We start from the raw sequence: 274454 nt of genomic DNA on the forward strand, positions 1-274454 counted from the left end.
TTTATTTCCCCCCTATGGAGCTCCAGACCCATCAGAGTTGGGTTTTTTTTGACATGCATAACTTCCCTGGCCAGGGGTCAAACCTGAGTGCCCCCTGCAGTGGAAGCACAGTCTTAGCCACTGGACCACTGGGAAAGTCCCCAGGGAGAACCTCTTTAAACCCTGAGTTCCATCTGCATGCCCAGCACTGTTAAGTACTTTCCAACTATTAACTCATTGAATATCCCAACAGCCCTATTATTTAGAAGCATCAAGGAACTTGTCTAGAATCCAGGACTTTATGATTCTTAAAGCCTAAATTCTTTCTACTCTTTCACACTAACTCCCTTTACCTAAGTCTGAAGTGCAGTAATGATGAACACACACCAACAGAAAGTTTGGAGCAAAGCTTTTCTTTTTATTGCAGTTATTAGTGAAAGTTACACTTCAAACTGATGCTAAGCAACACTAAAACCATTAATATTTTAAAATCAAGGATTAAAAACAAATACAACATAGAACTCTTCCAATACACAGAATGGCAGAAAAAAGGAGTGGTTCTGTCACAGGACACTTTAGTGACAGTTTGGCTCAGAAAGAATTATGACAATTTCTTTAACATAAAATATTGTAAGTGACTGAACTGCTTAAAAAGCGGCTTGAAGCGTCTCAATCTCAACCCTAGGTTTTTTGTAGTAAAGATTTTTTGGGGGAACATAATTTAAATACCCCCCCAAAGCATTTTTGCTTAAAAACTTTATTTGCCTTCTGCTCGTCTTAATGACATACAGTCTTCAAGGAATTAAAATGAAAACCATATCCAAAGCCTGGCCCCCAAGTACACAGTGATAGGACTCAACATTTGGTGTTTCTAATTATACAGTGATTACATATATACCATAGATTAGCTCCCACCCACCATGTAATCCAATTTCCTCTTAATAGTATGCAGCCGTCAAGTTTAATATCAGTCAAAATTTTACCTTACAGCATATTAAGAACTCAGACTCACTCCACTGACTCCACTGTTTTAACTAATATGACTGTAACCGAACATTAACAAAGGAAGGCTTATAGATAAACATTTTGAAATTCTGCAGTCTCTAAACTACAGTAAATTGTTCTTACTTATGAAAAGCCAACAAAAAAATATAAGGCCAGACCAGGTGTAAGACAGGATAGGGAAGATGAAGAAGGAGGTTTGAGTGTCCATCGTTTTACCATGCTGAAAATTGGTTTCGGTAGAAATATTTGGCAAGAATAGTCAGTGTGGAAAAGGAGGATGGAGAAAGAGGTTACTCTGATTTTATGTAATAATTCAGTTTCAAAACATACTGATATTAACCCCCCCAAATATTTCACATCTGCAGTACAAATAGGCACACACGGTTAAGATGGTTAAAAAGTAAAATTTAAAAGGCTATTTGTCCACCTGCAGGACATCTGCAGAAGGCCCCACCCTCCCCACATGTCCTATATTTACATTTTACTTTTCAGAAAAGCCCCTTTAAAAAGAGTGCTATTTCCTCCTCCATTATTTTGGGTTTTAAAAAAAGCAGCAATTATCTAAAGTGGGAGCAGTTAGCCACGCTTTAGGGGTGTGTATCTGTGTGTAGTATAAATGTTCTCTAGAGTGAGTGGTCAGATTACACTGGAATGGTTATATTACAATTTTAGTCCCCCAAAACATTAAAGAAACACATTTTTTCTATATAAACTTATGTAATACACAGTGTTATAAACACAGAATATTTACACACACACGGACACACACACGCCACTGCTTCCCACAGCCTATGAATGCATCCATATAGTCCACAAGAATGATCTTTATTCACAAGATACAGTAATACTTTCATGGGTTTATAACTGAAGACAGATATTAAAGCTACACATTATAGCAAAAACTGTTTAAAAGTATTCCTGAAATATCCAATGTTCTCAGCTATCTCACCCAGCAAGGTGGAGTTTTTTTTGTTCATTTTCCAAGCATGAACCTCCCCAACTTTATCCTATAAAACTAAGGCAGATATCACCCACGTTAGTGATGAGCTAAAAGCTCAAACTGCCTGCAAGAAGGGGAGATCATCTATAGAAATAAAAAATAAATGTTGAATGCATTCATACCCTGTGTACCTCAAATGCATCCTTTATTTCTTAACAAAACAAACAAGCAAAGGAATTGCTTATACAACCTGTGGTGATGTGCCCTTTGTTTTTTTCCTAGAAACAGGAGCCCCTTACCCCCAGGAGAGTGGGTAAGTCTGTAAAAATGTAAGGTTCTGCCCACAATCCATAAAGATAACTGGGTCAGACACCAACAGGCTGCCTAAAATCACCTGCAGATGCTCCGAACTGAATTTAAATGAAGAAAAAAACCCTTTTAATATGATTTTTTACAGGTGCATGGTGATTGGAAAGCAAGGTCAACTCTGTGAAGTGTTAAGTGAAAGAAGCACACTTTCCTTCTTAAAACCTAACCCCGTACTCCAAAAAAAGGTACAAAAAGATCTGCAAGAAACAAAGGGATAACAAATGGATAATTATCTGGTTGTGCAACAGCCTCTGATGCCAATCCACAGCAAAAATGCCTGAAGGCAAAAGGCAAAGTTAGTTAAGTTTTGATTATCTGATGGTTTCATCACATTAATCTAACTTGAAATACAATCACAGCTGCCATAGCACCACTAAAAGGAGTTTGGTTTTTGGAGTTGCACTTTTTCCAAAAATGATTATAAAGAAAAATTCAACCTGTGTGATAGCTAGCAAGGGAGAAATGGAACAGGATACGTTTGTAGGCGAACGCCATACCATGATAAAGCCTCCGTTTCTCTTACATTTGCTTGATAAAATGATCCAGGGTGGTAACTAAAGATACTTTCACAGGGGCAAACTGGAAATGAACACTTCATGCAACAGTATTCTTTCATCCTGAGCCTCTGAGTCGCTTTTCTTCTGGAGAACTCGAGCACTGTCACAACCATCCTGGTCTTAGAAGAGGGCAGGTGTTATAATACCATTTTACAAGAGCCTAGACACGAAGAGATGAAGGAAGCTGCCTTAAGGACACAGAGCAAATTAGTGGTAGAGCTGACTAAACTCCAGGTCTTAGCTCAAGTTTTAGAGGCCTTTAAGATCCCCTGGGGAAGGGAATGGCTACCCACTCCAGTATTCTCGCCTGGAGAATTCCATGGACAGAGGAGGCTGGGGGGCTACAGTCCATGGGGCTGCAGAGTCGGACCTGACTGAGCGACCAACACTTTGACCACCCTCAAAGGCAACAAGCTCCCAATCGCCTTTTCCAGCTGCAATCTTCTAAAAGTTCTGGTGTTTGAAACTGATTTTGCTTGCTCCTTTATAGTTCAGGTTTGACTACAAAATGAATTAAAAAAAATTTTAATATGGAACTTTGCACACACTAAGAGGCGTACAGGTGAGAGATATATCTACAGAACTAAGGTCTGAAATAATATGTAAATTAAGGACATAATAGTCTTAAGTATTCATTTAATATAATTTTTATATACTTAAGGTGACATATCAGAATCAGTTACAAATCTTCTGATGTTTAAATCAGAGTCTGATTCATTAAAACTAGAAGCTACATTAATTTTCCTTAAGAATATGGGCATCACTGTTGCAAAAAACTGAATTGTTACTTTCAAGAATAATTTTCTCTATTACTTTGCTATAACATCCTATTTCAGATACATATTCTGTACACATTATCACTCTACAGGTAGCAAAAACCTTTATGGACAGAGAATAGCTGCAGGACTAACACTTTCAATCTTATTTCTCATTTAACCAAGTTAGGATTTCTCTCTATCATTATTAACTAAAGTTACATTCTAATGATTCTTACTATCTTTTTTCTTGTATCCCTCCCCCTTTTAATTGTGTGTGTGTGTGTGTGTGTGTGCGTCTGTAAGGGGGGAGGAGGAGAAGAACCGCACGCTTCATAAATGGCATACAACACTGACAGCACCCCAGAACAGAATGATGGCACTCAAGCAGATCAAAGAATGGCGTGTCAAAGAAAAAACTTCAGAACCCAAACATGAACACAGCATTCAGAGAGTCTCTCAATCAAACCATAACTTGTGGTATGTGATCTTTCTTTCCAAAGTATTTTAAAGACACTTACTCAAGGCAGAATTCTATATAAACTGCCTCTAAATCCTTACTCTTTCTTTTTTAAAGAGGAGAATGGCTGTACTCTGGGCTAAGAAATGAGAAAGCTCCTGGGAAACTTTTTAAGAATCTTATGGGAACAAAGTATTAGATTTTGGTTAGTGCTTGCTAGACCTGATTTCTGAATTAGAAAAACAGCACATGCAGGATCATCATCAACACTATGAGATCATTCCCTTTCTATGAAACAGGGAGATATTCGCAGTTAATTACCACCAGAGATCCAAGCCTGTTGCTACCAAAACCAAATGTTTACTTGCTACCAAAGGTTCCTCTTGTTAAACTCCCTGGGATCAAACTGTATCCATTAACCTGGCTGGACTGTCTATGTTAGGCAAAATTCCTTCTTCATCACAGCCTACCAGTGTTTTCCCCAAATCTTTTATCAAAAAATATTTTTTTTTAACAGGAAAGACAACCTTGTCTGGGAAGGTTCTGTTTTGTGTTTTCTATATAAAGGGAAAAGCTGGAGAAGCTTTGTTGATAGCAATGTCGTGGCTCTATTTAAGAAAAATACTTCATTTTAAAATTACAATTCAGAAGCAACGTCTCTAATGAAGACAGATGTACCTTTAGATCTGGGACAACAAACAACTTAAAATACAGTTAGTTTACAGTGACACTTTCTTAGGTTCAAATCACAAGAGTTCCTCTTTTACAATGTGACTATGAGAAATAGGTAAGTATCAAACAATTTAAGGTTTCTGTCCAAAAGGATTCCAGCAAAGAAACCTTTTCTTTTTCCTCATTTCCCCCCTTACTACATACTCTTACAAACCCACTAGTCCATTTCTTTACAAAGATCTCCTATCACACCTGCAACATTTTTTGTAGAAAAGTTCTCCCTTCTTTGGTTCTAAAAATAAAGGGCCAAATTAAAGGATTTTTGTTTGTCCTTCCAACTAAAGCCATGAAGTAAATAAAGCTGGAAAGTTTTAGGCACTAAATACCAGAGTAATCTCCCTCTCTAGTCTCTGGCACAGCCTTTTAAACTTAAAACATAACATTGTAGATTTGCAGATAATCAATTTTTAGAAATAAAACATCACACAAAAAAGCAAAATTCTAATGATCAATATTCCTATCTGTTTCCTACTCACATAAGACTATTCATGACAGCTCTAAGAGGTGACTGTAAGCTTGAGCCCGTCACCCAGTACTTCAGCATGGTAATTCAGCACTGACTCTGGGTACCCTGATTTATGGAGCCAACCATAAAGAGCGAAATAAGCTCTACATGTCAGGTTCCTAAGAGCTTTTGGAAGGAAAAAAAGAAAACAAAGGAGGACTTCTGCTTAAAGCTGCCTTAAAAATATTGGCCTACAAGAATTATATGCCTGACAGTCTAGGGCAATGTTGAAGCATAATGAATAAAACTATTAAAATTATGACAATAAATATCCTTAAGAGGAGAGCGTATACTTGCAACAAAAATGTATCTGACTGCTCAAAATATATTTAGTTTTTTAGTATCAACAAATTCCTATAATCAGAATCAGTTCAGTCGCTCTGTCGTGTGCGACTCTTTGCGACCCCATGAACCGCAGCACGCCAGGCCTCCCTGCCCATCACCAACTCCCGGATACCAACCTTCAATTACTACTTGATATCAGGGTAAAGGAAGTAGCTTAGTGTATTATGAATATTTAAAAACCCACTGAAACTGGCAAAAATGTGGGGGAAAAGTGATATAACTAATATCTATATGAAATCACACGCTGATTCATTTTAAACTGTTGTTTCACACAATATAAAAATAATATTTTTCCGATTATAATTACTTGAAACTTTCTCATTTACCCCTCTCAGTGAAAGAATATAGTATGGCAAAATGTCATACATTAAACCCTGATAAATTAGAATTTAAAGCTCAGAGGGTGGGATCAAGTTTATCTTTTAATCTCTTACAGAAAAAAATTGGCTTACCATGAAAATTCACTGTGTAAAAATACAATGGAAATGTTTTACCTGTTTAAGAGAATTCACTTTTTTCATGTACTTTTATAAAAAGTTAATGTCAATACAAATAATCTTGATCTCTTCGTCCATGGGGTCACCAAGAGTTGGACACGACTGAGCGACTGAACTGAACTGATTCACTAGGAAACTAAAGTGACTATATTACACTTGAAATTAATATTATATAATGATACTTTTAACTGTCCTCCAATTAATTCAAATTCATAATTATTACTTAAATGTTTAATTAGCTGAAATACAGTATTAATCAGTCTTTATCTTAAGTTTAGCTACTTAAACTCTGTGAAACAACTTTAAAAGTATGGTAGGGTTAAAACAATTTTAAAAGCACAGTAGGAAAAAATTCAGGGTAGCAAGTCTTCCATATAATTATGGCAGGGGAGGGGCACCCCATTTCAAAGTCAATTGTCACTGACTTCTGGATCATTTGCTGTTTTCCAGGTCTATAAAAATGGTATCATAATCCTAATGCTGAATGATGTAACCATTTAAGCAGTTTCAACTGTAGCTGAAGTTAGAAAAAGAAGTGTAACAAGCTGGCACCAATCCGCAGATCAGGTGAAATCAATCCAGTCTGTTAGTTAGATACTTAAGGGGAGGAAATCTAACTTATAGGAAAGTTCCACTTCCCCTCCACATTTAGAAATCTGTCTAAAGACTGTCTTTTTTAATGCCCACTATATAAACAACATTAAATATTCTAAGTTAGAAAATAGTGTTAATGGTTTATTGGTAAAAATCCAAACTCTAGAGTTTATGGAATTAGTAGTTTGGTTGGTATGTTAACATTCCATCTTATCTTAGCTGATATTACAAAGAAAGAGGAAAAGCTAGAAATATCTATAAAAATAAAATACCTTAAAACCAATATCTAAGCAAAATATAAAAGTTGCACACAAATTGTCAATAAATACAAACATCACAATAGAAAAATTAATATTAAAAAAATAAACCCATAATTGCTATTATGACATTATAAAAATGAAAAAGTTTACTGTGCATGTGTATTTGCAGACAGACATAGTACACTCCAAACAATCAATATAATTTCACTATCATTATTACATAATGCAGCATACAAGGTTACTGAGGTGTGGTGTTCTTTTGTCTGTTTTTTAAGTTTATTCTTTTCTGGAAGAGTGCTCACCAAGTTCACAAGCAAGAACTGGTTAGGTGATCATTTACTGCTGTTTACTACTTCTAGTTCAGGGGAAAGTTGCTTCCTGATAGATTACTAAATTTCCAACCAGTAGGAATAATTCTACTATTATCCTTCCTTTTACTTATTTCCTCCAAAGCCTAATTTTGACATGTTCTATTTCTATTTCTAATTAACCAATCGTACAGATGCACTGTCATCCTTTTTCATCTATGCTAGAAAAAAAGAGGGAGACATTTAGAATATATCTTGCTGCCTGAAAGAGAAAAGATTCCCTAAAGACAGAGAAATAACCATTTTACTTTTCCTATTTCCTTGGTGAGTTGGCTCTATCTTTCTATGCAGTCTTCTTTAGTAAAGAGTAATTAGAAAAGGCCACCAATAGATATTTACAAAAGGGTCAATATGCTGGAGGGGGAGAGGGTAGCCTATCACATAATTTCTGGCAAGTTACCATTGACTTTGGGGGTTTACTACCATACTCGTACCCTTGCTAAAAAGTTCAGCAAACTCGCTGTTTTATGTGCCATATTACCTTCAACACAGCTGAGAACTGAAAGGGTTACTTCTGTTAAAAACTGTGTTTTTAAACCTACAAAATACATTTGGTGAGCATTTACTTAGATACTTAACTTGAATAAAAGCTATATTTGGTTCCCTTGGACCAGATTCAGGACAACAAGTAACATTATTTATATGAAACGGTCATACTCTTGGAGTTCTAAAATAATTTATCTTTTAAATTTTTAGCCTCATGCTATTTGAAAAATAAAAGTCTACAGCACCATCTTCTGAAAAGGCACTTTCTAAGAACCGCCTTGCTTTAAAAAATGATTTAAAAATTTAATTCAGCATCTACCCTGAAGAACATCTTTGCTTTAATGATACCCTAACATAGATACAGCATTAGAGTTTGGTTACCTCAGATATTGATTTCAGAAAGGAAGTGAGACCAATGGCTGGATGGATGATTCGATAGCATCTTAATTTTGTCATTCTGTTGGCTACCTGATACTTCAAGAGGGCTTCTCATTGGTAAATCTCAACCCTCAATATGAAATTTATTAACCTTCTATCTTTAATTCAAATTAAAATCTTTACTTTCTATACTTCAAGAGCAAAATATTCTTACAACAATGTAAAAATATAGCACACTATCTTTGATGGGTAAAGAAGAATAAAATTCAACTAGTAGTGGATAATATTAGCACAAGCTTTGACCACTGTATCTCAGTTAAAAGAAATTATTTTGATCAACATGGAAAGCTATAAACTGAAATGTACCACTTTTAAAAGCAGGAAAAAGTAAAAAATATTTTTCCCTTTGAGGCTATATATATATATATAGAGAGAGAGAGAGACTGAATTTTTCTTCCTGTGAGTCAGCTTAGGTTTCACTAATCACAGTATAATTTCTAGTATTGCCACTGATCACAAATGTTCTTAGTATATGTAGGAATTTTTTTTAATGATTTTTTTGGAGAAAATTCTCACTTTCCCATCTATGTACTGATTTTACACATTATTCTTTGCTTTTCGACTCCTATAGAATCACAAAGTGCTTTATATGATCAAATGAGAGGAGAAAAGGAAAATACAGACAGACTCTAGAGTCAGGGTTATACTGCCACTCACAAAGGTCTCACTTGGTATAAAGTCTCGCAAGTATTGTTATTGAAGCTTTAGGATATCCATGAATTCTCAAAAAGAATGAAAAGGATTAAAAAAGCCAAAATAAAGATACCAGTCCAATGGTGTCTTTTTACAGCTTGACTGGATAACTCACAAAAGAATTTAAGTAGCAAGTTACTGTTAGTGGCAACTTGTCTTTAAAAAGTATTCAACAGGAAAACATCTAAGAGGATGAATTAAAATAACTATTTAAACCAGGTTAAATGATACTGAATAAAATTTACGCAGACCTGTCAGTTAAGCCTCTTGGAAAAACATCACTATCAAATTTTAATAGCAAGACTACAAAATATTCTAGCTGCATCCGAGTGGCTAGCTTCATGAATTTCATAAAAATCACTACCTGTGGTAAATTCATATTGGCCTCTGAATCAAATACCCACAAAATTTCTTGGATAAGAGTCTCTAATTCCTAGTCTATAATTCATCAGAAATAGATCCTTCAGATTTATTACTGGCATTCTGAGTGTTCACCTTTTCCTTAAACATTGAGATCCTCTGCCAATCATTTCTAAGGAACGGCAACTCAGCTTTTATTCTCCTAGACATAGCTTAAGTCTGTCATGACTAAGCCTGTCATGAGGTCTGTCATACTAAAATCCATTAGAGAATATGTAAGTAAACTTTAGGCAGTGGTGGGTCATTAGAGAACCTATTATACTATTATAGTTTGGAAAACTAATATAGGTGTTTAGAAGGCTAGGAGTCTCCATGCTAGAAGGAAGAGATGAATCTTTATCAAGTGCCTTCTAAAACACCCAGTATACTCCTACTAGAATCCCACCTAGACCCTTTTCAAGGAAGATAAATAAATTAATAGGTTATAACCAGGAAGATTTTCATAGACAAATACTTTTTCTGAGAAATGTGTTAAAAGGTAAATATTAAGAAAAAAATAAAGGGCATCTGTATGTCTGTGAAAATAAGCCAAAAACCAGTACTAAGGAGGCTGAGGTACCCTTTTTCAAAACTCTTAAAAGTAAAAATCCACATTTCTAAAACAAAGAAAGAGTATCCTGACATTAAATTGAACCTAAATTGGCAGCACCCTTTGTTATCTTGATATTTCATGTTCTTAAATCTTATTTAGGAAAAAAAAAAAAAAAAGTTTAACACCAGCCTTGAATCCTGCTCATCTCCTTACTGTTTAGTGCAGTAACTGTCAGACTCTACTTCATTAAATAAATATAGCAGCTACAGTATTATAAATGCATGGTCCTCAATGCCATTAACTTGATACTGTAATATAAAACATGTATCAGCACTTTACATATTTGCCATCCAGAATATACATTAAGCTCCCAATTCTTCTTCACATGAAAATCTATTATACCAATTGCTGGGACTGACATTTTAAAGTCACTCCTATATCACAGAAAACAGCAGAGAAATTTAGCATTCACTGTATGTATAGTTAGTGAGCAAGGGCAGGAACAGAAAGGTCACTGTTGAGTTTCATGACCATTTAAACTCAAAACAATCTTTTTTTCCTCCTTTTTTTAAATAAAAAAGATCAGTGATTCTACACCGAAAGTACAATAACAATTAAAACAAATTTCAAAAAATATGTGCCATTTAGTCTTTTATCTTAAAATTCTAAGCACAAAGTTTCTTATAATTAAGTTTGATACACCAATTTGTTAGTAAGCAAAATAGAAATATACTATACATATTCTTTCAAGTTAACCAACTTTAAACTAGCAATGTTGAAACTCTAAAAGCACCCTTTATAAAGAACTCATTTCAAAGGTAAAGCTTTATGTTAAAAAAATTTTTTTTTCCTCTGTAAAAGTCCTTCTAAATAGATTTAAATTGTGGGCTTTACTTTAGCACATGTGAGATTAGGTGACTGAAATTAGGTAAAGCAGGTAAACAGGGGGAAATTATCTACAGTTCTTCCCTAGGCCCTAAAGTCTCCCACATGCATCTGTGAAACTCCCACTGATAAAGGAAGATGCTTTACTCATACTGAGCAAACATACGCCATCAGGTTTTTACCATCTAAGATACACTATTTCCTTCTCCTGTCTATGTTCTGGATTATATTCAGTGAAACTTCAATGTAAAAAAAAAAAATACAACCTTTATAGACATTTTTTGGAGGAGGAGAGGCGGTTGGGAGAAAAATGTATATACTACACAAACATTACCTTATGTAAAGAGCTTTGAAACAGTGTTGTAAATTGCATCTCAGCAACTTCAATATAATAAACATACAAAATACAGTACTTTCTTAATTTTCTGGCAGGGGGACAAAAGATTTCATACCTGTTGGAGGACATGGGCTCAGATTTTAGGCTCAAAATACAGTAAATTGGCATTACATGGATAACAGGTAAGAGAGAAACTAAAGAGCTAATCCATTTGTTTTCATGTGCAGATGGAATTCTGAAAGGTTAACAACAATGCCCACTGGAAACAATCTGTAATATCTACACTCTGAACCAGTGCAAAAAAAAAAAAAAATTTAAATGCAATTTTCATGAGTTACAAAGTGCAAAGCTCCCTTGAATCCAAGGTTACTGATAAACTCGGTTTTGACAGCTTTATAGTATTTTTTACTATCTTAAAGTGAAGTTAATAAAAACAAAAGTTCTGCAAAAAAGTTTTTCAACATTTCAGTGATTTAACTCATTTCAAATGATCAAAGTCCTAACTTTCTTTGTCACCATCTCCCTAATTTTAAAAGGAAAGTTACACTAGTGATGAATTAGCAAATAAAGTTTTAAAAATATCATTTTATATTTTCCTGACACATTTTAGTAAATGAAAACTGGCAGCTTACCAGTATGATTCTTCAATAAACACGAGCTCTTTTCAAAAATTTAAATGTCTTCTATATCTTAAGCTAGTCATTGTCATTAATTAAATCAAAGTTCTTCAACTTTATTTCTAATATTCAAGGTCAAGACTCATTTAGGAAATTTAACTTCCTTCATTTTCATAATGATTTTTATAAGACATGATTTAAACTTGAAAATTATAAAACTTTCCTTCTGAAATTAAGGCTGTATTACTTTGCCCTTTTAAAATTACAGAGGTGCCTGTTTCTCCCATGATTTGTGGTAAAGATGTAAAACAGACACAGCTTTCTTTTTAAAACTGCTTATTGCACTAAAAGAGAGCAAAAACATATTGTCAGTTCTTAAAATAAACATGATTATATTTCTATAAAAGATGTTGCCAATACGATTCTATAATTATTAAAGCACTATTCTAATAAATATAAAAGAAAAGGAAGCTATACTTCAAAACACATACATATATGTTTATATATACAACACATATATATAAAAATATATATATGAAAATCACATTAAGGTATGAGAGGCAGCAAGTAAACTAGCAAAAAAAAATTAAAAGAAATCTCAACAACCCTTCTCTCTACCCAATTTCAGAGACCTCAACCCTACACGATTCCAATCATGTAAAACATTTACCCTTTATAAAAGCTTTAAGGGATTTCCATGTATGACACATAGAAACAGAAGACTTTAGAATAGTAGCATCAGTTATAGAGAGAGTTACAACTTTTGACAAGTTTTTTTTTTTTTTAATAGCAGCTTGAACAAATTCACTAAAGAAAAAGAATGGTTTAGGTGCTACTGCTTATGTACACATTGCACAAACGGCAAATGTAAGTTGAGGGCTGGAGGGGGCAGACATTCACTCTCACAAAACCATATTTTATATATATATGTATATATAAAATAATTTTGTTTCTTAGGAAAGCAATACCAAGAGTTGAGGACTCAAAATTGTGTATGAGACAAGAGATAGGAGTAGGGTGTGCAAAATAAAAATCTAATTGGCCATGCTTCATATTCAAATGAACCAGATACATGAATATTTGAATGTCACTGGTAGCATCAGGGAAAAAAAATGTAGGTGATGAAGCGAGGGAGGTAGAGAGAAAAATGAAAGTGGCAGTGGGAGAATAATAAAAGGGAAAGACGGATCCCCCACGGAATGAACTATAAAATATATACAGGGATACATATATATCTACTATCAGTGTAGATCCAGATATATATGCATATGCAGTATGCATGTATATATGTAAAATATACAGATAACTTTTACAAGAATACATGAATGCACATTAATTTTTTTGCACACATCATTGTGAACAATCACTTTGATTATTCATATAGGTGTAGTTTTTTAAAAAAAAAACCTTCATTTACTTTTTCTTTACTTTTTTTTTTTTTTTTGCAAAGAGTTGTGCTGCCAAGCAACTTGAGGTAAAGGCATTAAAAGGGTTAGACTACAAGAAAGTGAAAACAAAACAACCGCGATACTTCCTACAGGAGACCGCACAAAAAAGCAGTTGGCTGGTTTCATATTGCATAATGGTGCTGTGTTCCTTGATGAAGTAAACAATCTTCCTGTATCAACATAAAATCAGACCCTGGCCCCCACACAGTGTTGGTTTCTGTATGGCTGGAGGCATCCTCACCCAGCTGACTCCACTGGAAACATAAGTTGTATGTCGATTCATCTTCCAGTTCTTCCTCTCAGAGAATATTCTTAGACTTTTTAAGCAAAGTACATTGTGCGTAAGGTATCTTGGTGAATCTGTACAGCCTTGGCAAGAGCTTGTGGATCTCGTCCATTGCTCTGTCCTGAAACGTGACTTCCTTCAGCACTGTAAGAAAAGTGGCAATGAGCACAAAACCAAACCCTATTCTGATGTAATAATTCTGAAGAATATTATTTGTAGAAAAATTTTTAAAATTAAAAACAAAGAGGCCAGTGTAATGAACCCTGACATGTCTGTCATCTAGTTTCAATAATTATGAACTCAACGCCAATTCTGTTTTACTTTTCTCACCTCCCCAGGATTATTTAGAAGCAAATCCAAGACATCCTACAATTCTGTCTGAATATATCACTTTTATTACTGATAATCTCTCCCCTGAACTAATGGTAAAGCAACAAAATCACTACATCACACTATTAGTAATAAGCCTAGACTGTACATCTTAATAGGAACCCTCACCTTGGACAATTAGTTCTATCAGTGCTTTTTATTTGGCTCACTGACTCTTTTAATAGCCTGTGGAATGTTAATTCTCAGTGGCAGTACTTTATGGCAAATAGAGAGGCACATATATGCTCACTTACACATAAACACTTAAAAAGACATTTCCCAAGAAAATCCTAACACACAGCGTATTTGGATTTTGGTGAGAATCTGTGCTTGTTACGCGTCTATATTACCTGTCATGTTCTTTGTCCACGAGATGATATCTGGCTCTAAACGCCACCAGGTGAGCATAATACGCTGGTGCAGGTATAGAAACAGAGCGTGTACAGCGCACGTAAGTGTGGCAGAGCTGGTAAGTTAGCAGCTGAAGTTCATCTGCAGTAAAGCAGTTATCATCCCATAAAACATGATAGTGTGAAGGTCGGCTGGTACCCTAAGGAGGCAACGGAATATTCTGCTGATTTCTAAACTTCTAAATAAATATTTACCACAGCTTTGTACATTAACAAAATACATCTTAGTTTAATAATCCAGTGGGGGGGAAAAAACCACAAAATTTAGCTGATTCTGGGTATATATCCAAAAGAAGTAAAAACAGGGACTTGAACAGATGTTTGCACACCTGGGTTCAAAGCAGCATAATTCTCAATAGCAGGAGGTGGACACAATTCAAGTATCCACTGATGGCTGAATGTATAATAAAGGGTAGTGTGTGTGTGTATGACTGTGTATGTGTGTGTGTGTGTGTATATAATGGAATACTATTCAGTCTGAAAAAGGAAGAAAAATCTGCCACATACTGTAACATGGATGAAACCTGACGTTTCCAAGGCACAGTCCTTTATATTTGTGATAAAGGTCAACTTTTCTGTTTCTAAAGCTGATGTTCTTAACATGCGTGTATGTATGCTCAGTCCTGTCCCATTCTTTGTGACCCCAATGATGCGCCAGACTCTTCTGCCCATGGGATTTTCCAGGCAAGAATACTGGAATGGGTTGCCATTTCCTTCTCCAGGGGAATCTTCCTGATCCAGGGATTGAACCAGCATCTCTTGTGTCTCCTGCACTGGTAGGCGAATTATTAACCACTGTGCCACCTGGGAAGCCTTAAACTTTCATGATGTTATGCTAAAACCAGTCACAAAAGTACAAATATTGTACAATTCATTTATATGAGGTAACTGAAATAGTGAAATTCACAGGAGGCAGAAAGTAGAATGGTGATCGCCATGGGTTGGAGGGAGGCGGGAATGGGGAAAAGTGAAAGTGAAAGTTGCTCAGTCCTGTCTGACTCTTTGCAACCCAGTGGACCATACAGTCCATGGAATTCTCCAGTAGAATTCCACTATGGAGTGGGTAGCCTTTCCGTTCTCGGGGATTTTTCCAACCCAGGGATTGAAGCCACATCTCCCACATTGCAGGCGGATTCTTTACCAGCTGAGCCACCAGAGAAGCCCAAGAATACTGGAGTGGGTAGCCTATCCCTTCTCCAGTGGATGTTCCCGACTCAGGAATCGAACCAGGGTGTCCTACATTGCAGGTGGATTCTTTACCAGCTGAGCTACAGGGAGTTAGTATTTAATGAGAACAGAGTGTCTGGAAAGATGAAAAAGTTCCCGAGAGAGAAGGTGGTATGGCTGGACAATAATGTGAATTACTTAATGCCACAGAACTATACACTTGAAAAACAGCACAACAGTACATTGTATGTTATGTGTTTTTTAAAACCCAGAACATTTAACTGAGTGCCTATATATTAGTTACTATGCTACAGACTGTGAACTGCAAAGAAAAACAAAGCAAAGTCAAAAGTTTGTCCTCTCTTGGAAAACATAATTCAGTAGAAGAGTAAAGGAAACAGAGCATCTACAATTATAGAACAACCAATAAGTGGTTACAGTATTACTGGTACTTAGTCCTGTATAAGAATACCAAAGGAAGTAACTATGAGAGTGAGCCCTGAGGGTTCTTCACCAAGAGAGGAATGAGGGATATTTGGCCTTTTGGGGGTGGGTGGGGAGAGCAGACACTAGAGAGAGTGAATGGCCTTAACAAAACACAGGGGGCATAAAACTCCATGGCAGATTTAGGGAACAGTTAATCGACTAAGATGAAGAGAATATGGAGCCTATGGAGAAAAAAATGAAATTGAAATGAACATATGGAATGAGACTGAATGATATGTTTAGGAATTTGAACTTTTATCTGTAGGCAGCAGGGAAAGCACTGCACAGCTTTGTTTAACAGTAAAGATTTTAGGTGTGATAAGAATGGGGGTTAATAAAGTATCAATAATGTCAGTAGTAATATGGAGGATGGGTTAGAAACAGCATCATGATGGAGCAGAAAATAGAAAATCTGAATAGACTGATTACTAGTGATTGAATCAAATTGATTTTGATGATGAGTAATCAAAAATCTCTCAACAAATAAAAGTCCAGGACCAGATAGTTTTCCTGGTGAATTTTACTAAACATTCAAGGAAGAATTAACACCAATCCTCCTCAAACTTCCAAAAAATAAAAGAGGAGGAAACTCTTCTAAACTCATTTTACAGGGTTAGCTAGCATCACCCTTCTACCAAAACCAGACAAGGACGTCTCAAGAAAAGAATTACAAGTCAATATCCCTGATGAACACAGACACAAAAATCCTCAACAAAATATTAGCAAATCAAATTCAACAGTACATTAAAAGGATCATAAACCATGACTGAAAGTGAAAGTCACTCAGTTGTGTTCAACTCTTTGCTACCCTATGGACTGTAGCCTGCCAAGCTCCTCTGTCCATGGAATTCTCCAGGCAAGAATACTGAAGTGGGTAGCTGTTCGCTTCTCCAGGGGATCTCCCCAGCCCAGGGATTGAACCTAGGTCTCCTACATTGTGGGCAGATTTTTTACAGTCTGAGTCACCAGGGAAGCCCAGATTTATTCTAGGTTGTGAGGATGGGTCAATATCTGCAAATCAGTCAATGTGATTTGACCACATTAACAAAATTAAGGATAAAAATCATATGATCATTTCAATAGAGGCAGAAAATACATTTGACAAAATTCAACACCCATTTATAATGAAAACTCTCAACAATGTGGGTATGGAGGGAACATACTTCCTTTTTTTCATGGACATGCTTTGCAGCATGGGGGGCCTTAGTTCCCCAACCAGGGATCAGATCTGTACCCACTGCAGTGGAAGCATGGAGTCTTAACCACTGGACTGCCAAGGAAGTCCCAAGACTGCTCTTTTTGATTTCAGAGAAGTTTGAAATTATAATAAATCTGGGAAGACATGTAAAGAATGGCCTTTGGTCCCTGTGAAATATTCCTGGTTATTTGCTGACTAGAGTTAATTTTCAATTTGGTGTACCCCCAAAATACTGGTCCCTAAAGTTTCTGGTTAAATACATTGGAGAAATAGTCCTGTCTTGAAAATTTATAATAACCATTTGCATGTGAATAGCATCCAAAAGTTCTAAAGTAAAAAAACAAACAAAAAAACCCCCACCTGTTTAATCAGCATTTCTAAAATTTACATGAACAGAGAATCTTTTTCTCCCCTCTGTTATATTTATTAAGAAGTTATAGCAGTAGTGTTCAGATACATGGAGGGAAACATAAGGTTAAAATATGTACTCAAATGATACAGATTTTAACTCAGAAGGTACTTTTAACTTTGTTTTGTTGATTGTTACCACCCACCATAAAAATGTACCACACTGATTGTAAAGAGGAGCAGATGTAAGAACATATATAAATGAATGGGACAATAATTTTAAAGCCCTAAGAGTGAAACCGGGGTTAGTGTATGTGGAACATATAAAACTTTAAGATATACAGTTAGGTGCACCTTCCTGAAGTTTCTATTTTAATCAATAGCAAGTAAACTAACATAGTTTAGGGCTACAGATGCCTCTCGGACATCACGGGAATGTGGATTCACTCTCTGTTGCTGGGCAGTTTGAGAAGCACTGAATTACAGCTTATGTGCTACTAAGTATAGCTAACAAACTGACAAAAAGCTTTTCTGAAAATAAAAGACTTAAAAAGTTATGTAACAGAAACTTAAAGTTTGTAATTCTACAACTAAACTCTCTCACATGCTCAATATCTGCCAATAAATGACGAAGTGTTCTATGAAGTATTATTATCAAAAAGAATATATCAAAGGAACAGTCAGGTTACATTAAATTGAAGACCCAGTTTCGGGAGATGACTTCCATTAAACTACTTATATTCTGGTATTTTCATAGAAATAAGTCCTTCTCAATGTGAAAAAGGGGATACGATTTAGTTACTGAGAGTTTCATCTAACTTCAGACGGAAACAATCTGAAGTGTGGAAAAGAATATTTCTTTCTCCTTTTTCTGAGATGCAGAAGAATGGAAGTTCTTGAATTACTTCACCCAAAGTCTGGGCTTACCTGTATCCCAGCATGACTACAGAGGTAAAAATCAAACTCATACGGGTGGGTAATGTCTGTGTCCACCGTCGTTCCAGCTGGGATGTTGCCACTTCTTCCGACCTAGATTCATTTGGTCAAAATTTAAACAAACAAGTCAAAGGTAAAGAATGTATCTGAAAGCACTTGTAAAAAGATATAAATACACAGGCTGATCCCATGCTTCACTACTTCCAGCCTGAAATAATACTTGAGAAGGTATTAAGAGCAGACCTCATTCTAGTCCTAGTTCCTATTCTTAAAAGTTGCTAAAAGTGAGAGCTGATCAACAAAGTGTTATTCATCTCCATGGATGCTTAGCTGGTAGTTGATCCCAATATGGGCTGAACACTTAAAAAAATTGTTTTAGGAAGTAACTTTAAGTGCTCCAATTTATAACATCCGTGCATGGCAGGTTCTCTGAATCTGTAATTCTTATGAAAATTAGCATTTTTCTCAGAGAATCCTATATTTTTAGAGTGAAAGGATGCTGACAACAACATAAGTAAGCTAGAGTCACCATTTGGTAGCTATTTATATGTCAGGATTTTACATACATTATTTCTAATTCTGATAATCCTGCAAGTTAAACATTCCCATTTTGGGGCAAACTATGGCTCAGGAATATAAAATAACTTGCCCAGTAGCATACAGTAAAGGCCAGGACAGTCAAACATGGAAATGACTACAAAGGCCTTATTTCTTTTATTTCATATTAGCAGGTTCAACATCTTATAAGGAAATAGACACCATGATTGTCTCTAAGTAATACATGATGTGAACCAAACAGGTAGAAGTTCCTGATAATGAAAGGCTCCTAACAAAACAATTTAAAATGCATATATATACTTACCTCTAGCTCCTTATCCCTAACACATTTAAAATCATTAATTATAAGTCGAGGTTTACAAGGCTAACAAATCAGAAACTATCTTCTACTGACTCAGATATTCTTTCTGCCATGTGAGGGCCCACCACCAGGTGCGGGCTTCAGTTACAGCCTTGCAGGGCAGCCAGCTAGCCTTCCCCAAGTCACAAAACAAAGAAAATAGTTCACAGTCTTACTAAATTACGCCTATTCTTAACACCCAGATCTCCTTATTAACACATATAAACAGTTTCACTCTGTTTACAGGGGCAGCAGAATGCCTGGGATCATATCACAGCACCACCGAGTTTCTAGTCATGAGATCTAGGACACAGTGCTTTCCTTGCTGTGCCTATTTCCTCATTTATAATGATCTCTCATCTATTATGATTAGGAGGTATTGAGAGCAAAGGTGAAAGAGAAGCAAATAAATGAAGGAAAGGCACAATTAAACACCAGTTGCAAGAAATCATTAAATCTAACTTAGATTTTCCTAATCCAACTTCTGAAGAAAGCTTTGGTTTCCTAGGTATAGAAATGTAGCTAGTAATTTGGGGCAAAGGACTTTAACAACACGGAGGCCAGAATAAAACTACCATTACTGCTATGAGAGGTGTGGTAAAGGACAGTATTAAAAGCACCCTGGAGCCAGACTGCCTAATAAGCTTGCCTAATTTGAGTCCCAGCTCTGCCCAGTACTAGCTTTGTAACCTTGGGAGGTTATTTAACCTCCATGTGGCACACTTTCCTCCTGTGAAAATTGGGGATAATAATAATAAAGTTCCTCATAGTGTTGTTTGTGAGGACTAAATGAGTTAAACTTATAAAGAAGACCCAGAACAGTGCCTGTCATCATGCCCTCTTTCTCTATCACAACAACCGTTACCACCATCCTACAACTAGTTAACTTCCACCGAGTGCTCAGCATGTGCTAAGCACCATTCTAAGTATATTAACATGTTTTAATTAAAAAAAATTCTTTCAAAAACCCAAAATAATGCAAATATTAATGCTATCCAAACCTTGTTTAGGAAAAAAAAAACAGGCACAGAGATTTTAAGTTATTTGCCTGAAGTTATACAACAAGTGCAATCAAAGACCAGGTATCAAAATATATACCAAAGACAAGACACACTCCTCTCTTTCTCAGTCTTTTCTAATGATCCCCCTTCCCAAGAGGACACTAACCCTTGCAATCCTCAGATTTCTCTGCTCTAAGGTTCGCAAGATGGAGGCAAAACACTGGAAATGAGTTAGCTTGCATGAATTTTCACTAATCACTCTAGAATGTCCCTCATTTGTAAAATTAATTTTTATAAGAGATTTTGAAACTAGGATGTAACTTTTTTCTTCTGAACACTGAAGGAAAATATGAATGAAAAGAATAATTTAAAAACTCTAAATTTCTTCACAACAACAAAAAAGTATAATGGGATTCTGAACATTTGGAGTGCTCCCAGAAATTCTAGGAGGTTAAAAAAATTATCTTGTTTTGATGCCTCTATACTCATAATCAAGCTGTTTTGTTGTAACCTACTACCATATGTTAGAAATCCTGCTGTTGGCAGAGAGCCTTTGTTAAGTGCTCTATGAACCATATGATATAACCTTTGCTTGGGACAATAAGTGTTACAACAGATGCAAGATTACCCTTTCAGTTCTATCAGCACAAAACAGTCGAGTGTGGTGTCTCTTCTGAACTACAATGTAGGTTATTCCAGGTTGATAGTCTTTCTCCAAACTGATGCAGGCTTCTCGAATTGCTAGGAGTTCATAATATAATACCTAGAGAAGATTAAATGGGAAGATTTGATAGAATCCGTTCTATACATACTTCAAAGTAAGATACTGATTTAGACTCAGTTTAACTCATTAATTTATAGCTAACTATACTTCTCTTATTTTATCCTGACTAATACCAGAGCATGGTCTTAGCGATCAAGGTTTACACATCCACAATAAACACTTTAAAAGGAAAAATCTAAGGAAGGGTCAAAATTTGACTGTAGGAGCTCTCAACTTAATTAAGGCTTCTAACTTCAGAACTAGACACCACATTATAAATACAGTACCTGATATAACCATAGTATGGGAGAATCCCGGGCAACCAACCTGCCTGAACTGCCCCTCTGAAACACCATCCCGATAGAAGATGATACGAGTAGGCTTGAACCGAGTTGACTTATAAAACTGAATGAGAAGTTCTCGGACCATGGAGGCGAGGTCCTGGATGATCTCCTGTCGGGGTCTCTGAACTCTTACAGTAGCACAGTATCTGCTTGGGTGGGCATCCATACTACCTACAACCTAGGTTGGAAGAAGTAAAGAAAAAAAATAGAAATTAAGGTAATCAAAAGTGTATCAGTATCAATTTTACCATAAAAAATTGGGAAAAAAGTACCTAGATTTCATTTAAATGTGTATTTTACTATAACCTTAACAATCATTGTTTATTTTGAAAGTAATGAAAACAGACGATTCCAGTGACAAACAGAATAAGTGAAGAACAGAATAAAAGACCCAGTCTAGGGTCGAAAACTATTTTCCTCTAAGTAGGCTGCACTTTACATTTAACAATTTGATTCTAGTTTACAGATGTTGCTGGTAAACCTAAATACTGGTAAAGATAGAGAAAAAGATGTATATAAAGAGAACAAGAGGAAGAAGAAAAGTAAAAAAGAGGATCCATTCAAACACCTGCGCTTCCCTGATAGCTCAGTTGGTAAAGAACCCTCCTACAATGCAAGAGACCCAGGTCTGATCCCTGGATGGGGACGATCCCCTGGAGAAGGAAATGGCAATCCACTCCAGTATTCTTGCCTACAAAATTTCATGGACAGAGAAGCCTGGCAGGCCATAGTCCATGGGGTCTCCAAGAGTCAAACATGATTTAACAACTAAATCACCACCATTCAAACACCTGATTTCTCTTACAGTTTAGCAAACCACTAAAGATTTTGGCATCCTCTTTTGGGGGCTTCCCTGATAGCTCAGTTGATAAAGAATCTGCCTGCAATGCAGGAGACCCTGGTTCGATTCTCGGTCGGGAAGATCCCCTGAAGAAGGGTAGGCTAGCCATTCTAGCATTCTCGGGCTTCCCTGGTGGCTCAGCTGGTAAAGAATCCACCGGCAATGTGGGAGACCTGGGTTCGATCCCTGGGTTGGGAAGATCCCCTGGAGAAGGGAACGGCTACCCACTCCAGTATTCTGGCCTGGAGAATTCCATGGACTGTTTAGTCCATGGGGCTGCAAAGAGTCAGATATGACCAAGCGACTTTCACTTTCTTTCACTTTAAGAACTGTTCAGTTCAGTTCAGTTCAGTTGCTCAGTTGTGTCTGATTCTTTGAGACCCCATGAATTGCAGCACGCCAGGCCTCCCTGTCCATCACTAACTCCCGGAGTTCACTCAAACTCACGTCCATCAAGTCAGTGATGCCATCCAGCCATCTCATCCTCTGTCGTCCCCTTCTCCTCCTGCCCCCAATCCCTCCCAGCATCAGAGTCTTTTCCAATGAGTCAACTCTTCGCATGAGGTGGCCAAAGTACTGGAGTTTCAGCTTTAGCATCATTCCTTCCAAAGAAATCCCAGGGCTGATCTCCTTCAGAATGGACTGGTTGGATCTCCCTGTAGTCCAAGGGACTCTCAAAAGTCTTCTCCAACACCACAGTTCAAAAGCATCAATTCTTCAGCATTCAGCCTTTGTCATAGTCCAACTCTCACATCCATACATGACCACAGGAAAAACCATAGCCTTGACTAGACGGACCTTTGTTGGCAAAGTAATGTCTTTGCTTTTGAACATGCTATCTAGGTTGGTCATAACTTTCCTTCCAAGGAGTAAGTGTCTTTTAATTTCATGGCTGCAATCACCATCTGCAGTGATTTTGGAGCCCAGAAAAATAAAGTCTGACACTGTTTCCACTGTTTCCCCATCTATTTCCCATGAAGTGATGGGACCAAATGCCATGATCTGTTACACTTCCTAAATTTTTAAAAGAATTTTTCCTCTTTTACTGCAACGCCCTAGATAAAAAGTCCTGACTCTATACTCAGTCTTATTGTGTTGTATTTATGCTTTGTATCTGGTCACTGGAGAAGTTAGTATTGGTTCTGAGAGTAGCTATCTTAATTTTTACTTTCTGTGTCTTAATATTGTTGTGTTTGCAGCCCATGCATTGCAGTTAGAGAGTAGCCCCACTCACTGCAACTAGAGAAAAGCCTTTGCAACAACGAAGACCCACAACAGCCAAAAATGAAAATTAAGAAATAAATAAAGGTAGGCAAGAGATAGAAGAGGCAGATGTTAAGAGAAGCAGTATTAAAGATTTCAAGTGCAAAGTATTAAACTGGACAAAGGTGAAGATATTTTATACTGAAAAAGAAGCAATGCACCAAACTTGTATGTGATACATCTTTCTGTAACAATGACATGACTGAAATACATAAACTCTTTGAATTATAAAAAGTAACTGAAAATATGCAATTATGGAGAGGCCAAACAGACAAATTTCTGTGTAGGACACAGAAGAGTTGAGGAATACAATTAGTAAACTTGATCTAATAGATATATATGGAACCTGTAGCCTCCGAACTAGAGAATAATCATTCTTTTTAAAAAATCCAAAGAACATTTGAAAGTTGGCTCTGGATAGATCTACATAAATATACATAATCTGTAAAACTTCACAAATGTATTTTTAAAACTTCATATATATTTACAAAAGTTTATTTCAAAGAAAATGTCATTAAAATTCAGAAAGTTAAAACCAAAATGTTGATCTTCATGTAAACTTGAGATAAGATAAACCTGCTTGATACTCACAGCAGCAATAGAAGGTTTCTTCCCATCACCAGCTGGCGGATGAGTGACATCTGCTCCCAAAAAGATCACTGGTTGCTGGAACACAGAAGGTCTTAAACACATTTTTAACAAGAGTTAGATAAATTTTTTCATTATGCTTTTATCTGTCTCACACTAGGGCAGCCCAACTGCAAGTTGTTGGTATAGCACAGAGAAGATCCTTTTCAGACAGCTTCTGCCTTAAGCAGCTGTGCTGATGGTTGTAAAGGGCAGTTGCGGCTAGCATTCTTCATAACAGGCATAAAATGATAAAATTTCCTCATATTAACCCATCAATTTATATCAACCTTTCTTTAATCTACTTACATTTTAAGCCAGTGTAATCTTGAAAGGAGATAAAGACTCATTAAACCACACTGGAAAGGATTAAGGGACTCTACTACTCCCCGAACAAAAGTGTAAAATTTGAGTAACATATATTTAATAGTCATAAAGTAGCTAGTGGTTCATTTTATTTTAAAATTGTATTCTTGAAAGTCAAATGACTATTTCTCTTAGTTCTTGGGCTTGATAAAATTCTATATTCATCTCATTTATGAATCTCATTTATATTTAATAGGGATGGGAAATAGAGGCAGTATGGAAAAACAGGAAAAAAAAGAGCTTTTGTGTCAACAAGACATTTAAGATTTTAGAGACCTAGTTGCTTCAACTATTAAAAGGAAACCTATTGTTTAATTCTCCAAATAAGATTATGCCTCTTCCCCAGCACCCTATTTCTAGGTCATCATGTCTCATAGGTCCTAAGAGCTCTTAGACATGATGGCAATGTAACAGTAACATCTGTTGTCCAATTGGCCCCAGCAATTGATATGACTTATTTAACTGATTTACTTAATTGACATGCCCCCTCTGGTGGCTCAGACAGTAAAGCGTCTGTCTACAATGTGGGAGACCTGGGTTTGATCCCTGGGTCAGGAAGTTCCCTGGACAAGGAAATGGTAACCCACTCCAGTACTCTTGCCTAGAAAATCCCACGGACAGAGGAGCCTGGTGTCCATGGGGTCGCAGAGTCGGACATGACTGAGCGACTTCACTTTCACTTTCTCCTCTAATCCCTGGGATTCCCTGGTGGCTCAGCTGGTAAAGAATCCAATCGCAATGCAGGAGGATCCCTGAGTTGGGAAGATCCCCTGGAGAAGGGAACGGCTACCCACTCCAGTACTCTGGCCTGGAGAATTCCATGGACTGTATAGTCCATGGGGTCGCAAAGAGTCGGACATGACTGGGCGACTTTCACTTCATTTCCCTTCTCCCCTAACCCCACCCTAAGTCCCTAAAGGAGGAAGAAAGGCTTCCCTCACTTTCTAGGTGAGTAGCCTCAAGACACCAGCTTGAAGATGACTACTGGACTTCCCTGGTGGTGCAGTGGATAAGAATCCACCTGCCAATGCAGGGGACATGGGTTTGAAAACTCCACACGTCGCAGAGAACTAAGCCTGTGTGCAACAACTACTGAGCCTTTGCTCTAGAGCTTGGGAGCTGCAACTATGGAGCCCACGTGCTGCAACCACTGAAGCCCGTGCACACAGAGCCTGTGCTCTGCAGGAAGAGAGGCCACCGCAATGAGAAGCCCAAGCACCACAACAGAGTAGCCCCCATTCGCTGCAACTAGAGAAAGCCCGCCTAAAAGCAACGAAGACCCAGCGCAGCCAAAAGAAAAAACAAGAAGGTGACTACCAAACAATGAAAAAGTTTTACAAGCTGGATGCATCTGAAAAATAAAGTTCTCAAAACTTTCTAGTGAGAGCTGAGGAACTTTGCACACTAAATGAAAATGGGATTTTTCATAAAGCAGTCTCTTAAATTTTGCCAATCAAAACTCTTTACTTTTTGCCAAAATTTCTACTTATCGCCTATGGCAGGAATCACCAAAGTTGTCTCTTACTTAGGTCTTAGGTATGGCTGCTGCTGCTAAGTCGCTTCAGTCATGTCCGACTCTGCGCAACCCCATAGACGGCAGCCCACCAGGCTCTGCCGTCCCTGGGATTCTCCAGGCAAGAGCACTGGAGTGGGTTGCCATTTCCTCCTCCAATGCATAAGAGTGAAAAGTGAAAGTGAAGTCGCTCAGTCGCGTCCGACTCTTAGTGACCCCATGGACTGCAGCCTACCAGGCTCCTCCGTCCATGGGATTTTCCAGGCAAGAGTACTGGAGTGGGGTGCCATTGCCTTCTCCTAAGTATGGCAAAACATAGAAAAATTAAGGTATGAAAACTAATGGAAAAAAAACGAATATCTTATTAGGTGATTAGCTTATCTTACCTTTGATGAGGTACAAGAATATTATTGATCCCTCCAAGTTTAACATTTATCTTCAGGCACAGGTTTGAGAGAGTCTGAGGGGATGTTTTTATTACATTCTTGACTTGAACACATTGTGTAGCCATACCCAAAAGTGTATCTCCGACACGTTTCACCTCCGCTAGGAAACAAATACAAACATCTCTAGTTAAAAAAGGTCAAATTTTACTGACCATTAAGCTGCTTTGTATGTTTTCCCCTGTGAAATATATCACTGTATTACAGGATACCCCAAATTATACCAATACTAAAACAATGTTATTAAAATTTATAGTATACTGTCTTTTTTTGGGCAATGCAGTGTGGGTTGTGGAATTTTAGTTCCCCAACCAGGGACTGAACCTGGGCCTTTAGTAATGAGAGCCAACTGATCCTAATTACTGGACTGCCAGGGAATTCCCTATACTGCCTTATTTGATTGTATAAATGTGTAGTGTCTTGAGGTCATTCAAGAGTGCAGTTAGTAATATAATTTCTATCTTAAATGTTTTAAACTGATGTCTAGCCAATTAAAATAAACTGGATCTTTCAAATTAACTGTTTCCAGGATTTCTCAAAACTCTGTTCTAAAATAGACAATTATAAAATATGAAAAATTATCCTAAAATATAAAGTATACTGCCTTGAAGATCAGCTTAAGCATTTAGTGATAATGTTTCCAGTTGTTTTCTTCATATATAAGAAAGTATATTTTTGTCTTCATGAAAATACTATAACCGCAACTGAAAAACCAGAGAAAAATATCATACATAAACCCTTATTAGTATTTCATTGTACTTTCTTCCAGTAATAGTCTCATCTGTATTATTTTAATGCAGTTATAATCACAGTATACTTATAGCTTTCAATCCTATTCTCCAAAGTTTAATTTAGAAATATAGAGGTATTACAGTATAAAGGCTTTTATCCTGTCCCTTTCTTTATCCTGTTTCCTTTTCCTATCTAACTATTCACACAATGACATATTTTTGAACTGAATATAGGTTTCTATTATTTCATCAATAATATATCAAATAGATTTCTATTATTTCAAAGAACATTATGAATAACATCTTTGTATATTTACTTTTGTTTGGTTGTGTAACTATAGCTTCAGGATAAATTTCTATAGGTAGCATTTTTATAGATACTGAAAAATCACCCTCCAAAAAGATTTATTAATTCATTTAACAAATATTTATCGAGTCATCTGATACATGCTAGCACTGTGTGAAGCTCTGGGGATACAATGCTAAGTCAAGAGAGACACTGTTTTTGCCCTCATAGAATTTATAGTCTAGTCAGAGAAATAGGCATTAGTTAAATAATTTTAAATTTAACATCACAACTGTGAAACAACATAAAGGAGTGGTAACAAGGTGCTGCTGCTGCTGCTGCTGCTAAGTCGCTTCAGTCGTGTCCGACTCTGTGCGACCCCATAGATGGCAGCCCACCAGGCTCCCCCATCCCTGGGATTCTCCAGGCAAGAACACTGGAGTGGGTTGCCATTTCCTTCTCCAATGCATGAAAGTGAAAAGTGAAAGTAAAGCCACTCAGTCGCGTCCGACTCTTAGCGACCCCATGGACTGCAGCCTACCGGGCTCCTCCGCCCATGGGATTTTCCAGGCAAGAGTACTGGAGTGGGCTGCCATTGCCTTAAAGACAATAAATGTTAGAGAATCTGACCTTGTCAGGGAGGTTAGGAAAAGCTTCCCCCAAGGAAGGGATGTCTGAACTAAAAAAGAATGTGTGTTTACTTGGTGAAGGGTGGAAGAGAGTTATGAGAAGCAATATAGGTAGAAGGAAGAGGGTAATCAAAGAGTTCCTGTGAGGAAAAAAGCATAAAGCAAGAAGATGAATTCTGAAGAGGTAAGAAGTCATAGATTAGAACATGCAAACCCTTGGAAGATAATCTTAAGTGTCAATTTTATCAATTGCATAATGAAAAACTACTGAAGTGGGGGTGATTGGGAAGGTGGTAAAATCAGATCTGTACTTTAAAAATAGTACTCTGGACACTGGCTATAGCACTAACACATAAAAGATTAGAAGTCATCACTTCCATCCTCACAACAACAGAAAAAGCTGAACAAAACTGAAAATCAATGATTTGTCTTTGTCTTAAATCCATCAGAGAAATGAGGTAACAAAGAGAACTGCCACTCCGAAACAGGTGAATACAATGAATCACAGTCAAGATCAGCTTATTAGAAGCAGAAACTGATGAAGACATTAACTGCAGGAACAATTAAACACTAACTCCTGGGAATTCTGTGGCAGCCCAGTGGCTAGGACTCCCAAGCTCTCACTGCCAAGGACCAGGGTTCAGTTCCTGGTTGGGTCGGGGAACTAGGATTCCACAAGCTGCGCAGCACGGCCAAGAACAAACAAAACAAAACACACACACAGAAAACCACACACATCAACTCCTATATCTCAAGAAGAAAACCCAAGCAATCCAAATAAAAATGAGCAAAGGATTTGAATAGACATTTCTCCAAAGAAGATCTACAATTGGTCAACAAACACAGGAAAAGATATTCCACATCAGTAATCATTAAAGAATGCAAATCAAAACCATAATGAGATACTACCCCATACCCAATAGGATGGCTAAAATAAATGACAAGTACTGGCAGGAATGTGGAGAAACGGAAACCTTGCCCATTGCTGATAGGAACGTAAAATGGTGCAGATTCCGTGGAAAACAGCAAGGCAATTGCTCAAGAAACTAAAACTGAATTACCATATAATCCAACAATTTCACTTCTGGGAATAGATCCAAAAGAAGGGAAAGGAAGGATTGGAACAGAGAGCTGTATGCTCATGTTCAAAGCAGCATTATGGTGGAAGTAATCCAAGAGCTCACTGATACATGAATAGATAAACAAACTGTGGATATACATGCAAGGGAATATTATTCAGCTTTAAAAAGGAAGAAAATTCTGATACGTACTCTAGCACAGATTAACCTGAGGAACATTATACTAAATGAAATAAACAGTCACAAAGGACAAATACTATTATGATCCATTTATATGCGGTAACTAGAATAGTCAAATTCATACAATCAAAGTAGAATACAGGTTTCTAGGAGTTGGGAAGGAGAGATGGGGAGTTGGTGCTGAGTTTCAATTAGGGATGATGAGAAGCTCTGGAGATGGATGGTGGCGAGGGCTGTACACCATGAATGTACTCCATGTCACTGAACTGTATACTTGTTAAAATGGTAAATTTTATGTTTTATATATATTTTACCACAAAAAAAGGGGAATAAAATTCTTATACATACCACAACATAGATAAACCTCCAGGACATTACCCTAAGTGAAATAAGCCAAGAACAAAGAGATAAGTATTGTACAACTCCATTTACACAAGTTATTAGAATAGGTAAATTCATAGACACAGAAAGTAGAATAGAAGCTACCAGGGGCTGGTGGGTAGGGGGATGGGGAGTTATTGTTTAATGGGTACAGAATTCTGTCTGAGATGATGAAAAAGTTCTGGAAATGAACAGCAGTGATAGTTGCACAGTGCTATGGATATACTTTACGCCACTGAACCGTGTACTCTAAGATGGTTAAAATGGTAAATTTTATGTTATGTATATTTTACCATGCATACACACCAAAACTTGTTAAAAAATAGTTAATTCAAGAACATCCTATGAAAACAGTATATCAGAAAGAATGAACACTACAATCAAAATTTGACACCAGGGCCTTTCTTGGTGGTCCAATGACTCCAGTGCAGGGGGCACGGGTTCCATCCCTGGTAGGGGAACTAAGTGCCCACATGCTGCATGGCAGGGCCAGAAACAAAACTGACACCAAGCAACTAATTGATAGAAGGCATCACTTATACCAACATGAGACAAATGTACAGATTCCAGGGTTCTGGCTAAAGAGGGAGGGCAACAGTGGAGCCTGAAATACAGGCATCAGCACTCAAGAAACAAATATTAAAGTGGCAAATCGATGAGTTTTTCTATGAGAAAAACAAATAGGATGAAGGCTATGAAGGTGCTGAAAGATAAGAATTTGAAAGATAAGAATTCCAGAACAATTTAACAGTTGAAACTATGTGAGTGGATAAACTGATTTATAAGTAAACATAAGAAAATATATATTTTTTAAAAGTGAAGGGGGTTTTCCTGGTGGCTGAGCGGTAAGGAATCTGCCTGCCAGTGCAGGAGACGTGGGTTTGATCCCTGGTCTGGAAGGATCCTACGTTCTGCAGAGCAAGCAAGCCTGTGAGCCACAACTACTGAGCCTGTGCTCTAGAGCCCATGCCCTGCAACAAGAGAAGCCTCTGCAGTAAGAAGACCGCACGCCACAAGTAGAGAGTAGCTCCCGCTCGCCGTAACTAGGGAAGAGCCCACCTAGCAACGAAGACCCAGCATGGTTGAAAATAAATAAATAAATTTTTTTTTATAAAGAGGAAATATGACAAATAAGAACTAAGGGAATCTATTGACAGTAGACCTGCCTTGAAAGAAATGATAAAAGTATGTTTTCTAGAGAGAAGGAAAATTATATAGGTTGGAAGTCCAGACCTATACATACAAAAAAGGGTCAGAGAAGGAATAAATAAAAAATAAAATCTTTTATATTCTTATTCCTAACTGAACTAATAGATAGCTGTTCAAAATAATAATAGTAACAACATATTATATGGAAATGAATGACAGCAATACTGGAAGGGACAGGAGGGAGAAATTGGGAATATTGATACTCTATTATAAGGTATCTACACTATCTGTGAAGTGGTACAGAATTATTGAAAGCAAACTTAGATTACTAGTAAATATATACTGCAAACTTTAGGGAAACCACTAACATTTTTCAAAAAAGGATAATTCATAGAAGAGAGAAAATAGAATAATAGAAATGCTCATTTAAAACCATAAAAGGGAGAAAAAAGGGAGAAGAGTAAAAAAAAAAACACTAAGACACAAACTACATGTTACCTGCGTGCTCAGTCATTTCAGTCGTGTCCAACTCTTTGTGACCCCATGGACTATAGCCCGCCAGGCTCCTCTGTCCATGGGGTTTCCCAGGCAAGAATACTGGAGTGGGTTGCCATGCCCTCCTTCAGGTGATCTTTCCAACTCAGGGATGAAACCAAGGTTTCCCACATTGTAGGTGGATGGTGTCAGGGGTATTACCCTACTGTCATGGAAAAGTGGGGTGTCCTCATGGTTATGGCTAAAGAGTAGCAGAAATGTCTGCTCTAGTAGGCAGAGATCCAGTTTGTGATCTCTTTTACATGGAGTGTTACATGGAATGTACCAGAAAAAAACTAAGCAGATAGCAGGATTTGTGAGTCATCCCAAAACACACAGATTAAACCTATGGTCAGCCAGGTTCAATATCTGAAAATCAATTAAAGTAACTGATCCCATTTATATGCAACCAGTCAATCCTAAAGGAAATCTACCCTGACTATTCATTGGAAGGAATGACGCTGAAGCTCCAATACTTTGGCCACCTGATTCGAAGGGCCAACTCACTGGAAAAGACCCTGATGCTAGGAAAAGATTGAAGGCAGGAGAAGAAGTCGACAGAGGACAAGATGTTTGGATGGCATCACCAACTCAATGGACATGAGTTTGAGCAAGCTCCAGGAGATGGTGAAGGATAGGGGAGTCTGGCATGCTGCAGTCCATGGGGTCCCAAAGAGTCAGACACGACTGAATGACTGAACAAACAGACTGATCATATTAAGAGAAAAAACTGAAAAATCACATGATCATATCAAAACATGTAGAAAAAAATCCATCATCCATTCATAATACAAACTCTCAGCAAACTAGGGTTAGAGGGGAACTTCCTTAACTTCATAAAAAAACAACTAGAAGGTTTACAGCTTTCATTTTTATTGCTGAGAAACTAGATGTTTCCCCCCTAAAGTCAGGAACAATGTAAGGATGTCTCATCTCACCACTGCTATTCAACATCATACTGGAAGTCCAAGCTAATGCAAGGAAAAGGATATAAAAGTATACAGACTGGGAAGGAAAAAATAAAACTGCCTTTGTTCACAGAGAACATGACTGTCTATGCAGAAAACCCCCCAAATTGACAAAAGCTTCTTGGAACAAGTAAGTGACTTAGCAAGGTTACAGGATACAAAGTGATTATACAAAAAATCAACTGCTTTCCTAAGTACTAAAAATGAAAAACTAAAATTTAAAATTTAAAGTGCAATAACCATTTATACTAGCAACAAAACAAAAAATATATACTTCAATATAAATCTAAATGAGGAAAACTATAAAACTCTGATAAAAGAAATCAAAGAAGCTTTGAACAAAGAGATATTTCTTGTTCAAAAATAGAAGATATCAATTCTAAGATGTCAATTCTTCCCAGTTTGATCAACAGACTCAATGTAATCCCAGTAAGTCTCAGCAAGTTACTTTGTGATTACTGACAAACTGATTCTAAAGTGTATGCAGAGAGGCAAAAGACTTATTAGCTAATACAACAGGGAAGAAGAATACAGTCAGAGAACTGACACTACCTGACTTCAAGGCTTATCACAAAGCTAAATTAATCAAGACAATGAGGTATTAGCAAATGAATGGACACACAGACAGATGAAACAAAAGAGAGTCCAGAAACAGACTCACACAAATACAGTCAATCTTTGACAAAGCAGCAAAGACGATTTAATGGAGAAAGATAATCTTTCCAACAAATGGTGCTGAAACCACTGGAATCCACGTGCAAAAAGAAAAAAAAAAAATCTAGATATGACCTTATACCTTTCATAAAAATTAAGTAAAAATAGATTATAAAAAAGAAAACTATAAAACTTTATGTAAAAAAGAAAATGTATGTATGTATCTATATGTAAAAAAGAAAACTATAAAACTACTAAAAGATTATACAAAGTAAAACTTAGAATATAGCACCAAAAATGATATGTGAAAGAATATACTGATGACATTATTTAAATTTGGACTTCATTAAAATTTTAAACTTGTGCTTTATGAAAGACATGCTTAAGAAAAGACAAGCCAGAGCCTGGGAGAAAATATTTGCCAAGTAGGTATCTGATAAAGAACTTGTATCCAAACATACAAAGAACTCTTAAAACCAAACAATAAGAGAACAAACATATCAATTAAAAAATGAGTAGAAGACTGGAATAGACATTTCATCAAAGATATACAGATGGCAAAGAAGCACATGAAAAGGTGCTCTCTCTCTCTCTCTATATATATATACACACACGTATTTTGGCCATGCCACGCATGTGCAGTATCTTAGTTCCCTGACCAGAGACTGAACTCATGCCCCCTGCAGTAGAAGTGCAGAATGTTAACCAATGGTCTGCCAGGAAATCCTGGTGCTCAATAATATGTGTTATTGTCGTTGTTCAGTTGCTAAGTCGTGTCTGAGGTTGTTGATATTTCTCCCAGCAATCTTGATTCCATCTTGTGAGTCATCCAGCCCGGCATTCTACATGATGTACTCTGCATATAAGTTAAATAAGCAGGGTGACAGTATACAGCCTTGACATACTCCTTTCCCAATCGGGAAACAGTCCGTTGTTCCATGTCCAGTTCTGTTTCTCCTTGTCCTGCATACAGGTTTCTCAGGAGACAGGTAAGGTGATCTGGTATTCCCATCTCTTAAAGAATTTTCCACAGTTTGCTGTGATCCACATAGTCAAAGGCTTTTGGGTAGTCAATGAAGCAGGAGTAGTTGTTTTTCTGGAATTCCCTTGCTTTTTCTATGATCCAACGGATGATGGCAATTTGATCTCTGGTTCCTCTGCCTTTTCTAAATCCATCTTGTACATCAGGAAGTTCTCAGTTCACATACTGTTGAAGCCTTGCTGGAAGGATTTTGAGCATTACCTTGCTAGCATGTGAAATGAGCACAACTGAACGTGTTCAAGTATATATTATTAACAAACTTCAAAGTAAAATGACAAGATACTACTACATACCTATTAGAATTGCTAAAATCCAAAAACCTGTCAGATACTGAATGCTGAATGAATAGGCACTCTCATTAACTGCTGATGGGAAAATAAAATGGCACGTCACTTTGGAAGACAATTTGACAGTCTTATTGTTGTTCAATCACTAAGTCGTGTCTGACCCTTTGCAAGCCTATAGGCTGCAGTAACACCAGGCCTCCCTGTCCCTCACTATCTACTGAAGTTTGCCCAAGTTCATGTCTATTGAGTCAGTGATGCTATCCAACTTCTGCCACCCTCTTCTTTTGCCTTCAATCTTTCTTAACATCAGGGTCTTTCCCAATGATTTGGCTGTTGTATCTGGTAGCCAAAGTATTGGAGTTGCAGCTTCAGCATCAGTCCTTCCAATGAATATTCAGGGTTGATTTCCTTTAGGATTAACTGGTTTGATCTCTGTGCTGTCCAAGGAACTCTCAAAGACTCTTCTCCAGCATCACAATTCAAAAGCATCAATTCTTCAGCACTCAGCCTTCTTTACGGTCCAACCCTCACATCTGTACATGACTACTGGAAAACCATAGCTTTGACTGCATGGACCTTCATTGGCAATGATGGCTCTGCTTTTATGAATAAGCTGTCTAGGTTGGTCATAGCTTTCCTTCCAAGTGTCTTCTAATTTCATGGCTGCAGGTGCCATCCGCAGTGATTTTGGCGCCCAAGAAGAGAAAATCTGTCACTGCTTCCACTTTTCCCCATCTATTTGCCATGAAGTGATGGGACTGGATGCCATGATCTTAGTTTTCTGAATGTTGAGTTTTAAGCCAGATTTTTCACTCTCTTCTTTCACCCTCTTCAAGAGGTAATTTAGTTCCTCTTTGCTTTCTGCCATTAGAGGGTATCATCTGCATATCTGAGGTTGTTGGTATTTCTCGTGGCAATCTTGATTACAGCTTGTAACTCATCCAGCCCAGCATTTTTCATGATGTACTCTGTATATAAGTTAAATAAACAGGGTGACAATATACAGCCTTGTTGTACTCCTTTTCAAGTTTTGAACCAGTCAGTCAGTCAGTTGTTACACGTAAGGCTCTAATTGCTGTTTCTTGACTCGAATACAGGTTTCTCAAGAGGTAAGATGGTCTGGTATTTCCATCTCTTTAAGAATTTTCCACAGGTCGTTGTGATCCACACAGTCAAAGGCTTTGGCATAGTCAATGAAGCAGAAGTAGATGTTTTTCCAGAATTCCCTTGCTTTCTCTATGATCCAGTGAATGTTGGCAACTTGATCTCTGGTTCCTCTGCCTTTTCTAAACTCAGCTTGTATATCTGGAAGTTCTTGATTCGAGTACTGCTGAAGTCTAGCTTGAAGGATTTTGAGCATAACCTTACTAGCATGGGAAGTGAGTACAATTGTCTGGTAGTGTGAACATTCTTTAACACTGTCCTCCTTTGGGACTGGGATGAAAACTGACCTTTTCCAGTCCTGTTGCCACTGCTGGGTTTTCCAAATTTGCTGACATACTGGGTGCAGTACTTTAACAGCATCATCTTTTAGGATTTTAAATAGCTCAACTAGCTTTGTTGGTAGTAATGCTTCCTAAGGCCCACTTGACTTCACACTCCAGGATGTCTGGCTCTAGGTGAGTGACCACAACATTGTGGTTATCCCGGTCAATAAGACCTTTTTTATATAGGTCTTCTGTGTATTCTTGCCACGTCTTTTGCCTCTGTTAGGTCTTTACCGTTTCTGTTCTTGGCAGTCTTATCATTTGATAAAGCAATTGTGCTCCTGCTTATTTACTAAATTGAGTTAGAAACTTCTGTCCACACAAAAACCTCATGTGAATGTTTGTAGCAGCATTATTCATAATTGCCAAAGACTGTTAAGAAATCAAGATATCCTCCAATAAGTAAATGTAGAACAAACTGTAGTACTCACACAATGTAATATTCAACATTAAAAAGAAATGACTTATAAGCCACAAAAAAACAAGATAGAATCTTAAATATTGCTAACTGAAAGAAGCCAGTTCAGAAAAGGTTACATACCGTGTAATTCCAACTATACAACATTTTAGAAAAGGCAAAACTATAGAGACTTAAAAAGACCAGTGATTGCCAGGGGATTGAGGAGATTGAGGGAGAGATGAGTAAGTACAGCACAGGAGATTTTTAGAATAGTGAAATTATTCTTTGATACTGTCATAGTAGATAATGACATTATGCATTTGTCAAAACTCACAGACCTGTACAAAGACTAAACTTTAAACTGCGGATAATATGTAATAATAATTTATCAATACTGGTTCATTAAATGTACCACTCTAAGATGTTAAAAATAGGGAAAGCTGTGTACAGGGGAAAGAAGTATATAAGCACTTTCTATATTATCTGCTGAATTTTTCTGTAAATCTAAAACTGTTCTAAAAAGTAAAACCTAGTAGTTAGAAAAAGCACTCACTGAGTCCACTGAGTGAAGCAGTGTAGGAAGTGCACTGAAAGTGAACTGAAGAGAATGCAGGCAAGAAGATCAGCGTGGAGGCTACGACAATGTCAGCTTTCTCTCCAGCAACCGTGCATGAGAGCGCATGCTTGCTCACATCTTCCTCAAAAGTTGCTATCATTGTTGGTGAAAAATAATTTATTCCAATTCACATTTCTTTAATGTCTGATGAGGCCCAGCATCTTTTCATAGATAATTGACCATGTGTACTTCGTGTCCTTTGTCTTTTTCAGTTATTTGTTCTTTCCTTGATTTACAAATTCTTTAACACCTTCTGTATTTTTTTCTTTTTCGTTTATTTTTTAAATTATGAAACTACGATAGCACATTTACAGGAGAGTTGGGAAATACAGATCAAAGTTACACATATAGTTCCACTATATATTACAATTATTTTCTAAGTAGGAAAATTCATATTGATGTATGGCAAAACCAATACAATATTGTAAAGTAATTAGCCTCCAATTAAAATAAATAAATTTATATTAAAAATAAATAAATAAATATTCTCCTGATTTGAGAATGTCAATATAAAATCTGTCAACTAAAAGTTCTTCCTATTAAACATTTAAGAAAGCAAAAAAAAAAAAAGATTTTTAGTTGGAGTTTCAATATCAAACTCTCAAAATTTAACAGAATGAATATACAGAAAAGTAAAAGGATACAGCAGACCTGAAAAGCACCATGATCCAATTGAACACAATGAAGATTTATACAATTTTCACACAACAGTAGGGTATAAATTCTATTCAAGTTCCTATAGACTATAAACTAGCAGACACTGGAACATATCCAGGGACACAAAACAAGGTAATACTTTCTGTATTTTATCACAACGTAAAAAATATCTTTTGACTTTTATAACCATCATTTTTAATCACTACATATTATTTCACCACCAGAAACTTACTATTTAAAACCAGTTCTTAGTAGTTTTTTAATGTCACAGATATCACTATGAAAATTTTGTGCACAAAGTTTTTTTATATTATGAATTCTTTCCTTTGAACATATTTTTGGAATAAGAAATACTTAATTTGTGACTGAAAACACATTTTTTTTTTTTCCTCCTGAAAACACATTTTTATACTTTCGATGAAAGGATATTATCAATTTGTACTGTTACCAGTAATATGTTAAATACTAGATTCACTGCATACTCACAATCACTAGCTATTACAGTATTTAAATATATTTGCTAATTTAGTAGCATAAAAATGTCCTTTTATCAATTTGTACTTTTCTTTATTTCTTTATTGGTGTAAACCAACATATTCTCAAATATTTACTTGTTTTTTCTTGAGAAATTTTGGTTTATTTTCTTCATTTATTAATCTAAGAGAACATAAAGATTTTTTCCTTTGACTACAATAACAGATCCATATGAATACTTTAATAATAAACTATAGCCTTTTGTTGTTTCAATTTGCTGCAAATATTTTTGATGTTCTATGGTTTCCTTTTCATTTTAGTTATACATTTGTGATATACAGAAAATTTAATTTTTATGCAGTCAAGTAAATTTTCTTATGTCAATTCTATTATCCTAAGCTTAAATGATTATAGTCCATTCAGTAATTTGAAAATTATATTTTCTTTGTGTTTTTCCATGTTTAAATGATTTATTTTTAACTTATTACTCTCATAAACTTTAGCTTGTTTACACTCATAACAGCTAACATTTACTGAGCATTCACTATATCACAGGTGCTGTCATAAACCTGTTCACATAAAAGTGTTTGTGACCCCATGGATTGTAGCCCACCAGGCTCTTCTGTCCATGGAATTCTCCAGGCAAAAATACTAGAGTGGGTAGCCATTCACTTCTCCAGGGGGTCTTCCTGACCCGGGAATGGAACCTGGGTCTCTTGCACTACAGGTAGATTTTTTTATTCTATTTTAGCCACCAGGGAAGCCCTGTTTACATATGTAAATTTATTTAAACCTTACAACTACTTTCCCTTGTAGCTCACTCGGTAAAGAATCTGCCTGCAGTGCAGGAGACCTGGGTTCGATCCCTGGGTTGGGAAGATCCCCTGGAGAAGGAAATGGCAACCCACTCCAGTATCATTACCTGGAAAATCTCATGGACAGAGGAGCCTGGTGAGGTGCAGTCCATGGGGTTGCAAAGAGTCAGGCACGACTGAGCGACTAACAATATTTGTAGTACCCCAGTCTCACAGATGAGGAAACCCAGGCTTTGTGTAGTTAAGTAATTCAGGTAGTATCACACAAGTAGCATACCTGGCAATACCTGGGTATTAAGCAGCAGAGTCTGACTCTAGAGCCTGTGCTTTTAACATACATTATACTGATACTCAAGTTATTTCAATGACACTTTTAATAAACAATTCTCTTAATCATTGTTTTGTAATTCCTCCTTCACTGAAATTCTTTTCATAGAGTCTTGGACTATTTAGTTTACTCTCCTGATTTCTCTTTTTATAGTAACAATACATGGTTTTAAAGACTATAGTTATAAAATGTATTTTTATGTTTGAAAGTTTTAGGATATGTGTTAGTATAATTTTAAAAGGAATTTTTTTTTTTGGCAAGCAGGATCTTAGATCTCTGACTAGGGATCAGACCCATGTCCCCTGCCTTGGGACCATGAAGTTTTAACCACTGGATTGCCAGGAAAGTCCCTGAAAGGAATAGAAAGTACCTGAGGAAAAATGCAATCTTAATACGGTATCTTTACCATACACAGGCGTCTTCCCGGGCAGGATGACGATAATGAGCTGCAGCCCTGAGTAGGTGTTCTTGAGATGCCGGAACATGGGCTCCACGCTGTCTGCCCCCTGTGCATATTTGCAGAAGCAAGGCTGGCCCTGGATGGGCATCCCTGCGTCCTTGGAAATCTTCCGCAGCTGGTCCGTGAAACCCCTGGAAGGAGAAATCACTAAAAATAAAGCTTTTGTTTAGTTATCAACATCTAAAAAGTAGTAATGGAAAGTTTGGTAAGGGAATGGAAAACAAAGCAAAGATCTGTGTGCTCCATATAGCAAGAGGTCACCAGAGTAGTGATGTGAAAGGCCAACAACTGGTCAATAGTCTATTTTGCAAACTAAGAACACTATTGTACGGTTATGTGGCATTTTGTAGTTTACAAGGATATCAGTAATAGAGTGTGCTGGTTAAGAGCTCAGCTCTAGAACTAGCATGACGGGTTCCAGTTCTGTTACTTGCTAGCTATAGAATTTTAGGCAAATTTTTTTCAGTTTCTCTCATCTGTAAAATGACTACCTCCAATATAGGGTTGGTATGAAGATTAAATGAGATAATACACGTTAAGCACTTAGTGCACTGCCCAAGACCTGGTGTAAAAGCTTGATATATTTAAGCTATTATACATTTTCTAATTTGATCCTGACAAGATTCATAAAAAGGTGGTAGGGTACGGTGTTATCACCATTTTACAGATCTGGAAATAGCTTCAGGGACATTAAATATTAGATCAAGGTCAAATGCTTAGATAAGTGGCAAGACCCAGAACTATGACCTAATTCAGAATTTCTACAATAATACCTATTTGAAACTAGGATAGCAGGAAAGATTTAGAAAAAAAAAACATTACAAAAAAAAGAGGTAGACAGCACTTTAATAATTCTGCACTTAGCCTAGGATAAATAAGTAATAATGTTGAGGTTTAACAATCACTTTACTTGTTTTTAAAACAAATACATCCCTAAGTCAAGGATCTGAATGGTCTTTGCTCAAAAACTCTGATCCCCTCAGGACAGAGATGAAGTTTGTAGGAATTCCCTCATCCTCCTTTTCCTTATTAGTATCTAATTCAAGAAAGTATGAAGTTGAATATTTTCAGTTAGCCTGTACAAGAACCGTAAGCCCAATGATTATGAGACTTCTATCAAGCCATGAATAACAAATGTAAAATGAAAAGAGTACCTCAAAGCTTGAAAAACAATTGGAGGTGTTTTCTTTGGTCTCTGGAGGTCAAGAAAAATAATCGCAGCATTGTACTTAACTGAGCTCCAGACACTTTACTTGAAAGTCAGAGGATAACAAGTTTGGAGAAAAAAAATATACTAAGTGAACCTCAAGACATACATTTAGAGATTTGGAGCTAATAAAAAGGAGGCGGCACTAGTGGTAAAGAACCTGCCTGCCAACACAGGAGATGTACGAGTTGCAGGTTTGATCTCTGGGTCGGGAAGTTCCCCTGCAGAAAGGCATGGCAACCTACTCCAGTATTCTTGCCTGGAGAAACCCATGGACAGAGGAGCCTGAAAAGTTATAGTCCATAGAGTCGCCAAGAGTTGGACATGGCTTAGCATGCACACATCCATGAACAGAAGTAAATAGAGAAAAAAAAGTTTCTCACATGAGGGAGGCAAAACAAATTCTGAATTGATCATGGGGTAAACTGATATCTACGTCACTCAAGAACTATTCATTACAGGCATATAGGGTCTGTTAGTGGACTTACATCAGACAATCATAATTTTTCTTAGGATTAGATTCTAGAGAGGAGATAAGAACTTTACACAAATATTACAACTTTATTTTATACAGGCAGTGACAAGTACAAATGGAGAGGATACTGACAAACTACTAAGTTTACTATTATGGATTATTTCCAGCATCACAAATCACAGAAGACTGAGTGTCATTTAGAAGAGTAGACACAGAATTGAGGCATCTCAGTAAAGAGCAGCATGAGTGTAAATGGAAAAGAACACCAGAGACTTTGAGGGCATACAGTGTTCAGTTTCTCTGTCCAAAATATATGAACATGGAGAAAGGGTTTAAAGAGGCAAATGAAAAACTTTAAAAATGTTATTCTTTGTTAATCAGAAGCCTAAAGTTTTAGAATGGAGCTAATCACAAGTGGAGTTGGTAGTCTTTTCACTATAGCACAACTCCTCAAACAAGAGTAACAGCACAAGGCCTCAAGAGGGCCACAGCCCCAAAGATTAGTGTTCCAAAGGAGAGGAGACAGAGGAGAAAGGAAACCAAAGTGATAAAAAAACCAGGAAGGCAAGAATGGAGAGACTGTCAGTAAGGCAGTCAATTGTATCTAATGCTGCACAAATATTGAAAAAATTATGGGTCAGAATCAGTTCAGTTGCTCAGTCATGTCCGACTCTTTGCAACCCCATGGACTGCAGCACACCAGGCTTCCCTGTCCATCATCAACTCCCAGAGACTACTCAAACTCATGTCTATCGAGTCGATGATGCCATCCAACCATCTCATTCTCTGTTGTCTCCTTCTCCTCCTGTCTTCAATCTTTCCCAGCATCAGGGTCTTTTCAAATGAGTCAGTTCTTCGCATCAGGTGGCCAAAGTATTGGAGTTTCAGCTTCAGCATTAGTCCTTCTAATGAATATTCAGGACTGATTTCCTTTAGGATGGACTGGTTGAATCACTTTGGAGTCCAAGGGACTCTCAAGAGTCTTCTCCAACACCACAGTTCAAAAGCATCAATTCTTTGGTGCTCAGCCTTCTTTACAGTACAACTCTCACATCCATACATGACTATTGGAAAAACCATAGCCTTGACTAGAAGGACCTTTGTGGGCAAAGTAATGTCTCTGCTTTTCAATATGTGGTCTAGGTTAGTCATAAATTTTCTTCCAAGGAACAAGCATGTTTTAATTTCGTGGCTGCAGTTACCATCTGTAGAGATTTTGGAGCCCCCCAAAATCAAATCTCTCATTGTTTCCCCATATATTTGCCATGAAGTGATGGGACCAGATGCTATGATTTTAGTTTTCTGAATGTTGAGTTTTAAGCCAACTTTTTCACTCCCCTCTCACTTTCATCAAGAGGCTCTTTAGTTCTTTTTCACTTTCTGCCTTAAGGGTGGTGTCATCTGCATATCTGAGGTTATTGATATTTCTCCTGGCAATCCTGATTCTGGCTTGTGCTTCATTCATCCCAACCTTTGGCATGATGTACTCTGCATACAAGTTAAATAAGCAGGGTAACAATATACAGCCTTGGTGTACTCCTTTCCCGATTTGGAACCAGTCTGTTGTTCCATGTCTGGTTCTAACTGTTGCTTCTTGACCTGCATACATATTTCTCAGGAGGCAGGTCAGGTGGTCTGGTATTCCCATCTCTTGATGAGTTTTTCAGAGTTTGTTGTGATCCACACAGTCAAAGTCTTTGGCATAATCAATAAAGCAGAAATAGATGTTTTCTGGAATTCTCTTGCTTTTTTTAATGATCCAGTGGATGTTAGCAGTTTGATCTCTGATTCCTCTGCCTTTTCTAAATCCGGCTTGAACATCTGGAAATTCACAGTTCACGTACTGTTGAAGCCTGGCATGGAAAATTTTGAGCATTACTTTGCTAGCGTGTGAGATGAGTGCAGTTGTGCGGTAGTTTGAACATTCTTTGGCATTGCCTTTCTTTGGGATCGGAATGAAAACTGACCTTTTCCAGTCCTGTGGCCACTCCTGAGTTTTCCAAATTTGCAGGTATATTGAGTGCAGCACTTTCACAGCATCATCTTTTAGGATTTGAAATAGCTCAACTGGAATTCCATCACCTCCACTAGCTTTGTTCGTAGTGATGCTTCCTAAAGCCCACTTGACTTCACATTCCAGGATGTATGGCTCTAGGTGAGTGATCACACCACCATGGTTATCTGGGTCATGAAGTTCTTTTTTGTATAGTTCTTCCGTGTATTCTTACCACCTCTTCTTATTATCTTCTGCTTCTATTAGGTCCATAATATTTCTGTCCTTTATTGTGCCCATCTTTGCATTTTCCCTTGGTATCTCTAAATTTCTTGAAGAGATCTCTAGTCTTTCCCATTCTATTGTTTTCCTCTATTTCTTCACACTGATCACTGAGGAAGGCTTTCTTATCTCTCCTTGCTATTCTTTGGAACTCTGCATTCAAATGGGTATATCTTTCCTTTTCTCCTTTGCCTTCAGTTTCTCTTCTTTTCTCAGCTATTGAGAATAGACCATTAGAACTGATAAACACAAAGATACTTTTGTGGTTGAAATTGATTCCAGGAATCAATTTTGGTAGAGCACTGAAACTTCAAGGAAGGAGACTGAATGGAAGCCTGGAATCCTGAGAGAGTGTCAAGGTAAAATGAAGATTTGTTTTAAACTTAAACAGAAGATTGTTGAGGGAAAGAATCTGGAGAAGACGAAAAGTAGTGGAGATGGAGGCCAAATTTTGGAAAGTGAAAATGAGAAGTTAAATGACTCTTTCAAGGAACTCAATTGAGAAATAAGGATGTTATTTAACTTTCATTCAGTAAATAAGTACTATTATCTCTATTTTTAAAAGGTAAAAACTGAAGCATAATAAGATCAAATAAATTATTCATGGTAATAAAGTTAGAAAGTGGCAAACCTGGGAATTAAATCTAAACTATTTGCCATCAAAAGTCAATGGTACTCCTGCTATACCATATAAGCTAGTCTATTAGAATGCCTATAAGAATCAATCGGTGACTTGGATATGACCAAAAAATTCAGAATCTTCATCAAAGTACTGAGAAGAAACATTTTTAAAGGTTCACTGATTAAATATACTTCATATTGAGGCAATGTTGGTTAGAACATTAGCTGAATAATTTAAAACTGAAACACAAAATGGTCCCAAAGTGAAACTAATGACAAGCCTTACTTCAATATTTCTTCTCTACACTGCCTCTGTGTGGCAAAACAAGCTATAGCCCACATTTTGATTTCAACTCCTGTGTGGAACTGTTTCCCTCGCATGTCCCATACTCCGTGGCTTGGTGTTGCTACAGTCCGGTTCTACAGAGACAGAGAAATAATAAGGCAAAAAAGAACAAACATTTAATATATAACTTATTTGAATGAGCTAAAAATAAGCATTTCAAATTGCTGGAATAGGCTTTTCTAAATCAATATTTTATATTTTTATCACAGAAAAACAAAAGTTCCTCTAAGTTCAAGCAAAGACACTCATCTTGAAACAAAACTGTTGGAATGAAAAATACTTTCTAAATTCTAGACTCAGCTAGGATGTCCTTCTCTCAAAACACAGAAACTGTATATTTATAATTTAAACATGATATCAAGAGGTTTTACCCGGCCTCCATATTGGAGCATAGGTGCTGGAAGTACGCGTCCGGTTACATGAGCCATTTCATCTCGAACTTTAAATTGAAACTCTTGAACAAATGGATCTGTTTCATAATTTGCACTTCTTACCTAACAACAGAAAAGGTTTATAGTTACTTTCAAAATTCCCCTAATTTCCCTTTAGAACCCTCTAATTTTTTTTCTTCACTGTGTCAACAATGTTTTTTAATAGGTCTAGATGCTGCTGCTGCTAAGTCACTTCAGTTGTGTCCAACTCTGTGCGACCCCATAGACAGCAGCCCACTAGGCTCCCCCGGCCCTGGGATTCTCCAGGCAAGAATACTAGAGTGGGTTGCCATTTCCTTCTCCAATGCGTGAATGTGAAGTTGCTCAGTCGTGTCCGACCCTTAGTGACCCCATGGACTGCAGCCTACCAGCCTCCTCCGTCCATGGGATTTTCCAGGCAAGAACACTGGAGTGGGTTGCCACTTCCTTCTCCAATAGGGCTAGAAAATGGTACCCAAACTACAGAGCAGATTTTTAACCTGGGGACTACAGACCATAAGTGGACAGTAGGAAGTCTATGAACTTTCTGTTCATTTATAGAATATTTAAATGTATTAGGTTGGATAATAAGAAATTTCAACTATTTATGACTCATGAAAATGGTATTTTATATGGTTAAGCCTAATACATTTTGGGGAGGGTGGTCAAGAAATTGCAAGAGAAATACCTGACCTAAAAATGGTTAATTATTTCTAATCAGAGGATCGGGACATATAATATTGAAATCTTATGTAGAGCTTGCTGCTGCTGCTGCTAAGTCGCTTCAGTCATGTCCGACTCTGTGCGACCCCATAGACAGCAGCCCATTAGGCTCCTCTGTCCCTGGGATTCTCCAGGCAAGAATACTGGAGTGGGTTGCCATTTCCTTCTCCAATGTATGAAAGTAAAAAGTGAAAGTGAAATCGCTCAGTCATGTCCGACTCTGAGCGACCCCATGGACTGCAGCCTACCAGGCTCCTCCGTCCATGGATTTTCCAGGCAAGTAGAGCTTGATAGCAAATATCAATAATCCTAAGCTTTTTTCCCTAATTGATAACAAGTTATATAAAATCTACTTGAACATTTTCCGATAAAACATAGCAGAAGATAAAATTTACTTAAGAGATATACTTGAGATAGACAAGAAAGCCACGATGAGATGCAGATTATAATTTTTACATAATATACCAATATATGCAAAGAATTTACTGTAATCTCAGAAGTGTAATTCATGTTGAGAGTGTGCTATAATGTGTTTTTCAAAACATATTTTTTTAGTCTCAGGGTAAAGGTCATATAAGGTTACAAAAAGGGCAATGTTCAAGTCTTTGAGTAAAAATCTAGTAAAAACACTATATAAATTTACATATATAATCCCACAATAAGCAGGAAATGTTTTCTAAATTATGCACTAGTGATTTTTTTCTTCAAGCTTAAATGCCATTAGTTTCTATAAGATTACAAAGAATAACAACTATTCACCAAGATTTTCTTGGTGTGAAATGTTTTATGATTAATTTTTACAATAACCTTAATTATAAATAAGTCTTTTATACTTTTTATTTTACAGAGGATAAAACTAAAGCTTAGTAAAGTGAAATGATTGGTCTAAAACCATATAGCTAAGCAAGTGACATATAATCTGAAATCTCTACATTCTGATTTCTAGAGTTCCTACTCTCAGTCACTGTTCTAGCCTACCGGATGCTATAATTATAAATATAGTAAGGGACGGAGGAGCCTGGTGGGTTGCCATCTATGGGGTCACACAGAGTCAGACACAACTGAAGCGACTTTGCAGCAGCAGCAGCAACAGTAACTGTAAGTGAGTCAAGAAGTTAGACTTTGAACCTAGAGCTGTCAAGATTCAAAGTGCTAGCCTGGCGGGCTACAGTCCATGGGGTAGCAAAAAGTCGGGCACAACTAACTTTCAAGATAAGATCCAGGTGCCTTTATTTTTCACTTTGCCCTAATTCCGTCAGTTTTATAATGTATTAATGTCTCTTTTCTCCCCATTTAGAATAAGGACAGCTTAGACACTCTATAAGGCTGGAGCTGTCTTAGACTTCTTTATTCATCCTATAGTTACCAGTGTAGATACTGGGGCTAAGCAATCCTACTTTGTGTGTTAAGCTTCTCACTATTGTTGGTCATAAAACCTTGACTTTCCTTTCCTATTTTAGGTGGGAGGTGATAAAAGTCCAGTTCACTAAACTGAAACATTAGTTCTGAGATTATCTGTTCTGAATCTAACTAAAGAGTTTGGGGTTAAATTAGAAGGCTCTAACCTTTGCCAAGAAAATGCACTGGTCATAACAAACACCCTCTTCCAATAACACAAGAGGAGACTCTATACATGGACATCACCAGATGGTCAACACCGAAATCAGATTGATTATATTCTTTGCAGCCAAAGATGGAGAAGCTCTATACAGTCAGCAAAAACAAGACCAGGAGCTGACTGTGGCTCAGACCATGAACTCCTTATTGCCAAATTCAGACTTAAATTGAAGAAAGTAGGGAAAACCACTAGACCATTCAGGTACGACCTAAATCAAATCCCTTTTGATCATACAGTGGAAGTGAGAAATAGATTTAAGGGCCTAGATCTGATAGATAGAGTGCCTGATGAACTATGGAATGAGGTTCGTGACATTGTACAGGAGACAGGGATCAAGACCATCCCCATGGAAAAGAAATGCAAAAAAGCAAAATGGCTGTCTGGGGAGGCCTTACAAATAGCTATGAAAAGAAGAAAAGCGAAAAGCAAAGGAGAAAAGGAAAGATATAAGCATCTGAATGCAGAGTACCAAAGAAATAGCAAGAGATAAGAAAGCCTTCTTCAGCGATCAATGCAAAGAAATAGAGGAAAACAACAGAATGGGAAAGACTAGGGATCTCTTCAAGAAAATTAGAGATACCAAGGGAACATTTCATGCAAAGATGGGCTTGATAAAGGACAGAAATGGTATGGACCTAACAGAAGCAGAAGATATTAAGAAGAGAGGGCAAGAATACACAGAACTGTACAAAAAAGATCTTCACAACCCAGATAATCACGATGGTGTGATCACTGACCTAGAGCCAGACATCCTGGAATGTGAAGTCAAGTGGACCTTAGAAAGCATCACTAAGAACAAAGCTAGTGGAGGTGATGGAATTCCAGTTGAGCTATTCCAAATCCTGAAAGATGATGCTGTGAAAGTGCTGCACTCAATATGCCAGCAAATGTGGAAAACTCAGCAGTGGCCACAGGACTGGAAAACGTCAGTTTTCATTCCAATCCCAAAGAAAGGCAATGCCAAAGAATGCTCAAATTACCGCACAATTGCACTCATCTCACACGCTAGTAAAGTAATGCTCAAAATTCTCCAAGCCAGGCTTCAGCAATATGTGAACCGTGAACTTCCTGATGTTCAAGCTGGTTTTAGAAAAGGCAGAGGAACCAGAGATCAAATTGCCAACATCCGCGGGATCATGGAAAAAGCAAGCGAGTTCCAGAAAAACATCTATTTCTCCTTTATTGACTACGCCAAAGCCTTTGACTGTGTGGATCACAATAAACTGTGGAAAATTCTGAAAGAGATGGGAATACCAGACCACCTGATCTGCCTCCTGAGAAATTTGTATGCAGGTCAGGAAGCAACAGTTAAAACTGGACATGGAACAACAGACTGGTTCCAAATAGGAAAAGGAGTATGTCAAGGCTGTATATTGTCACCCTGCTTATTTAACTTATATACAGAGTACATCATGAGAAACGCTGGACTGGAAGAAACACAAGCTGGAATCAAGATTGCTGGGAGAAATATCAATAACCTCAGATATGCAGATGACACCACCCTTATGGCAGAAAGTGAAGAGGAACTCAAAAGCCTCTTGATGAAAGTGAAAGAGGAGAGTGAAAAAGTTGGCTTAAAGCTCAACATTCAGAAAACGAAGATCATGGCATCAGGTCCCATCACTTCATGGGAAATAGATGGGGAAACAGTGGAAACAGCGTCAGACTTTATTTTTTGGGCTCCAAAATCACTGCAGATGGTGACTGCAGCCATGAAATTAAAAGACACTTCCTCCTTGGAAGGAAAGTTATGACCAACCTAGATAGCATGTTCAAAAGCAGAGACACTATGCCAACAAAGGTTAGTCTAGTCAAGGCTATGGTTTTTCCAGTGGTCATGTATGGATGTGAGAGTTGGACTGTGAAGAAGGCTGAGCGGCAAAGAATTGATGCTTTTGAACTGTGGTGTTGGAGAAGACTCTTGAGAGTCCCTTGGACTGCAAGGAGATCCAACCAGTCCATTGTGAAGGAGATCAGCCCTGGGATTTCTTTGGAAGGAATGATGCTAAAGCTGAAACTCCAGTACTTTGGCCACCTCATGTGAAGAGTTGACTCATTGGAAAAGACTCTGATGCTGGGAGGGATTGGGGGCAGGAGGAGAAGGGGACGACAGAGGATGAGATGGCTGGATGGCATCACCGACTCGATGGACTTGAGTCTGGGTGAACTCCGGGAGTTGGTGATGGACAGGGAGGCCTGGCGTGCTGCGATTCATGGGGTCACAAACAGTCAGACACGACTGGGTGACTGAACTGAACTGAACTGAACCTTCTTCATTTACCCCTAGACTACTGCTAGAATACTTCCATAATCTCTTTTAATTCTGAGCCCATGAAATGATAATAAGACAGGAGTTGATATGGTGGACATTCTTCTTTAGTAGCTCACCCTAATATGTTTTTAATTTCTATTTCTGGGGTTAAGTACTAACCAATCTGCTAATTTCCTCTTGTCTATCTGGTGCAGATCTTGCTGTGGCTTTGATCATAGTGGAGGTTTGATTGTCCGTTAGCTTCTTGATACATCGTTGCCCTGCCACAATATTACAGACCTATAAATGGAAAAAAAGTTTTGTACTAGATATATGCATCTTTCTTAAAATTGAGTGCAATTAAATGTGATATTTTAAATTTTAATTTAACTTAAAATTTAAAATCTACTCCATTAAGCCACTTCTGTTTAGTATCATGTCAAGTAGAAAGGCAGTAAACAGTACTGCTTCACAGTATGATTATAATCAGGTACAATGTACACTGGATAAAAAGGCTGAAAGAAGTGTACCAAAATGCTAACAGCAGTTATGTTTAGAGGGGCAGAACTGTGGATGAAATTTTTTCCCGTATTATCTCATAACTGAAAATTCAGAATAAATAAGGAAATTTAAAGACAGTTCAATTTAAAAATAAATGTGAGAGTATAAAGTAAGTTACAGGTCATTAAAAACCTTAACAGAATGATGAATAAGAGGATATTAATAAGCAGCCTAAACACATTACTTCTAGTGGCAGGTAGGTATGTTTCTGTTCCTGCCCCACTTGCAGACAGGGAAGGTGTGGGTACTTCAGCTGAAGAGTGTACTTTTCTCTGAAATACTGTGCTACTGTTCTCTCCACAGTTTGGCCATTTTCTAACTGTAAAGGAAAGCTGGAAAAAAAAAAAAATTACACATTAACAACTCATCCCATTAGGAGCAAGCAAAAGTCCCAATCTACCAACTAGAGTAAGCTGCCTCACATCATCTCTGTTCTGACAAACACCAGCTTTTCTTACGTTTGATGACTGGCAGGCCTTCTTGTTACATTACAAACACGGTATTTCCGTCTCATTGTTCCACAATGAGTCACTTCAACCTTCAGACCTGTTCCCAACAAGAAAAACTGAGGTTACAGAACTGTCACAAGTGACATATTCATAACTCTAAAGCCTGCTCACCACTATAAAAACTCAAAATTCTAAACGGAAAATCTGTGAAATAGGCGATATGATTAACAAAGGATTATATATATATATAAGACATAGTTAATAATGGGTACAATCATGACAGACCTAACTCCAAACCATTTCCCTATTCTATCAAGCTATTAAAAACAGCATAAAATTTGCAAAGCCTTTAGATCAAGGGATAAAGTTCTTCATTAATTACAAAAAAAGTCCTGCTTATATTGCAGGGTTTTATGCTGAGAGAGGGAAGGAGCAATGGAAAGGAGTTACCATAACTCTCAAAACATTCTGTAACCTTCAAAGTATGTGATATCTCAACTCCCCAGGCATCACATACCGACTGAAGATCATAATTTCATAAAGTCCTTATGAAGAAAGTCTTCACAGATTTTTAAACCAGGAAGAAAAAAAAATCCCAGGCCCTTTTAACAGAAGTGGAGTGACAATTTTGTTAAAGGATAATATAGTGATACAGTTCTTTCACTACTGACCATTAGAAATCAGGGCAAAATACCGAATGTAACCAAACTAATTCCTACAGCAAGTAATCCAGACGTTCTTATGGAATCAATGACCCCTTTGAGAATGTGACAAAAGCAATAAATTCTCAGAAAAACGCAACATACACTTAATGCAGCATGTGAATTTAGATGTTACTGGATCCATGAGTCCATCTGTGGAGCTTAGGGGTTTGAGGATCCCAGGTCTGCTTTAGAAGGTGAAGCTGTGGGCTTTTAAATCATTGGCTGAAATTCTTTGGGATGAATTTTCCTAAGCAATGGTGTCCAAAAGGATGTTCTGAGATGATATGAGTTCTACACCTGTACTAAAATCACTACTAGTAATGTTCCTGAGCACATGAAATATAGCTACTGTGACTGAAAATTTTTTTTTCTTTTGTACCTCTGTATCCCATAGTGCAGATGTTCTCAACCTGAGGTGACTCTGACCTCCAGGGGAGATTTGGTAATGTCTGGAGACATTTTTGGGGGCTTCCCTGATTGTTAAAACTGGGGGTGCTATTGGCATCTAGTGGATGCTAGATTTAGGAATGGGTGGATCCAGGGATGCTGCTAAATTATATTGCAATGCACAGAACAGCACTACCTCCCATCCCCGACCACAACAAAGAATTATCCAGCCCAAAATATCAACAGTGCCAAGGTTGAGAAACCCTGCTACAGTATAACTTATTTTCCTATCTACTAACTGCAGAACCAAACACAAAGTTCAATCACAGTAATATTTTCTTAGGACATATCAGCACAAATTAAGACGCTACATGGACACAGTGCCGCTATACCAGACTGGTATGAGGTTTTTTGAGAAGTACTCTTAACTGAGTCCATGAGAAATAGTTTTTGTTAGTAACTATCTTTATAAAACTAAACTTTCAGGTCAATTAGAGCATTTATTATGCTTCTATATTATAAATGAAAATAGAAAATATTACCAAGAGAAGGTCTTTCAAGAAGGAAATACCAACTATATGAAGTAAACAAGATGTAAAAATACTGTTTGGGGGAAAACATGATAGAAAAATTTAAAGCAAATTTCTGTTATCTATACTACTTAGCAATTTGTTTTCAAATCTTCCCTTTGAATTAAAAAAAAAATTATCAGTAAGGTTATACAAGCCTACTAAATAAGTTTTTATCAAAAATAAAACTGACACTCTTACATACATATGGTACTTTTACCATAAACTTCCTCCAATATTTCTGCTATTTAACTATGATGAATTATTGCAAAAGATACCACCCTAAAGTTATTATTAATTATTTAGGAAAAAGTTCAACTGGAATCAAATGAATATTGTACTAGGAAGTGTATTCATTATACCACAATTTGTACCATTATTAAACAGTTTTCACTGAATTTCTCATGCTGACTAAAAATTAAACTTAAATATATAGTATAAAACATGTAACTTTGATTCTCTTGTGTTACTGAGATAGGAATACATGATGTACTTTAAAGAGTTCTCTCTCTCTCTTTTAAAAGCCCTCCTGACTTTGAATGGAGGAAAAAATCATCAGTTTATCAATTAGATCTAACTCATATTTTTCTACCCCAAATCTACAGTCATAGGTGCCTAAGGTTAGATCCAAATTCAGGGTTAGCAAAGAGTTGAAATTTTTTAAAAAATGGACTAGATAATTCTCTGCCCAGGTCCCTCCCCAAACCCTCCATCCAACCGAAAAATGTTTTTGGCTTTAATAAATCAAATATTGAACCTATAAACTTGGCTTTACCTTCACTATAACATCAACTTTATAATGCTTTCTAGTCATTTTTTCAGTCATTTCTTTGGCCCCCTGAGCAGTTGAAGTTAAGATCGAGTCCATGCTCTTCGGGCAGCAGTTGAATCCTTGTTCTGTACATCTTGTATTTTCTGTGATAGAGTGGTGATATGAGTTGATTGCATAGTTACCGCAAAATAATGTAAGTGACTTCATGATATCAGAGGTGGTAACTAAGCAGCAACTCCACTGGAAACCATGGCATTTAGATGATCACATATTAATGGTGGGTAATGCACTACCTTCCAACAAAGCTAACTGTGCAGTTAATATAGGTTATGACAGGACAATGGTACGACTGCAACACAAGAATATAGAACACTTTCTTATTCTGACAAAAATCGTGACATAAATAGATGCTTATCTTCAAAGCAGGAGGGAAATTCCTTTAAATGTTTTACTACAATGACTCTCTCTCTTGGTTACTGAATGGCACAGAATAAATGATTACTGGAGCTAGCAGGATGTATTCAACTATACTAACTGATTTGGGGGACTGAAAGATGTTCAGAAAATAAACTTCAATGCTTCATTTAAACCACAAGCTGAAAATTACCTGCAACAAATAGGTAAAACCTTAAAATTAAACAACATAATTATTTCTCACTATTTGAGATGTAACACTTATTATAAACAGAATTTATAGTATTCATTCTAATTAGAGAATATCAAATTTCTCTTTGTGCCTAAATAATAAAGAACTGAATACAGTGGAGTCACATCTTACATGAGGACTAAGTTCCATAGCGATGAACACGTCAAGAATCTTACATAATCAAAATTATTCTTGAAAAATCCCTTAAACTGCTGATAAAGTACACTGATATTAAATTAAATTAAATTGCTGATAAACCCATTGTATATGGGTTTGCACATAAGACTGTATATTTACATAGAAAGCTACAATTATATAAAGAATAAATAAACACAAAATATAAATTTTAGAATATAACTGAAATTAATTTTTAATTTTTCTCTTTGGAAGACCATGTAGAAATGAATTTATATTAGTAAAATATATATATGATGTAACACCACTGTATAAATTTTAGCTGCTAACTATAAAACAGGCAAGATCAATGGTCAACTAAATAAACTACATGAAGTTACTAAGTTTCAACTCTAGAACAACACATGAAACAGGCTAGCCCCACATCTACAAATTTACAAAGAAATAAAATATTCTGCTATCATTTCAGAAAAATAAAGAAGTCACTATATTAAAATATGTTCAAAGAATGGCTCCAGTCCTGAAGTGTCAATGTTTTGGGAATAAATTTCCTATTTTAAACAGTATGATAGGAGCATTTTTCTATGAGAGTACCTCTTTATGCCTTCAGCTAGTAAGGGAAAGTATCAACAAAAAATTAGCTAGTATTAATTCCATTACTTGGTATTTCTTTCATTGAAACACTACCTAAGATGTTATGACAATGAATTTAATGTAACGTTTTAAAATTAATCCGTATTTTTACTGGTGATGTTACATGAACAGATTTAAATCTTAAAAAATTTCCATGAAAGTTTGTTATATTCATGCATTTTACAGTTAAGTTGTTCCAAATGCTAATTAACTCACCTTTTATCTCTTTGGTGAATTTTACCCGATGAGAATCAGTCAGAGGTCTTGGCTGCTCATCAATATTATGAATATCAAGAACTTCACACATGAACTGAATTACAGGTTGTGCTTTGTAGAAGGCAGTGGCAGAAACTAAGAAGAAAAACACAAAGGGTACAAATTAATGTTTCTTTAAAAAAACTCAAATCTAAGGCTCCATGATAACTAATTATAGAGTTAAAATTACCCTCTTACGTATACCTATATATCAATACATATAAAAATATTTCCAAAATTAAGCAGTTTCAACTTGACCTGTCTGACTACAAGACAAGCACAACAACAGAGAAACCTAATATTACAGTTTTTATAATCTCTTTCACCATGGGTATCTGAATCATTCCATTCCCTATTACATGTACAGAGCAGTGTTCTGGCTATGAGACAAGGCTTATAAAGGGACAAAGAAGGCCAGAGTGCCTCAGAAGACAAGGTTAGGTATTATTTCTTAAACAAAGCCTTGCATGCCACCCCAGATTGCTTATCTGTTCTAAGGAGAGCTTTCCCTGTCTTGTACAGATTTGAGAAGACAATGGTATTAAATGTTACTAGAGCTAATCCAAGCTACAGGTAGTAACAATATCTGCCCAATGTTATCTAGCTACAATCAGCAGTCTTTGAGGAGCCAACTAGTATGACTTCTTAATCCTGGATTTTGGAACTAGAAGAGAGCTTGACCAATAGTTAGTAGATCACCATCATTCATTTCTTAAATACTTATGGGCTGCTATTATGTGCTAAAAGATACTAGGGGTACAGTGAAAAGTAAAACCAAAACAGACAGTAGGCTGAAAAGTGAAAAGTGCTAGTCTCTCCGTTGTTTCCGACTCCTTGAGATCCCATGGACTGTAGCCCATCAGGCTCCTCTGTCCATGGAATTCTGCAGACAAGAATACTGGAGTAGGTTGCCATTCTCTTCTCCAGGGGATCTCCCCAGCCCAGGGATTGAACCCAGGTCTCCTGCACTGCAGGCAGATTCTTGACCACCTGAGTCAACATGCTATCATATTATTTCCCTACCTAAAAGACATGTCCACAGTGGTACCCTTTCTCTTATTCTCCTTGGTTTAGGTTTAAATGTCTTCCACAAAATGTCCCTCATCTCTGGAAGGATATTTAACAAGGCTTGAAGTAGTTGGGTAGTGAGACTATTGTGGATATTTTTTACTTTTCTTTAAATCTTTTTAATAGTTAGCATATATTACATTTTCCTTTATTTCAATATATATACATATATATAAACAATATATATATATTATTTCAATAATATATGAATGAAGTCTCAGCATAAAAAATTTAAACAACATAGATATAAACAGTAAAGACTTTTAGTCTCCAAGTATCTTTAAGAAGTAACCATTATTAGTAACTAACATTTAACTACTACATGTACTAATTATGGACATGGACCTACTACATGTCCCTAACAATAGATAGCTAGGTTGGTTTTGTACTTCCATATCTTGTTCTTTTAATATACACTTAAGAGATAAAAATAGAGATATAACTTTTAAAAACATGAGATCAGATAATAAATGTGTTATGACTTGCTTTATTGTTTTATTATTTTAAAACTAACAATGTCTTAGAGATCTTTCCATGTCAATAATTTCTTTTTAATGGCTTCATATTATTCTGTAGTTTGGGTGCATGGTAATTAAGTGAATATATATGAATATATATCGCATTCTTCTCTTAATGAAAAAGAACACAAATGATAAAACATTAGAAACACTATTTTGAGCTTTGATTTCTTTTTCTCATTATGTATCTTAGAGACAGATCTTATATGTACTAATATGGAATTATATCATTCCTTTTCACATTGCAGGATATCTCACTACCTGGATTTACTACATGTCCCTAATGACGGATAGTTATGTTGGTTTTGTATTTCCACCCAAATAAACTTTAGAAATACCTTTACAATTTCAAGCTAACTAAAAAAAGAGAGACTGATAAGACTATTTCAGCATTCTGGGTATCTTATTTAAATCTTATACATTAAAAAACTGTATACCTACATTCTTCTATTAAAAATGTGTGAATACTGTTGCACATTAAAATGAGGCTGGCAGGAAATATATCAAATAAACATATACTGCTTCTGTGTTAAATAAAAAAGAATAAGTGGATAAAGGAAAATAAATATATGGTCATTAACATGCTTATTTTGTCTTTCCTTTAATCCTACAGGTAAACTTTCTTCACTGGATTATTATAATACTAGCACTCACAATTAATTCATCTTATCTCACAGAGCTGAAACTACTAAACAAATATTATCCTGTTTAACAGTCTATTAATTTTCCTTAGTGTTTACACTTTTAATCATTTTACTATTTACCATCTTCCCTACAGCAATGTAGGCATTTGAGGTGACGGAAAGTTCTTACACAAGATGGGATAAAATCGGTGAGTACAGCTGAATTAGGCACGAGTTTCAAAGAGCAAGGATCTGTCTCTCTATCCCTAACATTTTATAAACCTACATATACATGCATTTTTTCCCTCATTCCCTTTCACAAATCAACTCAGTTTAACTGAACAAGTAATATTTACATTTAATATTTTAAAAACCTATTAACAAAATATATGACATTAAAACACTAAGGGGAATAAATGTACAATCATTTCTATAGATAATTGCTCTGAAAAAAGCATCAGATAAAATTCAGCACCATAACTAAAACTTTCACAGTACCAGGACTAGAAAGGAGCTTCCTTAATTTGATAAAAGTTATTCACCAAAATCTATGGTAAATTCAACTTAAGTTAACAGAAAGTGCTAGCTGGCATAGGAATGCAAGTTAAGAGAAATAAAAGATAAAAGGATTGGAAAGGAAGAAACAAAATTATTATTCTTTACAGTATGATTGTTGAGAGATAAAACCCTCTAATCTATAGATAAATTATAGAATAAGAGAGTTCAGTAAATCTGCTAGATTTAAGGTCAACAGATAAAAATAAATTATATTCTTAAATACTAGCAATCAACTTAAAATGTAATTTAAAAAAGGATACCACTTAAAAAAAAAGATACCGCTTAACATCACAACAAGAAGTGTAGACACTTGGGATGAAACCTAAACAAAAGATGTAGAAGACTTACTGAAATAATAGGTGTCTTTACTACTATAGAAGATCTAAATATTAATAAATGGAGCAATATACCTTATTAGTATAAATTATTTATAAATTAATCTGTAAATTCAAAGCAATTTCAATCAAATGCCAATAAGATATAACCCTCTTAACCTCTGGAATTTAAGAAGCTGATACTAAAATTAACATGAAAGAGAAATGAAACCAGAACAGCTAAGAGAGTTTCTAAGAATAAGGTCTGCTCTAACATTCATCAAGATTTGTTATAATCCTATTCAAGCCAAGAGACTGTGGGGACAAACACAGAGACCAGCAGAATATCCTTCAAAGTCTACTTTTTACAGTATACGAAACAAATTCCTATTTAGAGAACTGAACATGAAAAGAAAAACAGACATTTAAAGGAAAATATAGAACATCTTTATGATCTTTAAAGCAGGAAAGAATTTCTTAAGATACAAAAATGATAAAAAAAAAAGGTACCATAAACAAAGCTAAAAAAAAACAACAGGCAAATGGATATGTATAATACATACAACAAATGATTACTATCCAGAGTATGTCATGAGTGCCTATAAATCAAGCTTAAAACAGTAACAGTGCCAAAAGACACATGGCTAGGTATTTCACAGAAGAGAAAACCTAAATGTCAAAAAACAATTTTTCACTATTTTATTTGTAATAAAGGAAATACATATAAAAACTCTATTGAGCTATCACTTTATACCAATCAAAATGGGCCAAAAACATTACAATGGATAATACAAGCTGACAATAAGCCAAAGGAAGAATGAAGAATGAAAATTCTCATACAGTATGTAGGAATATAAACTGATATAGTCAGGAGCAAACGGTAATTTATAGTAAGTTTGAAGATGGGCGTAATTTCCAACTCAACAACTACACTCTACTGGAATATATGCTCTATGAAAATCCCGTTATCTGTGGAGGGCAACATGAATAAGAATGCTTACTGTAGCACAGTTTATAACGATAAAAAGAATGGACACAACCTAAATAACCATCAGTCAGATGGATACATTTGTACTCCATTCATATAAACAAAATAAATGAGCAGGTGCTAGAATGCAGATAAATAAAATTGAGAAATAAAAAACGAGAGGAATTTGTACAAAATGAGATACTACCAACTACTTAGATTGCTAGTATCTAGATATGTATAATACACAACTTAGGCAAAAATTATTCTCATTAAGGTTTTGTGACACTTTATAACTCACTTATTGATAATCCATAAAAAATTGTTTTACTGTTGGAAATGTATCCTTTAAAAAAAAATTTTTTTTTAATTTATTTGGCTGCTCCAGGTCTTAGTTGTGGCATGCAGGTTCTTTTTTTTTTTTTTGCTGTTGCAACATGTGCGATGCAGCTCTCTGAGCAGGGATTGAGCCCATGCCCTCTGCATTGGGAGCTCGGAGTCTTAGAAACTGGACCACCAGAAAGTCCCTATCCTTATTTTTTAAATTAGGTTTATTTTCTTCTTTTCATGGGTAGCAGCATTAGAATAAAGAGAAAAAAAATAAGCTTGGAAATGAAACAGATTTTAATTCTAGATCCAGACTTACTAATAATCATTTTTCAGAATTTCCATTCATTCATATGGAAAATTAGCAAAACACCCATTACTTACAGCATTAGTGTGACGATTCAATGTAAGATACCTACTTGTGCCCAGAACATGGCAGAAACTCATCAGAACTCTTTTTCTCATTTTTTGAAGGATTGTCTACTCATGTCTTTTGCGCTCTGATTTATTGAGGTTTTAATTTTAGACAAAATCATTCTGTCAATGTAAACTGACTCCTTGAAGGAGCTGAATGGGAGAATGTTCTTTGAAGAAGTGATCAGGTTTCTTTAGTTTGCACTTTACTGTGTCAGAACTGAAATTTTCTGTTAGGATGCAGCTAAAATACAGATGTGAAAAAATAATAAATGTTTACCATATTTAAGGTAATAAGGGCCACATGTTCCAAATTAGTCCAAGTCCAAATGAAGAGTGTAAAATAAAGCAGTAAATAATGTTGGATACAGGTAAAAACATAACTACAATTATACTTCAACCTCCTGAGAGGTTATGTGCCTCAATTTTATACGTTTACTTTCATGGCTCTGAAAGTATAAGAACAGAAATTAAGGTCACTTATTATACAATGCCTTTTTATGGTAATAGTGAGCAATTTAGATACCATGTTAGACATCTCTGCATGTCTATCATTAACTAGCAAAGTATCACTGACACAGTACTCAGGAGATATTGATAAATCAAAGGGTTGGGGTCTTTTTCTGTTTTTAATAAAAAATATATTTACTAAAGGGTCACTAAAAGGTCACTAAATGATAAAGTGAATACAAATATTCACATAACCAACACTCATATCAAGAACTAAATATTGGTAGTATTCTGGAAACTGCTTCCCTATCCCCTTCCCAACCTTAACTTACACTTCAACCCTCAAATCCTGGTTCTTATGGTAATCACTTTTTTTTCTTTTCAGAATTACAACATAAGTACAGATCAATAAGGACAATTTATTTTTTCCAGTTCTTCAATTTTATCTAACTGGAAACATAAAACATACAATCTTTTTGAGACTTGCTAAACATTGTTTCTAACTCATTTAAACTAATTATAACTATTTTCTTCATTTCCATTGCTTTGCCTAACACTCCACTGAAGAAATACACAGTTTATCCACTTTAATGTTGGTAGACAGTGGATAGAACTTTGTGCTTTCACTGCCAGGGGCCCAAGTTCAACCCCTGGCCAGCAACGAAGATCCCACAAGGTGTCCTGCGGCAAAAACCAAACAAACAAAACTCTGATTATTAATGGTGGTGGACTATTTATGCTGGCACTTTCCTTTGGTTATTAGAATAATGTTATGAATATTCTTATAGATGGCCTTTTTGATATATGTACACATGTATATTTCTCTAACAGAAAAGGTGGTATCTCAGTAGAATTGCTGAGTCTAAAGAAAGCTGAGCATCGAAGAACTGATGCTTTTGAACTGCGGTATTAGAGAGGACTATTCAGAGTCCCTTGGACTGCAAGGAGATCAAACCAGTCAATCCTCAAGGAAATCAGTTCTAAATAGTCATTGGAAGGACGGATGCTGAAGCTGAAGCTCCAATCCTTCGGCCACCTTATGTGAAGAACTGACTCATTAGAAAAGACCCTGACTGGGAAAGACTGGGAAAGACTGAAGGCAGGAGGAGAAGGGGACAAGAGAGGATGAGATGGTTGGATGGCATCACTGAATCAATGGACAGCAAGCTCTGCGAGGTGGTGATGGACAGGGAAGCCTGGTGTGCTGCAGTCCAAGGGGATCACAAAGAGTTGGACATGATTGAGCGACGGAACTGAACTAAGGATGTGTATCTCTAACTTTCCTGGATAATGCTAAAATCTTCCAAAGTGGTTTTAACAACTAACTCTCTCACAAGCAGAGTTTAAGAGTTTAATGTTAGCCTTTCTGGGGATGTGACATCTCATTTAAAAAAACTATTTGAGGTATAACTTACATACAATAAAATGCATTTTAACTGTACAGCTCAATGATTTTGACAAACATACACCTCAACGCTATTTGTTGTTGTTGTCCAGTTGTTCAGTCGTGTCCCACTCTTTCTGACCCCATGGACTGCAGCATGCCAGGACTCCCTGTCCTTAACCATCTCTTGGAGCTTGCTCAAACTCATGTCCATCGAGTCAGTGATGCCATCCAACCATCTCATCCTCTATGCTATTATCACTCCAATTAAGACAAAATATGTCATCACCCCCGAAAGTACTTTCCTGCCCCTCTTTAATCAGCTTCCATCACATCTGCTGCAGGCAACCACTGATCTGATTCCTTTCATAATAAATTTGTTCCAGAATTTCACATAAATGGAATAATATGGTATACATTATTTCATTTAGCTTTTTTGCACATCTTTCTTGAGATTCATCCATACCTTTTTATAAATTAGTTAGTTTTTTTAAACTGCTGGATAGTATTTCATCGTGCAAATAAATCACAATTTGTTTCTCAGTTTACTTGTTGCTGGGCATATGGGTTGTTTCCAGATCCTAGTTATTATGAACATGTACAAACCTTTGTACGGACCTATTTTTTTCATTTCTCTTGGGGAAAGACCTAAGAATAATTAGGACATATGGCAAGAAAATATTTAAATTTTTTAAAATCTGCCAAAATATTTTTCAAAGTGGTTGTACTGTTTTATACTCCTACCATTTCTAATTGTTCCATATTCTTGCCAACACTTAGCATTGCTGGGTTTTTTACTTTAGCAAATCTAGCAAGTGTGAAGTGATATCTCATTGTGGTTTTTATCTGCATTTTCCAGATGACCAATGATGTTTAATATCTTCTCAGGTGCTACTGACCATTCCCATGATCTGTTGTGCAGTGTATATTTTTGACCACTGTTAAAAATAGTTTGAGTTATGCAAGTTTTTCATAAATTCTAGACACAAACCTTTTGTTCAGGATATATTATGCAAATATTTGAAACTTTTTCAAATTTCAGTAGCTTGCCTTTTCATCTTAACAGTGTTCTTAAGAGATGGTTTCACTTAGATTAGGTTTCCAACATACAAAGAAATCTTTGCTTACTCCAAGGGCATGAATATTTTTCCTCTTTTCTTAGAAGTTTCTCAGTTTTAATGTTTATTTTTTGTACAAATACCCAACTGTTATAGTATCACTGAGAAGACTATTCTTTCCCCATTGAATTTTGGCCCCTCTGTCAAATATCAATCAACCACATAAGTGTTTATAGCTATTCTAATTACTTTTTAGCTTTTTGGCTAAGATCAAGTGTAGTATCTGTAGCCATTTCGTAACTTGATTTATATGTCCATCTTTAACCTCAGTATCGCAGTTTTGCTTACTGCAGCTTTATAGCATGTCTTGAAATCAGGGATTATAAATCCTCCAACTCTGTTCTTCTTCAAAATGGTTTTAACTGTTCTAGATTCTCTGCATTTTCAAATAAATCTTAAAATCAGCTTGTCAATTTATATTTTTTTTAAAAAGTGAGATTTTTGGTGAGATTCTGGGATTGTGTTGAGTTTACAGATCAATTTGGGAATAATGAGTATCCTAACTATTTCAGTCTTCTGTGCCAAGAACATGGTCTGCGTGTGTGCTAAGTCACTTCAGTCGTGTCCGACTCTTTGTGATCTCATGAACTGCAAGCTGCCAGGTTCCTCTGTTCATGGGATTTTTCAAGCAAGAATACTGGAGTGGGTTGCCATGGCCTTCTCCAGGGGATCTTCCTATCCCAGGGATCGAACCTGAGTCTCCTGCACTGTAGGCAGATTCTTTATCATCTGAGCCACCAGGGACATGGTATCTCTATCTTCCTTATTTTTCTCAGGAATGTTTTATAGGCTTTCAGTGTATAGGATCTGTGTACACATCTCTTTTAAAATCTATTTCTAGTGCTCACTTTGGTACTACATGTACTAAAACTGGAATGATACAGAGATTAGCATGGCCCCTGTGCAAAGATGAAAAAAAAAATCTATTCCTAAATATTTCAAAAATATTATTATGAATGAATGGTACATGTGTTTTTCATTTTTTCCAACTGCTGAATGCCAGTATTATTTATTATACTGCTGGTATTATTATGCAACTCGTGTCTTGTGATCTGGCTAAATGCATCTATTAATTCTAGTAGGATTTTTTGGGGGGAGATTTCTTAGGATGTTTTTATGTAGACAATTATGTCTTTTGCAAACAGCGATAGTTGTATTACTTCCTTTACTTCCTTTACAATATTACACATTCCTTTTCCTTGGACCACCAGCACACTGCTGGATAGAAGTGAGAGTAAGCATCCTCCTCTTACTCTTCATCTTAGGGCAAAGTCGTTCACTCTTTCTGACACTGAGTATGATGATGCCTGCCTGCTTTTCTAGATTCTTTGACCAGGTTGGAGAAGTTTCCTTTTACTGCTAGTGTGTTACAAATTTTTATCATGATAACATTAAAGTGTGTCAAATGATTCTTCTGTCTGTTGAGAAGATTACACTGTTTTGGTCAGGTGTCAGATTCAGAGGAATACGAGCCTCATAAAATTGAGTTGAAACGCCTTTTTTCTTCTGTTTTCTCAAAGAATCTGTGTAAGATTGGTATCATTTTTTCTTAAATGTCAGATAAATTTTAGCAACAAAATCAACTGGGACTGGAGTTTTCTTTGTTAGAAAGGATTATGAATTCAATTTCCTTAACAGATACCAGACTATTCCAGTTTTCTTTGAGCTAACTTTTTAACATTGTGTTTAAGTTATCAAATTAACTGGTATAAAACTGTCCCCAACATTCCCTTATCAACCTTTCGGTTCTGAAAGATCTTTAATGATAAACCCTTCTTTAATTTTTGACACTAGAAATCTGTTTGTTTTTTTCTTTTTTTTTGATTAGCCTTCCTAGGAGTTTAAAATTTTTATTAACTTTTTAAAAAGAATCAACTTTTGGTTTCATTCATTTTCTATACTGTTTGTTTTCTATTTAATTAACTTTTGCTCGGAGTTTTATTTCTTACTTTCTATTTGAGTTTAATTTTTTCTTCTAGTTGAAGATAGAAACTTCATACGGTAGTCTGCCTCCAACATGGTCCCTAATAAGTCTTGCCTCATGGGATTTTGCACCTTTGTGTAAGTCTCTCCTACACTGAATATAACTGGTTTATGTAACTAATAAGACATTACAAAACTGGCAGAATATAGCTTTCAATACTAGGCCTAAATGTCATTACAGCGTCTGCCTTGCTCTCTCATGGATTGCTTGCTCCAAAGAAGCCAGCCACAATATCATGAGGACACTTAACCAACCCTGCCTCTTGAGAGGTCCAGGTGGCAAGAAACTAGGTCTCTAGCACAAACTTACTAATTGAGTTTTACAAATAATAAAACAAGACTTACTCATCCATTTAAACATTCAAGTATCTACTACATCAGGGACTCCTTTGTGGGTTGGAATTTAAAGATACCAGACAATGCCTCTCCATTTTAAGAATAGATTCTGGTCAAGCAACTCAGTTCATTCCTTCCCCAAACTCCACTAAAACTCTGGTAAGGAATTAAAGAGAAAAAAAAAAAAGAAAGCATAAACCTAGAAGGAAGGGAGGATCGAAAATAGAAAATGTACCATTTTAGAAGATGAAAAACAAGTAGACAAGCTTTAACTGACAGAGCAGATAGAATTCTCAAAAGGTGTGAGAAATGGCAGTATCAGGTACCTCTGAAACTGGTGATAAAAGAATGGAGGTGGTGCAGATAAATAAAGACAAAAGCTGTTTGAGAAGCAGGTAGAGTCCTAGATTCCTGTCTAGCTCCATTCACATTGTGGAACAACTGCCTCATCTTTATCCTGGCATAATCTGTAAACATATTCTCTGATAAAAGTAAAAGACTTTTTGGAGGGATGATGTCAGGCATAGCTGAGGGCACAAGACTGTACCCAAAACAAATAATTAAGTGACCATAAATATTAATTCCTGAATGCAGACACTCCCCAAGCCAAAATCCCCAACTTGGCTTCCAGAATGCAGGTAACAAGACTATTACCCTTCAGGCAGGAGTCTGGAAGTCTCATCTCTGGGTAATTGACCAGCTAAGAGAAAAGACCTAACTAAGGTCACTAACATTATAGGTTCCCTAGGATTGGCCCAATTAAACCACTCTATGATAAAGCTCAAAGTCAACTAGTCCCACTAATGAATTCAAAGCATCGAGTCAATGTTTTAGATTCCCACTGCATCATGAATGAATAATCAAGGACACCATATACTTGAAGGAAGCTTCTGAAATGGAGGACAGTGATCAAAACAAACAAACAAACAAAACAGAATTTGGAGGAAGATAAGCATGTGCAAGAAAAAGAAAACTCTAAGATAAATTATCTTCAGTGAGCACAGAGAGGATACTACCATATGTGAAACAAGAATAGTATGCTATTATAAAATAACATTCAAGAAATAAAAAAGAATGATTAGAAATTAAAAGCATAATAGCAAAAATGAAAAAGTGAAGAGGTTTAGAGGATAAAGGTAAGTAAATTTTCGAGAAAGCAAAGTAATATAAGGGAAACAAAACTTCACCAAAGCTATTTAAAAAGTTGGAACATCACTGTTAAATTTATGAAGGAAAAATTATTTCCAACATAGAAACCCAGCTAAACTTTCATTTAGGTTTTTTGATTCATTTTCCAATGTGTAAAGCATCAAAAATTTTTGCTTCCTGTGTACCCTTTTCTCATGAAACTTCTAAATATTAAAAAATGAGGGGTAGGGAGAGAAATGGATACAGAGAATGAGGTTTGATCCCAAGGCGACAGCTGTGCATCAAATATGAAGAACAAACTCAATTAGCCTGAAGCAGTGTGGATCAAGAAGCACATCTGTTGGAAACTGTCACTGAAATTCCTGCTCGAAAATACTCTCTTTCTAATGTGAGGTTAGACTAAATAAAGCCTGAAACAGGTATCTTTAGTTGGCTGAGTTTGATCAGTGTTGATAAACCTGCTGCTTGCTTGTTTCACCCTAAAGAAAGGTTCTGCTTTGTTCTGCTTCTGAAGACTAATTTGAATACTATAAAAATCAAACTGTTGACTTTCACTTTCACTGAGGGATCTTATACCTGAACTTAAGACAATCATACGAAGCAAGTGACACTAATATTGTGATTAATAAATTATTTATTGGAAATCTGTTTTCCTTGCAAGAAGGCATATTCAGTGTGAACTTCTGATTTAAGCAGAATAAATTATAGTTATCAAATTCTGCTTATATATTCTATTTTCTTCTAGCAGCAAAACAGTGAATATTCCTTAGAAAGCTACATTTTACTGAAAAGCACAAAGAAGCAAATAAAGTATATAAAAATAAAAAAACATTTCTCAACTCAGATGTCCTGGGTCAGAGATTTGTCCTGTCAGGAAACTTGCTTCTTAAAGGATACAGGAAAAAGCTGTGAATATTAAGAGCATAAGCTTTGGAAACAGAAAAGTTAACCTCTATCACTTAAATGTAAATAAATGACTGTGCCTCTACACTTAATAGTTTACATTACATATAAAGTAATATAAATATAAAATACAAACTATGTGATCTTTAGAGGGAGAAAGTCACTTTAGAGAGAGAAAATTTAGAGACTGTGTTTCTAAACTTCAGTTGGGTGTATCACCTAACTTATACAACGGTGATGAAGTTCAGATGAGATACAGTTGTCTCTTGGTTCCTACAGAAGATTGGTTCTGGAACTCCCTTTGTACATCAAAAAGCAGTGGAAGTTCAAGTCCCTTATACAAAATGATGCATTACAGTCAGCTCTCGGACTCCATGGTACCCAGGTAATGAGGGCTAACTGTAATTAATGTAAAATGTTTAGCATTCTATCTGTGACAGGTATCTTCAGGGAGATACAACTAGTAACTATCAGATTCTTTTTTTTTTGGCTGTACTGTGACTTGTAGGCTCTTAGTTCCCTGACCAGAGATTGAAACCGTGCCCTTGGCAGTGAAAGCATGGAATCCTAACCACTGGACTGCCAGGGAATTCCCTATAGTTACTCTGGTACTCTTAAAATGCATACTTAGAAAAACGAAATGCAAATTGCAACTGAGTCTGGCCTAACATAAAAAAGTATACTGTATTTCACTGACTCTAAAAGCCCAATTATGGTAAGGTACATCAGTATTGTATTTGCCAAATTTTCCAATTAAATTGTGACAAACCATCCACTGCAAGACATCTCCCAATTTCAGAGATGATGAAATGTGAAAAAAGGGAAAATGTGAAATGTGAAAAGCACCAGTACATATAGATTGGTAAAATTCATTAAATTTAGTCATATAGTTGAGAGTTAAGATACTATATACCATGAAAACAATCATTCTGAAAACAAGATGAAGTCACACAATTAGAATTAAATTGCTTGCTTTCTTAAAGTACTCTTCCATGTTTACCATCACCACAAATTTTACCTAAGCTCCCATCTGTTACTTCCTCAGAGAAAAGTTCCTTCAACACTGAGACTAGAATGGATTCCTCTGTTGCACAGTCCCACTGTATTTATTACTTCTCCGTAACACTCATCATATATTGCTCAATAAAATAATCTTCTCCAGTTGACCTCAAGTTCAATAAAGACTATTTTGTTCAGTAAAATATACCAAGTGCAAAGGTTGCAAAATCATACAAATGAGAAAGGAAATATAAGCAAGTACGGTGGTCAGTGCAATACTTTCCCTCATTATTTTTCACAGCACCAGTACATATTATTGACAGTTTAAAATAAACCCATTTAAAATTTTAGGCTTTATTTCATTTCATTAAGATAAGAGAGAACTTTAAGAAAAATCCATGTTGATATATGTATATTTGGTTCATTCATTTAACTTACATATAATAGTATATACCACAATATGACAGTATTCATGTACTCATTCCAATATTTGCTTATTCTATTATTCACAGGAATCAGGATGTTTCTAATTTTCTGCTACAGCAAAAAATATCTCAGTATGCAAGACACCTCTATGGTATATTAAGGGTTTTAAGATATGTTCAATTTCATTTTCACTTCATCTTTTCTAGATATTGAAAACTGCTCTCCAAAGTTGTATCAAATCATACTCCTATAAACAGTGCACAAGATATTCCCTTACACTTTATCCTCACCAACATCTGTTAAAATTTTATAAATCTGATAGGTGTCAAATGGTACTGATCTCACTTGCATTTTCCTGACTAATAATGAATTTGAGAATTTTATTTTCATGGGTTTATTGACCATTTGTGTTTCCTCTTTTGTAAATTAGCTATTTTTTTTTTTAAACTGATCTCCCTGTAAAGTTTTTGGTTATATATGCTGTAAATACTGTCTTAGCATTTTAACTTTGTTTATGATTCATCTGTAACAAATAAGTTTTAAATTTTGTGCAGCCAAGCTTATCAGTATTTTCTTGAAAGAATTTTATAGCTTTGCTTTTCAAATTTTAGATTATAACCTACCTAGAAATAAATCTGGGATATGATATGAGATGGGTTTAATTATTTTTTTCTTACAGTTAACAACTGTATAAATACCATTTATTAAATATTTTACTCTTTCCTCAGTGATCCAAAATGCAAACTTAATATTAAATTACATTGATTCTTCACAGTCACTTATTTTTCCATATAAATTTTAATACTGACTTTTCAAGTTTCACTATATGCCCTATTGGGATTTTACTTAAAATTCATTTACAGATTAATTTTTGGAGAACTGACACCTTATCAAACAGAGTCTTCTCAATAAGCTTAACGTATTTCATTCATTCAGATTTTTGCTTATATCTTTCAATAAATTTTTTTTACTTTAGAGACCTCTCAGAAATTTTTCATTCCTGTGTACCCTCTTTTTGACCCAAACTCCTGATGTCATCACATTGACAAAAGCCTAGCTGAGACATCATTTACTCCTACAAATATTTTCCTAACTTTCCAGATTCAATTAGACACTCCTCCTCCATGTTCTTAGTTTTCTTTATTCATTCTTTGCTTAGTATGCCCAAAAGTTGTGTCAGGCACAGAGGTTATATATATACCTACAGTCCCTAGCTTCCCAGAGCTTTCATTCTAACAGGAGACAAAGAATAATAAACACATTCAAGGTGACACATGGTATTACTGGGGAAGTATACTGTGCTATAAAGAATACTTGAGAGAAATATGTAACTCTTGGGGGATGGTTGGATGCGGGGGAGATGGCTGGATGGGGGGGAGAAGGTGTCAGTTACTGCTTTTCAAAGAAGTAACATGTAGACTGAAACCTGTAAGAAGAACAGAAGTTAGCAAACACAATAGTGACTAAATAACATAGTACTGACATCCCTGTCTTACTGTTGATTTTATTGGAAGAGCTCCACTGCTTAACTGTGAAATCATCTATTCTCTGAATATGTTTCCTCCCTTGACACAACTTCTTGGCTCTAATACTGCCTACAATAATCATTAATTGCTCTCTGGTTCTTCTTTCTTCCTTAAATGCTAGTATTCTCCATGGCGCTCTCCTTTTCATTTCTTTTTTCAATCTAAATATTATTTCTAAAGGAAATTTTCCATTTTCAGAGTTTCAAATATGCATTTATGTACTAAGGACTCCCAAAACTTTTACCTTTACTCACTCCACTACAGATTTTCACATCTGCATTTCCAACTACATACTAGATGACTCTCTGTATGTTCCACAGAATCCTCAAGTGTTAGACATATTAACATTTGATCTTTTTATACATGGTATAAACTGCCAACTAACCAGTGAAAGCAGATCTCCCTCCCATATTCAGAATCATCATTCATAATGATATGAATGAGTCAGTATTCTGAATGTATGTTGGTGAGTATGCTCTTCTTGAAAGACAGTTTATAAAATAAATGCAGTTACTAAAGGTTTGGGAATATGAAAGTTGTTTCAAAGACTCAATAATCAAAAAATTTTTTTATTATTATTATATTTTTAATCATAGAATTTTATAGGCCAGATACGAGTTTATTTTTAAAATTTTAAATATATAAATATTGCTAGGCTACTAGTTGCCATTCAATCAAACACAAATCTAGATATTGTGGTGAAGGTATTTTACAGATATAATTAAATTCCATGATCAGTTGACTTTAAGTAAAGGAGATTATCCTGGATAATGTGGGTGGACCTCATTCAGTTAGTTGAAAGGCCTTAAAAATGGGGCTGAGGTGTCCCTAAGAGAGAAAAGAAATTCCGTTTATGGACAGAGCTTCAGTCCACACCCATTCGTTCTAGCCTGCCCTTCCTGATAGCCTATCCTAAGGACTTCAGACTTGACTAGGTTGCCCCTACAACTGTGTAAACCCAATCTCTCTCTATATATTTTCTTATATGCAAAAACCAATTCCTTCAAAAACCTAGTTAACCTTCTGGTCTATTCATTTCCAATCAGTTCCATGTACCAGCGACTACACCCAAACTTATTTCCTGGACATGGTTTTTAAACCTATTTTTTCAACTTAATCTTGTAATATGTTCCTTCCTCTCCATCCCACATTAGACCATCACCATCTCTTACCTGAACTAGTGATTGAAAAAGCCTCCTAACTGGCTTCTCAGATTAGTTTTTTTCTCCTCTATCTATTCTCCACACTGCTGCCAGAGGTCTCTTTCTGGAAAACAAATATGATCATGTCACTATCCTTCTTTAAAATTTTTGAAGTCTTCCTACGTACAGGATAGAGGTAAATTTGTTTTCTATTTCATTAATTTTTTTTAAACTCTTATTTTCTTCTATTTTTCTTTGCATTTAATTATGTTATTTTTCTAACTTATTAAGATGAATATATAGGTCATTGTTGCTTTTCTCCCTTTCTAATAGGCATTTAAGGTTTTAAATTCTAAGAATTGCTTTAGCTAATCATACCAATTCTGGTATGTACTATTTTCATTACCCTTTAGTTTAAAATATTTAAAATTTTCTTCGACCAATGAGTTATTTAGAAATTTCTGTAATATCCAAAGCAGAAGTTTGTAAGTTCCAATAGGAAAATAGCAGCAGTTTATTTCCAAAATTTCCCACTTTCCCCCTAGAACTCAGTACAGAGCAACAAAGATAATCTGAAAAGAGAGAGAGAGAAAAGAAAAGAGAAGAAACCCTGTATCTTCAATGAACCCAGGAGACAATTAAAACCTGAAAGTGCCAAATTGTAAATATGGCCCCAAATACTTGGGAACCTCTGCAAAGGGGAAAGTCATGAAAGATGAAAGAAAGTCTAGTGGGGCAACAGCAGCAAATTTTTACTCCAGAAAGAGAGGGTCTTATCCTACATGGGAACTGCAATGTTTAGTACTGAAACTGAATGGGGGAATCTCAGAAGGAAGTAGAGCAAGGAGTGTAGAAAGTGTCATCAGAGTCACCTGAGGGTGAACTAGAAGTGACAGGTCTCAGATAGGACTCCCTTTTAAAACCAAGGCATGCATTGTCCCTCTGTAATTTCAAACTTGAAGAAAAGTTAAATGAATAGTACAATGAACTACCGTATACCCTTCACAGATTCTCTAACTGTTAACATTTGAGCACGTACTTTAAAAGGCAAGAGCTGAATTCCTCAGTAGCAGAAAATCCTTAAACATATATTACTGACAGGCAAAGGAGATGTGGCTTTATTCTGAAGAAAGAATCCATCAGAACAGAAGAGAATATAGGTCTTGAGCAGAGAAACCTGGAAAACAGCCTTGCTCATAATGTCCTGTCCCACCTCCTTCTCCCACTCCAGTCTCTTCTAACAGGTGGTTTGAGAAAACTTATCTCATTCAAATACGAGTAACAAAAGTGGCAAGTATCCATACAAAAATACCATTTAAAAAATGTAAAAAAGCAGCACAACATCCCGGACAAAGAAAACTCAACAGAATATACCACTGCAAAATAGATAAAACTATAACACTACTTTTCAATATGAATCTGAAATTTCTTAATGCAGCTATGAAGAAAGATCTCAGAGCAGAAATTTAAGAACTCAGGGAAAGACAAACAGGTAAGAGGAGAAAATGAAACAAGCACTGCAGAACTCATGAAAGAAATGGAAGAAAAAGACTTTTTAAATTAAAAAAATGAAGACAAAACTACAATGAGCAAATGGTAAAAATTATACCATAAAAGAAACAGTAAAGAACAAGCAGGATAGAATTTTTTAAAAAGAAAATAAAATGACAGATTAAAAAGAAAAGATAAAAGAGTTGAACCTACATCCTCAAAGGGGATCCCATGTTTTAAATAAAACGGACTCAAAACAGTCAACATTGAGGGAAAAAATCTAGCAAAATAATTGTAAAAAATATTTTCAGCAACCAGAAAAAAAAAGAAGGTACTTATAAGGGACAAGAAAACCAGCTGACATCCTAATTCTCTACTGAAAATTCAATGTCAGAAGACAGTGGGAAAGTATCTATAAGAAACTCAAGAAAGTATGATTCAGATAAGCCATAATGGAAAAGAATATTAAAAAAAAAGAATGTATATACGTCTATAGCTGAGTAATTATGCTGTGCAATAGAGATTGGCACAATTTATGTATCAACTATACTTCAATAAAAAAGTAGAATTTAAAAAAAAAGTGTGATTCAATTATTTTATGTCTAACCAAGCAGTTCCCTTTAGGAATAGGCTATATAGACAAATGGTTTTCAATATGCAAAAAACTCAGTTCTTACTCATATGAGCCCTTCCTGAAGTAACTTGAGGACAAACTGCAACCAAGAGATGACAGGAAAAATTTCAGCAAAAGGACTTGCAATTAGCACCAATACATATAACTGTAGATTTAAGATGAAAACAAATGGACATACAGGTGACAGAATGGAGTGTAACTGTTACATGCTCAAAACCCATGGGAATAACAGTATATACAAATACATGAAAAACAGAACAATCATAAAAAGTAGAATAAACTTACCGATGGCACACTTTACAGTAACAGAGTCAAAGATGAGAGTCAAGTAGTAAAAATTTAAGTAAAATCATAACGAACAATAAAATAATGCTATATTGGCTAAAACTAGTTAATAAAGGAGAGGAGGGGAAGGAAGAGAATAAAGTTAATATAAAAGTTACTTATTAAGGAAAGCAAAAGATACTGCTTTAAAGAGGAGAAAGATGAGTATTAAATAAAAGTATGAAGGTAACCACTGATGGGGTCCTAATAACAGAACTAGCATTTAAAAAGCAAAGAAAACAGACCACATGGATTGTAATCCTTCTGTTAGATAATGTAGACTTTTCACCAAAAAGTACAAAAAAAAGTCACTTTATCATTGTAAAGGTATAGATTACAACAAAGAATAAAGATAGGTATACATATGCTCCTAATACTATGGTAGCGACATTAAGAAAGTGGAAGTATAAAAAGAAATAGAAACACAATTCAGTTCAGTTCAGTTCAGTCGCTCAGTTGTGTCTGACTCTTTGCGACCCCGTGAATTGCAGCACGCCAGGCCTCCCTGTCCATCACCATCTCCTGGAGTTCATGCAAACTCACGTCCATCAAGTCAGTGATGCCATCCAGCCATCTCATCCTCTGTCGTCCCCTTCTCCTCCTGCCCCCAATCCTTCCCAGCATCAGAGTCTTTTCCAATGAGTCAACTCTTCGCATGAAGTGGCCAAAGTACTGGAGTTTCAGCTTTAGCATCATTCCTTCCAAAGAAATCCCAAGGCTGATCTCCTTCAGAATGGACTGGTTGGATCTCCTTGCAGTCCAAGGGACTCTCAAGAGTCTTCTCCAACACCACAGTTCAAAAGCATCAATTCTTTGCCGCTCAGCTTTCTTCACAGTCGAACTCTCACATCCATACATGACCACTGGAAAAACCATAGCCTTGACTAGATGGACCTTTGTTGGCAAAGTAATGTCTCTGCTTTTCAGTACACTATCTAGGTTGGTCATAACTTTCCTTCCAAGGAGTAAGCGTCTTTTAATTTCATGGCTGCAATCACCATCTGCAGTGATTTGGGAGCCCAAAAAAATAAAGTCTGACACTGTTTCCACTGTTTCCCCATCTATTTCCCATGAAGTCATGGGACCAGATGCCATGATCTGCGTTTTCTGAATGTTGAGTTTTAAGCCAACTTTTTCACTCTCCTCTTTCACTTTCATCAAGAGGCTTTTTAGTTCCTCTTCACCTTCTGCCATAAGGGTGGTGTCATCTGCATATCTGAGGTTATTGATATTTCTCCCGGCAATCTTGATTCCAGCTTGTGCTTCTTCCAGCCCAGCGTTTCTCATGATGTACTCTGCATATAAGTTAAATAAGCAATATACAGCCTTGACGTACTCCTTTTCCTATGTGGAACCACTCTGTTGTTCCATCAAACACAATAGGAAGTTTAAATTTATTTCTCCCATCTGACACAAGTAAACAGAAATAAACAAGGAAATAGATGATGTAAACAACATAATCAAAACTGAAGAGCTAAAGGATATTCATTTAACTCTATCCTAAAAAATGATTGTACTTATTCTAAAAGAGCTATTGAACTTTCATTTCATAAATTCTGAATATGTTAGGTTACTAAAAAAAAAAAAAAAACCTCAATAAATTCTAAAAACAGAAATACAAACCACATTCTCTGATAAACAACACAATGAAACTAGAAATTTACAACACAATCTGAAAATAAAAAGATCTTCAATCTGAAAATTTAAAAAGTCTCTCAAACAACACTGGGTTTAATAGGGGAAATACAAATGAAATCTGTGGTGTTTTGAGAAAATAATATAATCCTGTGGGATGCTAGTTCCTTGACCAGGGACAGGACAAAACCCAGACCCTCAGCATGAAAGCATGGAGTTCTAACCACTGAACTGCTAGGGAATTTCCAAAATAATCATTTTAACTTCTTTTTTTAATGAGAAAAATGAAATTAACTGAGTTACGCCTATAGTTCAAAAAGTTAGGAAAGGGACTTCCCTGGCAGTCCGGTGGTAAAGAATCCACCTTCCAATGCAGGGGATGCTAGTTCGATCCCTGGTCTGAGAACTAAGATCCCACAGGCCAAGAGGCAAATAAGCCACACATGGCAACCAGAGAGGCCTGCTGAGACGGCGACGGAGCCAGCGCACTCTAGAGCCCACATGCCACACCAGAGAAAGCTGGCGGGCCACAAGAAGACCTAGTGTAGCAGAGAAAAAAAGGAAAAACAACTAAATCAACTGAAGAAAAGTAGAGGAAAAAATTTATTAAGCTAAAAAAGAAATTAAGGAGTCAGAAGACAAAGCCAGAGAGCTAAGAAAAACTTTCAAAACCTCTTTGGTGGAGGCAGGTAGCAGAGTGAGGAGCAGAAAACAGGCTGATTAAAGTACTACCTCTCCTAATTAAGAGTAAAAAGGACAAAGCACAAAGATTAAAAAGAATCAATGGGGATAAACCATAGAAATAGATAAAATTTTAAAAAAAGAGAGACTACTTAGTAAAGATATAGATAAAATATATAATTTTCTAATAAGATATAACATAGCAAAACTGAATACAGAGAGCCTAAACAGACTGACTTTCACAAAATAAATGAAAGCTTTAAAAGAACTATTCACTGAACAAAATGAAACAAACCAGGCTACAAAATTTTACATGGGAATTTCATGAAATCTTATAAGAGCTGATAATTTTAACACTATTTTAAAACTGTTGTACATTTTAGAGCACAGGCAACTTCCAAATTTTTTGTGAAATTAAACATTAATACCAAAACTTGAAAAAGACTGCATAAAAAAAGAGAAGATTGCAGATCAGATCAATCTTGCTTTTTTTTTTGCAACTTGATTAAAAAGGTAAAGTGTTAAAAAACAGAATTCAGCACCACATTAAAAGAATCTAGAAACACAAATTTAGTTCAGTGTTTTTTAAAAAGAGGAGAAAACAGCATATAAAGAATTCCTCAGATACTAAAAAGACACCTGACAAAAAACATACATTATTGATTGAAAGTACTCAATAAAAGAGAAACCAACAGAGGCTTCTAAGCATATACATACATACATGCACACATCAGACTTAATGCAGAAACACTGAAGCATTTCTTCTAAAGTAAGGAATACAAAGGGGATGCCCACTACTCTCTAACAGTTAACTGTTCTAATTAGTCAATATAACCTGATAAAAAATATTAGAGGTGTAAAAATCCAAAGAGGTAAAACTATCACTATTGCAGAAAAAATGATTATAAGCTAGAAACTGCTAAGAAATAACTTGAAAAGTTAATGGAATTCAGTAAGGCAGAGAGAAAAAAGTTACTATATAGAAATTAAAAGACTTCATGTATATAAACAATAACTAGTTGGAATATAAGTTCATTTAATAAGAAAAAAAGAGAAAGAGAAAATATCCAGGAATGATGATAATATGAAACGGCAAATTTTATGTGAAAGTGGTAGTCACTCAGTCGTGTCCAACTCTTTGCGACCCTGCGGACTATAGCCCGCCAGGCTCCTTTGTCTACAGAATTCTCCAGGCAAGAATGGAGTGGGTCACCATTCCCTTCTCCAGGGAATCTTGTCAACCTACGGATTGAACCCAGGTCTCCCGTATTGCAGGCAGGCTCTTTTCTGTCTGAGCCACTAGGGAAGGAAAACTTTAAAACACTCCAGAAGGAAAAAAAAGTAATCCTGAACAAATGGAAAGGCATAGCAGTTTCTTGGGCAGACTGAAGTGTTTAAGACCCAGTAACTTAATTTAAAAATATAATGGAGTCACAGTAAAAGTAATAGCTCATCCTCCCACACCCACTAGATCTGACAAGGTGTTTCTAAAGCTTATACAATGATATACATAAGAACAGCCTAGAAATCTTAGAAGAGAAAAATGACACAAGCCCTGCTGCTGCTGCTAAGTCGCTTCAGTTGTGTCCGACTCTGTGCGACCCCATAGACGGCAGCCAACCAGGCTCCCCTGTCCCTGGGATTCTCATGGCAAGAACACTGGAGTAGGTTGCCATTTCCTTCTCCAATGCATAAGAGTGAAAAGTGAAAGTGAAGTCGCTCGGTCGTGTCCGACTCTCAGCGACCCCATGGACTGTAGCCCACCAGGCTCCTCCATCCATGGGATTTTCCAGCCAAGAGTACTGAAGTGGGGTGCCATTGCCTTCTCCGGACACAAGCCCTAGTTGATATTAAAAGTTACAAAAGAAAGAATCAACTGAGACACACACCTGTCACCAAAAGAAAAATTTCGACAGGATAAAAAACAAAAATAATAACAAAGATCAAAAGACAAATAACAACCCAGGGATAACATCTGCAATTCATACCACAGAGGACTAATTTCCTTGATTTAGAAAGCTCTCGCAGTAAATAAGACCAATAATCCAACAGAAAAAAATGAGCAAAGGACATAAAGAATTAATTTTTTAAAAAAGAAATAAGGTGACCCATACATATGAGAAAGGATGGCCAAATGCAAAATGGTACATATGAAACTATTTCTTCCAAATTTGATTGACAAAAATCTAGAGTTTAACACATCTAGTGGCAAAGGTACAGGGAAACAGGTAGCCTCATTTACTGATGCAAAATGTTTACAATCTCATTGGAGGGCAATCTAGCAATAACAATCAAAATTAAAAACACATCTGCCTTTGACCCATCAATCTCATCTCTTGGAATCTATCTTAAAAATACAAATATATGAATCATGTTCTAAAATGGAAAAAAAATAAAACATCCCTAGTATACACCTAAATGAAAATGAAATGCTGGTTGCTCAGTTGTGTCCGACTCTGCGATCCCATGGAATGTAGACCTCCAGGTTCCTCTGTCCATGGGATTTTCCAGGTAAGAATACTGGAGTGGGTTCCCATGCCCTTCTCCAGGGGATCTTCTTGATCCAGGGATCGAATCCTGGTCTCCTGCATTGCAGGCAAATTTTTTACCATCTGAGTCACCAGGGAAGCAGTCAGTATACACCTAAAGATGACTTTAAAAAAATATCTTCTCAATACCTCTTTACAATGGTAGATGCAGCTGAAAATGATGATGAGACTATGCACTGATCTGGAAAGATCCAGGGATCCTTGAAGGAATGGCTGATGCCAGGTACAGAGGAAGAAATATAGGGTGAATCTGGAACATTCTGCTGTGCCAAAACGCAAGAAAGCTATCAAAGACAATGAATTACCAACAAGACAATGCACTTTTCCATATAGGAATTCCATCTAATGCAAAAGGAATATCAGAATAAGAAAAAATTCTAATTGGTAATCCGCACTGAAATAAATGATTCAGGTGACAATGGTCAATGAATGGAATATCAGTAACTGAAAGATTGATTGGGAAATATACAATGGAGAGCTCTGGCATACTGATCTCTGAACATACTGATCAATGTTAGTTATCACTGAAGTTGGGTCTACTATATACTGGGTGCCTCCTAACACAATACATGATGGAGCACTTATGAATCAGATGTGAATCAAGCTTCCAGGACCAACTTCCATTTCCAGGGAATGTAGAAGATAAAGGAACAAGGGAATGACACTACAAGAAAACAAAAGATAAATCCAGATTTTTGGATATTCTAGAGGAAAAGTGAAAGTTTCTGCAACAAGTCAATGACATAAAATAGGAAAAAACAAAACAAAAGGAAAGGAAATGGGACTACTACATTTTTAAAAGGCAAAGTAGCCAAATGTGATGTGTGCATTTTGCTTGAATCCTGATTTGAACCAACTAACTACAGAAAGATACCTTTGAGACTATCAGGGAAATGTGATGTGTGCATTTTGCTTGAATCCTGATTTGAACCAACTAACTACAGAAAGATACCTTTGAGACAACAAGTCAATGACATAAAATAGGAAAAAACAAAACAAAAGGAAAGGAAATGGGACTACTACATTTTTAAAAGGCAAAGTAGCCAAATGTGATGTGTGCATTTTGCTTGAATCCTGATTTGAACCAACTAACTACAGAAAGATACCTTTGAGACAGGGAATTAGAAGCTACAAAAAAATGATCAAATTCTCTTAGATACGACGGTGGCACTGTGAGTGTGTAGGAAAACATCCATATTTTCAGAGGTGCATACTGTAGTAGGGACAAAATAACATGCTGTTTGGGATTTGGTTTAAAATTACTACAGTAGAGGAAGAAATGTATATAGTTTAAGCAAAGGTAGAAAAATCTGGGCAATGTGAATAATGGATACACAGATAGCAGTTTATCATACTATTCTCACTACTTCTATATGCACTTAAAAATATTCTTAAAAGAAAAACAAACCTAAAAATGAGAATGCAACTAGTACAACATTAAACATCAGTGGCAGGCATAACCTACAGGTCACCAAGACCAGCAGTCTTCTTCTCTTCCTTTAAAATATGTATTTCACAATGAAATACTGGCTTATCTAGTTAAGGACAAAAATGAGTTATAATAAATGGCTCAGGTGATCATGTCACGGCTTTTATATTTGTTTACTTCATGTTTAATTGCATTCCAGGAAAAATTCTGTATAAATGTTTTCTAAATGAAATGTAATAAAAAATAAAGGTTTTTCTTAATATATGTTTGTCTTAATACATGTCCAAATATTAATTCAAGACACCAGTACGTATAATTATATATAAAATGTATACACACACACACACACACAGAGGCCATACAGAAATCAACTACCCAACACAGAATATGGTTTAAATTCCCTTACCATCAATATTAAGCATCATTTTCCACATGGCAGGCCGAACAGACTGATGAAATCCAAACCAAACTTCCCTGCCCCCTCCCAGAGGGTGGTCGTATCCTTCCGGAGCTGAGAAAAAGGAACGCCCCACAGGTGTATATCTACAAGAATTAAAATGGTATATTTAATATTTTCCTTCCCATTTAATATTTAAATCTGAAGAACAGGTGAGTCTAGAGTACATAATCTTAACTTATCATAGTAAAATGCCAATCATTATGAATATATGAAACTAAACGTTCTCCAAATTTGTGAAAGCAAAAAGCAGCTATTCAAAATGAAAAAAATCCCTCACTGAAATTCTCTACACTTAAAACTAACATTAGTTTGAGTAAGGCTTAATTTTATTTAAAAAGTTTTAAAAAATAGTTCGAACCTTAAAAAATGCTACAGAATAAACAATCACTGACCAAAAAGCCACTTTGATAAATGTGTTTTTAAGAGTATTTTTCTTCTTTGGCTGCACTGTGCAGCATGTGGGATCTTATTTCCCTGACCAGGGATTGAAGCCGCGTCCCCTGAATTGAAAGCACAGAGTCTTAACCACTGACTGGACTGCCAGGAAGTCTCAAGAAAATATTTTTCTTTTGACACACTGATCCTTTACATATACACATAGATACACATATACATGTGTGAGATGCTAATACCATTAAAACTGTAATAATTTCAACATAATTTGATACTGTTATAAAAATAATGAAATCACCTTTAAGACAAGGTGATTTAACTAAAATACTAAAACTGAAAATGTATCAGTTACTCAAGATGGATAGCTCCTAAGAAAAAGGGTTAGACATTTTTTCTGAAAAATATGCAACAGAATAGCTAAGCTAATGATGTACACTTACTTTCATAAGTCAGAAAATTTTATGTAACTTACTTCTGTCATTGAATTGGTATGGATGCTATTCCTCAACTGAGATAATCAAAATATACAACATCTGAAGGTTAGCCAAGGGAAGACTGCAAGACCTATTCTTGGGAAGACAGCTTTCCTACTTAAAATCTAAACAGGAAAAGAAAAAAGCCAGAAGCACCCACTTCATGGAGGGCAGATGTCGTAGCACCACGTCAACGGCATGGACAGGGTTAGTGCTGATAGGCTTGTCTAATTCCAGTGGTTCGGGCAAGGTCCGTCCTGTCAGTACTTCATGGAGTAGGTGCCAACTCACCCGAGAGACAAATTTGATTGACACTTTGAAAGGTCGATCTTTTCCACCTTCTCCAGGTAAAGTAACATCTAAATCCACCTGTTGATGGGAAAAGAGTCAACTGGTAAAAGTTTAAAAAGATAAATACAATTATTTTTAAGTTTAACGTATAAAAATATTTAAGAGAAGAGAAGGCAAATACAAAAAAATAACCAATCTCAATGTCAAATCAATAGACTAAAATGTCAGTAAGTCATTTATGCTAGCACTCTTTGTCACTGAAAAACATGGAAATGACTTAAATGCCCATTTAGGCACTATAAAAAAAGGATGAGGAATACCTGTTGGAACTGCTATGGAATAATTTCTAAGCAATATTGTTAAAAAAGCAAGTACAGAAGATTATAAATAGTATGCCATCTTTTGCATGAGAAAGGGGTAAATAGAAAAACATTCATGTATCTGCTTATTTTTGTAAAAAGAAACAGCAAGCCTGAATCAGAAACAAGAAAAAGCAGCTAACTTTCAAAGGATAGGAAGGAAAAGATTGGAAGAAATAAGTGAGGGATTAACAATTCTGAGCATATTTTCCGGTGTAGTTTTGATTTTTGGAAGCATGTTAAATTAAGTTCTACAACAACAACAACAACAAGACAAATAAGGATGGAGGGGAAAAGCTAAAATTGAATAGATACAAAATCAAATGAAACCAAATGCAATTCAAACAAATAACAGCCAGATTGAAAGAATATTAAAAAAAAACACACACTAATGCAAAACTTCTGAACATAATAACATATGTTGACTACACTTTCAGTTAGAGGTGTGGGAGAGGGGTGAGTGGGAAAGAACTGCATACAAAATAAAACCTTAAATTCCTACTATCAGATTTGTTTTCTATAGTGACATCAGGTAGTAATTCAGAAACTATTTTATATGCACTGTATGACTGAATAAACACGTAAAAGTGGTGATATTTTGTGGCGTCAGGGGTTTAAAGGAAAAGCAAGTTATAAATATGCAACATAGGGAGTGAAGGAAGAATCCAGTGGGGATAGACTAGAACTAGTAGAATCAGTTTGAACTCAGCAATGAGCACATCCAATAACCAGATTTTGGTTTCTAAATTGTATTCCTCAACTAACAGAAACTACTGTACCTTTGAGATATGGCTAGTTGCAGGACTATCAGAGGGAAAACATTAGATGAACCTGGAATATCTTGGGTCCAAAAGTAAGGAAGTACTCAAGAAAAAAAAGATGTATCATGACAAAAGCACACAAATTTAAAGGGGCTCCTGCAGGCCAAATCTGGGACAATTTGGGCAAATAAATAAGGATAAATAAAAAGAAGAGAAGAAAACGTGCTCCTTTACGGTAGAATACCAATTATTAATGTAGAAGGAATGACAGAATTACAGAAATAACCATTGTTATATAATAACAATCCTTCCAAGCAAGAATCATCAGTTAATAAAAGTCTAATGAGAATCAGGATTCTTAAAAGTATCTCTCTTACTAAGTATCTTTGTAAGTTTAAAGATAATTAAAAGAAACAAGCTTTGAGCACTTCAAGCACTTTCTATAAGTGCTTAAAAGTATCTCCCTTTCTTAAAACTTTGGTGCAAAGAATAAAATCAACAGTGAAAAAACAACTTATGGAATATGAGAAAATATTTTAAAACATATATCCCATAGGAATACATAAAGAATCCCTAAGACTCAACAACGACAAAACCAAATAAAATTAAAAAAAGGGCAAAGGAGTTGAATACACATTTCTCCAAAGAAGACTATAGAAAAGGCCCATAAGCATAGGAAAAGGTGTTCTTCATTAGTCATTAGGTAAATTCAAATCAAAACCATAATGAGATATTACCTCACACCCATTAGAATGACAACTATCAAAAACTGATAAACCCACAAATGTTGGCAAAGGTGTGAAGTATTTGGAACCCTTGTACACTGTTGATGGAAACAAGTGTAAAATGGTATAGTTTCTAAGACATTACGCTAAGTAAAAGAAGCCAGAGACAAAGGATAAATACTGTATGGCTCCACTTATATGAGGTCCCTAGAGTAAACTCACATTCAAATGGGGAAGCAAACCAAATGTCCATCAAGAGATGAATGGATAAGTAAAATGTGGTATATACATACAATGGAATACTATTCAGCCTTAAAAAGGAGGAAATTCTGACACATGACAACATGGATGAACCCTGAGAATATTATGCTAAGTGAAATAAACCAATCACAAAACACAAAATACTGTATGAATCCACTTAAATGAGGTACTGAGAGAGGTCAAATTTATAAAGCCAGTAAGTAGAATGATGGTTGCCAGGGACTGAGGGAGGGAAAATGGATAGTTAAGGGTTTCACGGGTACAGAGTTTCAGTTTTATAAGATGGAGATTTACGGTGGCAATGGTTGTGAATGTACTTTGCCATTGAACCATATCTTAAAAATAGCTCAGATGATAATGTTATGTGTGTGTGCATGCATGCTAAGTCGCTTCAGTTGTGTCCAACTCTGAGATCCCATGGACTGTTGCCCACCAGATTCCTCTCTCCATGGGATTCTCCAGGCAAGAATACTGGAGTGGGTTGCCATGCTCTCCTCCAGGGGATCTTCCGACCCAGGGATCAAATCTGCATCTCCTGCAGCTCCTGCACTGCGGGTAGATTCTTTACCACTGAGCCATGAGGGAAGCCCAATGTTATATATGTTCAATGTTCAGTCGCTCAGTCATGTCCAACTCTTTGCGACCCCATGACCCACAGCACGCTAGGCCTCCCTGTCCATCACCAACTCCCAGAGTTCACCCAAACTCATGTGCATTGAGTCGGAGATGTCATCCAGCCATCTCATCCTCTGTCGTCCCCTTCTCCTCCTGCCCTCAATCCCTCCCAGCATCAGGCTCTTTTCCAATGAGTCAACTCTTCGCATCAGGTGGCCAAAGTACTGGAGTTTCAGCTTCAGCATCAGTCCTTCCAATGAACACCTAGGACTGATCTCCTTTAGGATGGACTGGTTGGATCTCCTTGCAGTCCAAGGGATTCTCAAAAGCCTTCTCCAACACCACAGTTCAAAAGCATCAATTCTTTGGCGCTCAGCCTTCTTCACAGTCCAACTCTCACATCCATACATGACCACTGGAAAAATCATAGCCTTGACTAGACAGACCTCTGTTGGCAAAGTAATGTCTCTGCTTTTCAATATGCTATCTACGTTGGTCATAACTTTCCTTCCAAGGAGTAAGCATCTTTTAATTTCATGGCTGCAGTCACCATCTGCAGTGATTTTGGAGCCCAGAAAAATCAAGTCTGACACTGTTTCCACTGGTTCCCCATCTATTTCCCATGAAGTGATGGGACCAGATGCCATGATCTGCGTTTTCTGAATGTTGAGTTTTAAGCCAACTTTTTCACTCTCCTCTTTCACTTTCATCAAGAGGCTTTTGAGTTCCTCTTCACTTTCTGCCATAAGGGTGGTGTCATCTGCATATCTGAGGTTACTGATATTTCTCCTGGCAATCTTGATTCCAGCTTGTGCTTCTCCCAGCCCAGCGTTTTTCATGATGTCCTCTGCGTACAAGTTAAGTAAGCAGGGTGACAATATACAGCCTTGACGTACTCCTTTTCCTATTTGGAACCAGTCTGTTGTTCCATGTCCAGTTCTAACTGTTGCTTCCTGACCTGCATATAGTTTTCTCAAGAGGCAGGTCAGGTGGTTGCCATCTCTTTCCCCTCTCTTGAAGAATTTTCCACAGTTTATTGTGATCCACACAGTCAAAGGCTTTGGCATAGTCAATAAAGCAGAAATAGATGTTTTTCTGGAACTCTTGCTTTTTCGATGATCCAGCGGATGTTGGCAATTTGATCTCTGGTTCCTCTGCCTTTTCTAAAACCAGCTTGAACATATACTTCACCACAATTATAATTAAAAAAACAAAACAAAACTCTATTCCCCACATAAGAAAGAAGAATAACTTGAAAGGAGAAACCTGGCAGATACCATCTTTACCAAGTGATCAAAGTTAACCTCACCATTAGTGAAACAAGTACGTATTATGTGCCTCCTGATATGATACACTACAAGGAAAGAACACTTATGCAATTTTCCTGCCCAAAAACCTCAATCAGAATCTAATCAAGAAGAAGCTCCAGAAAAACACAGAGGGACATCCTACAAAATAACTTGGCTGTAATCTTCAACCATGCTAATGTCATAAAAGAAAAAAAAGAAGGCTGGGAAATTTTCCAGGACAAAGAAGACATGACATCTAAATACATTCAGGTATGGCAGAAACCAACACAACATTGTAATTATCCTTCAATTAAAAATAAATAAATAAAGAAAAAAATAAATACATTCAGGAACTTGGATTGGATTCTGTACTGCTGCTGCTGCTGCTGCTGCTAAGTTGCGTCCAACTCTGTGCGACCCCATAGACGGCAGCCCACCAGGCTCCCCCGTCCCTGGGATTCTCCAGGCAAGAACACTGGAGTGGGTTGCCATTTCCTTCTCCAATGCATGAAAGTGAAAAGTCAAAGTGAAGTCGCTCAGTCCTGTCCGACTCTTAGCGACCCCATGGACTGCAGCCTACCAGGCTCCTCCGTCCATGGGATTTTCCAGGCAAGAGTACTGGAGTGGGGTGCCACTGCCTTCTCCGGGATTCTGTACTAAAGGGAAAAAAAATGCTAAAGGACACCACTGTAACAAATGACAAAACTGGACTAAGGGCAGATCAGACAAAAATTTACCGACATAAAATTTAGGGAAGTTGGTAACTATACTATAGTTTTTATCCTTGTTCTTAGGAAAAACACACTAAAGGGTATATAATGTATGAAACCTACTCTTGAATGGTTCAAGAAGAAATAAGTATGTATATGTATCTTTATATATAGCTGTCTCTATAGACACAAAGAGAGCAAAAGAAAAAAGAGAATGATAAAACAAATGGCAAACTTTAAGAATGCTAATGAATCTGGGTATTACATGAGTTCTCTGCATGAATCTTACAAGTTTAAGTTTGAAATTATTTAAAAATAACATGTTAAAACTGATAAATGATACATATAGACCATAATAAAATGGTCATAAAAGCATTTAAAAGACACTGCAAATGTATAGTTTTCTGATAAAGGAATGTATCTTAGCATCTTACCCCTGTAGTTGCCACAGGAAGTGGATTGGCTGTGTAAAGGCTTCTTTTTCCATCATAAACTGGTCTACGGTCCCCAAATATAGTCACTTTAAAATGCTGAACCATTGAGTCAACCACCTCCCTAAAAAAGGGAAAAAATGCATTCATATAATCCTCTGCATGATGAAATACAAAAATCTTAACTAAAGTAGTTTCTTACACTATTTAAAGCTGTCACAAAATTCTAAAAGATCATTATACATGACAAAGATTTTCCCTTCTGGATTATAGTTTAGGATACCAGAAAGACTGATTTCTGGGAATGATTCCAGTGAATCACTTAATTATTCTGGGACACAGTTGACCTGCAAAATATTATCCTTATAGATGATCTAAAATCCCTTTCACCATCTAAGCACTAACTGACACATTTATCAAAGAATATGGTGCTCTTTCCTCTGCGCTCAAATAGCACCTAGTGCATGTCTCTATTAGAACACTTCCTTCACTGTAGTATTAGTATCATATGCTTTACTTCTACTAGACTGTGAGATTTTAAGAGCAAGAAACACACCTGTACTCTGTACGCCTCCATCCCATTCCAATGGTATCTGGCCAATAAAAATGTTCTGAAACCTCTATTTTTTACCCAGCAAATATTTTTATCCTATATACTTACATGGAAAGATATCTTAAAAGTTTCTTTTTTAGACATTTAAAAAAATTGCAGATTATAGAGAGAATAACACCAAATATCCACAAATCAATATTTATTTTTACACACACCTAATTTGTAAAAGCAGAGGAAAAATATCTAGAAGGGTATGTACCACACAGATACAATGGTTAGTTACCTCTGGAGAAAGAAGTGAAGAACGATTTTTTATTTTGTTTATATAATCTAAATATATTACAATGACAGTATACTCACATAGTACTAAATATAATTTATAGTACATTTAAAAGAATGAGAAAAAAATTTCAATTCTAGCCCAGTCAAGTAGAAGAGAAAGGAGAAAGAAGCATTTTCTGGAACAAAATTAAGTTGATTTGACACCCAGAGAAACTTTCCAAACGCTCAAAGTTTCTATTTCCCTCAACTTTCAATTTTATTTTGCAAGTATTTCTTGCACCACTCTTTTACTTTCTATTTCAATTACCGCCAACCTAAAACCTCATGTCCTACTACCTGGATTATTTTAACTTTTAGGCCTCTAATTTTTTCTTCTCCAGCCCAACTTTTATACAACTGCTACATGAGCCTCCAAACCTCACTTTTACTCTCCAGATACAAAAAGTTAAGTTAATCATGCTCCTCGGTTCATTGCCACATTATCATCATTCATCCGTTAAGACCCCTGACTCGTCCTTCCATATCCATTTCCCTATTTCCGTTCTTCTCAATAAATTATTTTCTCTAATATGTTTGATGAACATCCTTCTGTTTGTATACATTCCAACGTTACCCTCTGCCTAAGGTTTTCAAAATTTATTTAAATTGCTATGGGACACTTAGTTCATTGTTTCTGATTGATGCTTTTGAGGGTTCCTTGGACTGCAAGGAGATCCAACCAGTCCATCCTAAAGGAAATCAGTCCTGAATATTCATTAGAAGGACTGATGCTGAAGCTGAAACTCCAATACTTTGGCCACCTGATGCAAAAAACTGACTCATTTGAAAAGACCCTGATGCTGGGAAAGATTGAAGGCAGGAGGAGAAGGGGACAAGAGAGGATGAGATGGTTGGATGGCATCACCGACTCGATGGACATGAGTTTGAGTAAGCTCCGAGAGTTGGTGATGGACAGGGAAGCCTGGCGTGCTGAAGTCCAAGGGGGTCACAAAGTCGGACACGACTGAGCGACTGAACTGAACTCTACATGTTGTCTATCCCGTCTCCCAGCAATACAGACTCAGTATCTTTAACAGTCAGCCACCAAGACAATGCTGCAAGGCATTGTCTCCTTCTATGTCCCTTTATGAACTTGTGAGAATAATCTCTGGCTACATACACTGAGAACTGCTAGATCCAAGTGAATTTTATCAACTAAATGATGAAGAACTGCCAAACTGCTCTTCGGAATGCCTGCACTAAACCATCCTCCTGGAGGGTCCTATTTCCCTACTTCTGTGAACTCCCTGTTTATTTCCTCTGCTCATTTTCTATTGGGGTGCCAGTCTTCTCATTGAACCGAAGGAGTTTCTTTGTTATTCTAATATTATTTCATTAACAGGTTTAGTTGTTGCAAATATCTTCTTCCCCCAAATGTTATCTGCCTGTTAACAATGTCCATACAACTGAAAACGTTAATGCTGTATCATCAAATGAATCATGGTTTCATTTTTTAAGGTTTTAAGAAATACTTTGCTAATATTGTCACAAAGATGCATTATGCTTTATTAATTTTATTTATCTTATGTTGGTCACTAATCCATCTTAGGTTCTTCTTTATAAATAGTATTGTGTAAGAACTCAATTTTATTTTTCTCCATACAGTGAATCAGTTTTCCCACAATGTCTACTAAAACAGTCTATACTTAACTGATCAATTTATAAGAACAGTTTATCTTAAGTTCTGAACTGAGTTTTCTATATTGTCCCAGTGGTCTACTTGGATGTTCCTGGACCAGTATCCTACGATTCCATGATTACTGGGGTGTTTTATTAAATTATAAAGTGGGGCAGGGCAAGTTCCTTTTCTTTCTCTAAGTTAACTTGGATATTCATGGAAACATTTATCAAAATAAATCTGTAAAGTTCTCCCCCACACCCAAACTATTAATACAATAAGCAAAAGAAACATATCTAGTGCCCTACATATAATAAGTAATCAAAAAATATCTGTTGGTTAAGAAGCTCTCAAATGATACAAACACAAGAAAGGCTAGTATGCCAAAAACAAATTAGTAATGTTAAAAGCTACTGACAAATTGCAACAATAAACTAAATAAATGAAGATGAAATATAATAACGGTAACTGTAAGTCGAAACACTTATGTTTGAAAAGTTCAATGGCAATAAAAATAAATGAAAGGATCTGAACTTATCCACTGCTTTCATGCAAAAGGGCTCTGTGCTCTGCTTAGTCACTCAGTTGTGTCCGACTTTTTGCGACCCCATGGACTGTAGCCTGCCAGGCTCCTCTGTCCGTGGGATTCTCCAGGCAAGAATACTGGAGTTTGTTGCCATGCCCTCCTCCAGGGGGTCTTTTCAATCTAGGGATAGAACCCAGGTCTCCTCCTGCACTGCATGCAGATTTTTTACCATCTGAGCCACCAGGGAAGCTTTAGATGACTATAAATCCAAAATGAACTAATATTGTGATGTAGTTTCTTCAAAATTAAAGAACTCAGGTTGCATGTATTTAAATAGCCAGTATAAGGCAGGTAACCTTCCCACCATCTATTACACAGGTCATTTCAAATTCTGGAGTACTCTGTTCAATTTGAAAAAAACTTAAGACCCTAACAGATGAAACACAACCAGAAGATTATTCTGACCGAACCTCACATAATATAAATAAAAATAAATCAAAGTAAAGACTCTTAGTCTGGAAATAGGAAGGAGTCAAAGGAAATTAGAGAAGTCTTCAGTTATTTTGACAGACTGTCTGTCATGTGAAAACCTGAGTATCTTCCTTGTATGGGAGGACGGAAATCAGACAAATAGTTGGAAAATATAAGGAGCAGTATTTTGGAACAAAAATTTCCAACATTTTCTAACCACCAGAGTTATTCACAAGTGGTTTACACTATCTCATAAAGTACCTGAGTTCATCCTTGCTAGAACTGTTCAAGGAGCAGTTATGTAAGGGAAGATACCAACTAGAAGATCGAAATGAATAATGTCTGCAATCCCCTCTAACAGTAAAATTTAATTAAGAGAATATCAAATATGAAATTGCAGATTTTATCACAGTATAAGATAAAGAGACTCCTTTAAGAGTACTTATACCAAAAATTGATTTGAACTCAAGACTTCAGAGTCTTTACAGAATGGTATTAGAATTATAGACACATTGAACAATTTTAACTTTAACCTCTCATTAATACAATGTAATTAAATGATATATTTGACTTTTAAAGTAATTTTATTATTCAAGTTAACAAACTGAAAAATCCAGGGACTGCAACTTTTCGCTTTTTATCTCAACTGATCTAGTGGCAAAGGGTAGTTTATCAGAATGTCCATCAGGAAGGGATGTAAAACTAGAGGAAAAGCTCTCCAAAATACTAATTTATCTAGTCAGCTAGAGCAGCAAAAGTACTCACTGAATTATGAATAAAATCTGAACTGAGAAATGGCCAATTTGAAAAATCTTTATAATATGTGGTAACATAACTACTGGAGAAAAAATAAGCAGACAAGAGGTTTAAGTCTCATTCTGCCACTAAATTGTTAGGAAATTCACTTGGCCTCTCTAAATTTAGTTCCTTTATCAATAAAACTGAGGTTAATAGTCTTGGACTGTTACAAGGATGATGTGGGATATCAGTAAAAGTACCTTGGGTGAAAAAAGTAAATATGAATGGTACTATTTTTATATAAAAATTTAAGCATAATTATCTCAAAAACATGCTTCAAGAATTATACTGATATACTGAACTCTTCCAAACAACTAACAGATACATTATAATGTACCAGCATCAAATACTGTAAATAATACAAAGAATGAATGCTGGTAATTAACAGAAACTGTGAATGGAATTTTCTCCACAGTATAGTTGGGGAGCATTAGCCTTTTAACAATGCGGGGGGGGGGGGGGGGGGGGGGGGGGGGGGCGGAGTCTCTTGTTCAAATGTAGAAATTTCAGAACAATATTTTAAGTGTGTATTGTTAAGCCAACTTCTTAGCTTACAATAAAAAGTAAAGCTACAATAACCAAAATACATAAAATATTTTAACTTCTAAAACAGCATGCAGGAAAGAAAATCTAAATAATTGGGAATAAGAACTTCTAACCACTTTTCAGTGGCTTCCTTTTAGTAATAATCTTAGTCTGAAGAAGGAAGAATTCTTGCAAAAAATAATATGATGCATTTCTGAGGAACCTCAGGATACAATTTTTAAATTCTGAAGAATATCTGGCAATCACTACAAAAATGGAACCTACCTGAGTACATTAGGTCTTACAGAGGGCTACAGCCTACCTTCCCACTCTTACCTCAACCACCACTTCCTACATTCTGGTACCAAGTCTTTTGATTCCATCATGCTCTGGTGCACAGACTGTAAAGTAAAATTTAATATTGGTTTCAGTAAGTTCCACTTTATCACCTGACTCATACAACAGAAAAATGGTAGGAGAGGGAAATTTTAATATAAAAAGGAGGAGAGGAAATTATTTTCCTTTCCTGTTAATTGTTACTATAAACTCACAGACACCCATCTTCATTCATCTCATTTTTAAGTACCTCTTAATTTTCTACTCCCTAAAGGTAGAATGGGAAATACTACATTAGTCTTTAGGAGAAGGCATGAAATAATATATTCCTCTAAAGTGACTTTTCACCTTAATTTAGTATTCCCAGCTAATAAATTAATCTGTGACTATAGCACAGACAGAATAAAGGAAAATGGCTGAAGTATGTGCTGTGCTGAGTCACTCAGTCGTGTCCGACTTTGTGACCCCATGGACTGTAGCCCTAGGCTCTCTGTCCATGAGGAGTCTATACACAAGAATACTGGAGAAGGTATAACAATACTGCTAAGATATATAACAAGATGCTAAAAACACCCAGTGGTTTATAAAACACAATGAAAACAGCTGACAAGCTCTCCTAGTATCCTTCCAACTTCTAATTTAACTTCATACCTCTGTGCTAAGTAGCAGAGAGGGTAGCCAATAAATACTTTTGTGTCAAGATAAAGTTTAAAGATGCAGAGTAGAGTTATACTTCAGGTCAAATTTTTAATACTTTACAAAATTCATAGTACATCAGAGCATTTCACCATAAACTATCTTCACTGCCAGTTCACATGGGTATGAATTATTTCAAAACCTTATATAACCACAGTAGTTAATCTATAAACACTTCTAGTATTCACAAACGACTGATAGACTAGATTGAGTAATAGATTTTAAACTCAAGGTGGCTTACACTAACCATTCTCCTCTAGAACACTCTCCTTCAGACCACCATTGACTTCTTCAGACACAGTCTCTTTTCAGTCTCTATATTCCTGGCTTCTTTGAGCATCTGCAACTGTGATCTATCCTTGAAAATCATGATACTTGACTTACTTTCTCTGAAACACCTTCTACTTTGTCCTGGTTTTCCTACCTTTCCAATCTCCTAAGTGTCTTCATTGACAAACCTGAGTCTTATCCCAGGAATCTATTCTCAGTCTTCTTATCTTGATTCTATGCACTCTCCCTAGCTTTTAACTATCACCTCTTCCCTGGTGGCTCAGTGGTAAAGAATCTGCCTGCAGTGCAGGAGATGTGAGCTCGACCCCTGGGTTGGGAAGATCCCCTGGAGAAGGAAATGGCAAGCCACCAGAGTATTCTCACCTGGGAAATCCCATGGACAGAGGAACCTAGTTGGCTATAGTCCATGGGGTGGCAAAAAGTTGGACACAAATTAGTGACTAAACAGCTGCAGCAGCAGCATAAAATATTAAACAGATCAGCAAAGAGGACAGCATAGGGAATTATAAGCATTATCTTTTAATAACTATAATGAAGTATAACTGCAAAAAATACTGACTCACTAAGCTATACACCTGAAACTAATGTTATAAATCAACTATACTTCAAATTTAAAAAAGCAAGTACTAGAGGTGCTGGGGGTATGCTGGAGTATGAGAAAAAATCGTTACAAGTATTTATATTTAATTTTCATCTAACAATTACTAATCAAGATGGACTAATATTCATGAATAGAGATTGACACTGGTGCCCTCACTTAGTCCACATGAGATGGTCAGGTGTAACAACACATGTAGGTACACAAGAAATCCTAAGGGAATAATGGGATTTCTGTAATGTGAGTTAACAGTGAAACTCTCACTCATTCATTCATTTTCAGCAAGCTGTAACTTTTTTCTGTTCAAGTGTGTAGCACATATTCTATCAGGTTTCTGGTACAGAAATCAGAACATTTCAAATTACTATAGTCTTAGTTTATTTCAAATATTGTTTCCCACCTTTAATTTTTTGATAGTTACACAAAGTTAGAACAGTAGTATAATTTTTTAATAATTAAAAAATTAATTTCTGTATATAAATATATATATATTTATTTATTGCTGAATGAGTGTGTAAAGTCACTCAGTCGTGGCCGACTCTTTGAGACCCCATGGACTGTTGCCCATCAGGCTCCTCTGTCCATGGGAATATGGCTCTCTACTCTTTCTGAATTCACAAGCCTTAGCATGGACTTAAGATCTTTCATAACCTATTCCCTGGCCAACTTTTCAGACTCTATCGACTCTATTTATACTGGCCAATTTCTGTTACATAAACATGTCATACCTTTACTCATGTTCCCTATATGGAATATTCTTTCCCCTGCTCCACCAGGTAACTATTCAGCTCAGATAGCATGTCATCTACTCTATCTCCATAACCAAAATTGGGAATCAGTACTCCACACATCTCACAGAACTTGTCACTCTACACAGACTATAAAACCCTTGGCAGGAATCGTGTCTTATTTATCTTGTTATCCCCAGAGCTTAGCACAGTGCCTGACACAAAACAGACGCACAATAAATTAAACAGTTAAGAAAACATAGGCAAGATTTAAAAAACGATCTTTAAGGTTTTAAAAGTTACTGTAGATTTAGAATTATAGTTCTAGTCAGATCCATAAATGTTGAAATCTAGTACCAATAGCATCCTTAACTGGTACAATAATATAGCACATTCAGATAACTGCTTTAAATTAACTCAGTCTAAGAAAAAAAAAAGGAGCAGGCTAGAAGTAAACAATCAAGGCACACCCTACAATGGAATACTATACAGCTGTTATTGTAATTTGAATCTACACAAATGGACAGATGTTAAAAATAAACCCTACCTACAGTCCCTATGTTTAGGCATATCTTTATTTACAACAGTATCTTTGAAAAATACCTTTAAATTTCAAATATATTGTAGGAATATCAACCAAAAGATTAGTGAGTAATTTATTTAGATGCTACTTTAAAAGAACTTTGAGATTTGAAATATTCACCATCTATTAGCTTTATTATCTTACAAGTGACTAACGACTAACAAGGCAAATAAAACTTGCTTTTTAAAAATTATATATTTTGTATGGTAAAGTTTCCCCAAGACAGCTGAACATGCAGAACTAAACCATTTAATTTTCACTGGCAGTGTTTTTTGGGGTTTGTCTTCTAAATCATTTTAATCAGAAGTATACCCCTCAAAACACATCAAAAGAACAGCTGACAAAAGAAAAAATAACTAGACTTCATCAAAATAAAAAATGTGTTTCAAAGAAAGTGAAAATGCAAAAGGAATATAGCCAATATTTTATATAATAACTTTATATGGAGTATAATCTATTAAATGTCAAATCATTATGTTGTACATTTGAAACTAATATAGTATTGTAAATCAACTATATCTCAATTGCAAGAAAAAAGAAAAAATTTTAAAAGGAAGTAAAAAAGGCACGGTGCAGAAAAGGAGAAAACTTTTGCAAATCATCTTATCTGATAAGGTATAAAGAACTCCTATAGCTTAGTAACAAAAAAGGCAAATGATTTAATTTTAAAATGGGCAAAAGACTTGGACAGACATTTCTCTGAAAATATGCAAATAGCCAGTAAGTACACAAAAAGATGCTCAACATCATTAGCCATCAGGGAAATGCAAATCAAAGTAACAATGTGATACTCCTCAACACTTACTAAGATAGCTAGTGAAAAAGACAGATAACAAATGTTAACGAGGATGTAGAGAAACTGGAATCACCACACACTGCTATCAGGAATGTAAAATGATGCATCCACTTTGGAAGATTCTGGCAGTTCCTCAAAAGATTAAACATTGAGTTGCTATTTGATTCCACTCTTGGGTATACACTCAAGAGAAATGAAAACATGAATGTGAATAGCAACATAAATCTTAAGAGCCAAAAAGTGCAAACAAGTCACACATCCATCAACAAGTGAACAGAAACACAAAATATCCATACAATGGAATCTTATTAAGTAATAAAAAGTAATGAAATACTAATAGATACTACAACATTAAGGGACTTCCCTGGTGACTCAGACTGTAAAGAATCTGCCTGCAATGCAGGTAGACACAGATTCAGTCCCTGGGTTAGGAAGATCCCTGGAGAAGGAAGTGGCTACCCCACTCCAGTATTCTTGCCTGGAGAATCCCATGGACAGAGCAGACTAGTGGACTACAGTCTGTGGGGTTGCATCGAGTCGGACACAACTGAGCGACTCACACTTTTACTTCTTTCTGTTACAACATTATGTGAAAACATGTGAAATGAAAGAGGTCGGTCACACAAAAGGCCACATTCTGTATGATTCCATTTATATTGAAATGTCCAGAAAAGGCAAATCTACAGAGCCAGAAAGTAGGCTAGTGTTGGGCAGGGATGCAGGGAGGGAGGGATGCAGAGAGGGAGGAAATGGGGAGTGCTGCTAATGAGATTTCTTTGGCAGAGGACAAAATGTTCTAAAGTATGACTGGGGTGATGGCTGTACAATATCACTGTAAACATACTAAATAACACTGAATTGTACATTTTAAATGAGTGAACTGTGTACTATGTGAATTGTATATCAATGAAGTTGCTATTTAAAAAAAGAATGTCCCTTTCTTGGAACACTACCCTAGTATAACACTGTCAATAATATTCCAAATAACAAAAGAGAGTTTCTTCAAACACTCTGACTTGTGATGATTTCTACATAAAAGCCAAAATCGTTTCAATATAGATTTATTTTTTCCTTCTAAAATTCAACCATCAGAATTATATTACCTCTGTATGCAATATGCACAAATATTCAGCACTATGTCATTAATCGTAATAGAATAGTAACAGGTAAAGAATCCGCCTGCAATGCAGGAGACATAGGAGACACAGGTTCAATTCCTGGGTCAGGAAGATCCTGTGGAGAAGGAAATGGCAACCCATTCCACTATTCTTGCCTGAAAAATCCCACGGACAGATGAGCCTGACAGGCTACAGTCCAAAGGGTGGCAAAGAGTCACAACTGACACGACTGACTGAGTAAGCACAATCATCCTAATATAATGACTGTAAGATAATGTTTAATTTATGAAAGAAAATTAAATCAAAAATTTGATCACTCTATTACCATTTCCTGATTCCTTCAATCTTTATACAAGTAGATCTTGCATTTGTAATCATGCTACATATACAATTTTCACATCTATTTCACTATTTAGCAGCTTTGAATAAGCACGTTGACAGCTTACTGAGGATTTACCCTGATACATTTAGTAGTTGCACGAATGAGCATAAAAATCCCAGGCTACAGAGTTTACACTCTAGGTCATAATACTTCTAAAAATTAACTTTTAGTTATTAATACCATTCACTTGTAAAAAAGCACCTAGAAACATCTGAAACCTGCTTTACTCTTTTAACTAATGATGATTTTAAAATCAAATCATTAAATAGGGGAAAAAAAACCACATAGATACACACTCCGGAAAACAAGTGAGAAAAGGACAAAAAAAGCAACAGAAAGAAAATCTAAGGTAGAAAAATTGACTCACAAGATGATTCACAAGCATTTCCTGCATATTTTGTCCAAGAAAACTCTTCTGACTAAAGTGGAAACTTGCTTGGCTGCAATACCTCATTCTACTAGTATGATTAATGTCATAGTTCCAAATATTTGAGCATGTGGCATATGGACAAGAGAAACCTCGTATGTGTTGATTTAAATACTGCTACATTTTGGCCCATAACTATTTAGTTAATATTGAAAAGGAATTGTAAGGTTCTATTGAGTTTCCAACTTTTGGAATTCTAGTTTTTGAAGTGTAAGAACTAAACCAATTTAGGAAGCCCATCAACAATTTTAAATGACTAGTTGTATGTAATACTGCAAAAAGTGAAGACAAGAACTAATCTTCTGAAGAAAACAAAAGGAATAAGTTTCGTGGATGTTGACATAAAATTAAGTCAATATTATTAGCAAAGTATAAAGTTGGTTAATGCCAATTTTAGAGTCCCAAAGAAATCCTCTAGCTCCTGTCAAAACTCAAATAAAAGGTACATGATAAAAAAATTTCCATTTGGAAACATCTTAATTACAGATCCTTTACTTCTACTGACAAATAACATAAGAAGACAAAGCAACATAAAGATGAAATGCAATTAGGGATGTCAACAGGGCCCTAAGTTAAAAACAGAATGTACCACACTAATTTATTATATATATGTTCCTCTCAAATTTAACCAACATGTTGAAACTCTGTGGTACACAACTTCATATACACACATATAACATGTGATTATTCCTTTACCAAAAAAAGGTAAGAAAAGCAACAAATCTAATACAAATAATTTTGGTCTTTTATACCCAACATTACTGCTACTGCCTCAGTCTGAGAGACTCATCTGAAATATTAAAAAAAAAACCCTTAACTGACATACCTCTAAGTCCCAAGCCTCCAACTCCTATCATTCCCTCAATTCCAACCCATTTTGTCTTCAAGTGGTTTTGTTGTTCTAACACTGTTGTTGTTGTTCAGTCACATAGTCATGTCCGACTCTTTGCTACCCCATGGACTGCAGCATGCCAGGCCTCTCTGTCCCTCACCATCTCCTGAAGTTTGCCCAAATTCATGTCCATTGCATTGGTGATGCCATCCAGCCATCTCATCCTATGATGCCCTCTTGTCCTTCTGCCCTTAATCTTTCCCAGCATCAGGGACTTTTCCAATGAGTCAGCTGTTTGCATCAAATGATCAAAATACTGCAGTTTAAGCTACAGCATCAGTCCTTCCGAGGAGTATTCAGGGGTGATGTCCCTTAAAATTGACTGGTTTGATCTCCTTGCTGTCCAAGGGACTCTCAGGAGTCTTCTCCAGTACCACAGTTTGAATGAAGGTGCTCTGCCTTCTTTACGGTCCAACTCTCACAACCGTATGTGACCACTGGGAAGACTATAGCCTAGACTATACGGACCTCTGTTGGCAGAGTAACGTCTCTGCTTTTCAACACACTGTCTAGGTTTGTCATAGCTTTCCTGCCAAGAAGCAATCATCTTCTGATTTCATGGCTGCAGTCACCATCCGCAGTGATTTCAGAGCCCAGGATGAGGAAATCTGTTACTGCTTCCACCTTTTCCCCTTCTATTTGCCATGAAGTGATGGGGCCGGATGCCATGATCTTAGTTTTTTTAATATTTAGTTTTAAGCCGGCTGTTTCACTTTCTTCCTTTACCCTCATCAAGAAGCTCTTTAGTTCCTCATAGCTTGCTGCCATTAGAGTGGTATCATCCAAATATCTAAGGCTGTCGATGTTTCTCCCGCTATCTTGATTCCAGCTTGGATGAGTTCATCCAGCCGGGCATTTTTCATGATGTGCTTGGTGTACAGGTTAAACAAACAGGGTGACAGCAGACAACCCTGTCCATACAGGGTTCTAACTGTTGCTTCTTGACCCACAAATAGATTTCTCAGGAGACAGGTAAGATGGTCTGGTATTTCCACCTCTTTAAGAGCTTTCCACAGTTTATTATGATCCACACAGTCAAAGCCTTTGGCATAGTCAACGAAACAGAGGCAAATTTTTTTGGAATTCCCTAGCTTTCTCCATAATCCAGCAAACGTTGGCAATTTGATCTCTGTTTCTAACATTATAATTATATAATTTTCCTATTCAATAAATAACATATAAGAATTCTCCACTATATATTGCTATATTTAAGGACAATTCTTTCAGGCAGGGCAAGCTGGAGAGGCGATAATAAGAAATTCAGCTAAGAAATATCTGCCTTAGACATTCTATCAGTTAAGAGATTTCTTTAGATTAATAAATGCCCTTAAAAAATGTAAACATCTACCAGAAAGGTCAGGATTATCCTCTGTTCAAATTTACACATTAACACCCTAGTTTTGAGAAACAAGAAAAAGGGAATTTGAGAGTGCAGCATGAGATGGGTAATCCCTGTAAGCACAAAGACAGACAAAAGAAAAGGATACTATGATAAAGACTAACCTGCATATTCTAGGAGAGAGGATAGGGTACTGAACATCCATATCTAGGCATACGAAGCCCTTTGTAATGTCCAGTTCTCTTTCCTGTGTCTCACCAATACACTCATCCCCTCTTAGTTTTATAGGCATTTTGTTCATTTTAATAAGTATTTACTCTGTGCCAATCACTGAGCTAAGATCAGATGATGATACAGATGATGATAAAGAGTATAACTTCTCATGAAGAGGTTATGCTGAGAGAAGAAGGTAGCAACAAATATTGTACTAAAAATATTGTAACAAAAGTGCATACCAATCAAGTACTACAAGGTCATAGTAGAATGAGCTGGCCTTTCGGCTGGAACCGCCACCCTCCAGCATTTTCTGAAAATGACCAACAAGAAGGGAGAGAGGAGGGGTACTCGCTGTATGTTCTCTAGGCCTTTTAGGAAACATGGAGTTGCTCCTGTGGCCACATACATCATGCACATCAACAAGAGAGGTGATGTTGTAGATAACAAGGTGAGGGCACCATTCTTGACAAGGAATGCCCCATAAATGTTACGGTGGCAAAACTGGAAGAGTCTACAGTGTTACCTAGCATGCTGATGGCATCCGTGTAAACAAACAAGTTAAGGGCAAGGTTCTTGCCAAGAGAATTAATGTGCACATGGAGCACATTAAGCAGTCTAAGAGCCAAGACAGCTTCCTGAAATGTGTAAAGGAAAATGATTAGAAAAAGAAGGGAGCCAAAAAGAAAAGTATTTGGGTTCAGCTGAAGCACCAGCTTGCTCCACCCAGAGACGCACACTCTGTGAGAACCAGTGGGAAGGAGCCTGAACTGCTGAGCCCATTCTCCATGAATTCGTGTCACAATGGCTATAAAGAAAATAAAAGACCTGGACTGTATGTTTCTCCTAAGTAGAACTGTTGTGTCCCTTTTCCCAAAGAAATATTTAAAGCACCTTTTAATGATGTCCAAATTCAGTGGGTGATGTCTTTATTCTTCAAATCTAACGGGTTTTCTTCCTGAAAGATGTGAGGGAATTTGTTGTGCAATATACTCCATCGATTAATAAACTGCCAGTTATTATTTATTTTAAACAGTGAACTACCATCTGACTATGGAGTTCAAAAGGTTCGTCTTTAAAAATAATAGAAGTTTGCCAGATAGATAAAGGCAGAGAGAGGATTCCAGGTAGGAGTCGCAGAATATGAAAAAAGATGAAGGTTAGAGCCAAACTAAGAAGGGCATACTATACTAAACTTGGGATGCTATTCTGTAGGCAATAGGCAGCTGAACACATTTAAAAGTAGGGGAGTGAAATCATCAGATTTCTTACTTAAAAGGATAACTATGCCAAAAGTGTAGATATGTTAGGAGAATGCAGAGAGAAAGAGATGTTAGGGCAGACAAGGTCATTACAATAGTCTAGGCAACAAATAAGGGTCTGAAACCAAGGTGGCAGTAATACGGATAGAGGGGGCCAGATTAGGGAATAGTTTCTGAAAAAGAAGCAATGGGACATGATCACCAATAGGAGGAAAAGGAAGTTCTAGTTTGGGAATTTAGGTAGAGAAAAAGAATATAGCAACATGAGCAGAGTGTGGGGAGGAGGATTCAGAGAATAAGTTGTTTGAAGTCCTTTATAGATAGTAAGGTGTCAGTCCAAAGCTCAGGAAAGAGGCAGAGGCTACAGCAAGATTAGGTAATCATCTAGTCATAAATGGCAAGTACTGTAGTAACTGACTAGAACCTCCCCTTTGAGCCTGGCTTAGGTCAATACACCTGGTTCTCCTCAACTGCCATACCTTTGTTGTTGTTCAGTCGCTAAGTCATGTCCGACTCTTTGCGACCCCATGGACTGCAGCACGCCAGGCTTCCCTGTCCTTCACTATCTCCTGGAGTTTGTATCTTTGTTACTGCTGCCTTATCTTAAAAACAAAACAAAAAGTGCTTTCTTTACTACAGCTATCTGCAATTCTACCAACTCTTTAGATTAATTCAATTCCTTCCCTTCTTGCTTTACAAATTTTTCTTAACAACTATCAAGTCAGGATTCTGGAGTTCTGGTCTCACATTTGCTACTAGTAAGCATTGTTGAATAAGCCTCTCAACCTTTCTGGATTTCAGCTATAAAAAAGGTATGGAGGAAAAAAAGGTATCAGATTAGTTGATACCTTAGGTTTCTCTACTTGTAATACTCTACAACTTGCCTCCTGACTTCAGAAAGAACTCTGCTATTACATTAATTATAACACTCATATGATAGGGGTTTTCTGTTACATGTTATTACAGAGATTCTTAGTACTAATTTATTTCATATTTCTTATGGATCTTATCTCACAGGAGGGGGCATGAAGAGGGTGGTACAAATTGAGAGAGTAGCACTGACATATGTACACTACTCAGACAGCTAGTGGGAAGCTGCTGAACAGCCCAGGGAGCTCAGCTCAGCGCTCTGTGATGACCTGGAGGGAGTGGGAGGGAGGTTCAAGAGGGAGGGAGTCTATGTATACTTATAGGTGATTCATGCTATTGTACAGCAGAAACTAACACAACATTGTAAAGCAAGTATACTCCAATTAAAAAAACCTCCTTTGTGGTGTACATCATGTCATAAATTCCTTTCATGTTTCCTGTATTACCTAAACCATATCCACATTCATAGTATTTGGAGGGAGTGAGAGAAGCTTATTAACAGCACACTGCAAATCTTTATATATCATATATACTTGTTCCTACATAAGAGTAGGGAACAGTTAGAGGAGTTGAGGATGGGAAGGCATAAATTTATGACAATCACCATTGTCTCAAAAGGAGTATTACAGAAGGGGTAAATAAGTTCAAGGTAGGTGGGAAGAGAAAAGAAAAGCACCGATAGATATTACTTAATAGCAAAGGAAAAAAAGATTCAGTCTGATTTTAAGAGCACGTAACAATGAGTTGGACCTTTTCTATTATCACAGAGAAAACATATAAGGTTACTATAACAGAAAAATTTCAAGACTATTTGTAGATTTCCCCCATATCACACCTCTGACGTACAGTCAATTTCAAAGAAAATTACCATGTGTTCTTGGTTAAACTGTTAGACATTAAACACTGCTATTTAGACGTACAAGATAAACATAATTTCTAAAGCAAAGACAAAAATCAACAGCAAAAGATCTCTGTGACTTCTTGATTCTTACCTGTTCACTCTCCTAGGACACTTGTCTGGTTTAATATCTACCTCATAGAGGTAGACATCAATCTTTGGAATTTCAACTTGAAAACAGTTAGCCAGCAATTTAATGGGTTTGCCCATGGTGCCATAGCCAGGTCTTCTGGGCACCATGAGTAGGGGCTGGGCCCCAACGGGTCCTGCCAGGGAAGGGGAAAAAAAGAGAGACAGAAACACTGTTACAAGCTGCGTTTGATAATCTTGTCAACCAGAGTAGGTTAGAATTTTAAGTACGGCTGATAATGACTAAAGCCCAGTGCTGAAAAATGATGTCAATTCTAAGACCCCTTTCTTTCACTCCAATTTACTTTCTTCATTAAAACATACAGAGAAAAAAAACGGGGTACCTCTGAAAAACTGTTTTAGAAGGGGTGGAAAAAACAATCCCACAAACCCAGGTGAGCATAAGCAAACCACAAATCCACAAACCACTCGTATCCAAAGAGTGTGTGACCAACAGCATAATAATCTTATAGAAGGGTAAGAGCAAATGAACAAAATAAACAAACAAAAAAAAGATCAACAAAGCACAAAATCAATTACTTGAAAAGATAAAGTGATAAATTCCAGACAACACAAACTTTTACAACATGAGAAAAAAGGTTGAAGTAACCAATATAAATGGAAAAAATGTATTACCACAAATACCAAAGACATTACAAACACTTAATAAATTTGAAAGTTTGATCAATTAGACAAAGTCCTAGAAAAAAACAGCTTACTGATACACAAAAGCAGATAAAATCTGAAAAACTGTTGATAAAATGTAAAATGGCACAGCTGCTTTGGAAAACAGTAGAGTGGTTCCTCAAAACATTAAAAGCAGAATTATCATATGATCCAATAGATCTATTATCTACTTCTGGGTATAACCCCAAAAGAACTGAAAGTGGGCTATTGATAATTATATACCTATGCTCATAGCAGTACTATTCACAATAAACAAAGTAAGTGTGCGTTAATCACTCAGTCATGTCCAACTCTTTGCGGCCCCATGGACTGTAGCCTGCGAAGCTCCTCTGTCCATGGGATTCACCAGGCAAGAATATTGGAGTTACCATTTCTTACTCCAAAGGATCTTCTTGGCTCAGGGATTGAACTGGCCTCTCTTGAACTGGCAGACAGGTTCTTTACCACTAGAGCCACCAGGGAAGCCCCTAACCACTTGCTCTTTGTTACACAGTAATAGCCCTTAAGGAGAAGAAAATGGCACCCCACTCCAGTACTCTTGCCTGGAAAATCTCATGGACAGAGGAGCCTGGTGGGCTGTAGTCCATGGGGTCGCTAAGAGTCGGACACGACTGAGTGGCTTCACTTTCACTTTTCACTTTCATGCATTGGAGAAGGAAATGGCAACTCACTCCAGTGTTCTTGCCTGGAGAATCCCAGGGATGGGGGAGCCTGGTGGGCTGCCGTCTATGGGGTCGCACAGAGTCGGACACGACTGAAGCGACTAAGCAGCAACAATAGCCCTTAAATTCTATTTCCTGACCTATAAAACGGAAATAATACCTAATCTGCCTTTTTCATGAATCTTGTCAGGATCAAATCAGAACATAAACGATAGATAAAATTTACCAAGCTCTTACTACATCTTATAACAATTATTTTTATTTTTTAAACGTTACTGAAGTATAGTTGATTTACAATGTTGTGTTTAATTTCTGCTTTACAGCAAGGTGACTCAATTACACACATATCCGTTTTCATGTTCTTTTCCATTTTGGTTTATCACAGGATACTGAAAATAGTTCCTTGAGCTATACAGTAGGACCTTGTTGTTTATCCATCCTACATATAATAGTTGCCATCTGCTACCACACTCCAGTCCTTCCCGCTGCCAACCTGCTTCTTCCTTGGCAACCACAAGTCTGTTCTCTGTGTCTGTGAGTCTGTTTCTGTTTTCTAGACATGTTCATTTGTGCTGTATTTTAGATTCCACATATAAGTGATATCACATGGCATTTGTCTCTTTAAAAAAAATTATTTACTTGGCTGTGCCAGGTCCTCACTGTAGCATGCAGGATTCTTGTAGTTGAGGTATGTGAACTCTCAGTTGCAGCATGTGGGATCCAGTTCCCTAACCAGGGATTAAACCCAAGCGATCTGCATTGGGAGAATGGAGTCTTAGCCGCTGGATCACCAGGGAAGTCTGTATCTTTTTCTGACTTACTTTGCTTACTATGATAATCTCTAGGTCCATCCATATTGCTACAAATGGCATTATTTTGCTCTTTTTAATGGCTGCATAATAACATAATATTATGTTACATATATGTAACATATCTTCTTTATATATATATATATACACACACATAATGGTTGAGTAATATTCCATGTATGAAGAAGTGAAGTGGAGTGGAGTGAAAGTCACTCAGTCGTTTCCGACCCTTTGCGACCCCATGGGCTGTAAAGTCCATGGAATTCTCCAGGCCAGAACACTGGAGTGGGTAGCCTTTCCCTCCTCCAGGGGAATCTTCCCAACCCAGGGATGGAACCCAGGTCTCCCACACCGCAGGTGGATTCTTTACCAGCTGACCACCAGGGAAGCCCATATATGTAACTCACATCTTCTTTATCCATTCAACTGCTGTTGGACATTTAGGTTGTTTCTATGCCTTGGATATTGTAAATAGTGCCGCTATGAATTAGGGGTTCATGTATCTTTTTGAATTATAGTTTTGTATGGGTACTCGCCCAGGACTGGGATTGCTAGATTATATGATAACTCTATTTTTGGTTTTTGAGGAACCTCCATACTGTTTTCCATAGTGGCGGCAACAATTTACATTCCCACCAATGCTGTAGGGGGTTCCTTTTCCTCCACACCCTCTCCAACAATGTGTAGGATGGCCATTTTGATGATGGTCATTCTGACTGGCCTGAGGTGATACCTCATTATAGTTTTGACTTGCATTTTTAATTAGTGATGTGGAGCAGGTTTTCATGTTTTCATCTATATGTCTTCTTTGGAAAAATGTCTATTTAGGTATTCTGTTTTTTTGAGTGGGTTTTTTTTTTTTGGTTATGCAATTGTAGGAGCTGTTTGTATATTTTGGAAATTAAGCCCCTGTTGGATGAATCATCTGCAAATATTTTCTTCCAGTCCGTAGGATGTCTTTATGTTTTAGTAGCAGAACTGGGATTGGAACTCACTCTGCTGTGCTATTTTGTTTCATTGATGTATCTATCCTTTTGTCAATAACATATACTGTCTTGATTACGATATTTTATAGTAAGCTTTGAAATCAGGTACTGTCAATCAGTTCTATGACTTTAATCTCCTTTAATATCATGTAGCTCTTCTGGGTATTTTTGTCTTTCCATATAAACTTCACAATCAGTTTCTTAATGTCCATAAAATAACTTGCTGAGATTTTGTTTAGAATTGTGCTAAATACATAAATTGAGAAGAACTAAGATCTTTATGACAATGAGTCTTCCTACCCATGTATAATAGAATATCTCTATTTAGATTTTCTTTTGGAGAAGGAAATGGCAACCCATTCCAGTATTCTTGCCTGGGAAATCCAATGGACAGAAGAGCCTTGCAGGCTATACAGTCCATGGGGTCACAAGAGTCAGGTACAACTTAGAGACTACACCACCAAACCACAGATTTTCTTTTTTTTTAAATCAAAGTTTTGCAGTTTCCTTCACATACATCTTATACATATTTTGTTAGATTCATACCTAAGTATTTCTTTTTTTTTTTTTGGTGCTAATATATAAGACTACAATAATAGAAATGTTCAGTTCAGTCAGTTCAGTCGCTCAGTCATGTCCAACTTGCAACCCCATGAATTGCAGCACGCCAGGCCTCCCTGTCCATCACCAACTCCCGGAGTTCACTCAAAACTCACGTCCATCAAGTCGGTGACGCCATCCAGCCATCTCATCCTCTGTCGTCCCCTTCTGCTCCTGCCCCCAATCCCTCCCAGCATCAGAGTCTTTTCCAATGAGTCAACTCTTCACATGAGGTGGCCAAAGTACTGGAGTTTCAGCTTTAGCATCATTCCTTCCAAAGAACACCCAGGACTGATCTCCTTTAGAATGGACTGGTTGGATCTCCTTGCAGTCCAAGGGACTCTCAAGAATCTTCTCCAACACCCCAGTTCAAAAGCATCAATTCTTTGGTGCTCAGCCTTCTTCACAGTCCAACTCTCACATCCATACATGACCACTGGAAAAACCATAGCCTTGACTAGACAGACCTCTGTTGGCAAAGTAAGGTCTCTGCTTTTCAATATGCTATCTACGTTGGTCATAACTTTCCTTCCAAGGAGTAAGTGTCTTTTAATTTCATGGCTGCAATCACCATCTGCAGTGATTTTGGAGCCCAGAAAAATCAAGTCTGACACTGTTCCCACTGTTTCCCCATCTGTTTCCCATGAAGTGATGGGACTGGATGCCATGATCTTTGTTTTCTGAACGTTGAGCTTTAAGCCAACGTTTTCACTCTCCTCTTTCACTTTCATCAAGAGGCTTTTGAGTTCCTCTTCACTTTCTGCCATAAGGGTGGCGTCATCTGCATATCTGAGGTTACTGATATTTCTCCCGGCAATCTTGATTCCAGCTTGTGCTTCTTCCAGCCCAGCGTTTCTCATGATGTACTCTGCATGTAAGTTAAATAAGCAGGGTGATAATATACAGCCTTGACATACTCCTTTTCCTATTTGAAACCAGTCTGTTGTTCCATGTCCAGTTCTAACTGTTGCTTCCTGGCCTGCATATAGGTTTCTCAAGAGGCAGGTCAGGTGGTCTGGTATTCCCATTTCTTGAAGACTTTTCCACAGTTTATTGTGATCCACACAGTCAAAGGCTTTGCCATAGTCAATAAAGCGGAAATAGATGTTTTTCTGGAACTCTCTTGCTTTTTCGATGATCCAGTGGATGTTGGCAGTTTGATCTCTGGTTCCTCTGCCTTTTCTAAAACCAGCTTGAACATCTGGAAGTTCACGGTTCACGTATTGCTGAAGCCTGGCTTGCAGAATTTTTAGCATTACTTTAGTGTGGTTTTCATTAAAAAACAGAAAAATAGATCTGAGGAACAGAACTGATAGCCCCAAAACTGAATCACACAGTCAACTCATGTTTGACAGAGGAGCAAAGGCAATTCAATGGAAAAAGAACATTTTAAAAATATGGTGCTGTTAAACAAATGGATATCCACATGCCAAAGAAAAAAAAGAAGAAAAGAATCTGGACACAGATCTAAAACTTTTTTCAAAAACTAACTCAGGGTATTCCCTGGTGGTCCAGTGGTTAGGACTCTACACTATCACTGATGAGGGCCCAGGTTCAATCCCTGGTCAGGGAACTAAGATCCCACTAGACACACAGTATGGTCAAAAACCCCAACCAAAACAAACTCAAATGGCTCGTGAACCTCAACGTAAAATGCAAAGCTACTGAACTCCTAGTTCAAAACATAAGTGACCTTGATGATGATTTTTAAAAATTTATTTATTTTTAATTGGAGGATAACTGCTTTCCAATGTTGTGTTGATCTCTGGCATACAACGATGTGAATATATATGTATACTTATATATACATATGTCCCCTCCCACTTGAACTTCCCTCCCACACCCTATCCCATCCCAGCCCTCTAGGCTGTCACAGAGCACGGCACTGAGCTCCCTGTGTGACACAGCAACTTCCCGTTAGCTGTCTATTTTACATATGGTAATGTATTGTACCCCAGTGTTCATTGGTGATGACTTCTTAGGAGAAGCACATAGATACCAAAAGCACAACATATTAAATAAAAAATTGATGTTTTCATTAAAAATAAAAACCTGTTCTACAAGAGAATGAATATACAAGCCATAGATTGAGAAATACATTCGCAAAACACATGTTTGATAAGGGGTTAATACTTAAAATACATAAAGAACTCATATAACTCAACAGGGAAAAACAAAATCCAATTAAAAAAATGGGCAGAGGATCTGAATAGATATTTTTTCCCAAAGAAGACATGCAGATGGATTACAGGCACATGAAAAGACACTCAACATCATTAATCACCAGGAAAATACAAGTCAAAACCACAATAAGACATCACCTCACATCTTAGAATGGCTATTATCAAAACACAAGGAATAACAAGTGTTGGCAAGACTGTGGAGAAAGGAAACCCTTGTGCACTATCGGTAGGAATGTAAACTGGTACATGTACCATGAAAAACAGAATGAAGATTCCTTTAAAAATTAAAACTGGAAGAACCACCAGCAATTCCACAACTGGATATTTATCTAAAGAAAAGGAAAACACTAACCTAAAAAGACATATCCACTCTCACGTTCATTGCAGTATTACGTACAACAGTCAAGATGTGGAAACAACCTAGGTGTCTACTGGATGAATGGATAAACAAAATGTGCTCTATACACAAAATGGAAAATCATTTAGTTATAAAAAGGGAAAGCTTGCCATCTGAAACATGGGTGGACCTTGAAAACATTATGCTAAGTGAAACAAATCAGACAGAGAAAGACAAAGGCCACATGACGTCATCTGTGTGTGGAATCTGAGAGAGAGAGAGAGAGAGAAAAACAAAACCCAAGCTCATAGATAACAGAGGAAACTGGTGGTTGCCAGAGGTGCACGCATGCTCAGTTGTGTCCGACTCTTTGTGATCCCATAGACCACAGCCTGTCAGGCTTCTCTATCCATGGAATTTTCAAGGCAGGAATACCAGAGTGGGTTGCCATTCCCTTCTCCAGGGGATCTTCCTGTCCAAGAAATCAAACCCAAGTCTCTTGCCTCTCACACACTGACAGGCAGATTCTTAATCACCATGTGTGTGCTCAGTCGCTCAGGTGCATCTGACTCTTTGCAGTCCCATGGACCGTAGCCTGCCACTCCTCTGTCCATGGAATATTCCAGGCAAGAATACTGGAGTGGTTGCCATTTCCTACTTAAGGGGATCTTCCCAACACAGGGATCGAATCCGAGTCTCTTGCCTCTCATGCACTAGCAGGCAGACTCTTCACCACTAGCGCCACCCGAGAAGCCCTCTTTACCACTATGGGAGCAGGCAAAATGAGCAAAGGGGATCACAAGTACAAACTTTCAGTTACAAAATAAGTAAGTCTTAGGGATGTAATGTACAACACGATGACTATAGTTTATAATACTGTACTGCATACTTGAAAGTAGAAAAAAAATAGACCTTAAACATTCTCATCACAAAAAATTTCTATGTTGACAGATGTTATTACCTCCTTATTGTGGAGGTAATATTTACAAATACTGAATCATGTTGTACATCTGAAACTAACATATATCAATTATATTTCAATTTAAGGAAAGTGCAATAAAATGATAATTTTTAAAAAGCTCATCCATTTGTCATGTACTACTCACAAAACAACTGTTTATAACCAACCATATTAATTATCGTGATCAGGAAAGACGTTCCTAAGCATTTTACATCCTAACATGACACTCTGATCAATGTACAGATGTGTTAATGTACTTAAGTTAGTTGTTATTGTTCAGTTGCTAAGTTGTGTCCAACTCTTTGAGACCCCATGGATTACAGCACACCAGCTCCTCTGTTGGCCACTATCTCCTGGAGTTTGCTCAAACTCATGTCCATTGAGTTAGTAATGCTATCTGACCATCTCATCCTCTGTCACCCCCTTCTCCTTTTGCCTTCAATCCTTCCCAGCATCAATTTCTCTGGGGAAATCAGTTGAGGTTAGGCCAATATCTAACACATTATACTTTCTCCCATTTAACATAATGGCAAATAGTCTCCCAACTAGTGGTTGTGATGCAGAATGTCTGATTTTCAGCAATCTATTCTTAATTATTCCATGCTTTTAATAAGACATTTTGTTCTATTTCATTCAGATATTTTAGTTTTCTTTAGTGGGAGTTCTGAACCTAATAAAATAGCCTGCCTACTCTATACAGAAAAAATTCTATAGCTATTTAACATCTGTATTTTCATATAAACTGAGTGATCTGAGGACAGAGTTTGTGAGTGAGTGATATTTCTATCCCTAATACTTACGAGTGCCTCATATTAAGCCCCTTTTCGTGATTCCACAATTTCAGACCAATCTTCTAATTATTGTCTGGATACCCATATAGGCCACTGGAGGGAGAGAAGTTTGCTGCCTCATGACTAGTCAGTATGAATCTGCTTGATGTTCTGGAAATAGTATTTTTCTTTGCAAATGATTAACTTAACATTATGATTTATATATCAGTTTCCTGTGAATTCTGGTTAGCATAAGTCAGTTCCTCATGGTGATGATGGTTTCTGGATGCCTGGAAAGACAAAGGGTCAGGATCTACAAAGTTAGGCACCAGACTTTGGACCACAGTGACCCTCTGTCAATGCTGTTGTTGTTTAGTCTCTAAGTTGTGTTTGACTCTTTGTGACTCCATGGATTGTAGCCCACCAGGTTCCTCTGCCCATGGGATTTCCCAGGCAAGAATACTGCAATGGGTTGCCATTTCCTTCTCCAGGGATCTTTCTGACCCAGGGATCAAACCTGTGTCTCCTGCTTGAAACCCGATCCTCTGTCATATTACTTTGTAAATTTGTTTCAGTAATCTGAATTTTCAAGTTTCACAGTAGCAAACACACTGTATGCTGCTGCTGCAGCTGCTAAGTCGCTTCAGTTGTGTCCGACTCTGTGCGACCCCAGAGACGGCAGCCCGCCAGGCTCCCCCGTCCCTGGGATTCTCCAGGCAAGAACACTGGAGTGGGTTGCCATTTCCTGCTCCAATGCATGACAGTGAAAAGTGAAAGTGAGGTCGCTCAGTCGTGTCCGACTCTTCGCGACCCCATGGACTGCAGCCTACCAGGCTCCTGTACATAAAATGTTATATTCTGTTCCCATTTAATGTAGCATCATGAGCGTATCTTCGTATGTTATTGTGTAGTAACTAAGTTGTGTCTGACTGTTTTGTGACCCCATGGACTATAGCCTGCCAGACTCCTCTGTCCTCAGGATTTCCCAGGCAAGGATACTGGAGTGGGGTGCCATTTCCTTCTACAGGGGATCTTCCTGACTCAGGGACTGACCCTGTGTTTCTTACATTGGCAGGCGGATTCTTTACCACTGAGCCATCAGGGAAGCCCAAGGTCTTAATAACCATAATTTTAACAGCTATTTAATGACCCATTAAGTTGATGAACTACAACTGACCAAGCTTCACTCCAGGATATTTAGCTTGCTTCCAATTTTTCACTATTATAAACAATGAAACAAGCAACTGTAGTGGATATTCACAGGACTGTATGCCAAGCACAACACCATCATTTTCCTCTACCTCATGGCTACTCTCTTAAATACTGTACACTTTCCCAAGTACTAAAGATTACCTGCAGTTGATATGTTCTTACATGAACTTGCCCCACAATTGACTGGTCCAGGTACAGACACCAGAACCTAGAAAAACTAATAAGTAGTCCTTCCCCTGGGACTTTTTTTTAACTTGGGACTTAAACAACCTTCAGGCATTTCCTCCTCAGGGACTAAGGCTGTGAGATATAACAGCCATTGGAGATCAAATGTTCTGATGTGTAGAATAAGCCAATCAACAGTAGGATAAAACGGAAACTACATAGAGTAGAGCTACATGTACAGTGAAGTCAAAATAAGAGATGGAGTAGTAGTCTGATACCATGAGTTTCCAGTTCCAACTGCTCCAGATGTGAGCTCAGTTGCAAATCTGTTCTTCCTACTGCCACTCAACCTTCCTTAGATTCCATGAGTCAATAAACCCCTTTTGCTTTAATTAGTTTCAGTTTGATTTCTGTTATTTGCATGGATAAGCCTGGAGGGCAGTAGGCTAAACTCTTAACATATAAAGAGAGTAATATATTAAATTACTTCAACTGAAGTATGGTCTCAGATCTGAGTTCAAATTTCAGATCTAACGATCAGGGAAAAGGCACAACTTCTGACTCACTTGCCTATTAATTTTCTAAATGATATTTACGGCATACAACATGATAGTTTGATAGACCTGTGCACTGTGAACAGATTCTTCCTACTAAGTTAATTAACACATCCATCACCTCACATATTCACCTTTTTGCAAGGAGGGGAGGATTTAAAACACTGAAGTTCTACACTCTTAGCAAATTTCAATTACACAACACAGTATAATGAATTCTAGTCATTATGGTATACATTAATCTGCAGATCTTACTCACAGTACAATCTTATTCATCTTAAAGTATGTACACTTGTACCAACCTTTCCCTATTTCCTTCATGCCCTGACAACCATTTTTCTATTTTTTTTTTTAAAGACTCCACATGTGAGTGTTACCAAGCAGTATCTGTCTTTGTCTTATTATACTTAGCTCATTGACATCTAGGCTCATCCATGGTCAGAAGTAACAGGATTTCCTTCTTTTTCAAAGGTTGAACAATATTCCACTGTGTGTGTGTGTACACACATATCACATTTTGTTTCAATTCATCCACTGATGGACATTTAAGATAGTTTCCATACCTTGGCTACTGTGAATGCTGCAATGAACAGTCAAGTACAGATATTGGTTCAAGATAATGGTTTCATTTCCTTTGGATATATACTCAGAAGTGGGACTGCTGGGACACATGGCAGCTCTATTCTTTGTCTCTTAATATTGGAATATAGTTGATTAGCAATGTTCTAGAGGAAATGGCAACCCACTCCAGTGTTCTTGCCTGGAGAATCCCAGGGACAGCGGAGCCTGGTGGGCTGCCATCTATGGGGTCACACAGAGTCGGACACTACTGAAGTGACTTAGCAGCAGCAGCAGCAGCAGCAACGTTCTGTTAGTTTCAGATGCACAGCAAAGTGATTCAGCTACACATATACATCCATCTATTACTTCTTAAATTCTTTCCCCATTTAGAATATTGCAGAGTTTCCTGTGCTATACAGTAGGTCCTTGTTGGCTATTTTAAATATAGCGACATGTATGTGTCAATCCCAAACTCCAAATTTATCCCTCCCCCTACTCTTCCCCAGCTGGTAAAGGAGCATATGGTAGCTCTAGTTTAAATTTCTTGAGGAACCTCCATACAGTTTTCCATAGTGGCTGTACCAGTTTATGTTACCATCGACAGTGTATAAGGGTTCTCTTTTCTCCACACTCACACTGGCATTTATCATCTTGTCTTTTTGATAAAATGTCACCCCAACAGGTATGAGGTTATATCTCATTGTGGTTTTGATTCGCATTTCCATGATAACTGGTAATGCTGAGCACCTTTTATGTACTGGTTGGTCATTTGCATGCCTTCTTTGGAAAAATGTCTATTCCAAGTCCTTTGCCCATTTTTCAATCAAGTTATTTTCTGCTATTGAGTTGTAAGAGCTTCTTGTATATACTGGATATTAACCCTTTATCAGATACGTGGTTTGCAAATATTTTCTCTCATTCTATAAAGTTTCCTTTTGTTAATGATTTTCTTTGCTAAGCAGAGACTTATTTTGATATAGTCTTACCCACTTATTCTTGCTTTTGTTGCTTTAACTTGGTTTTTGGTATTAAGCTAAAAAAAAAATCACTGTCAAGACCAATCTCAAGAAGCTTAGGTGTTATGGAGTAAAACTTCTAGTTTTATGGTTTCAGGTATTCTGTTAGTCTTTGATCCATTTTAATGTTTATATATGGTATAAGCTAGGATCTAGTTTCATTCTTTTGCATATGGCTATCCAGTTTTCCCAACACCATTTGTTGTACAGACTATCCTTTCCCCGCTGTGTACTTTTTGCTCCTTTGTCAAAAACTGAGTAGATATGCATGGGTTTATTTTTAGGCTCACATTGATCTATATGCCTATTTTTATGCCAATACCACAGTATTATTATATTGCTTTGTAATATAGTTTGAAATCACCAAGTGTGATGCCTCCAGCTTTGCTCATCTTTCTCAAGATTGTTTTAGCTATTGGGGGTCTTCTGTGGTATTGCTTTTTCTATTTCTGTAGAAAATGCCCTGTGATTTATTTTTTTGCCATTGCAATTTTGATACGGACTGCACTGAATCTGTAGATAACTCTGAATAGTGTGGACTTTTAAACAATATTAATTCTTCCAATCCATGAGCATAGAGTATCTTTCCATAAGCATTTTATTGTTTTTGATGCTACTGTAAATGGGATTTTTAAAAATCCTATCATTTTGATAGTTGTTAGTACATAGAAATATACTAGGCTTTGTATATTGATTTTGTGTCATGCAACTCTACTAAATTCAATTATTATTTCCAACAGTTTTTCACAATTTAGAGTTTTCTATATATAATAGCACATCATCTGCAAATACAGTTTTACTCCTTCCAGTCCAGTAAGAATGCCTTTTCTACTCTTTTTCTTACCTAATTGTTTTGGCTAGGTTGTCCAGCACTGTTGTTATTTTTAAAGGTATAAAAGTCAATTTTCTCTTTTACTTATTTATTTGTGGCTACACCGGGTCTTTGTTGCTTTGCTTGGGTTTTCTTTACTTGCAGTGAGCAGAGGCTCCTTTTCATGGTGTGTGGGCTCCTCACTGTGGTGGCTTCTTTTGTGGCAAAGCACAGGCTCTAGCCACACCGGCTTTGGCAGTTGCAGCACACAGGCTCAGGAGCTGCGGCTCAAGGGCCCTAGAGTGTGCGGGCTTCAGTAGTTGTGGCATGTGGGCTTACATGCTCTGCAGCGTGTGGAATCTTCCTAGACCAGGGATCGAACCCATGTGCCCTGCACTGGCAGGCAGATTCTTATCCACTGTGCCATCAGGTAAGTCCCCAGCACTAAGTTGAAAAAAAGTGTTGACATAGGCATTCTTGTCTTGTTCCTGATCGTAGAAGAAAAGCTTTCAGTTTTTCACATTGACTATGATACTAGCTGTGGACTTTGGCAAATATGGCCTTTATAATGCTGCAGTACATTCAGTTACCTTATTTTAAAAATGAGATAAAATGATCTATATATTCTAGATGTGCCAGGCACAGAAGTCATTAAAAAAAGCAGTAATTCTTCAATAAATATTAATAAACTCCTAAAACATGTCATATAAATATGCTAAGGAAATTTCTCTGCATCAAGCACCTACTGTTTTATTTGGGGGAACTAGAAAGGGAAACTGGCATACAGAAATTTTCCCTCAGACAAATGTCACAAACAGACCTACCACCAGGTCAAAGGACAGGAACAGAAACATATTTCTGACTTGGTATATTCTGCCAAACTGGCATATGAACACATTACTTTCACTAGATTTCTTTCTCTCCTATGCCCTCTCTAGCATTAGGCATTACAACTTTTGAAAATCTTTTATATGTTACAAAAAAAAACCCTGCCTTCTGCTGTTTTATTTACATGTGATAACCATCAAGATAGGCTTTAAAATGTTTTATTATTCTATAGTCATTATTCTCTCATGAAACTCATTGCACCCACAATTTTTTTTAAAAATCAGAAATATAAAAGGTCATTTATCTATTCTATTTATTGAACCAGTATTATGTTCAAGGTCTTATAGATACATGAATTAATAAGTCACAATTACTTTACTGAAGTAGTTCATAATATAATGGGGGATATCCCCAAATTACAACAATAATAACAGAAACATACACAGAGCATTATATATGTGATATACATTTGGTGATTTCTTACAACATAACTTTTGAATCAGGTACTATATTATAATGAGGAAACTGAAGCACAATGAGCACATGTTTTAAAAAAACATGTTCACAGGAAGAAAATGGCAAAGCTAGGATTTGCAAATAAGTAGTCTGATTTCAGAGCCTGCAGTTTTCATCAGCATTACACTACAAACTAACATTTGCTGAAAGGCTATCATTCATCAAGTCATTTATTTCCTGACTCATAAATGTGTTCAACAAATATTTACTGTATATTAAGTGCCAGGCATTGTTCAGGTGAATAGTAATTTTAATAAATACGATAAAGACCTGATCCTCATGAAGATTTTACAGGGGGGAGGATATATTATACTATATTTCTTTTTTGCCAGTTAGGTAATAATAACTGCTATAAAAAATGAGTGTGTGTGCTCAATTGCTCAGTTGTGTCCGACTCTTCACAGCCCCATGGACTGTAGCCCACCAGGCTCCTCTGCCCATGGAAGCTATACAAAATAAGATGGGTTAAGGGGATAGACAGTATGTGCGTGGAAGGGGGTAGCTAGCCATATTAGGTCTGTCAAAAAAGTCCTCTTTGAAAAGGCGACAAGTAGGCAGAAAACCTGGTCAATACCGAAATCAGACTGATTATATTCTTTGCAGCCGCAGATGGAGAAGCTCTATACAGTCAGCAAAAACAAGGCCAGGAGCTGACTGTGGCTCAGATCATGAACTCATTGCCAAATTCAGACTTAAATTGAAGAAAGTAGGGAAAACCACTACCATCCAGGTATGACCTAAATCAAATCCCTTATGATTATACAGTGGAAGTAACAAATAGATTCAAGGGATTAGATCTGACAGACAACGTGCCTGAAGAACTATGGATGGAGGTTTGTAACACTGTACAGGAGGCGGTGATCTAAACCATCCCCAAGAAAAAGAAATGCAAAATGGTTGTCTGAGGAGGCCTTACAAATAGTTGAGAAATGAAGAGAAGAGAAAGGCAAAGAAGAAAAGGAAACATATATCCATTTGAATGCAGAATTCCAAAGAATAGCAAGGAGAGATAAGTAAGCGTTCCTCAGTGATCAATGCAAATAAACAGGAAAACAATAGAATAGAAAAGACTAGAGATCTCTTCAAGAAAATTAGACATACCAAGGGAACATTTCATGCAAAGATGGGCACAATAAAGGACAGAAATGGTATGGACCTAACAGAAGCAGAAGATATTAAGAAGAGGTGGCAAGAATACACAGAAGAACTGACCTAGATAAGCAGGATGATGTGATCACTCACCGAGAGCCAGACATCCTGGAATGCAAAGTCAGGTAGGCCTTAGGAAGCATCACTATGAACAAAGCTAGTGGAGGTGATGGAATTCCAGTTGAGCTATTTCAAATCCTAAAAGATGATGCGGTGAAAGTGCTGCACTCAATATGCCAGCAAATTTGGAAAACTCAGCAGTGGCCACAGGACTGGAAAAGGTCAGTTTTCATTCCAATCCCAAAGAAAGGTAATGCAAAAGAATGCTCAAACTACTGCACAATTGCACTCATCTCACATGCTAATAAAGTAATGCTCAAAATTTTCCATGCCAGGCTTCAACAGTACGTGAACTGTGAACTTCCAGATGATCAAGCCGGATTTAGAAAAGGCAGAGGAATCAGAGATCAAACTGCTAACATCCACTGGATCATTAAAAAAAAGCAAGAGAATTCCAGAAAACATCTATTTCTGTTTCATTGACTACACTAAAGGCTTTGACTGTGTGGATCACAACAAACTATGGAAAATTCTTCAAGCGATGGGAATACCAGACCACCTGACCTGCCTCCTGAGAAACCTGTATGCAGGGCAAGAAGCAACAGTTAGAACCAGACATGGAACAACAGACTGGTTCAAAATTGGGAAAGGAGTACATAAAGGCTGTATACTGCCACCCTGCTTATTTAACTTATATGCAGAGTACATTATGCCAAATGCTGGGGTGGATGAAGCACAAGCCAGAATCAAGACTGCCGGGAGAAATACCAATAACCTCAGATATGCAGATGACACCACTCTTAGGGCAGAAAGCAAAAACGAACTAAAGAGGCCCTTGATTAAAGTGAAAGAGGAGAGTGAAAAAGCTAGCTTAAAATTCAACATTCAAAAAACTAAGATCATGGCATCTGGTCCCATCACTTCATGGCAAATAGATGGGAAAACAATGGAAACAGTGACAGACTTTATTTTCTTGGGCTCCAAAATCACTGCAAATGGTGACTGCAGCCATGAAATTAAAAAAACGCTTGATCCTTGGAAGAAAAGCTATGACAAACCGAGACAGCGTATTAAAAAGCAGAGATATTACTTTACCAACAAAGGTCTGTCTAGTCAAAGCTATGGTTTTTCCAGTAGTCATGTATGGATGTGAGAGTTGAACTACAAAGAAGCTCAGTGCTGAAGAACTGATGCTTCAGAACTGTAGTGTTGAAAAGACTCTTGAGAGTCCCTTAGACTGCAAGGAGATCAAACCAGTCAATCCTCAAGGAAATCAGTTCTGAATATTTATTGGAAGGACTAATGCTGAAGCTGAAGCTCCAATACTTTGGTCACCTGATGCAAAGAACTGACTCACTGGAAAAGACCTTGATGCTGGGAAAGATGGAAGGCAGGAGGAGAAGGGGGTGACAGAGAATGAGATGGTTGGATGACATCACTGACTCAATGGACATGAGTTTGAGCAAGCTCTGGAAGTTCGTGATGGATAGGGAGGCCTGGTGTGCTGCAGTCAATGGGGTTGCAAAGAGTTGGACATGACTGTGAGACTGAACTGAACTGAGGTAGAAAACAGAAGTGAGATAAAAAGTCATGTATTATAGATAGCTGAAAGAGTAGTCCAGGCAAAGGAAAAATCAAGTATAAAGCAAAAAGCTTGCCTGGTAGTCAATGAACAGCAAAGAGACCATTCTGCCTGGAGCAAAGTGAACAAGAGAGAATAGTAGGAGATGAGGTCAGAAAGATAACGGGAGATCAGATCACACGGGATTTGCAAGCCATGATGAGGTCTTTGGATCTGATTATAATATATGAGAAATCAACAATGGGTTCTGAATCTAGAAGCATTATGATCTGACTTAAACTTTTCTAAACAATCACTCTAACTGCTGTCTGAAAAATTACACATAAAAGCACAAGCAAAGAGACCAGTTAGTAGGCCAGTCAACTTTCCAGGCAAAAGATAATGTTGGCTAGGGCAGCAGTGGTAGCAGCTATGGGAATGATGTCAATGTGGAAAATATTTAGACAAGAGACCTAGTGGGAACTGCTAATGGATTAGGTGTGGGGTATGAAAGAAAAGAGCTCTAAAAGCTTTTTGGTCTAAGCAACTAAAAGAATTTGAAATGTCACATACTGATAGGAAAAACTCAGGAATAATAGAAAGTTTTGAGAAGAAATCAAGAGGATTTTTAGGACACTTTAAGAGGTATAGGCTGGAGATGTAGATATGACAGTCCTTGGCATATTAGTGGCTTTTGAAACCACTGAACCAGAGGCGATCACCCGAACTGTGGCAGGATACAGAAGAATATTAATAAATCCTGAGAAACTCCCAATGTTTAGAGACTGGGAGATGAAGATGAAACAGCAAAGGAAGAAGAAAAGTGATAGCCAATAAGGTTGGAGAAGGACCTAGAGAATGTGGTAGCCAGGAAGACAAGTGGAATAGCAGTGTTTCGAGAAGGAAGCAATGTAATAAAATATGGTTGAAGAGACAAAATTAAGATTTGGGAACTGACTAGTGGATTTAACTGGCTTCCCTGGTGGCTCAGATGGTAAAGAATCCACCTGCAATGCAGGAGACCTGGGTTCGATCCCTCGGTTGGGAAGATCCCCTGGAGAAGTTAAGGGGAGACAGCTACCCACTTCAGTATTCTGGCCTAGAAAATTCTACGGACAGAGGAGCCTGGCAGGTTACAGTCCATGTGGTTTCAAAGAGTCAGACACAACTGAGTGACTTTCACTGGACTTAACGAGTAATTTGCTGACTTTGATAAGAGCAATTTTAGCAAAGGGTTGGGAACAAAAACCTGACTCTTTGTGAAGTTCAAAAAGAATGCTCTGGGGGTACTTCCCTGGTGGTCCAGTGTTTAAGATTTCCCATTCCACTGTGTGGAGGTTCAATCCCTGGTCAAGGAACTAAGATCTCATATGCCACAAGGCATGGACAGAAAGAAAGAAAGAGAAAAAAGAATGCCCTGAATCTGATCAAGCTTTTAGGTCCTGGTTCAAAATTGAGAAAGGAGTACGTCAAGGCTGTATACTGTCACCCTGCTTATTTAACTTAAATGCAGAGTACATCATGCGAAATGTCGGGCTAGATGAATCACAAGCCGGAATCAAGACTGCCGGGGAGAAATATCAATAATCTCAGATATGCAGATGACACCACCCTATGACAGAAATCAAAGAGGAACTAAAGAGCCTCTTGATGAAGGTGGAAGAGGAGAGCAAAAAAACCGGCTTAAAAGTGAACATTTCAAAACGAAGATCACGGCATCTGGTCCCATCACTTTATGGCAAATAATGGGGAAACAATGGAAACAGTGGCAGATTTTATTTTGGGGGGGCTCCAGAATCACTGTGGACAGTGACTACGGCCACAAAACTGAAAGATGCTTACCCTCTGGAAGAAAAGCTATGACAAACCTAGACAGCATTTTAAAAAGCAGACACATCACTTTGCCAACAAAGGTCCGTATAGTCAAAGCTATGGCTTTTCCAGTAGTCATGTATGGATGTGAGAGGTGGACCAAAAAGAAGGGTGAATGTCAAAGAATTGATGCTTTTGAACTGTGGTGCTAGAGCAGACTCTTGAGAGTCCCTTGGATAGCAAGGAAATCAAACCAGTCAATCCTAAAGGAAATCAACCCTGAATACTCATCGGAAGAACTGATGCTGAAGCTGAAGCTCCAATACTTTGGCCACCTGATGCGAAAAGCTGACTCATTCGAAAAGACCCTGATGCTGGGAAAGACTGAGGGCAGGAGAAGAAGGGAGCAACAGAGGATGAGATGATTGGGTGGCATCATTGATTCAATGGACATGAGTTTGAGCAAACTCTGGGAGATAGTGAAGGACAGGGGAGTCTGGCGTGCTGCCACAAAGAGTTGGACTCGACTTAGCGACTGAACAACAACAAAAGTTTACAGTAAACTTGGAGAAACATGTTAAATTATACCATGAAGACAGAACTAGCCAAATCAAGACTGTGAGTAAGTCTAAAAGCACAATCTATACATTGTAAAGGGGGAAAGGGTAGAAACCTTACAAATTAAGAGATACTTAAAACATGTAACAATCATTTACAATGTGGGGAATTTATTTGGATCCTGATTCAAAAATGAAATATATTTTTAAAAAGCAAACTGTTAAGAAAATAAAGTATAATATCTGAGACAAGCTGAAACTGAACACTGACTAGATATTTGATATAAATGATTGCGCTGTTACTATTCTGCTGTAAGAATGGTACTGTGGCTTATTTAAAGAGTACATATCTCTCATTTCTTGGCTGCATCTCACAGCTTGTGGGATCTTAGTTCCCCAACCAGGTATTGAACCCATGCCCCCAACAGTGGAAACCCAGAATCTTAATCACTGGGGAAGTTCCCTCTATCTCTCTCTTTAAAAAAAATATATATATATATTTATTTATTTTTGGCCGTGTTGGGTCTTCATTGCTTTGTACTGGCTTTCTCTAGTTGGGTGAGCAGAAGCTATTCTTAGTTGCAGCGCACAGGTTTCTCATTTTGTTGGCTTCTCTTGTTGCAGAGCATGGGCTCTTGGAGTGCAGATTTCAGCAGTGGCAGGTCTTGGGCTCTAGAGCACGGGCTCAGTAGCTGAGGAGCACAGATTTAGTTGCTCCGCAGCATGTGGAATCTTCCCATAAGAGGATTTGAACCTGTGTCCCCTGCACTGGCAGGCAGATTCTTTAACACTGAGCCACCAGGGAAGTCCCCTATATCTCTTATAGATATACTTAGCAGATATTTATAAATGAAATATTATGCCCAGAATACACTTCAAAAAATACAGGAGAGAGGAAAGTAGAATGGACATGATTGGATACGGGTTGATGAATGTTGGGTTTGGGTGATGGGTATATGGGAGTTTATTACAGTTCTGCCTATACACCCTCAATCTTCTATAGTAAAATGTCTTACAAATTAGGAAGTGAAGAATGTTATTTCCTTTGCATACTGAATCTCTTTACTATGCCATTATACAGATAAAGAAATTAAGGTTAAGGAAGATTAAATGTACTACCCAAAATCACAGTTAATTCCTTTTAACAGATTTTATTTTTTAGAGTAGTTGTGGGTTCACAGTAAAACTGAGCAGAAGGCAGAGATGGCCTATATGCCTCCTACCCCCACCTATGCACAGCCTTCCCAACTATCAATATCCCCACATCAGCGTGTTACATTTGTTCCAATAGATGAACCTGCAATGGCACATCATTATTATGTTAATTTGAGAGCCAGGATTTGTCTCCAAAACCCATGCTTTCTACACTATGTTACACAGTTAATTTTATTCTGTTATCATTATTTTGCTTGATACTTTTTATACAAACTGGTAAAAATAAAAATTCTGTTTCATGAATAAGCAATGTAAGAGAACTCTATTGACTATAAAACCATCAATTCAAAGTATTAAAAAAAAAAGTTAATGTATATTAATGGAAGAAATAATTCTGTCAATACAATAAATTAAACTTCCACTGAAGCATATTTTAGTTATTTAACAAATACATATATTGTCCACTAGAGTTAAAAATGTAATTACATAGAAATAAAGAGCACTACCAGGAATTTCTACCCCAAACTTTTCTTCTGGTAGCTATATCAAGTATTGGCTAAATAACAACTAACCACATAAACCTCAAACTATACATTTTCAAAGCATATGTGTGTGGTGTTCACTGACCTAAGAATTTAACACGTTCTACTTGTGAATCCAAAGCTAAATTACAGCCTACAGCAAATGTGACTGATGAAAAATAAGCATGAACAACAACAAAAATAAATAAAAATAAGCAATTAACAAATCAGAATCAACTATAGCCTATTATCAAATTATGGATTTTCACTGGGAACTTTTACTTCCATATTCATGGGATACTTCATTTTAACAATTCTACTTCTAGGAATTTATCCTAAAGCAATCAATGGACCACCATACAAAGATCTATATATTAGGATACTTACCAAAGTTTCAGTTAGAATTTTATTTAAAAAATGGAAAAAATCTAAATGCCATCAGTTAAGACTGACTAATAATATAAAATTAAATGCTAGAATTCGTTGGTGGTCCATTGGTTAAGACTCTGTGCTTTTACTGCCAAAGGTTCAATCCCTGGTCCAGGAACTATGAACCCATAAGCCAAATGGCATGGCAAAAAAAAAAAAAAATACAAATTTAAAAATTAAATGCTATGCATTAGTAAAACTAATATTGCTACATAGATATAAGTAATGATAAGAAAAAATATCCATGATACATAACTGAGTAGAAAAAGCAGGTTAAAAACTGTTAATATGATGATGAATAGACATATAAGAAAATATACAAGAAAAAATTAACAATGGTTTTCTCTGGATTATAAGATCATATTATTTTCATTTCTATTCTAGATTTTCCTATACTGTTTGCTTTTAAAAAAACAATAAACATATACTTTTATAATCAGGAAAAGTTTTCTATTTTTGTTTTGAAAAAATATATATATTGTGTTGACTTCAAAACTTGACATAATTAAATGTCTGTTTACTAGTTAAATCCACAAGGCATGAGATTTTAATAACTTCCTATCTACTAATTCTACCTATTTTTTCAATGAACCTGTACAAACACAGTGTACTCATATCAGATTACATTTATTGTATTCACTGTAGCTAAATCAGCACTCTAGAACATTCAGACTGTTCAGGGTTAAATTTCTCAGATGCCATATGGGGAACCATTTTTTCAAAGACATTCCCCTACCACGCCGCCCCCCTCTCCCCCACCCCTTCAGAAAACAAACGGTCCATGCACTATGGAAATGCCTTGAGATTTATTTTATAATTAAAGTTTGGATAACTTTTGAAAAACTTATTATCACCCAAGCAAAAATTTAGAAAAATTTGAGTAATTTTATGTCAAATATACAGATAGATAGCAAGTCCCAATTCAGAAGCTAGAAGTTTCTTCAAACAAAAGGACTTCATTGCTAAGATATAAGCCTATTTTGCAATCTATTCTTCAACTTTTTTAAAATTGAGAGATACACTACTGAACTTCTGCTGTTAGATTTAGAAATCAGTTAAAACATCAAATATTGGTAATGACTCAAAAGGAGCATTATGTAAGCCTACAGTTGAGAACATTTTCTTGCAAAAATGAAAAATACAAAAATATCCCATGTCTATATTCTACAGATATATTCTGATTTCTCAAGAACTCAATAATTTAGAAATAATGTAGGAAAAACTGGCTGACATAAAACAAAGAATTCTTCCCTATGATTTCATTAAACTAACATTCTAGATTAATGTATATAATATTTTATTGCAACCAAATCACAAAGAGCCCACATTTAAGACATAAGAGAAAGCATCAGTTGTGTGACAAGATTTTGCTAACTCTCAACAGTCTTTTTTTTTTTTAAAGCAATTGGGTAGCCAACGAAAGTCATTAATATTAAAAACACAGATAATGGCAGAAAACTACAGAACCTCCAAACACAGAAAGGCTGTTCATGTATCCTAACAGCATAACCACTATGGTTGAAACACCACACAATATTCTTTCTCACATCTGTTTTGTTAATGAGCCAAGAATGAGGGTCTATTGAGTATCCCAGACAACTGAATGAGAAGCAGGAATGTCTGGTGAATGCTGTTCATCCCAACAAACCAAGACTAAACAGGTTTGGAAAGAATACTTTTCTTAAATAAATTATCTTTTTAGTTTTACCTTCCTGAAAACAGATCACTTGTCTTTTTCTCCCAATCCATTAAAACAAAACAAAACTACACATAAATTAGTTAAAATCCTAGTTTTAAGTATTATAAGCAAAAACATGTTACTTTATTTTTTCAGATTCATATAATTATTTATTGACTTTCAACTACGTAACATGACAAGGCAGCCCTCTTTTCTTTCTTTTTTAAAAAATTTTACTGGAGTATACTTGCTTTATAAGACTACAACTTCGTTTTAGATTATGAAATACTTAATTCATCTTTCAAGGAGATCCTCAAATATTTTACTTAAGACTATGAAACCCAATGTGAAGAAAGATGGCTGTGATATAAAATAAGATAGTATTCAATTAGAACCCAAGATTATGACAATTTGGCAAGAATTTTATCCTGAGGCAGGGTTTTTCCACATACAACAGAGAACGTTTCCAGAAATGTTCCCTTTACAGGGCCTCTGGCCTCTCAAACAAATGTAATGTTCCCACTGGAAAATAATAAATTAAGTCTAAATTATCAAATTATTACATACAATTCTCTGAAGGAGCAAAAATAGCATTTAGAAACTATTTTATTCATTCTAACCACTTTCTTAAATTATTTAGCTAAAAAAAAAAATCTTTAACACATTTATTAACTTGGAATTTGGTTTAAAACTTTAAAGATTATACCAAGGTGATGAAATCAGGATAATTTTTAAAGTCTCATCATGCTGACTGGATTACATTTGAAGATTTCATATGTTTCCCACCCCCCCTACCCTTTACTTTTAATTTTAAGTCTTTGTTTAGAAGAAAACAGTTGTTTCTTGTTTCCTTTTCAGTTTTCCCTCAGGGTCTTCCATCACTGTCAGAGGAATTAAATTCTAAAACAAAAATCAAAATAATCTTGTACATTTTTATAAGTCCCAATACCAGTCAAGAGCAGCAAATACTAGGGAAAAAACATTAGAATGGCCACTTCAGGGCAGCACTAGCTAAATTTTTCAATGTTTCCTCTAGACAAAGCAGCATCTTATCTTCTTCGAGACAAAACTCTACAAGTGAGAAAAACCATATAACAATAAAAACATTTCCCAAGCAATTAAAGAAATACTAAACTGAGAACCTAATGGCATTATATACTTCAGTACTTTAAATCCACAACTTTCATTCATCTTATTCAAACTTAGCTTCCATACATCCTTTGAAATTTGTTCTCAAATGACTTTTCTTGATTTTTATCACATAAGAAATGCAGAGTCCTAAAAAAACTACATTCAAACAGGAAATCAAGAATATAACTAAGAAACACAGTCTATTCACTTTTGCAAGACTGTATAAGACAACTACCAAACAAACTACTTTGTACTGTCATTCATTTAGGATAACAGAAAATGTTTTTCTTCCATTGGGAGGTAAATACAACTCTCTCTGCCTTCAACACTAGTCTGATTTTACCTAAAAATACAGACTAGAATAGTGCAGTCCTAAAAAATAGCTACCCAGGAGAACTGTTATCTCAATGAACATTTCTACTTCTTTTATTTCCACTTCATTTGGAATGAAAATATAACATATATAATCTTAAACCAGCTGTAATTAAAGCATAAAAGAATTTCATCACAAGTTCTCCTAACTAAGGAGTCCTAGGCACAGATGCCAAACTATTGATTATCATTATTTAAAAACCAATTGTGCCTGGCAGCTTTTTGGTTAAATCACTGAGTTCACACAGCACTAAGTCAGTACACTGTACAGGACACCCTTTAAAAAAATCACTTAAAATATTATATGCCTAAAAGAAGAATAGACAAATATTAACTGTTAGTGAAGAACGATTCCCTAAGCAACACATATATAGAATTTGTATCTGAAGTCCTCTAATGTAAATAAATTTAAGTTTTCTATGTATCCACCTAACAACTAGAATTTAATAAATTTTGCCATAAACAGATTCCTGAGAATCTCCACAAGAAAGAAAAACTCAGAACAGAATTGGAGAGCCAAGATCCAACATTGACTCAATAGACTATCAGAGAACATATGCATCTAAAATTTTCAAAAAATATACATCTGTCAAACTCTTGATTTTAAACTCAGTAGCACATTTTTCCCAACTATGCTTTTAATTTCACTTGCAGCATAACAATTACATGAAAAAAGTCTCAGGAAGAATGAAAATTCTGTTTTTGATGATGACACTCTTAAACCAAATTATACTTTATCTTATTAAATTACAGTCAATCACGTATAAACTGCACTGAAGAATAAACTTTGTGTTCCAAGATGTCCAACCATATGGTTGATAAATCAAACTATACCTCCAGAGATGTGAAGACAGTTAAATGGGTATATATTTCAGCAATGGCCCATGCAAGAAGAGGTAAAACTTATCTATAGCTCAAGAATTTATAGGAGAATTTACTGAATCATACTTGGCAAGTTGGATCCATTGGCTAAATCATTTGCTCCAGAAGTAGTTTCTAAAATGTTGTTCGTGTATTTGGGAGTAATTTCATATGAAAAATCCAAAGATGAAAGAGAAGAAAACCTTAAATTTTTTTTTTTTTTTGGTAATTTAGGATAATTAGGAAAGTATTTAAGTTCCATGCTTGTTTTACAGGCTTAACAACGAACAATTATGTAAAAATTACGTATATCTTCCAAATTATCACATTCCCTAAATACTGTATTAGAAAACTGAAAAACAGAGGACAGTGTCGGAAATATACTAATTATTGATAAACCAGAGTAAAACTCTTCACAGTCTAGACAAACTTTCCCTTTTCAAGAAGACATGAAAAGGTGAAAAAAAAAAAAAAAAAGATGGAGCATGCCAAAGAGAAATGGTAGATATTGATTAGAGAAAATTCCATAGAATAGAAATTGTAATAAACCCTTCTCCCCAGCCCATCTCTACAACTTCTGTTTTTCACATCTACTTGACAATTACACTCCTTAATACAGTCAACAAAATCTTTATTGTCATTATGTCACTGGTTTCTCATGTAAGTTTTTCTTATCTCATATTCAGTTGCCTCATCAATTGACAAAATGAGATGTGAAATTCGGGGACTTTTGGTATTATTAGTAAGAAGACACCAACCACTACACTTTCAAAATTACTTTATAAATCTGTGACTGGATGAAGCATACTTCCAAATTTAACATACCAAATATGATCATTTGGAAAGCAAACTGTTATGTAACACCTACTTATGTCCTTCAACTAATTACAGACCACAAAGAGTGCTTTTTCTTTTTTAAATATAAGCATTGCTCATGTTGCAATTTTTTTTCTCAAGACTATCATTTTTTCCCAAGGAGAGAAGCAGTTTTCTTAAATCCTAAATTTCCAAGAATATGACAGCCGATTCCCTAGGGAATAAAGAATGAACAAATATATATATAGTCAGCAATTTTAAGATCTACCTCCTCACATAAGCAGTGATCCAGGCTGATATGACATTTCCAAGATCCTCAGGAACTGCATACCAAGCTGCCACGAACATCAGACGAGAACTCAGGGATGGAAGAAATGCCATCTTGCATTTGACGTTGCACTAACATCTATTTCAAACTCAATTCTCATCTGTTATCTTAATGTATCTTCACAACTACCTTAAGAGATAAATAAGGGAGAAGGCTGGCCACCCACTGTCTCTACGGGACACACACCCCATTATATCTTCAACTGGAATAACGAAAACGATGGCAAACCCTTCTAGACACCTTAGGGAAAAGAGTAATATCCCCTAAGGAACCCCAAACTTCCATCGCTAGAGCAGCGCCCCCTCCCCGCAGTGTCGCCTACTCCGCGGCCCCGGGGAACTGCGGCGGGGCTGCGGGGAGGCGGAGGAAGGGCTGGGCGGGGGACGGAGGGGGGACGGCGCAGACCTCGCGCACCTGGGCCGGGGCGCCGGGGGCGAGGATGCTCTGGGGCTACCTACACCCACCGAACGGACCAGCAGCTCTGACTCACTCACCTGCGGAGCCGATTTCCATTCATGGAGCTGGGGGGAGTGCTTCGAGTGAGAAGGGCGCCCGCCACTGAGGGCAAGGAGGCGGCGCAGGGGGCGACGCGGCGCGACTGGAACCCTGACTCGGCCCCGAGGCGGGGTGGTGACGGCTTCTCCTCAGCCACCGCACTCCGAAAGCTCTGGTCAGGAAGAGCGGCCGTCGGGAGGCAGCACGCGACTAGGAGAGAGGAAGAAGCGTGAGGCGAGAAGGCAGAGCTCTGTGCGGAACTTGCGTCGCCCACGGCCGCTTACGCTCCCACTGCCCCTCCACGACTGCGGCGCCGCCGCCGACCTCCCCGGGGGCCACCCCCGGAAGCCCGCTGGCGTCAGTTCCGCCGCCCGGGCTCGCCAGACGTCCAGGCCTCGCCTCTCCGCCCTGACCGTTCGGGCGCGACGTCGGTGCGGGCGCGGCCGGCGCGGTGGACGCAGGGGAGGCGTCGCGCCGCGGGCGCCGAGCCTGGGCGGAGTCTGCTGCGAGCGCGACGGGTTGCGACCCGGGACAGCGAACGGGACCCGGCCGTGCCGGCCGGAGACAACCCCGAGGGGTTGGACTCCTCCCGCCACCCTGGTGCGGGGCCGTGCCGGCGCGAGGCGCAGTCGTGGAGGGCAGCCTCGCTGACCTGGACGAGAGCCTCTTCGGAGTTTGGCTGGTCTGAGGTGCAGGAGCTGTGAGGGCCCCAGACTGATCTTGTCTTGGGAAAGTTCCCCCTTTCTTCTGGAGGCCCTCCGGGCCACGCCCAGTTGGGACCACCCTACGTGCCTCCTCTCCTGCAGGCGGTCGAGTGACCATCACGGTTTATCACTCCAAATTTGTAGAGTTGTTTTGACAATTTCTGGGGAGAATATTTCTCGTGCAATCTAACTTGGGAAAAGATGACTTGACAAAAACGTCAGATCGAATAATTTCCATGTTAAAAACTCTTTAATAACGCCTGGTCACTCTAACGCCAAAACTCCATTCCGGGGCCAAGCTAGAGGCGTAAAGGGAGGTCCTTGCCTTTCCCTTCAAGCGAGACTCTTCCTCATCATTATGCTACAGCTACAGCGGTCTGCTTGCCCGGCACTGGGCAAAGCGGTTTTCTATTACACTTGGATTTTCTTGACCAGGAGCCCTCTCCTTTCTCACACTCACCCCATCCCCTGTGCCCGCCAATCGCTGATGCCTTTCCTGGACCTATGGTGAGGCATTCCTGTATACTATTACAGTATTTCCTTAACAAACCCTCTTCCAGTCTGCAAGTTCTGTTTGCTATTGTGTAGCCCATTAGTGTTTGTTGACTTACAGAAATGATAACTATTTCATTCAGGCTGAGAAATGATGAATGATTTTTCCCTGTCCCTAGTATCAGCAACGTTTAGAATGTTAATAATCAAAATACATTTTTTTGTTTTAAACCCTGGGACAAAGAGAAAAAGGAAAAAAAATATCCTGGAGAAGGGAAAGGCTACCCATTCCAGTAGTCTGGCCTGGAGAATTCCACGGACTGGATAGGCTATGGGGTCGCAGAGTCAGACAGGACTGAGCAACTTTCACTTTCATCATATCTTTAGTACTTTTCCAATCACTATGGGGCTTCAGATCAGTCACTTGAGCCTCTGGGCTTCAGTGTCCTCAGTTGTGAAGTTAGGGAATGGGCATGAAGCACTGAGAAAATCCTCCCTACATGTTAGTAAAGGTATTTATTAGTCATTTCAAAGCACTTACTAGATGCATCTACTATACAGCAAACAGAAAATGGACAGGATTCAAGCCCACATCTGACTCCAATTCTGCCTCACTTCTTCCTTCTCAACCTTAGCCCTTTTTCTGAAAATTCCCTCAATTTTTCAGTATCAGATGTCACTAGATGAAACACTGTATCCTAAAAGTTATTTTCAATCCTAAACTATACACAATCCAAGACCTTAGCAACATTTAACAGGGATGAATACCAACTCTTTTACAACAGCCTTTCACACCCTCAAATCCCTACAACTGGCTCCCTAAATGACTGCAGGTTTCTTGGGTGTCTCCTAGAAAAAACACGGTGATGAATGCTGGAGGTGGGCCACTGTATTCTTTGTTGACATGGATGTAACAGGATCTGGACCTTCTAATTCAGTCCAATGTAATAAATGTCAATAATGCTTTCCCATCTACTCGTATCTAGGGACCTCACATGTGAGTTCATAGGAAAAGCTCATGAACTGTAACATCAGGATGTAGGAAGGCAAAAAAGTGTGAATGATTCTGCCAAAAGCCAAGTTGTATGAGGCTCTCCCAACCACATGCATTTCCTAGTTCTGGCTATCCTTATTCCCAAATGAGTCTCTTAAGGGCAGAGTGCAGGTTTTTGTGTATCCTAATTATCATCACTCCAGTGCCTAGAACAGTGCCAGTGCCTGGTACATAGCAGCCTCCCATAAATATTTGTTGGGCAGGTGGACAAAGAGATAAATAAGTGAGCTTCAAGAATGATAACTCTGCCCTCATCCCTTGTGGTACTGGCTGCTCTCAGAGGAAGAGCTATAAAATAGTACAGAAATCTTGGGGGCAAAGAAATCAATGCCCTCTGAAAGTTGCTAGGGAAAAAAAAAAAATCACTGAAGGAGCAAAGAACTGGATAGCATCCTTTCCTCTTGGATGGGCTTGACACTTGGAATCTCTTCTAGACAAGCAGTTTTTACACAGCACAAAGTAAGTTACTCTGTATTGCAGCAGAACACAATATAAAACATATTGGCTTTAGGGACAGTCAGAACTGACACTGAAGGCTTTTGCTAGTCACCCTCTCTGAACATCACATTCCTCTTCTGTAAAAACAGATCACCTACACACAACACACTGCTGGATGCCTAACCAACATCCTATCTGGATGCCTTATCCCTTCTTGCCTAGCAAACATAACTTGTCTTTTTAATTCACATGATTCATAAGATAACTTGTAATTAATCTAAGCCACTCATGATGGATGATCTCATTTGCTTTGCCAATGACACAATAGTGGCAAGATGACCCATTTCTAGCAAATGAGACATTAGGCCAGATCTGTTGGGGCTTCCAGGGATTTCCTTTCTTTAAAATGAAACACTGGGAAGAATTAGTCCCTCTTCTGCTAGACTTTGTTCTGTCAGCATTTCCTTCCTGGAGTTACACAAGCAGTCTTGGTTTTCTGAGGTGAACAAGCATGAGGATAAGATAACACAAAGGATAGCAGAGCAAGAATCTGTTATGTTGGTATTATTACTGAGCCATTGAATTATCCAACCTTAGAGCCACATAAATCAGCATTTCTTGTCATGTTTCCTTATTTAAACCAATCAGGTTTTGTTACGTGTAGTTGAAAGTAACGGATAAATTGCTTCATGTGAATGCTGTGGAAGATGCAACCAAATTATAAAAGGATACTGTACAAAACACCTGACCAAGTACTTCAAAGTACCCACTTCCTATTCCTTTTCCAATTCACCTCCATTCAACAACCCCCAAACCTGCCTTTTTTATAAGGAAAGTTCCTTGCCTATAGAAGGTGAGGAAGGTTCCTAGAAAGGTTCCTCAAAATTTCTGTCCCAAAAAGACACTGCCAAGAGGATAGTGGTGAAGCTGATATGGTCCAGAATAAGAGGACAGTGGGTTCCTGCAGGGTAAGCCACGGTAGCCTAAAAGTCTTGATCTGGTATCCTGGGAAGGTAGTTATGGTACTTCAAATGGAGAGCTTCGAAATGCACCTCATCCTCAGCAAGTCCACTTTTCCCCCTTCTTGACATTGCTGCTTTAAGAGTGCTTCTGCCATGCTCTGTGCACCTTCTGAGCCTGCGAGGTTTCCTCAGCTTATAGCCAAAGGAATAAATACCTTGAAAGCTAGGATTGAAAACAGAGCTGATTTTCCAATTCAAAGCTACGTCACATTCAAGCAGTAGAGCCAGTAGTCTGAGGATGCCCCAGACTCAGAACTTGAAAATATTCTTCTTTTTGCACTATAAAACCCTTTCCTTTAGCTGCCAAACCTACTTCATGATTCTGGGGTCTGTTAAGCCAAGTGATACCCAATGAATATACCACCTCATTCTATCTTAAAGGCACTTGACTGTAGTGACAAAAAAGTGCTACAGTATATTCTGCCAACTGAAAGAACAGAGGAAAGGCTGCTCAACCACTCCTGAAAAGGGATATCCACGGGTGCTAGCAACACCTGAGTAGCAACCATCAGCCAAATCCTGAAATTTTTTTTAACATCAATCGTTTATGGCAATGAAATTTATGGTGAAAATGTGGTATAATGATCATCTTCCCATTTGCTCTGCTAAACACTTTCTACTTCATTAATGGTCTTAAGTTTAAGTCTTGTTTCAACTGGGAAAAATTTCCTACATGTTCCAATTTGCTCTTCAACTCCAACCAACCTCACTACTCCATGCTGCAGAAAAGCATGGTTTTGGCTGGCTTGCTTCCAAGAGAATCTGGCAGGGGTAGCCACAGGTTAGCACTGCAATTTGACATCCACAACACTTGGCCTCCAGAGGAATGCGAGGCCCGCTTTTGTACATTCTAGCTGCCACTGAAATTTCTCATTGGGCACTGTGCCAGAATCCTTCCCTGTGCCATCTTCTCCCAGTACACAGAAATAACCAATGCTCTAGGAGTACCAGGGAGGAATGCTGAACTTACATGCTTGATAAGTGCACCAAGAACTTAAGGCACAAAATCTTAGACCCTCAAGGCTGGAGTGAGTGAGAAAAGGTGATGACAATCTGGTTCAAAGTTTCTGCTTACCTGAAGATTGAGGAATGCTGAGTCCATCCTGCAGACTCAGTATCACTTCTTGAGTCTCCCCTCTGTACTCAAGAACCACAGATTTCTAGCTCATTTCAATCCTAGTCATAAATACTGACCCCTCCTGATATACACTATGGATGGCCCTGAGAGAAAAATGAGTAGTAGTTTCTGTGGCTAGGAGTTCGTAGGCTCTGGGGAAAACAAGTCATAGGAGAAAACAGAGCAAGCTGCTAAGTGCTACCAAGTACACTGGAATACGATCTAGGACACTGGATAGGAACAAAATTAGGTTTGTTTATTTTATTGTTTCACAAGTATCTCCTGAGGATAGGAGGAAGCTGAAGGTGGAGGTAGTGGTGGTGGTGACTGTGAACGACTTGGAAGTCTCAGTCTTAGCCTGATTTAAGTTAGGTTTTCCAATGCTCATTTTCAAGAAAAACTGGAGAATGACCATATAGTTACAAGATCCCAGAGAAGATGGAGTGAAGGATGGTAAAATAAGTAGAAAATAATATCCCCCCTTCACCGCAGTTTTCCTGCTGTTAATCATGTCGCTGTTGAATCCTATTCCACTCTCCTCACTATTCTCCCACCCCATTAAATCAATCAAAACCATACAAGCTATCTATGAGTGATCTGACAGTCATCTTAGGTTCCATTTCCTGATCTCGTTTCCTAGAGTTGTACACTAGGCTTCTCTTGCCCTACTCTTTCCTAAGCCATCCTGTTCATTCCTATGGCTTTAACTACCATCTCTATGATTATGAATCTCTTATCTATAACTACAGTTTTGGAGTCTTCCCTGAGCACCAAAATATAAATATTTACTGGAAACCTGGGAACCTCAAAACTCAATCTATAAAAGCCTAATGGTCTTTCTTCACAAAATTCACCACCTTCCTTCTATGGTCTCCCTTCCCCCAATCTGGCTTAGAGGAAGGAATGTCCCAACATACTCACTTGCTCAAGCAAAGTGGATGTTAGCCTCTACTTCGTTCTTCTCATTCCATCATCCATTGAGTCCTATTAATTTTACCTCCTGAGTGTCTCTCCTATTTGCTCTTTCCTTTTTATCTTCATTGCTGCAGCCTTATAGCCTTCTTCCCAATCCTTATAATCTCTCTAAATGGTACCAAAGAACCATTTGGCTACTCATACCCCCAACCAAATTTTTTAAGCTCCTTAAGGAGAGAAACACTGTTTTCCTCATTTTTGAATTATGCCTGCTTACTCCCCAACAAAACTGCTAGACACAGTGCTTTACATGTTTGGTGAATGAAGAATAAATGGAAACCCTGTGAAATGATTACAGATAATCAGCAGTTTCAACACTCTGGAATTTGTTTTACCCACTTTACTCCTTTAGAAAGTGATGATTCTGCTCTTCTCACAATCTATTATTCTAATGTAAAATCTATCAGAATATAATTAATTCCAACAGTTTGCTTTGCTAAGAAAAAAAAAGAGAGAGAGAGACCGCACTTTAGAAATAGAAGCCACTGTTGTCTTTATAAAACACAGAATTGTGCTGCTGCTGTTGCTTGCTTCAGAAGAAACTGTACATTACAGCTGCTGGGATAATTTTACAATGGACTGGACAAGGTACAGCTCAAAGCAGGACACAAACACAAGTCTCATAGGGAAACAAATGCAAACAAGTACACAGCTGTGGGGCTCCAGGGACATTTCCCCATCCATGCTGGACTTGAGAGGGATAAAAAGTTTAGAAACTAAAGTGAAACCCAGAGTAGTCACACATGTCCACCAGATGGCTGCTAAGTGCAACATCACACACCAATCAGGTTGGACTGTGTGCACAGGAAAGTCATTTCATTTTTCCTTATTGCTACTACACCAGGGGAGTCAGTGCATTTGACACATTGTCTTTATTTGCACAATCCTTGGAGGGTTTCCTATTTGCCTTGTTAAAGAAGGAAATCTGCCTTTCCTCACCTTTAGTTGTTGTTTTGAGCCCACTGCCTCCACCACCTTTCGTGGGCTCCCGAACAGCAGCCAGAGGTTCTAAGTCAGTAGGAGTAGAGTAAGGGGAGAGCACCAACCTAGCCTCTCTCCCTGCCCAGGGAGAAGGCAAGTCCTAATAAATGGGAGAGAAGAGAAAACCAGAGAATCCCTTCTCCCTGATCAGCTTAGAAGGCCAAAGAGGAAAGAGTGCCCTGCATAACCCTGCCATGATCAGACTTTAAGAAGGAAGGCATCCCAGCTACCATCCAGGATTGGCCGTGGCCCAGCAAATATAAATAAAAATAATTTCCCCCTGATGTAGTTTCCAAAACTGCATCTTAGTCAGTTTGAAATGACTTTCTACCCTGAAGGGGAAGGACCATTCACCTTTCTTTGTTACACATAATGCCAAGTCTAAAACACTGTCCCACTAGCCTTGCAGATATCCTATGGGTCAGCTAAGAAATCATTGCGTCCCCTTGGCTGCCCATCTTGCTGGCCTCATTTACAGAATTCTGGACAAGAAAAAGAAAACTATCCAAAAACATCATTGCTTAGCCAAAGAGGAGGTTATACAGGAGCTACTGAGTAGATGGGAACCAGGAGCTTTTTAGGGAGGTTTCACACTTTTAGTTACCTTCTTTTTCAACATTAATTTAATCCTAAGTTCCCAGCAACAACAGCCTCATGCTTATCCCCAGAGGCCAGCCGTAGCACCTCGGCCCCAGTGAGTCAGGCTGGACTGGAAAAGTGATCAGTGAGCAGGGCTCTCCTTTCCCATGTTTTAGCCAAATTCTCTCCATTCTCTTCCCATCCCTCCTTCCCCCATGTCTATCCCTTAACCCTTCAACCCTGGATAGCCAAAAAGGTCAATGCTAGGACATCCTCAGAAAAGGGAAGCCCCAGGTAGAGAGAAATGAAACCAGATCTAGAAAAAGCAACAAGAGAAGCCGACTCCAAAAAGTGGACAGATGTGGAAGTTGCCAGAAGCCTTCCTGATTTCATGCCAGATGGGCAGGCCTTCTGCTACATGTTCACATAAGTTTGAGGGCGGTCCAACCCAGGAAGGACATCACTAGGCTTGGGAAGCAGATTCTTGGTCTTCTGCAGCCAAGGAGCTAAGCCTGACCTTGCCAGCTAACAGTGGGATCATTGTAGCCATGCAGAGAATTCATCATCACATAGGCAGATAGGCAGGCCAGCAAGCAAGCTGAATGAACAGAAAAAAATAAAACGAGGCCAGGGAAAGAGAGAGGAGGAAAAGGAAGGCAAAAGAGTAGAACAAAGGGACCAGGAGACTTGTCTAAGAGGATGAGGCTGGGGTCGCCCCAGCACTTCCTCTGAGCCTAAGTAAGAAGCACCACTTTAACCAAATCAAAGAAAGCCAAGCTTGTTGCCAACACCACTTCTCAATCTGCATGCACCACCTTTCGAAGAAGAAGAATCCTCAAGGTTAAGGGTGTTTTTCAAGTCTCAAAGATAAAAAGAAAGAAAAAAAGAAAATCACAGCAAGATGTCATGTTCTTGCCATTGCCCAAGCTGTTTCTTTTATTTATTAAATGGCATGTAAATGCCTAAAGGCTAAAAAATGCCAAGCCTCAGCTCAAGACCCAACTGGAGAGAGTGAGGCAAAGAGAGAAAAAGGAGAGAACACAAACTTGTTGCTGAGAGTAGGTGGCTACCACCAGCTCTCAATGGACATTTGCAAATGCTGGTGAATGACTGGACCTTCCAGGAATACTGCCCTGATCCCAGCCCCAAAACGCACCCGAGAAGAGAACCCTCAGAGCCCACTGTCCCAAGAGAGCTCCCCTCCCTAAAGGGTGACTAAACACGAAGTAGACAATATATGAAGGCGATGGACAGGGCAGATGGGAGTGTTGGCATCACTCTCTTAGGCACTTGTGTAAGGAATGTAGGCTCTCCAGTGAGCTGCCTCCTCCCAGAGCCCTCCATTCTGTTTTCAGCTGGGCTGTGCCCACAGGGCACCCCATACTGTTGCCAGTAGGAAAGAAGTAAAGGAAGAGTTACTCAACAGTCCTGATGCCTTCTCCATAATCAATGTTTGTGCTACGTTTAGTGAAGTTGCTGAACAAAGTAGCGAACCAGAACAGAACCTGGGATAGACTGTTTTGCATAGCAAATCTGGGTCTGTACAAGCGCTGCTGGGGAGGGGAAATGGTAGCTCTACTACATAGGCCCATATTCAGACCAGCCTTCTGCTGGCTGGCCTTGAGCCTGAGCTAGGTCTGAAGAGTCATGGCTTCATCACCAGATTGGGGTAAACCCAAGCCCAGGCTCCTCAAAAAGAGGAATTTCCACACTGAAGCTGCAACTCCTCATCCCAAGCAGTGGGACAGGAAAAAAGGAACAGTCGAGGAAAGAGGAAGCCTTGCTTCAAGGCCAACAGGCCCCAAGCTAGAACCCCCTACTTTTCCAGTTCTGCAAGACAGCCAAACCCCATCTCTACCCAGGAAGACAGGAAAAAACGAGAAAAAAAAGCCCATGCCATCCACTCACATGCCCTAGTGGGAAATCAGGAAAAAGTCATTTGTGTAAACAGAAGCAATAAGGAGCAGCAAAATCCCCCAGCCTATCCACAGGACACGCTGAAATCTGGGATAAGCCAAGCATCAGAGGATAGTCCAGAGGAGGAGATGCACTTGCAGGAAGAGTGCAGGGCAGTGCAGCAGAGGTGCCTGCAGCAAGAGAAAGGTATTATTTGCACAAAGGGTGGAGCCTGAGCCCCACGTGTGGAGATAACCACACCCTACAGCCAAGCCAAAGCAGGCCAAAGAAGTCAGGTATATAGTTCCTTTGATGGCTCAATGTTTCTGGGATGTAAACTCACTGGGCATGGGAGGGATTTAGTTCCAGATTTTGGCAATAGACTCAGGTTATGGTATAAAAATAATGTTTAGTTTTTGCTTTTTTTCCCCCTTATTTTAGACCTAAAGATACCTGTTGTAAGTCACCCCAGTTAAAAAATATTGAAACATAAAGAAGCTTGACCATCAGGGAAAGAAGCCAAGAGTGGGAAATGCTATGAAAGTTAACTCCAGACCCAGGCAGGTGGGGAGAAAGCGGGGACAAAAAGAAAGGAGACATAAGTGGAAAGGCCAGGGGCCAGTCATCTCAGCAGCTCCTAGACTTGTCATGTCTGAAAGTGCAAATGTCAATGGATTTTAACCATCTTGAGGTCGTGATCTTTTTAAAAGCTCAATGAATATGGAAGTCAATTCCTTCAAATGCAAAATAGCTGGCGCTCTGGCTGGAGGCCTGTTGGGTACAGGGTATTTCATCCCAACCTACCTCCTCTCCCACCCCCACCCCGCCCCCACCCCCCAAAAGGTACAAAAGGTTGCAGTTCTGCAGCATTACCATTACAGGGAAGGCACTGGTTACCCACCAGCAGGCGGAAGGAAGACAGGGTCGTGTCACTTCAGAGCTAAGTGCCATAGTGCCTTAAGTCTTACTAGGGGCTGGATGTCTGTCAGGTGTAAGGTGGGGTAGAAAAGGTGGAGAAAGAGGAATAAGGGAAAGGGGAGTGGCAGCTGGGGGAGGGGCAACCAAAATCATTAGCATTAAAAATCTTCCTACAGGCTGGATTCTCAACCCATTAAAACATCTAGTATCCTAAAATATTGATCTGCATCTGATTTCGTTTTTCTTCTTAAACAAATCTAGACCTTTTCTGATTAAGGCTCCTAAAAAATCCTTCCCTCCTCCCACCCACTTTCTCAAGCCCCTCACTTTTCCATCTAAAGTATCAAACCCAAACCTACCAGCTTTTGTCCGCAGGGCTGCAGAGCCGACCTTACCAAGCTGTCAGGCATGAGTCTTTAGCACTGTGAGTCACATGAGACACCTGTGTGTATGGTGGGCACCGCTGCTGCCTCTCTTGGTCCAGTGGGTTCAGGGCCAGATGTGACAAGATGGGGTGAGGGGTTGAGGGCATGAGGTGAATATCAGAGATTTCTGGCTGGTGGTCTGGCTTACTGGCCCTGTTCCCCACCCTTTTGCCCCCTCTGCAGAAGGAAACAGGGCCTTCTGCATTCCTCCCTACCCCACCTCCCTCCTCCCTGCTTCCTCTGGATTTGGGCGGCACAGCTCTTGGGGCTTGGAAAGCTTTCTTCTATCCAGTGAGGTAACAGCGTTCTGCCTTCAAGCGAAGTACATGGTGCGCAGAGTATCCTGGTGAACCTGCACGGCTTTGGCCAGGGCCTGGGGGTCCCGCCCATTGCTCTGCCCCGATATGTGGCTCCCCTCTCCACTGAAAAGGAAAAATGAAAGAAGTCCTTCCTGGTGAGCTGAGCTGCCACTAACCCTTCCCCCACCCCTAGGGTGCCAATTCCCATACCAATTAAGAGAAAACCCCAACCCAGATTTGGGCTGACAAGCCCCAGAACACCAAATTGGACAATCCTTGTTTCCTTCTACCCAAGGAAAGTTGAGAGGGTCTGGTACCAGAGGCTGAAGCAAAAAGGAAGCCAGCCTGATTCCAGGCCTCACCTGTCATGCTCTTTGTCCACTAGGTGGTATCGTGCCCGGAAAGCCACCAAGCGGGCATAGTAGGCAGGTGCTGGAATTGAGACGGAGCGTGTGCATCGTACGTAAGTGTGGCACAGCTGGTACGTCAAGATCTGGAGCTCATCCGCTGTGAAACGGTTGTCATCCCAAAGGACATAGTAATGGGATGGTCGGCTGGTGCCCTGGGAAGATAGGAAGGTGAGGGGCCCCAGGCTGAGCAGACGGGATGGCTGACAGTAAGGAACAGGATTACCATTATGAGTATGGCTGGGTTGGAAGGCCCACCCATGAAAAGGCAGACACAAAGCCACCTTTGTCATGAAGCACCCATTATATGGGCAACCTGACTGAGATGCTGAAAGTACACTTAAGTTCAAGTGCACAAAGGGCTTATTAAGAGAACAATCCTGATTTGAATGCCACTCAGTGATGAATGATATATTCTAGAGGCAATGGGAATGGTCAACTATCTTTGACCCACTGGATACCCCAGGACATAGCCCAGCTACCTGGATGCCTGCGTGGCTGCACAGATAGAAGTCAAACTCAAATGGGTGGGTGATGTTGGTGTCCACAGTGGTCCCAGCTGGGATGTTACCACTCTTCCCAATCTGTATAGAAACAAAGACAACCAAGATCCCAAGACCTGCCTGGCCCTAACTAGGGCCTCGACTCAATTCTACCCTGACTACATCAGAATCCCAAAAGTAAGGTAGAAGTTGCTGTTCCCAGAGAGAGGTGCTGGGCGCTGAAATAACAGGCTTCTAAAGTTACACAAACCTGTGTTTAAGTGCTGCTTTCACCATTTATTAGCTGTGGGATCTTAGCAAGTTATTTAACCTTTCTGAAGTTAAACTGGAGATAATAACTGTACCTACCTCACAGGGCTGCTGTGAGGAAGACGCCTTGCACAGTGTCTGGCACACAGAAGTTCAATAAATGGAAGTTCCCTTTCCCATCTCTGGGAGCTGGTCTATATATGGGGTCTATAGGCCAGGGAGCTAGGAGGAGGGAGATCAAGTATAAGGGAAGAAGGGAAGGCGGGGAGAGGGGGAAACAAAGGAAAGGAAGCAGCAGAGAAAGGACCATAAGAGTCAGGGGGAAGAAAAGTGCCAGGGGCGATGGACAGGCCAAGGACTAACCCCCAGATTTCATTTCCACAGCTCCTTTCATACTCAGAGAAGGGAGACATGACCAGGGAACAGTGACTTCCTCAATCCCTCACTCACTCGCTCATTCTTGTCAGCACAAAAAAGGCGGGTGTGATGGCGTTTCTGCACCACAATATAAGTGATTCCGGGCTGGTAGTCCTTTTCCAGTTTGATGCAGGCATCACGAATGGCCAGCAGCTCATAGTGGAGGATCTAGGCACAGGGTGAGGAGGGAAACAAACAGACATACAGCTCCTCTTGAGTTCATTCATCTTTCTGAACTAAGGGTTTGCCACTTGTTATACGGCTTTTTGTTCAGCCTCCCTTTATAAGCTGACACCCAACCATTAGCGAGGATAAGCCCTTCCTACCAAAAATCAGCCTTACAGAGGCATACCTCAGAAATATTGCAGGTTCAATTCCAGACCACTACAATAAAGTAAGTCACATGAATTTTCTGGTTTCCCAATGCATACAAAAGTTATGTTTATACTACACTGTAGTGTATTAAGTGGGCAGTAGCATTATATCTTAAAAAAAAAATGAAACAATGTACATACCTTAATTTTAAAAATACTTTATGGCTAAAAAATACTAACCATCACCTGAGCCTTCAGTGAGTCACAGCAGTAACATCAAAGATCACTGACCACAGATCACCATAATAAATATAATAATGAAAAGTTTGAAATATTGCAAGAATTACCAAAATGTAACACAGAGACATGAAGTAAGCAAATGCTCTTGGAAAAATGGTGCCGACAGACTTGCTGGCCGCAGGGTTGCCACAAACCTTCAATTTGTAAAAAAGACAGTATCCGTGAAGCACAATAAAGTGACGTGCAATAAGACAAGGTATGCCTGTAGACAGTTCACCTGCTATGTTCCTATAAAACCTAGCTGGGAGGCTTAGTATCCACAGAGAGCACTCACCTGGTTCCTATGCATAGTGAGACCTAACATCAAGACACAGAATAAAGGTTCACAGAAAAATCACAATGTCCAGAGCAAGGACAATTTTAGGATCAGGAGGAAAATGGGCATTCCCCATGGGAGCAGACAGGGTTGGGACCACCACCAAAGAGTAGACACAGAGTTCAGGAATGGCTGTAGAGGGAGTAGATAAATTCAGTTCTATAAAAAAAGCAGAATCATAAGAAAACAGACTAGCTAAAGAAGCCACAGGTGAAAAACCACAGCCAGTAGCTGCCTAAGCCTTGGATGTCAGATACAGGGAGTAAAAACTATCTGGTAGAAGTAAATAGAATTTAGAATCAATTAGAACTAAGTTTAAACCCCAAGCTTTATCTAATTTTATTACTTTGAGCAAGTTACTTAACCCCTTTAAGTCTCATTTTCTCCACATTTACTAAAGTTACTAATAAGATCATCCTCACAAAACTGTCCTGAAGACTAAAACAAATAATTAAGTGGAAGCATAAAAACCCTGCTGCTGCGCTGCTGCTGCTAAGTCGCTTCAGTCGTGTCCGACTCTGTGCGACCCCATAGACGGCAGCCCACCAGGCTCCTCCATCCCCCGGATTCTCCAGCAAGAATACTGGAGTGGGTTGCCATTTCCTTCTCCAATGATAAAAACCCTAATAGGGGCTTAATGACTGCTGACTGCTTTGCATAAGCAGTTTGAATTTTAACCCTAGGCTACGTGAAGCCACAGGACATCTCTGAACAGATACATGTTATAAATTTATCTGGTACTTTAGGAAACACTGTATGACTCGGAGGAAACTGAGCATAATAGTTAAGAGCATGAACTTTGGAATCTCACCAACTTGTTTGAATCCTAGCTCCACTGCTTATTAGCTTGGATGACACTGAAGAAATCATTTAACATTTTCAAGCCTCAGTTTCATCATGTATCAGGTGGAATAATAATTACTTCATAGGTTTCTTGTATGCACTGAATAGAGCACATACAAAGTGGTTAGCAGAGTTCATGGCACATAAGATACCCAGTAAATGGTAGTTATATTACTTTTTATTAAATGGTAGAAAAGGAGATCAGTTCAATATACTAGTCTGAACAATAAACTATGAAGGCTTAGCAGGGAAACAGAATGGTAAGAACACTGTAAAGGTCAATAGCAGTGTGGCCACCAGATCAGCAGGATCACTAAGAATCTATTAGAGGTACAAATTTTAATACCCCATCCTAGAATCACTGAAGCAGAAATTTTAAGAGTGGAGATCTGCAAACTGCTTTAATAAGCCCTTCAAAAGATTCTGATAGATGCTAAAGCTGGACAGTGAAGTGAAAGTCGCTCAGTCGTGTCCGACTCTTTGCGATACCATGAACTATACAGTCCATGGAATTTTCCAAGCCAGAATACTGAAGTGGGTAGCCATTCCCTTCTTCAGGGGATCTTCCCAACCCAGGGATCAAACCCAGATCTCCCGCATTGCAGGTGGATTCTTTACTAGCTGAGCCACTAGGGAAGCCCAAAGCTGGAGAACCACTGGTCTAAAGAATCAGTCTTCAACATGAACTAACTAGTAAACATGCAGTGAGAGTCTTTTATTACAAGAAGAAAGGTCTATCAATGACTGTACACACCATCTCTCAGTTGGGATCTCTGCTTCCAAGCCTATTCCGTTTAGCAAACCTCCGTAAGTAGAAGCACCTCCCAGTGCCACCAGCTTAAGAAAGGGAGCAGTACTCTCTGCTACCATTAGGCCCTATGGCCTCAATGCGAAGGTTTTCTTGACCTATTGTGAGCCCTACCTGGGGAAGCTGGCCTTCAGGAACCCCATCTCGGTAGAAGATGATGCGGGTAGGCTTGAAGCGCGTGGACTTGTAGAACTGGATGAGCAGCTCACGTACCATGTAGGATAAGTCTTCAATGATCTCCTGCCGTGGTCGCTGTACCCGCACAGTAGCACAGTAACGGCTGGGGTGGGCATCCATGCTGCCTACCACCTGATAATCAAAGAGGCAGGATCAGCTCCTAAAACCTCATACCCTCCCAACACTGTTAGTTCTGGGTTTGGGGAAAGACCTCTTGAGGGGGAGGAAAAAAACAAACAACCTAAGAAATCGAATGTGTAGGTTTTTCGGATTCAATAGTCCTGGTTTCCATCTCTGTTCTATCACACACATGGAAGTTATTTAACCCACCTGATCTTCTTCTTCCTCTTCTCAAATGGCGATAAGAGTAACACCTGCTTGCAGTACTGTTGTGGCACACGTAAGTCATCATGCACAGGACCTCTCCCACAGTAGGTACTTGCTAAGTTTGATTTCCCCACACCTTACAGAAGGGCATGTGATGGTTCAGCACTATTAGCTCAAAGAGTGACCTCATCTAAAAACAAGCTAATCTTTTCTTCAAGTGCTAATCTACCCCAGGAACTACAGTGAGCAGTGTTCTTGTGGATGGCAGGAACAACATTATTTTCTAAGGGGACAAAGGCCAGAGACTAGGATGGATGGCCACAAGGAAAAAAAATATAAGCATAGTGTAGGGCTTCCCCACATTACTGAGATAGGCCCAGTCTGCCTAGAGAAACATGAAGGTTCAAGAAAAAGAAATGAAAAAGAAGGCCTGGTCCCATTAGTCAACTGAGAAGCCCTGTGAGACAGGGAGCAGAGCTGTCAGGAGAGGGATTAGGGGGCTATCTAATCTACTAGATGGGTCAGGGGTACAGAGAGAGTAAAAATACAATCCCAGTAACTAAGTAATTCACTTAAAAGGCATTTTGGAGAGGAGATATGGTCCTTCCCATATCCCAAAAGTGGGCACGGGGAGAAAGAGGGAAATTCAAACACGGAACAAAAGTGATGGAGACATAACCAAGTCTCTGGCCCCAGTCTACTGCTCTCTCTGAAAAGAAGGTATCATACAGAGTTAGCTTTATTAAAAAACCAAGGGACTGGTTAATAGGGATGATCAGCTGAAATAAAAAGATCTTGTGAAGGGTCAAGCACCAGAGTTGAGGGAAGGAAATCAGGTGTAGTCTTGGGGACTCAGAAGAGAACCTTACGAGGAAGTTGGAAAGTACCACTCACTGCTGTGATAGAAGGTTTTTTCCCATCCCCTGCTGGTGGGTGTGTAACATCTGCTCCCAGGAATATCACTGGTTGTTGAAAGACTGCAGAGCTAAACAAGGAAGAGAAAACAAATGGTGAGGAGTTGGGTCTTCTTTTCCTGGTACCATCTAGCACCCACTTTGGTCCCCTCTCCCTTGTGGCTCACTCTGCCTGGACAGTGTCCTATCTTTTCATCAATCTCCAGTATATTACCTTGCTTGACAAGGGCAAGTAAGCAATAGAGTTCATACCGCTGGTGTGGGACTAGGATGTTGTTAATGCCACCAAGTTTGACATTGATCTTCAGGCAAAGGTTAGACAGAGTCTGAGGCGAGGTCTTGACCACGTTCTTCACTTGCACACACTGTGTAGCCATTCCCAACAGAGTATCTCCAACACGTTTCACTTCAGCTATGAGCAGGGAAAGAACTGATTAGTGCATTCAACAAATATTTACTGAATGTCTACTTGATTCCAGGAAGTATATGAGGTGCTAGGGAACACAATGGTGACCAGAAACACATAGGGTCCCTACTCTTACAGTGCTTACTATCTAGTGACTAATTTTAAAAATCATAAAAAACATAACAATGATAAATGCTACAACAGGAAACTTCACAGAGCTATGACACAGAGAGCATATGATATAGTGTAATAACCTAGCCAGGAAAGGATTCTTCACTGAACTGAATTTAAAGGTAGAAAAGACCTTACAAGGGAGAGAGAATATGGAAGAGAGCATTCCAGGCCAAGGGAAGAGCAGGCAAAACACACTCTGATAGGGGACAGAAACACAAACTGAAGAAACTGAAAGGTCAATCCAGCTATAAAGGAGAGCAAAGGAACTGCCATGTGAGAAAGAAAGTGGTGATTAGAACGACCTAGGAAAGAAACGAGGGTAGTTTAAGAAGGCAGTTGTCAGGATGGAGAGAAACAGATTCATGAGACTATGTAAGGGAAAATAATTTTATGGATAACTTATGAGTTTCTAGACTTTTGTAATAGAACAGACAGATCTTAAGTTCTTTTTGAAACATTTTGAGTTTGAAGTGCTTTTTGGTCATCCCAGTGAGGATATCAATCAGGCAACTGAGTACAGCAATTGGAAGTTCAAGAATAGTCTGAAATGGAGATGTAAAATATGACATATTTAGGTACAGGTATGGCACCCCACTCCAGTACTTTTGCCTGGAAACTTGCATGGACATAGGAGCCTGGTAGGCTGCAGTCCATGGAGTCGCTAGAGTCAGACACAACTGGGCGACTGACTTCCCTTTCACTTTTCACTTTCATGCATTGGAGAAGGAAATGGCAACCCACTCCAGTGTTCTTGCTTGGAGAATCCCAGGGACGGGGGAGCCTGGTGGGCTGCAGTCCAGGGGGTCGCACAGAGTCGGACACGACTGAAGCAACTTAGCAGCAGCAGTAATTGAACACATGATCTTGAGATCAACAAGGAAGAGAATGGAGTGAAAGGAGAGGGCTTAAACTCGATTCTTGAGGAGCTCACAATACTTGCAGAACAGGAAGAAGATGAGTCTGCAAAGGACAAAAATCCAGATATCTAGGAGGAAGATCAAGACAGTGTTGCAGCATGAATACCAGGGAAGAAGAGAGTGTTTTAAGAAGGAGTAAGTGTTCAACCAAGTCAAATGCTGCTAAGAGGTAAAACGAGGACCAGAATTTTGTGACACCAAGGCAAAAATTAATGGACAGAGGCAAAAACTGTTTTTGGTAATATCAAATACCATGGAGGAAACATGGGATCAATAAACAGTACAATATATTTTCAATGGGAGAAATTTGAGACTGTTTAAAAAGCTAAGGGATCATTTCTATCTCCAAGAGATACAGTCAGAAGGAAACCAGTGTCTGTTGAGAACATTCAAGAAAACCAAATAAAATTCATAAATCATCTTTCTGAAGGTAGTAGAGAGGTGCTAAGACAAAAGAACTGGAAGAGCTAACACTCCAGAGAGGATGAGAATCTCACAGAGGTGAGCCATCTGCTGTAGCTGCTTTGCCCTGGGTACATTTGCTGATTCTAGATGTGGGCAAGAGGCTGGAATTCTAGGCTTTGCACCAAAAGAGGAACCAATGCCAAGGGACAGAGAAAGTAACAGCCATTTCTGGCAAACACAAGCTAGTTCTAAATGTGAAAGGTTAAAAAAAACATTTAAAAGAAAACACAGACTAGTATCTTCGTGACCTTAGTATTAAACAGGACTCAGAAAGTATTAGCCATAAAGGAAAAATATTGATAAACAGGACTACATTAAAATTTTAAATTTCTGTTCAACAAAAGAACCCATTAAGAAAGTAAAAAGGCAAGCTATAGATATGTGTAGTACACATCATATTTAATAAAGGAATTATAAAGAACATCTAAGCCAATAAAAAAAGAGAAAGACCTGAGCAGGCACCTGTCAAAAGAGGCCAGTGAAAGAGCCAATAAAAATATAAAAAGATACTCAACCTCATCAATCACCAGAGAAATCAAATTAAAAAGCACAATGCAGTATTAACAAACATCCATATAAATGGCTAAAATGAAAGTGACAATACCAAGTTTGATAAGGATGTAGATAACTAGAACCCTCATTTTGCTGCCGATGGAAGTATACATCTGTACACTTAAAAGCCCTCCTAGTTACACACCCAATAGAAATGGGCACTATATTCAAAGGACATGTACAAGAATGTTCACTGAAGCATTATTTATAACACTAAAAGCCTGAAACAACCCAATTATGTCCATTAACAATAGAATGGATAAATACATGTAAATTGTGTTAAAATCATATAATGGAAAAACTGTAACAAACTATAATTAAACAAACACAGACAAATCTAACAAACATAATGTTGAGTGAAAGAAGACAGACACGTAAAAAGGTACATGATATATGATTCCATTCACATAAAGTTCAAAGACAGTCAAAACCAATCTATGGTGTTAGAAACCAAAATAATAGTGGTTATCACTGATAGGAAGTTGTAGTAATCAGGAGCCTGGGATTGTGGTAATGTTTTACTATCAGAACTAGGTACCCCTGCTGTGACACTGAGAATTCACTGAATTGACCACAAAAGATCTCTATATGTATATTATACTTCAATAAAAAAATTACATTAAAAAATTATATCAGCTTAGTGGAGAGGAAGGAGTTAAAAATACTAAGGACAGGATGAGGCATATTAGCAGATTAGAAATGGAAATGTGACATTGTCCTCTTATACTTTTGGGACAATTGTAATGCATGTGGACCTTGTTTTGACTACCACTTGGCCTCTCAGGAAGGATGGTGAAGGATCTTTCAAGGAATCTGACAGCTCCTCTTATGTGCAGGCTTAATTCCTAGTCAAATGCCCCCATTACCTAAGTGGTATAATCAAAGAACATGTAAGTGAAAGAAACCCAAGGTCATGATCAAGGTATGAAGCTGGAGAGAGGTATAACATGACTGAGCCCAGGGTAGGGAAAACTCTCTGAGTAACACCTGACTTCTCCAAGCATGCCACACTACACTACACAGAGAGGCCAAAAATACTGGATTCTCCCTTTATGGAGGGAACCAGAAACATGGCTAATTATTCAAGGCAATTCTCCTAAAAAGCATCCTTATTTTCTAACCAAGGGACATCAATTTAAGGCCCAAGAGAGATGTGGATTGGAGATCAACCAACTGTCATAAGTACTGAGTATCATGTCAGTGGAAGGCTCTACCTTGGGTATGTATGTACAGAGGGAAGAAGATTTGGAGCAGAATCAGATCCACTCCATGCTCAAAACAATTAATTAATCAGCAACCTGATGCAATTTCTGGATGAAACCAGAAAGGTAGGATGACAAGATAAAGCTTCCAGGAATAAATACATTTAAATTAGAATTTGAAGGATAGAATTTTAAGGGCAAGGTGGGGCATAAAAAGAGTAGACAGTCTAACCTAAAATCACAGTCTATCTCTTTCTATCACCTTATCCTTCCTTTACTTTCTTTACACCTTTACCCTTTCTTCATAGCACTTCTTGTCTTGCTCCTCGACTGCAATGTAAACTCCTCAAGGCACAACTCTTGTCTTGCTGCTGAAGTCCTAGCACCAAGATATGGCCAACACATGGTAGGCTCTAAATAAATACCTGCTTGGGAGGAAAAAAGACTAAATAATTAAGAGCTTCTGATTTCTAGGCGTTGGAAGTTGTGCTTGCTTGCTTCTATTTTGCTGTTAATCTGTATCACATTGAGACCAATGACATGATGATTTGTGCGTAAGGAAACTGGGATTACTCCTTGCAAGGTGGCATTACCAGAATGAAACCTAACCAAAAGGCTGTCCTACTGGAAAAATACAGATACTACTAAAAGCAAATAAAAAAAGTATTTAGATATTTCAGGCAAAGGCAAATGATGTTAAGCAAAACCAGAGACTGGAAAGCACAGAAAGAATGTGCATTTGGAGAGCATCTACTAGGTCACAGACCCTGTGTTAGATGCTGTCTTTTATATAATTAATTAATGAGGCTGAGAAAGGTTAGGTAACCTAAGACAGTAAACTGGCATATTCAGGATTAAAATCCAGCTCTACCTAATTCCAGAACAAGTGATCTTTCTGGTATATGTAGCAAAGACATGTACAATATGAAGCTGAAAAGGTTAAACTAAGATTAGGCCCCCAAAACTTCTATTTTGTGAATAGTGACTAATGAAGGTTTTTTTTTTTGAGAGTACCAATCACAAAAAGTCTTATCCAGTAATCTATACAAGAAAGACTTTAGAAGAAATGTTAGAATTAAATTGAGAAGAATGGGTGGCGAACAGGGAATACATCTTAACACTGTATTAAAAAAATAGCATTAGAGGTAAACAAAGAGAAGACAGACTGCCCCCAAAGTTTAGATAAAGGTACCCCGAAGCAATTGTGATACCAACGAGAAGAGCTTACTGGTAGACACAGAAGACAAGCTACTAAGAGGCAGTTCACCAAAACACATTATAAAAGCAAAGGGCACAACTGTTTTATCCACGAATGTATTCAGGATCTATCAGCGTTTCTTGTCATACACAGTAGGTAATCAATGAACTCTTGTGGAAGGAAGAAAAGTCAAAGGAAGAAATAGGAACTGCAGAGAGGTCAGTGTTGAATGAAGATCTTAATAATACATGATAACATCTAACAATAGTTGATGACTGAAACAACTGAAATGTATGAGAATTTCACGAGAATGAAAAGAGAGAAAAAGAGGGCAGAGTACAGAATTCTGGAAAATGCCAGGCATTCCTGGTAATTACAAAAACAATTAAGGAGAGACAGGAGAAAGTGTCAAGAAGTCAAGAGGAGAAAGGTCATTGGTGACCCTCTGCAGAGGAGGTTTAGGAGACTGGAAGAGGTAAGATAAATGGAAAAAAGCTAAGCAGTAAGTGGCTGGTGAGGAAGTGGGGGTAGAAAATGTACAGAACACATTTAAAAACTCTTCAAGTTTTTTTTTTTTTTTTTCCTTGAAGAAAAGCAAGAAAATAGGAAGAAAAAAACTAAAGGAGATGGCATGACTGTGGTAATGCATTCTAAAGATGTTTTAGGGTTAAAGTGTCCCAAAGGTAGCAGAATGAAAGAGAAACAAAGAGTACACATGGGTTAAATAAGATTAGAGGAGAGACACCTCTTCATTTGAAGATAAGAGCTGGAGAAGGAAAAAAAAAAAGTGAGAGAAAAACACTGAGTCAGAGATGGATATAGTCATTTCCATTCTTAAAAGAGAGGAAAAATAGAAGGAAAACTTCTCAGAGTCTAAGCCATTCCCAGCAATGGAACACCAACAGAAGTACCACAAATTGTGCTTGGGTGTGCTGCCCTGTGGCCTGACGGACAACGCCTCCTAAGGACAGGTACCTGGACTGACCGATCTCTGCATCTGGCTCAGCTTAGCCTGGCATAAACACCAGCACACAGAGGACTGCAGAAAATGCTACTGAAAGGGAGGGTGAGCAGGTAAACAGGACCAGAGGTGACTGACTGGCTCACACAAGTTGATATTTCTCCTCTAGGAGGAGCACTGACACTAAGGAACGGCTCTGGCTAGGCACCCCTAGGATCTTCCAGGAGCCACCCTGAGAAGAGTCCTATCACTGTAATCACTACTCCAAAAGAACTGTACCATACACTGGCGTCTTCCCGGGCAGGATGACGATAATGAGCTGCAGCCCTGAGTAGGTGTTCTTGAGATGCCGGAACATGGGCTCCACACTGTCTGCCCCCTGTGCGTATTTGCAGAAGCAAGGCTGGCCCTGGATGGGCATCCCTGCGTCCTTGGAAATCTTCCGCAGCTGGTCCGTGAAGTTCCTGCAGCACAAGCGTGGTCACGACAAGAGGCGGTAAGTCCCACTGGAATACTTCTAACCGAACGCCTCCATCTTAGGTCCCCAGCACTATGACAAGCACTAACAGATTCTAAGAGGAATGAGACATCATCACATCTAGTGTAAAAACCACATGTATAGTTGGGTAGAACAACGTAGGACTTGCTAAGTGTTCAATGGTATAAGCAGAGAGCTGAGGGAGCCTAGAGAAATGGGAATTCTCGAAGTCTCCCACCTGTCCCACTCAAGCAGCTGGTTCCTGTGTTCTAAGTCTACAGCAATAGGAAGATGTCCAAGAGGAAGGCCTCTTGGCTCAAATTAAAACAAATGAGCTTCCAACAGTGATCAGAACACAGGAGATGCTTGGGAAAAAATGTGCTCCCTCCTCCCCTATGGGTTGTTTGAAGCCTGAGAGCAAATAATTAAACAAGCTTCTTTCTTTGGGCTTTAGAGCTTTACCCTAAGAAAGGAAGAGAAAGTTGGAAAAGAGGGTACACAAGCAATAGATTAAAAAAAAAAAAAATCAAGCTACTAAATATGACAGACTGAAAGGAGCAGCAGGAAATTCAATTTGTGAAAAACCTGCATTTAGATTAAAAGCAACAATGTACAAATAAGAGAATAAAAGCAATTGTTTAAGGGATGTTATTATATAGCACACAAATATCAATAAGATGGGTAGAAAACCTATGCAGTGAGAAAATAAATGTTTTCAATCAGTTTAAAAAAATGAGATTAATACAGTACAAAACGGTTGTGTAAAATTTTAAACCACTTATATAGGTATATAATACATATAAATTGGATAGAAAGATTACAGTAATTCAAGAAAGTGACTGCATCAGAAAGGAGAAATGAGACTATAACGGAGGATATAAAGGACTGTCAAATTTATCTGAAATATTTTATTTACTTTTTAAACAGGATAAAATAAACATGACAATACTCTGGATGATAGACACATGGATGTTTTCCATATTACTCTATTTTTTTAAGTTTCTCAAATAAACACTAGAATAAAAAAATACAATCTATTATTTCATTTAACTAAGTACCAGGGCTCTGAAGGACTACTAAGAATGTTTCTGCCACTTCTCTGCTTTGCATACAACTACAGCATAGCTATTAAAAAAGCCAATGTGTTAACTAGCTTCCGTTAATAAGTGGATCTCCACTTCAAAGAAAGTGGTATTCCCTATCTTCTATTACCAGATCGCACTTGGGATATTATGTCCAGTGCTGGGGGCCACAAAGTGTTGAGAGAACTCTAGGATGGGGACTGTCTTAAAATCTTGTCCTAAAAGTGACACAGCTGAGGTAACAGGGACTCTTTAGCCAGAAGAAGAATTCTGAGGGTTAACCCTAGGACTCCCTTGCTGCTAAGTCACTTCAGTCGTGTTCGACTCTGTGTGACCCCAAAGACGGCAGCCCACCAGCCTCCCCCATCCCTGGGATTCTCCAGGCAAGAACACTGGAGTGGGTTGCCATTTCCTTCCCCAAAGCATGAAAGTGAAGAGTGAAAATGAAGTCGTTCAGTCGTGTCTGACTCTTCGCAACCCCATGGACTGCAGCCTACCAGGCTCCTCCGTCCAAGGGATTTTCCAGGCAAGAGTACTGGAGTGGGGTGCCATTGCCTTCTCCAAGGACTCCCTTATCCATCCCCAATTACCAATTTCTCTACCTCCATGGCCATCTTCCTCTCTTCCCCTTATGTCTCAGTGGAAATGATGGCTTTTCCTATGCTCTGGATCCCATTCTTTCATACACATGTAGGAACTTTGTTCTATTTCCTTTCTAGTTTTTCTGAATTCTATTTTCAGCCTCTGTTCACTATGCACATTTTCCGTAGACAATCTCATCCACTGCCACAGCTGAAAACTCCCAAATCTTAAATCTTTAGCCCAGGACTATACAAGCAACTGGCCCAGGTATACAAGTCACACATTACCCCCTGCATCCAGAGATCACTGCAAGAAGGCTGTTGTCTGGTGAACTGACTTCCAAATCAAAGATTCTAGGTTTATCAGGTTCTGTGCCCCAAAATATCCAAACAACAAGTTGCTCCTCAAAAGGACAGGACAGGGGAAAGACATGAGAATGAGAGAGAAACATACCCAGTATAGAACAACCAACAAGGTGACACAAAGCCAGAGTTGAGAGCCTTTCTAATACTGGTTAAGAAATCAGCCCTCCAAAGCCTGCCCAAGGCTAACAGCAGGCCTAAATGGGGCCAAAATCCCAAGAACTCAGGAGAGGAGATAAGAGATACCCATTTAAGAGAACTATAATTGTGATGGAGGTAGCTGTGTCTCTGTGAGGGGAGAGGAGGGCCATAGTCTCCACATTCATCAGGGGCTGCTGTGACCCATTCTTATGAAAATCCCAAGGTCAGGTGAACTCACCAGGGCACACATCTCTACTGATTCCCATCAGTGCCCAAAGTGGTCAGCTCCACTGATTCTTTCTCAGCTCCAGAATGCACTGACCGTACTCCAGATCCAAAGAAAACAAAGAGCCAGCACTTCAAAGGACAGCAGGAACTGAACTGCGTACTTCTAATGGGTAAATTTTGTGGTATTTGAAAAATAAAAAAGAAGACTGCAGGGGGAGGGTCAATGACTCCTTCACTTATTCACTCATTCATTCAAGACCAGTATTCCCCTAAGCGATTCCTTTAAGCGCCTGGCTGTATCACTTTCTTCATTGCTGTCATCCACTCCCAGCTACTCAGCCACAAGTGGCTCAGAGGCCCTTACAACTCATGTTCACCTAACTCAGGTCACTCGGACCCAACTGAACAAATTCTGTCCATAGGAAAGGACAGCTCAGAGTACCAGCTGAACTTTTATTTCTAATTAGGAATATAAGCTCTGAAATTTCACATCTGATTTGCCCCCAATTTGACACTTTCTTGATAATGCGAACCTTGTACAAGTTACTTAACCTCTTTGAGCCTCAGTCTGCTGAAAATGGAAATACCACCACTACTCACTGTGAAGATGAAATAAGAGAACATAAAATTAGGTACAACGTCAGCATAGATATTACAGTCATCACTACCACTATTTACCACCCATGTTAAATACTGTAACGATAAAACAACTCAGGCCTCCCTTAGGAGCTTCAGGTCCTGAAATTATCATCTCTGACACAGATATGGCTCCTTATCAAGACTCCTGACCACAGAGGGACAGAAAAGAAGCAGGGAGGAGTTTAAGCCAGATAGCACAGGGGGCAGAGTCAAAAGTCAGAAAAAACAGACTACAGAGCAAATCTTGGCCCCTTGGGAGTAGGGAATTTAGGCAACTCTAGGGTCCTTCCCACCTTTCCACCCATACACTCAACCTCCTTACTTGAGCACTTCTTCTCGACACTGTTTTTGGGGTGCGAAGCAGGCGATGGCCCAGACTTTGATCTCAATGCCATTGTAGAACTGTTTCCCCCGCATGTCCCAGACACCCTGATTGGGTGTGGCAATGGCCCGGTTCTGGGGATAGGCAGAGGGGGTGCCCAGGTGAGCTTCAATAGAGCCAGGTGGGTAGGAGAGCAAAAGCCACTGGCTATAACAACCCAACCTCCCCCCATAAGCCCCAGAGACGTTGTCTGGCCCTGACCCTGCTCACCCGGCCGCCATACTGCAAGATGGGCGCCGGCAGCACTCGTCCTGTCACCTCCGTCATGTCATCCTTCACCTTGATCCCAAATTCCTGGATGTACGGATCTAGGTTGTAGCTGGCATTCTTCATCTGCAAGACAAAAGAAGGGGATCTCAGGAGAGCAGTAGCTTGGCAATACTGCTCACCCTCCGGGTCCCAAGCAGAAAGCCCTGAAGAGCAGCTGAGGCTGGTAAGGAATACCCCTAGAAAGGGGGAGAAAGTAGAAGATGAGGTAAGTGGGAGCAGATAACATAGGGAAGTAATACAGGAGAAAAAAAGAGATAGGAAGCAAAGCAGCTATAGGGTCAAGAAGGAAGAGCAGTCCCAGGTAACCAATCCAGACTTGTTTTCCTAAGAGTCCTGCCAAGGCAGAAAAGCATCTACTTGCTACCAGGGACTTCCATGACTGAGCAACCAAGCATACGTTTCTCTGCATCCTCACTGACCAGGCGGCTAATCTCCTCTTGTCTGTCTGGGGCCGATCTAGCTGTAGCCTTTATCATGGTTGAGGTCTGGTTGTCAGTCAGCTTCTTAATGCAGCGCTGCCCAGCCACAATGTTACAGACCTAAGGAAACGAGAAGAACAGGTAGCGCTGGCTTGAGTAGAGTCTACCCTGTACCCAGAGCCCCACAGAAAGGCCCTGGCTGCCAGTCCTGAGAAATGAACTACAAAATCTCTTGTTCACAGACAGGTAAGTTAGAAAACATTCATGTGCAATACAAAAGTCTAAATAGCCACTTTGTGATTAAGGGCTTAGGATCCAGAGCCAGATGTGGGTTCAGGGCTCATATGTTAAATACAGAGAACAGTAACAATTGTTTGGAGACTAAATAAAATAAAGCACTTAAAGAATCAAGTACAGTTCTGAACATAGTAAATACTCAGTGGTGGTGGTTTAGTCACTAAGTCGTGTACAACTCTTGCAACCCCACGGACTGTAGCCTGCCAGGTTCCTGTCCATGGGATTCTCCAGGCAAGAATACTGGAGTGGGTTGCCATCCCCAAACACTTAGTAAGTTGTACCATAAATTATTATTTACCAAAGGACCCAACCTAGAACTTTTTTGAATACTAAGAAAACTCAATATACACAAACTGGATTCTTAGTAGGCAGCTGTCCAACAGTAGCAGGCAGCAGGTTATTCCATCCTGCAACACACCAGGAGAACCAGACCTGGTTAGTTCTTAAGCCCCAGTATACAGCTGATCGCTGAGCCCTGAGCCTATAGAAATCACTGTCTCTGTTGACTGACGGTGTCCTCTGCTGGTATGAGGAACATCTTACCACATGGTTCCTCTGCACTGGGCCTAAGAGAACACAGTGGAGACCAGAAAAGACTTTCTAGTGATATATAAGATGTCCACTCTATTGCTTCCTGAATATACACGATATTCAAGAAGCTGTGAACAGGAAGCCTTTTGGCAGAGGAGAGAGAAACAACAGGTTTGGAAGACTTGAGTTTGAAGTCCAGCTTTGCCAATTCTAGATGACATTACCTTGGACAGGACTCTTAACCACTCTAAGACTCTGCTTCTTTAATTTTAGTCACAGGAAAAAACACTAGCTGTCCCTTAAAGCTGTTGTGAGGATTGAGATGAAATGAAATGTAAAACTTGCTCCCATAGGGCCAACACTCTAAGTACTGATTCTCTGCCTAATTTCCGGAGTTCATGGTAAACAATGGTAGGGAAAACCAGGACAAGGTCACCTATCCTTAAACTCTGTATTTCAAAGAATACACAGTAGTCAATTACTTAATGAAAACCCAGAATTGTTAAAATTTGTGAGGTTGCTCTTTTGAAGGCAATTTAAAGGTGCAGATAATTTCAATTACAGAATCAACACTAGGGGGAAAAAAAGCAGAGATGTGGAGAAACTGGATCCCTTGTGCATTGCTGGTGGGAATGTAAAACGGTACACCTGTGTGGAAAACAGTATGGTGAGTCCTCAAAAAATTAAACACAGAATTACCATATGATCCAGTTATTCCACTTCTGGGTATGTACTCAAAAGAAACGAAAGCAGGGACTACAACAAATATTTGTACATCTATCTTCACAGCAGCATTATTCATAATAGCTAGAAGGTGAAAGCAACCCAAGTATCCATCAATAAATGAATAAACAAAATGTGTTATATACATACATGGAAATATTATTCAACCTTAAAAAGGGAGTTCTGACATACGCTACAACATAGATGAACCTTTAAGACATTACGCTAAGTGAAACTGGCCAGTTTAAAATAGCCATGTATTATATAATTTCATTTATATGAAGTGTCCAGGATAGACAAATCCATAAAGACAGAAGCAGATCAGAGATTAGTAGGGGCTAGTGCGGAGGATAAAAGGAATGGTAAGTGACTATTAATGGGTGTGGCCTTTCTTTGAGGGATGATGAAAATGCTTTAAAATCACACAATGGTAATGATTATGCAACTCTGTAAATACACTAAAAACCACTGAAGTGTACATTTTAAGAGGGCAAACTTTATGGGATGAGAATTATGTCTCAATAAAGCTATTCTGAAAAAAATATATCACCTACAATAGCCTATATGATTTGACCCTGTACCTCTCTCCAAAATCATCTCCTACTTTTCTCCTCATAAACCACATGCCAGTCACTATGTCCTTCTATCTCTCTCAAGAATATCCAAGCTCTCTGCTGCTTACGTACTTGCTATTAAACTCATGCCTAAAAGGTTCTTCCTTCAGGTTGTTAAAAGATTGGTTCTATCTCATAATTTGGGACTCAGCTCAAATTATCTCCTAAAAGAAGCCTTCCCTGACCACAGAAACTAAAGTGAATCTCCAACCCCCTCCACTTTATGACTGTCCCCAGTATTCTTACCTGGAGAATCCCATGGACAGAGGAGCCTGGTAGGCTACAGCCCACTGAGCTACAGCTCAGTCGGACATGACTGAGCGACTTCACCTCACCTCACCTCACCTCACCTCACCTCAACCTTATGACACTTAGCACCATCTGAAACTATCTTAATTTGTCTATTTTCCCCTTTTAGATTTTAAGCTCCATGACAGCAAGGACCCTGCCTCTCTTGTTGCCTTCCTGGCACCTAGGAGTATATGACTTTAGCAGGAGCTCAATAAATATTTGTTAAATAAACAAGCAACAGTAAAAATCAAAATATGTCATTATATAAGTTATTCACCATGGAAACTATTGTTTAAACAGAAATCATGTCAATTTGCTAATAGATCTCAGCTTGCAATAGCTATTACCTAAAGCCTATCCACTTAGCTGGAACAGCCCCTAAAGACTTCTGCTTACATCTCAGAGAACATGCTGTCCTCATCTCATTTTCTATGCATCAGCAGCTATTAACTATGTCAGAGTTCTTGGGTTTGGGGATCTCTTCTTTCTCCCTTCAGCCTAACTTCCTCTGGTTAGTTCTGAAATCCCAAAAGCTCACAGAAGGCTAAGGTCCCAGATATCTGACCCCCACTGCTAGAAGAGAATAAGACAGTAATCTAGGCTAGTGCTTCGTCAACATAAACTTTCATATTTGACAGAATCTTTGGATTCTGTAAAAAGAGATACTGATAAAGCAAGCCTAGGTGGAACCTGAGATTCTGCATTTCATACAAGCTCTCAGATAATAACTATGCTCTTGGTCTGCTGACCACACTTTGAGCAGCACTGGACTAGACAATGAAGCAGTCAGAGGTAGGTTCTCAGTACACATTCTGGCTGCCAACAGGGAAGACCTAAACATTATGGCTAGTGTATAACAACCAAATACAGACTAGTGGTTCTTCATTTGCATTCTATGACTTAAAGAGCATTACTATTCTTTCTTTAATTGCAGAATTTCAAAGGTTGGCTGAAGCATAAAAATATGACAAATCTTGGTTAAAACTTTTTCAAAAGGAACGCACTGATGACTGGGGAAATAGGATTTCCATTACAGGTAACATTCACCTCCAATATCTGTAAAATAAAGTACATTTGTACATTTAGGTTATTTAGGATTCCCAGCTCCAGATAGGGAAAGAGAAATTAAGAGGACATGAGTGTATCTTAGAGTGTTCATTATCTTTATTGTAGTGATGTCAAAACACATCAAATGGTACACGTAAAATGTGCAGTTTATTGTACGTCAACTATAAATAAAGTCATACAGAAATGAATAAGTAAATAAATAAATAAAGGACATGCGTGCAGGTATCTGAAATCTCTGTCCTGAATGAACTAATTACTTATTAAACAGTAAATACATACAGCTTCGCCTCTGCCTGGAAGTCCTGAAAAACCATGAGAGCAGGATGGAAGATAAGAATTCAGCAGTTAAGAATGATGACTGCATTTCACAGAACGACCTCTCAGAATATCACTTTTCCAAGCCTTAAAATGATGAGACTATAAATGGAAGAACAGACCTCTGATGATCTGTGTGCAGGTACAATGCTTGTTCCCCAGCCCAGCATTACTCGGCAGCCTCACCTCTAGGGGCAGGTAGGTATGCTTTTGTTCCTGGCCAACTTGCAGGCAAGGCAGGTGGGGATACTTGAGCTGCAGGTTATATTTCTGCTTGAAATACTGGGCCACTGTGCACTCCACAGTCTGTCCACTCTCCAGCTGCAGAGGAAACCTGTTTGGGGGAAGGGAAAGAGGTGTCATAGTCCAGCATTCAGTAACACCTTTCTAGACCTATAACCATGCACAGGGCCAGACTTGACTTCATTCCTTTCCAGCCTCTGTGAACACTCCTGCCACTCATGGGAAAGCAGAGGCAACACAGGGCTCCAAGAGTGAAGCCAAAGATTTGAAAAACAAGTTATACAATGGTCAGATCATATCTGATTCATCTGTATTTCTAATGTTGAGCATGAAGTCTGACACACAGTAGTCACTCATGGTCCAGCACAGTCTGAAGTGAAGATTTTAGATGAAATCAGTGATAACTTTCCCCAAGGTCTAACCCAGGATCTCAGCTTTCTTTTTCAGGAGTAAGTTCAGAGAGATTCTAACATTTATAGAACTGAGAAAGAAGCCAGGGAGACATTTGCTCTACAGTAAAAGTCCAAGAAGGAAAAGTAGAGACCAAGAAGGTAAAAATGGTAGGGAGAGTCTCTATCAATGAATCTGGGAATGTTAGGAGAGGGATGCCAAATTCCTACAGTTTATCTTCAAACACAGAGCTCATCCTCAGGGCCAGGTTGGGGGATGAAGAGTGTGAACGGAGTATGTTGAAATATCTTCCTGGTGGCCCTCTTCCACCAGTGGTATGGCTTAGCAGCCCCATCAACTTACGTCTGATGGCTGGCAGGGCGGCGGGTAACATTACACACACGGTATTTCCTCTTCATCTGTCCACAGTGGGTCACTTCCACCTTGAGGCCTGGGATATACACACTGCTTGTCAGAGTTGGAAAAGGTTGATCATGTGCCCAGGCTTGGCCTCTCGCCTGAATATATCCCAAGGGGATTTCCTTTTAGAACTAAAGAGAAAGTAGCACTGACTCCCCTCCCGACCTGGCTGGGTCCTCACCCTTGGTCTCCTTGGTGAAGCGCACACGAGAAAGTAGCACTGATTCCCCTCCCCACCTGGTTGGGTCCTCACCCTTGATCTCCTTGGTGAAGCGCACACGCTGAGAGTCCGTGAGGGCTTTGGGCTGCTCATCTATGTTCCTGATGTCGAGCACCTCACACATGAACTCAATCACTGGCTGTGCCTTGTAGAAGGCAGTGGCTGAGACTGTGGGGACAGGGTAGGTACAGCTCAACTCAGATTCTGTCTTCCAGAATAAACGGAGGCACTGCTCTTTACACCCTCTTCCTCATAGGGTATAGGGATGGGGGCGGGCTCCCAGGGCTGCAGGGATTAGACTAGGAGTGTGGTTACAGAGCTGGGAGGGATGAGGCTGGGAGTGTGGTCACTGGACTCAGGGTGCCCCTGGCTCCATAGCTCTCCCCACTCACCATCAATGTTGAGCATCATCTTCCACATGGCAGGGCGCACAGACTGGTGAAAGCCGAACCAGACCTCGCGCCCACCCCCCAGCGGGTGGTAGTAGCCCTCAGGCGGTGAGAAGAAGGAGCGGCCCACAGGGGTGTACCTGGCAGGGACAGGCAGAGAACTGGTCCCTCGGGCACAGGCCCCCACCCTGTGAGGCATCCTGGGCACGGAGGAGCCCTGGCCTGGAAGGCAGGACACCAGGGCTTTAATTCCAGCTCTCATCTTTTACTAGCTGTGTGACTGACCTTGTACAAGACTCTACCCTTTTTCTGCCCTGCAGAGACAGATGGGGTGAGGTCCAAAAATAACTAAAAGGGACAGGACCAAAGCTTTGTACCACCTAATTGTATATGCACACTTGCCTGGCATACAGTAGGGTTTCAAAGAATTTTTTACTTGAAAGGCATACTGCGGGACCTTAAAATATATGCTCACTTCCCTCCTCCTCCCATACACTTCTGCCACCACTAGTAGCCCAGATATTAACTACACCAAGTACCTCATGGATGCCAGGTGCCTCATGGCTACATCCAGGGCTTGTACAGACTCCAGGGGAACAGGGATCTGGCCACTGACCAAGGCTTCATGCAGCATGCGCCAGCTCACAATGGCCAGCCACTTGATGGAGACCTTGAAGATTCGATCCTTCCCTTCCCCAGGGATTGTCACCTCAAAGTCAACCTTCAGGAAAGAGGAAGGAGTGAGAGATTTCCAATGCTTTCCCACAATTCAATGTTCTTGCCCTGCCCCTACTGTCCCTAACCCCTAAGATTTGCCAAGAATCTGCTTCTTAGGCTGATAAGGACTCACAATGAAGACTTCTGAGTAAATCCAGCCCCTAAGTCTCCAGCCACCTTGGCTCAGTGTATCTCTCTGCCCCTCTCAAACGCACTTAGTAGGAAGTCCTTCAGGTCTATTTTAAGTCTAATCTCAGTCTGTTTGGGACACAGACATACAGTAGGCTAAATAAACATAAGTACCTACCCATTCCTCAACCTAAAACACACTTTCTCAGCACAAACAATGAAAGGGATGTGCAAACACCAGACTCCAAACAGGCTTACTTGAGCTCTGTCCCTCCCCAGACCCTTGACACAGGTCCAGCATAACTCTCAACCATACCCGTTCATTGCCAATGGGCAGTGCTGTGACAGTGTAAATGTTCTTCTTTCCATCATACACGGGCTTGCGGTCACCAAATATCTGAGGCTTGAAATGCTGGACCATGTATTCCACCACTTCCCTGTGGAGAATGGGAAAGGCCAGAGGAAGCTGAAAGACTACTATTTCAAACTCCTGGAACTAATTTAAAGTCCAGGCAATGTTCCATCTACCTACCAGCTACTAATTCTGTCCTACCGGCTACTAATCTCTATAACAGTGCTTCTCAAGCTTCATATGAATCACCTGGAGATATAAAATGCAGATTCTGATTCAGCAGATTTAGAGCTAAGTCTGATGTTCTACATCTCTAACATGTTGTCAGGTGGTATTTTTGGTCCTTGGATCACCAAGGCTCCAAAGGACCCAAAAGGGTGATTGTGAGTGCCTTCTGAACAGAAGAGGAAGCCGAGGGGACAAGAGCTTAATCTCAGGGTCCATCCAGAATCAGGAACAAAAATCCAGGCTGATAAATGGATAATCAAAAAAGGTAGAGGAAGAAGCCTGAGTTGGAACAGGAATAAAGTGTGGAAGAAGAACTTCATCTCTTCCATCTCTCTCTGAAGACTTTAGTTCTACCATCCTGTTTTCTCTCCATTATTATCTCTTTCTTGATTTCACTTCCTGTCCTCTGCTATTTAGATTTCAGAATATCCATCTGTCCTTCAAAATCCCAACCCATCTGACCTCTTCACTTTCAAAATCAAACATCTTGAATACTGTCGGATAAAAAGACTGAGAATATTATTGGAAGCCAACTGTAAACACATGCTTTCAATGTCAATTAGGCCTCAGTGCTGCCCAGCAATCTTTTTCTTAACTCTGATCACTTCCATCCTCGTAGGTTGTAGCAAACCTTCTCCACTACCCCCGTAACAATAGCACCCATTCCTACCTCAGATCAAAAAGCATCTTTAATAATTTTGAAAAGAGTACAGTGTAGAAGGCAAGGCCACCCTCAAGTTTCCAGACATATAAACAAACACATTTATATACACAAGCCTTTCCTTTTTCTTTCCTCTCACACTTGAAATATCCCTTCTATGTATAAATTTTTAAGTATCTGAAAATATGTTCAACATCACTCATTAGAGAAATACAATTTAAAATCAGACCAAGATATAATTCTCTACTTACCAGAATGCCAATGATTAAAAAATCCAATATATCGAATTGGTGCAGACATGGGGGGATACCTTACTAATGGGGATATAAATTGGTACAACTTACCTTAAAAAACACAAAACAAAAACTGGCACTACCTCAAAAATTGTAAATGCACTATGCCAGCAATTCTAGTCCTAGGACTTTATCCTACAGATACACTCATACTTGAGAGCAAAAATGTATCTCTATTAATATTCTACAGAGTTTCATTTTTGTAGCAAAAGTTTAGACTTGACCTAGATGCTCCTGAAGAGATTATTATTAAATATCTTATAATAAAGAATGAGGCACCTGTAGGAACTGATATGTATCACTTTCCAAAGTACGTTGCTCAGTGGAAAAAGCAAGGTGCAGAGCAAGATTTATAAGATTCCGTATTCCGTGTGTTTTAAAATGTTTGTATACAGATATACTTGCATATGTATAGAAAAATATCTGGAAGTGTACTGAAGGGTAAGGACGAATGCATCTGGGGAAAGGGACTAGGGGACTGGAGGTCAGGGTAATAGGAGACATTTTTCACTGTTACTCTTTCTGTAATATTAAAAACTTTTTTTATACTGTGCATGAATAGTTTTCAAATAATAAAATAAATTAATTTTAAGAAGAACTATTACTTCTAAGGCTAATTCCTCAAATTGTGTATCCTGTATGTCCTCCTGCCTTAGCCAGAACATCCCACTCATTCCTTTCCTCTCTGTCCTGTACCTTTAACCTCTCCTACACTAGCTCCTTCTTGGTTTATAAACATATCCACATCTCATTCTTAAAAATTTTTCATTTATTCATTTCAACAAATAATGAAATGCAGCAGGCTTGAGCCCTATAATCTTCTCAAGCCAACACATTCCTTGTCTCCCATGCTTCACTGTCAACTTATCTAGAAAAAAGCTATCTGCTCTCACTATCCCTACCACATCACCTTCCACTTATTTCTTAACTCACTCTTACCAACTGAGCCACCAGGGAAGCCCCTATTCCTTAACTTACTCTTAGATTACTAGCCCAACTCCTCCACTGGAACAGCTGTAGCAAAAGGTTATCAATAGTCTCCAAATAGCCAAATCCAGTGATCTATTTCAACATTTACCTTAAGTTAGAATCTCTTCCTGGAAAATGTTCTTGAATTTGGTGATACCACCTTCAACGAGTTTTTCTTTTACCTCTCTGGATTCTTTTAAGGCTGTGAGACTCAGGAAAACAAGGACTACCTGACTTAATGGCTTAAATGTGCATCACTTACCGGTTGACTCTGCGAGGACACTTATCTGGCTTGATATCCACTTCGTAGTGATAGACGTCAATCTTAGGGATGTCCACTTCAAAGTAATTGGCCAGGAGCTTGATTGGTTTCCCCACAGTGCCAATGCCAGGCCGGCGAGGTGCCTGGAACACCTGCTGCAGCGGGGGCAGGTAGGCGCCTGCAGCTACAAGACAGAGAGCCTGGTGAGGGTAAAGTCTGGTAATCTCCTTACCACTCCGATCAGAGAAAGCACAAGACTTCCTAGCATGAGAGCAGCAGAGTGTAGGGGAAGCCTCTTTCCTGCCTACCCAACCTGAATGAGGACTTCCACTGGTTGAAACCCAGGCCATTTTTTTTTTCCTTCCAGTTAGGAAAATTACCCTTGTTATCTATCTTAAATTCATCAAGTGAGTACATAATAACTTCCTATAAAGGGACTAAATTTGGCTTTCTTTCCTCTACTAGATTGAGACATCTGCCTCCACCAGGTACCCAGCAGACCCTATCATCTGTCAGCTAGATGCTCACTTCACTCATCACCATCCTGAACACACAAAAAAGCATCACCTTAAAGCTCCTCCAACTGCAGGCAGGAGGAAGACCTAAAGAAGGCCAAGTGCCAGGGAAAGGGGTGGGGTGGGGCAACAAGCAAGGAAGAAGGCCAATGTCTGGGAAAAGATTAAGGCAACAGAATGGCTGAGGTTGGAAAAGGAGAAAAGGCTAACAGGACAGATTCTGGAGACCAAGGAAAGGAGAGAGGCTGACACAGGGAGCTGCCAAAGAGGCTAGAACTGGAGGTCACAGCAGAAAAATGCTTGAATTGGGAAGGAGGAAAGGGTGGAATAGGGGCTGGGGCAAGATAGGTTACAGCTGACAGCTTAGGCAGGAAGTAAGGCTGCTAGTGGGGAGAGAATGAAGCAAAAGTTCAAAGGAAGAAAAATCTAGGGAATGAAGGTCGGCTAAACATAGGTGACTAAGGCAAGAGCAGGCTAGAGTAGAGGACTTAGGAAGGAGGGGCAGCAATTATCATGCTGGAGAAGATGAGATTACTGGCTCTGGGAAGAATACAAGATTCTCCAGGCCCACATCTCCTTCCACACAGAGGGCCCCAACAGTTGCAGTAGGGATCAATTTTAAGACACTGGAGGCCCCTGAGAAAGGGCTAGGGCTGGGCCAACTCCCACTACTTTCTCCTCTTCTGCCACCAGCCTGATTGCTGCCCCTAGTTTTATTTTCTAGCTTGAGGGGAAAGGGAAGACAAAAGGAAAACTGCCTAAGAGAACCCTTTGTCCACATCTACTATTGTCCTGGCCAATAGAGGACCAGCCCAGTTGGGAGGAGAGAGGGATAAAACAGCGGAGAACCTCCCATTATCAGAGAGATCTGCTTTCACAGTTGGCCAGGCTGGGGGGATGGGGCATATCCTCAGCTGGGGGGGTCAGGAAGAGGTCAGAACCCTTCAAGGGAGGGGCATGCTTCCCAGAGCTAGCGGCTGTGTCTCCTTCTAACCACTGGTCAAGCCTACCCTACAGGGAAACAGGGAAATGGAGGCCCAGCCTGGGGAGAAAAGGCCTTCAGAACTCAGCTACCAGGGGAAGTAAAAGCTTAACTACTAGCCCCTGGCCACCAACTGTAGAAAGAGCTGGACAGACATTATATACAAGCCATAGTCAGACATACACATCCAAACACATACTTAGAACTGGACAGTTTACCTTCGTACACATACCCCTCACCAACCTAGACTGTGAGTTCTTCAAAGATACAAAGACTGTATGTATCTGCCTTGGTCACTGCTGAATCTCCAGTGTCTGGCATACAGGAGGTGTTCAACACACAGATAAGAAACCAATTAACAAACAGAACCGTAGACATACCACAAAGAACACACAAGCACAAGCGCACACGCACGCACACACACCTGCAAACTGCTCAGAAACAATTATAAATCCAGCTCAGAACAAACAAGACCCTAGAGGAAGTAGCTGGTAGGAGATACCCTTCCCCTCCCCAAGTTCTTACATTCCATTCACCTCCTTAGCCTCCCAGGCTGAATAATTGTTTGGAGTCTTGGGAGAAAGACATCCCCTAGAGCTAGCGGCTGGGTAGAAATGATGGGGGATGGGACAGACACTCTAGCCTCAGAGGCTTCTCTTCCTCAGAAATAGGACTACACACCAGGCTTAGCCTTAGGCACCCTCCATTCCTAGGAGGCTCTGAGAAAACAGGGAGGCCCCCACCCTCCCCTTCATACCCAAACTAGGGAAGGCAGCAGGAAGAGAGAACCTCTCTCCCACCCCAACCTCCTGCAAGTCTTAAGGCAGTACAAAGTTCCCCCAACCCCACCCTGCCCCCAGCTTTTAGTCTGAGAAAGGGAGACACTTCCCTTCAGACCCAGACAGGGACAGACGGCCACTTTGTGATGCAGATGAGGGCCCCAGCACAGAGGACAAAGCTTGGGCCTTGGGGGAAGGGGGCGGGGCTGTCCTCTGCAGACAAAAGCAAGGAGGGAGGGGCTATGAAAAGGACACTCCCCCTCCCCCATCCCCAACCAGCTCTGGGAAGGAAAAGTAACAGCCGAAAGGCCTGGCTCAGGGACCCCTTCCCTGCAGTTCTGAGGCCCACCTACCCACCAATAAGCTAGACTGCCCATTCAAAAGACAAACTCAAGGCTGGGTTAGCTGTCCAGTAAGCGAAGAGGAAGAGGACAAACTCTTCAAAAAGAATTTATCCACACACTAAGTACACACAAATCATTAGATAGCCATACAATGTACTTAACCATTTATGTTCACAATGGAATGTGACTCAATTCAAAAAATAAAGATGTACTTGTGTCAAGGCCTAGACATTAGTTGGTTCCACAGATAAATTAGACACCAACTCCACCCTCTAGAAGCTCCCAGTCCAGTATATGTGCTTGAAACACACCTAAGCACAGACGGCACATCTGGCCTTGAGCCCAGTGAAGCCAGAAACAATACACTGCTTTGTGTACTATGTCCTCCAACCTCCAAGAAAATAGTCCTAGCCTAGGAAGGAGGCAGTTATGGGATCCCTCTACTCAAGCTTCCAGAATGAATTTCAATTACACCCTTTGATGAGGTAAAGCCTGCCCCATTAGGCTATAGCCAACTCCAGATACCAGGCTCTAGTTCCTTCCCTAGAAGCTTATTTATTGTAACAACAACCAAAAACAAAACGTCAATTTTTTCATCACTCTCGAGACCACTAGGAATTCATCAGAATAAAATCATAAGCAGTCTGGTATGGGTGCCAGCTCCCACCAACCCATCTGGACTTCCTGTCCTACTACTCTAGCTCCAGGGGTTGTTGCAAGTAGTCTCTAGCCCAGAAAACCAAGAGAGTTCATGGAAGGGAGAGAGCAGCCTAAGGGAAAAGGAAATATTAATAGTTTTCTGAAGTTGGTTGCCCCCTGCATTCCACCTTAAGGCTTATACAGCCTTTACAAGGTTGTTTCCATCTTGGTGAAAGTAGTCACTAAGTACTTAAAAGATCACTGAATGAATGACTTGAATGAGTTGGCAGGAGTTATTTCCTTAAGGGTATAAGATCTGGTATAAAAGACAAAGATGCTTGCTTCAACCAGAAATGAAATTCATGTCCCAAATGAGATAAAATTCATGTCCCAAACGGAAATTCTATTCTCCCCTCCAGATCAAATGGAAGTAGTGAGACAAGATCTAAAAGATTCCCAGGTCCAGACTGCTCCTCCCACCAAAAAGATAAGACACCTAGAACACAGGAGGTGCCACCACCTTCACCGCATCCAGGGACTCTGGCCTTCTTGGGACAGCCTTGCCTCAGTTTCCCCTCTAATCTCCTTTTCTCCTGATTGTGAATAAGGAGAAGTTAAGGCTATCACCTGGGACACACTATGGTGAAGGCTATAAACTTCCCCGTACCCCACACAACTTATATATGACAAAAGGCTAGCCTGACAACGCTGGGTCTAATAACATGGCTCTGACAATTTCTGGGGAGTAGAGAGAGCAAAAAGAAAAGATACCCAATAGGGGACAGCAACCATAAAAACATTAAGGCATAGAAAGATTAGGCTGTCAACTCAGGAAACATTCAAATAGAGAGGTCATTATCCTTGGATTAAAAGGTCCCAACTCTGCTCACTATTGAACCAGAAACATGCAAACCAGGCAAACCATCCCTTCTACGGAAACCTGGTCCTGGCTTTGGTCCCTCAGCAACCAATACATTCTCTAAGGCCTGTCTTCAAGTAGGACCTGTCCCTAACCTAAAACATTGCTCCCATGTCTTTCCTCATCCTAGTGCCAGAATAAGAAACTTGTCCATTTCCCTCAACCTATTCTTGGCAAATTGAGACTGAAGGTTTCAGAGCCAAGCGAAAGACCCCCAAGATGGGGAAGGGACCCATTTCCATTTGTGTCCTACCAGCATAACCTAAGAGAGACTACACCCCATCAGCGCGCTCCTTTTACCAAGTCAACCTGGCGGGATTAGGGGTAGTGGGGTTCGGGCGGCCACGCCCCCACGACATCGGGCAGCCCCTTCCAGCTGCCACCTCCGCGCATGCTCCGCGCCTCCACTCCAGCTCCCAGACTTAAGGGGGGGAATCCCAGGGCTGGATCCCCACCCACTGCCCCCTGACCCTCGCCCCCACGTCAGGCCCGGCTGGGGCGGAGCTCACAGCCCAGCTCTGGCGCGTTCTCCCAAAAGACATCAACCCAGCCCAACCCATACCGGCTGAGCCCCCGCCCAGGGCATGCGACAGCTCTGGGCCCATTTGTGTCGACCCCGCTCTCCTGGACACCTGGAGCCCGCCCCCTGCCACCTGCCGGGCCTCTCCCAAGGCCTCCTGGTACCTCCAGGAGTCCTCCTGTGCGTTCAGGCCCTTCTTCCAAAGCACTTCCCACCTCCACGAGTGCATACAGGCTCCTTTGATAAATGGCCCCCGTCTCAGAGCTTCCCTTCGCAAGGTTTCCCCCGGAACTGCACACAGCCCCCTTCAAACTGGGCCCCCCATCCCAGAAGAGCCCCGTTCCCCACTCAGGAAACCCTTCCTCACTCCGAAATCCTGCTCTTCACGCGAGAGTCCCCTAGTCCTTGGAGCATGCACCGTCCCCGCTCCTGGGGGCCCTTACCTGCTCCCGAGGGTCCCGCTTCCATCCCATATACCCGTGCGGAGATCAGGCGGCCCGGAGACTGTGGAGTCCAGCGTGAGGGGCCTAGGTACCCCGCACGTTTGCTGCCTGGGCTCCCGGGCCGGGCTCGGCTGCCCCCCCAAGCCCGGCCGCTCGCGCCGCCGCCCCCGCAGCCTCCGTTGCCGCCGCCGCCGCGGAGCCTGCAGCAGCTCCCCCTGCGAGCGCCCGGCCAGCTGCCAGTGCGCAGGCGCGACCGCCAGGCCCAGGGGGCGGACGGGAACGAGTCAAACGGGGCGCTCCGACGGCAACAAAGGCCAATGGAGAGGGGCGGGGGCACCGGGGACCGGAGGCAGCGGCCCCTGGCGGTCACCCATCGCCATGCAGCCCGGCGGGAGGGCTCCGGTAAAGGCGCCGCGGAACCGCGCAGTGGCGTAAGTGGGGCGGGGCGGGAGGACAACACACCCCCCACCCCCACCCCGCAGCAGCCTCCGGCCTTGTCTTTTCCCCAAACATGTTCCTCCAAGCCTACACACAACCTTCCCCCATTCGCACAGAGCCACGCGCACATTGCCACCTCATTCCCAGGCCACCCTCACACACTCCGAGAGCCCCAACACCCAGGGGCCCTGCCTCCCACCTCTCCTCCCAATCACCCTCATCCTTCAAGCCTCGGCTGCAAAGCGACTGCCTCCGCGAAGCCTTTCTCCGTCCCTAGTCACTGAACTCACTGACGCCACCCTCTCTTCCAGGCCGAGTACTGGGCGCTGAGACCAGAGATATGAAAGAGACGCTGCCTACCCTGGAAGATGTCACCGTCTTAACTTAAGTGCATCTACTGAGCTCTACCTACGGGCTGGGAAGCACCTGTCTCCACTTTCTCACTTACAGCTCACGCCTGAATTCAGTCAATCCACTTCTGACCTCACCACGTCACTTAAAACACTTTTTGTGTCAAAATTCAAAGGATAATTTTCAATTATTTCGCTGCAGCATCTGACACTGTGCCTCTCCTTCCTTTTTGAGTCTTTTATTTGGCTTCAGCATTTTCTGAGGTCTCCTATTGCCTAAGTCCTTTTCGGTTTTCTTCAAGAGCCCCCTCTCTTGTTTTTGATCCATTAGAAAAGTGTTCACCTTGTTTTCAAACCTAGCTGTCTTCTCATTCTACTCTCCACTTTTTTGCTTAAAGGTCTCATCCATTCTTATGGCTTAACTATCCTTCCAAATCTCTATTTCCAACCATGTCTCAGACTCATTTCCAAGTGTCTGCTGGACAGCTCCACCTGGATCTACCAGCATTTCAAATTTAAAGAGTTCAAAACCAAACTCATCTTTCCTCCCACAAAAGTGCTTGCCCTATACCTCCTGTCTCTACAAAGGGCACCTTCATCCCAGAAATGACAGTTTCTCTCTCTCCCTTGCTTCTTCTAACCCTATACAGCAGTTCACAAAGTCCTGACCTGTTTACCTGCTCACATGATCTCCTGACATTCTTGTGATGGTTCCCTGTGCTCCCTTAGCATATCTTGACAAAAGTATCACAGTCACCTCCTTGTTAGTCTCACAGTTTCTAGGAACATTTCTCCTATTCGGTCTGCATCAACTGATAGGTGCTAAGAGACCCATCTCAAACATCACTTTTCCATATATTCATTCATACGTATTAATCCATCTGTATTTTTGATGCCTACTTTACACCAGATGCTAGGAACTCAAGAAGAGAAGCCATACCCAGTCTCTACCCACTAGGAAGATTAATTTCTGACACTTCTCATAATAGTATGCTTTTTGCTTTTCTCTAGGAGAGGTTCTCCAACAGCAGGTACCACCTGAAGGGCTTGTTTAAACACTGATTGCTAAGCACCACCTCCAGAATTTGTGATTCAGTAGCTCTTGCTGCTGCTGTTGCTGCTGCTAAGTCACTTCAGTCGTGTCCGACTCTTAGCAACTCCATGGACTGCAGCCCATCACGGTCCTCCATCCATGGGATTTTCCAGGCAAGAGTACTGGAGTGGGGTGCCACTGCCTTCTCCGAGTAGCTCTTGAGTAGGAGCCAAAGAATATATGTTTTTTATAAGTTTCCAGATGAAGCTTATGCTGCTGACCTGGGGGACCACACTTTGAGAACTGCTGCTCTACAAGCTAAAGTTAAGAACAAAGACTCCAGAGCCACAGTGTTTCGCTTCCAACCCTGATGCGGCCATTTACGTCAGTATTCTTGCCTGGAGAACCCTAGGGCACAAGAGCTTGGCAGGCTGTGGCTTCATAGGGTCACAGAGTCAAACACAATTGAAATGACTTAGCATACACATGTGTCACAATTTCCTCCTCCTCCATTTTAGAGGATGAAAATAGTACCTAGCTCATTGGACTATTATTAATACATATGAAAGCTTAGGACATTACCTAGAAGAATGCAGGCAAAGTACTGGCTGCTCCCATAATTACTGTCTGCTTCTTGTACTACATTCTAAATTCTTTAAGAACAGGGACTATGTCAAGATGCATTTCAGTCTCCCTTTAGTGCTTCACACAAGCAGTGCCCAGAATGATTACTAAATCTAGAAAGATCTGAATCAAGGCATCAAAACATCCTCAGAAACACCAAGGTCTTTGCCTTGGTGTAACTAAGCTGGAAGCTCAGCATTCTTTAAGAAGAGTTTGAATCTCCTGTTCTAAATGCCAAGCCTCACTCTGTGAAAGGCACCTTAACTTTGTGGAAAGGTACTGGTCACTATTCTGATCCACCTCCAAAGTGGCTAGTGGAGTCAAGCCTGGCTCTGGCCTGAGGGTCTTTTTGCAGAGTGTCTTCATCATCAAGGATTTCACTCTTGGCTAGGCAAAGTAGTAGAGTATAAAGGAATTCCAGACAGCATCTTGTTTTTTTTATGCAGACAAACTTCTTCCAGTAATTCCTGATGTACCTTCCCAGAAAGCTACTGGCTCCTTCTGTCTCCAGTTTAATCCCTGCATCTCAATTCATAGCTAATTCACACCCAAGCACCTCTACTATGTGGGCCAAAACTCAGGTCTTTCCACTTACACACCCTCTCAAAACCTAGAGTTTCTGGCCCCCAAACAATAAGAATGGCTTAAGGAAAAAAACTGTATCTCCATCAATGCTTTCTTTTTAAAAATACTTATATAACAGCCTAGGGACAATGAAATCAAGGTAGTATAGTAAGCATAAAATCGTATACCCGTCTATTAGGAAATAAATCACCAACACTCCCAGCATACACCATTTCTTTTTATCAATAATAAAATGTATTTCTTATTTCAGGGAAAATTTTTAAAAATCAGAAATCATGAACAATGGAATTAATAAATGTCATCTTCTACTTTGGAAAGATGAAACTGGCAGACTTTTAAAAATTAGGGTATTATTCACAGAGGTAAACAACACATATACAAAATATAAAATTTAACCAATCCTAACTTATGTATCATCTTTCAGTGGCCCATCTTTTTGCCTTTTCATGGGGTTCACTTTCATACTGTTCATGGGGTGATAGAATTCCAGTTGAGCTATTTCAAATCCTAAAATTATGATGCTGTGAAAGTGCTGTACTCAATATGCCAGCAAATTTGGAAAACTCAGCAGTGGCCACAGGACTGAAAATGTCAGTTTTCATTCCAATCCCAAAGAAAGGCAATGCCAAAAAATGCTCAGACTACCGCACAATTGCAATCATCTCACATGCTAGCAAAGTAATGCTCAAAATTCTCCAAGCCAGGCTTCAACCGTACATGAACCGTGAACTTCCAGATGTTCAAGCTGGATTTAGAAAAGGCAGACGAACCAGAGATCAAGTTGCCAACATCCACTGGATCATAGAAAAAGCAAGAGAGTTCCAGAAAAACATCTACTTCTGCTTTACTGACTATGCCAAAGCCTTTGGCTGTGTGGATCACAACAAACTGGAAAATTCTTCAAGAGAGGGGAATACCAGACCACCTGACCTGCCTCTTGAGAAATCTGTATGCAGGTCAGGAAGCAACAGTTAGAACCAGACATAGAACAGCAGATGGGTTCCAAATAGGGAAAGGAGGACATCAAGGCTGTATACTGACACCCTGCTTTATTTAACTTATATGCAGAGTACATCATGAGAAACGCTGGGCTGGATAAAGCACAAGCTGGAATCAAGATTGCCAGGAGAAATATCAATAACCTAAGATATGCAGATGACACCACCCTTACGGCAGAAAGTGAAGAAAAACTAAAGAGCCTCTTGATGAAAGAGAAAGAGGAGAGTGAAAAAGTTGGCTTAAAACTCAACATTCAGAAAATGAAGATCATGGCATCTGGTCCCATCACTTCATGGCAAATAGATGGGGAAACAGTGGAAACAGTGACAGACTATCTTTTTGGGCTTCAAAATCACTGCAGATGGTGACTGCAGCCATGAAATTAAAAGACACTTGCTCCTTGGAAGAAAAGTTATGACCAACCTAGACAGCATATTAAAAAGCAGAGACATTACTTTGCCAACAAACGTCCAGCTAGTCAAAGCTATGGTTTTTCCAGTAGTCACGTATGAATTTGAGAGTTGGACTATAAAGAAAGCTGAGCACTGAAGAATTGATACTTTTGAACTGTGGTGTTGGAGAAGACTCTTGAGAGTCCCCTGGACTGCAAGGAGATCCAACCAGTCCATCCTAAAGGAGATCAGTCCTGAATATTGACTGGAAGGACTGATGCTGACGCTGAAACTCCAATACTTTGGCCACCTGATGCAAAGAACTGACTCATTGGCAAAGACCTTGATGCTGGGAAAGATTGAAGACAGGAGGAGAAGGGGACGACAGAGGATGAGATGGTTGGATGGTATCACCAACTCAATGGACATGAGTTTGGGTAAACTCCAGGAGTCGGTGATGGACAGAGAGGCCTGGCATGCTGCAGTCCATCGGGTTACAAAGAGTCAGACACAACTGAGCGACTGAACTGAACTGGACTGAACATGTGTATCAACCTGTGAAACCATCATCGCAATGAAGACAGTGAACATATTTATAGCCCTCCAATTTTAAAACTCATGATAGAGATTTAATAAATATAAGGGAATTAATTATTCACTCCAGTGGGCTTCCCTGGTAGCTCAGCTGGTAAAGAATCTGCCTGCAATGCAGGAGACCCCAGTTTGATCCCTGGGTCAGGAAGATCCCCTGGAGAAGGGGTAGGCTACCCAGTCCAGTATTCTTGGGCTTCCCTAGTGGCTGAGACAGTAAAGAATCCGCCTGCAATGTGGGAGACCTGGATTCAATCCCTGGGTTGGAAGGATTCCCTGGAGGAGGGCATGGCAACCCACTCCAGTATTTTTGCCAGGAGAATCCTCATGGACAGAGGAGTCTGGTGGGCTACAGTCCATGGCATCGCAAAGAGTCAGACACGATTGAGTAACTAAGCACAGCACCCACTCCAGTATTCTTGCCTGGGAAATCCCATGAACAGAGGAGCCTGGCGGGCTACAGTCCATGAGGTTGCAAGAGTCAGACACCACTGAGTGACTAACAGTTTCAAGGGAATTTTTTAGGTAACTATAGACTAATGAATTTGATACTTGATCAAACTTTTAATCTACATACAAGTTTTTTCTTTAAAAACTGCAAAGAAAGGAATAAAAAGCAACAATTAGAGAGAACACTGAGAAAGTTATCAAAAATTGCCAAAGAATTTCTGGCCCAGATGTTTTACTGTGTAATGCATCCAATCATCCCTTAAAGAGATAATTCTGCTCCATGTTCTATGAATGGTTCCAGAACATGAGAAAAGGGGGAATTTTCCCAATTTGTTCACAACAGCAGATAAAGATCTACATCTCATATCATACAATGATATTACAAAAAGAGATCTCAGGAATATGGATGTGATAATGACAAACCAAATACCAACCTACAGAATTCTGTAAGAGATTTATTAAAATTATGATAATAATATTAACACCTAACATTATTAAACATTTCCTTAATATTAAGCGCCAGATACTGTTCCAACACTTTACATAAGTTAACTCACATAATCCTCACAAAAGTCCTGGGGTTTCACAGAACATACAGGTGAGTGTGGGCTAAGGAGCACACGCAGGATATTTTATTATCATTAAAAATAAAGACACAGAGAGGCTAAGAAGCTTGACCAAGATCACACAGTTTCCAACTAGCAGAGGTAGAACATGAACCCATGATGGATGGTTCCAAAATCAACATTCTTAACCACAACATTACATGATATTATTATTAAAAAAACAGCATATCACATACCTAAGGGTAATTCAGAAGTGGTTCAAAAATAAATATATGCCATATATGTAGATTAATAAAAAATAAACTTGATAATTGTAATAGATAACAATATTTGATAAATTTTAACCCCATTCTTGGGCTTCCCTGGTGGCTCAGCTGGTAAAGAATCCTCCTGCAATGCAGGAGACCTGGGTTCAGTCCCTGGGTTGGAAGACCCTTTGGAGAAGGGAAAGGCTACCCACTCCGGTATTCTGGCCTGGAGAATTCCATGGACTGTATAGTCCATGGGGTCTCAAAGAGTTGGACACAACTGAGTGACTTTCACTTTCTTTCAATCCCATTCTTAATAAAAATAATTAAAATCAATCACCTTAAGATAATAGACTATCTATCTTTAGCTAGTGAAGAAGCAGAGATGCTTTCCTGTTTTTAAGGAATAAATGAGGTCACTCTTTACTACTATTTTAATACTGGTTTGGATATTCTAGCCAGAATAGAGAGAGAGAGAAACAAACTTAAACACATAATAAAAAAATCTTTATTCTAGCTGCAATTATATAATAAGAAAATATGCAGTCTCACTAATTTTAAAATTAGTAAGACTAAGTGGAAAGATTCAATAAAATAGCAAAAATCTATAGCATTCACTCCTAGAACAAGTATTAATTAATTAGAAACTATAATGGTAAAATAGCTAATTTAAAATCTTAGGAATAAATTTAATGAGAGATGCTTGTGATCTAAGAGAAAATTCGTAAGAATCAATAAGAAGACAGATAAAAAAAGCCTGGGTTAAGTAGAGAGAAAGGCCAAGTTCCTGGATGGAAAAACCAAACCATGTGATGTCTGTTGGACCCTTGCTATTCCAGGCCCAAGTTCTGAGGACTAGCATCAGGTATTCCCATCATTTCCTATGTATTGTGCTTTAGAAATACAAAGCGATAAGAATGTATTTGAGTCAGTTCTTACCTTTAAGAAGAGACAAACATACAGATAAGTGCTAGCCAATATAAATATCATGTGAGATACATATGTAATTTTAGATTTCTAGTGGTCACATTATAAAAAATAAAAAGTAATATGTTTTATTTAATTTCCAAATATCATTTCAACATATCACCAATATAAAAATATTAATATTTTACATTTAAAAAATGTCTGAAATCTATTGCATATTTTATACTTATAGCGCATCCTAAAGGAAATCAGTCCCAAATATTCATTGGAAGGACTGATGCTTAAGTTGAAACTCCAATACTTTGGCCACCTAATGCAAAGAACTGACTCGTTTGAAAAGACCCTGATGCTGGGAAAGACTGAAGGTAGGAGGAGAAGGGGACGACAGAGGATAAGATGGTTGGATGGCATCACCAACTCAATGGACATGAGTTTGAGTAAACTCCGGGAGTTAGTGATGGACAGGGAGGCCCAGCGTGCTGCAGTCCAGGGGTCACAAAGAGTTGGACACAACTGAGTGACTGAACTGAATTGAGCACATCTTAATTCAGACTAGCCACAAATTTCAAGTGCTTAAGATATGTGGCCAATGCCTACTGTACTGGACAGCACAGATGGTCATTTCAATGCAATTCTGAGTATGACAAAGGCAAGCATGGGTGCCATGGGAACTAAGAGGAGATAGTCTAACTCAGCCTCGGGTAATCAGGGTAGGTTTCCTAGAAGAGATACCTACTTAAACAGGCCTAGGAGGATTAGCCAGGGAAAGGAAGGATGGGAGAAAGACATTCTAAGCAGCACCAGCTGAGAGCATGAAGGTGAGAAACAACACTTATACCAGGAACTCTCAATATTGCTATCCTAGCATAAAGAAGGAAGCAAGAAACACTGAGAAGAGGCTAGAGAAGTACACCATTCCTGAATGCGCCCCTTCTCTCCCCAGCCTAAGCCAGGGGAGGGGCCACTGGGGGAGGGATAGAAGGAGCTGTCCCTGGTTCTGACATCCAAGGCAGATTTGCAGTGTAATGCCACCCAAGCTGGAACTGACAGAGATCAAGCCTATTTCTTTGGGTCTTCTGAAGCACACATGGAAGCCCCCAAACCCTACACTTGGCCTGGTAGAACAGGAGAGTCCTTTGGACAGGCTAGCCCTTAGCGGGTTAGAGAATTTTAGGAACGTCCAAGTCTAGGAACAGAACTCTGGGATACTGAAGTTTAGGGTCAGGTATGTCCAAGAAAGGCATCCTCTTTAAAATAAAACAGATGCAGATCTACTATACCAAATGAACTTCAAAGATGGCAGTCATCTGTGTTGTCCTATTTTAATCCCTTAGTGAATGTAAACTACAGCTCAACATTCCACTCAGAATCTATCTAGTTCTGTTCTGATTCTCGGAATCTATCAGTTACCAAGCTGCTGATTAATGGAAAGGACAGGAGCAGAACTAATTCTTGTTTTCTTCCTTCACCTCCATTAATGTATGAAGGGGCTCAATGGAAAAGTATTTATAATAAATATGGCCTCAGTGTACCAATGGGCCAAGGAAAAGGACAGTCTGCACAAGCACGACTATATAATTATCATTCATTCATAAGAAAGTCAATATAAAATAATAATCCTATATCCATTAATTCAAAAATTTCTTATACATACTCATTGAGCAAGATACTGTTAAGGAACTGGTACACTGGCATTTTATACCAGTAGGATCCTTTGGAAGCAATGTAGCAATATTTATCAAAAGCTATAACAATGTTTCTGCTCTGTGACTTATGATATGCCACCCAGTTACTTACTGAAACACTTAGTATCAGACAAACCTGGGTCAAAGCTCTGCTGCTGCTGCTGCTAAGTTGCTTCAGTCGTGTCCGACTCTCTGCGACCCCGACTCTCTGCGACCCCACAGACGGCAGCCCACCAGGCTCCCCTGTCCCTGGGATTCTCCAGGCAAGAACACTGGAGTGGGTTGCCATTTCCTTCTCCAATGCAGGAAAGTGAAAAGTGAAAGTGAAGTCGCTCAGTTGTGTCCGACTCTTCGCGACCCCATGGACTGCAGCCCACGAGGCTCCTCCATCCATGGGATTTTCCAGGCAAGAGTACTGGAGTGGGGTGCCATTGCCTTCTCCGGGTCGAAGCTCTACCACATGTAAACATCTGACCTCAAGAAAAGGCATAGTCCCATTATTAACTGTAATTTCCTCATTTGTAAAAATTTCATAGAGTTGTGGGAGGATTCAATTAATGAACTGAATTCATTTGTGACCCATGGGGTCACAAAGAGTCAGACAGGACTAAGCAACTTTCACTTTCACTTTGGGCTTCCCTGATAGCTCAGTTGGTCAAGAATTCGCCTGCAATGCAGGAGACCTTGGTTCAATTCCTGGGTTAGGAAGATCCCCTGGACAAGGGAACAGCTACCCACTCCAGTATTCCGGCCTGGAGAGTTCCATGGACTGTGTAGTCCATGGGGTCGCAAAGAGTCAGACACAACTGAGTGACTTTCACTTTCACATTGCTTTTAATTAATAAATGTCAAAAGCTAAGCACAGAGCTTAGTATTCATACATGCTCAATACCTGACAATTCCCATGGCCCTCTGCTTTGTTCCTGGGGCAGGTCCTTATTTCTTTTCTTTCTACCTCATCACAATCATTTTCATGGCTTTACTTTTTTTTAATTCTTTTAAAAACAGTAAATAAAAACAGAAAATTAAGAGGAAAGAAAATTAATCACACCATTTAAAGGACAGTTTCTTATATCCCTATTCCCTCCTAGGCTGGGCTTCAAAAGAACCCCTATTATGGGTTGAGCAAGTAGAAGGTTGTCTGGCATGAGCAAGTAGAAGGTTGGTGGTGCTGAATCCTAAAACACTAGAGGATGGAAAACACTAGAGAAGCAGGTTTAGAAAGAAAGATAATGAGTGTAGTGTCTGACAAGTTTAAGTGCCTGAAGGATATCCTTCATGGTTAAAAACACGGTGTGGAACCCAAAAATGATGTTACACTTAAAGATCTGTATTTGAAAGTTACAGGCATGTAGAGAGTATCTGAAGCCACAAGCATCAACAAGAACTTTCAAAGAGGGGATGTTGCACAAAGACAGAAGAGAGCAAAGATAAATTATCACCCTAAAAAAACAAAACACTGAATGTATGCCCTCCTATCAAAATGGTAATAAAATCTAGTAGGTTCTACCTCCTAATATCTTTCAGTCCTCTCTATTTTTCTAATCCCTACCACTATTTATCCAAGTCCAGGTTACCATAACTCTTACCTGGATCAGTGCAACAGACTCTTAATTCTCTACATCTAGTCTTGCACCCTTAGATCCATTCTCTAATTGCATACAGGGTGATCTTTCAAAAATAAAAATACATACTCATTCAGTAAACATTTACTAAATGCCTCCAAAGCAGTGAATAAAGCAGACATATAGTTCCCAGCTCTCACAAAGTTACAGTAACACAGATAATCAACAAGAAAAATAAAATTTATTTCAAGATAAATGCTTGGAAGGAAAACAAAAGATTGATGTAAGGCAGAAAAAGAAAATAATCAGAGATGACAACTATTTGATATCAGTTGTCAATAAAGATGGAGGTATTTCACAAGTAGGATAGAACTAAAATAATGATCATCAACATAACTTGGGAGGTGGAGTGATCAGGGTTAAAGTGTTCTAAAGGTCCCTGTATTGTTTAGGACAAGGAAAAAGGTGTTGATTCATTTCAGAATTTGGTAAGCAATACCAAATTGCTTTAAAAGCTATTAAAAGAATAGAAACAGAATATAAAAGAACAGAAACTAAATCTAGTATTTTTAATATTTTATGTATGTGTGTATACATGCTAAGTCGCTTCAGTCATGTCTGACTCTTTGCAACCCTACGGACCATAGCCCACCGGGCTTCTCTGTTCATGGGATTCTCCAGGCAAGAATAGTGGAATGGGTTGCCATGCCTTCCTCCAGGGGATCTTCCTGACTCAGGGATTGAACTCGCATCTCCTGCAGCTCCTACACTGCAGGTGGATTTTTTACCTCTGAGCCACCAGGGAAGCTCTATATTTATATATAGATACATACATATGTATATCATGGCCAGATTGTACTTATTTCTAGGAAGCAAGGTGTTTAACATTTGAAAATACGTAAATGTCAGATTAAAGAAGAAAAAGCAGTATGACCAGCCAACAGATGAAGGGGAAAAAATCACTTTACTAAAACACAACACCCATTCACAATTGGGGAGGGTGGGGGACCTCTTAGCAAACTAAGAAAAAGGGAATTTCTCAAACTATTAAAAAGTATCTACCAAAACCTTGTAACAAACACTGTTTTAATTACTATTATATTGTGAAAATGTTCAAACATACACAAAATTAGAGTGACTGGCATAATGAACTCCCATGTACCCATCATCTAGACATGACAATGATATTTTACTTTTTTTTTTTTTTTGGCCATGCCATGCAGCATATGGGATCTTAGTTCCCTGATCAGGGATCAAACCCATGCCCCCTGCAGTGGGAGCTTAGAGTCTTAACCAATGGACCACCAGGGAAGTCCCCAGAAATCAGGATTATAAGATGCAAACTTTATTCGTAATAGTAAAACATCAGAAGCATTCTCTTCAAAATCAAGAATAAAACAAACAGGCCCTTACTTCTCTCAGCACTATACTGGAAGTCCATCCAGCCAACATAGTAGGACCAAAAGAAAAAAGAAGACTAGAAGGGAAGAAATAAAATGGTTATTATTTTCAGATGATACACCTGTCAAAAATGAAAACTCCAAATACTCTATAGGCAAATTATTATATAAGAAATAAGAGTTTTTAAGAAGACTGATGAATAAGAGATTAATATTTTTTAAAATCTACTGTATTAAAAAGATGATAATTTACAATAGTAATAGAAATAACAAAGCACTAAAGAATAAATCTGGAAAAAGCCTAGACAGAAAAAAAGTTATAAAAATTCATTGAAAAATATCTTAAGAGATTTAAAATGGAGAGAAAGGAGAGAAATTGCTCCCAGATAGGAGCAGATGTATTGGACAGGAACAGACGTAGATGTATTCTCAAATTCATCTACAGATTCGGTGTAATCATAATAAAGGTTCCACCAGGTTTGTGTGAGTTTGTATGTATATAACTAGATAAGCTTATTTTAAGGTGTTTATAGATGAACAAACACCCAAAGAATAGCAAAGACACAAAGAAAAACAAAGTGGAAGACTTTGTCTTACTAGATATAAAACCTTATACTCAACTGTGATAATAAAGACAGTGAAATAGTGGCCTTGGGTTAAACAAATCAACTAGTATAACAGATTACACAGTCTGGAAACAAACCCATGCATGTGTGGAAGCAACGCAGGTATGACAGAGGTGGCACTGCAAACCACTAGGCAAAGAACAAACTAATCAATAATGTAACTGGGACAACAAATTATCTACATGGAAAAATATAAAACTGGAGACCTACCTCACTCCACACACAAAAATCAACTCCTATGAAAAGGCAAGTCTTGAAAAATGTGTAGGAAAAAAATATAAGCTACCTGAGATTGACAAGAATTTCTTCTCTTTTTTTAATAAAAAAAATATTTTTTTAATTTTTGCCATACACTGCATGGCATGTGGGATCTTGGTTCCCTGACTAGGGATCAAACCTCCACCCCCTGCGTTGGGAGCCAGAGTCTTAACCACTGGACCACCACAGAAGTCCTAAGATGGGGAAGAACTTCTTAAGTATAACCTACTAACCAAAAATATACTAGCTATTAAAAAAAAAAGACTATGAATTCATCTAGATTAAAATTAAGTTCATCAAAAGACATATAAATAAAGTGAAGACAAGGCAAAACAAATATATATAACCAGCAAATTATAGTATCCAATACATATTAAGAACTCCTACAGGAAGTTCCTGGAAGTCCAATTGTTAGGACTCGGCCCTTCCACTGCTGTGGCCTGGGTTCAATCCTGGGTCAGGAACTAAGATCTCATAATCCATGCAGCACTGCTAAAAAAAAAAGAAAAAGAACTACAAATCCATAAGAAAAAGAATTTTTTAAAAGGGGGAACATGAAGAATGAAAAAAGGTATTTAAAAAGTTCAGTCTCACTATAACATATAGCATGGATATGCAACAAGGGTCTACTGTATATAGCACAGAGAACTACATTCAATATCCTGTGATAAACCATAATGAAAAAGAATGTTTATATAGGTTTCATGTTTACATATGATTCAGTTTATGTAACTGAATCACTATGCTGTACAGCAGAAATTAATACGTTATAAATCAACTGTATTTCAATAAAATACTTTTTTTGAAAGTTCAGTCTTATTACTTATGAGGAAAATAAAAGGTAAGATCACAATGAGACAATTTCATACATCAAATTCGATAAAAATTAAGGCTGGAGAATGATGAGAACTTTTAAGATACTGTTGGTGAGAGGGTAAATCAGTACCATGAATACACTGTTTTGTAAAACTGAAAATGTGCATACCCTACAATCCAGCAACTGTGGTCCAGAGAAATTTCTGCTTTTGCTAAGAGGAGATATGTATAAGAATGCTCTGAGCAGCACTGTTTGTAATAGCAAAATATTGAAAAAAATACTAACACCGTTAATAATAGAATAGGTAAATAAATTATGACAAACAGACCTCAGAAATATGACACTGAGTGACAAAACAAGCTGCAGAAGAATGCATGCAATGTGCCTCTAGTTATATAAAATTCAAAAATAAACAAAAGTAAAATGTATGGTTTAAAGATGAAAACATATGGCAAAATAGAAAAGCAAGGGAACAGTAAACCCAAATTTCAAGATGGTAGTTACATCTGAGAAGGAAAAAATTGGAACTGGATTTCAAAGGAACACAATTCAAAAGGTAAAGCTTCACAAAAACCCACAATGATAAAAGTGATATTCTCTTTCTCTCTTTTTTAGTAAACTGAATGGTTGGATGTTGCATTATAGGTATGTTACAGCATTCTTTATACTATATATATATACATATGTTATATTGTTTTGTAACTATCTATGCGATGTTATACAATTAATTTAGTCTTATTGTGCCTCAGTTTTCTCCTCTGTAAATCAGGGAAAAGCAGTAATGCCCACACTTACACAGCTGTTGGGAGAATTTAACTGTTTAATATATATTCAAGTGCCTCAATTTAGTATGTAAGCATTCACTTACTCTCTGTTTTCAGTGTGGTATTCTAGACTCTTATATACTAAGAGTGTTTTATCCTCTCTAGAGAATAAACTTTCAATCTTCTGTCAGGTTGAATATAGCAGAGATGGGCTGTCATTTGACAACTGTGAAGTTAGAGAAGCTCTGGGAGCCTAACAGATTTTTACTATTCTTTCAACTTACCTTCCTATTTTCTGCCCTACCTTCATCCCCATGTCCAGAGATTCCTGGTGTCTCCAATTTCTAACCTGTGTGTGTGTGTATCTGCGTGTGTGTATGAGAGAGAGAGACGGAAAGCTTGAGAGAAAAAAATGAAGGTGGACTGCAGGAAAAATTAGTTTGCCTTTTGGTTTTCTCCCACATTGAGGGTTTCCCTCGTAGCTCCGTTGGTAAAGAATCTGCCTGCAATGCAGGAGACCTGAGTTCGATTCCTGGGTTGGGAAGATCCCCTGGAGAAGGAAATGGCAATCCACTCCAGTATTCTTGCCTGGAGAATCCCAAGGACAGAGGAACCTGGCAGGCTACAGTTGATGGGGTCACAATAGTTGTACACAACTTAGCAACTAAACCACCATCACTACCCACATCACTTTAGGATTTAGCTTTCTGGAACATGCAAATTCAGCTACCATTGGTCCACAGGATTTCTAACTTCCAAAATTTTATTCCTTTTTTCTCCTTTCCTTTTTTATGCAGGTCATTATGGGTTTGTATCTTTTTTTTCAATGTATTATTTATTTACTTATTATTTTATTCATTTATTCTTGTTTTGAGGGGTTAGTGGAAGAAACAGGTAAATATGGGTGTGTGACCCACCATCTTTAATCAGAAGCAAGTTCTCATTCTTAAATATGAGGCAGTGTAAGCAAAGGAAATCAGAAACAAACAACTCCAACAGCTCAATATTTTTTTTAAAAAAAAGCAAAACCAAACAACCCAATTAAAAAAACATTCTTCAAAGAAGGCACAAAGATGGCCAGCAGTCACATGAAAAGATGCTCATCATTGCTAATTATCAGAGAAATGAAAATCAAAACTACAATGAGGTATCAACTCATACTAGTGAGAATGGCCATCATCAAAAAGTATACAAATAATAAATGCTGCAGAGGGTGTGGAGAAAAGGGAACTCTTCTACCCTGTTGGTGGGAACATAAAATGGGCAGCCACCATGAAAAACAGTATGGAGATTCCTTAGAAAATTAAAAACAGTACCCAGCAATCCTGCTTCTGGGCACATATTCCAAGAAAACTCTAATTTGAAAGATACATGCACCCCAATGTTCATAGCAGCACTATTTACAACAGTCAAGTCATGGAAGCAACCTAAGTGTCCATCAACAGATGAATGGATAAAGAAGATGTGATACATATGTGTGTCTGTGTGTGTGTGTGTATGGAATATTGAAAGTTAAAGTCAGTCAGTCATGTCTGACTCTTTGCAAGCCCGTGGACTAGAACCTGCCAGGTTCCTCTGTCCATGGAATTCTCTAAGCAAGAATACTGGAACGGGTAGCCATTCCCCTCTCTAAGGAATCTTCCCTGACCCAGGAATCGAACCTGCATTGCAGGCAGATTTTTTACCATCTGAGCCACCAGGGAAGCCCAAATAGAATATTACTCAGCCATCAAAAAAATGAATGGACTAATGTCATTTGCCTCAGATATGCAAATGACACCACCCTTACGGCAGAAAGTGAAGAAGAACTAAAGAGCCTCTTGATGAAAGTGAAAAAGCATAGTGAAAAAGTTGGCTTAAAGCTCAACATTCAGAAAACTAAGATCATGGCATCCGGTCCCACCACTTCATGGCAAATAGATGGGGAAACAGTAGAAACAGTGGCTGACTTTATTTTTCTGGGCTCCAAAATCACTGCAGATAGGCCATGAAATTAAAAGACGCTTACTCCTTGGAAGGCAAGTTATGACCAACCTAGACAGCATATTCAAAAGCAGAGACATTACTTTGTTAACAAAGGTCCGTCTAGTCAAGGCTATGGTTTTCCCAGAGGTCATGTATGTATATGAGAGTTGGAAGCTCTCATAAAGAAAGCTGAGTGCAGAAAAATTGATGCTTTTGAACTGTGGTGTTGGAAAAGACTCTTGAGAGTCCCTTGGACAGCAAGGAGATCCAACCAGTCCATCCTAAAGGAGATAAGTCCTGGGTGTTCATTGGAAGGACTGATGTTGAAGCTGAAACTTCAATACTTTGGCCACCTGATGCGAAGAGCTGGTTAATTTGAAAAGACCCTGATGCTAGGAAAGACTGAAGGCAGGAGGAGAAGGGGACGACAGAGGATGAGATGGTTGGATGGCATCACCGACTCAATGGACATGGGTTTGGGTGGACTCCCAAAGTTGGTGATGGACAAGGAGACCTGGCGTGCTGCGGTTAATGGGGTAGCAAAGAGTCGGACATGACTGAACAACTGAACTGAATGTCATTTGCAGCAACATGGATGGACCTAGATATTATCATACTAACTGAAGAAAGTCAGATAAAGACAAACATGGTACCACTTACATAACGAATCTAAAAAAAGATACAAATGAACTTATTTACAAACAGACTCAGAGATACAGAAAACAAACTATGGTTACCAAAGGGGAAGGGGAGGAGGGATAAATTAGGAGTTTGGGATTAACAGATACACTATATATAGATAAAATAGATAAACACAAGATTCTACTACATAGCACAGGGAACTATATTCAACATCTTATAATAACCTATAATAGAAACAATTTGAAAAAAATTATGTATATGTGTATATATATACACATACACACATATATGTAACTGAATTACTTTGTTGTATACCAGAAACTAACACAACACTGTAAATCAACTATACTTCAATTAAATAAATAAAGAGGCAATGTAGAATAGAGTAGAGCTTAAGAACACACAACCCAGACTACCTTGATTATCTTGGCTCCACCACTTTTAAACTATGTCAGCTTTGTTAAGTTACTCAGGCTCTCATTTCCTTCATTTTAGCATTTATAAATTGCAGGTAATAGCACCTGCTTCATTACTTACTATGATGATTAAATAGTATCTGTAAGAGCTTAGAACTCTGCCCACAACACTGTAAGTGCTCAATAAATGTTAGCTAATATTTTTTGAGGAAAGTCTCCAACATGAAAGTCAGAGAACAAAACAAACTGAAAACACAACTCAAAGGAAATAGAGAACATGCAAATGCAACACCAGAAAACTTCCCCACAAACCATTTTACATTCTCAGGAAGATAGAAGATACTTCACTCACTAAACAAGAGACTATAACAAAAAGAACGATTTAAAGTAAAATATTAAAATAGCTAACACTGTAAATTCACACATGAAAAACAAAGTTGAGAAAATTATCCCAGGAAAGTAAAACAAAGCAGAGGTGGAAAACAGATGAGAAAATGAAATAAAATTAGAGGTGCCACCTATTAGGTTCCACAGCTGAACAACAGAAGTTCCAATTCAGGAAAGAGGAGGGAAAAAAATGGAAAAGAAGAAATTATCAAACATCTCATATAAAAAAACTTTCTTAGACCTAACAGGCTGAGCTCCCCAATGGGGAACCATTCTGTGCTCAACACACTGGGAAAAGGTGGGGGGACATGAAAAACTCACATAAGAGTAGATCATAGTAAAATTTCAAATTTCAGCGGGAAAATAAAAAGAGGTCTTAGATCACTTAGCACACTTTTCTATTAATTATTTTGTCTGTTTTCAGTTCAGTTCAGTCACTCAGTCGTGTCCAACTCTTTGCAACTCCATGAATTGCAGCATGCCAGGCCTCCCTGTCCATCATCAACTCCCGGAGTTCACTCAAACTCATGTCCATCGAGTCGGTGATGCCATCCAGCCATCTCATCCTCTGTCATCCCCTTCTCCTCCTGCCCCCAATCCCTCCCAGCATCAGAGTCTTTTCCAATGAGTCAACTCTTCGCATGAGGTGCCCAAAGTACTGCAGTTTCAGCTTTAGCATCATTCCTTCCAAAGAACACCCAGGACCGATCTCCTTCAGAATGGACTGATTGGATCTCCTTGCAGTCCAAGGGACTCTCAAGAGTCTTCTCCAACACCACAGTTCAAAAGCATCAATTCTTCGGCACTCAGCCTTCTTCACAGTCCAACTCTCACATCCATACATGACCACAGGAAAAACCAGAGCCTTGACTAGATGGACCTTTGTTGGCAAAGTAATGTCTTTGCTTTTGAATATGCTATCTAGGTTGGTCATAACTTTCCTTCCAAGGAGTAAGTGTCTTTTAATTTCATGGCTGCAATCACCATCCGCAGTGATTTGGGAGCCCAAAAAAATAAAGTCTGACACTGCTTCTACTGTTTCCCCATCTGTTTCCCACGAAGTGATGGGACCAGATGCCATGATCTTCGTTTTCTGAATGTTGAGCTTTAAGCCAACTTTTTCACTCTCCTCTTTCACTTTCATCAAGAGGCTTTTTAGTTCCTCTTCACTTTCTGCCATAAGGGTGGTGTTATCTGCATATCTGAGGTTATTGATATTTCTCCCGGCAATCTTGATTCCAGTTTGTGCTTATTCCAGCCCAGCGTTTCTCATGATGTACTCTGCATAGAAGTTAAATAAGCAGGATGACAATATACAGCCTTGTCTGTTTTATGTGAGGGCAAAGACAATGTTCACCCTCCTCACTGAAACATCCAGAGCCAAATGAGCTGCCTGGAGAAGAGTAAGTGCATAATATTTATTAAATCAATCTTGCCTAATATTTAAAAACACTCCAATCTCTCCACTCACCCTCGGAAACACCTTATTACTGATGGCAGGCATTTCAAGGCTGGCAAAGTCACTGTACTGATAAGACTGCTGAATCCCAAAATGAAGGTTTAATATTTTTCACATTTTCATTTTGCTTGGAAGGGAAGAGTTCAGGGTTTGGAGTCAAAAGCGCTAAATACGAATCCTGCTCTTACTTACTTACAAGCTTGTGTGACCTGAGATTACTCAACCCCTTCAACAAAAATTTTCTGACCACCAGCCACTGGACAAGAGTACTTTGGTGATAAGTACGAAATAGTCCTATCCCTCCAAGAGTTCACGATTGAACGAAGAGACCAATGAGAGAGAAAAAAATTACCACAGCCTACCGACGGCTATCTCCCTACCGTCTCGGGCCTATTTTCCATACATTTTTAAAATACTGTTTCAAAATGGACGCCAGTTTAAGCCACTTACCTGCTTAGAGTTCTTCCCTGGCGCTTCTGTACGCTCAGGATAGAAAGCCACAGAGTTCTGGAAGGCCTCAGGCAGCCCTGCCAAGCGCTTCTTGTGTGACTCCATCTCACCATGGCGGCCTCTGAGGTCCACTGGCCTCAGCGAGCCAGGTCGTCGAGCTGGGATCTGATTGGTGAGCACGAAGAAAGAACTGAGCATGCGCGACCTAGCGCCGCGCATCACCCCTAATTTCAGTCTCTGGGCTGCAGAAAGCTTGCAGTCTTGCAACTGCTCCCTTTCCATTGTACTGATGCTTAACTGGCATTCAATAAATGGGCAATATGATGAGTTTTGACATAAAGTACACGCGTATGATCCCATCACCACAATTAAGAAAATGAACATATCCATCAACTTCAAAACTTTCCTACCACCCCTGGTAATCCTACCTCTTGTCTCTTCTTGCCTTCCACTCCGCAACCACCGGTCTGCTTTCGTAATAGATGAGTTTTCATTTTCTAGTATTTTATATAACCAGAATAAATTCTTCTTTTGGCTGCTTCTTTCTCTCACCATTATTATTTTGAGATTCACCCAAGTTGCTGTGTGTGTGTGTGCGTGTGTTAGTCACTCAGTAGCGTCTGACACTTTGCGATGCCTTCGTGGCCCATAGCTAGCCAGTCTCCTCTATCTGTAGAAGTCTCCAGGCAAGAATACTGGAGTGGGTTGCCATTCCCTTCTCCAGGGGATCTTCCCGACCCAGGGATCAAATCCAGTCTTCTCGTGTTGAGGGCAGATTCTTTACCGTCTAAGCCAACAGGGAAGCATCTTGCTGTGTGTATGAGTCAATTACTTTTCAATGCTGAATAGTTCTCCATTATGTGGATTTAGGACTATTTGTTCATTCATTCACATGTTTATGGGCATTTGGGTTGTTTTCAATTTGAGACCATTACAAATAAAACATGAATATTTGTCTACAAGTCTTAGGGACAGTTGTTTGTGTAAACACTTAGGAGTCAAGTGGGCAGGATTTAGGGTAGGTGTGTAACTTTAAAAGAACTTAAAGAGCTTTTTAAAAGTAGCCGAACTGTTTTCCAAAGTGACTGCCTCATTTTACATTCTCAGAAGTGTATGAGAATTTCGGGTATCCCTGGTGGCTCAGATGGTAAAGAATCTGCCTGCAATGCAGGAGACCTGGGTTCCATCCCTTGGTTGGGAAAATACCCTGGAAAAGGGAAAGGCTACCCACTGCAGTATTCTTGCCTAGAGAATAGCAAGAGAAGCCTGGCGGGCTACAGTCCACGGGGTCGCAAAGAGTGACTTGGCATGTACAGTGACAAATTATGTTAAATATCTTTTCAAGTGTTTATTTGCCATTTGTATATTTTCTTAGGTGAAATGTCTGTTCAAATCTATCAATCTTTTTTTCAACTTTTTTTGACTGCAGTACCTGCATGTGAGATCTTAGTTCCCCAAGCAGGGATGGAACCTGCACCCTCTGCAATGGAAGTGTGGAGTCTAAACTCCTGGATGGACAAGGACGTCCCTGTCAATCATTTTAATATGATTACTTGCCTTCTTAAGTTGTAGGAACTCTTCATTTATTCTAGATAAAGTCTTTTATCCGATATACATTTTGCAAATATTTTCTTTCAGGTTGTGGCTTGCCTCTTTTTTTTCGTTGCAGTATGTTATGAAGAGTAAAATTTTTCATTTTCATGAAATCCAATTTATTGATATTTTTGTTTTGTGGTTGACTTTTGTGTTTCAAAAATACTTAAGATCAAACTCAAGATCACTAAGATTTTCTTCCATGTTTTCTTCTAGAAGTTTTATAGCTTTAGCTTTTATATTTAGTTCTAGCATCCATTTTGAGCTACTTTTTATATATGGTGAGAGGTAAAAGTCAGGTTCTTGTTTTTTGCACGCATCTATCCATTTGTTGAAAAGATTCCTCCCATTAATGTGCCCTGGCACTTGTGTTGAAAATGAACTAGCCATTTATATATGGGTCTATTTCTTGACTCTTTATTCTGTTCCATCAGTATGTATATCTTTATGCCAACAACACACTGTCTTGATTATTGTAGCTTTATAATAAATCTTGAAATGAGGTAGCATATTAATCATTTGCTCCTGTGTAGCAAATTACCACAAATTTGGAGGCTTAAAGCAATGTACATTTATTATATCACGGTTGCTGTGGGTTAAGGATCCAAGCATGGCTTGTTAGTTCATCCACCTAGTATCTCAAAGCACAGGCCATGCTGGGTTCACATATGGAGGCTTGACTAGGGGAAAAAGTCCATTTTCCAGCTCCTATGCTTGTCATTTGGTTCACTGCAACTGTATAACCAAGAGTTTCTGTTTTTGTTGGCTGGCAGCAGGAGACTGCCCTCAGCTCCTAGAGGCCGCTCCCAGTTCCTTGCCACCTTGGCATCCCAACACAGAAGGGAGGGGAGGGGGGAGAAGGATTTTCTAGTGAGTCTGCTAGCAAACAGAATCAGACATAATGTAATCACAAAAATCCCATCCCATCATTTTTGACAGACTTTACTGGTTAGAACCAAGTCATAGGCCCTGTTCACACTTAGTGAAGTCGCTCAGTCGTGTCCGACTCTTAGCAACCCCACGGACTGCAGCCTACCAGTCTTCTCCGTCCCTGGGATTCACCAGGCAAGAACACTGGAGTGGGTTGCCATTTCCTTCTCCAGGGGATCTTCCCGACCCAGGGATCGAACCCGGGTCTGGAGGACCCTTTATACCAGGAGGTGGGGACATGGGGCCATCTTAGACTGCATCCTCCACAGATAAGTTCCAAGTATGTTTTTCTTTTCAAAGTTGTTTTTGGCTATTCTAGGTCCTTTGAATTTCTGTATACATTTTAGAATTAGCAATAAATTTCTATGAACAATGTCTGCTGAAGTTTTTATTGGAATTCATCTATAGATCAATTTGGGTAACACTATTGAGTCTTCTTTTTCTTTTTTTAGCTTTTTTTAAAGTTTAAATTTATTTATTTTTAATTGGAGGATAATTGCTTTACAATGTTGTATGGATTTCTGCCATATAGCAACATGAATTAGCCATAAGTATATGTATGTCCCCTCCCTCTTGAAGCTCCCTCCCACCTGCCACCTATTATCGAGTCTTCTGATCCATAATCATAGCGCATCTCTTCATTTATGTAGGTGTTTAATTTCTATAGTTTTCAGTGTACAGATTTTGCACATTTTTTTTCAAATTTGTTCCTAAACGCTTTTATTCTTGATGCTATTTAAATGGGATTTAATTATTTTTCCATTTTATTTTAAATTGCTTAATCAGTAAATTTGGAAAAGTAGACTCTTCCCTTTGTGGAAAACCAAGCTTTTCCTGTGCTCACCGTGACTAGGAAGGCAAATATGTTAAGTAAGTATGTTAATAGTTTTGTCTTGCCCCACTCTTTAGGACCCCATGGTTTGTTTGTTCATGGAATTCTCCAGGCAAGAGTATTGGAGTGGGTTGCCATTCTCTTCTCCAGGGAATCTTCCCGACTCAGGGATTGAACCCAGGTTTCCTGCATTGCAGGCAGATTCTTTAGTTTCTGAGCTATTAGGGGAATGTTATACTCTCTTTTGGAGAAGGAAATGGCACCCCACTCCAGTATTCTTGCCTAGAGAATCCCGTGGACAGAGGAGCCTGGTGGGCTGCTGTCCATAGGGTTGCACAGAGTCGAACACGACTGAAGTGACTTAGCATACTCTCTTTTGCCCTCACTTCTAAGCAAGTCCTCTTATCTAAGTCTTATCAGCAATAAAGCTGACATCTGGCTCTTTGCCCCACCATCTGATCTCTATGGCTATTTTTCAGTTGGTTCTGAACTGTTGTAGGGAAAGGGGTATGATTTATTAACCGCCTAAAACCTCAACATATACTCCATCTGACTGGTGAAATCTACTAGTATGTGAAAACTCAGCTCAAGGCTTCCTGTGTTCGTGACAACTTCCTGATGTTCCCTTCCACGTGTCCCTGCTTTGCTTCCTGTGGTGCATGAGGTAACACTTAGCTGCTCTCCTTTATTGATATAGCCTTCTCCTTCCTCCTCCTCCCTTTAAATGTGTAAAAGTCTCAAAAGCATGAAGAAAAACCATACTTTACTGATCTTTGTAGCCTCAGTGCTTAGCACAATGCCAAGCAGGCAATAGGTATTCAATAAATGGTTGCCTAACCCACAAAATGACATGACTTCAGTCTTGAAAAAGGGTAACTGTTCATTATGTAATAGTTAATGAAATAACATAATGCAGAATCCTGTACGTATATAAAAATGTGTGCTCATTGAAAGGTGATATGTAAAATAAATTGCCATTGTGTTTGGTATCTTTTTAAAAAAAATTATTTATTTTTGGCTATGCTGGGTCTTCATTGCGGTGTGTGGGATTTCTCTAGCTGTGGCAAGTGGGGCTACTCTTCTTTGCAGTGAGCTGGCTTCTCTTCTTGAGGAGCACAGGCTCTAGGCATTCAGGTTCAGTAATTGTGGTGCATGGGCTCAGTTGCTCTGTGACATACGGAATCTTCCTAGACCATGGATGGAAACTGTGTCCCTCGCATTGGCAGGCGGACTCTCAACCACTGGACCACCTGGGAAGTCCCTGTGTTTGGTAACTTTTTAACAATAATTTTTTAAACTTTTCACTACTGTTAAAGTCTGAATCGCCTACCCCCCAGCACCTCCCTCCCCATGCATATGGGTTGTGGGAGGGTAGTTAATGTCACAGGGGACACTGAGACTCTAAGGGCAGCCAAGTGAAGGAAGTTGGAGAAAACAGGCTTAAAACCGAGAGAAACCAAGTCCAAATGCCAATCAAGTTCAGGGGCCAGGAGCAGGGGCAAGGAAAGACAGCACAGAAATTGGAGTGCAGAATTAGAAGAAAGGATCACTGGTGAGCAAAGGTTAGAATGGAGGGGAGTTCAAGCATGACTTTCTTAAATATCTGTGGGAGGCTATGGATTTCATTTGTTTCGTGAATGAATTTACAAAGTTTTGCTATCTTATTATTTTCCCTCAAGTTGTTCCTATTGTGACAGTCTCTTCCTGTTGAATGAATATGGTATCTTCTTTTATCTTTCTGAGACTATAAAATACAATTTGGATTGGGGGGAGCTTTCTTGTGCTTCCTTTGCATGCTCTATTTTCTTTGAGTTGCCTTTATTTTTTTGTCTTCTGACTTTTGTGTTGAGGAATTTCCTCAAATAATAATATTAGCTAACATTTGTTGAGCATTTACTATATGCCAGACACTGCATGCTGGTTTCACAAAGGTGAGTAAGACAAAGTTCTAAGCAGGATAAGTACAAAGATGCCTAGGCCTATTAAAGTAAATGTGTGTAAAATCAAAAATAAAGAAAAGATACTAACAGTGTTACCATAAAGGCTTGGGGTCTGGCTGCTTGCCACTCAAAATCCAATAAACAGGCCAGACTGGTGAAAAGGAAAGTGTTAGTTGCTCAGTCGTGTCTAACTCTTTGTGACCCCATGGACTGTAGCCCATCAGGCTCCACTGTCCATGGAATTCTCCAAGCAAGAATACTGGAGTGGATTATCATTCCCTTCTCCAGGGGATCTTCCTGACCCAGAGATTGAACCCTCATCTCCTGCATTGGCAAGAAGATTCTTTACGACCTGAGCCACACAGGTTTTAGGGGTGAAATGGAAAGTTTCCTTTATTTTGGATGCTGGCAACTGGGGCAGGGAGGGATGTTGGACATCTATCCAGAGGCTATCTCCCACCACCACTCACACTGGCAGTCAATGGGGCAAGAGCTTTTATAGACAGAAAGAGGGGCCTACATGCAGAAACAGCACAGTAAGTTCTGACAGTCATCTTCAGATTGGTCATCAGTGGTCTGACCAGTGTCATCTTGATTGTTTGAGGTACAATTAATCTTCAGTTCCAGGGTTGGTGTGTTTCCATTTCTTTGAGGACAATTCTGGGAATTGTGGTAGCTCATGTCATGGGTACAGTCTGGTCATCATATAGTTAACTTCTCCACCTGGTGAGGGTTTCAGTATCTTTAAGACAGCTCACAGGACATGGCTCAGAATATTATCTATAGCCACTAAAGGCTTTCAACTACACTTAATGCTGCTGATAAGTCGCTTCAATCGCGTCCGACTTTGTGTGACCCCATAGACAGCAGCCCACCAGGCTCCCCCATCCCTGGGATTCTCCAGGCAAGAACACTGGAGTGGGTTGCCATTTCATTCTCCAATGCATGAAAGTGAAAAGTCAAAGTGAAGTCGCTCAGTTGTGTCCGACTCCTAGCGACCCCATGGACTGCAGGCTCCTCAGGCTCCTCCCACCAGGCTCCTCCGTCCATGGGATTTTCCAGGCAAGAGTATTGGGGTGGGTTGCCATTGCTTTCTCCGAACACTTAATGAGTACACTGCTACTATTTGGTCTCCTCTGACTGTTTTCCTTTGTTTCTGTATGTTCTCATTTCTCTGATTAAACTTATGCTTTGACTAAAGTTTTCCACAGGCAAAAGGCAGGCAGAGGACATGGGTGGTGCAAGGGGAGGGGTGGTGCAAGGAACATAGGACCCTGCCCTGGTTCAAGAGCAGCCTATCCGAATCAGTGTTCCCTAGAGAAACAGAACCAATAGAGTACGGATGTACATATAGATAGATATGGGCGTTCCAGGTGGTTCAGTAGTAAAGGATTCTCTTGCCAAAGAAGGAGACACGGGAGACTCAGGTTCAATCCCTGGGTCAGAAAGATTCCCTGGAGGAAGAAATAGCAACCCACTATGGTATTTTTGCCGAAATAATTCCATGGACACAGGAGCCTGGTGGGCTACACAGTCCATAGGGTTGCAGAGTCAGACATGACTGAGCGACTGAGCATGCACACACACACGCATAGATAGATATATAGATAGATAGACTCATGCCTTTCTCCTTCCCACAAATTTACTTCTTCTGTGCTTACTCTCTCAGTGGCCCTGTTATCTACTCAGCTACCCAAGCCAGAAAACTGGGAGCCCTTCTAATGAGTCTACTTCCTCCTTCATACTCTCCAAATCCACTTTCCTGAAGTTCTGCTTCTTCTACTTTCTTTCCTTTCGGGCTGTCCTGGGTCTTTGTTGCAGCAAAGGGGCTTCTCTTCTAGTTGTGGCTCTCAGGCTTAGTTGCTCCAGAGCATGACGGACCTTAGTTCCCCAGTCAGGGACTGAACCTGCAACCCCTGCATTGGAAGTCAGATTCTTAACCACTGGACCACCAGGGAAGGCCCCTGTTTCTTGTACCTTCTGAATAACTCTTGTGTTCATTCCTTCTCTCCAACTGCACCATCACTGTTCAAGTTCATGCCTTATCATCTTAGCTGAGTTACCACAATACAACTCTAACTTCCCTTCAACAGAACTTCAGCTTCAAACTACCCACTCCACTACTGACTGCATAAGTAACACAAATCAGACTGTTCTATTCCCTTGTACCTGTGGACAAACTCTAAACTCCTTAGAATGCCATTCAAGTCCTGTCCTGTCAGGAACTGGTGCTTGCCTCTGTGATCCAGTTTTAACACATCACTTCTCCCTACACACCCTTTACAATCTAAGAGTATTGAAATTACTTGTAATTCATCCAAACAAGTCATGATCTTTGTTTTCTCCTCTGTGTCTTTGCCCGTGACAAGAATTCCTACTTCCACCTTGTAAAACTCATTTATTCTTTGTAAGACTCAATGGTAAAGAATCCGCCTGCAACACAGGAGACCCAAGAGATGCAGGTTCGATCCCTCAGTCAGGAAGATCCCCCGGAGGAGGAAATGGCAGCTTACTTCAGTATTCATGCCTGGAAAATCCCACAGACAGGGGAGCTTGGCAAGCTACAGTCTACAAGGTTGCAAAGAATCAGATATGACTGAGCACACATGCATTATCTGTAAAACAGCTCAGTCATCATGTCATCTAAGAAGCCTTCCTTAATCTCCCCAAACTGGGTTAACGACTGAAGGGGTCCCATGGTTCCGTGTATATATTTCTCATAGTACTTAACCCTCAAAGCTACCTTGTGACATATACGGCCCCCAAGTGAACTTTTCAATGGCCAGAACTTTGTCTTTCATCCTTGTATTCCCTGGCACAAAATAGGAGCTTCAGAGATGTTTGTTAAACTAAAATAATTTCTTTACTTCTCCAGTCAACTTGTAATGTAGTTGCTAGTTTCCCCATCTGATTTTTTTCTTCTCCTTAAAGACATGCCAATAGCTTCTGGAGAATAAAGACAAGGGCTTTGAGCCAAGAGACAGAGAAAAAGAGACAGAAGAGGCACATGCCTTGTAACTATGTTGTGACTTCCCTGCTTGCTGGCCAGGCCACACCCCACCCCACCACAACAGTGGGCACATGATCCATTCTAGCTGTTGGAACACATCCCCCAGGGATGTACATGAATGTAACACAAATGGTAGAGGATGAAGCAGGAGGAAGGCCATTTGGACTCACTTGAAACACACAAAATAATGGGGTTCCCATAGGAAAGAGGGATTCTGTTACCTAAAGAAGTAATAAGTGAAAGAATTTGGGTAGATAAAAATTATAGCTACTATAACCTACTGTAAGGAAACAGTATGTCTAGAATCCCCTTGTTCCCCTCTTGTCCACCTGGCAAAGTGTCATGCTTCATGAACTACCCCAAAATTCATGACTCTGTAGAGTCTTTCCTGACATCCCATGACCAAAGTTGTTTCCCTTTTTAAGTTCCTATAGCTTCATGCTCAGTAGCAGGTATAATGAAGTTAGATAGGCCTGGATTCAGATTCTAGCTTTGACTCCTCATCTTTAAAATGGGGCTACCACTATCGACCTCAAAGGATTGTTTTGGGGATGCCAATATAAAGTGACTACATACACTGGGCACTCAGATAATGTTAATCTTGCTGCCTCCTCCTCCCCACCTTATGCTGTATTAAAATGAATTCTTTGAAGAATTAAGTTTTTACTTTTCTGTGTGGCAACCTAGGCAGAGCTTGGCATATTCTGGCCTCATGATAAATGATTAATAACAAATATGGAGAAGAGGATACTGTACTGATGGGAAAAAATAACTCCCTGTAGTAAAGTTGGCTGTTAGCAGGACTTGGTCCTTTGGTAAACTACAAATTACCTGAGTATAAGTGCCGCATTGTGTAAATCTCTGCATTATCCTTGCCATAACTTAACAAAACAGCTTTGCTGTTAAAAATTAAAAGACAGGAGATTGGATAGCCCCAGGATGGGTGAATTCGGGCAGCTCCTCCTCTCAAGAAGTCAGCCTTATAAAGTACGTGGCCATACTGCCCTCTGGAGCCTGCAGATTTTTCTCAGAATATCACTGAAATAGATCTTCCTGTTAAGAGCTATACCCAGAACCCGGATGAAGCTTGTCCGTTTTCACACGTGAAATGCTCCGAGAAGCTCTTCTAAATTTCCCAAATAACAAATTATAAAAATAGGGAGACCCAGGAGTTAAAAACATGAAGTTTCCCGTTGTTCTTTCTCAAACTTCTTTTTAAAAAGTAACCATGTGTATTGCTATGATAGTATAATCTATATTTATTAGGAAGTTGACAAAACAAAACAAAACAACATTTGGCAAAAGAATGCCAATTTATTCATTTTTGGACACATGAACACAAAATATCCCTGCAGGCCAAAAAAAAAATTTGCAAATTTAAACAACCATCATCTTATCTCAACATGGGGATATCACCCCTCCCTTAATAGTTTAAAAAGTACCTCGTATTGCTAGAGACATACATCCAGTCCAAATTTAATAAAAATACATTTTAAAACATTACAAGTCTAACAATATCGAAACAAAAATGACACCATTAGTCAAATGAACAAATGCAAACATTTTTTTCAGTCACTAGACATAGAAAGAGCATGAATATGTCAATAGCAAGGGATAAGAAAATGGTTAATCAATAACAAGATCTTCCTTTTAATTTTACAAGGAAAAAGTCCTTGGAGTTGAAGCAGTATTGATACAATGCCCTCAGCCTCCACTTTCTTAAAATGAAAGCAGAGCTACCACCTTGCTATTGAGCAAGAAAATCTTACAGCACATCCACAGAGGGTCGCTAGGGCAGGGTGGAGAGGGTGGGCCCGATTAAACAGCGGATTACCTTTTCATACAGGTAGCTGAGCCAGTTAGGTAAGCTCTGATATAGACTGGGCACCAGATCCTAAAACACAGACTGTATAGAATATGTCTGCTTGTAAATTGTCACCTTTGGAAGCAGCAAATAGAAATTATAGTACGAGTGAATATGTTCTGCCTGCCCAGACTGCTGGCTGTGTTAAGCCAGTGAGTTCACTTTGCAGCTAACCACCACAACAAAACATAATGGGTTCAACATTTGGATCTTCACCACTCTTTGAAGGTCCCTGTGCCTTCTCCCCAAATTGTTACTCTTTAGCATTGCTACATTTAAATCTTTCACACCACACGACAGTGCCTAAACAGGCGGCACTAAAAAAAAAAAAAAAACAACCAAACAGTCTAAACCTACTTCTAGAGAATGCACACTTCCCATTGATTGACACATGCATAATGATTCAGTCAGTCCCAAGGGTTTACTGTGTTCAAACTGTCAAGCCAAATTAAAACTATGCTTTCAGACCTGCATGCAAGAGTATTGCTGCAACTCTGATTCTGCAGTGATTACCTCTTGAAGACTCACCCCTCAGAAAGTTTTTTCCCCAACAATCTCAATTCTCTGTCCTTCCTTTTGTCTAAAACCATAGCATTGCACCCTTCAAGGTACTGTTCTCCTATAAAAATAGGCCTCCCGGCTTTTCCTCCACCACTACACTGATTTGCCCCAGTGTACTAGGACTGAATGAGGTCTTACAAACTACAGTTCAAGGTCGAGCATATAGCCCAAGAGCAGGCAGGCGAGTCAGGGCTTCCTGGCACTCTGCCTCGCTCCCTGCTTCATACATGCCAGGAGATGGTAAGAAGGGACGCTTCTTCTGTGCATTATTAACAAGCAAGTCCGAGGCACTCAAGTCCAGATGTGGTGCCCATCAGCCAGCCAGCCACCAAGAGTTCTTCACATCCTGGACTCTAGCAAGTCCTCCATCTCCTAAGAAAACTTTTGTTTTTCCTCATCTTGGGTCAAGGGTAGCCAAGCTGAAGGATATTTTCTGTGCTCTCCCTGAACAAGTGTGAATAAAAAGCAGCAGCCAGCGCCTCACCAACGTGTCCTGATTTGTAGTGCCCAAGTGAGGTATTTGCAAAAAAGGAAAATCTTAAGAAATTAACATCTGCCATCTTCTTCACTCCTGCCCATGTTGTGCCTCAATTACAGAGCTTGCTTTCATCCCACTCTGTGCAGAGAACAAGGATGTCTGCACTCGTATCTTAATGAGCTTTTAGGATTCGATATACATTATAAAACTCTCGGAGACCAGTCTCAGCAAACACTGGTGGCATCGCTGATCAACAGCACATGGAAATGTAAACTTTAGTGTATTTACAAGCTTGTTTAAAAGACTGAAGGAAAACAGTGCTTTATATTGCTGGGGTTTTGAGAAGGCTAGTTTAAGAGATTTGGATCAGCTAATGAGTTTAAGCAACATCCTTCACCGTTAGATCCAGTGTTTCCCCCACCAGCAGTTTCCAGACAGAGGTGGCAAAATTGTTTTACCACACTGTATCTGTCTCCTCCCCCGGCACCTTCCTCAACCATATGGAAGGGCTCTGGACCTTTTATCCCTCCTTCCAGCTCTCACTCCCAAGGTTCCAGGACAGAGAATTACAAGTCAGTAAAAGGTGGGCTGGGAAACACTGCCTGGAACTATCAAGACTCTATGTAACTGTTGTCCATTCACAAAGTATTATCTACACTAAATACAAAATACATTTTCCCCCACATTGTAACTGATGCTTGCTTTAGATCAACTCCCTTTGAAGAAGAAAGGAATCCTGTCTCCCTGTGAACAGAATCCAAAATCTATTAAGAAAAATCGACCTCTTCTATGCAGTTTTAGTTTAATAAAAGGAAGGAAACCCCGCCAAGTATATTTTAGGTTGAAAGAGAAGCAAAACATTTGCGCTACAAGTAATTGTGAGTGACCTTGATTCCCAGGGAAAAAAAGTTTTAAATGCTGGTACATTTTTGCAAGTTGCAGCATCACTCAAGGTACCCTAAGGATTAGCAAAGCCTATCCAATAAGGAAGCATCCTGGTTCTAGTTTATTTTAAAACAAAGTGATAGGACACCAACTGTGACTATAAAACAGATTAAAAATAATTCTTTAAAAAGGCATGGAAATATACGTCTTTTCTGACTAGCTTCAGAAATTGCCAGATTATGATCTATAAGAAACAGCTGATAAAAATCATACTGAAATCTCATCTAAAAAAGTACATTGTCAGGCGGAGGAAGAGGAGGGACCTTAAAAAATGTTTATTGCCAAAGATAACTTTCTATGAGAAAAGTTTAAAAATCATTTAGATCTAACAAACCACACAGCAGCATAAAATGGGCACTTTTGAGAACTCTGAAAAATACTAAAAGCTAATTTTTTTTTTTCCAAAGAGGGGGAAAGATGAGTACTTTTGCCATGGCAGTGTTATCTGTCATCATGGCATGCATCACATCTGTCTGTGTTACACATTCACAAAAGTCAACCAAATAAGAGAACTGCCTGTCTGAATCTGCAGCCAAATATAGTGCAATTGCCTGGCAGCCTGTACTTGCACCAGCACCAGTCTGTAGAGATCAACAGAGAAAAGTAGTAAAAACTCATAAAATTCTGTAAAACTTACAAAAAAATTAATGCTCATTCAAGGCATTTACAGTGGCGAAGTCAGAAATCTCCATAAAAAAGCCTATGGACCCACACAGTTAAATAGTTACACTGAACTAAAGTAGATTGTTTGGTTTTTCTCTCCCATTTATGCACACACCCCACTCAATGAATACAGAAAAAAGGAAAAAAAATCTTCTCTGGTAAGACTAGAGGGATGCGGTGAACACCACAGCTAGCAAAATAGTCCATAGAAACCTTTCTCATAAAGTCCTTTAGAAAGTTCAGGCTGATCAGCCTTTGCATGATGAGGTAAAAATTCAGTCCAGTGCATCAGAAAAGATAATCTATGAGTATCTATTACTTTTAAAAAATGGCTCAATTTTGTTGATGCATCAGACAGTGCTGTGAAGTATAGATTCAGTGCAACTATTCCGAGTTGCTGGTAGAAGACCACCTGAAGTCAACTTGGCTCTCTCTAGAGGCAGTAGGCATTTGAAACATTTTGAGGCTGCGTGGGATAACAAACTGGTTGAGTTCTTTTTCTGAGACTCTCAGGCAAAATACATGGTGTGCTGGGTATCATGGTGGATTTGCACAGCTTTAGCCAAGGCCTGAGGATCTCGGCCATTGCTCTGTCCTGACACATGACTGCCTTCCGCACTGTAAAAAAAACAAAGCAAAAAAAAAAAAAAAAAAAAAAAACAGTGTAACAAAAGACCAATTCAAACTTCAGGTTTCAAATAGCATGAATAGTACTGGATTTGAGATCTTGAGCTCAAACTGTGACTCCTTAAATAATCTGTAATGTCTCTCTAAACATCAGTTTGCTCAATTGAAAAATACAACTTATTTAGACTGTTGCAATAATTAAACAGAATAGTGTCTGCAAAGACCCAGATCTTTATCAGTGCCTAAGCAAGGACTTCCCTGTCTTTTATGTCTGGTTAATGCCCACTTGTTCTTTAGTTTTCAGTTAAATGTCATTTCCCCCAAAGAAATCTTCCCTGACTCTGAAGTTCAGGTCAGAGCCACATGAACTGTACTTTCATGAAATCCTCTACTTTTATTTCACTTAAAAGATCATTATTTGGATAATTATTTATTCCTCTACCAGGATAGAATCTCCAAGAAACTAGTAAATTTGTCTGTTTTACCACTAAATCCCTAGTGCCTGGCATATAACAGTGTCTCAATAACCATTTGATGAATCAGTGAATGTGCTGAGCACAGTGCTGGAACATAATAGATACTCAGCAAATGATACTGTGCCACCAGCCTTTCTTGTCTTCCCCTTACTAGCTATAGGACCTTGGACAAGTAACAACCCCTCTGAACTTGATCTTTTAGGATAACAATAACTTCTGAACATACCTCTTAAGGGCACCATGTGATACAAAGGGCTTAGTAAATGGGAAATTATCATCCCTCCTGAGTTCTCTACTTAAATTATTATTACCCCCTATCATCTAGGCTCAAAATCTTGGTCATCTTTTACTTCATCCTCTTCTCTGTCACGCACGTCCAACTGACTGTTAAATAATATCTATTTAATCCCATGACTAGCCTTTTACTTTTAACAAAGATAATCTTGCTCTAACATACTTTTCCAGCTTCATGCCTGCTATTCTCTGTTCAAATGCTCCAGTCAAAGAAAACTTGCTACTGTCCAAACACGTCACTTGTCTTGTCTTCTTTGTGTCCGTTATTCCCTCTGCCTGGAAAATTCTTTTCTCTTCTTTATAGAGCCAAATCTTACCCATCCAGCTATGAAATCTCTTAACAGACTTTCCTCTGATGTTCAATTGCACTTTCATCTCTACTGCTTTGAGCTAATCATCAGTTTTATGTTTGCCTATATTGTCTACCATACTGAAACATAAAATCCCAGGAGACATGTCTTCCTCAACTTACTGATTTTAGTACCTAGCACAGTGCTGGGGACACAGTGAATACCTAATACATGTGTTGAATGAATACGTATATTACAGAATGAAAGGTACAAAGCTGGGCATTTTCCATAATAGTGCACTTTCAACCCGTACAGAAATAGACTCGCAGTGGAATGTCTACTATTTAGCAGCTGAATTCAGACTTGGGGAAGAGCCCAGAAACTGCTACACTTCACAGATGGTCATTTGAAAAGAAAAATTAATGGAGAGAACTTGTTTAGCTATTCCATAGTAGCTCAGTAACAGGTCAATATGTCTGATTCTTTTGAGATCTTTATTTAGGGGTGAGAATGGTCTGGTACCCCACCTTTTCCCAACACAAACCCAGGTTCCTTCTGACACATTCTCCAAGATTGTACTGAAAGTAAAGTGACCTGGTCAGGACCTCCCCTTTGCATGAACTGGAATCCACAGGCCTGTAATTGCTCTGACTGGAGCCAGGGCACTGGGCTGGACATCTTGCGAGGCTGCTTAGTACTTGAGCAGAACTGAAATGCATTTGGTTCTAAGGGAAAACCACAGGCAGTTCCAAATGAGATTCCTTTTTAAGGGGGACAGACATACCATACAAGTGTGAACAAGCCTGGGCACTTTTTTGAACCAAAAGTCACAGTATCAGCTTTTTGGACCAAAAGTCGTAACATGTAACTTTATTTGCTCCATGAAATGTAGACCCTAAAAGGAAGTTTAGCTCTTCCTAAAAGTTTTCAATGGTAGCTCATTTTTAAAAAGAAACATACTGCCAACACAAACAGAAAGATTTTATTTGCCTGAGAAACTTGCCTGTCATGATCCTTATCCACCAGATGATACCTTGCCCTGAAGGCTACGAGCCGGGCATAATAGGCAGGGGCTGGAATAGAGACTGAGCGTGTGCAGCGCACATAGGTGTGACATAGCTGGTAAGTCAGTAACTGGAGCTCATCTGCGGTGAAGCAGTTGTCATCCCACAAGACCTGGTAATGTGAAGGACGGCTGGTTCCCTGGAGAAAGAATTGTATGATTAAGGTCTCTGACATGGGTGTACTACCTAAGAGGAGAATGGAAACCTACCTAAACTCAGAAATAGTCCTGCCTAGCACACCTACAAGGAGATAACTTAGACCAAGAGGTAACAGTTTTAGGACACAAGTATTAACAAAGTTATGTACAGTGTTTAATAACAAATCTACTTAAACTAGTTCCTGAATTTTCAAACACCTCCCTATCGAGTCAAGTATCTGGACCAGCTTCCAAATTACCTGAATTCCCGCATGACTACAGAGGTAAAAGTCAAACTCGGATGGATGTGTGATGGTGCTATCCACAGTAGTGCCTGCTGGTACATTGCCACTTTTCCCTACCTACCGAAAAAAAAAGGGTATAATTAGTCATCAAAGAGCTAAGTTGGGTTCAGGCCATTAGTAACAAGTAAGTAAACTGCTCTTTAGTGAATTGAAAATTGGTTTAATTCAAGATGTTGAATTTTTTGTAAATTTCCCTTGGCCCAATTATTTCATCCTTAAATATTTTCACAAACAAATATACTCCACGGTTTCACTAAGGGAATGCAGACACGAATTATTCTACCTGTGGCTTTGGGCTGTATTATTGTCATCAATTTTATAGATTACACGCTGGTATGTTCACAGAGGGGAAAAAAAGACATTTAAGATGAACAAGTTTCCTGAGGGAAAAAAATCAGTTTTATTCTTTATTTGGAGTTAAAAAAAAAAAGTCAACTTCCAGTAAAAGTTAAGATGAAGGAATCTTCAAACTGGTTCACCAGGTTCAACAAAACTAATACTTGTACAGGATCAATAAAAGAATTCACTGGCACATGCATTATCAGGAGGAGTGTACTGAAATGAGAATTAGGAAAACCGAAGTTTCAGTTCTAAGCCCTTCCTTGCAACTACATGCATTGAACAAAGCATAGTATCTTTGGGCCTCAATCTAACCATCCACAAAATTAGGTGATGATTGCTTACATTTTAAAAATTCTCAAGTTCTTCTATAATCAAACTCTAAAATCAAACTTCCAGAAAAGCAGAAATATAGAAAAATCTTGCTATTTGGTCAATTTCCATCCACTTCTGCTGTACAGAAAGATTCCATATAGGAAGTATATTTAGCATATTGGCACAAATTTTATGGGAATTTATTTGACTCCATTTTAACTATTGTTCACTTCAGTTGAATATCATATGCTATTCATATAATAAAATACATGAGTATAGAGAAATCTCATTCCATCAAATTCATATGTGACCTTGGGTACCTATCTAGACAAGAGGAAATGTAACTGAGCTGTAATCATTCTAGTATCCTTCCCCAAACTGTATGCTTTAGGAATGTTAGTTCTGCAGGATGTGTTTAGGTGTTTTATGGTCAAATAAATTTGAGGGACACTGGTTTAAACCAAAGTTAAGAGGCCTTTCTATTGCATGACTTCTCAGAATGTTTATCTAGTCATGCATAACCTTCAAGAGGGAGAAGGAGTATACAGCACTTCCTGAACTTATTTGACCATAGAATCCCCTTTTTAAAAATCTCTTGGAATCTACAGATGAGAACCTAAAGAGGTGCTGCTCTGGGGGAAAAGGGTCCCGTCATGTTCATTTTAATAATTATTGCTTGAGCACCATGTGCAAGGCTCTGCAGCAGATGCTAGGGATGAAGACAGAGGCACAGAGAGAACTAATAACCCTGCCCTCCTACTCTTCATCAAAGTCTATGCAACGGACAGCAACACAATGTAGTAAGGGCCTTATGGAAGGCAGTGGGAAAAGTTGGTAAGAGGAAACAGTTGAGCCATGCTTTATAGCAGTGGTCCCCAACCTTTCTGGAGCCCAGGTAGTTTCGTGGAAGACAATTTTTCCACAGACTGGGGGGAGGAGGAAGATGGTTCATGCAGTTGTGTGAGCAATGGGGAGTGATGGGGAGTGGCCAATGGAGCTTCACTTGCTTGCCCACTGCTCATCTGCTATACAGCCCAGTTTCTAACAGGCCTTGGACTGGTACAGGTCTGTGATCCATGGGTTGGGGACCCCTGCCTAATAGGATACATAGAGGTTGAATGGAGGGGGGATGGAATGGAAATGAAGACATTCCAATATCCTTTAAAGTCAGGAATGGATGAACAAACTGTGATTCATCTGTATCACAAAATACTACCCACCAATAAAAAAGGAACAAGCTATTGATACACATAAAAACTTGGTTGAATCTCAAATGCACCATGCTAAGTAAAAGAAGCCAGACCAAAGGCTATGACTTCTTTTCATATGACATCCTGAGAAAGACAAAACTCTAGGGACAGAATATATATCAGTGGTTGTCAGCAGCTATAGGTGAGGGAAAAGGTTAACTACAAACGGCACAAGACAAGTGTGTGTGATGGAATCATTTTACATATTAAGGTGTAGTTACACAACTATATGCATTTGTCAAAACTTGTACAACAGTACAATAAAAATGGTGAATTTTACTGTGTCTACATTATATCTTATTATAAAAACAAGGGGGGAAAAAGGTGGGATGGATGTGGTCATTCCAGGGATAAAAATACACAATATACATAGGAAATGGAAATAGTCACATCAGTAATAGAAGGTGTATGAGTACACGTTGAAAAAGCCAACTGAAATATTATGCTTTGGCTACCTCAGGAAGACACTGAACACCATAAGAAAGCATTTCGTACCCTCAAGCATAGGCAGTGGGGGAAATGCGAAGACTTTTGAGCAGTGGAGTGGCAGGATAAGATCTGTATTTTAAAAACCTAGCCCTGACAGCAGGTGGAGGATGCATCTGTGAACGAGGAATGGAGACAAGGAGACCTCTACGAGTCTTCTGCAATCCTAACGAGTTCTGCCTGGGGCAGATCGGACACACAAGAGAGGAGCTGAGACAAGAGATTTCAGGACAGAACACAGAAGACTGTTTGACCAACTGAACACAGGAAGGGAGGAGGGGAATAGAGGAGACAACTCTTAAGAATTGTCTAGCTTGGCTAACTAATACAGTGATACCAAGCAACAGAAGGACAGAGAATCGGGGGAGGAATAGCTTTTGGATGAGGAGAATCCTATTGTTTTGGATTATCCTAAAACAATCAGGAAAGGGTTTACATGTGTTTTGCTTGAAACGCCTGTGGTAGATTGGATCACTGGGGCCAAATACTCTAGAGACCCTCTGGCGGGGGGAGGGGGGACAAGGGGGTGGGGGTACATTATACATCCCTACCCAATTAACTCACAAGTGCCCACGTAACTTCCTTTGACTGATAAAATGTGGCCTGAGATGCGCCACTTCTAGGCAGAAGCTTTAAGAGCCAGAATATGGCTTGACGTGTACTTTTTTCTCCTCTGCTACAAAGACTGGCCAAGTTCCAGACAGATGCTTCTCCATCATCCTAGGTTCCAAAGGGAGCACAGCGAGGTCACAGCTGCAGGAGGGCCACAATGAATGTGTAATGTGAGCAAGAAATAAATCTTTGTAAGCCACTGAGACTTTGGAGTCTTTTGTCACCACAGCACAGCCTCGCCTATTTTGACTGACACAATGCCTACGGAGCATCTAAGTAAACCGATAGACAATTAGAAGTACAGATCAGGAGCTGCACAGAAAATCTGGGGCTGGAAATACAGACTTGGTAATCAATAAGCAAATCAGTGAAGCCAGAAAAGTAGGTGAGACTAAAGAGAGTTGAAATTCAGAAGAGAGAGATATGAAATTCCAGGAAGCATTAGTGTTCAATGGAGAGAGGAAGAAGAAGAGTCAAAGAAAGCCTAATTATAGAGGCGGGTAGTGAACCTGAAAAATCACATTGCTAAGTCCAAAGAAGGCAACCATCCATAAGTGCTGCAAAGAGGTCAGTGTGGGAATTTGACAAGCTGTCATTGGATTCAAAATGAGCAAGTCATTGAGAGAACAACCTTGGTGGAGTCAAAGAAGTCAAAGTCAGGCAACAGAGAACTGAAACATTATGTGAGAAGGTACAGGAAGAAAGTCAAGTCTTTTTTTCTTATAAGTTTGGTCATTAAAGAGCCAAAAGGAAAAAAATGGCAGGTAGACTGAGAGAGAGAAGGGAAGTTTTAGAGAAGCCTGAGGAAAAGTTAAGAAACTTTAGAGGATGAGGAGAAGGAGTCAATGGAATGGGGAAAATTGAAATTTTGAAAAATAATGGATAATTAATGAAGTGAGGCTCTGGAGAAGGCAGAAAGGATTAAAACCAAAAGCACAGGCTGGAGTGGGGAAGCATAAGTGGGAACGGTTAGCGTCCAAGATTCAAGGAACAGGGTAAGAAAACGCAAGATTTAGCTAAATTTGAAAGCAGAGGAGAGGAAGCTGAGAAAATTCATGCCTTCACAATTTTGTTTTCTGGAGGAAACAGAAGGTTGCTCTATTGCTGGCAATGTAATTTGTTGGCAATGAAGGTGTCATGGTTAGGGTTGGGGACTTGAGAAGAGTATAAAGGATTGGAACAGATGCTACGGAGAATAGGAAAAATGAAAAAAAAAAAAAATTGCGGCATCAAAGGCCTGGCTGAGATTTGCTATCAAGAACTTGTAACATGGTTCATTACTGAATAAATGACTTTTTTCCTCAGCAACTTCAACCAGCCTAAGAGTAGAAGCAAAGGAAACAGGCAAGTGCATTAATTCAGAGTTGGGGACTGGCAAGAGGCATATTTAGAGAACTGAAGATGTTGGTAAGTGTTAGGGGTGCAAAGTAGACCAAGGATTGCGACTGTCAGTCTTCAAAGGTCAGGAGTAACACCGGATGGTCAAATATAAAGCTATGAGATCGGGATTTTAGAAAAATAATCCAGGTCTTAAGTTACAGGAGTAGCAAGTTGACAGAGGGATGGAGAGTGACTATGCAGTTAAGGAGGGGATGGTAGGATACTTTGTGCCTAGAGCTCAGGCAAGAGTTCAGAGAAGGTGAATTAGCAGAATCTAAGAAGTACTACCAAGTCAGAGTCTGGGCAATTTGGAAGACAGTATTTTGAATCTGTGCTGATTGATGAACCTATGGCCCAAGGATAAAACCTTAGTCCTCTAATGATTCAGAAAATGAGAAGAAACAGCTCAGTTTTGGATTAGAGACAAAAACTAAGCAAGCACTAGAAAACAGTGAGGGTCACCCACAAGACCACAAGATTGGGCAATGGACAGAACCGGTCTCTCTGGGAGCCAGTCAGAGGGGACCTGAAAAAGATAAAGTAATGTCACAGAAAAGACCATAAAATTAAAGTCATTCAACACTATGTGCCTATAATTCACCTAGTTTGTACATTAATATCAGATTATAAATAGGTTACACAAAATGTTTTTTTTAATCGAATGCTGGAAATTGTACCCAAAATTAACATGCATTTACTAATTTAACCCTAAACAACCATGGAAGCTAGGTATTGTATTTACCACACTTTATAGTTAGAACCATTAAGCTTAGAGAACTTAACTTGCCCATGATTAGTAAGTATGACATCATAAGTATTCAAAGTGCATACCCTAAAAATCCTCTGCACTGATATAAAATTATTTGGAAAAGAAATGCTTCTTTATACCCTAGACCCAGGCCTTAGACATTGATAACAAAAAGTAGCAAATGGCAATAAAGTCCAAATAAATAACCCCTCTCTTTGGAGCTTGTCTATATCACCATAGTGTACCTGGCAAGCTTTTTATTTCCCCCTCTAAAAACTCTAGAAACCAGTATTGCTGTCACGTAACAGAAATATTCAGTCTTAAAAAAAAAAAAAAAAAAGAAATATTCAGTCTTGAAACCTATATCATTCAGAATTGCTCATCTAAGCTCAACTGGAGTTAGTATGTTTACTAAATTATTATTAGGCACTTCTGCTTTTAGAAAAAAATTGTATGTATGCCTGCTCAAAACCACATTCACTTGCATCAGATAATAAAGCTTATCCTATGTATTCTTACCCTTTCTGTTTTATCTGCACAGAAGAGTCGTGTGTGATGTCTTTTCTGCACCACAATATAGGTTATTCCTGGCCGGTAATCTTCTTCCAAGCTAATACATGCCTTTCGAATTGCTATTAGTTCTGGCCAAGCTACCTAGGAGTTAGAAATGGAATGACGTTTAATTGAGAACTTGCCTATCTCTTAGGTATCTCTCAGATCTGATTTACCCAGAGTGGTAGATTGGAGGAAGTTCCATCAGATACTGAGAAGCCCCGGAGGGAACTTTCCTGGTGGCCCAGTGGTTCAGACTCCATGCTTCCAATGCAGGGGGCATGGGTTTCATCCCTGGTCAGGGAACTAAGATCCCAGATGCCATAAGGTGTGACCAAAAAAGAAAAAAAAATGTAGATGCCCCAGAGGGAAGCTACAGGATAATGAGATTACCTGTTTCATCTGTCCCTCGGATACCCCTCCACGGTAATAGATGATCCGAGTGGGTTTGAAGCGTGTGGATTTGTAGAACTGGATCAGCAGCTCTCGAACCATGTTGGTAAGATCCTGGATTACCTCCTGACTATAGAGGAGCTCCTGGGAGATCTCCTGGCGGGAGGTCTGCACGCGAACGGTGGCACAGTACCGGCTGGGGTGGCCATCCATACTGCCAACCACAGCCGCAATGGATGGCTTCTTCCCATCGCCTGCTGGGGGGTGTGTGACATCTGCTCCCAGGAAGATGACAGGTTGCTGGAACACTGAGGGCCTGATCAGATTTAAGGAGACGTTGCCACTCAGACATACGGATGAAAATGCTTTCATTTAGCAAGCTCACCAGATACAATCACAGATACAATCTTGCAAGAGAGAATAAAGGTGTGCCCACTGGGAGAAACTTCTAAGGCCCACTGAGTGCCTGCCACCCAGTATCACGAATCTGAATTGACTAAAGAAGCCAACATGGTTCTCCTGCAATAGCAGGAAGCAAAGAGTCAAGTGAAAGTGAAAGTTGCTCAGTCATGTCCAACTCTTTGCGACCCCATGGATAGTCCATGGAATTCTCCAGGTCAGAATACTGGAGTGGGTAGCCATTCCCTTCTCCAGGGGATCTTCCCAACCCAGGGATAGAACCCAGGTCTCCTGCATTGCAGGTGGATTCTTTACCAGCTGAGCCACCAGGGAAGCCCAACATGGTTCTTCTGCAATAGCAGGAAGGAAAGAGTCAAGAAAAGAACCTAACTCAAATTTAACAAAATCTCTATGTGTAAAGGGGAAACTTGGGCTTCCCTCATAGCTCAGTCAGTAATGAATTTGCCTGCAACGCAGGACATCCAGGTTCGATTCCTGGTTGGGAAGATCCCCTGGAGAAGGAAATGGCAACCCACTCCAGTATTCTTGCCTGGAGAATCCCCTGGGCAGAGGAGCCTGGCAGGCTACAGTCCACGGGGTTGCAAGAGTCAGACACAACTTGGTGACTAAACCACCACCAAAGGAAAAACTTTCCCAGAACAGTCTCTCTTAGGATCCTGGGATTTCTACAGTGGATGCTGAACTGCAGGATGCACACGAAACCCCAAGACGCGAGACTTAAGGAAGAGAACAAAGCTCGTCTCCATCCCTATTCTGTGTTTCTCCATAGTGTTTATCACTTTGACCATGTAATTTACAACTATTTTACTTATTGTGTATACACACACACACACACGTCGGGCCAGGCCCGCCAGGCTCCTGTGAGCCATCAGGGAAGTCTAGTGGTACCATCAGGGGTTATCTACTGAGAGGGGCCACAAGGAAGCCTGATGAAGAGCTGGACATGTTCTATATTTAACCTGGGTGGTGGTTACATGAGTGCATATGTGTATCAGAAAAAGTAACCAAGGGGTATATTTGAGATCTGTTTTAGTGTAAATCATGTAAGTTAGATTTTAAAAAACAAATGGAAAATACAGAGTTCAGGATCTTACCTTTGATGAGGTACAAGCACGTTGTTAATTCCTCCAAGCTTTGCGTTTATCTTCAGGCAAAGGTTGGAAAGGGTTTGAGGTGAGGTCTTCACTACGTTTTTCACCTGGACACATTGTGTAGCCATTCCTAGGAGTGTATCTCCAACACGCTTCACCTCCGCTACAAAAATAAGTTTATTAATTCATTGTAAATGTTGCTATATTCTCCAAAATCCTAGAAGTAAAGCGGAAAACTCCTACATGTTAACTTTCACAGAGTGCCTACCATATATTGTACATTGTGCTACCAGCTTTTCACATGTGGTCCTTTTATCTGCTAAACCCCGAGGGCAATTCTTTTTTTTTGGATAGGTCCTCTCCCTTCCCTTCTCTCTTGCAGGCCTGGAAGCCAGCCCACTTCCTCTGTTCCACCATGCTGCCTGCCACCACTCACTCAAAAGTCTGTTGAGGTTCCTTTTCTCACAGGACTGGTCTGGGCGAAGAAATTAATCTCCCCAGCTCCTCCTCCTTAGTACACACACCAGCCCTTTGAATTTTAAGGGATTCTTTTCCTTCCTCCACCCCCCTCCCTGCTCTAAACACAACAGAAAAAGAGACGCTAACAAAAGATACAAATATACAGAGAGCTGAAGACATTTTATAAAGTTCAAATTGCTGGTCTATGTAGTCTCCAAAGCCTTTGCTTAGATGATAGCCAAAAGAAATTTTTATCATTCCTCTTAGAAGAGATACAAACTAAGCAGTTCCTGTTCTGGAAGTGGTAGGTTCCTCCATCCTGATACTCCTAAGTGCTTCTCACCAGACATTCTAGTTCTCCCTACTTTGGGGGCTATGGTAGACTTGCACTGCCCTCATTCCCACTGCATTTTCTGCCCCCTATCCCAGGTTGGGTGGGCCATATAGTTGGCTGTGGCCAAGAAACTGCAGAAGTTAAGAACCCTCCAGAGACTTCTCTGTTGGTTGGATGGTTGACTCTGCCCTTCCAATGCAGGGAGCGTGAGTCTGAACCCTGGTTGAACAAAGACCACAAATGCCTCGGGGTGTAGCCAAAACAACTCCCCCACAAAAAAAAACACAAAATAAATAAAAACCTCCCCAGGCTTTCTGTGTTAAAAAAAAAAAAAAAAAAAAAAAAAAAGCAAATCTCCAGAGTTCTTTTCTCTCTGCTTTGGGGCCAGCAACATTCCAAACAGTGACTGGGTTCCAGAGTGAAAATGGTATGATGACATGGAGCAGAGGCTGTAATTTACCTTCAATGGACACACAGCAAGAGCAAAAAAAACCTTTGTTGTTTTGAGCCACTGAGAGTTTGGGGTTGTTTTTGACTGCAGCATAGCCTAGTTTATCCTGAATGCTACACCAGTTACTTGAAATCATCCCTCATTCAACATTAAAGGGGTCCATACCATATACCGGCGTCTTCCCAGGCAGGATAACCACTATAAGCTGCAGGCCCACATACGTCATTTTCAGGTGTTTAAACATGGGCTCCACGCTGTCCGCACCTTGTGCGTACTTGCAAAAACACGGCTGACCCTGGATGGGCATTCCTGCATCCTTAGAGATTTTACGGAGCTGGTCCGTGAAACTCCTGTTAAAATACAACCCGTGGCACAGGGCTTTCATTTCAGGGCACATTCTCAGCATTTAGCTCCCTCTAAGATATTTCTTTCAGTTCTGTAAATTTTTAGCCAAAATTATTAACAAACAAACAAAAAAAGCCCATCTTTAACTGGTGGCCAAAAACAGCCTAGAAGTTCTATCACTGCAATTATAATGCAGAAGATTCTGTATTACTAAACTATCAGAGTATCATTTGGAATTTTTAAAAAATTATGCCTCAGCTGGGCCTCAGGGCCTAGAATAGCAATCCTGTTCAAAGAATTTCTTTAAACATTCAAGTCAGTGATTCAGGACCGAAGATAAAAGCAAGGTCAAAATTTCAGGTAACGTGTATTTTGGCAAGCCAGGTACAAGAATAGCTGGGTAAGCTTGTGTTCAACTGAGAACACTGAAACACTCTGTCACAAAATCACCATATTTAGGATTATATTCAAACTCATAACAGATTTGATTCCGTAACAATGCCAAAGAAAACATCATTTTAAGAAAAAGCAAAATTCACAGTCAAGTTTTAAATTTTAGATTTGAGAAGTTACTCCAGTCTATGTATAAAGTTTTCAGGATAATTTCTTTTGTGCATTTGCCAACATTTTGTAGGATTCCTTTCTTTCACCCTAGTTCGCTTTTCCTGTGGTAATTTTTCCACCCTTCTCACTAACTTCCTTTATATAGATAACTGCATCTGTAAGATGTGAACCAAAGATCTGAATCAGTGACCTTGCAGTAAGACAAGCTCCCTAGTTAATTACAATGATTAAAAATGAACTAGTTTTTATCTTAGCTGGAAAGATACAATTAACCCCAAAGGAAGCTTCACTAAGAACTCAAGAAATTGCCAATCAGCACCACTTCAACCTTGTTAGTCACAGATTTCTGCTCTAAATGTAGGAAGCTGAGTCAGATTCTCAAGGTAATTCCCAAGTTTGCAATTCATTATAAGAACAATGTCTTTTTCCTATAGCCAGATGGTGTCACTATGGGAGTCAGGGATTCAGTGCCAGTGTACACAGCACATTCACATAAAGATGGTATTTTCATATCTGCAAGGGATATTACTAAGCTGAAAATATGAAGATACTCACTTTAGCAAATCTTCCCTACATTGTTTCTGAGGTGCAAAACAAGCAACTGCCCAAACTTTAATTTCAATGCCAGCATAAAACTGCTTTCCTCGCATGTCCCAGACACCCTGGTTGGGTGTGGCTACAGTTTTATTCTTTAAAACAAACAAACGAAAGAAACAAAAGAGAAAAGACATTACAATCTAAGTCCATTTTAAAGTTGATGAGAGGATACATAAAACTCTATTTGATATTAGTCAAAAGACAAAAAGCAGCAATGAGCAAAGCAATGGGTAAATTCAGTGTGGTATTGCTGGAAGAAACTTGCTGAATAAAACCAAGGCTTACCCGGCCCCCGTACTGCAGCATTGGTGCTGGAAGAACCCTGCCTGTGAGCTCTGTCATTTCATTGTGGACAACAATACCAAATTCTTTAAGGTATGGGTCAGGTCCACCCACCATGCTGTTACTCTTCACCTAAAGAACAGGAAAGCCTGCATATATAAAAACCAAAGAGTAACTGTGTCCCATCCGGCATTTTCTATTGTTTCTTTTTTTAATCTGAAAGCTAGCTTATCTTAAAGACCATGCCTTACTGACCAGTCTACTGATTTCTTCCTGTCGGTCAGGAGCAGATCTTGCTGTGGCCTTGATCATCGTGGAAGTCTGATTGTCTGTGAGCTTCTTTATACATCGCTGTCCTGCCACTATATTACAAACCTATCAAGAGGCAAAGAAGAATTAGTTTGTGTCTTGGGCTTCTGTATCTTAAGATTTGCTGAAGTGCAGCTTACATCTTCCATTTCCAAACAAATGAAAATTCTGCTATAAGGTGAAGTTACCTGTCCAAAATATTTCAGAGATTAATATTAAATTCTATCACTAGTTTAGAACATGACTTTAAAACACACAAGCACACATTCAAGAGATTGGCAGACTGGAAAAGAAAATTTAGTTTAGCTTACCTCAAGTGGCAAGTATGTATGCTTTTGTTCTTGTCCCACTTGGAGACAGGGAAGATGGGGGTATTTCAGCTGCAGATTGTACTTCTGCTTAAAATATTGAGCTACTGTACATTCCATAGCTTGACCATTTTCTAACTGTAAGGGAAAACTATAAGAGAGAATATCTTTTTAGAAATTTCCTCATGCTCTTTTTTTTTTTTAAACAAGCAAGCAAACAAAAGCCTACTAACATTTTCTACCTTGACCAATCACTTAAAAAACAAAGGTCAATCTTTATTTAGCCATTTTCACTTAAGCCATCTTAGTATTTAATCAAGACAGCGATTGTGTTGGAATTTTCCATGTTTGTTTGTTGAAGCTAGGATGAGAAAAAAATTTAATTAAAATGGAAAAAGAACTTATATTAAGAAGAAGCTGCAGAACCAGAAAATACACAGATTCACTAAAGGTCCGTTAACACTTATCAATATAAATACAATCTCTTGCTGGCTTTTTTTTTTTTTTTTTTTTTTTTGCTGCACTGGTCTTAGTTGCAGCATGCAATTCCCTGACCAGGGATCAAACCTGGGCCTCCTGCATTGGGAGCATGGAGTCTTAATCACTGGACCACCAGCAAGTCCCTCTTGCTGACTTCTTAGAGATGCTGCTGCTGCTGCTAAGTTGCTGCAGTCATGTCCGACTCTGTGCGACCCCATAGACGGCAGCCCACCAGGCTCCTCTGTCCATGGGATTCTCCAGGCAAGAACACTGGAGTGGGTTGCCATTTCCTCCTCCAATGCATGAAAGTGAAAAGTCAAAGTGAAGTCGCTCAGTCGTGTCCAACTCTTAGCGACCCCATGGACTGCAGCCCACCAGGCTCCTATGTCCATGGGATTTTCCAGGCAAGAGTACTGGAGTGGGGTGCCATTGCCTTCTCCTCTTGGAGATGAGTAAATGCAAATAAGGTCCTGGACCTTCTACATACGAGTTTTAATTGCTAAGAGAACTTCTGGTAAAATGAGTGCAGCATAGTTACTGGGGTCACATTTTTAGATCCCTAAACCAGGACAAATATATGTGGATTTGGAGGCCACAAAACCAAAGACATGAACTTGAGACCATGTCAAGATACTTGATACAAACTGGAGACTGTGATTTAAGAGACTCCTTATTTGGCTCTTCCAGGAGACAAATTATCTCAAACAACTTGGCACAATAATAACTTTAATCTTGTTTTTTAACTGCTAATGCCCCATGAAGTAATAATGCAGTGAGGATCATTTATGTGATATTTAAATCTATGTGCTTTTAATTTTTAAGCAAAAATTATATAGTTCTATAAGTTTAATTATTCTTATAGGGTGTGCTGTGCTGTGCTTGGTCACTCAGTTGTGTCCGACTCTTTTGCGACCACATTGACTGCAGCCAGTCAGGCTGCTCTGTCCATGAATCCTCCAGGCAAGAATACTGGAGTGGGTGGCAAACCCTCCTCCAGGGGATCTTCCCAACCCAGGGATCAAACCCAGGTCTCCTGTATTGCAACCAGATTCTTTACCTCTGAGCCACCAGGGAAGCCCATTCTTATAGGGTAACATGCAGTAATTAAATGATGAAAAAAGACATGATTTTAAAGAAAAACCAAAAAAAAAAATGCTATACTCTGTCACTATAACAAATGCTATAGTGACTTTTATTTTCCCTAGAGAATGCATTCAATGGTATAACACGAAGAATAAATAGAATATCACTTTACAACTCAAGAAATTCATGTGACGTGTACATGAGTTCATACTGAAGAATGTATCCAAATCAGACTGAATTGATATGCTACATTTATCCAGAGGCCACTCTAAAATTTCAGTTATCTAGAGCAAAGTCACGTAGGTGATTTTGATTACACTTGTTTGAAAAAGTCTTCTTAGTAAGTATGTAAAATAATGTAAAGTTAATATAGTTAAGTTCATGCTCTTAGAAAAGCCAATATTTATATTTATGCCAGACATGAGTTTAATGATCTTGATTACAAGAATAAAAGTTACATATATGGTAATTTTAAAAGCACTTGCATATATATTTTCTCATTAGGCACAGTTCACAGTGGATTAGAAGTTAGGTGATTAGAAAAATGAAATTGAGGAAGGATAAATGAATCTGCTACTGGAGGCATGCCATACACACTGACAGCTGGAAGAAATGACAGTTAGCTACAAAAGGGGGGAGAAAAATCCACATAAAACTCAAAGCAATATATATCTTTCCATGACAGCTTTTATGACATACAGTTCTTAATAGATCCTTTTGGGCCATGCATTGAGAATTACAACACTAGAATAAATGATGTTTATAATGATGATTCTGCATCATTATATGAAAGTTGATCTATGTTCAGCATATTTTAAAGGCAAGGAAAACATTTTATTAGTATTTCTATCAAAAACATTTAAAAGCTCTTTAAAAGCTTTGGTGTTTAAAATGAAGATCTGGGTGAGTTTTTTAATTATAATGTGTGTGTGCATGCTAAGTCACTTCAGTTGTGTCCGACTCTTTGTGACCCTTTGGATTGTAGCCCTCCAGGCTCCTCTATCCATGGAATTCTTCTGGAGTGGGCTGCCATGCCCTCATTCAGGGGATCTTCCTGGCCCAGGGATCGAACCCATGACTCTTGTGTCTCCTGCATTGGCAGGTGGATTCTTTACCACTAGCGCTAAAATGGGATACCAATTTCTCAAATTATTATAGTAGCTTCCTTCGATACAAAAAACGTAATGGTACAATTTTAGATGTGGTTAACATAGCATCTGGTCCCATCACTTCATGGGAAATAGATGGGGAAACAGTGGAAACAGTGTCAGACTTTATTTTTTTGGGCTCCAAAATCATTGCAGATGGTGACTGCAGCCATGAAATTAAAAGACGTTTACTCCTTGGAAGAAAAGTTGTGACCAACCTAGATAGCATATTAAAAAGCAGAGACACTACTTTGCCAACTAACGTCCGTCTAGTCAAGGCTGTGGTTTTCCCTGTGGTCATGTATGGATGTGAGAGTTGGACTGTGAAGAAGGCTGAGCGCCAAAGAATTGATGCTTTTGAACTGTGGTGTTGGAGAAGACTCTTGAGAGTCCCTTGGACTGCAAGGAGATCCAACCAGTCCATTCTGAAGGAGATCAGCCCTGGGATTTCTTTGGAAGGAATGATGCTAAAGCTGAAACTCCAGTACTTTGGCCACCTCATGTGAGGAGTTGACTCACTGGAAAAGACTCTGATGCTGGGGGGGATTGGGGGCAGGAGGAGAAGGGGACGACAGAGGATGAGATGGCTGGATGGCATCACTGACTCAATGGACGTGAGTCTGAGTGAACTCCGGGAGTTGGTGATGGACAGGGAGGCCTGGCACGCTGCGATTCATGGGGTCGCAAAGAGTCGGACACGACTGAGCGACTGAACTGAACTGAACATACGTTTGATGACTGGCTGGTCGTCTGGTCACATTACACACTCGATATTTTCGTTTCATCTGTCCACAATGGGTCACCTCAACTTTCAGACCTGAAGTTAAAAAAAACGTCAAAACATCAGTGGTAATTAAAATCATAGTGACCACAAAAAAAAAAAGATTTGAAGGTTTTCTTCAGGAAGGCATGACATTGTACAAGACAAAGTTTGCAAACATATGGGAACAATTTCATCATGCATAGCCAAAAAAGCCTCAGCCAAGCAGAAAAAATTAGAACCCAGATGACTGAAGACTAGCAACCTACTTAAATGTATTACTTCATTCAATAAATATATATCATGCATCAATCATGATTTAGTGCTTACTTAGTCTTAGACCTAGAGGTAGCCCTAATGAAGCTCATGGCATAATGAGAGAAGATAGCTAACAAGTAAAGAAGCAAAGAAATTCTGAGAATAAACAAACTTGTATTATTGTATTAATCTGAGAAATCTTAGAAATCTGAGACTCACTCATCCTGATCCTTCTCTAAGCTTCTCCAGGAAGCCAGGAGGAGGGCCACCCTGAACCCCAGAGCATAGAAGGAAGACACAGGGGAATGCAGGGAGATGAGGGATGGGGGAAGGGGAGCAAGAACAGCTTGTGAAGTTAGACACCTGGGGAAACACACACACTCCCACACACACACACACAGGCAAGCACCAGGGGTATCCATCTCTGCCCCAATCAGAGAACACTGGGGGAACATCACAGAAGGAGTGGGTGCCCATGAGACATTTCAGTCCTTCCGTTTTATTAAAATAAAGGTTTTCAAGTAACTAAAAGTAACAGTTACTAAGTGCCTGACATGTGCTAGAAGTTTATACACCCAGTTGCATTTAATTCTCACAGCAACCTTACAAGATTCATATTATTATTTTTACCCTAGAGATGAGTACACTAAGGCTTACAGTGGTTAAGTAACTTGCCCAAAGCCCCAGTGATAGAACTGGCAGGAATGGGATGGAAGCCCAGGGGTGTCTGGGCTTCCATCTGTAAGACAGTGCTCCTTGGACCACACTGAGCTGCCTGACCAAGACCACAATGATGCAAATACCTACCTCTGATTTCTTTGGTAAACTTGACACGCTGGGAGTCTGTTAGAGGTTTGGTTTGTTCATTGATGTTCTGAATGTCTAAAACCTCACACATGAACTCAATGATAGGCTGAGCCCGGTAGAAAGCAGTTGCAGATACTAAAACAGCGAAGGATACTTAGCTTCAGAGAAAGGGAAAAGACCAAAAAACCAGCCCAAAGAGTAAATGGTAACGGAGTTCCATCCTACCATCAATATTGAGCATCATATTCCACATGGCCGGTCTCACGGACTGATGAAAGCCAAACCAAACCTCCCTGCCCCCTCCCAGAGGGTGGTAGTAACCTTCAGGAGGTGAGAAAAAGGAGCGACCCACTGGAGTGTACCTGAAGAAACAAGAATTTGCATGCTTCACAATAAAAACTTGAAAGGATCTTTCATTTCACTCTCAACTTTGTAAACTGAAACTAAGTTTGAACTATGACTTATGCAGAAGTCATGGGCACCAATGCAACCTACCAACAAAAGTCTGACATTTGTGGCAAAGAATTCAAACTAACCTCATGGAGGGAAGGTGTCTTGTGATAACATCAAGTGCTTGAACTGAGTCATCTGGGACTTCATTCAAGTGCCCGGCCAAAGCTTCTAAAAGTAACTGAAGGCTCACAACTGATACCCACTGAACAGACACTTTAAAGGTTTGGTCTTTACCCTCACCTGGAAGGGTCACTTCCATATCAACCTAAGGAAAAATACATATACAGACACATTTACAAAGGCTGAGAGACTCCAGGAATAGTCAATATAGTATACCTATAAGGATATCTAACACTTTCTGTAATTGCTAAACATTGGAAACAACCAATGCTCCATCAGTAGGGGGATAATTTAATATTGAATATTATATAATAGTTAAAAATAAAGTAGATGCTACAACATAGATGAACCTTAAAAACATTATGCTAAGTGAAATAGCCAGACATAAAATGACAAATATTGTATGATTCCTCTTATATGAGGTACCTAGAAAAAAATTAATAAAGACTAGAACAGTGGTTACCAGAGATAGGGGAGGAGGAAATAGGGACTTGCTGTTTAATGGGTACAGAGTTTCAGTTTGGGATGATGAAAAGTTCTACAGATGGATAGTGGTCATGGTCACATAACAATATGAATATATTTAATGCCACTGAATTGTAGTCGCTTCAGTCGTGTCCGACTCTGTGAGACCCCATAGACGGCAGCCCATGAGGCTCCCCCGTCCCTGGGATTCTCCAGGCAAGAACACTGGAGTGGGTTGCCATTTCCTTCTCCAATGCACGAAAGTGAAAAGTGAAAATGAAGTCGCTCAGTCGTGTCTGACTCTTAGCGACCCCATGGACTGCGGCCACCAGGCTCCACCGTCCATGAGATTTTCCAGGCAAGAGTGCTGGAGTGGGGTGCCATTGCCTTCTCCAGAATTGTACACTTAAGAATGGTTAAAATAGTAAATTTTATGTTATATATTATTTAACCACGATAAAAAAAATTTTTAAAGTAAGGTAGATGGAAAGATCTCCCAGATATATTGTTAAGTGAAAAATGAAAAAATAAATCACAGAACAATATGCAAACAAATAATACCATATATAAACATGCAGAAATGGGCTTCCCTGATGGCTCAGTGGTAAAGAATCCACCTGCAATGCAGGAAACAGGTTTGATCCCTGGGCCAGAACTATCCCCTGGAGAAGGAAATGGCAACCTACTCCAGTATTCTTGCCTGGGAAATCCCACGAACAGAGGAGCTTGGCAGGCTACAGCCCATGGGGTCGCAGAAGAGTGAGACACCTCTTAGCGACTAAACAACAACAACAACAACAAGCATGTATAAGTAGCTAATGCACATAAAAGTACCTGAAAGGACACACACCGGACTATTATAGTAGTTTCCTCGGAAAACGAAAATGGGATTGAGGATGCGAGCAGGTGGGGAAGCAGGAAACCATAGCATTTCTAGACTGTCTGAATATGTTTATAACGAGTATATAATTATGTATTGCTTTTAAATTTTAAGAGCAAATGTCTTAAAAAGTTATTGTGGTATTATAAATATTTTCATAAGTGAGTGTTACACAATATTTTACAAGTAATAAAAATTCTACTGTTCAGATTCAGGTGGCACTTTCACACTGTGAGAAAATTGGAACATATGTAAAGATGAAATTAGTTCAGTTCAGTCACTCAGTCGTGTCTGACTCTTTGCGACCCCACGGACTGCAGCACGCCAGGCTTCCTTGTCCATCAGCAACTCTCGGAGCTTATTCAAACTCATGTCCATCGAGTCGGTGATGCCATCCAACCATCTCATCCTCTGTCATCCCCTTCTCCTCCCACCTTCAATCTTTCCCAGGATCAGGGTCTTTTCAAATGAGTTGGCTCTTCGCATCAGGTGGCCAAAGTACTGGAGTTTCAGCTTCAACATCAGTCCTTCCAATGAATATTCAGGACTGATTTCCTTTAGGGTGGACTGGTTGGATCTCCTTGCAGTCCAAGGGACTCTCAAGAGTCTTCTCCAACACCACAGTTCAAAAGCATCAATTCTTCAGTGCTCAGCTTTCTTTATAGTCCAACTCTCACATCCATACATGACTACTGGAAAATCCATAGCTTTGACTAGACGGACCTTTGTCGGCAAAGTAATGTCTCTGCTTTTTAATATGCTGTCTAGGTTGGTCATAATGTTTCTTCCAAGGAGTAAGCATCTTTTAATTTCATGGCTGCAGTCACCATCTGCAGTGATCTTGGAGCCCCCCAAAACAAAGTCTGGCATTGTTTCCATTGTTTCCCCATCTATTTCCCATGAAGTGATGGGACCAGACGCCAGGATCTTAGTTTTCTGAATGTTGAGTTTTAAGCCAACTTTTTCACTCTCCTCTTTCTCTTTCATCAAGAGGCTCTTTAGTTCTTCTTTGCTTTCTGCCATAAGGGTGGTGTCATCTGCAAATCTGAGGTTATTGATATTTCTCCTGGCAATCTTGATTCCAGCTTGTGCTTCATCCAGCCCGGCATTTTGCATGATATACTCTGCATATAAGTTAAATAAGCAGGGTGACAATATACAACCTTGACGTACTCCTTTCCTGATTTGGAACCAGTCTGTTGCTCTGTCCAGTTCTAACTGTTGCTTCTTGACCTGCATACAGATTTCTCAGGAGGCAGGTCAGGTGGTCTGGTATTCCCATCGCTTTAAGAATTTCCCATAGTTTGTGGAAATAATCAACCTAAATTCTAACAGTCAATTATTGATTAATTAAAAAACAAGAGAATATGTACAGAATAACAAATCTATCATCACCATGAGAAACAGCTTTAAGAACTGAATTGTCTGGATTTCCCTGGTGGTCCAGTGGCTAAGGCTCCATGCTCCCAAAGCAGGGGGCCAGGGGTTCGATCCCTGGTCAGGGATGTAGATCCCACATGCTGCAACTAAGACCTAACACGGTCAAAGAAATAAATAAAAACAAATATTTAAAAAAAAAAAAAAGAACTGAATTGTCATTAGAAAGGGAAACATCTTTGTCCTATGTAATTACTACTAAATGACCTAGGTCTAATAAACGTTTCTTGCTATTAACACTTACCCTATCCCGTCCAATTGGCAGTGGATGTGCTGTGTACATGTTTCTTTTGCCATCATAGCCAGGCTGCCGATCACCAAATATTTGCATCTTGAAGTGCCGCACCATTGTATCTACTACCTCCCTTAACAGTAATGGAGACAGTGGAGGTTAGCTCTGAGAAATGGTGGTGAACAGGAAACTATCACTATACCTTAATTATCTAAATTCGGGTCAAAACTCCTTGGAAGACCTCCCTGGTGGTCCAGTGGTTAAGACTTCCTGGAGAAGTCTTGAGACTTGGGTTCCTGGAGAACCCAACTCAGAAGGTAGGGGTTCGATTCCTGGTTGGAGAGCTAAGATGCCAGCAATATTGTAACAAAGTCTTTCTCTAACTACACTATTATAACACACACACACACACACACACACACACACATTATGTGTATATTACATGTACATATAATATACACACATGTATACACACATGCATGCACGCACACATCTTACATAATATATGTGCAACACATATACATGCTTACTCGCTCAGTCATGTCCAACTCTTTGTGACCCCATGGACTGTAGCCTGCCAGGCTACTCTGTCCATGGGGATTCTCCAGGCAAGAATACTGGAGTGGGTTGCCATGCCCGCCTCCAGGGGATCTTCCTGACCCAGGGATTGAACCCAGGTCTCCCGTATTGCAGGTAGCCTCTTTACTGTCTTAAGAGATACATATTTACAATATACATATATACCATATGTATGTATCTATACATACATACACACATAAAATCAATGGCCCATCCTCAATCTGTACCTTCCATCCTTGTTTTATTTTTATTCATAGAGGTTATCATCAGCTAGCAATAATATGTTTTATTTGTTTATTCATTTATTTTTGGACTTTTCCCCCGTTATAGCATAAGTTCCTCGAGGGTAGGAACTGTTGCCTGTTTTTTCATGTTATATTCCCAGGACACAGAACAATGCCTGACATACAATGAGCACTATATGTTGACTGAATCAATATTAGCCATTACTATCACGTCTATTACTGTTGGTTTCAGTTATACAACAGTCAAACAATTAAAGGCTTACATGAGACTGAACTATACCAGAAAGCCAAAAAATTGATCTACAATGAGAAAAAAATCAAGCCACAAAAAAAAAATATTTCACTTGACAGTAAAAGTATTCATGAAAAGGCAAGAACTATAATATTAATGACTGTCTGAGTATCAGTGAAGAAACAGAGACAAGGAAAGTGAGTGATCTCAGCACACTAGAATAAGATCTGTTACAGGGCTATATCTTCACCCTTGGTAAATTCCTGTTATACAGACCACAATACTTAAATCATCCTATCTAGACCCCTCTTGGATAATGCTAGAATCAAACAGAGCTTCTCTCTGAGTTTAATTTCTTCAATACCCCAAGATGATTCTTCTGTCTTTACACTTACATTTTTCTCATGTCCAATGCCAACACTTAATAATAAAATTTGAATTTCCAGATAGTTCCCTTTTCCATGGATATCAATGGTTTCATCTACTTCTTATAAATTTCTGCTACCTTTGGACAGTGAAAGAGGGACAATTCTTCATTCATTATTTACTGACTGAAGGATGATGTGTCCAGTACTCTGCTAGCATCTATGAAGGAGAACCAAGTACGAGATAGCATATCTGCTATCAAGAAACTCACTGTCTTAGAGAAAAACAAAGCCTACATGTTAAAAGAGTTTAGAGAACAAGATGATTCATAATAAATAAACTAGGTGTATTTAAACACATACAGAAGTCTATTTTTTTTAATCCTTACCTGTTGACTCTACGAGGCCGTTTTTCTGGTTTAATATCCACATCATAGTGATACACATCTATTTTGGGAATCTGAACCTGGAAATGGTTGGCTAACAGTCGAATTGGTTTTCCGACAGTTCCAAGGCCAGGACGACGAGGTGGCTGAAACAGGCTGGCTGGAGGTCCTGAAGAGATTGAAAGATTATTTGATGTGCTATTGTTTGTGAAAGATAATATTCCCTTCATGATGATGATGATGATAGCTACAGCTGGGAATCCCCTGGCAGTCCAGCGGTTAGGACTCTGCACTGACAATGCCCAGGACCCAGGTTCAATCCCTGGTCAGGGAACTAAATTCCACCAAGCTGTGCAGCCCAGCCAAAACAAAACAAAAACAGCTACAATTATTGTGATCTTAGCATTCGCTGAACATACTCCGATATAAAAAGTTATGTCAAAAGCTTTTTGGCCTAAGATTCTCTAGATTTCTAAATATTTTTTCCATGCTGCTATTATTTTGAATAAGGGGAATGTCAATAGTAGGTACAATATGATGAACTCTCAGATGCACTCTACTGTCTAAAACCTTTTATCAGTATCAGTAGATCTACAGCTAGGTTTACAAAATTGTATGCATTTTAAAATAAAATCATCTCTAAACTCTGGAGGCCATCATCAGTTCATGCTGGAGATGATCCATTAATCCTCCCCAAATTAGCTTGATTGTTATAGTTTTGTACAGACTGTCAGAGATTAAATAGCAGCTATCTTTATCAATTTAATTGCTAATTTAGATAGTGAAACAATACCAATGAGGCTAGACTTTCTTCCTTATAACCTGATATTTTAAAAATCTGGACAATCTGATATTTTCTGACCATAAGATTTAGTTTATTTCTTCAACAAACATTTATTCATATAGTCCATGTCTAAGCTGTACTGTAGATTCAAGAAAAAGATAGAACCTCTGCCTTCAAGGAACTGACAGTCTAGACCAGCAGTTCTCAACTTGGAGGAGCTTTTGTCCCCCAGTAAACATTTGCCAAATATGTGGAGACCTTCTTGGTTGTCACGAATTGGGGGATACTGGCAATGCACATGACAGCCCCCCAAAATATAGAAGTATTCATCCAAAGTATTGAATAGTACTGAGGCTGAGAAACCCTGGTCTAGATAGAGCAGTCATTCCAAATTATTCTATTGATGGTTTACAAGATATTCTATAAAAAAGAAAGGTTTCCATCAGCTAAAAAAGCCCTACATATTCTCTTCCCTTCTTAAAACTCCAATATATATATTATCACATTAAATTCTCTAACAAGTCATGTAATAAATAAGCTTGTTTAATTCATCATTTACCTGACTTATTTTTCCCCAGAACACATACACATGCACACACACGCTAACTCTTTCTCTGTTTTTAAAATCAAACATCTATTAATAGTCAGTAAATTAGGGTTTAAGGAAACAGTCTGGGAAATATCTGTCTACAGAAAACCTTATTCCTTTCTGATGATATTGTCAAATAGACACTGGTCCAAAAAATAAACACTTTTTCTGCTACGAATAAGTGTTGAGTAAAGTGAGCTGAATTTACAAAGGAAAGTTACAACAGGTTCTCTTGTTGCAATGGTATTTCACCAGGAACAAAGACAATTCACCAAGGAGAGAACACTTTGAAGTAAGAAGCTGTTCTGGTCCAATATCACTCAGGAAAATCAAAGCAAACACTTCAATGAAATTTGTGTTGACAGATCACCACACACTAATTCCTAAAATACTGAAAATCTTTTCATGTATTAAATTCACTGTTCATTCTTTCCCTGAATTATACTCGTCCTTCAAAACTCTGGTCAAGTGCAACCTCCTTGGAAAGCTTTTCCAGACTCTCCTAGGCTAGAGGATGCATCTTCTGTGTCCCCAAGATCTTTTGTATAGGGAACATGTAGGACAAGTATCTAGAAACAACTTGTTAAATTACTGTTTCCTTCACTAGACTGTAAACTTTAGAAGAAATAGACTTCCAATTCAAAGTTATCTTAAAACCTAATTCAATGATAAGCACATTGTAGGAATTCAATAAATGCTGAATTGAACAGTACTAATAATCTCTGTAGCAGTTTCAGATAGAAACGAAACAGAAATCTAGTCATTTCTAAAATTAAAGAATTGATTATTTTTCATTAAAACAAAAGCACATAATTTATACTAAAAACTATTTCTTGGAGTTGAGTTCCATTTCTAGTGAACAAGGGGATCTACTCTGGGTGTGATAAGGCATTTATAAACAATGTAAGAAGTAGATAATAAATAACATCAGAGGTGGACAGGTATACTGAATTCACCCAACTAAATCATATAGATAAGTCAGCCTTGCATATTCCAAGATACACTTAAGCAATCACTGTATCACAAACCCAGCTTTATGATAGAAATTTGCAAACAAAAATCTGGATCAAATGACTTGCCCAAGGACATATGACTTGGATTTTAAATCACAACTAGAATCTAGGTCTCCTAACTCCCAGTTCAGGGCTTTTTCTTCTTCAGTATATTTCACAATCCTATGGCATTTATACTTCTCAGAAGTACTTGATGCTCTTTAAAGAGACAGAGTAAATGAAGGCAGAGTAAATGAAGGAAAGGGATTAAGAAGTTGAGAAAAGCAAATAGTGTGTTTCTTTTCCATGGCAAGAGAGAAAAGTTAGAAAGTGAGTGATCATTCCTTTTAATAAGTTTAGAAGATTTATTTAGAAAAATATATTCTAAACTTTTCCATCCCCAAAGCTGGTTTCTTTGAATTTATCAAGCAACTTCTGAAGAAATAAAGTCTGGAACCAAACTGCCAGGGTTTCAACCCTGGTTTTACCACTCCCTAACTGCATGACCTAGGGCCAGTTTCTTAGCCAATCAGTTTCCTTATCTATAAAATGGAAGAGTTATGATAATAATAGCACCTATCTCATAAGGCTATTGTGAGGATCTCATGAGGTGATGTACATAAAAGGCTTGATGTGCCATGCTGCATCGGAGAAGGCAATGACACCTCACTCCAGTACTCTTGCCTGGAAAATCCCATGGACAGAGGAGCCTGGAAGGCTGCAGTCCATGGGGTTGCTGAGGGTCGGCCACAACTGAGCGACTTCACGTTCACTTTTCACTTTCATGCATTGGAGAAGGAAATGGCAACCCACTCCAGTGTTCTTGCCTGGAGAATCCCAGGGACGGGGGAGCCTGGTGGGCTACTGTCTATGGGGTCGCACAGTCAGACACGACTGAAGTGACTTAGCAGCAGCAGCAGCAGCCATGATGCATGGACTGTAGCCTGCCAGGTTCCTCTGTCCATGGGATTCTCCAGGCAAGAATACTGGAGTGGGTTGTCATGCCCTCCTCCAGGGGATCTTCAACCCAGGGATCGAACCCACGTCTCTTTAGGCTCCTGCATTGGCAGACGGGTTCTTTACCCCGAGCACCACATGGGAAGCCCAAAAGGCTTAACACAGTGCCTCATAATGGTAAGCACTCGATAAGTGTTAGCTATTATGATTGCCACTAAGTCACTTCAGTCGTGTCCGACTCTGTGCGACCCCATAGACGGCAGCCCACCAGGCTCCCCCGTCCCTGGGATTCTCCAGGCAAGAACACTGGAGTGGGTTGCCATTTCCTTCTCCAATGCATGAAAGTGAAAAGTGAAAGCGAAGTCGCTCAGTCATGTCCGACTCTTCGTGACCCCATGGACTGCAGCCCATCAGGCTCCTCTGTCCATGGGATTTTCCAGGCAAGAGTACTGGAGTGGGGTGCCATTTGCATTTGTATATAAATGTTACAGTTATTTCTCAAAGGTCCTCATGTTGGGAGCATCTCAAGAACTTAGTGACAAAATCTGAGAATTACATCTTCCAAAAAGGTAACTCAACACAGACTGGATGAAGTCAGCTTAACAGAAGAGGAGGGCATTAGCCTAGAAGCCAGGTGATCCAGACTCATCCTCATCATTTAGCCTTGAGCCCCCGATATAGTCACTTACGCTCTCTGACCCTTATCTGTAAAATGGGGATAATACCTTCCTTACCTACCTCACAGAGGATCAAATGAACTAACAGCTAAGAAAGCACTTTCCAAACTGTAAAGCACTGTAAAAAATAAATGTTAGCACACTGGTAAAGAATCCACCTGCCAATACAGGAGACATAAGAAATGTGGGTTCAATTCCACATTGGGTTCAATCCCTGGGTGGGGAAGATCCCCTGGAGTAGGAAATGGCAAACCATTTCAGTATCTTTGTCGAGAGAATTCTATGGACAGTCCATGGTGTGCAGAGTCGGACACAACTGAGCACGCATGCACTATTAATATGACAATGTTAGTTACTCATCATGTCCGACTCTTTTGTGACCCCATGGACTGTAGCCCGCCAGGCTCCTCTGTCCATGGGATTCTCCAGGAAAGAATCCTGGAGTGGGTTGCCATTTCATCCTCCAGGGGACCTTCCCAACCCAGGGATCGAACATGGGTCTCCTGCATTGCAGGCAGACTCTTTACCACTGAGGCACCAGGGAAGCCCTACTATTAATATAAACAAAATAACTGGTAATCTAATCTAAATCTTCCTAGTTGTTGTTAGAAATTGAAACTGGGTGAGAGAGAGCAGAGCAAGACTAAACATGCTTCAGTGATTGTTCAAGTGAGGAGGGAACAGTGCAACAGATGTATGTGCTTCAACAAAGAAGCAAGAAAGCTTCTCTAGGTTCTTGGCCTGAAATATCCCACAAGACTAGCAACTCCCTTTGCTCTGATTCTATGCTCAACAAGCAGATTCTTGTTATTAATTGGGTTTCCAAGGTACTGTGACACCAAAAATGGAGTTTGCTAGACAGCAGGCAAGAAAATATTCCAACCAACAGAAAAGATCTGTGTTGGCTCTTTCATTAGTATCTTGTAAATGTGGTTAGTGAGAATTAATTTTCCATAATCCTGGGTGAACTGATAAGCCCTCAAACCCGCAAAAGCTAAAAAAAAAAAAAAAAAAGTCCCTGGGATGTTTCTAACACCACCAGATTGATCTTTTCCGTGAAATTTAGTTTGTATACAGTTACAAAGCCTCTTTCAATATCAGCTCATAAAGCCAACAGTTGATTCAATTATAACCTACTAACAGGGAAGGGAGGGAAGAAACATTTGTTGAGTATTTTCAATGCATTACTATCTACAATAAGACTTCTCACATACATTACCTTATTTCATTCTCACAGCGATCTTGCAGGACATAATTATTACTACCCTCATTTTATAGATGAGGAAATGAAAGTTCAAAGGAATTAAATAATTTGCCCAAGGTTATACAACTATTAAATTGCTATATTGGATTTGAACAGAAGTCTGTTACATTCCTAAAGACCAGATCCTGCTTTTAGCTGGAGGATGTAGCTGAAATAACCCAGTGTAATACTCACATTGAGGTTTATCAAATAATATTAATGTGACAAAATCAATTTATTTTTCAGAGGCATATGAAATTTGACTATGAAGTCCTTTAAAAAATACTCTAAGCAGCAAATAAAGGTGGAGTTGGATCATTCAGCCATGTAAACAAGTTTTAGGTAAACACACCTTCAAAGTTTTCAAACTCAAATGGTAGACTGAGTTTTCTATGCACTAAAAAAATGAAATACTCTACAACTAAGTCAACTATGTAGATAAGGCATAATATTAAAGTTAATTCTAACACAGACCCCCTAAACCCTGACCTACATTAGAAACTTGGGATTCCAAGTGGGAGCTCCAGACTTCAACCTGCAGGGCATTTCTTACAATCTGGAATAGTTCTTCTGGTTTGGGCAAAGTTGGGGAGATAACCAGAGGCCATTCATAACGACGAGGAATTACAGTTTCCAAAGCACTTTCTCCTTCATTTGATCCTCACAACTACTTCTAACCCAATTAGAAGATACTCAGGGCATTAAAGCTTGAGCTGGAGTCGCCGGTGGGTAACTCGCCTGTCACGGAGGCGCTAGGACAGACCACTGCGGGTCTGCTGCGCAGAATGACAGGTAGACACAGGCATAGACACATATTCCTCGAGACTTCAGGGCCTTTGAGAAAGGGTGGGGACTTTGCCCCTTGCCTTCAGGGCAAAGGAGAAGTGTTTAGGGGAAGTTCTTCTTCCTTATCTGACGGCTCTGGACTGTCTGCCAGGGCAAAGAAAAATAAGGGTGCGGCCCCAAGCCAAAATATCCCTGGTGGTGGAGTCCTTCCCGGTCCGGTCCGGGCCAGGCCCCCGCTGCGTACCTGGCACAGTCGTTCCTTCTATGACCCAGACTGGCCTCGCCTCCACCCTGGAGCACAAACCACCTCCCTGAGGTTGGGTCAGCTCTCCCTTCTACCTAGGGGCGTGGGTCACCTTCCTGGGCCTCCCCCTCCTTAGACCTAGAGAACTGGCTCATCTCTCCAGGCTGGGACGCGGAACCCGTCCCCCCGCCGCCCGCCTCCCGAGGCCGGGGTCAGCTCTCTCCGCCTTGTGCAGTGAGGCACGGCCCCGTTCCCCCAGGCCTGACGGCCCAACCCAGGTACGCACGAGCCGATCCGGGCCACCCGGAGCGGCCAGCCCTCCCGCCCGCCCAGGCTTCCCGGGGTCCGGTCCGGGTCCCGGCTCGAGCGCACTCCTCACCCGGTCCCAGCGCTTCCATGGCGGCGGCGGGGGCCGCCTCGCCCCGGTCCCCGGCGCCTCCCGCTCCGGGCCCCGCCGCCGCCGCCGCCGCCGCGTAACGCTTGATCTCCGGAATATTGGCGCTCGGGGTGCGCCGCGGAGACGCGGGCACTGGGCAAGGGGCGGCGGCGGCGCCCGGCCCGGGGACAGGGACCCGGCTCCCGCGGCTCTTCCGGCCTCAGCGACAACAAAAACAATCCCCGCCGCAGCCGCGGCTGCCAGCGGGAGCGGGAGCGGGAGCCAGCGCGCGCGCCCGCTGGGCGGGGAGGGGGCACGGGGCGCGGGGCGCGCGGCCCGGGGTCCCGGCTCGCGGAGGGGGCGTGCGCGGCCCGGGACGCCAGGTCCACCCAGCCCGGCGTGGGGCAGGGGCGGGGTGGGGAGGGCGCGGGCGCGCGCCCGAGGAGGGCAGAGCCCGGAGGACTTGTCGGGGGCGCGCGCGCCCGCCCGCACAGCCTTGTGGCCCCGGGCGGCCTTCTCCCGCGGGGATCCGGGGGGGCCTACACACTATCCACCCAGAGTCTCCCAACACCCGGTGGCCGGAGAAAGGTCGCCATTCCAGACTCCGCTGATCAGGACACAGCTCTGCACTTTCGTCGGTGGAAAGTGTCTTGAGATTCACATCGGACACCTCTCCTCCTTCCACCTCGGACCACTTCTTTCTCTTCTGTCTCCTCTTTCTCCACTGTCCTGGGACTGAGAACACCGGGGTCACACGGACGCCGCAATTTCCTTCTATTTCTTCATCCAAGAGTGTACTCCTAGGTGCCCTTCCCGACCCTTGTAGCCGAAAGTACCACCGGAATGGACTATGATAATGATGCATTCTCTCGTTGACTATGCCCTCTGCTCAGCAAGTCACCAGTCACTTCAGAAAGAAAAGTTTTGCTTTCTTGGATGACTTCACGATGGCAGCCAAGAGTCAAAGGAGCAATTCCCAGCTCCATGGTCAGCCCAGTAGACCCAGCATCTGGGACTTTCAGTTGGGACTTTGAGTTGGAGAACATAGGACAAAAGCAGTTTCTAGTCTTCAGAATAAGGCAGCGCTCCCGCTACGAGTTAAAAAGGTACAATGTGTATATCTTGTACTCCTTTGCTAGAGCTGACATTACAAAGTATCAAGGACTGAGTGTTTTAAACAACCAAAAGTAACTTTATTACAGTTATAGAGGATAAACATCCAAGATCCATTGGTTTCTTCTGAGAGCCCGCTCTTTGGCATATACATGATGTCTTCTTCCTGCGTTTTCTCATGGTTTTTCCCCTGTATACAGTCTATGTCCAAATGTCCTCTTCTTGTAAGGACGTCAATCACTCTGGATTAAGGCACACCTTACAGATTTCATTTTACTTTAATTACCTCTCTCTAAAGACCCTCTCTCCAAATACAGTGAGTTCTGAAGTAATGGGACTTAGGATTTTAATGGTGTGTGAATTCTTTGGGGGCACAATCCATCCCATAACATGTGTAGTGAGATAGTCATTTGAGCATCTACAATGTGCAGCCATAGAGCCAAGACATTTTTGTATGATAAAAATGATCTAAACAAATATTCAGGGCACACCATGGCCAGGCACTGTGTTATGGGCTTCACATGTTATTTAGTCTTCTCAACCACCTGTAAGGTAGGTATTATTAAGGAAAGTATTTGTACAGATGAGGAAACTGCACCTCAGGGAAGCTAAGAAAGTCAAGCTCTGCAATACATGATACAGCTGAGAAGCATGGAAAAATTGGAGTTCTAAATCCTGAGTTCTGGTGCTGACTGATTCCATCCCTGGTTGGCTATAGAACTGAGACTTTTAACCAAGTCACTAGACCCTAGTCTGTTGATACCATACGCCAAGTTCTTTCCATAGCACCATGGTGCTTCTCTGTTAAGCCAGATATTAACTGAAAACTATGATAGGGGTCAGAAAGCTTGAAGGGGAATAAGTACTCACTAAATGAACAGAGTAGTAGACAGTTAAGAGGATAAGGAAAACCGACTAAAGGTCAAGTTTTGAGTTAAATCTAATAGCCACCTCCCTTCCCTTCACTCCAGGCTAAATTCTTGCCTTTCACATAGTGCTGGTAGCTTATAGCCTGGTTTGAGACTGACTTTCCCCCTCTCACTTCCTAACAAATTTCCTGCCGTATTCTATTTGGTATGCTGAGCAGAGAACATAGCTTGTTTCCTGTACTGAAAATAGCCTCAGAAACCTCAGAGTATGAAATGTACTTGGGCCATAGTCTGGACCGCAGTGCCTCAGTCCCTCAGTCTCTCACCCCTGTCATTCTTGACTGCTGTGAGGATCTACATTCTTCCCAAACTCACTCCCTTTCAAGCAACTACTGCCCCCTTTCTGAAGACCCTTCTGACTGAACCCCCAAAACCAAAGTTCTATAGTCAATAAACTCCCCTAAACCTCAGTATGTTTGACAAGCTCTCCTTCCACTTCCTGCTGTGGCTGAGAAGAAGCTGTACCCCAGAATACCACTTCCCCCTCAGCTCTCTCTGATGGTGCCTGCTCATTCTCCCACACCGCACACATTTACAGGACAGGGTGGGGGATGAGTGTAGAATTGACAATCTATTTGCCACGTCCCCACTTATCCCCGCCCCCTCCCCCCCCCACCCCCGCATGTCACCAAACCTTGAATTCTCATTCTCGTGTTAAAACCAGTTACCATCTTATCAGACTGCTACTACAGGGTTTCCCTTGGTAGTATAATGAGCTCAGCTCTTGGTCTTATGTCTCAATTCAAGACTGGTTCCCATTACATTATAAATCCTTGAGAGCAGGACTTATGCCTTATTTGGGTATTTGGGTTTGTGTTTCTGTTGCCTAACAAGTTGTGTTGTTGTTGTGAAAGTTGTTCAGTCCTGTCCGACTCTTTGTGACCCCATGGAGTGTAGCCTGCTAGGCTCCTCTGTCCATGAAATTCTCCAGGCCAGAATACTGGAGTGGGTAGCTGTTCCATTCTCCAGAGGATTTTCCCAACCCAAAGATCGAACCCAGGTCTCCCACGTTGCAGGCAGATTCTTTACCATCTGAGCCACCACCTAACATGTTGCTGCTTCTGCTGCTGCTGCTAAGTCGCTTCAGTTGTGTCTGACTCTGTGCAACTCCAGAGACGGCAGCACACCAGGCTCTGCCATCCCTGGGATTCTCCAGGCAAGAACACTGGAGTGGGTTGCCATTTCCTTCTCCAATGCATGAAAGTGAAAAGTGAAAGTGAAGTCGCTCAGTCGTGTCTGACTCTTCACCACCCCATGGACTGCAGCCTATCAGGCTCCTCTGTCCATGGGATTTTTCAGGCAAGAGTACTGGAGTGGGGTGCCATTGCCTTCTCCGCCTAACATGTTACTTGGCACCAAATGCCTATTTGGGGAAATGTATAGAATAAATAAATGAATGAACAAGTAATGGGTAAACTGTGGGAGCTAGAAATGGTCCAGTGGAGGGGCTTAGGTGGAAAGCTCTGGGTGAATTCCCAGCTTCTCCAGAAGGCAGACTTTCCAATCTGGGTTCATATTCTAGTTCCACAGCATACTAGCTCTACGAACCTGGGACAAGCACCTTCACCTACTGCTGAAGGAGGTTGTGAGGAAGAAGTTAACCATAGATGTGCATGTTCCTGGGTGTCTGGAACAGAATGAGTGCCCTGCTAAGTCACTTCAGTCATGTCCGACTCTGTGCGACCCCACAGGTGGCAGCCCACCAGGCTCCCCCGTCCCTGGGATTGTCCAGGCAAGAACACTGGAGTGGGTTGCCATTTCCTTCTCCAATGCGTGAAAGTGAAAAGTGAAAGTGAAGTCACTCAGTCGTGTCTCTTAGCGACCCCATGGACTGCAGCCTACCAGGCTCCTCCATCCATGGGATTTTGCAGACAAGAGTACTGGAGTGGGGTGCCATTGCCCCCAGTAGTAACCAATTCTCCTCCTTGCCCTCCTTTCCCACAGCTAAAAGCTGCTCCCCTGCTGCTGTCTTGCTGTCCCCTGAGAGACAGTGAGCTTATGGTCTCAGCTCCGTCCTAGAGAGGGGAGCAGAGCCATCAGCGACTGAGCATGTTTACACATCCGATGTTTGAGCCGTCTGAGGACGGGCACTTGGCGAACCCGTCTGAGAGTGAGAGCCAGAACTCGCTCAGTCAAGGTTTATGAATGGCACTGGCCTTCTCGAATGTATCAGTGCTCCCCCCTGAGACCAGAGGCTGCCAGAGGGAGCCTTGCTAGTGGACGCTGTGCCAGATGGCAGGGCTCCAGCCACCCACGCTGCTTGTGACACTCCAACCCTGGTCTGGGCTGCTGGTCTCTGGTGGTGTTTTGGCTTCCCAGCCTCTCCTCATTCAATCTTTCCACAAGTCTAGAGCTTAAAATCTGAGGACGAACTTCCTTGCAGTCGATCAACTGGGCTAGGGGCTTTCACTCTTCTTGAGTTGGGGACCCCTTCTTCAAACAAAATTCTTAAGTGGGAGCTGAAGTGTAGCCACTCTGTCTGAGGACGGAGACCTGCGTTGCATGTTACTGAGCTAGGCTAGCTGGCCAAGAGACACTGCCTGATATCTCCACAGAATTTCTGCCCACCTGCTCCTACTCCATCGGCAGCCTTGGTCTTCTGCATTAAAAAAAATTGAGATATAGTTCATATAGTATAAAATTCACCATTTTAACGTGTAAAATTCAGTGGTTTTTAGTGTGTTCTCCAAGTTGTGCCATCATCCCTACCATCTAATTTCAGAACATGTTCATCACCCCAACAGAATGCTTTAGCAGTCACTCCCCTCAGTCCCTGGCAACCATTCATTTATTTTCTGCCCTTATGGATTTGCTTCTTCTGAGTATTTCATAGAAATGGCATCATACAATATGTGGTCTTTTATAGCTAGTTTCTTTCACTTAGCATAGTGTTTCCAAAGTTCATCCTTTATCAAATATATGACTTGTAAAACTTTTCTTCCATATTGTAGGATGTCATTTCACTTTTTTTTTTTTTTTTTTTGCCCATGCCATCCAACTTGAGGGATTTTAGTTACCCTACCAGGGATTGAACTCAGGCCCTGGGCAGTGAAAGCATGGAGGCCTAACCACTGGACCGCCAGGGAATTCCCCATTTCACTTTCCTTAGAGTGTCCTTTGAAACACGAAAGGTTTTAATTTAAAAGTCCAATTTTTCTTTCATTGCTTGTGCTTCTTTGTCATATCTAAGAAACCTAATTCAAGATTATGAAGTCTTATTTCTAACTTAAGAGTTTTATAATTTTAGCTCTTAGAGTTCTTTGATCTATTTTGAGTTAACTTATGTATAAGATGCGAGGTAGAGATTCAGATTCATTCCTTTGCATGTGGATACCAAGTTGTCCAGCACCATTTGTTGAAGACTATTCTTTCTCCCAATGAGTCGTCTGGCATCCTTGTCAAGATTAATTCATTGCCTGTAAGGGTTTATTTCTGGACTGTCAATTCCATTCCATAAATCTTATGTCTATTGTTATGCTATTGTAACACTGTCTTGATTGTAGCTTTGTAATTAGTTTTGAAATCAGAAAGTATAAGTCTTCCTATTTTTTTCTAGGATAAACATTTTTTTGCTCATGAGTCTATGAGTCGACTTACGGGCTCTGCAGATCGGGGCTGGGCTTGGTGGAGCTCACTTACAGGCCTGGTCAACTATAGTCCAGCAGGGCAGTTTTGCTCATGTTGGTGATCTCTCTCACTGTCTGGGGCCTGGTGGGGAGAAGTCAGCTGACTTGTCTCTGCTCTGAGTGGCCTCTCATTATACAGCAGCCTAGCCTGGCCATGTGTTCAGGGAGACTTTTCCAAACAGAGGTCCAAGAGAGCAAGTGGAAGTCCCTGAGTCTTCTTGAAACCTCTGCTTAAGACTGGCACCCCATCTAAGTCCTTCAACTTTGTTCTTCTTTTTCAAGATTGTTTTGGCTATTCTGAGCCTCTTGCATTTCCATATGAATTTTAGGATCAACTTGTCCATTTGCACACATGCACACAAAAAAAGGCAGTTGACTTTTCATAGGGATTGCATTTAATCTGTAAATCAATCTGAGGAGTAGTGCCGTCTTAACAGTATTGAATATTTCAATCCATGAACACAGGCTATCTTCCCATTTATTTAAGTCTTTAATTTCTTTCAATTTTAATTTTTTAAGTGTGGACACCAAAGCTAATCCTAACATTAGATAATTGAAATTTGCTTCTCAAATTATCAGAACTATCCAAATTTTTTTATTTCAAAGACTCACTAAAAAAAATCTATTATTAGAAAAACCAAAGTCTTATTGCTGTTTTACTCTATTTTTCTATGACTAATGGAAAATTTTTTCATGAGATAAGCAGTTGAGTTTTAACATTTGTGTTCAAAGCCTTTGACTGTGTGGATCACAATAAACTGTGGAAAATTCTGAAAGAGATGAGAATACCAGACCACCTGATCTGCCTCTTGAGAAATTTGTATGCAGGTCAGGAAGCAACAGTTAGAACTGGACATGGAACAACAGACTGGTTCCAAATAGGAAAAGGAGTTCGTCAAGGCTGTATATTGTCACCCTGTTTATTTAACTCATATGCAGAGTACATCATGAGAAACGCTGGACTGGAAGAAACACAAGCTGGAATCAAGATTGCCGGGAGAAATATCAATCACCTCAGATATGCAGATGACACTACCCTTATGGCAGAAAGTGAAGAGGAACTCAAAAGCCTCTTGATGAAAGTGAAAGAGGAGAGTGAAAAAGTTGGCTTAAAGCTCAACATTCAGAAAACGAAGATCATGGCATCCGGTCCCATCACTTCATGGGAAATAGATGGGGAAACAGTGGAAACAGTGTCAGACTTTATTTTTCTGGGTTCCAAAATCACTACAGATGGTGACTGCAGCCATGAAATTAAAAGACACTTACTCCTTGGAAGGAAAGTTATGACCAACGTAGATAGCATATTGAAAAGCAGAGACATTACTTTGCCAACAAAGGTTCGTCTAGTCAGGACTATGGTTTTTCCTGTGGTCATGTATGGATGTGAGAGTTGGACTGTGACGAAGGCTGAGCACCAAAGAATTGATGCTTTTGAACTGTGGTGTTGGAGAAGACTCTTGAGAGTCCCTTGGACTGCAAGGAGATCCAACCAGTCCATTCTGAAGGAGATCAGCCCTGGGATTTCTTTGGAAGGACTGATGCTAAAGCTGAAACTCCAGTTCTTTGGCCACCTCATGTGAAGAGTTGACTCATTGGAAAAGACTCTGATGCTGGGAGGGATTGGAGGCAAGAGGAGAAGGGGATGACAGAGGATGAGATGGCTGGATGGCATCACTGACTCGATGGATGTGAATCTGAGTGAACTCCAGGAGTTGGTGATGGACAGGGAGGCCTGGCGTGCTGCGATTCATGGGGTCGCAAAGAGTCGGACATGACTGAGTGACTGATCTGATCTGATCTGATCTTAATTTCTTTCAACAATGTTTTGTAATTTTCAGGGTACAAACCTTACATTTCTTTGGTTAAATTTGTTGCTAAGTATTTTATTTTTGGGGGAGTGCTATTGTAAATGGAATTGTTTTCTTAATTTCGTTTTTCAGTTTTTCATTGCTCATGTATAGAAATACAACAGATTTTGTATATTAATCTTGTGTCCACAACTTTACTGAATTTGCTCATTACTTCTAATAGTCTTGTATTTTTTTTTTTTTTACTGTTTTCTATATATAAGATTATGCTATCTGCAGATAGAGATTGGTTTTACTTCTTTTCCGATATGCAGGCTTTTTCTTTCTTTCTTTTTTTTTTTGTAATCATTCCTGCACAAGAGCTCCAGAGCATGTGGACTTAGTTGCCCCAGTGGCACATGAGACTTATTTCCCTGACCAGGGATTGAACCCATGCCCCCTGCATTGGAAGGTGGATTCTTAACCACTGGACCACCAAGGAAGTCCCCATGCTTTTTCCTTTATATTCTTGCCTAATTGCCCTGAGTAGAACCTCCAGTACAATACTGAATAGAAACGACACTTTTGTTCTGTTTTACAGACAGCTTTCTACTTGTTCATGGGTTAAGGGCAAGGAATAGAGAGACTTGGCAACTATATTTGATTTCCCCATCTCTGTCAATGAAATGCCTTAGTTAGCAAGGAAGGTAATGCATGAGGCTTTGACAAACAAATCAATTAATATGTTTGCTTTTACTGTTAGCCTTTATTTCTACTACACTTTTTAACAAGTGTGGTAGATCATTTAAAAATGATTGATTTTTATTTCTCTTTAAGACAAAGTTCAGAGGATGAATTAGGGCATTCCCTAATTCAAAAACCTGGACTCAAATTCCAGTTCTATATTGTAATTCTCAAAATTCAGTTCTGTAGACCATGTGACATTGGTAAGTCACCTCACCTCTCTGCACTTCAGCTTTCCTCATCTGTAAAGTGGATGCTTTATGGGTTATTGAGAGAATCAAAGAAGATAATGAGCGGAAAGCACTTCGCATAGTGCTGGCACTTAGGTTGGGCTCAAAAAATGCCCATTCTCTTTGATTTCTGAACAAGCCTCCTTCATCTATAGGTTGGGGAAAAGAACTAATTTTTAACAGATTTTTTTCTAATACCCAGAGTGGTCCAAAGAAGGAAGCTGTTGCTGCTGCTGCTAAGTCGCTTCAGTCGTGTCCGACCCTGTGCTACCCCACAGACGGCAGCCCACCAGGCTCCCCCATCCCTGGGATTCTCCAGGCAAGAACACTGGAGTGGGTTACCATTTCCTTCTCCAATGCATGAAAGTGAAAAGTGAAAGTGAAGTCCCTTAGTCGTGTCCGACTCTTTGTGACCCCATGGACTGCAGCCTACCAGGCTCCTCCATCCATGGGATTTTCCAGGCAAGAGTACTGGAGTGGGGTGCCACTGCCTTCTCCAAAAGAAGGAAGGGTTCTCATGAAATAGTGAGCTCCAGGCTTTGGGGGAGCGTGTTTGTTCAAACGTGTTCACACTTTGTTCAAGCATGTTTGAGATGATGAAAAGATAAGAGTTTATTCAGTTTTGTGAAAATATTTATCAACATATGTTATTTCATTTTCTCAGTAACTATTTATTGAATACTTGCCATGTGTCAGACCCTGTTCTGGATCATGGGAATACAGGGGTGAGCCAGAGAAGCAGGATTCCTGTCCTTATGGAGTCCACAGTCTGGAAGTGAGACTAACAAGAAAAAGAAAACAAACCAAAAACTAATGAATAGATAATTACAAATTGTGATGAGAGTTGTAGAATAAATTAACAAGATAAGATTGAGCACCTAGGAGAGGCAATTTTAGAAAAGGTGGGAAGGGATAGCCTCTCTGATATAGTGACATTTGAGCTGAGAACTAGTGGTGGGTTTAAAACATGGCCGCAAATTCTTTAACATTTCACTCATTAAGAGGTGGGTCTATGTCCCCTCACTTTTTTTGGCTGCACTGGCTCTTCCTTGCTGTGAACAGACTCTTCTCCAGTTGTGGCATGAGGGCTTAGTTGTCCTGCAGGATGTGGGATTTTAGTTCTCCAATCAGGGACTAAACCTGCATCCCTTGCATTATAAGGTGGATTCTTAACCATTGGTCCACCAGGGAAGTCCCTATGCCCCCTCTCTTTGAATATAAGTGGGCTTATGACTACTCTGACCAACAAAGAACTGCAGAATTGATGCCACGTGACTTCCATAGCTAAGTTATAAAAGGTCATGCAGTTTTTCCTTGCTTGCTGGCACTTTCTTTCTGGGAGTCCAGAGCTGCCCTGTAACTCTGACCACCCTGAGGCCACCACTCTGGAGAGGCCATGTGTTGATGCTCCAGCTGGCCATCCCAGCTAAGACCAGCTTTCTGGCTATTCCTGCCAGACAAATGAGTACAAAGCCTCCAGATGATTCCAACACCAGCCATTTGAGTCACCCCCATCTATTTGAGCCTTGCTAGCTAAGACTCCCGGAGAAGGCAATGGCACCCCACTCCAGTACTCTTGCCTAGAAAATCCCATGGACGGAGGAGCCCGGTAGGCTGCAGTCCATGGGGTCGCTAAGAGTCAGACATGACTGAGCAACTTCACTTTCACTTTTCACTTTCATGCACTGGAGAAGGCAATGGCAACCCACTCCAGTTTTCTTACCTGGAGAATCCCAGGGACGAGGGAGCCTGGTGGGCTGCCGTCTATGGGGTCACACAGAGTCGGACACGACTGAAGTGACTTAGCAGCAGCAGCAGCAGCAGCAGCTAAGACTCCAGGTATTGCAGAACAGAGACAAACCATTTTCACTATCATTTTCTGAATTCCTGACCAACAGAATCCATAAGCATAATAAAATGGTTGTTGATTTTTTTATTGATATATAATTGACATACATTATATCAGTTTCAAATATATAACATAATGATTTGATATTTGTCTATATTGCAAAATGATTACCCCAGTAAGTCTTGTTAACATTTGTCACCATATAATAAACATTGTTTTCCTTGTGATGAGAACTTTTAAGATTTACTCTCTTAGCAATTTTAAAATATGCAATTATTAACTATAGTCAACCTATACATTATATCCCCAGGATGTATTTATTTTATAATTGGAAGTTTGTACCTTTTATATATATATTTAATTTTTTATTCATTTTTGCTAGGCAGGATCTTAGTTCCTGGGCCAGGTATCAAACTCATTGCCCTGCAGTGGAAGTGCAGATACCTAACCTCTGGACTGCCAGAGAATTCGTAGAAGTTTATAGTTTTTGACTCTCTTCACCCATTTCCCACCCCCAGCTCCTGCCTCTAGCAATCATCAATCTGTTCTCTTTATCTCTGACTTTGGTTATTGTTTGTTTTTATATTTCACATATAAGTGAGATCATAAGATCTGACTTACTTCACTTAGCATGATGCCCTCAAGATTCCATCCATGTTGTCACAAATGGCAAGATTTCCTTCTTTCTTGTGAGCTGAATAATATTCCGTTGTTTATATATATGTATATACATTATGTTGGAAGAGGGTGTTTGTTATGACCAGTGCATTTTCTTGGCAAAACTCTATCAGTCTTTGCCCTGCTTCATTCTGTATTCCAAGGCCAAATTTGCCTGTTACTCCAGGTGTTTCTTGACTTCCTACTTTTGCATTCCAGTCCCCTATAATGAAAAGGACATCTTTTTTGGGTGTTAGTTCTAAAAGGTCTTGTAGGTCTTCATAGAACCATTCAACTTCAGCTTCTTCAGTGTTACTGGTTGGGGCATAGACTTGGATTACTGTGATATTGAATGGTTTGCCTTGGAAACGAACAGAGATCATTCTGTCATTTTTGAGATTGCATCCAAGTACTGCATTTCGGACTCTTTTGTTGACCATGATGGCTACTCCATTTCTTCTGAGGGATTCCTGCCCGCAGTAGTAGATATAATGGTCATCTGAGTTAAATTCACCTATTCCAGTCCATTTCAGTTCACTGATTCCTAGAATGTCGACATTCACTCTTGCCATCTCTTGTTTGACCACTTCCAATTTGCCTTGATTCATGGACCTGACATTCCAGGTTTCTATGCAATATTGCTGTTTACAACATCGGACCTTGCTTCTATCACCAGTCACATCCACAGCTGGGTATTCTTTTTGCTTTGGCTCCATCCCTTCATTCTTTCTGGAGTTATTTCTCCACTGATCTCCAGTAGCATATTGGGCACCTACTGACCTGGGGAGTTTCTCTTTCAGTATCCTATCATTTTGCCTTTTCATACTCTTCATGGGGTTCTCAAGGCAAGAATACTGAAGTGGTTTGCCATTCCCTTCTCCAGTGGACCACATTCTGTCAGATCTCTCCACCATGACCCACCCATCTTGGGTTGTCCCACGGGCATGGCTTAGTTTCATTGAGTTAGACAAGGCTGTGGTCCTAGTGTGATTAGATTGACTAGTTTTCTGTGAGTATGGTTTCAGTGTGTCTGCCTTCTGATGCCCTCTTGCGACACCTACCATCTTACTCGGGTTTCTCTTACCTTGGGCATGGGGTATCTCTTCACGGCTGCTCCAGCAAAGCGCAGCCATTGCTCCTTACCTTGGACGAGGGGTATCTCCTCACTGCTGCCCTTCCTGACCTTCAACGTGGGATAGCTCCTCTAGGCCCTCCTGCGCCCCGCGCAGCCCCAGCTCCTTGGACATGGGATTGCTCCTCCCTGACGCCGCTCCTGGCCTCGGGCGTGGGGGAGTGGGGTAGCTCCTCCTGCCTGCCGCCCCTGACCTCGGACGCTGGGTATCTCCTCTCAGCCGCCCCCTCTGACCTTGGACGCGGGGAAGCTCGCAGGTCTGGTACTCTCGGCCTCTGCCCCTGACCTCGGACGTGGGGTGGTTCCTCTTGGCTGCGCTTAGCGCGCTGGTCGCAGCCGCCTGCCAGACCACCTGACCTGCCTCTTAAGAAATTTGTATGCAGGTCAGGAAGCAACAGTTAGAACTGGACATGGAATAACAGACTGGTTCCAAATAGGAAAAGGAGTACATCAAGGCTGTACATTGTCACCCTGCTTATTTAACTTCTATGCAGAGTACATCATGAGAAACGCTGGACTGGAAGAAACACAAGCTGGAATCAAGATTGCCGGGAGAAATATCAATCACCTCAGATATGCAGATGACACCACCCTTATGGCAGAAAGTGAAGAGGAACTCAAAAGCCTCTTGATTAAAGTGAAAGTGGAGAGTGAAAAAGTTGGCTTAAAGCTCAACATTCAGAAAACGAAGATCATGGCATCTGGTCGATCACGTCATGGGAAATAGATGGGGAAACAGTGTCAGACTTTATTTTTTTGGTCTCCAAAATCACTGCAGATGGTGACTGCAGCCATGAAATTAAAAGACGCTTACTCCTTGGAAGGAAAGTTATGACCAACCTAGATAGCATATTCAAAAGCAGAGACATTACTTTGCTAACAAAGGTTTGTCTAGTCAGGACTATGGTTTTTCCTGTGGTCATGTATGGATGTGAGAGTTGGACTGTGAAGAAAGCTGAGCGCCGTAGAATTGATGCTTTTGAACTGTGGTGTTGGAGAAGACTCTTGAGAGTCCCTTGGACTGCAAGGAGATCCAACCAGTCCATTCTGAAGGAGATCAGCCCTGGGATTTCTTTGGAAGGAATGATGCTAAAGCTGAAACTCCAGTACTTTGGCCACCTCATGCGAAGAGTTGACTCATTGGAAAAGACTCTGATGCTGGGAGGGATTGGGGGCAAGAGGAGAAGGGGACGACAGAGGATGAGATGGCTGGATGGCATCACTGACTCGATGGACGTGAGTCTGAGTGAACTCCGGGAGTTGGTGATAGACAGGGAGGCCTGGCGTGCTGCGATTCATGGGGTCGCAAAGAGTCAGACACGACTGAGCGACTGATCTGATCTGATATACATTATGTATATGCACATTTTATATGTATGCTGCTGCTTAGTCGCTTCAGTTGTGTCTGACTCTGCGCAACCCTATGGACTGCAGCCTGCCAGGCTCCTCTGTACAGGGAATTCTCTAGGCAAGAGTACTGGAGTGGGCTGATATATATATATCACGTTTTCTTTATCCATGCATTCACTGATGAGGACTTAGTTTGCTTCCATGTCTTGACTATTACAAGTAATGCTGCAATGAATCTGGGGGAGTGAATGTATCTTTTGGAATGCTTTTGTCTCTTTGGATAAATACCCAGAACTGGAATTGCTGGATCATATGGTATTTCTATTTTTAATTTTTTGAGGAACCTCTATATTGTCTTGCATAGTGGTTATACCAATTTATATGCCCAGCAACTATGCACAAGGATTCTCTTTTATCCACATCCTTGCCAGAACTTGTTCTAAAATGGTTGTTTCTTTATGCCACTAGTTTTGGGGATAATTTGATATCCTGAAATAGATAGCCATAACCATGCTATTATTATAACCATGCTATCTTTCTGTAATGTGATAAAAAGTATCTACCGAAGGTGAACATTTTACTTGTGGTGGGAGTTCCCCATAAGGGGATGCCCACACTATGACCCCGCATGAAGGAAATCATCCAGAGCAAAATAAGTATGTAAATATTATATACAGATGTATTCTATTAAATTAAATAACTTTTATTAAATACAGATGTATCCTGTAAAGTTGAATATATTACTGTAATATGCACAAGCTGTGTTACCCATGCAAGGAACAGATGTAAAGAGTTACTGGAAAAGTATTTAGGCAGCAACTTAGTCTCCAGGAAACCCACCTCACATCAGTTGTTAACACATTGTCCCCTAGTCAGGACATTTCTATGGGACCAAAGAAGGTCAGCTATAGAATCTCTTCCGTGATGTCTGCTGTCTGCTGAATGAAGCTATTCCAATTAAACAATTTGTTTAAATAATACATTCATACTTCTGTTAATTGACAGTCCATGCCCAAAATTATCTCTCTTAGGAAAAAAATGGTGAACCACAAACCTCACTAAAATAAACAAGAAAAGCATGCCAGTTAACACTTCTGCCAGGCAACATCATATTGGAGTGCTTTACTATTACTGTCTGTGTGTTAGTCAGTCGTGTCTGACTCTTTGCAACCCTGTGGATTGTGGCCCACCAGGCTCCTCTGTCCATGGGATTCTCCAGACAAGAATACTGTTGCCATTCCCTTCTCCAGGGGATCTTCCATACCCAGGGATCAAACCCAGTTCTACTGCATTGTAGGCAGATTCTTTACCATCTGAGCCACCAGGGAAGCCCCAACTATTACTGAGAGACTAGAAAAAAGAATGAAAGAAAGGTACAAGCATTATTTGAAAATGAAAGATTTTTCATTTGAATTTTAAAAATCCAGATTTTGAAATCAAGATTTGAAATATAAAATATAAGTGGACCACCAAAAAAAATTATTAGAATGGATGAGTGTTAATAAAATAATTGTGTATAAAATTACTATAGAGAAATCAATAGCTTTCCTATATACACTAGTGATAACTTATTAGAATATGTCATGGAAAAGAATCAATTCACAGCTGCTGCAAAGCCAATGAAGAACCAAGAAATAAACTCAGAAGGAAATGTGAAAGTTCAATATGAATAAAATTATGAAGTTTTACTCTAAGATATAAAAGAAGTTCCAAATATATAAAGTCATATGGGAGATTTCTTATTTTAAAGATATCATTTCTACTCAAAGTTATCTATTTTTAAAATGAAATTTGTCAGGTTGACAAAAAAAAAAAAAAAGGCAGAATAGTCAAAAATGTTGACCAAGTAGGAGGAGGGATTTACCCTCATGCTTGAGCTCATGCTCAATCATGTCCAACCCTTTGCGACCCCGTGGACTGTAGCCCGCCAGGCTCCTCTGTCCATGGGATTTTCTAGGCAAGAATACTGGAGTAGGTTGGCATTTCCTACTCCAGGAGATCTTCAGGACTTACCCTATTATATATCAAAATGTGCTATGAAGTTATAATTATTAAAATAGAATATTATTGGCCCAAGAAAAGATTAACATTAAAAAGTAAACAAACAAACAAAAAAACAGAATACAAGGTCCAACACCGGCTATATCCTCCCTCATCTATCTATTTCTCTTGGAATTTAGTACATTAAAAAAAAGGCATTTCAAGTTGGAGGGGAAATTAATGTCTACAACAAATGTTGAGACAACTGGCTATCCATTTGGGAATAATAATATGTTCCAACCATGTATCATGCCATATGCAAAACTAAATTTCAATTCGATTAAAACAGATAAACTATAAAAACAAAGTAATAGTGGATAAGCTAGAATATTTCCACATTGTGAGAGGGAGTGTAGGAAAGACATTCTTAATGGTGCATCAAATTTAGAAACTACATGGGACTTCCCTGGTGGCCCCATAGGTCAGATTCTGCACCTCCAATGCAAGGGCCATGGGTTTGATCCCTGGTTAGGGAACTAAGATCCCACATGTTGTGAGGTGTACCCAAATTAAACAAAAAAATTTTTAATAAAGTAACAGGAATTTAAAAAATTTTATTATGACTAATTCATGTTGCGGTTCATGGGGTCGCAAAGAGTCGGACACAACTGAGTGATTGAACTGAACTGAATTCATGTTGAGGTTTGATAGAAAACAGCAAAATTCTGTAAAGCAATTATCCTTCAATAAAAAATAAATTAAAAAATTTTTGGAAACCACAAAGAAAAAGACATAGATTTAATTACATGAAAAATTAAAACTCACAAAACCACCATAAAACTAATTATAAAGAGTTCCTACAAATTCATAAGTAGAAAAATTGGCAATTTACAGAAGAAACACAAATGCTAACAAACATGAAAAAAGTTGTGCAATCCTGAGCAATCAGAAAAGCAGAGAACAAAATGAGATTTTTACTATTTTTTAAATAAGATATTTTTAAATTACAGTGCTTGAAAATATTTTTGTATTGATTAAATCCAGTTGGTAAGAGTGAGGAAAATTAATACTCTCAAACAGCATTGGTGGGATTGTAAATTAGGATAACTGTCTTGGAAAATAGTCTGTCAGTGTCTATCAAAAATTTAATTGTGCCTCCCCTCAAATCCCTAATTCCATTCTTGGTCTCTGTTCTTGAGAAACTTGAACTTCTGTACACACATAACAAGGATGTTTGTTCATTATAGCGTTGATTACAATGGGTAAAAATAGAAATGACCTTAGCATTCATCAAAGGGAATGGTTTAAAAAGTAGATTACACTCATATTGTGAAATAATAAGTAAAATGTATGAGATGCTTCTATATGTACTGACATAGAAGGAGCTCTAAACTACACTGTTAAATGGAAAAAAATCCATTTGTAGAGTAAGATGCACAACAATATTGTATATCAAAAATATAAAACGTATAGCTCCCTTTAGCTATCTCCCAATTCCCTCAAAGAGGTGTCTACTTTAATATTCTATGTGTATAATCCCTAATCTTTTCTGTGCATTTATAGTTGCACAGATGCAAGTCTGCACCATACGATCTCACACAGACATGCACAGAGGAAAGACTGTGTAAACTGATACAGCAAAACCACCATGTAAAGATGGAGGACTGGAGGGTTGCATCCATAAGCCAAAGAACACTGAAGATTGTCCACAAACCACCTGAAGCTAAGAGGAGGCAATGATGGATTTCTGCTACAGGTTTCAGAGGGAGCATAGCCCTGAAAAATGATACATTTATATTGTTTTAATCACCCAGTTTTTGGCATTTTGTTATAATTGCTCTAGGAAACTAAAATAGGCAGAAAAGGTGGAAATAGGGAGACCAAGAAGTGAGCTGTTGCAATGATCCAGGTGAATGGTGCTGGTGGCTTAAGTCAAGGTGGTAGCTGTGGATTCTGGATATGTTTTGAAGACAGAATTTGCTAATGGACTGGGTATAGTGTTAAAAAAGAGAGAGAGAGAAGCATTATGGATAATTCTCAAGTTTCAGTGCTGTGAGTGTCCCAGGTGTCTGCATCTTTGTGCCTGAGTGAAAAAGGAAAGCCATTTTAACAATTCCTACCTCAGACTGGAAGTGCTGGAAATTAGGGTAAGCCCTCAACCAGTGATTCTCAGGAGTTGGTATATAAATATCCCAGCTCCTTCTTCTCAGATGGGATAGTTCTGGCACATGTGTTTGATGCTATTTCCCACAAGATTAAACTTCAATCAGTGGCAGCTGTCTTACCAACACATCTTTATTGGCTGCTTTCTCTTCCATGCATCTCTTCCCTAGTCTCCTACTAGCGACCATTGCTTCTCTAAAATAAACTATTTGCACTTGACTCTTTATCTCAGAGTCTGCTTTTGGGGAAACTTCTACTAATACACAAGATTTTCAGCTTGAGCAGTTGGAAAGGTATTTATTAATATATATTAACTAATCAATTGACATTTATGAAGATGGAGAAGACTTTGGCAGGTACAGATTCTTGGAGAGGGGAAGATCAGTAGAATATTTTGAACACAATAATTTTGAGGTGCTTGTTAGGTCACCAAGTGGAGAGGTTGAATAGGCTTAGAGTGGAGTCAGGGGACAGATTGGTCTAAAGATATACATTTGGGAATCAACAATATACAGATAAAGAAAGCCATGAGGCTGGATGAGATCACTAAAGGAGTTAACTGTAGATGGAGAAGAAAAGAGGTCCTGGAATTAGTAGGGTCTTGGGCACTGTAACATCTAAAGCTCAAGAAAATGAGGAAGGTCCTGCAAAGGAAATTGAGAAGGGATGGCCAATGAAGTTGGAGGAAAAGAAGAATGCATGAAATCTCAGAAACTAAGGGAAGCAAGTGTTGTTGTTTCCTTCTCTTTTAGTTTCTTTCATTTATTTTGGAGTTTTTTTCTCAAATGTTCAGTGGTCATATTTTGTCCATTTACATCAAACAGTCAGGTATTAAAAGGCTGATTTGAATCCTGTATCCATGTATGGGTTTTGTCATTTGGTAGCTTTCACAGCAGAAGCTAAACTCCAGATCATTTCTCTGAGGCTGTTCAGTTTCTCCAGAGAAGAATTCCTCATTTTCAAGCCTATGGAGGAAATAGCCTAGTCAACCAAATAAGGAGACTGTGGGGGTACAGATGGGGTGAAAGTGGACAGAGAAGTGTGAGGTTTCTTCGTTCAGTATGTAGACTTCCAATGACTCTCCCTTTTTATAGTAAGGCACCTCTCTGTTTCAATTGCTCCCCAGACTAAGCCTCCAGATTCCTGCCAGTGAGAAGTAGTCGTCTGATAGGTCCAAGATGGTAGAAGGGATCTGAAGGCTAATGGATCCTTACAGAGACTTTCATCTAATCTTTTCATCCTGAACCCATTCTTCTCCCTGGGTCTTTCTTCCAGAGTAGCTGGGTCCTCTGGTAAATATTTGAGCTCAGCTGGAGTTCTGTGGCAGGAAATGGCTTGCTTCTCATTAGTACCACCTCTGTAGACACTCGGTATGCCATTTTCTCAGCCTTGCTAATTTTTCCAGTTGGCTTTCCAGCTTCTCATCCTCTCACGTCTCCTCTCCCACTCTTTTTATCTTTGTGTGTTTATTTTGGTCTTATTCACTTGCTCTCATTTTTGTGGAGCTCCAAGAAGAAGAAGAGATAAGCACATGTGTTCAAACCACCATTTTTCCTTCTCAACAACAGTATTTTGAGGTCATCAAATGTACAGCAATTTTCTAGGATCTGGGGCCAGAATTTCATGAGTTCTTCCCTAGAGAAGCCACCACATTCCTTGAATTCTTAGTGCCTCTGCTCTTCCAGAGTATCTCTTGTTTCCTTTTTCCCAGAGGCTAGAATTGGGCCAGAAGTATTTTTGCCTGGTCAATTCATCTGTTTTCCAGTTAACTGACCATGGAGGCATATACTACTTGCCAAGGAGCCAACTCAGGTTGACTCCTCCTCTTTGTCCATTCTTCTATGTCCATGATATTCACACAGGAGGAGTACTTATGTGCAACTCTACTAAGTCTGGAAAATGATAGTAAGTAATGAAAGGGAATCTCTAAGTTATATGGGGAAAATATTTGGAAACTTCAGGCTGCGGGTATTATATGGAATGGGTGGGGGTAATTTGGTCCATAAATTTTATATCATTATCCACACATCCTTGTGTTTCTGAATCTGCTGAAGTTAGTACTAGTGATAACTGGGAAATTTCTATATGCTTGTTAAGTGCTGATTTATTAACTTATAAAAAACCATTATATATTAACTACATGATTCTCAACAACCCAATGAGGTAGGTACTACCATTATCTCCAGTTTACCACTAAAGAAACTAAAGCACACAAAGGTTAAATAAGAGGCTAAGGTGAAGAAATTGAATCTAAGCATTCAAACTCCAGAGCTCAGATGTTTAACCACTAGCCTATGCTGCCTCTTATCTTAGGACTAGATCGCATTTTGCTTTCTTTAACTCGTTAGATGAAAATTTTAAGATACCAAGTCTCAGAAACCAATCAAAATTTTTCCATAGTATTTATTTATTATTATATTTAAGACAGAGATCACATCTTGATGATATCCTCACTGATTTTAGCCTTCTGTTTCAACTGGGATTCTTCAACCATCTGAATAATCCTGGGCCCCAAAGTTGGTATTGCTTCCCTGTAGTTGGAGCCAGTGATGGCATGGATGTGTGCAATCTTAATGACGGAGTCTCTGAGTACTTAAGCACTTGGTTTGGGTTGCAGTTCCAGCAAGAATGAGGGGTCATTATGATCATTTTCATTATTTTCCTAGGGTCAGATTAGGTGAGCTCATACTAAAATTCAGTTTCAATTCCCTTTTTTCTTATTTGAGATATAAAAGAAAAAATATTTTCTTCATCTATTTATGGATGCACCCACTAGGGGAGGAGGAAGGATGAGCAGGGATACTACAGACTCAACCAAAGATACTACAGTCATTTTGCAAAAGCTGGAAGCGAGGAAATAGGATAGAAGGAGATCTCTTGAGGGACAGCAAAACTGAAGGGTAGGTACGGAGATTTCCCACGTTCCCCTGCTCTCATACATACATAGTCTCCCCCAGTATCCGTCTCCCCTCCAGAATGATACATTTGTCACAATTGATGAACCTACATCATTATTGCCCAGACTCCCTGGTTTAGTTAAAGTTCACTCTTGCTGTTGTATATTTTATGGGTTTGGACAAAAGTATCAATCATTATGGTTTCATATATTTTCACGGCTCTAAAAACATATATTTTCACTGGACTGATATTTTTATTGCTTTAGTCAAGGCTATGGTTTTACCAGTAGTCATGTATGGATGTGCTGCTACTGCTGCTGCTAAGTCGCTTCAGTCGCGTCCAACTCTGTGCGACCCCATAGACTGCAGCCCACCAGGCTCCCCCGTCCCTGGGATTCTCCAGGCAAGAACACTGGCGTGGGTTGCCATTTCCTTCTCCAATGCATGGAAGTGAAAAGTGAAAGTGAAGTCGCTCAGTCGTGTCCGACTCTTCACGACCCCATAGACTGCAGCCCACCGGGCTCCTCCATCCATGGGATTTTCCAGGCAAGACTACTGGAGTGGGGTGCCATCGCCTTCTCCTGTATGGATGTGAGAGTTGGACTATAAAGAAAGCCAAGTGCCAAAGAATTGATGCTTTTGAACTGTGGTGTTGGAGAAGACTCTTGAGAGTCCCTTGGACTGCAAGGAGATCTAACCAGTCCATCCTAAAGGAGATCAGTCCTGGGTGTTCATTGGAAGGACTGATGTTGAAGCTGAAACTCCAATACTTTGGCCACCTGATGCAAAGAGCTGACTCATTGGAAAAGACCCTGATGCTGGGAAAGGTTGAGGGCAGGAGAAGGGGGCGACAGAGGATGGGATGGTTGGATGGCATCGCCGACTCAATGGACATGGGTTTGGGTAAACTCCGGGAGTTGGTGATGGACAGGGAGGCCTGGCGTGCTGCGGTTCATGGGGTCACAAAGAGTCTGACACAACTGAGCAACTGAACTGAACTGAAAAAATCATAATATCAGTATTTTGGATTCATCTGTATTGTGTGTATCACCATTTCTTTCCTTTTTATTGCTAGGTACAATACATTGTATGAATATACCATATGAATATAACAGTTTATTTAGCCATTCCTCTGTTGATGAATACTTGAGCTATTTCAAGTTTCAGTTCAGTTCAGTCACTCAGTCATGTCAGACTCTTTGCAACCCCATGGACTGCAGCACGCCAGGCTTCTCTGTCCATCACCAACTCCCGGAGCCTGCTCAAATTCATGTCCATCACATCGGTGATGCCATCCAACCATCTCATCCTCTGTTGTTTCCTTCTCCTCCTGCCTTCAATCTTCCCCAGCATCAGGGTCTTTTCCAGTGAGTCGGTTCTTCGCATCAGGTGGCCAAAGTATTGGAGCTTCAACTTCAGCATCAGTCCTTCCGATGAATATTCAGGATTGATTTCCTTTAGGATTGACTGGTTTGATCTCCTTGCAGTCCAAGGGACTCGCAAGAGTTTTGGGTTAATATAAATAAAGCTGCCCTAGACATTCTTTTGCAAGTCTCTTGTGCTGCTGCTGCTGCCGCCAAGTCACTTCAGTCGTGTCCGACTCTGTGCGACCCCATAGACGGCAGCCCACCAGGCTCCTCTGTCCCTGGGATTCTCCAGGCAAGAATACTGGAGTGGGTTGCCATTTCCTTCTCCAATGCATGAAAGTGAAAAGTGAAAGTGAAGTCGCTCAATTGTGCCCGACTCTTAGCAACCCCATGGACTCCAGCCTACCAGGTTCCTCCATCCATGGGATTTTCCAGGCAAGAGTACTGGAGTGGGGTGCCATTACAAGTCTCTTGTAGACCTGTGCTATTCTTTCTCTTGCGTAGATACCTAAGAGTGGAATTGTTAAGTAATTTTTTTTTTTTAAGAAACTACTTGGCTTTTTTTTCCAAAGTGGTTGTGCCATTTTACATTCCCATCAACAGTGTGTGAGAGTTCCAGTTGCTTCATGTCCTTGCCAATGTGTGTTGGTTGTTAGTCCTTTTTTATTTTTGCCATTCTGTGTTGATATGTTGTGGCGGATCACTGTGGTTTTAATTTGCACTTCCCTGATCAATTATTTTGAAATTTTTCATGTGATTATTGACAATATATCTACTTTTGTGAAGTTTATGTTAAATATTTGCCTAGTTTTAAATCTTTTTTTGGGTTTCATTACTGATTGGTAGCTCTGTATATATATTCTGAATTCAAGTCTTTTATCATATACATGCAAAGTACATTTGAGGAACATTTTTTGCTGCTCTCTGACTTGCCTAATTCATTGTTTAATAAGTGTCTCTTGAGCAGAGTTTTAATTTTTGATGAAATGTAATTTTCAAGGTTTTATTTTGTAACCTCTTCTTTCTGTGATCTAAGAAAATGACTAGGTTTTGGTTTGTTTGTTGGATGTTTAAAAAAAAGGGTGGGGGGAGAAAACATCTCTATTGTTTGCTTCCTAAAGAGTCTGAATTAGCTTTTTCATCTGTCTAAAGCAGAGATTCTTAACCTTATATTTTGTGTGCTAAGGATTCCTTTGGCACTCTGGTAAAGCCTATGAAGCTTTTCTTGGAACGTTTTCAGCACCTTGGTTTTAATATGCCTTGATGTCCTTTGTTCATGCTATTTGGGCTTGGAACACATTAAGGTTTTTAGGTCTGTGTGTTTATACATACATAATATATACACACACACATATATATAATATTTATATTGGTATATAATGTGGGTATAATATATATTGTGGGATTTATAAATATGCAATGATTCAAAGTATACTACTGTAAGATTTCTTGTGCTATTCATAAAATAGTACAATATCATTTGAAGGTAGATTGTGTTAAGTTAAAAATGCATATTAGGGCTTCACTGGTGACTCAGAGGTAAAGAATCCACCTGCCAATGCAAGAGTCACGAGTTCAATTCCTGATCCGAGACGATCTCACGTGCCACAGAGCAACTAAGCCCGTGTGCCACAACTATTGTGCCAGCACTCTAGAGCCCAGGAGCTGCAACCACTGAGCCCATGTGTCACAACTACTGAAGCCTGCACACCCTAAAGCCCATGCTCTGCAAAAAGAGAAGCCACAGCAATGGGAAGCCCGAGCACCCCAACTAGAGAGTAGCCCCTTCTTATCTCAACTAGAGAAAAGCCCATGCAACAACGGAGGCTCAGCACAGCCAAAAATAAATATATAAAATTATTAAAAAAAATTTTTAAACCATGTTTAAAGAAGTATAGCAAACAGTAGAGAAAATACATGGGATAATTCACCCAAGAAAAAGCAGGATGTGAGGAACAAATGAGACCAAGAGGAAGCAAATACCAGGATGATAGACTTAAACCCCAGCACATAATAATTATATTAAATATAAATGGATCAAGCACTCCAATTAAAAAAATTTGCCATACTGGAAAAAAAAAAATTAGCAAGCAGGGAATTCCCTGGTGGTCCAGTGTTTAGGACTTAGCCCTCTCACTGCAGACGGCTTGGGTTCAATCCCTGGTGGACACTAAGGTTCCACAAGCCACTCGGCACGGCCAGCAAACAACAACAAAGCAAGGATATCTAAATAAAGGTGCTTTAAGAAGGGCATTTGCATTTGTTCATCTTTTTCTCTTAATTCAAACCTGCAACTTTCTTGTAAGAGAAGGCAGAGGGGGTGTGATAGCCAAATCCTGATTAATGATCATAATGTGTAAGTCTCATTTGTTTTCACACAAAGAAAAACTTATAGCATTGCTGTGCCGGACACCTCATTTAGTGATTTAGTTAAGTGTTACTCGTAGTATCTGGGCTTATTAATCAAATACATATCCTTATATTGGAAACATATCTAATAGCCTCTTAAAAACTTGGCATTTCTAACAGAGTTGATATCTGACTTTTAATAAGATATCAAGATCAAGCATGTGTAAATACAAGAAAGAAACATCCTGGAGCTGTGGGAAAAGCACTGGACTTGGAATTAGAGGGACTAGAGTCAAATTTTAGCTATGCTGTTAAGTAACTATGTGATCCTGCATAAGCCCTCTTTCCTTCTCTGGGTCTTAGTTTCCATCTATAAAAACAGGGATAATAATAATACAAGCATTGTAGGTTTGTTTGTTGATTAAACAATGCACAGGAAGGGTCTAGTCTAGTGCCTGGCACATCAGTTCTTTCTAAAAAAGAGTAGTTGAATCTAGTATCACAATATTTGGAGAGCTAGTGGTAGTTGAAAGGGGAGAAGCTAAAGCATTAATAGAAAGAGAATACTGATTAGAAGCTCTTTGAAAGCAGACATCTTTTTTTTAGTTTTTATTTTGTATTGGGGTATAGCCTATTAACAATGTTGTGATAGTTCCAGGTGAACAACGAAGAAACTCAGCCATACATGTATCCATTCTCCCCTAAACTCCCCTCCAGGCTGCCACGTAACATTGAGCAGAGTTCCATGTGCTATACAGTAGGTCCTTGTTGGTTACCCATTTTAAATACAACAGTGTATACATGTCCATCCCAAACTCCGTAACTATACCGTCCCTCTATCCTTTTCCCTGGCAACCATAAATTTATTATCTAAGACTGTGGTCTGAAAGCAGACATCTTCTTTATTTCTTTAGGAAATAAAATATTTCTTTATTTCTCAGGAATTTCTAGTCCCAATTCTACATCTAATGTTTGGTGACAGGCAAATGTTAAGCACTTGTTTTGCTGCTGCTGCTAAGTCGCTTCAGTCGTGTCCAACTCTGTGTGGCCCCAGAGACGGCAGCCCACCAGGCTCCCCCATCCCTGGGATTCTCCAGGCAAGAACACTGGAGTGGGTTGCCATTTCCTTCTCCAATGCATGAAAGTGAAAAGTGAAAGTGAAGTTGCTCAGTCTTGTCCGACTCCTAGCGACCCCATGGACTGCAGCCTACCAGGCTCCTCCGTCCATGGGATTTTCCAGGCAAGAGTACTGGAGTGGGGTGCCATCGCCTTCTCCAAGCACTTGTTTTAGGCTTAGACTAGTCTTTCTGCAGTTATTCTATCATTCCACTCCATGGTTTAATGATGGTGAAAGGAATTAGTGTTTATTTAGTGCCTACCACATGCCAGTCCGTGAGTTAGGGGTCTTACTATATACTATCTCATTTTAATGGAGTTTTGCCGGGAGCCGGCATATTGCATATTGAGTGCATATTGCATAGTGAGTGCAGCACTTTCCACAGCATCATCTTTCAGGATCTGGAATAGCTCAACTAGAATTCTATCACTGCTGGGAGCCAGTGTGAGGCACTCCGCCCGTGGCAAAGGTCATGAGGAAGGAGGCTTGGCATACGCAAAGGCGGGATCGAGCCTCAGGAGTCCCCCTGGAAATTCTTGAGCATCTACCCCCAAAACCAGAGTCTGCCTACTTTCTGCTTTGTGCTTTCACCTACACCTCTGACTTTACGGGGGGCTGTCCCCCACTACCTCTCTCTGAAAAAAGAGTTAGCTTACAGCTCCAGTTAATAATTCCTGGGTGTGACAGTGTTTCAACCTACAAACTCCTTTGAAAGTCCTCTAGCCTGCCTGAATAGGTTTTTCCGGCCACATGTGATTGTTCAGAGCCTCCCAACTGTGAGAGGCAGGAGATGTTCTAAGCTGTCTAAACACAGATTCTTTTGAGTACTTAAAAGATTGATTAGAAATTGTATTGGTGAAGGGTTTTTCACTTATTGAGCCAATGTTTGCTGCTAAGTCTCCATACTCCTTACCTACTGTGTCCTGGGCAGTGTATTGATTGATATAATGGGTGTATAGAAATGTAAAATGCAGCTTTGTCCAATGCTTTTTTGGAGGCTGGTGCCTGACTTTGGAATAATCACCTTTAGAGAAAGATAAGTTTCTTAAAATGTTAACAGGCCTCCGGGCCAGAAGATGATGTCAATCACCTGAACTTTTGCATATGATAAGTTTGAAAGCCTGGCCTAGATTAGAACCAGGAACTGCTGTCCTTGCATGACTCCACCCCTTCCCCCATTATCCTCTATGCATAACTTAAGGTATAAAAACTACTTTGGAAAATAAAGTGCAGGCCTTGTTCACCAAAACTTGGTCTCCCCATGTCGTTCTTTCTTTCACCTTCTGGCTGAATTTTTCCTGAGGCGGGAAAGCTCGTCAAGCCTACTAATTTTGCCTGGGCTTCTAAGATCCGACCGGGGAGGCCTTAGTGTCTCCTCTCCTTCGGGAGAACGGGAGGACGCCTGCGGCCTTCGTAGGTGACGTTAATTCCCTGCTTTGGAATTTTATTCAGGCTCTTTTCTCCACTGAATTTTCCTACTGAGCTATCCTCATTCTATTACTCTTTATATCTTTAATTAATATCTAATTGAAGCTATTGTATCCTTACCCTCGCCGACGCCGTCCCCGCTTCGAATACCCTGGATCAGCCGGGGCTGGACCCCGGCAGAGTTTGTTTGGGCAAAATTGAACCTGAGAAAAAAGAAGTGACTTCCCCACAGTCACACGGCCAATAAGTGGCAGGGCCAGCCCGTGAACAAAGGAAGATCTCTCTGATGCGAGTCTGGGCTTGTTGCATGGCACCATTTTGCACCTCTGGCTCTTGCCTCACCTGGGCTATGTAACAACAGTCTCCTCACTGGTGCTGTTGTTTCCCGTCCCAATCTATTCTCCCGATGGCAATAAGCTGAACTTCCTAAAAACCCTGCATGGTCTTCCTTGACTCAACATTTGTTGGCTTCTCTTTGGTACTGTGGGGTTTTGTTTGGCATTTCATGGTGGAAGAATCAATTTGCTATGTGACCTTAGGCAGATCATCTGTCATAAACTGATTCAACCCAACATGCTCATTTATTAACTTTATTATATTAATGAACATTTCTTTATTAATTATTGAGTGGCATTTTGGATTGTTGTTATTGCAGGGGTCAGGGGCAGATATCAGCAGCCTCCAACAGTGAGAGATGGGCCACATGTTCTTTCTCAAAACCTTACTATCAAGTGGTGTGTTACAATGAAATCAAGTCTCAGATGGAAATCTGCCACATGCTCAAAATATTTCTTAACAGGCAGGCAAAACCAGTCATACAACTTGCAAGCTCAGTGAGGTCCCAGCTCTTGATCTTTTTATACATTTTGCCAAGTACCTTGCATGAAAGGTTCAGTTCAGTTCAGTTCAGTCGCTCAGTCGTGTCCGACTCTGCGACCCCATGAATCGCAGCATGGCAGGCCTCCCTGCCCATCACCAACTCCCGGAGTTCACTCAGACTCATGTCCATCGAGTCAGTGATGCCATCCATCCATCTCATCCTCTGTCGTCCCCTTCTCCTCCTGCCCCCAATCCCTCCCAGCATCAGAGTCTTTCCCAATGAGTCAGCTCTTCGCATGAGGTGGCCAAAGTACTGGAGTTTCAGCTTTAGCATCATTCTTTCCAAAGAAATCCCAGGGCTGATCTCCTTCAGAATGGACTGGTTGGATCTCCTTGCAGTCCAAGGGACTCTCAAGAGTCTTCTCCAACACCACAGTTCAAAAGCATCAATTTTTCGGCGCTCAGCTTAACTGTAAGTAAATAAGACAACATTTTATCAGCAGGATTCATCTAGACTGCTAGTCAGATGCAGGTAACAGGATCCTTCACTAATGGGGAGAAAAAGACAAACTAGGTCCTAGCCCATAGCATCACTCTGCAGAAGCTAGTTGCTGGGATTACTAGATTCTTGTATGTTGGTCAAGCAAGGGTGGAGGTGCCTGTGAAACACAATACATGCATGCATGCTCAGTCACTTCAGTCGTGTCTGATTCTTTGCAACCCTATGGACTGTACCCTGCCAGGCTCCTCTGTCCATGGGATTTTCCAGGCAAGAATACTGGAGTGGGTTGCCATGCCCTCCTCCAGGGGATCTCCCTGATCCAGGGATCAAACCTGTGTCACCTGTATTGCAGGTGGATTCTTTACCTACTGAGCCACCTGGGAAGCCCATATAATACAATGCTTCTAGCCAAATCACTTGACACCATTTATTTCACCCATGAAAAAAACAGATTTAACATTTAACCTATTTAACAGCTTTCTCATGTTGATTAAAGATAAAGATAGTTGAAGTTCTTATTGTAAACTGCTACTGGAATATGGACTACTGATTAGAATTTCAGATACTAATTAACCATTCTAATGTTTTCTTCTAGGAAGTTTAAGGTTTCATGTATTATGATCAAGTTTTTTATTCATTTTGAATTAACTTTTTATGTGTGGTGCAAGATAGTGGACCAGTTTTGTTCTTTTGCATGGGTGTCCAGTTTTACCAACACCATTTATTGAAGAGACTGTCCTTTACCTATTGTGTATTTGCAGATCCTTTGTTGTAAATTAATTGACCATATATGTGTGGGTTTATTTCTGGGCTTACCATTCTGTTTCAATGATCTAAACGTCTGATTTTATGGCAATAACATACAGTTTTGATTGTCATAGCTTTGTATTATAGTTTGAAATCAGAAAGTGTGATGCCTTAAGCTTTTTCCTTCTTTCTCAAGAGTGCTTTGGCAATTTAGGGTCCACCCTGTCATTCCTTATGTCCTTTATTTTTTTTCCAAAACCCTTATCACTTTCTGATATTATATATGTATTTACTTATTTTCTATTGTCTATCTTCATCTATAAGAATATAATCTCCATAAGACAAGAAACTGCAGCCATGAAATTAAAAGATGCTTGCTCCTTGGAAGGAAAGCTATGACCAACCTAGGCAGCATATTAAAAAACAGAGCCATTACTTTACCAGCAAAGGTCTGTTGAGTCAAAGCTGTGGTGTTTCCAGTAGTCATGTATGGATGTGAGAGTTGGACTATAATGAAAGCTGAGCACCGAAGAATTGATGCTTTTGAACTGTGGTGTTGGAGAAGACTCTTGAGAGTCCCTTGGAATGAAAGGAGATCCAACTAGTCAATCCTAAAGGAAATCGGTCCTGAATATTCATTGGAAGGACTGATGCTGAGGCATAAACTCAAATACTTTGGCCACCTGATGCAAAGAACTGACTCGTTGGAAAAGACCCTGATGCTGGGAAAGATAGGTGAGAGGAGAAGGGGACGACAAAAGATGAGATGGTTGGATGGCATCACTGACGTGATGGACATGAGTTTGAATAAGCTCTGGGAGCTGGTGATGGACAGGGAAGCCTGGCATGCTGCAGTCCATGGGGTTGCAAAGAGTCAGACACGACTGAGCGACTGAACTGATACTCTCTATGCGTGACCTATGGTAAAAGCTTGTTTTATCTTCTGCTGTGTAGCAAACCATACTAAAGTATAGTGACTTGTTTATTTGCCTATTATTCTGTGATTTCGCTGGACTTTAGTTGGTCAATTCTTCTGTTCATCTAACCTTTGGTCACTCACATGGTTGCATTCATCTGGAAGTTCCGTGGTACTGGGTGGCCCAAGATGGCAAATCTAATGGTTAGCTGTTTGCTGAAGTTCCTTGATTCTCCTCTATGTGGCACATAACAAGATATCATGTGTTTCTTAAATGGTGGCAGCGGTGTTCTAAGACAGGGGTCCCCAAAGCCCCAGGCCACAGACTGGTACTGCTTTGTGGCCTGTTAGGAAGTAGGCCGCACAGCAGGAGGTAAGTGGAGGCCCAGTGTGTGAAGATGTATCTGTATTTACCACTACTCCCCATCACTCACGTTATGTGAGCTCCACCTCCGGTCAGATTAGTGGTGGCAACAGATTCTCATTGGAATGCAAACCCTACTGTGAACTGCACATGTGAGGGATCTAGGTTGCATGCTCCTTATAAGAATCTAATGCCTGATGGTCTGAAGCGAAGCTGAGACAGTGATACTAGCATTCGGAGCAGCTGCAAATGCGGGTTATCATCAGGTCCCACTGATTCTGCATTATGATAAGTTGTATAATTATTACATTATATATCACAATGTAATGTTGGACAGTAAGGAGATCCAACCAGTCCATCCTAAAGGAAATCAACTCTGAATATTCATTGGAAGGACTGATGCTGAAGCTGAAGCTCCAATGCTGTGGCCACCTGATGCAAAGAGCTGACTCATTGGAAAAGACTCTGATGCTGGGAGGGATCAGGGCCAGGAGGAGCAGGTGACAGAGACAAGACAGTTGGATGGCATCACTGACTCAATGGACATGAGTCTGAGGAAACTCTGGAAGATAGTGAAGGACAAGGAAGCCTAGCGTGCTGCAGTCCATGGGGTCGTAAAGAGTTGGACATGGCTTACCAACTGAACAACAATAATAATTGAAATAAAGTACACAATAAATGTAATACACTTGAATCATCTCGAAACCGTCCCCTGCCCCCCATCTGTGGAAAAAATGTCTTCCACAAAACCATTCCCTGGTGCCAAAAAGGTTGGGGACCACTGTCCTAATTCTATAGAAGTGAAAACTGCAAAGTTTCTTAAGGTTTAGCCTCAGACACTATCTATATAATGTTACTTTCACTAGATTCTGTTGATCAATGCAGGTAATAAGGACATCTCAGGTTCAAGAGATCAAGAATGAGAAGAGAGGTTCAGGAAAATCACACTGAAAAAGAGAGAGCACAAAGGGCTGTGATTATTCTAACAGTCTATCAAGAGTTCAATACGTTTGTGGAGTGAAGAATGTATTATATCATGTCTGAAGTTCATGCTTCATATTCAAGGTCTGCTGTGATCTTGCTTCCAGAGCACAAATATCGTATCTTTCCTGAGCACTCATCACAATCTGCTCTATTATTTATTTATTCATGTATGTGTTTTATCCTCAAAGGAAGAACCTTATCTTGTTCTCTCTGAATATCCCATGCATCTAGTAGATACCCAAGCTCCAAAGAGATGCTCTGTTAACTCTTTAATGAATTTAACAACCTTGACATTTTATTCCCCACCTTCCACTCCATCATCATGAAGTCACTAGTGGAATCCTTCTCTGAAAATCCTATCATCACTTCTGTCTCCATGCCTTTATCTATTTCATTTTCCCCACCTAAAATGCTCTCCTTCTTCCTCGTGGCTTGTTTCAGTGTTTCTCACTGACATTCAGCAACTTTGGCCCTACTCACTGAATTCCAGTAGGGGCAGGGTCCTTATGACAACCATGATCAATCCTCTGGTTGAATATCAATAGGAAAACCATTTGGGTCTACAGTGGGCCAATATTGTTTTGTCTGTCCAGTACAACCTCTTGTCTTAGGAAGTGTTCTTCCCCACTCCGACTATGTTGTTCTAGAAGAAGTTACTACATTCCTATAAGACTCTGCCCTTCTAGGTACCCTTGAATTATCTGGAATGTTAGAAGAAGGTCAGGCACTAGCCTGCCCATAAGCAGGTGCTGAAATTTAATAGGAAGCAGCAGTGGAGCAGACTCCTTTGGTCCTTCTTTGATGGAATCCTCTTCCTCCAAATCTACGTTGATGGGTTGACTAAGTGCTGAGGATGCTAGTATCTAAACAAGCACTACTCACACCACAGGCCATTGAGTCTCTGTAAAGCTTAGAGGAGGTTTGGGTTGTAAAAATGCTTGGGTTTTTACAAAAACTGAAGCATAAAAGCAGTGAGGGGGCGGATGGAGTTGAATAAAACAGGGCAGAGGAATTTCTCATACATTTTTCCTGGTTCAGTAGCTAGAAAGGAAAAGGAAACTGAAGAGGAAAAATATACGAATGGAATACTAAAAGCTACTGAGTTAAGGTTTTGGATGCTGCACAGATAGAGAAGTTTAAAACTAGAAAGGAGATAAGGACCTATGCCTGGGGGAATACCTCTTAAGTCACCAGAAGAGCTAAGGCAGAGCTCCAGTTTGAACAAAGGGCAGACAGGGGTGAGCTAGGAAGGGGAAGTCTTTTCTTCCATATATTAACTTCTGCCAAGCTAAAGTGAGTGTGTACTTGCAATCAGTGGCCCATATTCTCAATTCTGGTGAACGGCACCCTATTCTGTCACTCAGCAATCCAGAAACCGGACAGTCACTAGTCTTAACACTGACTCGACCGTCCCTCGCCCCTCAGTGTTAATCATCAAGCCCTGTCAAATCTGCCTTTTTCTCTCAATCCATCTCCTCCTCTCAATTGTTACTACCATTGACCTAGTTCAGGTCCCTATAATCTCCCACCTAGACAACTGGTCTTCCTGCCTACAGTTTAATCCTCTTCCAATCCATCCTTCATATGCTGCCAGAATAATCTTTCTCAAGCATGTATCTAACCATGTTGCACTCTTTCTTAACAACCCCCCACCCTCACCAGCTGCCCAGTTCATACCGCCTAAAAGCTCAAGTCTAAGCACAGCACTCCAGCTTTTTATTCCCTGTTTAACTTTCTGCCTTCCTTTCTGGCCATCGCTCCCCCTCCCTCACACACACACCCTCTGCTCTAGTTGCACTGACGTACTTTCAGTTCCCCAGCACAACATGCTTTATCAAGCCCCTACACACACCTGGAATGCCTTCTCCTCCCTGTGCCAGCCAGGAGAATTCCAATCCATCTTTGAAACTCAGTTCAGGAGTCATCTCCCCCTGAATTGCCCCAGACAAAATCGGGCCCCCACAGCTACTTGTCTTACACATGCCTATTTACTTCTATTATTATTTTATTACACATGCCTGTTTATTTGCTTGTCTTCCACCAGCAATGGGAAACTCTCCGAGAACAAGACTGTGTCTTATTTATCTTTATATTTTCTGTGTCTAGCATAAGCTTAAATAGGGGCTTAAGATTTGTTGAAGGAGTGGATGAATATTTGATAGGTATTTTAGCTCGCCAAAAGTTACAGTAAAGGAACTACTGCATACAAAATAGCTGATGTTGTGTATGCTGTTATGCTTTGGAAAGAGGCCCTGGTATTTTCAAGTTTTGTTTATTTAGCTGTATTTTAATCATTCAATCAACAATGATTTATTAAGCCTTCACTATGTGTTAGGTCTTGTGCCATTTGTAAAGGTCAAGGAACACATTAAGCAAGAAAAACAGCCTTATATGGAATTATAGTACAAAATTATTTTTGAAAGCAGATTTTGGGAGTTCTAATTATTTCACTATTCCAAAAGAAAGTATAAACAGCTCGTTGAATAATTATAAAATGGAAAAAATGGTTGGGGGGGCATGGTTAGGATAAAGTGGCTACAGGTCATAGATAGACTGACATGACCAATCCCTGCCACATGGTGGCAGTACATCTCCAGGGATGAAGACTTACTAGAGTCCTGCTGCTGCTGCTAAGTCGCTTCTGCTGCTGCTAAGTCGCTTTAGCCTTGTCCGACTCTGTGCGACCCCATAGACAGTAGCCCACCAGGCTCCCCCGTCCCTGGGATTCTCCAGGCAAGAACACTGGAGTGGGTTGCCATTTCCTTCTCCAATGCATGAAAGTGAGAAGTGAAAGTGAAGTCGCTCAGTCGTGTCCGACTCTTAGCGACCCCAGGGACTGCATGCAGCCTACCAGGCTCTTCCGTCCATGGGATTTTCCAGGCAAGAGTACTGGAGTGGGTTGCCATTTCCTTCTCCAAGCATGAAAGTGAAAAGTGAAAGGGAAAAGAAGCAGTTCTCACACTTTTAACTCCAGAGCAAGAGTACTAAAAACTTAGCATGGTAGACTCAATTTGCAGAAAAGATGAAATAAAGATATAATTTAATTAACTTTCTCCCTCCAAACTTTTGTGTTGTTTGTCTGCGTGCGTGCTAAGTCACTTCAGTTGTGTCCAACTCTTTGGGATCCTATGGATTGTAGCCCACCAGGCGCCTCTGTCCATGGGATACTTGTTTTTGTGGGTTGCCATTTCCTACTCCAGGGATCTTCCTGACCCAGGGATCAAAGTAGCATCCCTTATGTCTCCTGTGTTGGCAAGCAGGTTCTTTAGAACTAGCGCCACCTAGGAAGCCCGTACATAAATGGAACTTTGGAACAGGCCGAACAGTGGTAAATTACATGGCTTATTTTTTCATAATTACTGTTTATATTGACTTTGTGTGATATAATTATAGATCCTACTAGTGAAAAATTTCCCAATTTATACAACCAAAATAGGTGTCAGTATAGCAAAGTATTTCCTGTAGAGTACCTTACTTCCAGGTGCCCTACCAATGAAACTCATTTAAGAAGAATGATCTAATCCAATGTTTTCTAATTACAAATAAGGAAAACAAGGCTCCAAGAAGCTAAATGAATTACCCAAGATCACAAAGCCATTTATAGGATTTGTTGTTCAGTTGCTCAGTCGTGTCAGACTCTCTGCAACCCCATGGACTGCCAGGCTTCTCTGTCCATCATCATCTCCCAGAGATTCCTCAAACTTATGTCCATTGAGTAGTGATGCCATCCAACTATCACATCCTCTGTCGTCCCCTTCTCCTCCTGCCTTCAATCTTCCCCAGCATCAGGGTCTTTTCCAATGAGTCGGCTCTTCACATCACATGGCCAAAGTATTGGAACTGCAGCTTCAGCATCAGTCCTGCCCATGAATATTCAGGACTGATTTCCTTTAGGATGAACTGGTTTGATCTCCTTGCAGTCCAAGGGACTCTCGAGTGTTTTCTCCAGCACCATAGTTCAAAAGCATCAATTCTTCGGCATTCAGTCTTTTTTATTGTCCAGCTCTCACATCCATACATGACTACTGGAAAAGCCATAGTTTTGACTATATAGACCTTTGTTGGCAAAGTAATGTCTCTGATTTTTAATACACTGTCTAGGTTTGTCATTGCTTTTCTTCCAAGGAGCAAGCATCTTTTAATTTCATGGCTGCAGTCACCATGCACAGTGATTTGGGGGCCCAAGAAAATAAAGTCTGTCACTGTTTCCATTGTTTCCCCATCTATTTTCTGTGAAGTGATGGGATGGATGCCATGATCTTAGTTTTCTGAATGTTGAGTTTTAAGCCAGCTTTTTCACTCTCCTCTTTCACTTTCATCAAGAGGCTCTTTTGTTCCTCCTCGCTTTCTGCCATAAGGGTGGTATCATCTGCATATCTGAGGTTATTGATACTTCTCCTGGCAATCTTAATTCCAGCTTGTGCTTCATCCAGCCTGGTATTTCACATGATGTACTCTGCATATAAGTTAAATAAGCAGGGTGACAAATTTCTAGGATAGGTTCAGTCTAATCCCTGCAAAGTTAACACAGACAGAGCCTATTGGATGGTTAACCTTGAGAATCAAGAGACAGAGAAAAGTCAAGGTGACTTTCAGATTTCTGAATTGGTGACTTGGATTATGGTGTTACATTCCCACCAAAATTGAGAATATAGATGCTAATTTCAAATACAGAGCTTTAGCTTGGCACAGGTAAAAATCCTTCCACCTCTTTTCCAAACCAGAGCTCTCTTGGTTTCCCAGGTGACTGAAGACCTGTTTTCTAAAGAAAGGAAAAATGCTCATTTGTTCTGAAAATGCTAATATCAGGAGTATCATCCCATTTATTCACTCCCCAGAGGGAGTTCAAGAATAATACACTTCCCTGGTGGTCCAGTGGTTAAGAATCTGCCTGCCAAGGCAGGGGACACAGGCTCAATCCCTGGTCCAGGAAGATTCCACATGCCACAGGACAACTAAGCCCATGCACCACAACTACTGAACTGGAGCCCCAGAGCCCATGCTCTGCTAGAGAAACCACTCAGTGAGAAGATGGCACTTTGTAGCTACAGAGTAGCCCCTGCTCGCGGCAACTAAAAGAAAGTCCTCGAGCAGCAGTGAAGATCCAGTGCAGCCAAAAAAAAAAGAATAGAGTTGTCAAGTGACTGAGTTAATTAGTTTAATAAATATTGGTTGATTTCTCTACCATGATTCAGGTATGTTCTAAGCCATTTGTTCTCAAAGTATGGTCACCATACCAGCCGAATTAGCATTACCTGGGAGTCCTTGGACTGCAAGGAGATCCAACCAGTCCATTCTAAAGGATATCAGCCCTGGGATTTCTTTGGAAGGAATGATGCTAAAGCTGAAACTCCAGTACTTTGGCCACCTCACGTGAAGAGTTGACTCATTGGAAAAAGACTCTGATGCTGGGAGGGATTGGGGGCAAGAGGAGAAGGGGACGATAGAGGATGAGATGGATGGATGGCATCACTGACTCGATGGACATGAGTCTCAGTAAACTCCGGGAGTTGCTGATGGACAGGGAGGCCTGGCGTGCTGTGATTCATGGGGTCGCAAAGAGTCAGACACGACTGAGTGACTGATCTGATCTGGGAACTTGTTAGAAATGCAAATTCTTGGGCCTCACATCAGACATAATAAACCAGAAATTCTGGGAATGGAGTCCAAAAGTCTGTTTTTAGGGGCCCTTCAGGTCATTTTGACACGTGCTCAAGTTTGAGAATGACTATTTTAGAATACGGAGAATGTGGTGTTAAAAAAAAAGTGCTTGTCCCTTTGAAGTAACAATATACAAATAGACAAAACTTCAAGCAGAGGTAAGTGCTGTCCAGGAAACTGGCACAGAGGATGGTGGGAGAAGGCAGAGGGTGTGCAAGCAAGGTCCCTCTGAGGAGTGTGAGCTCTGGAGTCAGACTGAGCGGGATGTGAATGTTGACTCCAGCAGTTACTAAGCTTTCGAAGGTTTAGTTTCCTCATCTGCTAAAATTGAAATATATTATTACCTCACTTACTCTAAAGATTAAGTAAAATAATATTTGCAAAATTCTTGTAACTTTCTGTCTCAAGTAAACCCCCAATAAAGGTTAGCCCTCCATATATGAGGAAAGAGTGTGTAGATATATATTTGTTGTTGTTTAATTGCTAAGTTGTATCCAACTCCTGCATATAGAATGGGAAAGACTAGAGATCTCTTCAAGAAAATTAGAGATACCAAGAGAATATTTCATGCAAAGATGGGCTCGATAAAGGACAGAAACGGTATGGACCTAACAGAAGCAGAAGATACTAAGAAGAGGTGGCAAGAATACACAGAAGAACTGTACAAAAAAGATCTTCACGACCAAGATAATCATGATGGTGTGATCACTCACCTAGAGCCAGACATCTTGGAATGTGAAGTCAAGTGGGCCTTAGAAAGCATCACTATGAACAAAGCTAGTGGAGGTGATGGAATTCCAGTTGACCTATTTCAAATCCTGAAAGATGATGCTGTGAAAGTGCTGCACTCAATATGCCAGCAAATTTGGAAAACTCAGCAGTGTCCACAGGACTGGAAAAGGTCAGTTTTCATTCCAATCCCAAAGAAAGGCAATGCCAAAGAATGCTCAAACTACTGCACAATTGCACTCATCTCACATGCTAGTAAAGTAATGCTCAAAATTCTCCAAGCCAGGCTTCAGCAATATGTGAACCGTGAACTTCCTGATGTTCAAGCTGGTTTTAGAAAAGGCAGAGGAACCAGAGATCAAATTGCCAACACTCGCTGGATCTTCAAAAAAGCAAGAGAGTTCCAGAAAAACATCTATTTCTGCTTTACTGACTATGCCAAAGCCTTTGACTGTGTGGATCACAATAAACTGTGGAAAATTCTTCAAGAGAGGGGAATACCAGACCACCTGACCTGCCTCTTCAGAAACCTCTATGCAGGTCAGGAAGCAACAGTTAGAACTGGACATGGAACAACAGACCGGTTCCAAATAGGAAAAGGAGTACATCAAGGCTGTATATTGTCACCCTGTTTATTTAACTTCTATGCAGAGTACATCATGAGAAACGCTGGGCTGAAAGAAACACAAGCTGGAATCAAGATTGCCGGGAGAAATATCAATAACCTCAGATATGCAGATGACACTACCCTTATGGCAGAAAGTGAAGAGGAACTCAAAAGCCTCTTGATGAAAGTGAAAGAGGAGAGTGCAAAAGTTGGCTTAAAGCTCAACATTCAGAAAACGAAGATCATGGCATTGGGTCCCATCACTTCATGGGAAATAGATGGGGAAACAGTGGAAACAGTGTCAGACTTTATTTTTCTGGGCTCCAAAATCACTGCAGATGGTGACTTCAGCCATGAAATTAAAAGACGCTTACTCCTCAGAAGGAAAGTTATGACCAACGTAGATAGCATATTGAAAAGCAGAGACATTACTTTGCCAACAAAGGTCCGTCTAGTCAAGGCTATGGTTTTTCCAGTGGTCATGTATGGATGTGAGAGTTGGACTGTGAAGAAAGCTGAGCGCCGAAGAATTGATGCTTTTGAACTGTAGTGTTGGAGAAGACTCTTCAGAGTCCCCTGGTCTGCAAGGAGATCCAGCCAGTCCATCGTAAAGATCAGTCCTGGGTGTTCTTTGGAAGGAATGATGGTTAAGCTGAAACTCCAGTACTTTGGCCACCTCATGCGAAGAGTTGACTCATTGGAAAAGACTCTGATGCTGGGAGGGATCAGGGCAGGAGGAAAAGGGGACGACAGAGGATGAGATGGCTGCATGGCATCACCGACTTGGACGTGAGTTTGAGTGACCTCCAGGAGCTGGTGATGGACAGGGAGGCCTGGTGAGCTGCGATTCATGGGGTTGCAAAGAGTTGGACACGACTGAGCGACTGAACTGAACTGAAGTGATCCAACTCCTTGAGACCCCATGGACTGGAGTCCACTCTGCTCCTCTGTCCATGGGATTTGCCAGGCAAGAACACTGGGCGGAGTTGCCATTTCCTTCTCCAGGGTATCTTCCAGACCCAGGGATTGAACCTGTGTCTCCTGCTTGGCAGGCAATTCTTTACCACTGAGCCACCAGGAAAGCCAGATGTATATTTGGGAATCATCAGTGTAAGTGTTAATAGTAAAGTGCATGAAGAGGTGGATAGACAGAGATGTCAGAAAAGAGAATGGATGATGGGATCTTATTGGTGGGAGCAGAAGTTCGTTGGAAACTGGTGAGGAGGTGATGAAATAAGGATGAACATTTATCTGAACCCAGCTACAGCTGGAAATTTGGAGGAGAAGGCCAGTGGATACGGTGAGTAACTATCCCGGTTTGCCTGGGACTGAGGAGGTGGTCTCATCTCACACACTAGTAAAGTAATGCTCAAAATTCTCCAAGCCAGGCTTCAGCAATATGTGAACCGTGAACTTCCTGATGTTCAAGCTGGTTTTAGAAAAGGCAGAGGAACCAGAGATCAAATTGCCAACATCCGCTGGATCATCGAAAAAGCAAGAGAGTTCCAGAAAAACATCTATTTCTGCTTTACTGACTATGCCAAAGCCTTTGACTGTGTGGATCACAATAAACTGTGGAAAATTCTGAAAGAGAGGGGAATACCAGACCACCTGACCTGCCTCTTCAGAAACCTCTATGCAGGTCAGGAAGCAACAGTTAGAACCGGACATGGAACAACAGACCGGTTCCAAATAGGAAAAGGAGTACGTCAAGGCTGTATATTGTCACCCTGTTTATTTAACTTATATGCAGAGTACATCATGAGAAACGCTGGACTGGAAGAAACACAAGCTGGAATCAAGATTGCCGGGAGAAATATCAATAACCTCAGATATGCAGATGACACCACCTTTATGGCAGAAAGTGAAGAAGAACTAAAAAGCCTCTTGATAAAGGTGAAAGTGGAGAGTGAAAAAGTTGGCTTAAAGCTCAACATTCAGAAAACGAAGATCATGGCATCCGGTCCCATCACTTCATGGGAAATAGATGGGGAAACAGTGGAAACAGTGTCAGACTTTATTTTTCTGGGCTCCAAAATCACTGCAGATGGTGACTGCAGCCATGAAATTAAAAGACGCTTACTCCTCAGAAGGAAAGTTATGACCAATGTAGATAGCATATTGAAAAGCAGAGACATTACTTTGCCAACAAAGGTCCGTCTAATCAAGGCTATGGTTTTTCCAGTGGTCATGTATGGATGTCAGAGTTGGACTGTGAAGAAGGCTGAGCGCCGAAGAATTGATGCTTTTGAACTGTGGTGTTGGAGAAGGCTCTTGAGAGTCCCTTGGACTGCAAGGAGATCCAACCAGTCCATTCTAAAGGAGATCAGCCCTGGGATTTCTTTGGAAGGAATGATGGTTAAGCTGAAACTCCAGTACTTTGGCCACCTCATGCGAAGAGTTGACTCATTGGAA

At 39.7% G+C, this 274454-nt stretch overlaps 4 protein-coding genes, 2 long non-coding RNA genes, 1 other non-coding gene and 2 pseudogenes across 16 annotated transcripts; 4 read left to right on the forward strand and 5 right to left on the reverse strand.

The window, feature by feature from the left end:
- Window positions 1-376: 376 nt before the first annotated feature.
- On the reverse strand, window positions 377-135469 carry AGO3 (argonaute RISC catalytic component 3). Of its 5 annotated transcripts, XM_044945263.2 has the most exons (20): window positions 129344-135469; window positions 128790-128978; window positions 102727-102898; window positions 86395-86515; window positions 81110-81318; window positions 80030-80166; window positions 54637-54771; window positions 50584-50671; window positions 50310-50457; window positions 49745-49864; window positions 44934-45056; window positions 44503-44636; window positions 39549-39769; window positions 26425-26584; window positions 24124-24214; window positions 21412-21606; window positions 20950-21084; window positions 18414-18515; window positions 14228-14427; window positions 377-13652 (listed from the first exon to the last, which is right to left on the reverse strand). In XM_044945263.2, the coding sequence occupies exons 3-20, from the start codon at window positions 102870-102872 to the stop codon at window positions 13544-13546; spliced, it is 2574 nt and encodes an 857-aa protein (XP_044801198.2). In that variant the 5' UTR covers window positions 102873-102898; window positions 128790-128978; window positions 129344-135469; the 3' UTR covers window positions 377-13543. The 5 variants fall into 5 exon arrangements, with proteins under 5 accessions (XP_044801198.2, XP_044801197.2, XP_006077660.1 ...); XM_044945262.2 differs by lacking the exon at window positions 128790-128978; XM_006077598.4 differs by lacking the exon at window positions 128790-128978 and having other exon boundaries at window positions 39585-39769; window positions 129344-129713.
- LOC112585835 lies at window positions 63257-63355 on the forward strand (annotated as a pseudogene).
- On the reverse strand, window positions 68129-73858 carry LOC123334172. Its single transcript, XR_006551998.2, has 2 exons — window positions 70911-73858; window positions 68129-70566 (listed from the first exon to the last, which is right to left on the reverse strand). It is a non-coding gene; the product is annotated as an uncharacterized LOC123334172 (long non-coding RNA).
- Window positions 99919-100456, forward strand: LOC123465901 (annotated as a pseudogene).
- On the forward strand, window positions 108006-108078 carry TRNAD-AUC. Its single transcript has one exon. It is a non-coding gene; the product is annotated as a tRNA-Asp (tRNA).
- On the reverse strand, window positions 129363-130166 carry LOC123334213 (translation initiation factor IF-2-like). Its single transcript, XM_044945458.1, has 2 exons — window positions 129606-130166; window positions 129363-129554 (listed from the first exon to the last, which is right to left on the reverse strand). Exons 1-2 carry the CDS (start codon window positions 130164-130166, stop codon window positions 129363-129365), a joined length of 753 nt encoding a protein of 250 aa, XP_044801393.1.
- A 145-nt stretch (window positions 135470-135614) lies between the features above and the next one.
- On the reverse strand, window positions 135615-190272 carry LOC102406024 (protein argonaute-1). 4 transcript variants are annotated; one of them, XM_044945261.2, is made up of 19 exons: window positions 190168-190272; window positions 165390-165573; window positions 162941-163061; window positions 162318-162499; window positions 161782-161918; window positions 161423-161557; window positions 161113-161200; window positions 160303-160450; window positions 156278-156397; window positions 155790-155921; window positions 155529-155662; window positions 151974-152158; window positions 146072-146231; window positions 145800-145890; window positions 144516-144710; window positions 141854-141988; window positions 141134-141235; window positions 140607-140806; window positions 135615-140367 (listed from the first exon to the last, which is right to left on the reverse strand). In XM_044945261.2, exons 3-19 carry the CDS (start codon window positions 163043-163045, stop codon window positions 140259-140261), a joined length of 2358 nt encoding a protein of 785 aa, XP_044801196.1. In that variant the 5' UTR covers window positions 163046-163061; window positions 165390-165573; window positions 190168-190272; the 3' UTR covers window positions 135615-140258. The 4 variants fall into 4 exon arrangements, with proteins under 4 accessions (XP_044801196.1, XP_025144876.1, XP_006051616.1 ...); XM_025289091.3 differs by lacking the exon at window positions 190168-190272 and adding an exon at window positions 170531-170855; XM_006051554.4 differs by lacking the exon at window positions 190168-190272 and adding an exon at window positions 170531-170848 and having other exon boundaries at window positions 155799-155921.
- Window positions 170826-171827, forward strand: LOC123334173. Its single transcript, XR_006551999.2, has 2 exons — window positions 170826-170961; window positions 171280-171827. It is a non-coding gene; the product is annotated as an uncharacterized LOC123334173 (long non-coding RNA).
- A 9494-nt stretch (window positions 190273-199766) lies between the features above and the next one.
- LOC102406337 (protein argonaute-4) lies at window positions 199767-234309 on the reverse strand. 3 transcript variants are annotated; one of them, XM_025289102.3, is made up of 18 exons: window positions 233993-234305; window positions 227345-227510; window positions 225547-225667; window positions 222484-222665; window positions 222173-222309; window positions 221948-222082; window positions 220852-220939; window positions 217415-217562; window positions 217050-217169; window positions 216798-216926; window positions 216471-216604; window positions 215172-215356; window positions 213766-213925; window positions 212252-212567; window positions 211826-211960; window positions 206132-206233; window positions 205674-205873; window positions 199767-203601 (listed from the first exon to the last, which is right to left on the reverse strand). In XM_025289102.3, the coding sequence occupies exons 1-18, from the start codon at window positions 234009-234011 to the stop codon at window positions 203493-203495; spliced, it is 2586 nt and encodes an 861-aa protein (XP_025144887.1). In that variant the 5' UTR covers window positions 234012-234305; the 3' UTR covers window positions 199767-203492. The 3 variants fall into 3 exon arrangements, with proteins under 3 accessions (XP_025144887.1, XP_044801201.1, XP_025144888.1); XM_044945266.2 differs by lacking the exon at window positions 216798-216926 and having other exon boundaries at window positions 233993-234309; XM_025289103.3 differs by lacking the exon at window positions 211826-211960 and having other exon boundaries at window positions 233993-234309.
- Window positions 234310-274454: the final 40145 nt, after the last annotated feature.

The sequence above is a fragment of the Bubalus bubalis genome, chromosome 6 (assembly GCF_019923935.1).
Source record: "Bubalus bubalis isolate 160015118507 breed Murrah chromosome 6, NDDB_SH_1, whole genome shotgun sequence".
NCBI lineage: Eukaryota > Metazoa > Chordata > Mammalia > Artiodactyla > Bovidae > Bubalus > Bubalus bubalis.

Excerpts from the sequence above, each read along its gene's own strand:
- AGO3 (XM_044945262.2), bottom strand. Across the intron at positions 50,458-50,583 it reads AGGCCTGCCAGTCATCAAAC|CTTTCCTTTACAGTTAGAAA; the intron begins GTAAGAAAAGCT and ends TTTTTTTTCCAG. Across the intron at positions 21,607-24,123 it reads AGAAACCTTCTATTGCTGCT|GTTGTAGGTAGTATGGATGC; the intron begins GTGAGTATCAAG and ends CTTCCAACCTAG.
- LOC123334213 (XM_044945458.1), bottom strand. The coding sequence starts at position 130,166 with ATGGTCACTCGACCGCCTGCAGGAGAGGAGGCACGTAGGGTGGTCCCA. Across the intron at positions 129,555-129,605 it reads AGCGGCCGTGGGCGACGCAA|TCGCGTGCTGCCTCCCGACG; the intron begins GTTCCGCACAGA and ends CCTCTCTCCTAG.
- LOC102406024 (XM_025289091.3), bottom strand. The coding sequence starts at position 170,555 with ATGGAAGCGGGACCCTCGGGAGCAG. Across the intron at positions 162,500-162,940 it reads TGCCCATTGGCAATGAACGG|GTTGACTTTGAGGTGACAAT; the intron begins GTATGGTTGAGA and ends TCTTTCCTGAAG. Across the intron at positions 145,891-146,071 it reads ATCCTAGTCCCACACCAGCG|CTCTGCAGTCTTTCAACAAC; the intron begins GTATGAACTCTA and ends TTCCTTGTTTAG.
- LOC102406337 (XM_025289102.3), bottom strand. Across the intron at positions 220,940-221,947 it reads GTTTACCAAAGAAATCAGAG|GTCTGAAAGTTGAGGTGACC; the intron begins GTAGGTATTTGC and ends TTTTAACTTCAG. Across the intron at positions 216,605-216,797 it reads TGCTGCAGTACGGGGGCCGG|AATAAAACTGTAGCCACACC; the intron begins GTAAGCCTTGGT and ends TTTGTTTTAAAG.